Source organism: Chelonia mydas, chromosome 2 (assembly GCF_015237465.2).
Source record: "Chelonia mydas isolate rCheMyd1 chromosome 2, rCheMyd1.pri.v2, whole genome shotgun sequence".
Classification (NCBI taxonomy): Eukaryota; Metazoa; Chordata; order Testudines; family Cheloniidae; genus Chelonia; species Chelonia mydas.
Genome location: NC_057850.1, coordinates 63,432,937 through 63,682,585, shown reverse-complemented (window position 1 = coordinate 63,682,585; position 249,649 = coordinate 63,432,937). Strand labels below are relative to the sequence as shown.

Here is a 249,649-nt window from a genome sequence, read left to right as displayed (position 1 = left end):
GACAGAACTCCCAATTTGTCACGTTTCTCCCCCTTTCAAACAAGAATAAAGCAGGGGATGTGACAAGTATCCCAGGATGAACAGGCACTCCACTTCTAGACAGAGCATCTGCTGTTTCTACTTATTAATTTGAACTTCATACGTTGTCATTAAACAATTCCAATGATTGTACCAATATGTAGTTTCATGCCATTATAGGTCAGTTCCTGTGTTCATACCCCTGTGGGGAGAGGTGCGTTCCTTCCCCCATCCCATCAGGTTTAATTATATCTCAAATGACCACACAAACTATAAAGTAAAAGGCATCTTTCCCCCTCTTTCCCATCTACACTTCCCCTAGCGGTTGCCTCACATCCTTCTGGGGATTTCTCCATCCTTTGCCAGGTATCATGAATTTGTCAGCACTCTTTACTACCCAGTCTCCCTCATTCCAGAGGAGCGCTGGCATACATCACCTTTTGGCCTCGCCTCAGTTTGCCTTTCCCTGTGGATATCTGAATCACAGCACCTTTTAGCTGTGCCCACTTTCTCTGCTCCCAGTGGAGTTCTGGCATCTTCTAACTGTATCAGTGGCTCACCACTCCCAGCAGGATTGTTGGCCACCACACCTTCTGGTTGTACTATAGTCTTCGCAGTCCCAGCAGAGTTCTGGCCTGTGAACAATATGGCCATTTCCTGTATTATCATTGGGAGATTTTACTGTATTAAGTTACTCTATCATTGTGGATGCGGGATTGTATTCCATGGGAGACGATGACCACAGCTTTGTCAGGAACTCAGCACATTGGGGGTGATTAGGCACGTTGACTCAGGTTGTGCGGGGCATGGATCAGCGTTCACATCACATGCCTCAGTGCCCAGCCCAAGCCAGGGAAGCTAATGATTCAATCACCTCACCAAATTCGATGATGAATGCTGGTTACGTACCACCTGAGGCATGTTGCTCATATGCTAAGAAGACACAGGTTATAACACCACCAGACAAGTAGCACCACCTGGAGAGGTTTGCATATACTAGTTTAAACTGGATTTTGCAGAGACCAATAGACAAAGGCAGGCCTTTTGGATAAATAGCCTGAGTTTACACTGATTTAGGGCTTTCTTTCTGATCCAGCAAACAAACAGGACCTTCTGTCCAAGGGGGATCCCCATCCCTGGGGAGGGGTTGGAAGGATTTGACCTACTGGAGCCCCATAAGACTGAGCAGTGACCTCTTGTAAGCTGTTAGCATGCATATAGGAACATGTTTTTTAATATGTTTTTTCTGTAATGCTTTCACCTTAAGAATAACTGCATGTACTTAGGAAGAGCTGTGTGGTAACTTGCAGCTGAAGGCAATTACCCTCTTCACTGCCTTCAGAGAGAAAACAAAGCACAGATGCTGGCCTTTTAGTCAGTGGGTCTTGCTGGGGATATCCTTGTGTAGGCAGGAAACTGTGCAACCAGAAAAACCCCGATCAGAAGGGAGACAGATATGGGTCCCTGCTCAAGCTGAGGAGCCAGGAGCCTAGAGTGGGTGTCCATGGTGGACCACAGAGAGGGAATACAAGTGCAGTTGCCCTGAACTGGCCCATAACAAAGGCTCTGTATTTGTCACGGAGGTCATGGAAGTCATGGATTCCAGGACTTCTGCAGCGGCCCATGTGGCTGGCCTGGGAGCTCAGGCAGCCCCTGGGCCAGCCACACCAGTTGCTGCTGGGGCAGTCTCAGCCCCCCCGCAGCAGGAGTTTGGATGTGGGGAGCTCAGGGCTGGGGATTGAGGCATGGGGCGGTGCTTACCTGGGGTGGAGGCGCTCCCCAGGTGACAGAAATTCCCTTCCCTCAGCTCCAAGCTCCACCTGCTGCATCTGCCTGCAGGTGCAGGCACAGCCCCCGCAGCTCCCATTGGCCATGGTTCCTAGCCAATGGGAGCTGCAGAACCAGGGTTGGGGTGGAGCAGAGGTCACCGCATCTGGAGCTAGAGGTCACCGCTTCCCAGGAGCTAGGTAGGGAACTTGTCCCAGCCCCTGCCAAGCCATCCCCCCCCCCGCCCCCCAAGTTTTAGTCTGGGGTATATAGTAAATGTTATGGACAGCTCATGGGCCGTGAATTTTTGTTTACTGCCCATGACCTGTCCATGACTTTTACTAAAAATACCCATAACTAAAACATAGCCTTACCCATAACAACTCTTAGCTGAACCACTATCTCACTGCTTGTAGCAGGATTCTTCACCACAAACATTCAGCACTGACTCTGTTTCCCTGGTGAGGGTAGACATCAAGTTTGCCCCCTCAGCCACTGAGTCTGACTATGGCGGGTTTCCGCCTGAGCCCTCAGGGTTTCACCCTGTTACATAATTACAGAAAATTACATATCAAGAAAAATAACTTCTCCAGATTCCTACAATCAGAATCCTAGAACCTCTTCAGTGTCCACGTTGACTAAGGGCTGCAGGTATTATACCCATAATTGTTTGCTTGCTAGCCTCTGATCAGGCACACCCTTATGTCCTGGGTCCCATGGGCATGACTTGACTGTCTTCTCCTGTCTGCAGCCTGTTTGTCCTGGTTAGCAAGCTTCTCTTGCTCCAGCTCTGTCTGCTCACTCTGATGTCTGGCCCCCAGCTCTATCCATCTTTCTACTCCAGTCTCCATTACTTTGGACCTCTTACCATCACTGCCATGTCTGCTAGATCCTGTGTGGCCCTGTCCTCTTCATCATCTACAAGCCCTACAGGAAAAAAAAGTAACCCTTCTGGCCCTATGTCTGAAGCACATGCCCCATCGTGCGTCATGGTCCCCAGCTCTGATTTCTTTTGATCATCAGCAGTCAGATCTCACTGCACACAGAAGCCTAGGAGCTTCTCTTTCTTGAGCTGTTCATAATTCATGCTTCCTAACTCACTTTTACCTGCGACAAACCTGCTCCTGGTTTTCAGTTTAAGAGCAAACGTGTTTTTAAAAGCTTCACACACCAGGTAAATCCCAAACCCAATCTCTACAATAGAATGGCTCCTCTGTCTCTAAACTTTTTGTTAGAGATACGTAGATATAACTAGGAAAGGGTGTTTTTTTTGTGAAGTAGTTTGTCCTATTTATAATCCCATGCATAACAGAGTAAAATCAAATTGCATATTTAGGTTTTTACACTAAATGGGTGTCAGTATTTACTGCTGGGCCCTCATGACTTCAATCCATCTCAGATCAGTTACAAGGAATACCCCATTTCTTACCCAAATGTATCTTTTTTCCCCCTTTTGATGCTATTTGAATTGTATGTCCTTGAGGCCATCAACTGTGAAGGCTACTGCGAAGAACAGCAGCACATATTGGAAATGGAAACTGAAGTTGCAGTCAGGTCCAGATGGCATACCACCTGAAGTGTTAAAACATGGAGGAAGAGGCACAGTCATGCTCCTTTGCAAACTATTTAACCTCATTTGAACAAAGGGTGAAGTTCCTGAAGACTGACAATGCTCAATCATTGCTCTTTAAGAAGGGTGACCCAACAGATTTCAATAAGCACAGAGGAATAAGTCTTATAAGCATTCCTAGCAAGTGATTCTCAACCAAATGAAAAGAGCATAGGAAATCCTTTTTTGAGTCACAAGCTTGCTTTTGATCTGGACGTTCCACCGCAGATCAGAGATTTGCTTTTAATCAAATCTTGGAGAGACGCAGAGTTCAATGCACCACTGTTTTGCACATTCATTGACTTTAAGAAACGCATTCAACGCTGTTAATAAAGAAGTGCTCTGGAAAGTACTGAAGTGGTATGGTTTATCAGCAGGCTGATACAAATACTGCAGAATCTGTATAGCATAGGCATGTAGTAAGTGTCAATGACAAGCTGGCAAAGTGGTCTGAGGTGAAAACTGGAGTCTTCACAGTTCACAGGGGTTGTTATGATGAAAAGTGGATAGCTACTGACAGCAGAACATTTGCATCCCTGAATAAAAATGTTTAAAACCTTAAATCAGTATCCATGATTACCCACATTACTTTACAGCTATGAAACATCGGTACTGACAAAGCATCTGGAGCAAAAGCTGCGAACATTTGAAATGAGGTATCTGTACTGTATTGCAGATATGATAAGATTAGATAGATTAAGAAATGCTGACATTTGTAGAAGATAGAAAGTGCAATGCAAGACTACAGTCATTAAAACACATCAGTTACAATGGTTTGCTAGAATGACCCCATGCAGAGTGCCTAAAATTGTACTCAGTGGAAGAGCGCATGGTGATAGAGACCATGGCCATTCAAGTATAACAGTATATAAAACTATCCAGGCAACCCCCGCAACAGGCTCAAATGGTGGCTCTAAACAGCTGTGGATAGAATCTGCTCGTAACCTCAGCCCCACCCAACCTTAGCATTGGGGAGAAAAGAGAAGATGATGATACATGCCTTCCCAGTTCTGTTACTCTGACTATTTGAATATGCCTCATGCACAGTAGTGTTGACCACAAGGTTTATATATCATATTGTTCTTAAAAGGACACTGTCATACTACTTTTATGCTAAAAAGCATACATTTTTAAAGTTCTGCATTCTTGTATACAGTAGTCTTCAATTATGAGAGAGTTGGAGTGCCAAAACCCCCTTTGGAAAAACCCCTTGGGAACCTAGGCTGGCAGAGCTGTAATCAGACACTAACAGTGTCGCTTGCTTATAATTACAAAACTGAGAGGATATGTAGGAGAGAAAACAGAAATATCAACAGAAGAACTGGAGTTGGCTTTCCAGGGAAGGGATAGTGGCTTCTGAAGTAGAAAATGGTTTAAAAATTTATTATGATTGAAGTATTTTAATCCAAATGTAAGAACACCCCAACCACCCTTTACCCCCTGCTACTTTTTGCCTTCAGTTTTCTTACCTTGGGTCAAGTTCTCCCACAGTTCCCAGGGCCTGAATTAGCTTAGTGTGAGGTGGCACTTCTGTCAGTTACTCTAAAGGCTCTTTTTTTTCTGGCAGGATGAATTCAGTCACAGCTTTCTTCTTGTTTTGTCTATTTCCACTTTATTTTCTTCCTATATACTCTCCTATTCATCTTCAACTTATTTTGTTTATCCCCTTCCATTCTGCCCCCGTTCTACCACTCCTTCAAGCCCCTTTCTTTCCCCCTTTCCCCTGCAAAAAAAAGTCCTTTTCCTTTGGCTGATCCTGCCTTATTACAGTTTAGGAGCTTTTGCCCTGCTCACACACCTACTCCTCTGCAATTCCTATCATACCTCTGTTCAATGTTCTTCCTAAGTGACTTATACAAAGTGGTTCTAAGAGCCAGGCAGAAGAAGACACTAAAACGACTGATTTTGAGAAGTAGAACTCCCACACCAGAGTTAGGGAGCTGGAGTCCAACCAGTAAAATGTTATTCTACAACCCTACTACACTAGACCAATTACTCCTATGCTTTGTAGGTAATGTAGCCCATATTTCAATTTAGCGTGAGACAAGGAATGCATCTTTCTCCTCCTGGTTGTCATCATGTAGCAGGTGAAGAATTGTATGGGTGCTATTTGTTCTCATATAATGTATGCATGATTTTGCTTGTGTGGGGGACATAATCTATTTCCTTCTGTTTTTCCCATTCAGTACTGGAAGGATCAAGGTTTTCTTTAATGTAAACCTGCACTAATGTTAATTGTTAGGAACCATGCAGAAGACTACACTATAAACACCTATATTCCTAGAGAGTTAATGCCTCCCTGACCCCTGCCAAACTACAGTTCCTCTGCCATATAGCTATGTGCTAACCTTATTAAAAATATACAGTAGTAATTTGTTTTATTATAGTATCGAAGTCCCAGTTTGTAAATAATCCATCTCACTGCCATATAAGTAGCTGATGAAATGTCTTTACTAGGTTTGCTGAGCATGAAAGAAACCACACCATTTGGCAATAAAAACTACTAACAATCTAACCAAATCAAGACCACGACAAAAGCAGCATGTTGTCGATCTATCGTTTTTATTTTTGGGACAGGTTTTATTATTTTTGGAGCTATTACAAGACCTACGTTAAATATTGTGGATAAGAGGAAACAGACTCTTGGCAAACGTGGAAAACCAATTACAGCATATTACTCTACTCTGGCTCCAGAAAAGGAGGGGCTAAGCCAGACATTTATTGCCTGCTTTCCTTAACAGCTGAAAAAGTGTTCTGCTGAAGGATCAGCTTGAGTAAAGAGACTATAACTATGACAACCTTATTGCAGGCAATCCAAGCTGGGGAAGGTAAAATGACACACTAAGCAATCAGTTTTATCTAAATCTAAAGGGGAATACTGCTGTCAGGGGAGCTTTGATTAAGGAAATCACTATTCTATATAGATATATTGCTCACTTAAAAAATAGTGCCCTTGGTTGCAACCTTCACACTTTAGGCCTTCCTATCAGGGTAGTGAACACTTCTGAAACTTGCTATAGGAAATAAAATGGAATATGTGTCTGAACTCCTGACTTGACAGATAATAAATAATTTGATCCTATATTTTTAAAAGAGGAAAGAGGTAAGATAAGGAGAGGAGAAAATCATTCTAGCTGAATGTTTTAACCAGCATGTAGTCTAAGTAGCATATTGTTACAAATTAGTTTGGATGGTACCTTACCTGTTTCTCTTATCATTTGTAAAACTACATCTGTGTCAGTATGCTGGTGTACGTGAAGCAATGGATCAGTGTGTGTTGAAGTCACAGAGCCCTATTTCTTCTAGAATGTAGATGGGGTTGCTCACAGTATACCTCCCATAGAGGTTGGAGACACTGATGGACATATTTATAAATGGGGAGAAAGTCAGTCTTTCACTTCTTTGGGGAGGGAGAATAGGAAGAGTTATGGTGTACTTACTGTAACCTGGTAGGCCTCAATGGTCCCCCTTCATTTCTGTGCGCCAAGGAAAGCCCAGAAATATGGACTGACTTTGGTGGAAACTGGGAATGCTCACTATTTGTCAGAGTTGGTCAAACAGATATTAGGAGGCAGGACGCTAAAGAGCACAGATCAGAAGAAAATAAGGCAACTGAGAGGGAACTATTAATTGAGCAGACAGGATACGGGATAATTGAAGAAACATATAGGATCCCTCTGATTATGACTGAAGAGCAATTAGAGAAACTAATTTTAGATGCAGGAGAGGACACCCTTCATCTCTATGAGATTGTGTATAAAAAAGGTGGATAACAGAAGAGTATTCAAGAGGACAACATTGCAGTTAAACTTACTCCTTACTTCTGAAGGCAGAAACTGAAACTAAGGAAGGATTAGCACTCTCGGGCTCACAGAAACAGCTTCTGTTTAGAGAAGGTAAGTGAAAGATGGAACAGATCAACTCGTGATTGAAAGAGAACATAACTTTTGTTAAACTAATTTATTTAAAATCTTTAAAAAAACAGATAAAAAAGGAGGACTTGTTGAATTTGCACTGTACCCCTTTCAGGAGTCTGATTTGTATTGCATACCCCCAAGTTTCACCTCACTTGCTGCGTACCCCCAAGAGTACGTGTACCCCTGGTTGAGAGCCACTGCCCTAAATAGCCAAATGCATGGGGAACACTTGGCCTCTACATCCAAGTGGTGGTGTGCATAATTAATTTCTAGGTGCTTGTTTGTGAAGAATTTCAGGGGCAGAGTCTGTACAAGTCTGTGGTCAGAAAACATAAATAAATATATTTTAGTTCTAAAACTCTCTATATTTTAACATGTGTTGACTTCCCCCCTTAAGCTTTGAAATCATTTTTACTATAGAAAACTGTGGCCTAGGAGAATATAAACACAAAGCTAGTTTTACAGAATTATAGCAATGGAAACATTTTAGCAGATCTATCCGTAGCCATGCTAATTAATGGAAACAGGAGTGCCATGTTGTTAAACTCAAGGATGTTCGCCTTCTTTGGTAGCAGCAGAGTGGCTGGAAACCTGATATTCCAATAGTTTTATACTCCCTTTAAATGTCCTGCCCCTCTATACCCTCAGAAGAGGGGCATCAGGGCAGGTAGGGCACAGACATGGGCCAACAAACACGGCTGTTCTAAACAATTCTAATCTCTGGTGTAGGGATATGCAAACACCCAAGACTGGAATACAAACAGACAATCGTTTGAACGTTAGTTACATAAAGTAAGTAACCTCTTTTTCCAATAGCTTCCTGAAAAAGAAATATGTGACCATGTTAAATCTGTTGATAAAAGGTTGGACAACTAGTTGATCACAAAATGTTCATAAGCTAAATTCTAGATCTAGTCAAGATCTAAGAAAGGTTTCTTAAATTCATTGCTTTAAATTAAGGAAGCTTCAATAGAATGAATTATACCTATATGAATACTTATAGAACATTTTGAAAATATAAAGTGTTCTACAAAGTAATTTTATTTCCATGTACTGTAATGTTTTACTTGCTTTGTATGTATTTGGCAGTAAACGGCTTCTTGTACCACTTCCATTTTGGTTTGATTTGGGAAAGTGGGATGTAATATATGTTGTGAGGGAAAGGATGTCCATGAGACAAGATATGGTGCTTGCTGTTTAAAATTAAAAATAAATAAAATAAATCCTCTTCTAAGATTATTTTGTAAATGTATGCTAACTTTATACAGTTCTACCACTGAAAACCTTTTAGCTGAGATGATGCATAAATCTTGATGGTGGGGGGCCATAATATTAAGGTTGGGGGGGGCACATGACCACCCCACACATCACCTCTGGCGGGGGGGACATGGGGAAAGTTGAAACTTACTTGCTGACTTTGGCTGGACTTTTGCTGGCAGCTGGAATAGAGCCGTTCACATATGAGAAATCCCATCCTGTGGAGGCAGGCAGTCAGGAGCTGTTTTGCCTACAGGTGTGAGCCTGGGAGTGGTGGTGGAAGAGAGCCCAACCCAGGGAGCAAGGGGAGGAGGAGGGTAGCTCAGCACAGACTGCTGTCCTATTAGACAAGCTGCTTCGTGCCCTGGTGGAGAATGCAGAGAGGGGAAGGGACAGGGTTGCTGGAACAATTTGTTTAATGGGGTTGCTGAGAGCCACTGAACCAAACTGTAACCCCTGTATATCAGGGGTGGCCAACCTGATATACCAGGGGTGCCAAAGAGCCACTGTAATACATCAGCAGCCCCCCATCAGCTCCTACATCCCGCTCCCAGAGCCTCCCACCCACCGGCAGCCCCACTGATAAGCGGTTTTGTGGCGTGCAGGAGGCTCGGGGGGAGGGGACCGAGGGCACGGCAGGCTCAGAGGAGGGGGTGGAGTTGGGGCAGAGCCAGGGGTTGAGCAGTGAGCACCCCGGCACACTGGAAAGTTGGCGCCTGTAGCTCCAGCCCCAGAGTCGGTGCCTATACAAGGAGCCACATATTAACTTCTGAAGAGCCGCATGTGGCTCCCAGAGCGACAGGTTGGCCACCCCTGCTATATATAATAGAAACCACTTCAAGCCGGGGGAGCTGCAGCACCCTCCGCACCCTTAGTTCCAGCACCTATGGGAAGGGGCTGAGCCCACACATCCCACTGCACCTAGAGATGGTGCGGGACTGGGTGGGCTTTGCCCTGCTACATCAGCACTTCATGGAAGGCAGAAACAATAGTGATCTGTGGTGCTGATTTACTAAATAATTCTGGTACCTTCACTGGCTTTATCTACATTTCTGAATCTAACTCAGATGAACCTCCTGGTTTTCCAAACTCCAAAGATTCTTCCTCATGTGTTCCCCATTGCATCTTCTGCATTTCACTCGTCTCTATTATTTGCTCTCCCCTGTTCCCTCTGTCAATTGGACCCCCTCTGTCCAATTGTTTTTTTGGAGGGGGTTGTTAAAGGATGGAGGGGGGCAGACGTGAGGCAACACAGGGGAGAGGGGGTTTTACTTGTAGTGCCCTAGCTCTCTGAAAGGGTTGTATTCCAATATCACATGAAACAACACCTTTTTAGTTTACACTGTGAATGGGGTCCCATCTTTCTCTGCTATGTGGAGTGGAGAGGAGAAAAGATGCTTGATTAAAAGGTGCAAAGGGCTTGGAGCCAAAGTGGTCTGCTCTTCTTCCCCTCAGGAAACCCTGAGTCTGGTGGTGTGTGTCGGGAGGGAAGGAGAAGGGCTAGCGTTGTAACTAGGAGCCAAGTGTCCTACTTTAGTCTGCTCTCCTCCAAATCTGGGGGTATTCAACTGTGTTGCCTACTTCATTCAAGTTGTGACTATATTAGAGTTTTTTGCAACAGTGCAGCTACACTGTAAGCACTAGCATAGATAGAGCTCAAGCAGTCTTACCACTGTGATGAAAATCTAAATTATAGACAAGAACTCAAAGGGGGAGTAGGGCACAAGTATGGTGGGGGAAATCTAATAATTAGCAGCACCTGAAGAATCTGAGCTGTAAGGTATCCAGTAACAGTGCTGAAGGTGTTAGCCCATTCACACAGATGCTCTAGGATTTCTAGGGTTGGGATTCAAAGGCATACGCCTTGTCCTTTGTGAAACCACAAACTCTTTTCTCCTGTGGGTGAATTTTGTGGAATTTTCTGATTCCTCTTTTTCTTTCCTGTGGGTTTTACATTGGCAATGCAGGACTTCTGCCATTTCTCTTCCTCCACCCATTTACTTCTGATCACAGAACTAAATATTAATAGTAACTTATGTACAAAGATCATGACTTGATCACAATTATAGTTTGCAACCTAAATGAACTCCAGACCAGTAATGTATATAATTGGTGTTGTAGTAGGGCCAATTTCACAAAGCTGAAAACAATTATAAGCCAAATGAGCTGGGAGGAAGAATTTAATCAGCAAAATGTTAATGATAATTGGGAATCATTTAAGAACACCTTACTAGCTGCCCAAAAAGACACAATCCCACAAGTGTCTTTAGAGGGGAAGTGAAAGCAGCTATAAAAATAAATAAAAAAGAAAAATATGTAACAAATGGAAGAAAGTGGGAAGTAGATAGTAATGAATATAAATCAGAAGTTAGGAATTGTAGAAAACTGATAAGGGAGGCAAAGGGATACAAGGAGACATATAGGGACAGCAGTGATAAAAACAATAAGGAGTTTTTTAAATATATTAGGAACAAAAAGAATCCTAACAATGGTGTAAGCCCATTACTAGTTGGAAGAGACACAATTATTAATAATAATGCAGAAAAGGCAGAAATGTTTAATAAATATTTATATTCTGTATATGGAGAAAAAACAGATGATATAGTCTCATTGTGGTGATAACACTCATTCCATTCTGCTAGTATCTCTGAAAGATCTTAAACAGAAGCTACTAAAGTTAGACATTTTGAAATAACCAGGTCCAGATAACCTGCATCCAGAGTCAGAACTGCTGACTCAGGAGCTTACTGAACTAGTAACGCTGACTTTTCAATAAGTCTTAGCACATTGGGGAAGACTTCTAGAAGATTGGAAGAAAGCTAATGCTGTGTCAATTTTTAAAAGAGTAAACAGGATGACCCAAGTAAATATAGGCCTGTCAGCCTGACATAGAGCTTGCACAAGATAATGTAGCAGCTCATGTGGGACTTGATTAATAAAGAATGATGGGAGGGTAATGAAATTAATGCCAATCAACAGGATTTTATGGTAAATAGATCCTGAAAAACTAATTTGATATCTTTGTTTTATGAGATTACAAGTTTGGTTGATAATGGTAATAGTGTTCTCTAAGGTGTTCGACTTGGTACCACACACTTTGATTAAAAAAATAGAATGATATGAAATTAACATGGCACACATAAAATGGATTAAAAATTGGCTAATTGATAATCTCAAAATGCAATTGTAAATGAGGAATCATCATCAAGAGGGGGTGTTTCCAGTTGGGTTCTGCAGGGATAAGTTCTTGGCTCTATGGTATTTAACAGTTTTATTAATGACCTGGAAGAAAACATAAAATCATCACTAATAAAGCTTGAAGATTACACAAAAATTGGGGGAGTGGTAAATAATGAAAAGGACAGGTCACTGATTTAGAGCAATCTGGGTAACTTGGAAAAATGGGCACAAACAAGCAATATGTGTTTTAATATGGCTAAATATATACATCTAGGAACAAAGAATGTAAGCCATACTTACAGAATGGGGGACTCTATCCTGGAAAGTGTTGATTCTGAAAAAGATTTGGGGGTTGTGATGGATAATCCCCAGTGCAACACTGTGGCCAAAACAGCTAATGGGGTCCTGGGTAGGATGTATAAACAGGGGAATCTCTAATAGAAATTTGGCACTGATGTAACTGCTTCTGGAATACTGTGTCCAGTTCCTGTGCCCATAATTCAAGAAGGATGTTGATAAATTGGACAGGGTGCAGAGAAGAGCCACGAGAATGATCAAAGTATTAGAAAACATGCCTTATATTGATAGACTCAAATAACTCAATCTATTTAGTTTAACAAAGAGAAGGTTAAGGGATGACTTGATTACAGTCTTTAAGTATCTACATGGGGAACAAATATTTAACAATGGACTCCATCTAACAGAGAAAAGAGTAACACAGTGCAATGGCTGGAACTTAAAGCTAGACAAATTCAGCCTGGAAATAAGGCATACATTTTTGATAGTGTGTAATTAACCAATGGAACAATATTCCAAGGGTTGTGGTGGATTCTCCAAGATTGGATGTTTTTCTAAAATATATTCTCTAGGAATTATTTTGGGGAAATTCTGTGTCCTGTGTTATACAGGAGGTCAGATTAAATTATTACAATGGTCCCTTCTGGCCTTGGAATCTATGAATCTACTATTATTTGTATTACCGTAGCACCTGTTGGTCCTCGACTCCATGGTGCTGGGCACTGTACAAACACATAACAGGACAGTCCCTGACCTACAGAGATGTGTTTTTTGCCTTCTCTCTAATAGTTCCTATCTGCATCTTCATTAAAGTCACAGTTGTCTGTGTGCAAGTTTTTGTTTTGCAATCTATTTAGAGCATTTTTTTCTTAAAGATACTTTGTATGACAGATTCTATATAAAACTTTGGTGGGTATCCATCGTCTCTCATCCTACATAAGGTACTGTCAGGAACATATACAGTATTAGGACTCCATTTACCAGAAAGCAATGATGCAAAGAAATTGAGAGTGAAACTCACCCAAGAACAGCCCCATCTGCTTCCAGTTCCTGTGCATCCTTCAACATGAAAGGAGCCCTTGCCTCACTTTTCCTGTTCTGCCTACTCTCTTCCTTCTCATTTGCATTCTTTTTTTATTTGCTCTAGAATTTTTAAAGGGAAAAAAAGAGAGAGAGAGAGAATAGGTATCCCAGAACCTCCTTCCCCCCACCCCCCATTGAAGCCAGTTAGGATCCAAGCATAAGGAAAAGCTGGTATTCATTCTGTATGTAAGTCCTCTGCTGAGAGCAACAGATTTCACAGAAGGAGCAATTTAGGGATCCAGTATCAATCTTCATTTTTCTGGGTTGTTGCAGGGTCTGATCTCACATCTCCTAATGGAGCAAGCTGTTCTGTCTGCTCAGGGACCTGTTAACCTTTCAGTTTTCCTGTACCTGCATCCTCTGCAGGGTGAAGCTTGGGGGAGAGCAGTGATTTCTCCTTCAGAAACCTCTGTCTACCTCTGCTCCCATATTGTCATCTCGGATTACCTCTAGCCCCCGGCTTTTTAGGAATGTTTCCATCTCCTCCCTTCTAAACTCCTACTAAGACTGGGTCTACACTACTGCAGTAAGTCGACCTATGATATGCAACTCCAGCTACATACCTTAGGTCGAGTTACCGCAGGGTCTACACCACGGGGGCTCAATGGGAGAAAAATCTCCCATTGACTTACCTTACTCTTCTTGTCAGGGGCAGAGTACAGCGGTCAACTGGAGAGTGATCTGCAGGCAATTTGGCAGGTCTTTACTAGACCTGCTAAATCAACTGCCGGTGGATCGATCCCCGCTGTAGTGTAGACCTGCCCTAAATCCCACCCACTCTGGGTGGTGTACTCTTGAGAAGCTCATTCTTAAACCTGTAGAATGCTCTTGTCAGTAAGAAGTCAAGATTTAAGAAAGGACTTTAGAGCCCTTAAGAGTTCATGCCTCAGCCATCTCATGATTCACACGGCCTTATTAGCTCCCATCTTTGTTTCATTCTTATTACAAAGCATTACCCTATTAACATAGTGGGATCCATCTGACATCCAAGGAAAGTAGCTTTGTGTCCTGAGTAGTATAGAAGGCTGGAAGAACAATATGTTCATTAATATGAAATTCTGTGTTCATCTTTGTGAAAAAGGCTAAAAAACATCATTTTCCCTTGAAAGAATGGTAGATATGGAGAGGTATTAGTGAGAGAGAGCCCAATTTTTCAGTCCTTTCGGCCTTAATAACTGCCAGCCCCAAAACATCTTTGATAGTAATAGATTTTAGAGAATTGTCTCCAATAGTCTCAAAGTAGGGCCCTGGGGACAATTAAAATCCATCCTTAGACGTTTTTAAGGCCCGGCTTGACAACGCCTTGTCTGCGATGATTTAGTTGGTGTTGGTCCTACTTTGAGCAGGGGATTGGACTAGATGACCTCCTGAGGTCTCTTCCAACCCTAATATTCTATGATTCCAGCCTTCTGTACTGCCCAGGACACAAAACTACTTTTCTGGGATGTCAAATGAGTTAAGTTTTCCCTATGTTCTCCTCAGGAAAGGTTTAAGTTGTTCAATAGGTTTGAGGGTTGCCATTGAGGAAAAGCTGCTAACCGCTTGTCTACACAAACATTTAGTTTGGAAAGCTGGGGTATAAATCTACCCCAAACTAGCCTGCAGTGTACTAAGTGTCTGTGTAGACTCTGCTGCCACACACTAATATTTGCAGAGTGTCCTTTGATCTACCGTGCTCTGAAATGGCAAGACTACCATTGCCAGATGGATTGTGGAATAAATTTGTCTAGTGCAGGAACAGGCAAAGCTCCCTCCTGACATGGCTGTCAGGAACCACTGCTAGAAGTCTCTTTCCTTCCTGGACTGTGATAAGTGAGGCATCTTTCTGAAGCAGTAGCCCCAAATTAGATATTTCACAGGATGGGGTGGGGGCAAATTCCAGTCCCTGCCTCCTCCAGATCTTGTCTTCACTCATCCCCCCGCCTAATAGGGACCCCAGGTCTCACCTCAGCTGAGGAGTCATCCCTCTCTCTTAAGCACACAGTGCATGAGCTGGTGCTAGCCAGTGTCAAGTTCTCAGCAGACTCTCTTGTGCTCCATCATACAGGAACAGACTCCCCACGTGCCAGATCACTCACTGAAATCTGGCCCAACCGCCCCTCCCTCTGTACATTGTGGTGCCCACACAGCCAGAGCAGAGCTCAAAACCACTGACAGCATCCATACTTATTTAGTATGGGACCACTGATTGAAAGTGGCTGGGCCATGTGCTTTCCTTCCCCCTGGCTACATGGCCTATGGAACCTTGAGCAAGTGCAAAAACACTGGGGGAAGAAGTGGAAGTGACCCTCAAATTAGTGCCACTCCTTTGGTGTATGTACAGTGGCAAGTGACACTCCATACATTTATAACATGCTATCAACTGGATCTGCTGTCTGCTAACTCCAGACCCCACCCTTTGCTTTGAAAGTGTTTTAAGTTCCATTAAAAAATTCCTTCTCCTATATGGTGCTTCTTACATCCATCTGTTTCTGACAGACTTTCATGAAATGGGAAAAGTGAGACATAAGACAAGCAAAAATTACATACCAATGTTTCCATTACCATAACTTCCTTTTTCATCCTACACCCTGCCAAGAAAGGGTGCTGCTGCTTTTTGTATACTTCTCCATTTTTTCTTTACCTTATTACTATAGCAGTAGATAACTGGAGGAGGAAGGGAAGGACTTGTGTTTATGTACAAGAAACCTGTCCCAGTTTTTTCCTCCTTTGCTTCCTGCACAGTGGAGCAGTAACACAATCTGTCCCTGACCATCCCTTTTGTGGAATGGGAGAAAATGAGACCACGGACTTGTCTACATGCACAATTGCAGCAGTTAAACTAAAAGTGTGAGATTTAAAATCAGTTAACCTGGTGCAGAAGGCTCTGTGGCACGCTTAGAATGATCTAAAGCTGCTTTCATTTGATTTAGCTTAAGTTGATTAGGACCAGGTTTAGACTAACAGCCAGTAAGAGCGTATCTATGTGGGTTTTAGGTTAAACGAGTGCAGTGTCTGCATCTAGACAAAACAAAAACTAATGGAATGACTAATAGTTTTCCCCCCAGAAACCTGAACCTCTAAAACAGCGGTCACTTCACAAAAGGGCCAGGTAGCCAGTTTATAATATTGTCGTTAGCTTTTTAAGTCTTTAAGGGCCCTCTTTCTGTGGCATCCTGCTTTCCTGATTAGAAGTGGACTCGTCTCCCCGCAAAACGACCCCTGTGTCATTTCCTGTTTTTTCTTTACCATTAAGTACGTGGGTGCCAGCCCCAGAGCATCACTCCCGCAGCTGGGATTCCTCACAGGAAAGGGAAGGGCTCTGGCTGCACGAGGGCAATCTTCCCTCCGGGCAGAGCTGAAGGAGGAGGCTCCTATTATTTTGTTAGAAGCCGGCCTAGGCAGTAGCAGGAGGCCCTCGCTGAGGTCAGGGCCCGTTGTCCTGCATGGGGCACAGACACAGGGAAGGGCTTTCAGTGTGACTAGCCCGGACAAGGCGGGGAAGGGGGGAGGGGCTATCAGGTATTATCCTCCCCACTGCCAGGGGCACTCAGGGCGCCAAGGCACGCACATAGGCTGGCAGGGCCAGGGCAGGACAATGGCCCGGCTCCCTCCCCCAGGTGCTGTGGCAGGAGTGGGAGGAAGGAGGCCGGGCCCAGAGTCGTCCCCATGGGGTACAGTGAGGGGGACGGCCGCAGCGCGTGGGGTACCGTGAGGGGGATAGCGGGCATTCCTCGCGCCGCGCAGAGCGGGACCTCCCCGGGCCGCGCGCGGCAGCGAGCCTCATTGTCCTGCCTGCCCTGCCCCGCTCACGCGCGGCGCGGTGGTAGGGGCCTGTCTCTTTAAATGGTGCTGGGCAGCTGTTCGGACATTTACGGGATTAGCCCTGGGCCACCTGGTGCCTGAGCTCGCTCGCTCTCCCCTCTCTCCTGACGCCCCCTCCCCAGGGAGCAGAGAACCTGCCCGCGCCGCACCAGCCCAGCACAGGCTGGCGGGGGAGGGCCGCGCCGTTCCCATTGGCCGGAGACTCCAGCCAATCAGCGCGACGAGGAAATTGCCGTCAGGGAAAGGAAAGCCCTGTGATGGTGACGTCACGGGTCAAGCGGCACCTTCAGCGGGGATGGAATCCCGGGCAGAGGGGCCGGACAGGAACTGCGGCTGCCGCCCTGGAGGTGCGAGAGGGGCCGGACTGAACCGACCTATGGGCCGAGGCGCGTGTGACCGCCTCTGCGTGGGGTGCTTGGGAAAAGAGATCCGGGCTTCGGGGGCTTGTATTCGTGGGCGAGGGAATTCCGGTGAGCAGAGGGAGCTTCCCACGCCTGGGGAGGGGGGACGGGGGACGGGGGACGGGGGAGGGCGATCACGGGGAGCGGAGGGGAACTGCCCACGGGGGTGTTGGTGTGTGTGGGTGTGGGAGCGATCCCCGTGAGCTGCCCATGAGGGGGATTGGAGGGGAGCGATCCCGGGGAGTTGGGCACGGGGGGATGTGTGGAAGGGTGATCCCGGGGAGCTGCCCACGGGGGGGAGGGAGCGATCCCAGGGAGCTGCCCATGGGTGTGTGGGGGAAGCAATCCTGGGGAGCAGTGCGGAACTTCAGGGGAAGAGCATCGTGGAGGGGAATGGGGCTCTGTGAGGGCGCGGAGGGTGTCAGGGGAGCTGTGGGGATAAGGCGACTGCTAGGTAGTGAGAGGTGAGGGGCATTCTGCGCGATGGTGGGGGAGCGGAACTGGGTGTCATGTCATGGAAGAGGAGAGGAAAGGCACTGCCACAGGAGGGATTCCCAGGGGATAAGTCTGGGGAAATGGGGGGTTGGGGGGTATCATGGCATCATGCTCGGTTAGGGGGACTGGTGGTGACTCTGGAGTAGAGGGGTGAAGATGAGGGGGGATGTTGGGGAAAGGGAGGAAGATGTTACAGGGTGAAGAATCCTGGGATTAGGAGGGATTCTTTGTGATCCTGATAATTAGAGATGGCAAGAGCCAGCAAAACGTACACTTGAGTATTAAACTGACACTGTGTTGGATTTCAGTTCATTTTCAGATCTCTCTTCTAAAGATTAAATCTTTCTGTGTGTTGCCTGAAACTGCCTCTTCTCCAGTTCCCAATAAACTGCTGTTTGTTTCTTTAATTTGGGATAATTCATTCTACTGGCCATCCTTACTGCTATCATCTCCTTGGCCTTGTACAGATTTTCTAGCCGTTTAACTGTATTTTCTTTTTAAAATGTCCTTTGTGGTATTTTCACATCTTTGCTTAATTTTCACAAAGAAGATCTTCCAAGTCTCATTACTTGGCGAGACAGACTCCTCCATTTGGGGTTACTTTGAAGGCAGTTGTGGCAGAGGGTTTCACTATGTGTGTTGGAATGACACATTTAAAATCATACTGGTAATATAAAATATTCTTCCCAAGGCTGTCACAACTCCATATATTAGAGTTATCTTTGTTTAACATTAATTCTCAGATAATGGGAATATTACTTCCTACAATAAATATGTCTCTATCAACTACTGAGGTGGCTGATGTATATCTACTGCTATTTATACAGCTTTCATAAGCATGCTATATAATATACTCATTTTGATGCTGAATGTTACATTACAAATAAAACTATAAATATACCTATAGCTAGTTGTTTTCAGTCTTCTTTTCCTCAGTGTAATAATGGAAAATTATTGATAGTTTCACTTTCTTGTATAAAACATATGACATGAAAATTCGCAATCATCTTTTTCAAAATAAAAATAGAAGCTGTTAGCTACTATTTGAATTACTGATTTAGATTTTAGATTTCCAGACTCTTACTTTTTACTTTTAGTTACTTTTAGATTTTCAGACTATACCTACCCAATTAGTACAAGGGTGAACATAGTACAACTGCCTATCTGAGCATATTAGACGTTCTAAAAATTAACATTCTCAGAGTAGTCTCTATTGTTCTGGGCATGATACAAATGTATCAAAAGACAGCCCCAGCCCATTCTGGTTTAGAGTTTCAGAGGATTCTGAGAGTTTGGCTCCCAAATTACACTGAAATTCAATGATAGTTGGGTGCCTAACTCCCTTAGGCATCTCTGAAAATCCCAGCCAAAATGGTCCAGGACTGTCTTTCTGATGTTTGTACAGTGCCCTGCAGAGTGGGGCTCAACCCTAATCAGGGCCCCCTCGAAGCTATTATAATATAAATAATACTTAATAGTAGGTCAGGGAAGTAGGTTTTAAATTTCAGTCTTTATAAACCAGGTTCATTAACAGGTTTATGTGCTTCCTTGGGAATATGCTTTGTAAGAGTTTAAAACAAAGCCAGGACAGGGAAGCTTATTTCTATTGGGTCCAAATTTGTCTAAAAGATATTGTGTCTTTCAAAACTGACATCCCTTGTTAGAAAGAGCAGGTAACCTTAATACGCTTGAGTGCCATCCAGTTGAGAGTGAGTTGCATAAAGTCAGGTCAAAGTGAATCTCTTCTCAATTACAGTACCATGTGGATGGGATCTGACTCTGCAATACTATAATAAACGTGGCAATTGCCGGCTTTCTGTCATTCACATGCTAACTCAAAAGTACACAGTAGGGAAGCAGACCCAATAATAAACTTGTGTACTTTTTCAAAATGACAAAGCATTTCAAAATTAATTACTTCCTTATTGTACTTTTACTGTTTATTTCATAACTATTCTTGTAGGTAATGCCCTTTTTCCATGAGCATTCTCTTGTTACTGAATGATGATTAGCCTGAGCATGGCTGATATGCAAGGGAAGTGAGGATGGGAAAGGACTGGTTTGAGAACCAAAATTCACCTTTGCAGCCTGGGGCCAGGATTCTTGTGGCCACCCCTCTAGCCTATGGGCAGCCACAGCCTGTCACCGCTTGCACAATGTTTTGGGACCACTAGAGCTTCATGATTCTATATCACATAGCCCCTTCCTTGCAATATTTCACATTAGCCTTTGCTGTAGTCTTTGTAAAATGGGCGCAGAAACCTTTACTGCAGTGGTATGGAGATCCTCATGTGTGTGTGGCCCCTTCACTCTCCACCTGTGCCCCTATGCCTCTATGTTGCCCCACCACAGGCTTTATGCGGTGTGGAGGGTCTTATAAGGGCACTTGGCACATATGTAAGAATTTCACCCATAGTGAATGATCTGATTCAGTTTTTTAGGGGTCCAGTTCTGCTTCCATTAAAGTCAATAAAGGCTTGCCCTTGTTTTCAGTATCGCAGCACAGGACCGTTAATAGAGTAAATATATACAAGGGATTTTGATCCCGATCCTCAAAGACAATCAATGGGAGTTAGGTGCCTAAATACATTTGGGCATCTGGGCCTTTGTGGCTATGACTCATATCATAGTTGTTTTTAATCTCCCATTTTATTTTTGCTGTCACTTCTTCATTTCTGACTACATTTGGAATTGATTGTAGAATCCTTACACAGACAAAATTCCTGTCAGAGTTCTACCTGACTAAAGATTGTGGGACCTGGGTCATATAAGTAATAATTGCCAGTAAAGATATTTGTGTAGCGCTGATCAAAAAGAGGGTACTTCACACAAAAATGGAAATACAATATTTCATTCAACAACTTTCATTAATTCTTTCCTTTTATAAAAATTTTCAGAATTAAACATTTATTTTGTTCAACAATTTTTAAAAATCTCATTTCAGTGGAGGAAAAACATTAACTTCTTACTTTTTATAGTGGTGGTGGAAGAGGAGAGTGAATTGACTGAATTTTCCCCATCAAAATGAAATAAAGAATGTGGGGTGTTTTGGTCAAAAAATGGGGGAGGAGAGAAGGGACAAAAACAAATTTTCTTACAAAAATTTCCTCTTTGTTGAAAATCCATTTTTTGTTGACATTTTTGACCAGTTCTATACTTTCAGTACAGTTGATTCATTCACATGTGAACTCATCCCAAAACTTCCTGTATTATATGTCCTTGTGCCTAACTTGATATTTTTTGTAGATAAAGGTCAATTTAGCATTTACTAAAATAAAAAAAAAGTGGGAATCGATATAGGTGTTCTGGATAACCAGTTTTTCATTAACTAAGGCCCTCTTTCCAGAATGCATCCAAATGAATTAGTACTAGACTTTAAGGCATAAGCATACTAATTAATACAAAGTTTCTTTCTCACAGAAATGTACTAATACTTGCTTGTTCCAAACCTGTACCTATTTATTATATTTAAAATAAAACTCCCATGGAGATGGTTGAACTTTGGATGCAGTGTATCTGACTCAGTGTAAACTGTTGGTTTTGCTAAAACAACTCCTTTACCTTCAATTTTATTTTCAGGCAGGTATAGTACATCATGGAAATGTCATTTGAACCTGAAAACTATGCCAGTATATTGATGTCATGCTGAGCTATTTGTCATTTAATGGGTAGACAGGTTAATTTTAAGTTCAAATTTTAAGGACTTAAAAAACTTACAAGGAACACTACTCTTCTTTCTCTCTGTACCCCTCCTCCAATGTACAGCCAATTTAAAGATGAGGCAATATATTGTATGCAGTGTCTAGTTGTTTTGTTACATGCTGATAATGTATCAATTTAACTCTATTTAATAGAAAGACAAGCAGCATCTGAACAAAACATAATACTGAATTGATTCCAGATATAATTGGCCTGGATTTTTCCTCTTATTCCATCTTTATGACCTTCTAGAACTTCTCTTGATCATATGTACTAAACCAGGTTCTGATCTTGCAAACACTACCATGTGTATTATTTACTTCTGACTAGTCTCATTGAAGTCATCTTAGCAAGCACTATGTATGGTAGCAGAATTAGGTCCCAAGTTTCCTAAGTGTTCTGTTTTGTTTGTTTTCCCTTTCTATATATGTAAAATGATGGTGGAGTGGTAATGTCACCATGTTTAAAGTTGGACCTGGATTTTCATTTTAAAAGGGGCGAAAATGTTTTAGAAAATCTCTGTTTTGAGTTAAAGGATCAATTTCAAATGCTTTTTGTAACTTATAGAAAATTCAAGCCATTCATGACATTTTGGTTTCTTTCCCCTTCAATATGAGTTAACTCCAATTTATAATTCCAGTCTCTAACTTTTTCTTTAGACCCCCTTTTTAAAATATACTAGAGCAATCAGGGATATGCAATTTAAATGTGTGTGATTGTTTGTTTGCCATGTGGAACAGAGACAAATGTTTGTGAAAAGTTCCAAGATGATTTCAATGAGTAGTTAAGGTTTAAGAAGTTATTGTTTTTGAATGTTGACAAAACTTATGTTGACACAGTGTTATTAATTACACATCGTTGATGACAGCACAGGGGTTATATTTACATAATGACAAAGGGCTAGGACAACATAATGTATCAGATATGCTGCCTGATTCTACACTGGAACATTTCAGAAGACTTAATTGTAAACCAGACTAACCAAGAGTATCTTAACACTACCCCCTACCCTGTCCTTTGCTATCTCACATCTCAACTAATATAGCCACCTCCTCTCTGGGCTTGATAAATCCCCAACTTGCTCCCCTCCCCCTTAAATCTTAAAGTTGTGGCAAAAATAATCTTCCTGACTCATTGTTTTGATTACATCACTCCCCTCTTTGTATCTTTCCACTGACTCCCCTTTTCCCACTACCAAGTTTGTGCCAAGAACAAACTACCTGTCCACATCTTGTTTGGAGGCCTGCCATTGGGCAATCAGATTGCCTGCAGTCATCAGGATTGGCTGGTAGGTGATAGGGAGATCGCCATATGAAGTGATGCCAGGTCGAAATGGGCCTCTTCCTGCTCCACCCTCCACTCTGCTGCAATTTCACCTCTTCAGAGCAGCAGTGAGTTGAGTGTCTACAGGAAATATTTTGTTTAAGTTATAAGTTTAATAAAGCTGTGGCTACTTGATCATGCCTGTCTCTATCTTCATTGGCTCCCTGCTAAGGAATAACTTTCAATGCTTACTTCAAAATAACTTTCAAAATTCCCTTTCAATGCTTGCTTCCCATATCATCTCATGCTAATATGCATTTAATAAAAATATTTAAGCACTTTGTTAAACAGAAACCAGAAAATAATAGCAGCATGGAATAATTTCATTAACTTCTGGATGTGGGTTTTAGCATAAATGAGAGTGCATATTATGTTTGAACAGTACAGTATAATTGTTATGTACGCTTCTACAAATATTTTTTATTGTGTAAAAGGTAAAGTTATGTATGAAAGATCATGTATTTAAAAAAAACCCAGAGAACTCAGCAGAATGTTCTTACTTGGAGAAAAAAAAGTATTTGGTAAAATTCTTCCCTGGTGTCAAAGTCAAGTCAATTAAGTTATTTCACCAGAGATTAAACTGATCCATTGCACTACAAACTGTGCAAAAAACACTTGTACTGAATATTTGTCTTTCTTTAAAAATCAGCTCAGTGTTTGTCTTAAAACGAAAACTAGTATTTAGCAGATATTGCTATTTTATAATATAATGTAAAGTAAAATCCTGCCTCCTTAAAGGGAACCTTAATGTATGTGATCTCCATGCTAAAAAAGTAAGTTCTATTTTTCATTAAAGAGTAATATGGGAACTTATAGCACCCTACAAGGCAATGATACCTAAACTGCAACCTAAGAGCTAAATATGAGGTCGTAGCATCACAAAATGCAAATCACACCTATCTCCTCCATAACCTCAGGATGAAGATAAAGCTGATCAGCTGCATGGTTTTATCGCTGATTAACTCAAACAGCAAGCAATTTCTGTTCATCCATCAAGAAATTACAAACAAATATTATGGTTGTGCACAGTTGTTTCTAATATAAAAAAGTGTAAGTGAATTTATGCAAATTAGATGTGAATTTGTTTCATGTTAACCAGGTTTCCATTGCAGTTTCCTTTGTGCTGCAAAGCTGAGACACCCCTATTTATGGATAAGGTGGAAGGATGATCATCTGTACATAGGAAACACGGGGAGAGAGATGCAAAGGAGAGGGATTACTAAAAGTGTAAAATGTGTTCTTTTTAAATATTGTCCTTACTGCACCAGAGACTTGTCCTCAGAAAAGCATTAGAAGTGCCAATTATGGCTGACTGCTTATTGTGTAAAATCTTTGCCACTTTTTTACATTTTATTATTCTTAAAAACTTGAACACAAATGTTCGGATTAATAAAGTTCATTTTGAAAGTTATTAGGCACTATACATGTTTCACCTGTAACGAAGTGTAATAGGTTATAGCTGCATTTTAAAACAATAAAACAAATTTTATTGCTGATGCATTTTGTCACATTGTTTATTAATATAGGCTAGTAGTTATGGTACTGCTTCACCAACCCTATGCTACCTATTATCATGAGAGGTTTGGAGATGGTTTACTGGTTTAGGCATGGAACTGTGAATCAGAACGTCTTGAGTTCTAATTTTGGCTTTCACAGTGATTCCTTCTATGATGCTGGGCAAGTCATGGCCTGGTTTTCAGAGGTACCAAGCACCAACAACTCCAGGTGAAGTCAACAGGAGAAGAAGATGCTCAGCAACTATAAAAATCAATTAATATCTCTTCCTTAGTATTCTCATCTGTGAAATGACGACAAAGGAAGGAAAGCTCATTTATCAAATAACTGGAATTATCTGAATGTATTGCCTTTGCAGATCCAGACTGTAGTGGTTTTCTGGTTGTTGTTTGTTTTTTTTGTTTTTTTGGAAAGCACCTTGATTGAACTTGAGATTTTGTTTAAAGAGACATACAGGAAAATAGACATCAGATTTCTCTATGAGTGTGTTACCATATTACATAATGAGCATCATTACAACACTTATGACTCATCATTTCTAGTGATTTTTATTAAACTAAGTGAAATATATGATTATGCATATTTAACAGACCAGGCATTTCTATCAATTAATAATATTTCAAAAAATTAAACAGTTATGCACGTTTTTTGCCAGTTAATGTACTTTGTGTATTGAATAAAAGAGAACCAAATAGCTATATATCTATTTGTGTTCTGTCTATTTTGCTTAGTACATAATTGGTGAATGAATTTTCCATAACATCCTCATATATATATAATTTGAACCATTCCTCTATGTTTGGACATGTTTTTTCTTTTTCCAGTGAAAGGCTATTGGTAACCTGGCAGGTACTAGCAAATGAGAAATTAATTCTTCATTTCTTTTTGTCTGACCATGTCCACTGAGAACCCCAGGAGGATTAGCAAAGATAATTTGGTAAGAAATAGCCAACATTTTGTGATATTTGGTTACAGATTGCATCTCTATACTATATATGCATAAAATCTCATTCTCCACAATTTCTCCAATATTTATCCCCATTCAGTCTCTCTCTCTTTAACTTGACTTGTGTGAGGTTCCATTGAAATAGTATTTTAAAGTCATTTTATTTTATTGTGCTAAGCCTAAGGTTGCTGGTCCTCTTTTCCAGATAAACCCCATTCCTCTGAGGCAATTTGTCTACTCAGGTCCTTTTCCCAGTGTGTTTTATATGGACTTGCTTTTGTTAGGAAAGTTGTCTGCAAAGATAAATGATAAATGAGTTGTTATTTTGTTTCCTAATTGACTAGATGATATCGCTTCTCTTAAAGTTAGGTTTCCATATAAAACAGTTCTACAAATTTTGAGAAACATAGTGCCTAACTTGAAAGTAGTGGTACTATGGGAAAGTGAAAGTACCATGGGAAAGTAAGCCAGTTCAAATTAGTTTTTATTTCTAAATTAGAAAAGTTTCTTTATTGAATAGCTGGCTAATGGTATGTATTCCATGGCTTTCCTAATCGTTAAAGCTCTCTGGTTTGTGATTTGGGTTAATGTCTGGATTATTTGCAATGGGTGTCATTGTTGAGGGAAAAGAACTTTCCCCAAACCCAAAAAGTATCCTTTGCTAAAGAATGTATATACATTTCTGGAGGCCATGACTTTTTATTAATCTGTGGTATCATAGCAATGTTTTCACTGCCACAATATTCTAGGTTATAACTATTTATAAGAACATTAGCAACTTAAAATCACACTTCTACTTGAATATTTTTTTAAGCTGCTAACCACTATACATCTAGGTTCATATGTGATCCCCAAGAGCACAGAACTTGAGTGCCTCTTGAGTATTTTAAAATAGAAAACCACAACAACACTACATGTCTCTTACTTTCCAGGCCCATGAGACATAGCTTGATCAATCTGTTCTTTGCATCTGAAGTCTTTATTGAAGGAAAGCTGAGTTAAAGAGCTGAGTTTGGCTTTCAGTTTTTATATGGTGAGGTCCGTGGTCTGTACGTCTTGTAGGAATGAATGCGATAGTCTGAGAAAGGTCAGGGTCTCCTCTCCTGTTGCCCAAGAGTTCCATTGCTCCAGTGGAATATAGCTGTTGAGAGAAGTTATGATCACAGAGGCAGAAGTGACCTTTCAGGAAACTAGTTCGATTCCTATGGATGGTTTGAATATCAGGACAGAGTCCTTCAACTGAGCTTTGTATTCAAGAGGAACCTGATGCTGAGAGGAAAGCTCCAGGCTGATCTGCTTGTGGCAAACTGTGTTACTAAGCAGATGAGCTATTGCATTTTTTACCATTTGGAGCTCTTTCAGGGCATGTGGCTTCATTTTTAAGTATATTGAGTTGCAGGGATCAAGCATGAAGATTAAAAATATGTGGTTCACCATGGCCCAACAGGGAGGGGAGCAATCTACTGAGTAGATGGAATCATGGCTGTTTGGACATTGTGGAGCCCAAAAATACTCCAAAGCTGCAAATTGATGCAATGACCTGAAAGCAACTGTCCTCATGATGGGTATGTTGTAGAGGAAGTAAACGCTTTAGTGTTCTTCACTTGTTATAGAAACACAAGAATTGCCATACCTGATAAGATCAGTGAGCATCTGGTCTAGTACACTGTGTCCAACAGCAATAAGTACCAGAAATCCTGAAGTGGGCAGTTATGGAATAACTTGCTTGTAGGAGAAGAAACTTCCCCATTTCCTTTGGTTACACGAGAGTTTATATCCCTTCCAAACTTTTTTTTTTAATCCCAGTGTAACTTTTCCTAAGAGTTTCACTTCAATCTTGCCAGGAGTTTAGATTTACAAAGCTTAACCTTATTTCTGCACTCACAGATTAAGTGGGTGCACTCAATGGATTTTGTTTTGAGTTAACTGTTCCTGCATTTGATCCTGGGAGTAGAACAGTTACTTCCTTCAGATTTGTCATCCCTGCTCAGTGAGTTGTTTAAGATTACTATAACAGACATTTTAGAAGGAAAGCTTCAACATCTCTCTGACGTCATCCCACTGAGCTTCCATTGCCCTGGAATCTATCTTGAAGTGTTGATTCCCCATCTCAGTTATTTGATTTGGTGCCTTCACTTGGTGCATAAATTTTACTTCCTTCTTCTCTTTTGAATCTCACTCAGTCAAATTCAGAAGAGAGAAGACCTCTGAGTATTGTATTGGGCATCTCTTCATGTTCAGGAGACACTAACCACAGCTTATTGGAGAGAATAGAGCACCTGAGATCTCCTGAATCTTCCAAATGATAGTCATCTAAGTCTAAACCATATCCCATCTTGGAGTGCTTCAAAAGGCTCTGCATCAAAGCACATGGCTACTGAGCTGACATGCAGCCTTTAAAACTCTCCTGATGGAGAGCAAGATGCTTTGAGTCAAGAAGATGTCAAGGTTTGGGATATGTGCGTAGAATGTCCTTTGAACTTCAAGATCCAGAATCAGTGCAGGGCAGCAGCCCTTCAATATAGATATCCTGAAATCATAGAGACTAAGGTAGATAGGGTCTTCTGAAATGTGGCCTAACTCCTTGCAGTCCTTCGGACATGAAGAAGCAGATGTATTTGCATCTGTAGCTTCTTTAGATAGATGTGCCTCCTTATAGTCCCACAATGTTCTATACTTCACATTGGTAGTTCTTGAACACTCAAAAGTTCCCAGAGTATTTATGAATTGTTGTAGGAAATGAGGCATGGACCAGTGAGACCTTATAGCCTTAAGCCCTGACATTGCATAGATGATTTCTTGGTGTTGTATACATCGGTGTTGTAAAGTTCCATCCTACCTTTCTTTGAAGTGACAGTGCCTAGAGCTGAATATCACATTTCACTAAATCTGCCTTTTAAAACAGAAAAGTCTACAGTACCCAAACTTCCCAATGTATTTTCTTTTGAGGGTAAGCCATGCTCGTTTTATAACACTGAAGCCTTAACACAACAAATCCTAATGCCATTCAATTATCTTAACTGTTTTATTTTGGAAACTACATTAACTTCTCTAAAAGAGTAATTATATACCTGTAATTCAACTTCTCTGAATATAACATTTAACTGAATTCCTATTCATGCCTCTTCCTCCCATCACATGGTTTTCCAATGATTATATATATTCTCTGATGGTCTAATTCATATATATATGTGATGTCTGTTACAGTTAGAACGCTGAACTCTGCTTTCTGCTCATCAAGAAACTGAAAGGGAATGTTTTAGGGGAACATGAGTCCCTGGCTGTTAGTATCAGAATGAATTTTGCTTTCCTGTGTCTCAGAGGGCACAAACTCTTTGAAAGCTGGTTGAGCTCTGGCTTGATTCATGTTAAGGAGCTGGGACCCAAGAGCAGGATGCTAGTCAAATGATACCTTCAGAGAAGCAGAATTACAGCTGAGTAACTCTCCTGTTTGTTTACTTTGTGCCTTTGATAACATTGTGTAATCAGTTTCAGTTTCCTCTTGCATGGGCAACTACTATGTTAGTGTCCTCTGTTTGTGAGGCTCTTTCACACAACAGAAGTAAAAAATACATGTTAAAAATTGCAAAATGTGATTATAAAACTAGAAAAATCACCAGAGGTACTTGAGGCATGTATGGTACCAGACTCCTTTACACTTATTGTTAAAAAAAACAGAGTCAAACTGCCCCCCCCCCCCCATACATACAACTGGTGCCATCAACTTTTAAACAGAACTCCCCATTGCAGTCATGGGACCTAATGAGTCCCCATCCATACACACAGGGGCTCCTTAACATGTGCATTGAAGGGAGTGGAGTCAGCTGCCTCCATAAATTGTCCCTTCTCCTTTCCTGGGACTCTGTGAAAGCTGTTCCATGAATGTAGGATTCACACAGGAAGTAGGTGGAGAGAGATAGGCCTGATGGGAAAGCCCATTGTCCTCCACAGTTTTGCAGATTTTTCCCAGAAGAACCTGAGAATATATATTTATATTTTTTTACCATGGAGCTGCCCTGCCCTAGTCCTGGAGGCTGCTGCAGCAAAAGGGAGTCCCTAGTCACACAAATCCATGGAGCTATTCCACCAAAGAATTGAGAGGCCATAGCTAGTGCAGAGGCACTGGGCTGCCCATCCACCCGGTTTAGGGCTAGCACCCAGACCCTGGCATACGGTGGAGTATTTGAGGAAGAACTGTGTGAATAGATGCTTCCAGACCAGCCACCTCAGTTTTTACCATGAAAGGGGATAGAAAGCCCCAGAAAGCCATCAGTTAAAAATAGCTGGGTTGTGGGGTCAGAGAGGAGGTGGCACATCCTTATTTTCTTACTCTCCCAGTCACACAACCAAAGACTTTAAAAAAAAGTTAACTTGCTAGACAGCTCACTTTTAAAACTCACCCATATATAATCTTTACAGTAGCATGGGCTTTCAGTACAATTCAGGAAAGGGTAGCCCTTAGCGAACCTTAAATAGGCCCGCAGAGCATTCATTGACTGGGGGCGGGATTTACTTATGGAATGAAAAGATGTTGATACTGCATTTCAGTTTGTATGATGAATGTGAATTTATAATTTATGAATAGGAAACTGGCCTCCACAGAGCCTTAATCAGCACCAGCCTACTACTCAAATAAAACCACATGACAGTATTGGAGGGCGACTTGATTTTGAAAAATTGAGCGGGTGGTGCAAAGATCACCGCACAGCGACAGGGACGCGAGCAGGAGCCTGTCGCTATAGACCAGGTAGTATTTTCACAAAAGACACGTTCATAGGCCCTATGGACTCTGCCCTGGCTCAAGCCACCGTTCCCTGCTGTTCGTACGTCCCTCTCGCTGTAAGGAGCCGCGGCTCTGGCAAGCTTTATGCTACTGGTGGATGGTGCCGTTAAGTCCCAGTGGAGTTGCGAAGGGGGCTTGTTTCCTTGGGACGCGGGATTTGGCTAGAAAGGGCGAGACGAGGAAAGGCAGCGGCAGCGCGAGGGGCTCGTTGTACCCTGCGGGCTCCGTGGCATCCAGTCTCTCCGGAGGGGTTTCGCTTTGCCGCGGTCGAGAAGTTGGCGGCGGCGGCGAGCAGCACTTTCCGGGACTCTGCCGTGGGTGGGTGTCTGGCTGGAAGACGCAAGCCTGGGCTGGGGAGCGAGGCAGCCGGGTGCGCGCTGGCAGCAAGGCGCAGCCCGGGGGTCCCGGAGGCGAGCCGGGGCGCGGGCTCTGCCGCTGGGGGTCAGTACGCGTGGCCGGCTTCAGCTCGGACCCTGCGACGGGGCTCGTGTCCCCGGCTGTACACACCTCCCCCTCGCTCCTCGTTCCCTCCCCGGCCGGCTGGGGCGCCCCCGCGGCTGGCTGCGTGGGGGAGCTGGGAGTGGGCTCTGGGTGCCCTGCGCCGGGGCAGCGCCTTAGCCCCCCGTCGCCGGCCAGCAGCTCCCGAGGAGCAGCAGGCCCGGCGCGGCGGGGGAGGAAGCCCTGGCGAGGCGCGGGGGAGAGGTTAGTGACCCCTCTCCCCCCGAGCGGGGCTGGATTCTTGCATAAATTATGCCAGGCTTGGGTGGTGACGTGTAGGGCATGGGCGGGGCCTGCGGGCGCGCTCGCCCCCGGGGAGGGGGCGGTGTCGGGGGCGCGCCTTGTGGCGGCGGGAGGGGGGCGGTAGCAGCAGCAGCAGCGGCAGCCGCCTGGCTGGCTGGTTGGTGTCTCGCTCGGCTCCTGCGGACGCGCTCGGGAACTATCGGATTAAACTTGAATCGAGTGAAAATTACACAAAGGAGCGGAGCGGAGCCGGGACCCGGCGGAGAGCCCGACACGGCCCCAGACCCGCGCTGACCTCGGGCAGGAACCTCCTCCGCCCCCACCCCCCGCACTCCCGGCGCCAGGGAGCAACTCCGCCGGGCGTGCGAGCCCCGCCGCAGCCCCGGGCAGCGGCACCAACTCCGGAGCGTGTCCCCTCCTCCTCCCCGGCCCCTCGGCAGCGGGCAGCGAGGGAGCGAGCGGGGGACACCGAGCCCAGCCAGCCCTGCGCTGACCCGGTGAGTGACCCCGCGCGGCGGGCGGGCTGGGGGCCGGATTGGCCGGGGGGGGGCGAGACCCGCGGCAGGTCCCTGCCCCCCTGGGAGCGGGGTGTCAGCGCCCCTCCCTCCGGGGCACCCCCGCGTGGGGCCGCGCGGTCTCGGCGGGGCGCTGCCCCACGGGCAAAGGGCTTTTTGTTGTGCGCCGGGGGTAGGGGGGCGGCCCGCCCGGCCGGCGGCCCGCCCGGCCGGCCCCCCGCCCGCTCCGCAAGTTTGGAGGGCGATGGAAACCGGGGAAAAGTTGGGTGAAACTGCGCGAGAGAGGGAGGGAGCGGCGAGGCGGGGGCCCGAGCCGCGGGGAGAGCGGCTCCCTCCGGGGAGCGCTGACCACGCTGTCTGCTCCCGGCGCCGGCAGCACAACAAGCGCTAACAAAGTGAGGGAGCCCCCCCGCCCCCACCCGCGGTCCCTGGGGCTCGGCGCGGGCACATGGAGCCCGGACGCGGGGGAGCCCCCCGGGGAGGCCGGGAGTGTGCGGGTGGGGGAACACGAGGTGCCGCCGGGGGTCTCTGCCCGGGAGGGGAGGGGGAGAGTCACACGCAGGGGATCGGGGGAGGGGAGGCCGGCAGGCGAGGGGGCTCCCGGCTGCTTCCAACAGCCGGAGAAGAAAGAGAAGGGGGTGGGGGAGAGACACTACCTAACGCGAGCTGGACTGGTGCTGGCGGCGCCTGCATAATAGAGACTTAACCCTGCGAACCAACTCGCCTCCCCTTCCTACCCCGGCCCCCTCCCCAGGCTGGGTACGGAGCGGAGCGCTGGGTAGAGCGCACACGAGCTGGGGCTGCTCCCCCTGAAATCAAGGCCATTTTGTGGGTGAGCGGAAAAGGTGGTTTGAGGCCAAGCGGTCAGGGAAGGAGGGGGGGGGGGTTGTTTGTGTTTGATTCACACAGGGAAATGGGGCTGGCAGGCGATTCTCTCTGTCTCTCTGGTTCACCCTGCTCTGCTGAGGGCTGGGGTGGTTGCTGCGGCGGGGTTGGGTACTGAATGGGGGGCTGGTGGAAGTGGGAAGCGGACACTGGGGGGGGGGGGGGGGCTGAAGGGGGGGCGGAGGGAAGGTTGTTGGTTAGAGTCAGGGAGAAGGAGCTGCAGGCAATGAGCAGCCATCATTACGTTGCATTCATTTATCCTGATAGCATTACATAAGGGGACACCCTCTCACACTCTGGGGTACCCCCCGAACTGCTGGTTCTGTTATTTTAGGGGCCACTCGGTTCTGGGGAAGGGGGTCACTTTCGTGCACATGCTGTAAATCGGACGAGTTTCTTTAGATCACTTTTACACTCCACTTACCCCTTGGTTTAAACTAGTTTTTAAAACGGACAATGGACAAAAGAAAAGTAGCAATGCACGGGGAGTTCTCTTTGAATTACTAAGAGATTGTTGGATACCCCCCACAACTCTCCACGTACTTGCTCCACTTTCTATCTTTGTTTTGGTTTGGGAAGGTACTGAATGTGCCTTCTCACTACATTTAGGCTGGATTTTTCGTTTGTGCGAGCCTTTTCAGTTACTTGATCTCGTGTGGATTTTGGTTTGGGGAATATCAAAAAAAACTCCTCAGGGCAATAAGTTTCTTTCTGTGTATATGTGAGCCTAGATTTTACTTTGATGAAAGTAAAATCTGAGTGATGTTTGTAGTAAAGGATGGCTTTCAGGGAACTGTTTGTCATTTTCTATCGTGGTATATGGGACTAAGGGAGATACAAAGAAACAAGTTGAACAAAAATGTTTCTGTTCATTTCCTCACAGATCATCCATTCTAACGACGGCAAAAAAAATCTTAATGACTATGACCTTAGCAGCATGGGTAGCTGATTTATCCCAATTATAAATCCCGTTAGTTTGCAGTAATGTGTGAGTATCAATATATAATTCATATTAAAAGCATGACCAGTAATTATTTTTATAAAAGTTGAAATCCATTATTTTCCAGAGAGAATGCTGCATCTGTCGTTTGGAGTGTTTTTGTCTTGCTGTTGCACAACAGAGACTCTCCAGTCTTTAACCTAAAATGGCAGCTTTAATTTGACTGGGGCCCATTCATTGACAGTGATAATAAAAAGGCTGAAAGCTAAATGTAGCTGGATGGTTGGGGCACGTTGCAGGACTCTTTTGCATCACTAAGCACAGCAGAGAGAGGAACTTCTAAGCTCTGTAGTTTCTTCATCAAAAAGTTTTCAAGAAAATTTTCCTTTAAAAAATCATGTTGCTTTGTATAACACATGCTAAACAACCGGCTGGCTTAAGAACTTAACTGTGGTGAGACAGCTAGATAGGGGTTATTTTAGGAGAGAGAATTGCTCTGTTTAAACAATAGGAGAAAAATCGCAGTAGTTCCCTTCAAAATAACCTGCAGTACATTGGGAAATTAACCATTTGTTTCTGAGGTTTGTAACAGGTGATGGGAGCAATGTTGACATTCTTACCATTTATATCTCTAGCTGAGAGGATAAAGTGGGCATGTTACTTGTTTTCTTTTGATATTTATATGGCATTATAAAGGTGCTAGATAGATACTACGTAGTTTAACTTTTCTCAGTTAAATAATACCATATCTTCTTGGAGATGACAGTTACTTTCTCTGAGAACAACATTATTTGACGTTTCAAACACTAGTTTTGGAAAACAGAACAATCGTTTTACTTTTAGATAGAAATGGATAATGCCACAAATGTTCATAAAGTCTGTCCTGGTTTACACTTAACTTTATTTTAGCGGCTTATTTTTAGTTCCTTTAAACCTTACAAACACTTTAATTTAAAAAAGACATTTTCCCAGAGATACTTAGTTCTAAACTATATCCTTTATGATTGAATCCTTTAGTCAGTTAAACCTGCATTGCTATCAACTGGATAAACACACTTGACCAAGCTTCTCACTAGCTATTTAACACTGTAATGGTATGCCTTTTAATTTTTTAAAATTCAAATTAATTGGTTTAAACAGTAGAAAAACTTGCTTACTCTTAATTTAGAACACACACACACACAAGTTTACTACCTGTCTAGCTATTAAACAAAGTTTTGATGAAAGTGAGTAAACATTTGGATAGGATATTAATCCTTTTATGAAATGTTAGTGTGTAGAGGAATGATATAACAGAAATATTAATTTATAAAAAGATACTGAAATCCTGCTTACTGAAATCAAAGTACACAAATAGCAGGCTAAACTTTATTATGGTTTTGGTGACGTCCATTGAAATACTTATTACTATGAATGTGTGAAATTAGTTTTTAAATAGCACTGGAATGTGTATTTTTTCTCTCTCTACTGAATGTGCAAACTGTATAGTACAGCTATTTTATAAAATATTGAAGGGTTATATCAAATAGCACATACACTAACTTTTCCAAAGTAGATATTTTCAATCTAAAAGTTTAAATAAGGTTTACAACCTTGATCTATGATTATCATATATTAGAAATTATCTAAATACTTAATTTCACTTATGGTACATTACAAATATTTTTAGCTATTTCATATTAACTTCAGATATTTTCAAGCTATCTGCCACCATGCTGGAATTTTGTATAGGCCAATTTTGATTTGACTGAAGATGTTACACCATTTTTATAAATATAAAGTGCCAAAAATAAAGCTGTGTACGAGTACAAAGTAAGTCACTGCTAAGAAGGCCCTAAACTTCAGTTGTTCAATGGAAATGGTCTTGGCCCTAAAGACAGTCTAAAGTATATCTAAAGACGGTCTTAAGTATAAGGAGACGGTGTGGAAAAACAGATTTTATTTTTGTGCATCTGTAAAGGGAAAAAGCCTTAATAAGAAAGCATTACAAATAATAATTAGTATTTCAAGAGAACCTCCTAAATCTTTCATTGTGACTCTTTGGATTGGCATGACCATATTATATTGTCTGATACTGGCTATTTCTATCTAAATTCTGATATGACAAGTTGAAGCAGTGTGTGTGAAGAGGGAAGAAGGGGCCTGAAAGATGGGGAAGGGGGGAAACAAACATGTAAGTGCCTTTAATTCTATTCCAAATCTTTAGCCTTCATTTCCTGTAGGTAGTATATCTGTCAATTAATTTCCAGATGGAAGGCTTTTAAAATCTGCTGAATGTTTGAATGGGTGAATTTAGTGCTCACAAATGAGGCTGTCTGGATCAAGTTGGGGCTGGTGGTGTGGAGCAGTTGCACAGCAGGTTTCCCCAATCTCTACAAACATACCTCATTCTTGTCTTGCAACCCCTCTCCTATGCCGTTCCTGTGGCTAGATTACCAATTGTTCTGGATTAGGGAATGGTTTAGTGATGCTCAGAGGCAATATGGATGAAACCGCATACTTTATACTCGTGTGGCTTAGGCCTTGCCTACAATATGAAAACGGTACTAAACTGATTTAGTTATGCTGGTAAAACTTTCTTATGTAGATGAGACTTTAATTTCCATTTTAATCTGTTCTCCAAAGAGGCAAAAGTCTGTTGCATTAATCTGCTGCCACTACCTAGTTCCATCTGTGGCAGATTCCAACTTCTTCCTGAATGCATCCTCTTCCCTTATTTCCCAACCAATCATACTCCCATAAATAGGACACTTGCTATAAAGACTCTCCCTAATATAACTTATTTGAGCTAAGATTTAAGATTACTGTTGCTGGAATGCTACCAAAGTTAAGAAGAAGAAAACAATTTATTCTAAGGAGACCTAATCTGGTTTTAGGATCCTTTGTTGCAGAGAGATGGATAACTTGTTGCAGAGCAGCAGCTACAGGATATGTAACGTTATTTTTTTAGAACGCTTCTGGCAAGGTGCTAAAACTTGAATGAAGTTTTTGTTTTGTTTCCATACATATAATCTAACTTTCTGTCACTCTTTATTTTACCATGGATTTCTCAGAGTGAAAATACATCACTTGGTTACAAACTGAAATGCCTTTATTCTCCACTATTTTCTAAATAATTATTCTATTCAATAAGAAGCTTTCTGTCCCATAGAGAATACATTCCAAGGGTCTCAATATGATGACAAAGCTCTTAAGGATGTTCTTAAGTATACAGAAACTGATTAATTCCTACCTTCTAACCATGATCTTTTTGTTTTGTTTTTAAAGCTGTAAATATGCATCTAGAGAAAAATCAGGTAGGAGCTGATTATCCCTAAGCTTCTGACCTCTTTAATTTCATGCATACTGTTCCACAGCTGTTTCTGAACATAATGTTCATTCTTTTTCCTTCTCCAGGTTTATATCAAATAGTGTGCTTTTCTTAAAACTTGGAAACACAGACTGATGGCAGAGAAACTTTTAAGGATGCATCTTAATTTAAAAATGGGGAAAAATAAGCAAGACCACTCATTTAACAATAGGTCAGATTAGTGGTATCAGAACTCTCTGCTTTGAAAATTGATTGGCATTTGGGAGTATAGGTGCTGGAACTAGAGGTGCTGGGGGTGCACCATTCCCCCTGGCTTAAAGTGGATTCTGTTATATACAGACTTTACAGTTTGGTTCAATGGTTCTCAGCACCCTCACTATACAAATTGGTCCAGCATCCCTGTTTGGGAGCTGACCACAAGCCCCTTTTGTCATGAACTAGGGAGCACTTTGTGGTGTTGTGACCCCAGTAGGTATTTTCGGTGTGGGGTTGCCTGGCTTTGGAGGGAGCTGTATCCAACCTTCCTCTGACATAGAGACAGTTGCTGTAATGAGAGGGCCTTAAGGGGAATGGTGGGGAATAAATAACTTCAAGAATCAATTGTCTGGAAAAAGTCAGTGCAGCCAAAATGTCTGCCTTCTTCCTAATGGTTCGGTGAGGAAAATTAAGTGTCACCATATATAGCCTTGATCCTAGTGGTTATTTTGTTCAGAGTTCGTTGAAATATGGGCCCACTTCACTATGATTAAAAGTTGCCTTCCTGTGAATAACCAGTGGAGAAAGCAGTGCTGAATAACTTTTTAAAACCTTCTAGTCTGTAATATTGTTGTTTACTTTTTAAGTTATACATTGTAAATAATAGTGATCTCATGATTTCAACAGGTATTTGTCCATTAAACTTTGCTCTAGTAGTCAAATTAGGCAATAAATTGCCTTATATGCAAATTTTTTTTGTAGACAATTCAAACTCCATACTTTTTTTTTTTAAAATATCTCATTTGGTATTTCACTCCTACTATTAAAACTAAATGTTTTATGAAGCAAAGTGTAGTAAACTTTGCTGTAGGTAGAAATTAGATCTCGTATCAATTTTAACACAGCTGTCATTTTAAAATATACCTGTAATACCTCCTTTGTGTTTCTCTCAAGACTGAACCACTCCTCTTACATTTTCATTGAAAAGTCCTTTGTCAAACCTCCCAGTTTATGCTACTTTGTTTGCTTGATGGCATTGTTTTTTTGTTTTTTTGTTTGGCTAGGGTCAGATAATGAAGATTTGTTGCAAAAATAATCAAGCACCTCAATTCCTAATAATCTTTCTTTGTCCCTGAGATGTAAGGGAACTTCTGACTGGTGTAAACCAACAGTCTGATCCAAAGCCCACCAAAGTCAAAGTTTAGAACCCAAACTCTGACCCAAAGAGTGGAAATGTGTTATCTCTAAAATGCCAGAATAGCTCAACTTGATCACTTTATATATTTCAGAAAGTTGCAGTCATAATTATTCATGCATTTTTGAATAGGAAAGTGTTTTCAATATTTTAGGGCTTTACAGGTTAAGCTTTATTTTGTGTTGTACATTTCATGAAAACTCTATCCTAGAATTCTTGAGAGTTAAAATAGTGGATTGGAGAAGTTGTTAGTTAAGAAGTGGAGGCAAGGGGAAAATGTATGCAGGTGAGATTTTAAATAAGATAGAAATAATTATGTTGATACAGGAATGCTGTTCCATGTGATAGGAGGTATAAGGAAGAAGGTACTTGGACAGTTGATGTTTTTCTGGAGACTTACTAGAGCCTTAACTCCTCTAGCCTCCATGAGAGATAATAGAGACAAAGTAGATAAGGGACTGGAGTAAGTCCAAAGAGGATTTTAGTAAGGGGAGTTGTGCCCTAATCTTGAAATAGGGAGCTTGTGGATTTGCACAGGAATGGGGCTGACTTGTATGTGTTGAGGAGCCCGTAGGCATTCTTTGTAAGAGATAATGCAGGAAGTGGCATTCTGCAAATGCTGGAGCCTAAAGAACTGGGACTTGAGAAGGCCATGGAGAGGTTATGATGATCAGTGCAAAAAGGAAATAAAAGGATAAGAATTTCATCAGAGGTAGAGATGAGGCTGTGCAATACATGGGAGAGAATGCTACTCTAAACCTTCAAATCTCACTATCTCTGTGTTGAGAGGATGAGAATTCAAAGTCGGAATGCCTCCACTTTTCATTGTTTCAGCAAGTGGAAGATCAGAGCTGAGGGTAATTTGTCTCTCAAGGTGTTCTTTCTGACAAAGAGAGATTATTAATCCACCTATCTGATGGAAGTTGACACAAAACTACAAGTTTACTAGGTAGAGACTGGCAGAGAGAGGACAGAGAGGAGTCATTTTAAAGGTGATGAGGGGGTGGTTTAGTATGAGCATAAAGGTGAAAGTAAGATCATCGGGGAGAGATCTTGAATTGAAAACTATCAAATACTTATTAGAGACAGATTCAAAAGATGGTGGGGTGGGGGGGAGGCATAAGGGTAAGAGCTGTTCAGATATTGTGATGGGGTGTGGTGTAAAATCCTAGATAGATATGGTGAACTACTGGGCTCCAAGGACTGTGCTCTAGTTCAGTGCTACTCAAAGTGGTGGTCCGCGAACCATTGGCTGCTCATCTGTGCGCACATAAGAAAAAAAAAATTGCCAGTCACCCTCATCAGATAGCTTGAGAAGCACTTCTCTAGTTTATAGTTCAGTATGTAGCTCCCCTATCTTCCTGAAACCCCCAGACTTGCTTAGATAGGAGAGCATACCTGTTAAAGCTGAAAGTTAGAAGTGTGGAGATCTTGGAGAAATGACTCTAACTTTTGTATTCAGTGATATGTATTGCCTTATTTATGTATATGATAGCAAATATCCTGATAACCAGAACTAACAAAACTAGCATGGAACAAGCTTTAGGAGTGTAGGAAATGCTGTGCTCATAGCTGTCTCTGGAATCTTCCCTAAGTTGATATCTAGGTAAATCTGGTGGTTACCAGAGGCTCTGCCCCTAGTTTTTCCATATCCTGGAGTGATGAAGAATTGCTAGCCCCTGGTGCAGGCTGCTTCTTGTCCTGGGTTAGAAGGAGGGTATCTGCTTTCTGTCATGAGCTGGGAGATAGTTTGGCTATGCTGCTAAGATGGCTGTTTGGGGTTGCTCTTTGCCCCTTACCCCCTGGTTGGGGGAACTCTGGCCCTGGCTGCTGATTCCTGGTTACTGCTCACCGGCTCCTGTATGTCTACAGTCCAGATCCTGCCTCAAGCAGCCTTGATGGCAGAGATTGAGCCTTAAAGTTTCTCATCAGCTCTCTAAATCACTTGATTTAAGCTCCTAAGCAGGACCAATTTAGAAAGCGGCTAGAAACAGGAGCACCTTGCTGGTGCGGGAGACTTAACAAGTCTGGGAGAGGTGTGCTGGATAACTCCACTCTTTCATGTTAGCTTCTCTTTTAAGAGGCTGCTAAATATTGAGCTCACCTGGCTACTAGAGGAAGCGGGCAGAGTTGTTTTCTCCTCTGTTTGGTTCAGCCTTCCTGTCTTAGTCTGGGAGACAGATAAGCAGACTTTTTTTAGTTTCTTCTTGCCTTCCTCCATTTCTTGATTTCCACAGGGCTATACCTTTTTACTTCTCTATAGAAAAGTCACAGTTACAGGATTCTTAAGTTCTTCTGCTTCCTCAGAAGAGGAAGTGATATTTTAAAAGAAATTCATGTGTTTCATACTGCTGCTGCTAGAGCTCTACTTGACAAGAAAAGTGTAGTAACTCCTCTTCCTTCCCCTCCCCCTCAAAAAAAAAATGTTACCTAGAAAAAAGAGGATAAAGATTTGAATGTTGTGGTATTTCATACAGAAGGAGTCTTGTCAGAGAAGTGGAACTGCCATTGGAAAGAATGGTTTGTTAAATAGAAGCAGAACTATAACAGCATCACCCCTAGTTTGAGGGAGCAGGGTTGTCCTGGAGTCATGTGTTGATGGCTGCATTGAGGCTAAAGAGATAAGAGGAAAAGTCAAACCTGGAAAAAATGTATTTTTATGGTGGCTTTTTTTATTAGAAACCTGCTAAAGTGACTGAATATTGAGAAGACTATTTTTCAAGAAATAGAAAAGAAAATAGACTAGAGAGAGACTGTTGTTCAGTGTTGAGAGAAGTTTTTAGAAAGGTTGGGTACTGGAGGAATGTTGGGTAAAGTACTAGATCAGATCTATGGTCTGAGAACAATTTTTATGTGAAAAAGATTGTTAGGTTTCACAGATCAGAAAAGCCACTTGTCTGTGCTCGGTGCTTAAGGTTGAATAGTGGAAATGGACATAGAGTTTTTGGACCGGGTGCGTTTCCTTGATGCAGACACTAAACAAATAGAGAGAAAGCATGCCTTGAACTTCAGCAGAGTGAATATCAAGTCAAGGGTTCTTGCAGCTCAGCTGCCCATTTTGCTACTGTAAACAGTCCAGTTCCTCAGTGGGAGTGATATGTTTGATACATGTTCACTTCTCATTTCGCAAGTGAAATGGCATATCTACAGTAGGCAGTCTTTCACAAAGTTCAGCAAATCTATCCACTGAGGGGAGGGGGAAAAAAGCACTGGTCTGGAAACCTAAGAAACTAGAGATTCAGGTCAAACTCTTACTGGGATAGGGAAACATAACTTGCCATTTGTGGGCTTGCTCTCTGTCTCCAAATACTTTCCTTGGGGTTTTTGGAGAGCATGGATGTCATCCTCTTGTAATATATTTAATAGTGGTGATGGCTTCAAAAGAGAACTCTTTGCTTCTTGTGTTAAGGAAAAATTGGCAAGATTGCTGATCAGGAACATGGGTTTTTATAATCTTAATGATAAAGCCTTTTGTGAAATTTATGGTCCTTTAAGCTGTTGCCTTTATAGTTACGGTAGCTAATTTGGTTGTCATTTTTTTGTTCATTGCCAAGTTTTTCATTTAGTGTGAAAATTGTAGCAGTTTTTTCTGTTTAATTGCATTATCTTCTACTTCTAGTTAACTTTGTCTTAAGGCTTTTCTTAATCTGACATCTATTGCAAAAACTTCTCATACACTAGGAAATCTGAGTGCCTAAACCAGGGGTAGGCAACCTATGGCACGCATGCTAAAGGTGTCATGCGAGCTGATTTTCACTGGCACTCTCACTGCCCGGATCCTGGCCACCGGTCCAGGGGGCTCTGCATTTTAATTTAAATGAAGCTGTTTAAAAATTTTAAAAACCTTATTTACTTTACATTCAACAATAGTTTAATTATATATTATAGACTTATAGAAAGAGACCTTCTAAAAATGTTAACATGTATTACTGGCACGCGAAACCTTAAATTAGAGTGAATAAATGAAGACTTGGCACACCACTTCTGAAAGGTTGCCAACCCCTGTCCTAAACTATAGACATGTCATACATAGTGTATTCTGTCTTTTACTATAGTAAATAGTTCTGTAGCTTTCAATACAGTTATATGAACATCAGTACATGCATTAGGCAGGGATGCTATTGGTGGGATCAGAATCTGTTTCCTGAGCTTTGCAGTTAGAAGAGTAATCTTAGCTCACGACCGCATATATTTTATTTTTTTAAACCATAATTGGTTGCAGTTAGTGAGGATATGAGTGCTCTAAAGGCACTTTAATATCAAGTTAGACTTCAGTTGTGTTGTTTTTAAGATGGTGTGTGAAGACAAAATTCATCTCTTTTTGGATAGAGGGATGAGAAACCTGAAGATTTAATCACGTGTAAAATGCCTTGCCTAAGCTGATATACTTCTTCATTACCTCTTCACAAAAAAGATGCTTCTATTATCTCACTGATCCTTTCCTTGCAGTTCCTATTTTGGTAAAACCTCAAGTCCTCAGTTGGACTTCTCAAGTCTGTGAGTCAACCTGAATATCACAAACTTTATCAAATTAGCAATCACTTACAATGGTGTCAATTATTCACACCTGTAAATTTGCCCAATGTAATGAGACTAATGAAAAAATAAAATGAGTGTATCTAGGAATAATTTGTATCCTATGAAACTTCTCAGCATGGTCTCATCAGATGTTTATTGCTATTATACTGACTCGGGCTATCTTCTAGTGCAAGTCTAAAGCTTTATATTGAAATAAACAAATGTAATACAACTCGCATCATATCAAACATTCCTTAGGTTAAAAAGGATGCGGAAATCATGAAATGATACTGGATGAAGTAAAATATCAGTGAGAGTAACTGAGTAGTTTTAATATTATGCTGTCACTGTTCTCCAGAGTAATAGAAATTGACAGTTATACTTAAACACATTTATACTTCACTCAAGGAAGGGATGAACATCTTATATAAATTACTTAGAGGAATTTTTGTGCTGTGTATCTTACACAGAATGCTTCTATAGTTTTGATGTAATTTTCAAGACTATTCTAAAGGGCTAGGTTCTTCAAATGACAAGCAGCTGTTTTGTGTAGATACACAAATTGATTACAGTGTTATGGACAGACACTTCTCAGTTAGGATTAAGCCCTAGTTTTCCATTAAAAGTCCACTTGGTCTTTCCCTCCTCCTTTATGTTTTCAAAACCAAAGCTTATGTCTGTGCACTTATGGTAGAGTAGAAATCTTCTGGAAAGCTTGAGGCAAAGTAGACAAGGTGTATTTGAGATGAGTTCTTAATGAGGTTTTTAACTCCTGATTAGTTTTCTGTTTGCAATGTTGTGATAGCCATGAAGACCTGAAGAAGTTCTCTGTGGAGCTTGAAAGCTTGTTTCTTTCACCAACAGAAGTTGGTCCAATTAAAAGATAAAGCTAACATTTTTGGCTTGTCATATCTCCAATGACTGGAACTTGAAGTTACAAGCTTCTGTTGTTACTCTCAGTGAGGACTGGTGGCTTTAATTGTATTCAGAGTGAACACTTTAGCTGTGTTTGCTTTAATGGGCTTTGGGAGCCCCAAAGCCTGACTGTAAAACATCCAGCACTGGGACCAGGTCTAGTCTGGGATGCATTTGTGGCGTGCATGGCAAGCTCAGATTCAGGTATAAAATAAAAAGAAAACTCCTAGCCATTCTCCTAGTGTAGATAAGCTTCCAAGTGTAAATCAATGCAGTGGTGATGTCTTGAGTCTGCACTGAGCCTGAAACAATGACTCAGAGGTATGAACAACTCTGCTCCCCAGTAATTTTTAATGTAGATTAACTATTTAATGGATGAAAGGAGGAAGCTAGTGGGAGTGAAGCTCCTGGGGATGGAAATTGCTGCAAGAAATGCTGAGGAAGGAAGAGGGAGAGAGACAAACAGGAAAAATAGCAGTGAGGATATTTTTCCTTTGCACAATGCCGAATGTGACAAGGCAACGAACAAATAAAAAACAAAAGCTTGAGCTACTATGTAAAGACCATATACTACCCTTGAACTTTGTGTAAAACTTTAATTTGACCAAAGCTAGCTCAGATATGTCTGTACATACTGCAATCACACCTCCCAGTTATAGTCTAGACCGGGGTGGGCAAACTTTTTGGTCCAAGGGCCACATCTGGGTATGCAAATGGTATAGTGGGCCATGAATGCTCACGAAATTGGGGGTTGGGATGTGGGAGGGGGTGAGGGCTCTGGCTGGGGGTGCAGGTCAGAAATGAGGAGTTCACAATGCAGGAGGGGGTGGGGGGGTTAGGGGTCCAGCTGGGGATATGGGCTCTTGGGGGGGGGGGGGGGATGAGGGGTTGGGGGTGCAGGAGGGTATTCTGGACTGGGACTAAGGGGTTCAGAGCGTGGGGTTGGTGCTGGGGCATGTGAGGGGGTCAGGTGTGCAGGCTCCTGGCAGCACTTACCTCAAGCAGCTCCCATAAGCAGCGGCATGTCCCCCCTCCGGCTCCGATGTGGCGGCGCAGCCAGGATGCTCTGCATGCTGCCCTGTCCGCAGGTGTCGCCCCTGCAGCTCCCATTGTCCTCAGTTCCTGGCCAGTGGGAGCTGTGGGGGCAGTGCTTGGGGCAGAGGCATCGTGTGGAGCTCCCTGGCTGCCCCTAGGCGTAGGAGCCAGAGGGTGAAATGCCGCTGCTTCTGGGAGCCGTGCGGATCCATGGCACGCACGGAGCAGGCTAAGCTCCCAACCCTGCTCCCCGGCTGGAGCACTGGAGTGGGGCAAGCCCCAGACCCCGCTCCTTGGCGGGAGCTCAAATGTCTGAAGGGCCAGATCCAGCCCCCGGGCCATAGTTTGCCCATCCCTGGTCTAGACATAACCTGTGCGACCAATATTTGGTCAGTCTTTGTAAGTTTACTGAGAGACTAGTTAGTTTTGTCTAGTGGACTGAACAGATACATGCAGGAACCTGTGAGTTTTATTCTGAACTGGTTTCCTAAGTTCATAATGGTATTTTCATGTCTGCTACAATGGGGTTAATAAGCCTTAGCATTTACGTAGCACATTTCATCAAATGATCTTAGTGTTTTATACATTTTAATTGTCTTATTGCTACTTTCTAGAAAAGTATGTTGGTGTCATCATTGGGAGCAGAATTAGTTTAACGCTGAGCACTTTCTGAGTATCCCACCATAAGTATTTAAGTATTACACCTACCCTTTAACCCCTTTTTAAAAATTTCTGAAATTGCAGAAATTAGTATTTTTTGTGTGTTTATATCTTTGTCGGGGGAAGACACCTAAACGTAGGAAACTAGCTATAGAGGGGAAGTGGTGAAACGTAATATACAAGAAATGCTGTCAAATATACATGAAATGCAGTTTTATAGTTTAGGTTGCCTAACACTTTCCATTACAAGCCCCTGTTTTCAGTTGCTTATAATTATGCCTAACTTTGACCATTTTGACTGAAATTTTCCATGCTTGGTCACTGCTTCAGGCTGAATATTTTAAGAAAAATCTAAGCAAATTATGACATAGCCATAATGAGATTAAGGCCAGGGGAAAATATGTATTTTGCCAGTGTTTTTAAAAAATACTTTCTTTGAAGAGCTTTACTGCCTCATTTAAAGTAGGTTTTGTAATTTGTCAGGGATGTGCTCATGGGGTGAGAGATGCATTTTACTATCTTGAAAATCCATAGAAATTTGGCCAATGTATAAGCCTCTGAAAATCACCATTTATGCATGCTTATTCGAGGTTTGCTGCAGCTCTAAACCTTCCATCTGCACTGAGCATATTCCCCAGCCTTAGTGTGAGCTATTGTTGATATGCAAAAGCAGTCACCTCTCTTTTTTAAGGGAAGGAATGTTGGATTGAAAGCCTGGAGGAGGCAGAGTTTTAATTTCAGTTCTTACACTTGTATGTATTCTATATATTTCACAGTTGTTGAGCAAGGGTTCTTGCCCCTAATTTAGGAGGCAGGCAAGTATCATAACCTCATCTGTAAAATGGGCGTAAACTGAGATTGCACAAGATCACATCGGAGCTGAAGTTGGGTCTGCCATATTAGAGACAGCTCTAAGTCTCATCTGCAGTCATGCTGCCTTTCAGAATGGATATGCCAGATTTATTAGGTTCTGGTGTCAGTAATCATTAGATTATGCCTTGCTCTGCAAGGCAGCATAAAGCCTAGAAATTCCTATTCCTAACACTCCATTTTTGTCTAGAAAATAATTTTACAAGCAACTGGCATAGTTTGTATCCTACCCCTCATTAGTGGCTGGTTCAGAGAGTTAACTGACTGCTACTGGTGAAGCTGCTACTTCAGCTTAAGTGCTAGATGTCTCTGCTGTGGACCTAAAGGTCTTGATCTCAAACCCTCCTGAGGACCCTTGTGAAGTTCAATAATGATTCCAGATAAAATTTGTTAACTTCATTTTTTTTGTCCAATACTGATTAAAGAATGTCATACTTGTAAATTCAAGCACTCGGGTCATGTCTACACTACAAAATTGTCAACCTAAGTTCTGTCAATCTACAGCCACTGCAGTAATTGAGTCAGTTTTACATGTCCACACTATGCTCCTTGTGTCAGCAGTGCACAAACTTACCAGGAGCGCTTGCACTGGATGTGAGTGTCGGTGTGGGGCATTGTGGGATGTCTTCTGAAAGACAGCAACAGTCGATGTAAGCAACGCAGTATCTACCCAGACACTGCGTCAACTTAAGTGCTACACCTCTCACGGAGTTAAGTCGGTGTTGTGGGCAAGTTACATTGGTAGGAGCTACATTTTAGTGTAGATGCTTACAGAGTTAGGCAGTGTAGACCAGGCCTCAGAAATAAGGAAATGCCAAATGCCGTTCCACTTTAATTCTGCCCACGTGTGCATATGCTTGGTAGAGCTGAATGACCATTGCCTCATTCAGTGCTCAGTATGTACAATGAATCTGATGGAGGGCTGAAAGAATAGAGGATTCTCTCCTGTGTTTAAGGCACTGGGTGAGGAATCAACAGAGCTGGGTTCTATTTCTGGCTTTGCTACTGTTTTATATGCAATGTCTGATAAAACTGTCCAAATGCACACATACTCAAGGGGGCTGATTCAAAGTTGCATGGGCTACCTTAACTCTTGCATTTCCTAACTTTTGAGTGCTTATCTTATTTAACCTTAATATTCTTTACTATAGTAATCTTAAGTATTGCTTGTAAGAATAGTAGGTAAAACATTTTCAGACTGACTTTCAGTTGACAGTGCCCCTTTTAAGCTGCTGTTAAATTGGGAAATGTTTCATTGATTAATCAAGGTGTTTTTGGAGTATCTTTAGTCTATTTACATATTTCCTGATTTTAAGTGCAACTTGAATTCCCTTGTCCTCAGACTTGTTTAAACAACATTCTTTTAAATTACTAATCCTAATCCTTTAACTATATTGAAAAATATATAATCTGAAACGTGTGTATGTATATATAAAATTTGTTGCTTTGGTCTGGGAATAGATCATATGCGAGAACCAGCATATGTATTTGGTAGTATCTAGACAAGATGTACTGTTCACATTATAGTGTATATAAGATTGTCTGAATTTTTGATGCAAACCCTGCCCACTCTTTCCCAAGGGGTTATAATGAACCTATAAAAACATACCTTGCTGTGAAATTTGTTCTCAGACTAGGGTAACTTTTTATACAGAGTCCTTTAGAGCCTGAAAATAAATGGCAGAATTGTACCAGTGCATGTTATTCACCTCTTCGGGGGTCATTGTTTCATTCCATGTTACAATGTTTTGAAGCGTGACATTCTTAGATGCATCCTTGAAGCACTGAGGTATGGCTTGAAAATGGAGCTTTGTGGAAATAAAGAAGGCGCATTTGTGGAGTTGTCTTTTATTTTTTTTAAACCTAGAATATTTTTTCTATTAACATTATTTAAAACATGCATACTAAATGCACACTATTACTTAAAGTCAATATTATATTTGTGACACACAGTAAAAGGCAGGAAATTCAAACATAATGTGCTCTCACTCATAAATCCATCCTGTTTTCTCCATCTGTTCTAACTATGAACTTCCTTTTGTCATTTTGTCACAACAGTTACTAAATTGTGTTTTGTGTTGCTACAGTGCTAAGGCATATTTATTTTAAGCCCTATTTCTAAGGCACTTGGAACTTTGGGGAAAAAAACAACTCTACGGTTAAATTTCTCATGCCTAAGGTGCCTTACATACACATGTATCCTTTTAAAAATAGCCAGTTTTTTTTAAAAACTTGTTTTAGTTCCATTGTGGGAGAGGGTTTTTTTACACTTTTAATTTTGTGATTCTTTTTATTTCATTCTTTCAATGGCTTATTTTTAAGACTTCCCACAATTTTACTCATCATTGACAAGTGTCTTTGACTTATTGGAAGAAAATTGATCCAGCGTGGCATTATTTACCCAGTAGTCTTACACCACAGTGAAATCTGGTACTATAGATGTACACATTGAAATACAATGTAAACAGGTTAAAGTGGATCATTCTTTCTGTCAGCGCCCCCGAATACTCCTCTTTAGGAAATCATGCAATGGGTGTGGCCTGTATGGCCATCATACTGTGCTCTTTCTCATGTACCTCTTGTGCCCTCTGTAGTGTGTTCCATTTGCTGGGGCATGCAGCATGCAAAAGGTAATGTGAATGTACCATTCTTGTATTAAAAAAAAAAAAACAACCCCCCCACCAAAATATGGACTACTGTATTTTGGTTGGGACTTTGTGTATAAAGTCAGGAAATTCAGTTACAATTCCCACAGCAACTGTAAATTGGTTATGACATAAATTGTCTCAGTATATAATATAAATATGCAACTGAATCAAGTTGTGGTTATCATGGGAGCCATAACTTTGATTTTCCTGGCTCTGCATATGAAAAATTCAACCATAACATTGCATTAATGTAAATTTATTTTATTTAATTGTTTAGAATTGAGGTCTCTTAAAAATGAGGCCCTTTTTTGTCATATGTAAAATGTTATAGTACAACCTTGAATGAAAATCTCTAGCCCTTGAGGTTATGATAGCTACAGTTGAATGAGCTCATTTGTTCTATGTGATGTACATATTTTCAAAGAAACATAACATTCTAATTTTACAGAAAACAACAACTACTTCAATGTATTTTTTCTGAGAAACTACTTTCTTAACATTAGCTAGGTAACTAGATTTATCTCAAGGGTGTTTCAAAGAAGAGAAATAGCACGACCAGTATCTAAATATAAGGTATGAGATAGATATATACACACACTAAAAAGTATTTATCTCTATTGCTGTTTCATTTAGTAACTGAATAGTGTGTTGGGTGCTGAATCTGAAGCAAACACTTCTGAAAAAAGTTATAGTATCTTCCAAATACAGTGTGAAACGTGTAGTATAAGCACAACATTGAGGAGCTATACTTTAGTGGCAGGGAAAGTGATTGTTATGTGAAGATTGTGAAGTTCTCTGGGACCCTTTGGGATAAGGTGCTACATAAATGTTATATCATTATTAATTATATGAAATGAAGTGACGTTTTCCTAAATGAATGCTTTGAAAGGCTGTGACTATGGATTCTTTTAACCTGGAAAGCAATTGAGAGAACTCAGGAAGGGGACCTTGCAGAAAGTTTTCATTTCTTCCCCTTTTGTCAAAATACAAATTTCATAATTTTGTTTCCGTTTTGTGCCTTTGTTTTGTGACTCTGTTTTGTGCAGCAAAGCCCTACTTGGCTTGTAGCTAGTATCCCAAATACAGTCAATTTTGTTCACAAGAATCAATTTTGTTCACACCCCAAAATGTATTTAACTGAAAGAAATTAATAGAATTTCATTGGTGACCATCATATTTAAGATAATGTGGAATCTCCATCATTGTCTAATCTGCTCTTAAAAAATCTCCAAACACCTGTCAGGGATGGTCTAGCTCTAGATAATATTTAGTCCTGCCATGAGTTCAGGGGACTGGACTTGATGACCTCTCCATGTCCCTTCCAGTCCTATGATTCTATAATTTGCAGTTGCCCTGGGTCACAGGGAAGGGAGATCAGTACACTAGTACTGAGTCTGATGTTGACAGGAACTTAAAAACCCCTTAGAGGAATAATGGCAAAGGACCTAGTGTATGGAAAACAGTGCTTTGTAGTAGCGAGTATTCATGATTTAGGAGCAAAGGTTTGTAGAACATATTACTTTAAATCCCCAGGCTGGTCAGGGAGGAGTTTCAAACCTTGTATATTTATATTTAAAGGTGATGGAACTAGAGTGATTAAAATGTGAGCTAACGAATTTAGTAGACCAGCAGTTCTCAAACTGCAGGTCGCGACCCCATTTTAAAGGGCTTGCCAGGGCTGGCATTAGACTTGCTGGGGCCCGGGGCTAACGCCCAAGCCCCACAGCTGAAACCGAAGCCCAAGCCCCATTGCTTGAGGGTGAAGTCCTTGGGCTTTGGCCCGCCTTCGCAGGGTGCAGGGCTCATTCTTCAGTCCCCTCTCCTGGAGTCATGTAGTAATTCTTGTTATCAGAAGGGGGTCGCTATGTAATGAAATTTGAGAACCCCTGTAGTAGACAGTACTTGAAGAAATGGTTGAAGTACTAAGCACTTTCATTAGAAGGAGTTCTAGTTCAACTCCTTTATGATTTAAAATGGGAGCAGCAGAAAAGTTTGAAAAGCATGCAAGTTTAAAATTAAAAAAAATCTGGACGACTTTTGTCCCAACAGCTGCAAAAATTGTACTGTGATGGCACACCACAAGATAGGCATTTTGTCTTTTAGTTAGCTAGCCAGTAAAGCCTCCACCCTCTTGGACACTGATAAATCAGCATCATTGAACCCTTAACTAGTTCTTGGGCATTATTCAGTCTTGGTTAATGATGGCAGCGTTAGATTCTGTATAGAAAATGGCATCAAATCACATGAAGGGATTCTTGTCACAATATATAAACTGATAAACTAGATGCTGTAATATTTCCCCATCCCCACTATATCTTAAAAGTGGGCATTGGCAGGTGGAAGTGACACATTAAAAAAACACATAAATCATTTGGCTGGAAATGTGAAAAAAGTTACATCTTCCAGATACACAGTGAAACTTATACTGTAAGCACACACTTGACTGGAAATGTGAAAAAAGCTCTTTGCTGTTGCTTCTGCTTCTTTAAGTTTGTAAAACTATGCACAACTAGTATTTTTCTTTTTAAAACCAGCATCTCAAACACATGACACAATTGCATCCACAATATATTGACACTTAAAAATATGCACAACTGGTATTTGCTTTTTTTAGCATTGAAAAACTATATGCTAGCTACTCCTTTATACTTTTGTTTCCAGCTGGCAATAAATGTAAACACAGACTTCTGCATCCCCTTTAATCCTTCTGTAAAATATTATGGAGTTAATGAAATCTGTATGGGTTCACCATCAGTAACCATTTTTAAAGGGGAAAAAGTGCTTGCTCCCCTCTTTTTTGTGTGTGTGCGTGCAGAGTTACTATGCAAAAACCCATCTATTTTGCACTTAATATAAAAACTACTTTTTGACAACTAAATGAAACTATCTACTCATGTTTGCTGCTTTCTTACTCAGTTACTTCACTGTATAAATCATGTGACTTATTGGAGAACGTAATTATTTTATCCAAGGGAAAGGTGAGAGAGGAGCAATTTAGACACCAGGAAAAGAAGAGCGGGAAAGGGAGTCTGTTTCCTCTCTTCCTAATTTGTTGCAGGTAGGAGCAAGGGTTGGTGGTTTTTTTTTTTTTTTTTTTTTTAATTTGAGTGCACGTTTGCTAGATTCAATATGAAATTGGAATGGCCTTCATACTGGTACCAGAGGTTCCATAGGGGAAACATAGTGTGCCTCCCTTTCCAGCTAGCTGGAAGGGGGAAATATACTATTTCCCATTGAGATGCTGTCCTTGGACTCCCCTGGAGGACTCAGTTTTTCAAAATACTGTTGAAAAGTCTATATAAAGATGATTTTTCACACAGTATATATTTGGTCCCTTGTCCACCTACATACTGCAAGTCACTTTGGAACTTGACCTCTCCATATACGCATTGCAATTTAATAACTAATTCTATCTGTTTCCACTGTGATGTTGGCTTTAATTTTTCCTCTTAGTGTTTTTTTAAATTTATTTGTTTTTTGTAGTTGAGGTGGTCTTCAGAGTCAGCTGATTTTCAGGAAAGATGGTATAGATCTGAGCTCATATAGTGATTTTAACATCAGTGACGTTAATATGGTAGCTCCCACTTTGATTATTACTGGTGCAATAGTAATTTTTTTCTTATTTTTTGGCTGCGGTGGGTAGCAAGCTAAATTTTTCAATTATGTAATATTTATATTACAGCAGTGCCCAAAGGCCCCAGTAAGGGTCAGGGCCTTATTGTACAAGATGCTATACAAACACTGAAATACATACAGTCCTTGCATCAAATAGCTTAATATATAAGATAAGCCTACCTGTTATGAAAAGCAATAAACTTAAAATAAGTTTATGGATGAATAAAGATCAATATTCTCTACATTTATGTATTTTATTCCCAGACTATTTGTCCATATGAAACATTGCTATAGTTGCTTAATACTTGTAGTCGGCATGAACCAGAGTTAGTGTCATGTATAAGTGACAATGTAAAATGTTTGTTCCCAAAGATAGGAACAATAATGTAGTTTCTCAGTTGTCTTCATAATGGTTACCAAGGCTTCAGTCTAGTTTTACCATTTTTTTTTTCCCCACCCTTCATATTTCTGTGTGTCTGGTCAAAAGTTAGTTTTGCTTGTTTTTCCAATAGTCTCTTCAACACAACATTAAGATCCTTCTATTTAAGGCAAATAGCTTCTTTGTTGCTCTTGGATATTTAATATATGATCACCATAATGGTATACATGATATGCCGATTGTACCATGCCAGACAGAACCTTGTAAATGGTGACTTCGGAAGCTAATTTCTTAGCAAAATGGTCAAACTTAATTTTTCTATATGCTTGTACATCTCATGGAAGAGGGTGATGACTGAGAAATTGAACTGTATATAGGCAAACAGTAGTATCACTATATATCTAAAATATTTTAGCGATGGTCAGAGTTCAACTTTTTTTTTTTTTTTTTTAAAGGGAAGATTGACTCATAAACTTTAAAGCCAGAAGGGACCATTGTGATCATCTAGACTGACTTCCTGTGTGGTTTCTTTGGTTGGATCTCTGAGTAACCTCTCTCATGATAGCTTACTCAACTCAGATTTTTACTAGGAACATAAAAATTACTACAATGGGTCAGACTAATGGTCTTTCTAATGGACAATTTTGGTATAAACTTTCAAAGACTGTAAAGTTATTGTACCTTTTGCCATAATTTGCTTTTATTAAAAGAAAAAAATTCAAATCACAGAAATAGAACTAATGGTAATAAAAGGGGGAACCAATGTCTATCTTTCAGCTGAAGTTACTCATCGCTAATGTTTTTATTATATGTACACAAATAAGTCACCATATAATGTGATTTGTGACCCCGTCCATCTCTTTTCCCATTTGTTCTCATCCTCCCAAGAGTCACAAAATAAGATATAGTCACCCTGTCTCTCAGAATCTGCCATATCTATGCTGTGCTCAGTCATGTCTGTTAAGTGGGACTACTTTTACGTCTATAGCCTGCTGTTTTGATGTGTCTTGTTCTCATTTAGTGGCTGATCCACAGGGGGAGCAGCTTTCTGCTGCCTGCTATTGTAGTTGGTTATTAGTGCAGAGCTCTGTGCTGATACATTGAAGGTCATGATTCAGATCCAGGTGATTGAGGAAGTGGAATTGGTAGGGTATTTTAAAAGAAACTAGTAAATTAGTTACACAAAATCTACTTTATTAGGATTGCAAATTCGGCACTACAAAGTTAAAACAATGTTCACGCAATCTTAATTGTTTCCTCATGCATGTGCATGCTACATAGTCTTTTATTACATGATATGTCTTTTTCCACAGGTTCTCTGCCTAATGCTGAGGGAATGAGGCAACTATTCAGTATTTATTCTCAATATTCAGTGTATTGCCCCATATCTTTTTTTCTTTATACCATCAAAACTTTGCACCAAAAATGGACTTCATTGGCTATACATTTCATACAGTGGCAGAGCCAGATTCAGGACTTGGAACCTCCTCACTCTGACCCCTCTGTTCTTTCCTCCAAACCAGACTGTTCTGTGCCAGATTCACAGCTGTCATTGACTTCCTTGCTCAGTATTGTGAAAATCAGGCTGAAGTTGGGCATCAAGAAATGAACATGGCCATGAAAATTAGTGGGTTTGAAAACTGTGTTTGCCAAGAAATAGTGGCATAGTTGGGAATAGAACCCTGTTCTCCTAAGTGACATTCAGCTGCCTAACTACAAGTCCCTCTTTTCTCAGTGAATTCCCCTCATTCTCTCTACATCTTTGAACTTCTACAGCAAGTAGGGGCTTGGGTCCTACAGACAACAGCCTCATTCACTACACAATCCTGATTCATTCAATGAGCATTACCTGTCCTGTGCTCTGAATGAGAAGGGGATCCTGTATGGCGAGAGAAGTATATGGTCATGTAAGTAAAGGCTCTAGCAAACATGCACGCAAAGGGGCTAAATTAAGATTGCACAGGCAACCTTCATTCTGACACTTCCTAACTTTTAAGTGACTGAATTTACAAAGTTAAGATTCTTTCTCACTTTTTTGTATTTAAAATATGGCTATGTTCTAAATATCTAGAAATAGTAAAATTAAGGCTACCTGCACAGCTTGATCTTTGCCTCCTTGTGCATATGCATTGACAGTTTCCCGTTATGTGGTCACATCTCTATTTATTTTTCTGGGCCCTTGGCTCATCAGTGTACAAGCTGGGCAGAGCTCTGGGAGTGGGGCAGCTTTTTGATATCTATTTTATCGCTTGGATTCAGTGTGAATCCTATACTCAATAGTCTGCACGCTATGCAAGACCCCATCCTGAGTGAGGCAGCGGTTCTGTGGGAAAGTAATGGTATGTTAGTCACTGTATTGTAGTGCAGTGCTTCCCAACTGGTGTGCTGTGCCATGTTGGCGCGTCATCAGGCCCAAACAGGTTTGCCACAGGATTTTTCTTGAAAAACATAAGAACTCTCGACCCCTTCCATTTCATGTTAATTTAGTGTCAAAGCCAGTTCACATTCTGTACTCCTGCTGTCCAGGACAAGGTCCCTTTCAAATATTATGCATGCGTCACATTCCAGTGAATCTTGTGGAGTGGGGGCAGGCGAGGGGGAAAGAAGAGGGGAAGCCACCTTCTGATCGGCCATCTGCCTCACGGCCTTCTCCAGGGGCAGAGCAACCAATCAGAGCTCATTCTCCCTCTCCTCTTCTCTTTCCTCCCCTCCTGAGAGCAACAGATTGGGTCCTTTGCCCCTCCCCCTCCATCCTTCAGCTGCTGGGTTGGGGGAAGAGCCCATGGAGCTGTCCCCAAGCCTGGAAAGGGAGTGGGGAGCCTGCTGTAGCCCCCAGCATTGGGAAGGGGAAAGAACCCCAGGAGAAGCAGAGGGGAGGTGGGGGCAGGGGTGCTGGAACAATTTGTATAATAATGCGGAGTGTCATTGAGCCAAATTGTAAAACCTGTATATGATGGAAACCACTTCAGCACCCCTCGCACCTCTAATTCCAGCACCTATGGGTGGAGGAGTTGAGAGGCAGAACTGGTGGGGGAGCTGGGTGGGGATGGGGGCAGAATCGGTGTGAGGTGGTGGGCTGGGTGTTACTTTCTCCACTGAGCATGCTTTTGTCCAGAGTTCTTATATTTAGCTTTAATGTTTAGTTTCCACTGTTGAAAATGTTAACTCTGGCACAAAAGAAAGATCTCGATCTAACAGCCACCATGGTTGTTTTGACTTTAACTCTACTAGCCTCATTCTGGATTAGCTCATGAATATTCATGAGTTTATTTGGAGACAATACGGTGTGCCTCAAAATTAAAGGTATCAAGATGTGCTGTGGTAAAGGTTGGGAACCACCGTTGTGCATTATGCTCTTGGGAGATAGATTAACATTGCTAGAGTTAAGGGTACTGTCACAATTTTGGACTTGAGGGCTTCACTATGCAGCTTGGTTTTTTTAAACATAAGGAATTTCCAAGGTTAACGAAAAACATTCATTGTGTACAACTATGTGCTAGACAGTAGTAGAACACTTGACAGTGTGTGCACACAGTCAGACAAAAGGCTCCTGAGGAATGAACTGAGGATCTTTCAGAGCCTTACTTTTTTTTCATGTGCATGCTCACATCAATATATGTAAAGAAGCAGGGCTCCTTTGGAATGTCTATTTAGTGGAAGCTTCCACTGTATATGTATGCAGTTTCAGTTCAATGTTGGCAGTTTGTTAGAACTCATAACATACCTGTATGCAGAATGTGCTTTTTTCAATTCTTAACGCTGTCAAATCAATGCCAATAGAGACACCTATGACTAGACTAGAGCTTATGTCCTAGCCAAATTGAAAGTGTCTACCACTTTCCTTAGGAAAAACTAGAGCTAGTTTAAAAAACAACTCCTCCTCCTCCTCCATACTTAATGGCCATTTGCCTACTACCCAATTGACTGTAGCAAAATCAAGGGCGGATAGTATAGTAAAACTGGCTAACTTGGTAAGAGTACATGGAGACAGGTGTGTTACCATCTTTGACTTATAACTCTCAGAAAATGCATATTGTCTACTGGAAAACTTGATTCTTTAGTGGTTACATTTTACCTGTGTTCTGTAGTAGATATCTAATTGTCTTTTGTACACCGAGTTTATTATGCCTTAGGATTTGGACTCATAACAGAATTTGCCAAAACATCTACAAATATTTAGTTTAGTTTCAAGGTTTAGTTTTTATTAAAAACCAGTCAATTTAATCGTAATTACTTTCTATGAATAATCGTATTCTTAAACTTGAGCCATTCAGTGGGTCTACAATATGTGACTAAAGGTAAAAGTCTGTTTCAAAAGCTAGGGATTCCAGCGCTGTTTATCCTTGAATATAACCTACCAATTCACACAGGTTGAATTTGTTCATACTGTACTAACACAGAGATGGAATTAAGTAAGCAATGTTAGCAGTGAACTGCAAAGCAAAAATGCAGAAAGAGTTGACCAGAGGAAAAAATTATTTTTGCTCCTTTAATACTTCTTGATACAGTGTCGTTCAGTGGATAGTGCACTGGACTTGGGAAGATAACTGATTTTTTAGACAAAGGAAATGCAGTAGATCTAAACTACCTAGATTTCAGTAAGGCATTTGATACAGTTTTACATGGGAAATTATTAGTTAAATTGGAGAAGATGTGGATTAATATGAGAATTGAAAAGTGGATAAAGAACTACAACAGGTCATATTGAAAGGTGAACTGGCAAGCTGAAGGGTGGTTACTAGTGGACTTCCTCAGGGATTGTCTTGATCAGTCTTATTTAACATTTTTATAAATGACCTTGGCAAGGGAGTGTGCTAATAAAATTTGTGGATAACACAGTTGTAAGGTATTGCCAATATGGAGGAAGACTGTGGAATATCCTACAAGATGACCTGGACAACCTTGAAAACTGGAGTAGTAGAAGTGGGATGGCATGTAATAGTGTAAAGTGCAAGTTATGCACTTAGGGACTAATAGAAAAAATTCTTCTTGTAAGCTGTGGATTTATTATTTGGAAGCAACAGGAGGAGGAGAGAGACCTGGGTATATTGGTTGATCACAGGATGACTATGAGCTGCCAGAGTGATGTGGCCATAAAAAAGACTAATGCAATTCTAGGGTGCATCAGGAGATGTATTTTCCAGGACAGATTAGGAAATGTTAGTGTCATTATACAAGGCATTGGTGAGACCTCATCTGGAATACTATGTGCAGTTTTGGTCTCCCATGTTTAAGAAAGATGAATTCAAACAGGAACAGGTGTAGAGAAGGGCTATTGGGATGATCGAAGGAATGGAAAACCTATCTTGTGAGAGGAGACTTAAAGAGCCTGGCTTGTTCAGCTTAACCAAAAGAAGGCTGAGGGGAGAGATGATTGCTCTCTCTACATCAGATGGATAAATACTAGGGTGGGAGAGAAGTTATTTAAGCTAAGCGCCAATGTGGACACAAGAACAAATGATAAAAACTGGCCATCCACAAGTTTAGGCTTGAAATTAATTGAAGGTTTCTAACCATCAGAGGAGTGAAGTTCCAGAACAGCCTTCCATGGGGACCAGTGGGGGCAAAAAACCTAACTGGCTTCAAGACTGATCTTGAAAAATTTATGGAGGCGATGGTATGATGAGACTGCCTACAATGGCATGTAGCTGAGCTGCGATGACTAGTTGCAAATATCCCCAACTGCTGGCGATGGGTCACTAGATAAGGAGGGCTCTGAGTTACTACAGAGAATTCGTGGGTGTCTGGCTGGTGGGCCTTGCTGAAATGCTAAGGGTACAGCTGACCACCATATTTGGGATTGAGAAGGAATTTTCCCACAGGTCAGATTAGTAGAGACCCTGGGGTTAAGAATCAGAGGGGTAGCCATATTAGTTTGTATCCACAAAAACTACTAGGAGTCCGTTGGCACCTTAAAGACCAACAGATTTATCTGGGCATGCTCGGGGGGTCACATAACTAGTTAAGCATGCCAGAGTCTCGATCATTATAGGAATTAACCAGACAAATCGCTCCACCAACCTCACCTGGCCCGGACACGGAAAGGATTGACAGATTTGAGAGCTCTTTCTCGATTCTGTGGGTGGTGCATGGCCATTCTTAGTTAGTAGAGCGATTTGTCTGGTTAATTCTGATAATGATCGAGACTCTGGCATGCTAACTAGTTATGCGACCCCCCGAGCATGCCCAAATAAATCTGTTAGTCTTTAAAGTGCCACCGGACTCCTAGTAGTTTTTACCCTGGGGTTGTTTCTTTTGTCTTCCTCTGCAGAATGGGTCACTTTCAGGTTTAAACTAGAGTAAATGTTGGATTTTCTGTAAGTTGAAGTCTTTAAATCACGATTTGAGGAGTTTAGTAACTCAGCCAGAGGTTAGGGATTTATTACAGGAGTGGGCGTGTCAGGTTCTGTGGCCTGCAATATGCAGGAGTTCAGACTAGACCATGATGATCCCTTGTGGCCTTAGTCTGAGTGAAGTGAGTTGGGGTTTCTGTTTCTAGCTCTGCCACTGACATGGTATAATTTTGCACAAAGTAATCTAAATCATGTGTGCCTCAGTTTTCCTGTCTGTAAAATTAAGATCATGCTTATCCAACTTTATGAAGTGCTTTGAGACGGCCAAACCAAAAAAGCCCCATACAAATGCTTATAAAATTAATTTATTGGCCTACTAACATATTGCTGTTTTTGACATTAGAAATTTATGAAATAACAGTGCAAAACATGACATTGCAGAATGGCATGTTTTTGTATATAGCCACTGAACTGAGAATTAAGAGTATTTTGTGACTTGGTAGGGGGTGAGGAGAGAGAGAGAGAGTGTTAAAAATGGAAGAAAACTCAGTTTTAATTTTTTTTCTTTGAAGCTTATCTGTACAGTTATGATGCAAATGACAAAAGATAATACAAGTACTTACACTGGACCCTCGCTAGAATGCGGGATTTAGGATCCATGCGTGTTAACGCGGGAACCCCATTAAAATGAATTGCAATTAAAGTAATTGGAATCCATGGCCGTGACTGTATTTATATGCAAATATGCGCTATATAGACATGCTTTCTAGCAAGGATCCAGTGTATTTCCTTAATTTACCCCATTATGCTGAAGTATTGAAATGCGCTTGTTATATAATATCACACACGGATCAGATGCTTACAGTTACAGTAAATGGGATGATTTATGTCACATGTCAAGTGTCTGCAACAGTTCGGTATTTTCAGCTGAAATATTGAAAGTCTACTTCCATTATATGCAGTACTTGATAATACTAATCCCTTAAGAGTAGTGATTTATTTTACTCAGGACATAACTCCTTCCAAACTATTTCAAATCTTAATATTTCTAAATTGATACAGGTTAAATTTTCTGAAAAATGTAGAAATTGGTGACTTCCTCCAGCTTGTATTGGAGTACAGGATGGATGCAAGTACTTTCTTTGAAATGCTTATGTACATACACCGGACCCTCACTAGAAAGCGAGATTTGGGATCCATGCTTGGGACCGCGTTAAAATGAATTGCAATTAAAGTAATTAAATTTGGGATCCGTGGCTGCGACCGCGTTATATGTGAATTTGCGCTATAGAGACGCACGTTCTAGCAAGGGTCTGGTGTAGTATGCTATTGCTTAAAACAGCGGTCTCCAAAGTGGGGTGCATGTACCCCAAGGGGTGCGCAAGACCATCCCTGGGGGGTGAGTGGCATGAGGAGCACTGCCGAAGGAGCGCTGCTGGCATGGCAGCAGCAGCGCTCCCGGACCTTTGATTCTTCGGTGGCATGCCGGTGGCAGCTTGGCTCTCCCCGCTCTGTCTTCGGCGGCCCGCCGGCTGCAGCTCTTTTTTTTTTTTTTTTTTTTTTTTTTTGCACTTCCCTAGAGCTAGCCCTGAGGGTGCGCGATCCATGAAGTTTGGAGACCACTGACTTAAAAAACTCTTTTGCTAAGTTATCAGGGAAATAGCCTTTGTGCTGACTTTTTTGCATTCAGTAAGTTACTAAGTGGATGATATCAAAAGATTTACAGTGAAGTCTACAGCACTTTGAAGGCAAAAGTGTAGTAGTCTCTTCAGACATAGCTTTACACCCTCTTGACTAATAATGAGGGTAGAATGTAATTAGAAATTGTCCCTATCTTTATTGAGTACTAAAGAAAACCATGGCTCAGAGGTTAATTCAAATAATAATTAATATTGGCTTCTGTCAGTACAGGGTGATAATGAAATCCTTTGTCTCATGATTTTGACTGTAAAAGTGGATGGGTGCATGGTAGATAGGGACTCCAGCTTATAATACTCTGTAGGATAACTAAACATAATCAGCACCTAATTTTGATAAAATATAATTTAAGGGTCACTTGTACATGTTTATAATTAATATAGCAATCCACAATTAAAATTGTCCAAATCATATCATATCTGAGAGTAGAGATTCAGTAGTAGCTTATTTGCTGAAGTGGAGAGCTGAGCTATGAGTGATCTTGGATTCTAGTAGGTAATTTTCTTTTGTTAGTGACTGAGTGGTAATACAGGGTTGGGAATGGATCCCCTACAGAACTTAAAACCTCTTATCCCACAGCATAGTGTTGGTATCTTGTCACTGAGTTAGTGTAATTGAAAACAACAGAACAGAGACTACTGGACAGCCCGCATTGTTGAAGGGAATATAGACTGTCTACTGGAGGTCAGTGCTCTCAAAGATCCTTGTGGAGCTGTTGCTGTTGGGTGGCCAGTGCTGTAGAAGATTTTGGAGCCATTCCTTAGGCAGCAAATACTGAAAAAAGTTGCTTAGCAATTTGATTATTCCATTTTTTTAACTTTACTCATTACTCTTACATCACTGTGGTATGTTATATATGGAATGCTGCACTATGGATAAAAAAAATGCCATATGAGGGAATTGGTGTAACTACTATAGTTAACTTATTATTTTTGTAGGAATAGCGTTTCATAAAGCTCTGTAATATGATTAAAATGTTATCTCAACCACTTTGAGGTCATTGCAGGTTGACTTCAAATAGAACAAGACTTCTTCAGAAGTCCATAAAGTCTTCGTGCTTTTTAAAGCACAGCTTCAGGTTTCTCATGTTAGTTTTGTGTGCATTCCAGCTAATTTGACTTGCTCTTCAGAATCATTTAGCGAGGGACATGAACATTATTTAAATTTGAGGGAATTAGTGAAAACTTAATTCTAAATAGTGTTTGTCTTTTTTCTGTCTGGCACTTTCACAAAAACCCACTCACTTGGCCTGTCATAGTCTATATTCACAATGGATAGTGCCGTGTTCACTTCAGAACACTATCCAGCACAGCCCAACGTTAAGGTGAAATGCTTCTCTGAAGGTGAGAAGCTGAATGGGATCCATAATTGTCTCATTCTTTCAATTCTAGAGAGTCAAACACAACATAAACTTTAGAATATGAAGTCACCCCTCTGTGTGATTGGGTATTATAAGCTAGTCATCAAGGTAGTTATTCCTATGTGTCCTCATAACTGACAGTAGTGGCAACTCATGTTACTCTCTAGTTGCAGACAGCCTAAAAAGAACCGGTTGTAACGTAATGGTGGTGGTTCATCTGAAACCTCAGATACTTCTTGTCTCTTCCACAACTTTATAAGTTAGTACACATCTTAAAGGCTGAAGGCCTCCAGAAAGAATCAAGTGTAGGGACTGCTAATGGAAGGTTTGAAGGTCCTTGGGCAAATCAAAACTATTGCTTTGCAGAGCCTGAAGAAGGTGACGTCTCTGAGGCTGCAGATAGCCAATTGAGAGACTATAAATGAATTCTTAGATTAGTATTAGAACTTCAATGGGACTAGAAGCTATGTTTGGGGAGGTGAAGGGGAACTGGCAGACCTGGCACTCCTATAACAGAAGAAGGGAATGCCTCTTCCTAAGTGAAAACTGCGTTCTCCAAAGACCTCACTGCCGACCTTTTAGCTTCCGAGAGTTCTTTTCTCCAAGTTGAATCAGTCTGTCTCTTCAAACAAAAGGTTTGTTGCTTTTACTTAAGGCAGTTTTCTAGCTGTGAAGGTTACCATGTCTGGTATTTAGGAGACTCTTAAAGAAGATCAGGAGATAGCAAAGTACTCAACTGCCTTAAACTCTCAACTCGCCTCTGAAATGGTGCCTGTGCCAGTCAGGAAAATATATCTGCAAGAATAACTGTAACTTGCCATTGGCAGAGTGAGAGATACTGAGCAATATGCCTTTTTCCTGAACTGGTCCAGTTGTTTCAGTCTATCACGGGAAAATAATGGCGTAGACAACAGTTTGAAGTTGCAGCTTGGACTGGAACTCAGGCTCCGAAGCCTAGGGAGGAGGGGTAGGCTTCAGAGCCCAAGCTGCAGCCCAAGTCCCAAATATTATGGGAGGTCATACTCCCCCTCCTGTGTCCATTTCTTAAGCAGCCAGGACTCATGGGATTCAAGGTTCTTAAAATCTGGACCTTAAACTGGACTCCACTCAGCAGGGAGGCACAGGAGAGATTAGTCCAGATGGATTCCTTCTAGAACACATGTAAAAGCCTTAAAAAGATTCTGAGGAAGCCACTTCCAAAGATCCAGTTGGTAAAGATCTGGATGTGTCCATTCATAGGAGGCCCTGCCAGCTTCAGGACCTTTTAAGATTTAAGGGCCAGGTTCTGTACCAGTGAAGGATCAAACCAGAAGCCTAGTTTCTTTGGGATCCCTCAGAGATAAGGCTGCGAGTTTGTCACGGAAGTCACGGATTCTGTGACTTCTGCAGCAGCCGGCGTGTCTAGCTCAGGGGCAGCCAAGGCAGCCCCTGCGCCAGGCGAACTGGGCGCTGATGGGGCACTGTGCACCCCCCACCCCCAGCAGCAGAGTTTGGGTGTGGGAGGGGGCCGGGGGTTGGGGCACAGGATGGGGTGAGGTGGGCTGTAGGCAGCGTTTACCTGGGGGGCTCCCCCGAAGCGGCGGCATCCCCCTCGCTCGGCAGAGGCGTGGCCAGGCAGCTCTGTGTGCTGCCTCCACCCAGAGTGCCCCAAGTTTTATTCACTGATATTTTTAGTAAGTCATGGACAGGTCAGGGGCTGTGAATTTTTGTTTGCTGCCAGTGATCTGTCCCTGACTTTTTTACTAAAAAATACCTGTGACTAAAGTGTAACCTTACTCAGAGCTAATACGCTTTCTCCTCTTTCTTATCTGCCTTCTGAATCTGTAAAGGGGCAACCAGCTCAACTTGCAGAAAAGGGATCAAAGATCTCTGATATGAATACCAATGTTCCCTCTAACTTTTTCCATCCATGTGCGGCATGAATTTTGTTATGTGCACAAGTATGGAGGTCGTGAGTGGCAGGGGTGGGCCCGAGGTATTTGAAGTGTGGGAGGGGGCTCAGGGCTGGGGCAAAGAGTTGGGGTAATGTTGCCAACCCTCCCAGTTTGGCTGGGAATCTCCCGGCTTGATCTCCTGGAAGCTACTGAAGCCAAACCATTTTTAGGCTGCTGAAAGTCCAGCAGAGCTAAGGCAGACTCCCTACTTGCCCTGGCTCTGCAGCGCTCCTGGAAGCAGCGACTTGTCCAGCAGCGGTTCCTAGGAGAAGGCCTGGTGAGGGGGTCTCTGCGCACTCCCCCCCGCCCTAAGTGCCGACTCCGCAGCTCACATTGGCCGGGAAAAAGGAACTGCGGCTAATGGGAGCTGTGGGGGTGGTGCTTGCAGGCAGGGGCAGTGTGCAGAGATGCCTGGCCATCCGTGAGCATTGGAGCCGCTGCTGGACATGCTGCTGCTTCTGGGGGCCACCCAAGGTAAACACCACCTGGCTGGAGTCTGCACCATGAACCTCCTCCCGCACCGCACCCGAACCCCCTGCTCCAGGCTCAGCCCAGAGCCCACACTCCATCCCTCACCCCAGCCTGGTGAAAGTGAGTGAGGGTGGGGGAGAGCAAGTGATAGAGGGAGGGGGGCTGGAGTGAGCAGGGGTGTGACCTTGGGGAAGGGGCGGGGCAGGAGGTGGGGCAAGGGTCTTTGGGTTTGTGCGATTAGACAGTTGGCAACCCTGGGTGGGTGGGGGTGTGTGTGAGAGTTAAGGCTCTGGGGTGGGGCTGGGATGAGTGGTTTAGGGTGTGGGAGGGGGCTCAGGGCTGGGCAGAGGATTAGGATGCGGGGGGGGGGGGTGAGGGCTGGGGTTGCGGGCTCTGAGGAGGGACTGGGGTGAAGGGTTTGGGGTGCAGGCTGCCCTGAGGCTGCAGTAGGGAGAGAGCACTCTTCCCCTCCCGCCATAGCAGCCTGGGGCTGGGGAAGAGGTGCCTCTCCCCTGGCCACAGCAACCTTGCACGACCCAAGCTCTCTGCCCATCCCCTATTCCCCACTTCACCCTACACCTCTCTCCTCCCCAGGTCCCTGTGGCTTCATGCCTGTGCGGCTCTCCTCATCAGGTGCCCAGCCCTTGATGGGCTCCTGCGCAGCTGCGCAGGCGTGTACCTTAGAGAGAATACAGCTGGTACTTACAGGTACTTACAGAATCTGGGTGCATCATTATTTCCTGATGGATCTGTTTCTGACTGCCAGATTCATTTGGCCCAGGCCATCTCCTGAAGAAGAGAGTAGCTTGTGTCCTGGAGACTTTTGAGTCTGAGGTTCTTGTCACCCCTTCAGATGTTCCTTACCTAAACACTTCAAACACTGGAGGAGTTGGTCCTAAATGGTCATTCGTGTAGGGTTTAACAGCTATTCTTCTTTCCCTAATTTTATACCTAACATCTCCCATAATGGATTATTCCTAGTAGATAAATGCTAAAAACAAACTTTAACTAAATTATAAACTGTGCTACACTATAAGTAAACAAGCTTTAGCAGAAAAAGCTAAAAATTTTCTATATCTAACTAAACACACATAAGGGGAACGTTAAGTGTTGACCTACTGGCACAAAAAAGAACAGAGGGACAAGTGGAAGCTTTATCACTAGTTCTAGGCCATGTTATCCTTTTGGATTATTACTTTGAAAGGGTTTCACAACTCATACTGTAGAGTATTCAGCTCCTACAGAGGAGATCTTTAGAGGTAGCAACATGAAAGAGAGGAAGATTTTTTCCCCTTAAATCTTCAAGATTTGAAAGATTATTTCAATAGAGTGAAAATTTCTGTTTAAAAAAACAAAAAGACTTCCTAGTAGTGGGACCTAAACATTTTCAGATTACATTTTGTTTGAAAATGTCACAAGCTAAACTTAAATTAAAATGTTATTCTAAAATGACTGAGTAATCTGACATGAATTGCAGTATAATATAATGTATAACTTTAAAAAAAGTTAAAAATATTTTAATTCCAATTCTGCATATTTCTCTAGTCCTAAACTTATTTTTCTTCAAGCCTTTGCTGGGATTTACAGGTAGCATATTAGTGCTGTTACACAAGTAAAATTTAAGTGTAGAACTGTCATTTGGGCTCACTTTTTAAAAAAAAAACAAACTGGCAGTTATACCACTATGAAGGCATCTTAAACCAGTATAGTTTATTCTGTTCCCCAAACTAGAATAAGTTTTACTAGTATAAACATTTGCACTGGTATAACTGTGTCAGTGTGTTGGGGATTTTGCTGCTTAACTGTATTGGTATAGTTAAAGTGGCAAAAATTTCTAGGTAGGCAAACCCATAGAAATCCCATACTTGTACCCCAGCCCCTTGGAATTATTCAGAGGGAGATTATTCCAAAGGGCCACACCTGTTCTATTGCTTAAACAGCAGTAGTGTGAAACTGATGTGAGCCTTAGTTTTACTCTTCCTTCACTAGCATTCACTTTTACAGTGGCATGTGTAGGATCAGCACAGAGGAGTACAAAGGCCGTCTGTTTGGTCAGCCCAAATCACCATGGATGTGATAAAGGGGACTCATTACCATGGCAACTCTCAGACAGAAAGGAATTTGTTCTGCTGTGTCTAGAAAATAGTCTAGTAAGGGCCAGTTCTAGGAACAAAGCAGCTTCCAGGGAGTGTGAGATATTTGAAAAAGTTGTACTTGTGGTGAACTTCCTTAAAACAAAGTTTAAAATGAACTAATTCTATCCCAAAGGAATCTTAATCTGAGTATGGTTACATGTGTATGTGGCAGGAGGAAGGAGTTTCTTTTCAACTTCAGAGAGGTATAGTGTGGTCAGGGAGGTTTAGCTGAGAGTTTCCCCTGTGTTTTTTTTTTTTTTTTTGCTTGAGTACAGCTGGCTTTCTTGATGCCTTTCCATGCCCACTGGGCTAGCAGCTAGTGATACTTCATCTCCATTCAAGTTTATCATCCACTTAAGGACAGATTGGACATGGCATTGGACAGTAATACTGAGGGGAGTGGTCTCAGAGCACCCCAAGCTAGCTGTTCTTGGGATGGAACCTTTTCTCATCAAGAGAGTCAAGAAATGTATGCTCAAGTTCTTGAATACAAGTGACACGTTCTTTATTTTCCCAGTGAGTCAGATATGCTTCATCTATAATATACTGAAGTAAACACTAAAATACATGTATATTCTTAACTGAAGTTGTGCTTAGCATTGCTGGAGGTAGCATTTCAATTCTGCCAGCTAGGATTAATTGGTGCTAATGTCCTAAATTGCCATGATTCAGGTTGGAAGGCTTTAATGTTCCTGTACTGACAAAGTTTGGAGCCTGCACTCAGCCTATTCAATAATGCATGTTTCTGTCATGTATTGATCCAAAATGCAAAGTATAATGTACTACTTTCCAAATTTAAGATTGTTGGCTTACCTGTCTGTATCCAGAATATATTGAGGAGAGGTTGGAGACAGAATGACAGCACATTGTTTGGGCTTGGAAATAAGCACAATAGCAAATTAAATAGTGAACACCAACTATCACTAAGACTTTCTTCTATGCTATCAATGTTACAATTTCTTACATTTTCTGATTTCTAACAGCATATCCTACTATCACTGGAAACAGAGTTCAAAAGTCTGTTACCTGACATATTACTTACTAGATGTAGATGGTAATTGTGCTTATGCTAGAGTGTTGGGAGCTATCGAGGTGATACTAGTATATAACCATTTGGAGGCTGCAGCTTTACACATTAATCAGCTGTAGTTCCATTCAGCTCCTCTATTCACTGAGATTTTTCTGGAAAATACCCTTCACTTTATCATCTGTCTCATACTTGGGGTGCAGTGAACTTGTCTAGCTCTTTCTAGGTTTAACTTCTATTCCTGGGGCTTTTTTACTTTTATTAAAGAACAAATCTGTTAAGTATAAATAACTCTGCTATTTATAACCTCAGTCCCCTTCTCTAGTTTTGGGACTACTTAAAACTACCTTCCAGACTGCTCCAGAAAAGAAACATTTCCTATTCCCATACAGCTGTTTATTCCCACTAGAATGAAGCCGCACTGCCCACATGCTCCTCCAGTGGTTGAGATAAGTTGAGGGGAAGGAAGTTGGTGGTAGTCACTATGCGTGACTCAGTACAGTTATTCTATTTACTGTGCATGTATTGTGACACTGGCATCAAACTTTCTGTAACAGTACTGCATCATTTTTCTCTGCTTTATTTCACTTTCATTAGCTTTTTTCTTTTAGTCTCTCTTCTGTCCAGTTTTACTAAAACATCCTTTCCTTTTTCTTCAGAGCACTCTTGATTTGTCCTCTTCAGTCTTCTTTTTTACCCAGCCTGTCCTTGCCCGTCTACATTTCTTGTGTCCCTCTGGCACTATCATTTTATTTCCCCACTCTATCAAAACTCTCTTCTCTGGTAAGCTTTTGTCTCTACTTATTCACCCATTGTTTTTCTCTTTCTAATTCACCTCCCCATTATATTTCCTCAGTTGCAGCTTCCTCTCTTTCTCCCCATTCTATTGTACTCATCTTTCCTGAAGTCACACATCTCTAGCTATCCTTCACTAGGAGGGGAAAGGATGTCATTAACAGTTTTTTGCCATTGGGCTCTGCCTAGGTCTGTCTTTTCAACTTCTCACAGAAGAGAGTTGTGGGCTGGGAAAGGAGGAGTTGGCTAGATGATTCTGGGCAGGTGCTGTTGCTTCTCATACTGATGGAGGGCTGGGAGGCCCTAAACCTCCCAGCCATGCACCCGTTCCTCCCATTTCTGGGGCCTGATGAATCCTCACATCAGCATGCAGCAAAATAGGGTGGCTGTGTGCAGGAAATGTTGCAGTTTTTTCTCTCTCAAAATTTAGAGAGGAGGGGGAGCTGCAACTTCTCTTTACTGTAAAACTCTGTGTTCTCCTCTCTTCAGCTGTTCTTTGTTTTCTAGCTGTCACAGAACCCTCTGTTATGACTGCTGCCTAATCCTACTAGCTAAACAGAATTTTTAAAGGACCAGACAATAACCCGGATTACTAGAGCATAGTAAAAATTTCAGAGAAAATTAATTACGCTCTTATCTCTCCCCACCCACAAACCTTGGCCACGGGGAAATAAAACATGAACTTTATTCACAAAGTGTACGTCTGCTGTTCCTTGTCCATAACCTGCAGCTGTGTTTACAGGCAAATGCTATTGTTTTTTTTAAAGCAATAAAACTTGTATTCAGGGTCTTCTTTACTGTGCAGCATAGTAGACCCAAATTATATGGCAATGCCTCTAATATAAGCTACACCTGAGTTCATTGGTGAACTGGGAATTAAGTGGCAGTGTTAACTGATTAAGAAAGTATTTAATAACTTGCAGCAAAGAGCAGGGGCAGGCAGTTGCAGAAAGGACTGAACCCTTGTTTTGTGAGGAGCAGTGGGCAACTTGCAAGAAGCAGTCCACAGTTGAGGAAGGCAGTACCGTGGTTTGCTTCTAAACCATAAGGGAGTGAAGCTTGATTTTGACAGGATTAGGGGTTTCTTTTGGCAGCCACTGCCTGCTGCTACTTTGACACTAATTCAGTTCCTTTTTGTCTTACATCCCTGCCAGGTCCCCAAACCTGTACCTAGCCATACCTCCTCTCCTAGGGATTGTTAATGGCAGATTGACAAAATGTAAATGATGTGCTCACTTGTGCAGTTTCATAACCATGTTATACGAGTCCTACTTGTAATGTAGAAATGCAATACTCTTCACCATGCTACTAATATTTTTAAACTAACCCATGAGACTCTTAAAAGGACACCAACTTAAATTTGATTTGTCTGACAACTTTGTGATTACTGTAACTGAAAAGTAAGCACAGTTTTTCTGTTTTTTTCGGTTTACTTTGGGCATTGATATCTCTTTCCGTAGTCAGTTTCACTCACCTCAGTATTCTTGGAATGACACATTGAAACATCAACAGGGAAGCAGAAGAATCCTTGCAGGACAAGAAATTGTTAAATTCAGAAACTGGATATTTTTTAAAATTGGCAATGCAAAAGTTGTTACTAATGTCTCTAACTTACAATCAAAAAGCAATGTGTATTTCTCTTTAACTACAATTTGTAGCTTCCTACTTTTCAAACTCTTTAAAAGTGTCAAAGTCAGATTCAAGGCTCACAGAACTTGTCAGACCACTCTGTTTATTAGCAAAGCGCTTTGCCAATGCACCCAGATATGTGAGCCCCATGCAAAAGCTCAAGCTAACTTATTTATACAGATAAGCCAAAGCCAATTTAACATAAGAGACGAAAGGAAGCAGAAACTGACAAATATACATACATGTCTTATTTGCATACTAACATTTACCAATCTCCTAGCTCAGTAGGAGCTCTAAGTTAATTAGTTTAAGGACCCATTGTCTCACACTCCTTAATGTTTCTCTTCCTGACAACTATATTTCAAGAAACCCACCAGATGCATTTCTTTAATGAATTATAATTTCAATATAATTCATTCTACTTTCACAATCCATCCTTTTGGTTAAGCTACGCAATGACCAACAATTACTGGGTTCCACATATTAATCGTTCTTTATCTCTTTGTTCATCAGTGATATTTAAAATCATCAAATTAGCACTCTGGTTTGGGGCAGCTATCTGTGTAGCATGCCTGACACAATTTTGGATACAACAGGAAAGTAACTGAAAACATACAAAAATTATTAGGATTCCAAACAGGAGAGTTAGGGCTCCCTGAAACAACCAGTTTCCTATACCAGAGAAATTGAAAAGATTACTTAGCCACTTCCATAAAGAACGTGGCTCTTCGAGGGGAAGATATGTGATTTGTTCTAAGTGGCTAGCACTTATTGGTGTTGTCTGGTATATACACACAGCAGTCTTTTCCAATAAGAGCACAAGTCACTCCTTTTGCCACCAGCACTATGTCCAATGCCTGACTGTTTTGGAGGGCCATCTGTCGGATTGCCCCTGTTTCTTTGGCCAGGGCTCTTAAACTTTCTCCGGTTTCATTTGCCATTATTTCAACTACTGCTTGTAACCTTAGGAGCCTTTTTGCATGGTATATTACTCCCCCTAATGGTATGAAGGAGCCGCCAATGGCCTCTTCCCAGGTTAAGGGGCTTATGTTATTTACATACCATTAGGCATCTGTTAAGTCCCTTCTTTTTCTCCTGAAATTGCAGAGGCGTTCTCGAGGGAAGGTTCCTAGCACTCGGAATTGTGGGAAGTGTCGGGCGGGATAACAGATTCCTGACCAATTAGCTGGTAGTGCGTTATAGGCTCTGGTCCCACACACCCAGTGATGGCCTATTAAGGCTGGGAAGGGTCGGTTGCACCCATTTGTCATATAGGTGTTTGTAAAGGAGGAGTAGTATCCCCCAAAGGGTACAGGGTAATTCTCCTTACGAGGAGTGGTGTTATTTGCATGACTGTAGGGGGAACATGAGATTGATTTCTCTGTTTGATCCCAGGTTGAGAAAAAAATTCATATCTCCATACCCGGCCCGCTACTTTTTAGTTTTGTTTGAATAATCCCATACACCATTGGCCACAATATGCTGAAGGCAACGGCTTTTCCCCAGATCCAGCCCTGTCCCATTACACACCCAACACCAATGACCTTTTCCCTCCACCACACTTATCCATTTAGATGCAGTTATTCCCACCGCTTCCCAAGTGTCATTGGTGTTCCATATTTTGTTAAACGGACAAGGCCCTCCAGTGAAGTCTGGGGACTTGAGTGGGATAGCCAGGACAGGAACACCAGTTTGAGTGCGCTGGGATGTGGCTGCAGACCCAGCAATTAGAAATATTAAGGGTCTGAGCTATCCACACCTGTTGCTGGATAAAAGAATTGTCATCGTGGTCTCTCCAGACTGTAAGATACCAGCAGCCGAGGAACAGGCAGAGGCGCATGTTGGAGGCAATGCTCTTCTGGTTTTGACAACCTCAACTGAGGGAACCGCAGTCACGGTTTTATGCCCACCAGGGGATAAAACATTTTTTTTTTTTCTTCTCGTCTGCTTCTGGCAACCCTTACGAGAATGTAGATTGTAAGGTATTGCAGACTGTTCCTCCGTGTCGTCTCCTGGAGTCAAAATTGATTCTGTGTTGTCCTGAGGTGGTGGTTGGTTCTCTGGGGATGGTGCCTTCTTACACTGTGAAGCATGTATCCACGCTGCGATGCCAGATAGTTTAACAGCCGTCTGTGTAGTAAGCAGTACCTGATGAGGACCCTTCCACCGAGGCTCCAAGGCGTGCTTTCAAAGATGGCGCCATATGTAGACCCAATCGCCTGGCTCCAGGTTGTGGCAAGCATCGGAGGTGGGTTCCGTGGGCCAGGCGGCTCGAACCTGTGAATGGAAGTGACTACAGCCTGCATTAGTCTCTTGCAATACTGAAGGAGTGCACTGTGAGTCACGTTCAAATCTGGAATGGGAGTAATGGTAGTCATAGCTCGCATAGGGTGTCCCATAACAATTTCAAAGGGACTTAATTTATGCCTTTGGGATGGAGTGGATCTCATGTCCATAAGGGCTAATGGTAAGGCTCCTGGCCAGCTTAATCCTGTAGAGTCACAAATTTTAGCAAGCTTATTCTTAAGTACACCATTTCATCTTTCAACTGCACCTGCACTCTGTGGGTGGTAGGGACAGTGCAACAGGTGTGTGTTATGCAATATACGGTCCAGGTGTTGAACAAGTTGTCCAGTAAAATGTGTACCCCAATCACTGGACAGAGTAGCAGGAATTCCCTTGGCAGGCATAATATGATTTAACAAACATTTGGCAACAGACAATGAGTCGGCCTTGTGACAAGGAAAGGCTTCAATCCAATTAGAGAATAAACATACCATAACCAATATAAATTCATATTGTTGACACTTAGGCATTTGTACAAAATCAAGTTGCCAATGCAAGAATGGTGCTTGAGGCAGACCCCAGAACCCCTGGGCCACTTTTACAGGTTTACAATATTATGGCTTTGGCAAATGGTACAGGCTGCACAGTGGCGGGCTGCAAAAGAGCTAAAATGGGGGGCCCCCCATCCTGTCTTAGTTACAGCAGAGATCGTCCCCTCCTTTCTGACATGCGAAACACGGTGTAGCAGGGCGTCCAGAGACGGGTAGAGTGAAAAGGGGGCTACAAAGGCGCCAGTAGGCGAGCGCCAAAGAGAATCGGGATGTAGAGAGCAACCTTGGGCAACCCAGGATTCTTTCTCGGTTTCTGGGGCAGAGTCTTGGAGCAGGGTGAGGTCAGTGAGGGATGGCGGCAGTATAGAAACAGAAAGGGAACCTAGAAATGCATCTGGGGAAGGTTCTATGGCAGCAGCATGTTTAGCAGAGGCGTCAGCAAATGCGTTACCCTTAGCAACATCAGCATCCGCCATTGAGTGGCCAGGGCACTTAACAATAGCTAGGGCAGATGGAAATAAAACTCCATACAGGAGGGCTGCAATGCAGGGACCATTTTTAATAGGGGTACCGGCAGAGGTAAGGAAACCCTGAGTTTGCCAGAGGGTACCAAAGTCATGTACAACCCCAAAAGCGTAGCGGGAGTCAGTGTAAATGGTGGCGGAATGTCCCTCCGCCAAAAAGCAGGCACTGGTGAGGGCAACTAATTCAGCAACTTGTGCTGAGGTTACAGAAGGTAAAGGCGCAGCTTCCAGGGTTTCAGAGAGTGAAACTACAGCGTATCCTTAGTCGTCTCGAAAACAGGAACCATCAGTAAATAAAACAAGGTCAGAGTTAGGGAGAGGGACATCAGAAAGGTCAGAGCGCGGGACGGTGACAGCAGAGACAGTTGCAAGGCAGTCGTGGGGATCACGTCATTGGACAAAGGAAGGAGAGTGGCAGGGTTTAACTGAGAACAATGCTTTATGGTGATATATGAAGCTGATAGTAGTAAAAGTTCGTACCTGGTAAGGCGGGCAGAGGAGAGGTGGCCTGTGTTATGTTGTAGCAGGAGAGTTTCTACAGAGTGAGGGACCAGGAGGGTAAGAGGAGAGCGGAGAACAAGGGAATCAGACATTTCGACGAGGTGCGCTGCAGCAGCCACAGCACGCAGGCAGGGGGGTAAGCCTTAGGCAACAGGGTCTAAAGTGGCAGAGAAATAAGCCACTGTGCGGTTCTTTTCTCCGTGCATCTGAGTGAGAACTCCAAGTGCCCACCCAGATTGTTCGTGGCAGAAAAGGGTAAAAGGCTTAGAATAGTCAGGCAGCCCTAAGGCAGGGGCAGAAGCCAAACCCTGTTTGAGGGAAACAAAGGCAGATTTGGCCTCAGGGGGCCACGGCATGGGGTCAGCCACAGAGAATCGAGTGAGTTCCTGGAGAGGTTTTGCAAGGGAGGCATGTTGGGGAATCCATTGTCTGCAAAATCCGGCCATGCCTAAAAACTTCCGTACCTGGTGGGGGGAGCGGGGTCGGGGAAAGCTAAGGATAGCTTGGACGCGGGTGGGAGAAAGTGCACGGGAACCCTGGGAGAGGAGAAAGCCAAGGTATGTGACAGAAGCTTGACAGAGTTGTAGTTTAGAGCGAGAAGCTTTGTGACCCTTATTTGCTAGGGCAGTAAGGAGCACTAAAGAGTCAGTTTCAGAGGCAGACAATGAAGGGGAACAGAGGAGTAGATCATCTAGATATTGGACTAGTGTGGACCTGGACAGGAAAACAAGGTCAGCAAGGTCTCGGGCTAATGCTTGGGAAAAATATGATGGGCTTTCAGTATACCCCTGGGGCAGTGTGGTCCATGTGTACTGTTGCCCCTTGTAAGAAAAGGCAAACAGGAACTGGGAGTCAGGGTGAACCGGGACAGAAAAGAAAGCAGAGCACAAATCAACAACAGTAAAATGAGTTGCATCTGGTGGGATAGAAGCCAGAATCTTTGAGAGAGGCAAGTTTTGATTCTGTCCACCTATGATTTGCCTCTTCCCACCACTGTATGAAAAAATCAAGCTCTCCTTTTGCCAGTTTAGTTTTAGGTTGGCCGAGTTTGTCTTTTAAGACGTCTACTTGGTCTTTGTCCGAAGATCCTAACAGTGGCCACTGAATTTTGGGATTCTCCTGAGTTAGCCTAGACCGTTTTTCCAGAAATTTACAAGAGTCCGGACCCCTCCTAAAATACATAAAATGAGCCGGCGTTCCTTTAGGGAACTGTCCTGACTTAGACATCGGGTTACCCATACAGGAGGACTTTACACACCAATCACACAAGAAGGAAAGTCGGGTTCATCAGAGCGATGCCCAATGCAACACACAAAAGGAGCCCACAGGCTACTGCCTCAATTGCCCTTGCTTTCACACCAAGGGTTTTACCCAAGGCGCGGTGTGGCTGCGATTTTGCAGATTTCACTCACTCAGACTGTGGGGACAGGAACCCTTTGGTCAGCCGACCCCCGGACGGAGACGGCGCCCAGACTCAAACACACCACGGATAGACACAGAGACAACAGTCCTCAGACAAAACACAGAAATAATTACCTGACCAGATTCCTGATGTCAGATCCCGGGATCCCTACCAGAACAGAGTGGGAACCAACAGGTTTGATGGCGTAGACTTCACTGTGGTCATGCACCCTTCCGTTCTGGTGGAGGATCGCTCGGGCCAAATGCCCAGGTGCTGGCTTGCCACGGCCGTCCTAAGAAAGGTCAGGAGTCACACGGCCCCAGTGAAGACTGTTGCCATCTCAGTGGGACCTCCAAATTGTCAAAGTCAGATTCAAGCTCACAGAATTGTCAGACCACTCTGTTTATTAGCAAAGCGCTTTGCCAGTGCACCCAAATATGTGAGCCCCATGCAGAAGCTCAAGCTAACTTATTTATACAGATAAGCCAAAGCCAATTTAACATAAGACAAAAGGAAGCAGAAACTGACAAATATACATACATGTCTTATTTGCATACTAACATTTACCAATCTCCTAGCTCAGTAGGAGCTCTAAGTTAATTAGTTTAAGGACCCATTGTCTCACACTCCTTAATGTTTCTCTTCCTGACAACTATATTTCAAGAAACCCACCAGATGCATTTCTTCAATGAATTATAATTTCAATATAATTCATTCTACTTTCACAAAAGGAACAAGAAAATAAATGGACTTTTCCATGAAAACTGTGAAAATGTAAATAAGGGGTCCAATGTTTGCTGTCCTTGTAAAATGTCATGTAACATTTTCAAAATTACAAATAAAATGAGTTTTGTTAATGTCAGCGCTTCAAACCGAGTCTGGGATCTGAAAGTCAAGCTGTTTTCTTTCTATCTCTTGGATATCATCAGTAATGGATTCTGAGGTAAAAATTCTGCACTCACACATCTAGGTAACCATACTGATTTTAGTTGGGTTATCCAGGTGACTAATTGCCTTCAGTGGGGCTGCCCAGGGTGAAAGGGAGAGCAGAATCAGATACAGCATCTTGAACTTGGTTACAAATTCAGTTGATTCATCTAGAAAAGAAAAGAATCTAGCTCTCTCTGAGATGTATTGGCTCTGCAACAGTAACAGGTGTGAAAAGCAGAAGAAAAACTGGAACAAAAATGACACTGAATACACACAACAGAATGGTTGAGCAACAGTGTCCTTTTTATATTACTTTTCTGACTGTACTCAGTCACTTTTTTCCCAGTCTGCCTCAGCTGAGCAAAATTGCCATTGTTCATGTTGAAGTGTCATTGGCACAGTCACTTGCCAGTCAGTTTGACCTAGAAAGCAAGAGTCTCTTCCCTCATTGTATCTGCACACTCTTAAAGGGCCAATTACACCATTTCCTAGAAGACTGACTAAATTTACTTGGGCAGTATCAAATTTATTTTATTTTTTTAATATATACATATCTTCTGCTCCCTTGGTATGTATCTTTAACTTCTTATAATTAAATTTTAAAATGTTAATTATCTCCAGAATCTTTAAGTGCCTCCATTAGCATGGTGCTATGGCATCCAGTTTTTAATTTCTGTGGGTAACATTTTTATGGTCTTACTCATGGGGTTTTTCAGTCCTTTTATTAACTCTGCTAGATATTTATATTTACACCCATATTTATGGTGGTTTGTTGGTAAGCCTACTTTAGGAGATGGGAGGGGGTTTAACAATGGGACAAGGTGACCTAAATTTTCTAGATTGATTTTGGAGGCCCAACTTGAAATCCCTTAAAGGGAACTAATTGTCAAAGTGCTGAGCACTTGGCCTCCTGAAAAATAGGGCTTCTTTAAAATGTCTCAGGTTGGGCGGCCCCCAAATGTGTAGTTTGTTTTGAAAAAGTGGCCCTCTCTGTACAAATTTCAAATTGCTAGCTATAACCCTACCATTAAGTTATAATGAGGAAACACAGGCTTATTAGCACAGATGCATTTTATCTGTTAGAAGCCAGGCTAATAAGTGTTTCCTCATTATAATTGGTGGTCCTTTCTGGCCTTAAACTGAGTGTAAATCTCAGAAAAGTGATGCTTGACAATTCCAGATCACAAAACCTGGTTTGCCAATGCAATTGCTTGCCTAATTTTTGCATGGAGTTACTGTGATTGCATGTGTCAAAGGGCAGGTAGACCCATAAAGGTTGAACTGTACATGCAAATATCTGATTTATGCATGTAGTTTGAGGAATTCACATTTTGTGTGCACAACTGTGCTTCTGATGGTTTGAGAAATCAGTTAAACTAAATCATGTGGAGAGTTCCTGGACTTGTACAGAAAACACATACAACCATTTTACAGACCAGTTTTATTGGGATTATCTAGCAGTGCAGAGATTTGAGGACCGGCTAGTTGTATGATGGTTGTTTACAGTACCCTTCCAAGAAGGCCTGTGCAGATAGCCACATCTTGAAGAGAGTGCTATTTAACAAAGAAATACAGAGAGTATGTCAGAATTCTTGCTAGGGCCAAATTCAATTCACATAATAAATTTAATAGGGGAGTAGTTTTTTCTTGAGGTGGAGCAATGCTGGTTTTATTACTCTTGTGTTAGAGTAGCGCCTAGAGGCTCTGATCATGACCTCATTTGCTGGATACTCCATAGAGATGGAGTAAAAAGAGCATCTCAGCCTCAAGGAGCTTGTGCTAGAGAGTTAAGTCTCCAGTAAATCTAGCGATGCCACACTTCTTGTGCACTGTAGATGCTGTCTTGTGTTTCCTGGGACACACTTCCTCATGGAGCAGAAACACAGAAGCCCAGAACATGGCAGTTGTAGGCTGTAGCTATACAAAGTAGTAGGTTCATTGTACATAGCTCTGTTCATAATAAAGGGTTTATGTTGCTACTGGTCTCTGGTCATCATAAAGATACTACATGGTACCAGGAGTGGGGGACACTGCGTGCTAAAAGACCCTGTGAGAGAAGGAGTATTATAGTGGCTGCTGCAGAATCTGTGCAACTCCAAGTAACTCCCACAAACCGTGAGTGTCAAGGGAAATGCTAAATATGCCTGGAAAGATTTCAAACAGCGATTTGAGCTGTATGAGTGTCATGGAGGCAAATAAACTAGAAGAAGAGCACAAGATTGCTCTTAAGTGGCAGAACAAATAAATAGCATAGAAAAAGGCGCAGAGCGCACAGATGTGCTAAATGAACAAGGGAACATGCACCAAAATGAAATAGGCCAAGGACAGAAACCTAGGAAGTAAGAAACAATGCCAGCAATGTGGCAACCAACATGAGTATAGGAAATGCCTTGCATACAGGTCAATAAGTAGAAATGGTTATAAACCCAACCATTATGCTAGAGGAAGCAGGAAAGTGCATTAAGTGCAGAATGGAATTCCTCAGGTGAAGAAGAGCTCCTTCTTAACCACAATAATGAAAGAGGCTGAAAACTCAAGATTGGTTAATTAAAATGTGCACCAGTGGCACTTGTGTGACATGAGACAGTGGGGCAAGTAAACATAGTAACTTAAATTGACAGATATAAGGAACACAATTGAAAGAGTGAAAAGTCTGTGAAAGACTATAATGGAGGAACAATTCTAGTGCTGAGAGTGCACACTGACACGCAAATACAAAGGGAAATGATAAAACAGGAGTTAATGGTGGTACAAAAAGGCAAACCACCAGACTTATTTCTACACATGTGAGGTGCTTGGACTTGTTAAGAAGATATATACCAAAGAGACAACATGGAACCGGATATGAAGCATTAATAGCATCATATGAAGGTGTATTTACAGGAAATGGGTGCCTCCCACTAGCATACAAGATATGGTTAAGAGAATTTGGAGAACTTGTGGTACATCGTACATTTTAAAAAAAAAAAAAAAAAAAAACTTTTCAAGGCTTGTGGAAGATGCTGGAATAAGAGCTGCAAAACATCAAGTGGTATCATTCAGAGCAGGGGTGGCCAACCTGTGGCTCCGGAGCCATATGCAGCTCTTCAGAAGTTTATATGTGGCTCCTTGTATAGGCGCTGACTCAGAGGCTGGAGCTACAGGTGCCAAATTTCCAGTGTGCCGGGGGCGGGGGGGGGGTGCTCACTGCTCAACTCCTGGCTCTGTCACAGGCCCTGCCCCTACTCCACCCTCACCCAAGTCTGCCATGCTCTCCTCCCCCTCCTCCAGGCCACAAAACAGCTGATTGGGAGGTGTAGGGAGGGAGGTGCTGACCGGGGGGACTGCTGGGGGGTGCAGGAAGAGCTGATGTGGGGGCTGCTGACTTATTAATGTGGCTCTTTGCAATTTACATTGGTAAATTCTGGTTCCTTCTCAGGCTCAGGTTGGCCACCCCTGATTCAGAGTATAGAAGAACCAACAGATTGGTTTCATTCCTGAGTAATTTTAGAAAGAAAAAAGGAGGGGGATTACAGCTGTTTATAGAGTTGGGCAAAAATATGAGAAGAGAAACTTCCACTTCATCCCAAGAAGTCATTTGTCTTGTATGGCAGGAGCCAGATACTTCAACAAATTAGATGCATCAGCTGGGTAGTTGTGGGTTGCATTGGACAGTATCTTCACTTTGAACACACCATTTGGCAGATATCACTTCCCAAGTCTACTTTTCAGAATGTTTGGCTCCAGAAGCAGTCACCTGACAATAAGTCAGATGCTAGAGGCGTGAAAATGTACAGTGCTGACATAATTTTGGGCAGCATTGCCATTGAACATCAGGAATAGCTGAGGAGAGTTCTGGAAACTGAGGGCTAATATTCTTAAACTGAATAAAGTTAAATGTCAATTTCAAATGACAGAAATAACATATTTGAGAGGGAGACTGACCTTCAAAGGAATCTTCCTCAATGAATGAAAGATTCAAGGAATACTGAACATGCTGAGACCTAAAGGGAGTTGACAGGCTGCTAGACATATTGAATTCTCAAATTCATACTGAACTCTCGCACAACTCATCTTAAGACATCACCACCACAGGTCACTGAATAGGCATGGATGCCAGAGCATGAAAAAGTTTTTAATATGTTAAAGCACATCCTGACCTCAGCTACAGTGATAGTTTTTTGACCCATTGAAAGATATCAAACTATCCACAGAGGACTGGGAACAGTACTACACAGTGTCCTGGAACTGAGTGGTTGTCAGTCTCCGATGCATTGAGGGCTACGGCAGCTACACAGGTGATGTATGCACAAACTGAAAAATAGACACTAGGTCTAGACTATGGTTGTGTGGGAATTTCATGTTTTTCTCTATGGTCATAGCTTCAGAGCAGAAACTGATCAGAAATGGAACTTAGAGAATCACCCTCCAATGGTACAGCAACTACTTTTGAAAATACAGAAGTATGGTTTTACCCTTGAGTTCCTTCCTGGCTACCACTTATGAATACACATGCCGATAAATCTGAAATAAACCATAAATATACTTTTGTTCACATGTATCTCCAGGCATATGAGATAAATTGAAGACAAACAGCTAAAAATGAAATGCTGCAAGCAGGTACAAGTGATAATTAAAAGAGGAAAGAGCAACACTTCCTGCCTGTGTATTCTAATTATAAAAAGAGCTTTCAGTGATCTCAGGAGTGCTCTTGAAGGAAACACAGATTGTGGTTCCCACTATGATGAGAAGGAAAATACTGGAATGAATACACGAAGGGCATCTAGGAATGACCGTACCAAAAAAAAAAAAAAATACTGGGGAAGTTGCATTCTGGCCACAGATAAACAGTGACATCAAAGTAATGGTGAGCAAGTGTGGAACATGTCAGAAGTACAGTGATTCCCAGCAGAAAGAATCAGTGATACCACACAAACAACTCACATTTCCATGGGACAAAGATGGAATTGACATGTTCAACTTGGGAAGACTTGAGGACCTAGTTAAAATGGACTATTTTACCAATTTCCCAGAAATAGCCCTGCTTGAAGACAGCACAGCAGCAATAGTTGTTAGGCATATTAAATCTGTATTTGCATATCATGGAATTCCAAGCACAGTAATAACTAAGGCTACATTTTAGTCACAGGTATTTTTAGTAAAAGTTATGGACAGGTCACTGGCAGTAAACAAAAAATTAACGGCCTGTGATCTGTCCATAACATGTACTATATACCCCTGACTAAATCTTGGGGGTTGGGGGAGTGGCGGCCTGGGGGCACCAGGGGAGGGGGGTGGGGCTGGCCCAGGGGAGTGCCATGGGTGCTCGGGGAGGAGGGTTGGCGGGGCTGGCAGGCTCCTCGGAAGTGGCAACATGTCCCTCCCTCGACTCCTAGCTCTGCGCACTGACCCTGCCCAAAGTGCTGGCTCCGCAGCTGTCATTGGCTAGGAACCGTGGTGCCTGTGGGTGGAGGCAGTGCATGGAGCTAGGAACTGAGAGGGAGGGACATGTCACCGCTTCTGGGGAGCCTCCCAAGATAAGCGCCGCCCAGAGCCCTCACCCGCTCCCATGCTCCAACTCTCAGCCCTGAGCCCCCTCCCACATGCACTGAAACTCCTGCTGCTGCTGAGGGGGGTGGTGGCCGGTGCGGCTGGCCCAGCGGTGGCCGCCTGAGCAGAAGTCCCAGAAAATCACAGAATCTGTGATCTCTGTGACAAACTCGCAGTCGTTTGTAATAACTGACAGTGGACCACAGTTGAAGAACAGGGAGTTCTGGGACTTTGCTAACATGTACCATTTTCTTTGTGAGACCACTATATATCCTTAAGTCAATGGATTAGCTGAATGTAGAGTATATTTAGTGAAGAACTTGCTCAAAAAAGCAATGGATGGAAGAGAAGATCCATATTCAGCACAGCTCAACTATAGAGCTATACTGCTGCAATGTGGAAAAATCACCTGCTGAGCTACTCTACAACAGACTTATAAATTTCCAGGTATGGGACAAAAACAAAAGATGCCTAAAGTCTGTTTGTAATTTCCCAATAATTTCCTTACTATCAGACGTCGTATTACAATAAGAGCAAGACCTATTCCACAGTTCAAAAAACTTAAGACTCAGTGAGAATTTGGCAAGATTGGGCACTGGCCAGTCAAAGCTACAGTAATCAGAATTACCTCACTCACACTTGGTGACCACAGATGAAAGCAAAATCTCACAAAGGAATTGTAAGCATCTGCTCAAGATGCCCGACAATTTGGCATATACAAGTGAAGTGAGAGCAGACATGTAAGTTGAAAATAATTCACAAACTGACCCTCGTAATGACCGTGAGAGAGAGAAGTTGTTACAGTTAAGGATTTGCCTAAAGATGGTTTGGAGTATAGCAGATCGAGAAGATTGCTGAAATGTTCTAGGAGACTGATTGAGGTATGTTAGGGTTGTGTCTAAGCAACCTGAGGAGTTGTTTGTTTATTGTATTTGTAATAGTTTGATAGTGTGTTAGATCAGTCAGGAAATTTTACAAAGGAGTTCAAAAAGTGTAAGATGCACTATAGATTAAATCCTCCAGGAAGTATAGAGATGTCCTACTTCCTGTACACTGTAGATGCAATCTTTGGTTTCTTCAGGGACATGCTTTCTCCTGGGGTGGAAACAAAAAAGCCCAGGGCAGTCACAGGCTGCAGCTACACAGAATAGTAGAAAATGTTGTTACTTAGTCTCTATATCATTTCTTCAGGTTTCAGAGCAGCAGCCATGTTAGTCTGTATCCACAAAAAGAACAGGAGTACTTGGGGCACCTTAGAGACTAACAAATTTATTTGAGCATAAGCGTTTCTGTTCATAATAAAGGGTTTATCTTGACCCCGGTCTCTCCTCACTGGCATATTACTATAGAGCTGACAATTCTGGTTATTGCAAGATGTGACGTGTGGATGAAACAATGATTGGTGCAGCAGTGAGACAACGTCCCACAGTAGGCAGTACTTACCTACAAAAATATGGCTAAGCAGATGGTGAGCTATTGTAGTAGAGGTGATCTTTAAAAAGGGATTTGAAGGACATAAAGTGGCCTTGCAGAATTGTGGAGGGAGCTTTCCTTCCACCTTTGTGAAGGATAGCATAAGAGAAGGCACAAAAGCATCTGAGGGGAAAAGCTGATAGTTGGGTAATAAAGGCTGGGAACGTTGGAGTGAAAGTGGTGGTTGATGTTTCCATGGGTGGGTAGAATAACTAGTCATTGTTGGATTAGGTCATAGAGGGGTTTTAAAGGTGAAGACCAAGAAGCTTGTGTTTGTGCTAGAGAAGATGGAAACTAGTGGAATGGCAGGGTGAAATGGTCAAAATGGTGAGATAGAAAAATGATTGGAGCATTTTGAATGGACTTGATATTGAGGCAGAATTGCAAATGTCAAGACCAAAGAGGAAGAGGTAGCAGTTGTAGGGTCTGGCTTTCCTGCTTTTCAGCTACTAAATTTCATTAAGAAATCTTAAACTATACTACTATTATTCTTACACGTATGCAACCCTTGTGGTCCACAGATGTTCTATTAAAGATTGTTCATGCTGTGAGAGAGTTTGAGAACCCCTGCCATGTAGAATAGACTTTTACACGAACCCACAGATTTGTATGCCTACCTGCACCTTACTTTAATATCTGATGATCTCTCCTACTAGAGTTGGCAATCTAGAAGGATAAGAGCTCTGTACTTATGTGAATTTTCCCTCACACATTTTCAACTAGGCCAATTCTGATAGTGAAAAGAGATTTTTATCAGATACTTCAATTATTCAAGAGAATCTTTCAGAAAAAGGTTCTGTTCACCAAATGTAGAGATTCCAGTTTCATAAGATTCCCCTTCTGAAGAAAATGATATTGTGGGGTGAAGCAGAGAAAGTTAGGAAGGATTAGAATTCATAAAACTCTTCCTATTCAGTGTCATAACTTTAATTTCAGAGTGTAAAAATATGTATCCAAAGCTTTTGGTGCTGAAAAGACACAAAACCTCAAGCTTAAAGATACCACTTTTTAATCTATGAAGTATCTTCAGATTCAGTGTTGCATGGGGAATGAGGGTGACTCAGGTGGCCAAGATCCAAACTGTTTAGGGATTTTTATGTCAAAACGTACTCTTAACCTTCACATGGAAAATTTAACTCTTCGCTAGTGTAGATAGAAGGTGTAATGTGCTACGAGCAAAAACCCACACTTAATAAATGGGCAGCACTATTCCTCGGTAGCCACAATTTTCAAGATGTCCTCTAGAAAGTACATTGTAATAATTTTAGTACTCTGGTGACGTGTGCTTCTGAAAGACAAAGTTCACAACCTTCTTGCTAAGTAGAAATGATTGTGTGCATAAAGACAGCTGCCACCCAGACATCCAGAAGCACATTAGTGTTCAAGATAAACCCAGTTTGTGAACCTGAGTAACAAATCCCAGTGAAAACTGCTGTTATCACTGTGTTATATGTCTTAGCTGAATGGGTCTCCTTAACTCATTCGTAGCCCTAATCTCTTCTAGCAGTGAAGTTTGTCACTGAACCACACCATACAAGCTGGGTAAGCTGGAAACAGCGTCAGCTATAAAGTGAAGTCCTCCTGATGGCACTCGTTACACAGTGAATAGTAGTGAGGATGGAATATTGTAGAACCCTACAAGGTAGCTCCTTGGGGCAGATGAGCCTTTTCCCAGTGTTACTATGGTGGTTTCTTGACAAGAAAAAAACTGGAGCCATTTAGGTAAGTGTCTTCCCCTTCTAGGGTCTGAAACATATTATTGCCTCATGGCCAAGAATACAGAAGGCAACTGAACATAATCAAAATAATCACATTAACACTCTTATATGGACACTGTATCTATGTCTATCCATTACCAGGTCAACCAGTTAAGTCTCAGTACCATAACAAAACCTAAAATAAAACGCAGTGAGGTCAGACTTTTTTGAAGATTTCAGATTCTACTGGAGTTGGCTTACTGTAACTTTCTTTATGATCTCCTCTATCCTTTCACCAAAAAAGAAAGATGAGAGAGACAGACAGATCAAGAGTGCAAGCTGTCCAACAGGGAGGAGGAGCTTCTGATGGCTGTTTAGCTTCAGGGGATATATATTTCCTTGAGGCAGTCTAGCCTTCACTTCATAAAGTTATCTGTGAAAGTGGTGTATTTCCATTATATGCCACTATGTTTTGGATTGGCATCATTTTGAGTCTTACAAATACTTTTCCCTAATGGCTCATGTCCACTGTCAAGCAGAGCATATTAAATCTTCTGATAATTCTAGGCTAGCCATAATCCTAAAACATTAGTACAGTAAAATCTTGCACATGAGTAGAGTGACTTGCAATAAGTCCCTCAGCCTGTCCAGATGGATGATGTATCTGGGAGATCTGTTTGATGCATATAAAGAGTCAAGGACAGTGACGGGTAAAAGATTTAACTAGATAGAGCAGGTAGTGGGCCATCTGTGTTTACCATGGGTTGGGATGATAATAAACAGTGTGCTTTATGGTGTAACATGGATTTGATCCACTGTTTAAAGTTACAGATGTTCATTGCAAAGAATGATACTGGCAGCATGAAATAAGTGACCATATGTCTGGCACCCACCAATATATTTATGCACAAAATAAATATTACACTGGCAATAACAACAGTGTGATGGGGAGAGCCATGAGATCGTTGTAGTAGCTAAACACGGTAGGCCTGACAAGTTGGGGATTTCACTACATAATACAATGGTGCAAAGCAAATGATATTTTTTCAGGACTGCGTCTGGAGACAATAGTAGTATACCTCCACTTATTACCTCTATGAAATCAACTGGAAGAGGCTTCTCATATCTGCTGTGATTCCTTGGCAGTTTTGTAAATAAACCACGTGAGATTCAGTAAGGCTTTTTTGAAGAAATCCATACCAGGTGCTGTGCTAAGCTGAAAAGTACCTAAAAACTAGATACCATCGTACTTGGCGGTATGCTTAAACATTTAAAGCAGGAGTGACTCAGTTGTCTACCATCTATATCCAAGGCATATAAAATGCTCTTCGCAGAACACTTTGGTTGCAGAAGAGCAGTGCCTCACTTACTCTGCTAGATTTGAGCCTGAATTCTTAGGTGAATGAACAGGTACGCTCTTCCTTGGACCTACATCTTGTCTTTCCTTCTGCTGCTATTCCATGATTATCATTTAGATATTATGGCCAGTCAGTGCCCTAGAAATATTTGTGGCATGGATTTCAAGAGTATTGGGGGGAGGGGTAAAAAATGGTGCCACTTGAGTTCACTCTAGAACTTTCAGTGCACTGTAGCAGTGACAACCTGGTGTGCTGTAGTAGATTCACACCCTAGCTTGCCACACGGTATCTTGCCATGTAGACAAGCCCTAGTACTAAATTATATCCTCACTTTATAGCAGTCCTCAGGCTGTGTAACTTAAACTGTCTGCCATTATCCTCAGTGGGTCAGTGTGCCTATTGAAGCACAGAAGAGAGTCAGCCATATCCCCTTTTCTCCACCCAGGCTCTATAAGCCAAGTTCAGGGACAAGTGAGGTGGTAGAGGAGGAGTTGTGCTGTACATCACAGGAGGATCCTCCTCTACTGGAATGATGAAAAAATCCTTGTTGCAATAAGGAGGACACAATAACAGTTTTGGAGTTAAACTTAGAGTAAAACCACACTTAATAGACTCCCCCTTTTATTTTTATCCCCACCCTGTACCATACATGGTTACTACATTCTAGACAAACCTTAATTTTATTTACACAGGACAGAGTCTTTGAAAGCCTGAAACTTCTTGTGGTATTGCGGAGCTAAATAGGATCTTCTTGCCTCTAACGTTGCAATAGTTTAATTTCCTCTTGTGTTTGTGAACCCTAAGTTAAGAAGTAAATTTTTAGTTGCTCAGGTTTGTGTTGTGACTCTTGGCTGCTTCCTGGACCTTGAAAGCAGAATTCAGGCTAAGAAATGGGTAAAGCAGTGGACTTGGAAAGGAGTCATTTCCTTTACCCCTTATAATAAGGTAGAATGATGCCAGATATGACCAAAAGAGACCTGCATGCTGTAATTTCTTAGTTTTAACATAACTCAGTTTGGATTGCTTATTAGTTTTCAGTCCTAGCCTGGCATAAGGAATATTACAGATTATTTTTCTTTTTGCAGAATTGTATTCTTATGTTTCTTTGTATCAGCCTAGGAACCCACATTAATTTAGGATTTTTTGACTCTGACTGATCACGATCTCAATAAGTGGAGTGAGTAGCCACCAATGTCTGCCCGTGGCATCAACTGATTTGTAGCCGAGAATGCATTGCTTGCATTAAATGTTTTTTTAAAGCAAATCTTTTCTTTACAATAGCCTTAGTGTTTAGATGGTGACTAACACTTAAACTTACTATTTAAAAATGGACAGGATGTCTGGGCAAAGACTTAACAATTCTTTACATGGTTTTCCCTCCAAGATAATAGATTAAAACCTGTGAGGCCATTTATTTTAATATAAGACCTAGTGCCAGGAAGGTACAGCAGAGCTGCAAAGTGGCAGATCACATTTACGTTTGATGCATTTTGAAATAATTACTGTGGTTCATTACATGATTATCATACACAATTGTTTTGTAATCTGTTAAATAGTTCACATTTTATTATAAGATAAATTACTTATTACATTTCTTAATATGCTTTGTAAATATCGATATGACATACTTAAGTTGCAAGACAAATGTTAAGTTTATTGGTGCCAAGAACTTTTGCCCAACTCTGAAAAGTAAATAAAAACCTAAATGCCAGAAGCAATATAAGTAATCTCCCTACATGTAAGCAGCACAAGTGAAGAGCTACCATTTTATTTCACACAAATAAAATGTGTGTTCTGATGAGTCCCATGAAAACTCAAGCTGGCTTTTCAGTTGTAATGTATGAGGTGTCTTTATCTTCTCAAAAATGAGTGTAGATATGTGGTTCCTGTACAAATGCTGACTGTAATCTGCCAGTATTTATGAAGAACACATGTACAGGAAAATAATTTTCAACTACAGAAGTCATAAATTGAAGTAACAGAATATATGGGGAAAAATATACCATGTGTGGTGGTATTAGACTGTAATTTCATCAACTGATTTCTCAGGCTTCATAAACTCTAAATGAAACAAGATTGTATTAGCCTTATATAGCAGATAAGGTAAATAACAAGTTCTGGCTTCCTTAAAATGGTCAGAATGCTATAGCCAGCAATAGGCATTTCAGGAGTGTTTAAATCTTTAAGAAACTGATAAGCTTCCTGTCCAGGATACTAAAAGAAATAATTATACTCTAGTAGTAATCAAATGTTTAAAAACATGGAAAATTGAGAATTGTAAAATTCCTGAAAGCTGTTTTCAACAATTTGGTTTAGTTTTTGCTGTTCTTTTATAGCTTAAATGTTCTATTATATGTCCTCTATCTCTGATATTTTATAGGCTTCAGCATTTTGTCAATTACTTTTTAGTTCATATTTAGGATGTGTTTCCTTCATAGGATACGTTTTAAACTTGAAACGCTCTTGCCTAACGTTTGTTTTGCATGCCAAAAAATGAATGAAGCAGCCATGCATTAACAGCCACAGCCCTGCGCAATCCCTCCAGCTTACTGTTGTGACCTCTACCCTTTTGTATCCTGTGACACTCAGCCTGTCTTTGTGCTCAAGTTTATTCATGATGGATACGTTTCCCTCCCAATCACATATGCTGTGCTCTTGCAGAGAGATTCAGCTGCAGCCCTTCCGAGCTTGGAAAAAAGAATGGTGGTAGTGTGCATAAGAGGAGCCTGTTTGAACAGAGGCCCCTCCATAACATGATCGGGACAGGGTGCAGTCTTAAACTTCTCCTAGAATATGAAAGGGGATGACTTTCAGCCTCTCAGATCCTTTTTAAATGCAAAAGAATGTAGGAAATTGCCAGATCAGTTAGTTAATCAGTGACAACTGCAGTAAGTATACAAAAAGCATGGCCCTTAACGAGAGTAATCAGTTGTGCTTGGTGTTTTTTCAGTGCCTCAGCATGTCGCCATTGGCCCCACCTCTTGAATCCTCCATTGGTTTAGTGTCAGCTTTATAGGAGAATGTAATTACTAGGAGATCTTTTGATAGCTGATGGCAACAATATAACACTTCCCTTCTGACTCTCTCTCTGCTCCCTCCCAATTTTACGCCATCTTTTTTGTGTACTGAAATTAGTGAAATGTACAGTTTATACTAGGGATTATTAATAAGAATTGTGCTGTCAAAGTTCTTTCTTGATTTAGTGGGTATATTTGGCCTTTAATTTATATAAGGCTCAAAAGTATGTATTACACAATTATATGCAAAAATTTCATTACTTCCCTTCAAAAAATTTTTCAAAATATTCCTATCAGATATTTTGAAAATAATTCCTGAAATATTTGAAAATTATCTTGCTTTTTTTCCCCTTATCTTGAAGTATTTTTAGACAAACCTTCTCTTTCCCTTTTTGTTTTGAACTTCTGTAGGGGGTAAGGTGTGGTCATATGACCAAACAAGGCAATTTAAGATCAGACTAAATCACACTGAAACTGTAGTGTTTTTACCCTAAAATATGTAAGTATGTTGTGTTTAAATATAGTTAAATATACTTAAACTTAGAAGTAGTGTTACGTTTTCAATGCTGCACCACTTAACATCCCAAATTTGTAGTGGTAATAGATGGCTAGAAATTCTAGTGGTTCTGGTTTCTTTCTAGATTGGGAAGAAAAGACCATGCCTGATTTCTATTTTGTGTCATAACTGTCCATTTAAAACTGGCAGAGTCCCATGTTAGGACCATAGCTTGGACATTCTGTACTGGGAAGCCCTCAATGTATTTGCATCATAGCAGTATTCTGCATATGGTGCTACTATTGTAGCTTTGTATCAAAGCTTCCATGAATTTGAATGACGTAAGATATTGTTTCCAAATGTGTGGCACTGACTGAACTACTAGCTGGTCATTCTCGCATCAGCTGCTTGACAGCAACAAGCTGCCAGATATTCTGAAAACTCTTGTGCCCTCAATTGCCTCTGTAAAAGCAAGTTCTGTGCCAAGGTACTTGATGATGTAATAAGGAAATAAAGAACAATCTGACTCCTGCCTAATATTACATGAAAACTAACAAGTTATTTTTTATGCAAGAAATCTGAGAAATAGAGAGATGTATATAGCCTAGCCTTAGTATTTTGCAATGAACCATTTAGTATAGATATTTTTACTTTTGCAAGGTGTCTGAGGGAAGGGAGATAGGATTCTTTCTCAGTGAAGATTAACATGAGATTTCAGTATTTTAAGACAATTGACTGATTTGCCACTAAGAGATCCTATTTAAAAATAAAAGAATGGCTCTTTTAGTGAAGAACTAACTAATTGCACTGATGTATACAAAATTAATTTTTGCTCTGAGTACTTAAACTGTAGACACTTAAGCTGTGTCTATGCTGCTGCTTTCAGCGCTAAAAGGTTAGTCATTCAGGGGTGTGAAGAAACACCCTCCGGAACGACACAAGTTTTAGCGCTGAAACGCTTCAGGCGAGAAAGGTACCACCGCTTGTTCAGGGTGTTTTTTAATCTCCAGGAGAGCTCTCCCGCAGCGATAAAGCGTGACTACGCTGCCCATGTCACAGTGCTGCTCCAGTCGTGCTGTCACGTGGGCAGTGTAGATATAGCCTTAGGGTATGTCTACACTATGGACCTTAAAGCGGCACAGCTGCACCTGTGCCACTATAAGGTCTCCCATATAGCTGCTGCATGCCTACAGGAGAGAACTCTCCTGCCGGCATAATTAAAGCACTCCCAATGAGCGGTGGTAGCTATGTCGGCAGGAGAGCATCTCCTGCCAACATAGTGCTGTCCACACTGGCGCTTTTGGCGATCAGGGATATGTGTTTTTTCACACCCCTGACTGACAAAAATTTTGCCAACAAAAGTGGTAGCGTAGACTTAGCCTAAGCCTCACTCCAGGATTTTCACTGCACTGCAGCACTGGCCACATAGTGAGTTTATTGTGTGGCACGCCAATGCACCTTTACCAGTAAAGAAAAACCCGCAGCTGGCCCATGCCTGCTGACTCGGGTTTGCAGGACTCCAGCTGTGGGGCTGTTTCATTGCTGTGTAGGCTGGAGCCCAGGCTCTAGGACCGTGTGCGGTGGGTGGGTGGGTCTTAGAGCCTGAACATCTCCGCAGCAATGAAACAGTCCTGTAGCCTGAGTCAACTGGCACAGATCAGCTATGGGTTTTTCTTTGCATTGTAGACCTACTCAGTTACTCAAAGTGTAGGTGAACCTTAAGTTTCAGTGCAAATCGATGAGACTCAGACTCCTAAGTGTCTAAGTCACTTTTGAAAAGGGGACTTCAGCTTCTAAGTCAGTTAGGCCTTAAAATACTGAGTGGAGCCTATTGAGGCATATGGGGTTGCTAAGCAATAAACTATTTTGAAGGTGGAGGAAATAACCAACAGTGATACCTCCTAGGCAATGTTAACAAGCCTGCATGCATAGGCTCTTACAGACAGTGTTTTCCCCAGGAATTGAAATTAGAGGGGGTGTTAGAATTTATAGGAGGGGGATTGGAAAATGACTAAATTGGCAACACTGCACCATTCATGGGGGTTGCAGAGAAATCCCTGAGGACCAGAAGGATTGTAACAGTAATGGCAGGTTAAGTGGAATTATAGAAGACATTGGTCACCTGTGGCTTAGTGAAGACAACAAAAAGTTTCTGTTAACACTACTTCCATTTTCCCATGCTTCTAAACCTGTGAAACATCTGCTTTTTGGGCAGAATTTTCTTATGCTTAGTCTCTTTTGGAAAGTCTCAAAAACAGCAGAAAGGATTTTGAGATTGTAGGAGAGAGAAGAGAACTTACTACTTTCTGAAATTGTTTTTAAATACTTTTTTGTGGTACAAACGGTTGATGTTTGAAACAGAACATAGTCCTCATTAAGATTAGCACATTTGCTTTATGTGAGAATATCACTTCCGAGCATGCGCAGTGGATATCTGAATTTTATAAGATCCTAAAGAAATTCCACCCTCTTTGATGTTAAAAAGCATCTTCTTTCTGACTGGCTCAAGCAGAAACAAGTTGATGGTTGGACATTTTGTAACAGACTGCCTGTGCTAGAAAATTTTAGCTTGTTTGACGTAGAGTGTTTGTTTGTCCCCGCCTCGCCAGCCCCACAACTCCCTCAACTATTGTTGAAAACTACTATCCTGTTGGTGTAGAAAGGTTCAGTGTTCAACATCTGTTGTAAGTTCCTTGGTCAACCATTCTCTCTCAATGAGGGTGCTGAGCTATTTGGAATCTGTTCAGTGTAGTCACCACTCCCGTCTATCCCTACCTGGACTAAAATTCAGGGATCTCTTTTATGGGAATACTAGGTAGCACAGTCTGTGTCTAGGCTAGGAGTTAGCACGCCAGGAAGAATAATCTGTCTGTGTCCAGTGACCTAAATAAATAACCCCATTTTATATTACAGTGGAGTTCTTTTCTTCTCTATCATGAGGGGAATAGACAGGAGGGGCAAAGATTTTATATACCCATTGGGGATTGGGAGAAGATGGAGAAAGCTGTTTGACACCAATTCAAATATGACAATTTTTAAAATTTTTGAACCCCTACTTGCTGGAGGGTAAAAGATGGAGCTCTGAGACAAAATCTAGGGACACCTTTGTGGTGGCTTGGGCTAGCCTTCTCATTATGTCATTGCCTTGGGAGAGTGACACTTTCAAATCAATCTCATTCATAGACTGAATAAATTATTTTTCAAATAGTTCATTAATACTGTGTACTGGCTGCACAGTTAAAACCCAATCGTGTATTGTTGACTTTGTTGCTCTTGGAAGCTTAAATTCTCATTGTCATTGGATATATTTTTTATGCTTGTGTTAATGCATATAGCGTACTACAGAGTTCTAAAATGTATACTCTGCAACATTTAGGATATACAGTTCAACCAATTTAAAGGATAATCTGCCACCAAAAAAAAAATTTTTTATTCTCTAAGATGTATAAAAACTGGCTGAATGGTGTAATAATGATGGCTCTTTTCAATTAGAAATGCATCTCTGGAGAACAAGATTCTGATGTCACAAATAACAGTTAAAATCTGAGAGGAAAGAATTTTGTAGTAGGACTGCATAAAGATTTTTGTTTGCAATGATTTAATTCAAATGCCAGACAAACAGTTAAGATGTTTGTGAATGTTCAGTCTGAGCCTTAACGGCTACACCATAATTTTACAGCTCTGCAAGCCGAGTCTCCTGACTCGGGTTGAACTGCAGTGTCCGCATACTGTCAGCAAATCTGTCTCTTTAACTGAGGGCTTCAAAAGCTCTCACCTCCATTTCCATGGTACTCCAGAAAAACAGGGAAGATGAGTATATATTGCTGATATTTCTGTAATGAGTGGGGGGCAAAAAACCTTTTCTCTCCCCCAGCACAAAAATAAATAAAAGATCAGGCCTTTATATGTGAAAGTTTAAAAAAAATGCATAGATTGATCTTATTTTCCTTTGGATGCTACCTTAACATTGTTTTTGGATTTTTAATTTGCCTTACTTTAGCTATGCAGTCTTAACATTGCATTAACATAATTGTTTTATTTCTTAAATGCAAACAACCCTGTTAGCCTGATCTTCAAAGGTGCTCGGAGCATCCCTTTATTAAAGACCATAAATCTCTTTCATGCCCAAACTTATTTATACCTTCTCAAGAGAAAGATGGGCTAGCCTGTTTGTCTGCTCTATGGAAACAGAACTCTCAATGTTAAGACATTTTGGAAATTATGGCAGTGATAAGGATGCAGTACACACAAACACTGTGAATTTTTTATAATGCCGAGAACTTTTCACACCACTTCCATAGTCCTTAAACCTACTACATAACTTTTTTTAATAGCCAAGTCGAATGCTTAAATGTTAATCTTCACCAACAAACTACTGTTTGAGTACATTTTGTACTGATCATTAGGCACTGTTAAAGGCATAACATTTAGTAGAGCAAGTTGTTTGCTCTACTGAGCTGATGCACTTGCTCACTTAAGCTCTTTGCTCTACCAAATATGGGACCTTCAGAATCTGTTTCATATTTGAAACTGTTTTTTTTGAAATTAAGACCTAAACACAACTAAGATTACATGCAATTTTTATTTATTTTTTTTTTTGGTGAGACACCCTACTTAAGAAATCTGGAAATGACAATTTCAGAGTTAATGTATGCGTTTTGATTTGATTTTTCTCTGGCTGATCATCTTAATTATATATTGTAATAGCTTTTTTGGTAACTACACACTTTGTATATTGCTGCTTAAACTCCTGAGATACGAATATTTCATAGAAGATCTATCTTCCTGACAGAAGTACAGATATCTGGGATAACCACATTTCTTGATTGTGGTTTTCTAACAGTTACCCTTTTTTTTTTTTTTTTTTTTTTTAAAGAGTGTAAGGACAGCTAAATTATTGCTTCCCATTTAAATGGCCACAATCAATTTATATTTGATACCAAATTTAAATATAAAACCCCCTTAAATAAGGCTAGAAGAAATGTTCCTGAAATTGAAACTAATGCAAACATTTGTCTCTAAACAAATATTTTCATTCATTCTTTGAATCCCAAGCATTGGAGCACTAACAACCTGAAAGAGAGAAACTCTTTTCATTGTGCAAGATGAGAAATGCAGAACATAAGCAAAAAGCATAAATAGTAACAAGTAAATTGTATTTTCACTTCTAGTAATCAAAGATGTCAGTAATGTAGCCAAAGAAACAAGTTTCTGTACACTGCATCTTAAGTTTATGGCTTAGAAGTACTACATACCTGAAAATACACAGGGGTCCTAGCCTCTAGCTTCCATCAGAGAGCCTGTAGTCTAAGTGACTGTAACTTAGTTCAACTACAGCAGGGGTGGGCAAACTTTTTGGCCCGAAGGCCACATCTGGGTGGGGAAATCGCTTGTAGGGCTGGAGCAGGGGGTTGGGGTGCGGGAGGGAGTGCAGGGTGTGGAAGGGGGTGCGGTGTGCAAGAAGGGGCTCAGGGCAAGGGGTTGGGGCAGAGGAAGGGTGTGGGGTGTACAGGGGGGCTCAGGGAAGGGGGTTGGGGTGCAGGAGGGGATGCACAGTGCGGGGGGGGCTCAGAGCAGGGGTTTGGGGTGCAGCAGGGGTATGGGGTGCAGCAAGGGGTTGTGGTGCAGGTAGGAGGCTTAGGGCAGGGAGTTGGGGGTACAGGAGGGGTATGGCAGGGGGCTCAGAGCAGGGGTGCGTGGTGCGGCAGGGGGCTTAGGGAAGGGGGTTAGGGTGCAGGTGGGGTTTGGGCTCTGTCTCGGTGCTGCTTACCTGGAGTGGCTCCAGGGTGGCAGCGGCGCACACCGGGGCCAGAGCAGGCTTCCTGCCTGCCTGCCCTGGCCCCGCTCCGCTCCGGGAAATGGCCAGCACCATGTCCCTGCGGCCTCTGGGGGAGGAGGGACAGAGGGCTCCACGCGCTGCCCTTGCCTGTGGGTACCTCCCCAAAGCTTCCCGGCCAATGGGTACTTGCAGGCAAGGGCAGCGCACAGAGCCCTCTTCCCCTCCTCCCCCAGGGGCGCAGGGATGTGGTGCCGGCCACTTCTAGGAGCGGCATGAGGCCCGTGTGGCCCCAGGGGTGGCAATCCTGAGGGCCAGATCCAAAGCTCGGGCCGTAGTTTGCCCACCCCTGAACTACAGACAACCAGCTCTAAAGTGCAGCCTTTCCAGTCTACTTTCTGCAGAAATTGGGGTCAGATGGGCAGAAATAAAGTGAATTGTTAAACAAAACCTATTACCTTGTTTTCACCAGTTTCCATGGAAATACTAGCAGGCACTGACCACCACCATCTGAAATTGACTCTGCTACCGGTGGCTCCCACTGGAGTTTTCTTGGAAGCCTGTCAGCTCATGGAAAATAAACTAAGTATTCAGATATAACAGTTTAATCTTTCATGCATTTGAACCTAATTTCTGGAGAAACTGGATTGGAAAGGCCATAACACTTAGCAGAGTGAGAATTGTTACTTGTAGATTTCAGTTACTGAATCCCAAAGCCTATGTAATTGGCAGCAAGGGACTTTTTTTATTTCTGTCCCGAACCCTTGTTTTTTTTTTCTCCCTAAGACACTGGAGGGATTCCTCTATGCCAGTGGTTCTCAACCTATTTACCATTGTGGGCCACACCCACACAGTAAATATACTACCTGTATGGCCCTGAGGATGTCACATTGGCTGCAGCTGTGTGCTGATTAGGCTGCAAGTGGGCCATGGGTTAAGAACCACTGCTCTATGCAAAGAAAGTTCACAGTAACAGTTTAGCCTAGATTATGGCAGCTTTGTGCCATAAGATTGCATGAGTGAAACAGGCCTTACCATTGATATGTTTGATTTTTCTGACTTGAAGTTTAGTGTTAATACTTAAATATTTAAGCACCTCTAAAATTAGGTCCTTTGTAACTGATTTTTTAATGAGTTTGTACTTCTAAGGATATTTGAGAATCAAGAAATTTACCTAAATGATCTAGATCTTATTGGATCAATCGTCATTTAAAGGGGGTGATCAATGGATATTTTTTAAAAACAGGAAGGGGAGCTTCTATTTCTTTTTGTATAGAGCTCTCTGGAAAGTGGTTAAATAAACGCACAGCCAAAAATGTATTGATATTTTCCCCTTTGAAATATCTCTCTTGGTTTTGCTGGAGGATACAGAATGTATCATGTTAGCTCACACCTCTAATTGAAGGAATGATGGTTGAAACTTCAGAAAGATGGCCTTTCTCCAAGATGTTGGCTAGTACATTACATAGGTATTAATAAAATTAATTAATAAAAATTAATAAGTTTTAAGCAATAACTCAGAAATAAGTGTTCTCAAACAGAATTGTACTGAAATAATAGTTTACAATGTGAGTTACAATGGAGTTAGTTATTTTAGTTCCAATTGCCTTGTGGACAGGCCCTTACTTACCATGTTGAGATGTCCTCCAGCCATAGATCACAGAATCTGATTTTCTAATATAAAAAAATAGTTTTAAATTAGATTTTGTTTAGGTCCTCTTTTTAATAAACACAAAAGAACATAATCCCACTTGCAAATGACTTTTAAGACAATGTCATTCACTCCATCCTAAACTTAGTTTAGTCTTGTGTGGAAAAAGCTAGAACTTTCTTGGAACCATTCTGTTTGGAAAGTAACCTGTCACTATAAATATAAAGTTTTTAACGGAACATCATGTGCTGTAATACTTAACTGAGAGAGACAAGTTTTTGAACTACAGATTTCTTCTTTAGGTCTGGGCCTGAGGAAGAATTCTGTAGTTCAAAAGTTTCTCTTTCACTAAGGGAAGTTGGAAGTTGGTTCAATAAAAGATATTACGATACGCACCTTGTGTTTCTCATATCCAGGGACCAGCACAGCTATAACAATACTGCAAACGGTAATAATTACCTGACATAAGTATTTAAATGAACAGAATACTATAGCTCTGACCAGTTCTTTGTAGTTGGAGTTTTGTTTTCAGGAGGAATACCACCTTTATACAAAGCAGATTGTGTGTCTTCCTCTGAAGCATTTTAGTATGTAGTCACAAATGGGTATTATGTCATTAGTAACGAGTTTGCCTGAAGGTGAATAGTGAACCCCAGTGATTGAACTTCCTCTATCCACAGACAAATTCTGGCATGGATTTGATCTGCAGTGGGTTTGGAGCCATGGGTATTAGTTTGAACATGGCATTTAGAAATCTGCCCTCTTGCAGAAAGAAAACTTTTCATTTTCATTTCAGTTTTGAAGCTAATAACTGCGTAGTTTTGCTATGGGGGAAACAATATTGTATAGTTCCATTTTTAATTTAGCAAATGAGCCATGTGACCTATATCACTGTTGTGCATGTGTGCAAAATAACCTTAATTTTTATATAAATGTACAGTTGTAAAACCTTTAGTTTTTAAAAGGGTCACTACTGGTGTTTGCACAATCCTGTTGTCCATTTAACTAACTTTAGCTTATCATAGCCCTTGATGCTGCTGCCTGCTCATCTGATTACACTGCTCAGGGGAATAAGGTTAAGGACATGCTGTTGGTAACTAGAGCATTTTCAGGGCTTTAGTTCAGCAGATGGGCTGCTTGGCTATATTCATACATCTGCCTGCCTGCTGTGGCAGCTGCTGCTGCTGCGTGTTGTGTTCTTTTGTTCTGTTCCATCCAAGAATGGAACACTAGGAAGTGTAGTGAATGGATTAATTTAAGGTTAAGGTTAGTGTTTTGCTTGCTCTCTGGCGCCCTATCATAATAAAGCTTCTGATAGAAGCTAATGAGTTTTTCTTAAAGTGAAATAGATTTAAAAAATACACTTCAGAGTCTGAAACAATCTAGTGTCATCTGACACAGTCAGGTGTGTTATGATATTGTATGACTATTTTATTATTTGTTTCCAATTTTGTTTTTCCTCTTTTTTTCTAGGATCGGTAACCAGACTTTGGCTGACACTACGTGGTCCGAAAGAATTAAGGAAATATGGAATGACATGAAGGAGATTAGTTGAGGATTAAAGGCTTTGAGGACAAACACCTCAGTGAGGTGAAGCACAGACTAGCTTTCTACTTGTAGCTCTGAGGAGCTGTGTGCTGAAAAAAGATGGCAGATCCAGGAATGATGAGTCTATTTGGAGAAGATGGGAATATTTTCAGTGAAGGGCTGGAAAGTCTTGGAGAATGTGGATATCCTGAAAATACAGTAAATCCTATGGGGCAGCAAATGCCCATTGATCAAGGATTCCCCTCCTTACAGTCTTCTCTTCATCATCCTCCCACCAATCAAAACCAAGCAAAGTTGACCCACTTTGATCACTATAATCAATATGAACAGCAAAAAATACATCTGATGGATCAGCCTAACAGAATGATGAGTAATGCTCCTGGGAATGGTATAGCATCTCCTCACTCACAGTATCACAACCCTCCAGTTCCTCAGGTTCCTCATGGTAGTGGCACTGGTGGTCAGATGGGAGTCTATCCTAGTATGCAGAATGAAAGGCACGGGCAACCCTTTGTAGACAGTGGCTCCCTGTGGGGACCACGGGCTGTTCAGGTGCCCGACCAAATAAGAGCACCATACCAGCAGCAGCAGCAACCGACGCAGCCACCACAGACACCGTCAGGACCCCCTGGGCAGGGCCATTCTCAGCACATGCAGCAGATGGGAAACTACATGGCTCGTGGTGATTTTTCAATGCAACAGCATGGTCAACCACAACAGCAGAGGATGAACCAGTTTTCTCAAGGTCAAGAAGGCCTTAATCAGGGAAATCCTTTCATTGCCACCTCAGGACCTGGCCACTTGTCTCATGTGCCCCAACAGAATCCCAGTATGGCACCTTCTTTGCGACACTCAGTCCAACAATTTCACCACCATCCCCCCACTGCGCTCCATGGAGAATCAGTAGCCCACAGTCCCAGATTCTCCCCTAATCCTCCTCAGCAGGGTGCTGTTAGGCCACAAACACTTAATTTTAGTTCTCGGAGCCAGACAGTACCCTCACCTACTATAAACAACTCAGGGCAGTATTCTCGATATCCTTACAGTAACCTAAATCAGGGATTAGTTAACAATACAGGGATAAATCAGAATTTAGGCCTTACAAATAACACTCCAATGAATCAGTCTGTACCAAGATACACAAATGCTGTAGGATTTCCATCAAACAGCAGTCAAGGACTAATGCACCAGCAGCCCATTCACCCTAGTGGCTCACTCAACCAAATGAACACACAAACTATGCACCCTTCACAGCCTCAGGGAACTTATGCCTCTCCACCTCCCATGTCACCTATGAAAGCAATGAGTAATCCAGCAGGTACCCCTCCTCCACAGGTTAGGCCTGGTAGTGCTGGAATACCAATGGAAGTTGGTAGTTATCCAAATATACCCCATCCTCAACCGTCACACCAGCCCCCTGGTGCCATGGGAATTGGACAGAGGAATATGGGCCCCCGAAACATGCAACAGAGTCGTCCATTTATGGGTATGTCTTCAACTCCACGGGAGATGGGTGGGCACATGAGACCAAATGGTTGTCCAGGTGTTGGCCTTTCAGATCCACAAGCAATACAAGAACGACTGATATCTGGCCAGCAGCATCCCAGCCAACAGCCGTCTTTTCAACAGCAAATGCCAACCTGTCCTCCCATGCCACCTCATCCAGGGATACATCATCAGTCTTCACCGCCACCACATCCCCACCACCAGCCTTGGGCACAGCTTCACCAGTCACCACAGAATACACCACAAAAAGTGCCTGTCCTTCAGGTAAGTTACATCCAGCTGAAAGAGAATGTTTTTGAATTATTTACCTATTCAGACCCTGGGATACAGGTTTACTGCTCTGAAACCATTGTTCTGCCTTGACTATTCTGTGTACTGGTGGTTGTGTCTTTCCTATTTTACTTACAGTTTTACTGAGTAGCAAGCTATCAGAACTTCATTCTTTGTCTATGGTCTTGTGATGGTTTTTACAGATTTACACTGTAGTATGTTTAAATGTGAAGCAACATCAAACTTATCCTGAATGCAACAATTATTTTATTATTGTGGTGAATCTTTTGAGAAAAAGCTGAAAGTTTGTCTAAATTTTCACAATATCACTAAACTAACACTTAAGCATTTGCAAACTTGCAGAGTGTTAATATAGATCCACATCTTGATTAAAGTAAATTTAGGCTTGGGATGCAGATTAGAAATGTTCTAATTTACGATAAAGTTGAAAGTTCTTCAAGGAAAAGTTCCACAATATTTTCATATGAAACTTTCCAGCACTAAATAATACACCTGATAATGAGAGGTGGGCAACGTGGTTTAGATAAAATAAGAGCAGATGTGAATCTTAGCCTAAAACCAAATTTCTTGAGGCTTGAATGAGTCACACTTGTACACACAACTTTGGTTTTACTGAGTCTCTGAACTTCCTGCTTCCACTTAAAATAGCACTGCTGTGACAGTGTTTCCCACTCAGAAGCTGGAAGTACTGGAACTCTTGAGAGCTTTTTCAAGCCTAACTTAGCAGGTTTGACTAAGCATCTGTACTCTTTTTGTTCTTGATCAAATCAGATCTCTAGTCTTTTTCAAGTTTGCCATCATTATATCTCGATTGATATGCCCAATCAGACACGAGCTTTTTGCTGTATGTATAGGTGGCAGACACACCACAGTAGTGTGTATTCCATTTTTCAGTCCCTCATTATATCAGAAATCAATCCCAAGTAGCACTACCCATAAATATTTGGAGACAATTGTTGGAATGCAGTCATAAGGTCTGATACAATAAGTCTAATAAATCATATGAGCAGTTGTCCCAGCCCTGCGTGGAAAGCAGCTGCTCAGCAGCCCCCTTGACTGCTGCCTGCCGGCTGCTTCTGTTAGCTGCTCAGCACAGCATGTGATGGATCTGGGAATCAGATGCATGGGTGGAGAGAGGCAGCTGGTGGGGGGTGGAGGAGAGATGGTGACTCAGCAGGTGGGAGAGGCTTCTGCGCTTGCTGGACAAAATAAAATCCTGGGGAAATATGGGTCAAGCCATAGGATAGGTGAAGCAATGGGTGGAAATCAAGAGATGGAAGCCATGTGGGGATAAGAGGAGAGGCTGTGTGGGAGCAGGGGTAGAGAAATGGGGTTGAGAGGGGTGAATATTTTCAGATTTTTTTTTCAAATCAGCTGGTGAGTTGAAGGAGCTTTGTGCAGGCTGTGTGCGTTCTAGTGAATTTTGAATGTTTTATTTGCATTTTTTTCTCCTCTCACTTTTATAAGGAGACTTTAAATTAAATTAAAGTTCACCAGAATGCCCAGAGAATTATCCATCATTTGCTAGTTGGCAGAATTGTTCCTGGAAATACATTCATTTTGCCAACTGTATCCCAAGGAAAGGGGAAGACAGAAAGGAGAGCAAAACCAAGTGTTTGTGTTAGAATGGGTAGGGATCTAGAAAAAGAGGAAGACAGGTTGGAGAAAGTGATAGATACAAGGAGGAGAAGGGGTGCTGTAAGACAGAAAAGAGGTGAGAACATCATAACAAGGTGAAGACACAGATGAAGAGAAAAGGATGAGAACGTCAGAGCAGCAGGGAGGAAAAATCAGGAATCAAAAATGGAAAGCAAAATTGCAAAAACATGTTGAGACAGATGCACGAAGAAATAAGAACTGACATAGGCTGGGGAAAAAACAGGTGAAATGAAGCTCAGGTGAAGATCTGTCACAAAATGGTAGTGGGGATGGGCCCTAATCCCCAGAAGGCTTTCATTATTTAAATTCCCCTAAATAAATATTACTTATTAAAAATATATATAGCACTGTAAATTTACACCAGGGTTTCACTCAGTGTTACATTTGGTAGAGCTTCAATAACATTTTCAGCAGTCTCACATTTTGCAGCATTAGAGGGTTTGGAAGAAATATTGTCTTTCACGTAGAACGGGATGGGCAAACTACGGCCTGCGGACCGCATTCAGCCTGCCACCCGTTTTAATCCGGCCCTTGAACTCCCACTGGGGAGCAGGGTCTGGGACTTGTTCCCACTCCGGCACTCCAGCCAGAAGCAGGGGCATGGCTCCCCTCCAGCTCCTATGCATAGTAGCAGTTAGGGGGATCCACTTTGCATGCTGCCCCCACACCCAGTGCTGCCCCTGCAGCTCCCATTGGCCGGGAACCGTGGCCAATGGGTGCTGCAGGGGTGGTGCCTGCAGACGTGGCAGCGTGAAGAGCTGCCTGGCCACGCTTCCGCTTAGGAGCCGGACAAGGGACATGCTGCTGCTTCCGGGAGCTGCTTAAAGTAAGTGCTGCCTGGAGCCTGCACCCCTAAGCCTCCCCTGGTGCCTCTGCCCCAGCCCTGATCTCCTCCCCCCCCCGAACCCCTCAGTCCCAGCTCAGAGCACTCTCCTACGCCCCAAACTCCTTATCCCAAGCCCCACCGCAGAGCCTGCACCCCCAGCTGGAGCCCTTGCACGCCACCCTCAAGCCTGGAGTCCCCTCCTGCACCCTGAACTCATTTCTGGCCCCACCCCTGAACCCTCACTCCCAACCAAAGCCCTCACCCCCTCCTGGACCCCAAGCCCAATTTTGTTAGTATTCATGGCCCGCCATACAATTTCTATTCCCAGATGTGTCCCTTGCACCAAAATGTTTGCCCACCCCTGATGTAGAAAGTTCTGTCTACCATTTCAGTAAAAAATCTTTGCAAATATACTTCTAACACTTATTAATTTTTAAATGAGTATTGTGGTGAAATATAAAATAAAAACAATTTGTGGGCTAAATAAGTAAAAGCTTGGATAGCTCATTAGTGATCCTGAACTCAGATATAAATGGAAAAAGGTGAATGGTGATAGAGTAATTGACTAAAATATTAGAATGAAACCAGTCTTGATCATAAAGTATAAATCAAGTGTTTTGTGGCTAGAGATGTTACTCCTTCAGTGGAAAATCTCTAGATTCCTCTTGTTTGACGAAATTAAAATAGAAAAAACCATTTCCTAATGGGCAATTATGTTAAATGGATTAAATCACACTAAGTAGTGCTGCAAGGTTGTGTGATACAGTATGCAACTTGGCTTGCTGTGTCTCACCTGCCTAATACTTGATATAGACACTTTGGTATCTCTTCCCCATAAAAACTATACGACTTGAATATGAAGTGCCCATTTTAGTGAAAACTTGCCTTTTTTAAATGAAGGTTACAATAGTGTTGAAATCCTTGTTGCTGTGCTTTTGTAACGTAGAAACCAATGGTACAGAATTTGTTTGCATCATGTGCATCAGATGCCTTATGGTCTCTCTGCTTTCTTCATTTGAGTTGGTGAGAGATTGAAATTCATGAAAAGCATGGTTCTTTCAAGTCACTTTGTATTAAACGAGAAGTGTAGGTCCATAGGCCAAATTATCACTTCCTTGGCATCACAGGTTGGTGGGATAAATCTCATGACTAGAATATTGGTATAGAGGGGTATAGCGTGTTCAGTAAGCACAGGAAGGAGGTGTTGCATCATACATGAATATATACACTTGTTTTGAGGTCCAGAAGGAAATGAGGCAGACTAGTTGAAAGTCTCTAGGTAAATATAAAAGGGGTAAGAAAAAAAAATAGGGGTGATGTCATGGCAGGAGTCTACAACAGGCCATCAAATCAGGAAAAGGAGGTGGATGAGGCATTTCTAGAACAAGTCACAGAAATATCCAAAACACAAGCATTGCTAGTAATATGGGGGACTTTAACTATCCAGACATCTGTTAGAAAAGTAATATGGCAAAACAAAATTTACAATAAGTTCGTGGAATGTATTGGCGACAACTTCTTGTTTCAGAAAGTGAAGGAAGTAACCAGGGGGACAGTCACTTTAGACTTGATTCTAACAGTCAGGGAGGAATTGGTAGCACATTTGAAGGTGGAAAACATTTTGCATGAAAGATCTTGAAATGATAGATTTCATGGTTCTAAAGAAAGGAAAGAGCGAGAGCCGCAGAATAAGAACAATGAACTTCAAAAAAAACCTAACAAACTTAGAGAACTGGTACATAAGGTTCCATGGGAATAAAATCTAAGGGAAAAAAGAGTTAAGGAGAGCTGGTAGTTTCTCAAGGGGATGGTATTAAAGCCACAACAGCAAACTATCCCAAAGCAAAGGAAATCTAGGAAGAATAGTAAGAGGCCAGTGCTGCTCCATTAGGAGCGCTTTAATGACCAGATAATCAAAAAGGAATTCTACCGAAAGTGGAAACGTGGACAGATTGCTAAGGAGAAGTACAAAAGCATGTAGTGCAAGCATGTAGGGACAAAATCAGAAAGATTAAGGCTATGTCTACACTAGTGTCTGTCGGCAAAACTTCGTTGCTCACGGGTGTGAATATTCAACCCCCTGAGTGACATAGGTTACACTGATATAAGTGCTAGTGTGCACAGTGCTTAGTCAGCAGGAGAGCTTCTGCCCCTGACATAGCTTATGCCGCTCTTAAGGGTGGTTTTTTTATGCCAACGGCACAGTGTCTTCACCAGACACACTGCAGCAGCACAGCTGTATTGGTGCAGCTGCATCCTGCAGTGCTGTATGTGTAGACTTGGCTTAAGGCACAAAATGAGTTACACCTAGCAAGGAACATAAAAGAGAATAAGACGAGGCTCTTTAAATATATTAAGAGAAAGACAAAAGAAAATGTAGCTCATTTACTTAGCGAGAAAGGAGTGCTGCTAAGTAATGACGTAAAGGAGGCTGAGGTACTTAATGCTTGTTTTGCGTCAGTCTTCACTAAAAGGGCTAAGGGTGATCAGATACTTAATGCAATTAATATTAATAAGGAGGAAGGAACATAAACCAAAACAGGGAAAGAACACGATAAAGAATATTTAGATAAGTTAGATGTATTCAAGTCAGCCCGGCCTGATGAAATTCATCCTACGGTGCTTAAGGAACTCGCTGAAGCAATCTCGGAACCTCTAGCAATTATCTTTGAGAGCTCCTGGAGGACAGATGATGTCCTAGAGGACGGGAGAAGGGCAGATATGGTACCTGCCTTAAAAAGGGGAACAAAGAAGACCTAAGAAACTACAGACCGGTCAGCCTAACTTAGATATCTGGAAAGATATTAGAACAAATTATTAATCAATTTGTAAGATCCTGGAGGATAATAGGATTATAAGGATAGCCAGCATAGATTTGTCAAGAAATGCCAAACCCACCTGATTTCAGTCTTTGATGGGGTTATTGGCCTAGTGGATGGGGGGAAGCAGTAGATGTAATATATCTTGATTTTAGTAAGACTTTTGGCACAGTTCCATATGATGTTTTCATGAGCAAAGTAGGGAAATGCGGTCTCAGTGAATTCACTATAAGGTGGGTGTACAACTGTTTGAAGGACCATACTTCAATGGTTTGCTGTCAAACTGAGAGGGCATATCTGTGGGGTCCCATGAGGGTAAGTCCGGGGTCTGGTACTGGTCAATATTTTCATTAATGACTTTAGATAATGGAGTGAAGAGTATGCTTATAAAATTTGCAGATGATACCAAGCTGAGAGGGGTTACAAGCACTCTGGAGGATAGGATTAAATTTCAAAAGGGCCTTGACAAATTGGAGAATTGGTCTGAATTAAATAAGATGAAATTCAGTAAAGATAAGTGCATAATACTTCACTTAGGAAGGAAAAATCAAATGGCAACTACAAAATGGGGAATAACTGGCTAGGTGATAGTATTGCAGAAAAGGATCTGAGGGTTCTAGTGGATCACAAATTGAATATGTATCAATGTAATGCAATTGTAAAAAAGGGCTAATACCATTCTGGAGTGTGTTAATAGGAGCGTTGTAAGTAAGATGGGGGAGATAATTGTCCTTTTCTACTTGCCATGGAGGAGGTCTCAGCTGGAGTACTGTGCGCAATTCTGGGTGCCACATTTTAGGAGATGTGTGGACAAATTGGAGAGAGTCCAGAGGAGAACAACAAAAATGATAAAAGGTTTAGAAAATGTGACCCATGAGGAAAAGTTTTTTAAAAAAACCTGGGTATGGGTAGTCTTGAGAAAAGAAGTTTGAGGGGGAATCTGATAAGTCTGCAAATATGTTAAGGGTTGTTGTAAAGAGGACTGTGGTCAATTGTTCTCCATGTGAACTGAAGGCAGGATAAGAAATAAAAATGGGCTTAATCTGCAGCCAGGAAAATTTAGGTTAAATATTAGGAAGAACTTTCTAATTATAAACGTAGCTAAACTCTAGAATTGGCTGTCAATGGAGGTTGTGAAATCCCCGTCATTGGAGGTTTTTAAGAACTGATCAGACAAATACTGTCAGGGACGGTCTAGGTTTACTTGTTCCTGCCTCAGCATAGGGGGCTGGACTTGATGACTTCTCAGGGTCCCTTCCAGCCCTAAATTATGATTCTGTAATTTTTATATAAAACTATAACACAAAAATAACTTACTCAGAAAAATGAAAACCACTGCATAACTTTTTACACCAGTGGAGGCCATTTTAGTAATTGTTTCTCAGTGGTTCCAAGCTAGTCCCACCTTGGGCTATAATCCCCTATAATGATCATGGTTAAATGAGTAATTGTTTTGTATGTACAGGCATCCTGGAAGGAAAGTAAACATTCTTTTCCCTATCTATAAATTGGGAACGAAGTTAAAATATACAAAATTCTGCACACCCTATCTCATGTTGCTTAAAAAATGCCAACCACATATATATGCTGGCTGGGAGTCACACGGACTAGATGGCTGAGGATTAGTAATGGGATAAGGATCTTTACAATTCTAGGTCACCGGCTGATATCTAGACCAGATCAGTAGAAAGTGGCATCCTTTACTATTTGGCCTGTTAGGAGTGAGTTGCAGGTTTCAGTTTGGTTCCTTGTAGACTGATGTTCATATCACAAGGATCACCACTGTAATTAGCACCCCTGTTGGCAGACGTGGCAAAGATGCCAAAAATAGAATGGGCACAGAGACTCCTTCCAGTCAGGATTCAGACATACTGAGGGAGGCACAATACAAAAATTTTTCAGTTAGTTGTGCATAAGTTGAAGTCTTCAGTCTCAAGTGCTGTCTGTCAATCATATTTCGCAAGCACTAAGTAATCTGCACTACTGTAGTTAAATATAGGAATAATTAAATAATGGGACATGGAAGCTTTTTTCCAATAATGTCTGGAAAGTAAAATGAGGAGCACTGCAATAGGTGCACTGTAACATTGCTGTGGAAGGGGGATACCAAGTGAGGTTCTTGATTCCTTGCTGAAATGGAGTTTCTGAGAAGTGCTGAGCCAATGCTCCTCGTTTGTGTATGCTACTGAACACATTCATGGTGCCCTATTGATTAAAATTTACCAGTTTACCAGTGGATGCAACATTGCAACTGGCAAAGTAGTGAGACATTGCCTGACCTACTGGATTGAGGGGTGTGAGAGAACAAAGGGAGGGACCATTCAGTAGATCTTTACCAGGGTAACTCTTGTGACCAGGTCCATTTGTTTTTCAAGATTCTTGGGATTGAGCCTCAGTCATTTTCCACTGCATGCATTTGATGAATTGAGCTGTAGCTCACAAAAGCTTATGCTCAAATAAATTTGCTAGTCTCTAAGGTGCCACAAGTACTCCTTTTCTTTCTTCAGTTCTATTAGTTTGTCTCTGAAAATGTGTAAATTAAGAAGAATATTACCTTTTTAAAAATCCGAATAGCCTAGATTCTAATAGCCAAATTCAGAGGCAGCTTAAATGATGCAGTAAGCTACACATCAGAAAGTGTGAATAAATTGGTGTACTTTGCATGCTGAAAGGGTGAACATTTCACCCTCCAGTTGGCTTAATTTGCATACAAAGTGGGTGGGGTTGTAGCAAGAAAAGTGACCAAATCATGTTTTCTTACTGATCTGTAACTTACACTGCCAGTTACCTTTGCATTTGGCTACCAAACCTACATTAATACTATATGGCTAAACAAAATACTGATACCCTGAAATTGGCAAGTCAGGCCTTTGAGAGAAACAAGGTAGGTGAGGTAATACCCTTTCTTGGTCCAGTTTCTGTTGCTGGAGGGGACAAGCTTTTGAGAGAGGGCTGTGAAGCTCGAGAGCTTGTCACCTCCAGCAACATAAGCTGGTCCAATAAATTATCTCACCCGCCTTGTGTGTCTCATCCTAGGACCACCATGGCTACAACACTGCAAACAAGTCAGTCTTTTGTCACTATTAAATATTGAATTTTAAGCAAAGACTAGTTTTTACTTTTCTCATTCAGCTTGTGTTTGGCTTCTTTTTTATAAAAAGAGTTTAATGAAAAGGAATGTCTTAACTTTTTGTATTAGAAATAGAAGTAGTAATCTTTCTCATACGATGCTGCTGTTATTGACAGATCTTCTGGAAGTGTACTGTTCTGCCATCTCAGACAGCATAAAACAGTGGTTGCTGCTGAAAATCTTAATCTGTTTGAGGCATCTTTTAGGCCTGGAGCCAACAGTGGGAGGGTGCAAATTCTGGCAGTCCAAAAAACTCTTAGCCAGTTTCAGTGGAGAGGATGATCGTGGAAAAATTGGTGTTTTTCTCCATCCAAGACAGCTGCATATTTTGTTGGGAGCCAATGATGGCCAAAACATGCATACATACCATACCCTCTCTTTGGCTGGCTGCAGGGTTCTTCAGCATGCCAGAGTAAAATGAAAACTTTCAAGCAGTAACCACTGCTGACTGCTGTGGCAGTATCACTTGCAAGAAACTACAAGCCATCCCAATATTAGCAGCACTGGATGAAGATTATTCTACCAAAACTGAAAAATAAAGAAGAAAATCTGTAGGAGTTGGGAGGGAGGTTAGTACAGAAAAAAGTATGGGGTAGTGGTAATTTGTTTTGCCAAGCTTTTGTGTCCCTCATTTGTATGAGGGATAGAACATTATTAAAATTTATCTGTATTTTTCTTTCAAGAAGCTGAACAATTATGAGACTGTATTAAACTCTTTTAAGTTAAGGTCAAGGAAGATATTTCATATCTATTCTTAAGTTATACTGACTAGCTGTCTTCTATTTATTATTATGGAAATGCTCCAACAGTGAGCTTGTCTGCATTCCATCTCTCTCATTCAAAGGGTGTAACATTTTAGTGCCAACTATTTTCTTTTATATTTTGCAGAGGAAATTCAAAGTGCAAACTACAAAACTCTAATATGTTTATGAATAATTAATAAAAATGTATGGCCTCTAAGAGAATTGTTTGCATTTTTTACTGCTGAGAGCATCTTGGGATTTAACTCTGGATGTGTAGATTACCCTCTTCTTCCTCCATTTCTCCTCCCCCTGGTTCCCAAGAAAACAAAGGGACTATATACATTCTTCTAAATAAGAGATTAGAGACTAGCTCTTGAGTGTATATGCCCTTGGGCAAAAAGGTCTTAGTTAAAAAAAAATGGAGTTAAGGAGATACAAATGACTTTGGTGAGAGACATTGTTAGGAGCATTTTGCCACATCAGGTGACATAAGTTAACTGGAGGAAAGTAATTTGTGCCATTAAATTATCTGTTCATGAGGCTGGCTGAAGCCAGTTTGCAGTATTAGCATAAAAATACAAGTCCACAACAGCATGTTGATTTGATAGACTGTAGAGTCACCTGACTTGTTCTTAGAGGTTAATGTATTGAATGTGGGCAGTTGGAAAAGCTGATCTGGAATTTTTTCCCCCCTGGAATAGTTGGGCAAAGAGTTTTCAGATACAGTTTCCAGAACAGTGAATTAAAAAAGCGTGTTTTTATTAATGGTTACGCAGACAACTACATTTAGGATTTTTAAATATAATTTCTTTGGTATTCTTTTGGTATTTAAGTTGCCATTTCAGATCAGATCTCTTGGCATATTCTAGCCATGGAAAAGTGGCAACTGTATCGTACTTTGGCATGTATTTAAATCTTTCTTTTTAAAGTGTCTTTTTTTACAATTTAAAAATGGTTTTCTAAAGATAAATCTGGTATTTCAATGCACATCTGCATGATCAGCAGATGAACTAAATGTAAAATAATGGAAAATTGGTGTAAAGGAAAAAAGAGAATTGATCTTTGACTTGAAATACTCTGAAAATCCTGGTAACATGGGAGCTTCAGATTAAAATTCAGTAACTCTGTCACCCTTCCCTCAAAAAAGGGGAAAAAAGCACATAAAATTTGCAGTACATCACTTTGTGAAATGAATGTTGGCAAAGAGGGTGGAGGGATAGCTCAATGGTTTGAGCATTGGCCTGCTAAACCCAGGGTTGTGAGTTCAATCCTTGAGGGGGCCATTTAGGGATCTGGGGCAAAAAATGGGGATTGGTCCTGCTTTGAGCAGGGCGTTGGACTAGATGACCTCCTGAGGTCCCTTCCAACCCTGATATTCTATGAGTCTATGAACCTCCAGGACAGAGGACAGTGCTGCTGCTTACTACTTCTTGGGTGTGATATGCTGTGAACTTAGCTACTCTTCCTTCCTATAGCTCACGAAAGCTTATGCTCAAATAAATTGGTTAGTCTCTAAGGTGCCACAAGTACTCCTTTTCTTTTTGCGGATACAGACTAACACGGCTGCTACTCTGAAACCTTCCTTCCTTTTCTGATCCCTCGAAGCTGAATATATCTAAGGACTTGTCTTCACTGTAGACTTATCTGAGGCTCAACAACGAGTTTTCCGGATAACATACTCTACGTTCACACATCATCACACCTCTATCAGTGCTACACCACAAGGTAGCTATTGTTCCCTTGAACTTCAGGGCGGATCCTGAAGTAGTTGTTAATGCATATTGCTACCCTGAGGTAACTGCAGTGAAGACATGCAGCTATAGGCAGTCACAACATTCAAGACATGTTGGTCCTCCAGTCCATGCTGATAAGACTCCTGACTGGAAATGGACGATCAGTCTGCCTCTACTCAGCTTCCTGCTTATAGTTTGTAGTTTCACTAGCTTCATGCATAGCTTAGGGTTGCTATGGGTCAGATCCCTGCCAAAAGTGAGGAAAGGGAGGCAGTTAAGGAAGCCTACATAATGCGAGTCCTACCCAGGGGTGGGAAAAGCCCAAAATATGTGTGCAGCAGTCATGAGGTCACTGCCTGTAGTAGAAGACCCTTTTCAGAGAGTGGCTGTGGATTGGAGGACATTGAGTCCTCACAGCCTGCACAGAGATGTGGCAGAGAGCAGAATCTGTCCCTGGGGAAGGAACACAGGGTTATCCCAAAGACAGGATATGGCTTTCTCTGGGGCAGAGACAGAAGCCTGGAGAGGGTGTGCCAAAAATGAATTTCATGGCCCTAGACCATTTCTTCCCATGATCTCCACAGTGGCAGACGAGTCTCACAACACCCTGCAAATATGAACACAGTGTAGCACAGTGGGTTGTGGCACTGTGAATCTTAGGATATATGCCCAGATAGCCATTGCTTACCTCTGCCAGATGCAGTACCAGTGTAGGTGCGGAGCGTGACCAGACAGTAATGTGGTCATGCTATCATGGGTTAAACTACCATTGGTTAAGTTACCCTGTGATTCTTACCCCATGCTTAGCATGCAGTGAAAACATAGCCTTAGCTTCCACCATTCTGGGATATGAAGCCTGCTTTTAACATCAGTCTGCCTGTTGGGGAAGCAACATGCAGATACTGAATTCAGTGGGCCAATGCAATTCTTGACCTTTGATGTTTTCAAAGCAGTATTATGGCTTTTAAAACAACAATAGAAGGGATACTTTAAAATAACTGTAAACAGCCATATAACAACTACTACTATATTAAAAAGGAACCTCACACTTGAATTAACTTTCAGGAAGAAATACACCAAACACAATTCAAATTTACACTTTTCAGTGTCTATCATGCTGTTGAAGATTTATTTGAAGATTAGTCTCTTTTACAAATCCACAGTTTTCTCCTGCAGAGATGCCACAATGCTGGGTTTTTGACATCAGTCTGGAGAAATGGAGTCTCAAATTTAGCATAATGCCTTCACTGTAAGAGCAAACAGTATGAGAAGATTGGCTATTAGGGAGAGAGTTATTTAATAATCCTAGGTAACTGGCAAAAATTCTATGGAACTATATCTAACAGATGATGATGGTGGCTTAGTTTTTGGCATGGGATGAAATAGCTACCAACAGCAAGGTTTTAAGATACTATCTACAAAGGTTTAGCATCTTTTTGGCTACAGAGGCCTAAAATTTTGGAGCCAAATGCAAACCTTGGTTTCTACATTCTGAAACTAGCTAAAATATTTAAAAATCAAAGTTTTGCTCACTGTTGGCTGTTGATGATACCATTACCCAGACTGCTGTCTTAAATACCTCAATTAGTAATATTTGTTACAACTAATTTGTTACTTCAACTACCTATTTTACCTATTGCATTTCTAAATATACAATAAAATAAAGTAAAACTTGCCTTCATGTCTTTAAATAAACAAACAAACCCACTGTTTGTGCAATTTACTTTACCCCCTCTGTAAGCTTCATCATCATGAATAACATTTAGTCACTTTCCCTTATCCATTCACTAGGTAGACACATATCATATTGCAGTCCTGTTGCTTGCTGTTACTAAAAAACACTATAAAACACTATAACAGTACCACCAATCTCATGAGTTCAAAAGTCTTCAGCCAAAAACTCATGAGCTTTGTTTTAGATAATATACTTTGGGTTCTTCTAATTTGGCTTCTGGTTTGAGCCCCTACTGTGCACGTGCTTTACAATTTCTCTGTGGCCAAGAGGGCTAGAAACTTTTTAAAATGAAACTGGAAATTCTCGTGCAATCTTGTTTCGTGTGACTACACCCTGCTCAGCTCAGATTTTTTTACAATATTTTTAAGTTTGCAATAAAAATTCTCATTCACTTCTACATTTTTTTGACTCGAAGATGTATGAAGGTTTATGAATAGAGGTCATGGTAGAACGGATCAGTGGTCTGACCAGACAACTGAGCCAGTTCTAATTCCTCTGTAGCTGACTGACCTTAATGTATCATTTCACAAATGTTAGTTACGATTCTCAACTTCCCTAGGAGGTAGGTAAATAGTATTGCCGCTACTTTATCAACTGAAATAAGTTGAGGGGAAGAGAGGTTGTGATTTTGCTCAAGTAGAATCCAAGTTGTTAAAACCATGGTCTTCAGATTCACTCTTGTATCTAATATTCTAAATCACAGTGTGCCTGCCCATCTACAGGTAATTCTCTTAACTTCTATGCCGGTTTCTCAAAGTGACTTTCTCTGTGTGGAGGGCACTGTGGTCTTAGGGGTGGATCTAAGGAAAAATGAGGTTGGCATTTGCTTACAAGACTTGCACCTGCTGTGTAATCCAAGGGCTGGAAGTACTCCAGAAGTTCTGCAGTCCTCTGGTCTGCCAGAGTTTTCTGGGGAGAAGTTTCTTCCTGCTGGTTCTGCAGCTTCTCCTCTTTCCTCAAATCATTGCCAAATTCTCTTCTCTCGGGTAGCAGATGCTGCAAGGGAGGAAGAAGCTGATGCATTGTTTCCTCCAGTCAGGGCCGGTGCAACCACTAGGTAAACTAGGCAGCTGCCTAGGGCACCAAGAGGTTGGGTGCAGCCAAAAGTGCGCTCCGGGGAGGCGGTGGAGCGGAGGTGAGCTGGGGCAGAGGGGCGCGGGGAGGGCGGCCTGCAGCAGGTAGTGGGGAGGGGGGGGCGGCGGCGTGCAGGGGAACCGCTCTCCGCCTGAGCTCACCTCTGCTCCACCTCCTCCCCTGAGCATGCTGCCCTGCTCTGCTTCTCTCCCTCCCCAGCTTGTGGTGCCAAACAGCTGATTGGCACCGCAAGCCTGGGAGGTGGGAGAAGTGGAGCGGCACCCTCCCCCACCCCCGTTACTTGCTGCAGGCGGCCCTCCCTGCACCCCCCTGCCCCAGCTGCCACACGGCTCCCCGGGCTGATGGGGGGGGGGCGGTGGGGAGCTGCTGCAGGGGGCGCGCCTCAGGGCGGGCAGGGGTGGGAGCTGCTGCAGGGCTCCCAGGGGAGAGGGGGACGGGCGGGCGCAAGGTGGAAGTTTCGCCTAGGGCGCAAAACATCTTTGCACCAGCCCTGCCTCCAGTCCTGCAGGGAAAAGTGCAAAGGGCGTTAAAGGCTAAATGCAGCTGCCTCTGTATGACCAACCTCAGCTTCCCTCCATTTCAGCTACCTCCAGAAGGAAAGAGGAAACAGAATCTTACCTATGTATTGAATTTTTTGGTGTACATTTCTATGAAGCCACTTTCTTTAGTGGAAACTGCATCTCAAGAAACCTCAATATTCTAGAGTTTTTAGACTTGCATAGAATTGCTGGTAACTTCCTTTTTTTGCAAACCACAATTTAGCTTCAGAAGTGCAACAGCTATTGCATTTCAGTAGTGTATAAGGCATATAATGACTTTACTGCATTGGTATAAAAATACTGTAATGAAGACTGAAGACATGGTAAGATAAGAACAGAACTGATTTATTTAACTTAACTATACTGAGCCTGTTTGTTTTCACTATAAAGTGCTCTTTTCTCTAAAGTTTTGTTGTTTTTTTTTCCATTTGAAATATGGAAGAGTTTCAGGGGGAATGTGTAATAGACACTTTTCAAAGCAAGGAATTTAGTCATATGGTTAAAACCTGTGTACTAATTTGAAAAATCTCAACCAGTAAACTTTAATTATGCCTAAATATAGCTAAATTATTTCTAAACTGTATGTCAGCTATTGTAATCAAAAACATATTGACCACCATTGCTGAGGAGTTAGTACTTCCTACTGGCTTTAAGTCTAAATCGTGTTCTTGTAGGTCAAGAAAGATAAAGGGAAAATAGAGCTTCATAAAGAACTTCCTGGGATTTAGATGACAATGTGAACTTTGTTTTTCCACTTTCCTTTCCATCTCTCTCTCCAGATCGCCCTGTATCCACTTACAGCTCTGGTATCCCATATCTTTTGGCCCTGTTAGACTATGATAACACTGTAATTTTCCCTATATGGGCGGGTTGATAGATATGAAGTGCTTAATTTTATTTTTGGAAGAAATCTTTCATCTGTATTAGTCGGTTGTTCCTGAATACAATGTACAGTTTATAAACATGACATGGTTCTGAATTTGTGATATTTTTGAGTAAAAGTTACACATACACACAGGTGTATAATATATATTGACACTAACCAGTAAATATGTTTTTAGATCTTTGACTTCACAGCTGTTAGAGACATACCTTTCATAGTCATTTTCACAATGGGGTATTGCAAATATTTATCAGTGGTAGGGGCCACGAACTGGAAGAAATAATGTCAATGGAATAAATGCATAAAAAAAGGTTAGAAATTGGGTTTCATTTTTAAGAAATAAGCCCCTCTCTCTACTATTCTCCTGAAAAAATGTTTGGAAAGATGGTTTTGTGGTCAAGACATTGGACTGGTATTCAAGAGATCCTGTTTTTATTCTTACCTCTGGCACAGATTTCTTGAGTGACTTTGACCAAGTTATTTTAATTCTCTCTGTCTCAGTTCCATATCTGTAAAATGGGGATATTTCTGTACTCCGTGTTTGAAGTGCTCAGTACCACACTGGTAAGTGCCATAGAAAAACCTACAAATGAATAAATAAAATGCCCAAAATACATGCATGCATATAAGATGAAACATAAGTTCTTGACCTACTAAATTGCCAGCATGCTTGGCCACACTTCCTGGTCAGTGGTCTGCCACCTGTACTTGAGCAGAGGAGAAACAGGCACTAGCAGCCACAGGGTATCGTCTACCCTCTGCGGTTTTCAAGCTGTGGGTCGCAACCCTGTTTCAATGGGGTCTCCAGGGCTGGCATTAGACTTGCTGGGGCCTGGGGCTGAAGCCGAAGCCAAAGCCCAAGCCCCACCCCACAGGGTCGTGGGGGTCAGGCTTCAGTCTCCCCCTCCTGGGGGTGTGTAATAATTTTTGTTATCAAAAGGGGGTCACAGTGCAATGAAGTTTGAGAACCGCTGGAAGTGTAGCTGCAGTTAGTGCTTGGGTTAGGAATCATACGGGCTATCAATTTGGTCCTATTAAACAACAAAGGGACTGTGGGGCGGTGCAAAAATTATAATATTGGCATGCCTTTATTTTTTTTTATTTAAAAAAATTAGTAAAAGTTTTCCAGTGAGCACTTGAGACTTGTACTTTGGTAGCCCCTTTAGCTGTTAAATAAATTTGTTCATTCCACCCAGTGAATCTGGAGGGTTTGTGGTTATGGAGAGTTACTGCAAGGAGAGGAAAGCCTTGGGTGCACATGATGTTGGTTTGCACCAATGATTCTTTCACACCCTTTTTAAAATCCCTAATACAAAAACAGAACTTTAACCAGAATTCCTAAATAATAAAACACATGTGCTCTTCAAGGATGAAAATAAGGTTTCAGTTTTTAGGTGCATTTTATCATTGTGTATGCTTCTTTCCAGACATTTACTATGGTGTTCTAGGTATCTTGGCTTCATACTCTGCATGATCATGCTGCCTTCCTAGCGTCAAGTTCAGGACTGAGCTAAAGCTGATGAGCAGGGTATTTGAAGCACCATAAAATTATTCTGTTGTTTTGTGGATTATGTAGATGTTGAGTAATCATTTTAAACAGCTTTCCTTTTCCATTTTCTTCTACCTTATTAGACTAGAAACTACATTGTGAGGGTATTTGAGATCTGCACACGCCAAAATATCTTATTGAAATCTTGGGTAACAAGATCATGACAAGTATTGAGCAATTCACAAAGCTCACCATGATAGTGTGTGTACCAGCTAATTAAGTAACGGTTACAAGTTGTTTATGGCTGGGGGTGGGTGGGTATCCTTCCTATTTTTGCTAATTGTATCTTCTCTCTCCGCCCCCATTCTCCACCATGTTCATATTTAATTAGGACTACAGCATCTCTCTAGCAGCTTCTGGGAGGACAGTGGATTACGCAAAGGCTCTCTTTATTGCTGGCTTCTATCTCCAACCTTGAAACAACTTCTTTATCAGCATCCTTGATCAGAGGGGCTTAATATAGCTTTAATGGAAAATGAATCTCTACCTCCATCCCTTTCCCACAAGAGCTGTTTTAGAATTTAGAATGTTTCTCTCTGCTCAAAGGGAATGAGGGTTCTAGACAACTTTGTCCCTACTCTTATGACCTTTTCCATTGAAGTATTTCTAGCTCAGCGTTTAACCATGTTTGATGCAAAAGTTAGACGTTATTTTATAAGCTTAAAATAGGCAGGTTTTTTCTGCTAACAGCTCTGCCACAGGGTTATGGGTGACCTATTTTGCGTAAAGAAGCAAAGTTATGCAATTCTGATTTTTTTCTAGGAGCAAGCAGCTCTGTATTCCATGCAGGAATCACTGTTGTCCAATGGCGCCAAACTGATTTCTACCCCCTCCCACTCCTCCCTGTCAGGCTGTGCAACATACAGCAGCCAAATAATGGTTGCACCCAATTAGGTACTCTTATTAGGTTTTATGTTAATATTTGAGACACATGTTAATCAAATGGCATTTATTGTTACCTGGCTTGATGGTACTACTAAATGGAGTATTGGGGCTCATAAGTTGGAATCTTGTTTTAAAGAATTCTTTTAAAGAATCTAATTCTGTGTTCCAAGTATCTGTTTAGAATGCATATAATTCATGGCCCATGGTTCAATGACTTCAGAAGCTAGAAAGAGACCTTGCTTTGATGCCACCTTGTAAAGTGATCAGACAACAAATATTCTAAGGATGGCATTATTATTTGATAGCTTGAGTAGTACTTTGATGCTCAATTCTTTGCCAGCATATATAATGTAAAAGAACTGTAACAAGCTTACTATTTCAGGCCCACTTTGCTAATTTTCATGCTGAAGTTGATAAAATACTGGAAAAACCTTTTGGAAAGATAGTATCTTTCTTCCCCAAACTAAATCTAGAATGGATAGATAAGTCTTCAGCTGTGTTTATTTGACCAATTTTTTTAGTCTTGTATATCCATTGGGACCTCTTGTTCCTCTCAGCAGTGATGGAAGCTAGCGGAGTCTGTTCTAACTGTGGACTAAAAGAAGTTATTGGAAATGTGTCTAGTTGTACCTTGCTGTAAAATTAAATGTGCAGATGACTTGTTCAGGGACAAATCTCCCAGGTGACTGGCTGAACAAGTTAGTGTTCTATTGGTTACTCTTAAAGTAACATGCTATTTGTCACTTTCTAATTTATTTTTTATTTTTTGGCAGGCTCAGGAGCAACTTAATGGTAGAAATACCTGCCTTATTTTAGGCCCAAAGGAAACCATTAATGTACCTTTCCCTGAAGTTGCGAGATGAGCATGCTACACAAATTATGGAATCTCAGATTTGTAGTCATTTGAATTACCAATGTTGGTTTTATCACATCAATAAGTTTACTGGGGAAAGACCATTTTAGTTTACTGAACACTGTATTTCTGTATCAGTTTCCATCATAGGATTCGAGTAGGTTACCCATCCAGTCTGGCAGAGATGGGAGCAGTCCTGTGCTTCAGCCACAAACCCATCCTTTCCCTCAGCGGCTGACTGCTTTATCTAGAGTTCCATTCAGGATCCATATCTTTTTCAGCAGGTCAAATTTCAGAATCTCTCTCTCTCTCTCTCTCCCTCTGCCTCAGCAGCAATCAGCTACTCTATTGTCTTATAGTAAATTTCTCTAGTGCCATAAAATGATTTGTGCCATATATTTATGGGTACCCTACATTTTCAAATGTTATACTTTTGGTACAATGGGTTGAGCATTGCAATGTACTGAAAGCAACCACTTTACCTTCAGACAGTAGTTCTGTCTAATCATTTAGAAGATTTTACAAACTTTTTTTCTGTCCCAAATATTTAGATATTTTCATGCAGCACTGTTGCATGGGCTTAAAAGGAATATAATCTGTGTATGTGGAAATGGCTATTATTTTAATCCTAGAAAAATGCCACTTAATACATCAGAAGTCACAAATACTCTTGTATTGCAGAAATTATCTTGAAGATTATCTTCCTTTTAGTGTACAAGCTCATTCTTTGAGTTATAGCGACTACCTAAATAAATTAAAAAAAGCTTGAATTATGCAGTTGTGTAAGGCAGCCACAAAATGTTTTGATTTTTCCCTCAAAAATGCTATTGATTAGACATCTGGACCCCAGAAAATACTTTTTACAAGATTGATTTACACTTTGCCATCTTCTCCTCGTGATTAACTGTTTACAACTGAGATCCCTACTGGTAGGACTAACTGTGGAGAAGGGAAAACTTGTTCTCCTCTCTTAATGGCCTTTATGTGATATCTCTGCATCAGTCTGGGCAAACTTACCTCACACCTGAGCAAATTGAGGTCATTGTTTAAAAGAAAGTGAGTTCTATGATGTTAGTGTTGTGAAAGAACATTGGTGGTAGGAATTACCTGGTGGTTTACAAGAAAGCTTCCTTGTGTCTTGTCCTTAGTTAAAAACAAAATAATAAAAGTTAAATCTTAAATCTTGACTGGTGTGGAGAACGTTCAAACTTCACAAGTGACTCTGAGGGAAGAAACTGAGTTTATCTAGCTCTGTTTGGGTAACTTACATGGAATTGGTTTTCAGCATAACCTTCTCTATTCTCCCCTTCCGCCTTTTAAAATGGACAATATAATCAAATACACTAACTTTTTTGAACTTTGGCAGTACTCAGTGATTCTCTCACTGTTTGTATTAATGACACTGGATGTGAACTCTTGGTAAGAGGCTAAATGGAAAATACACATTCTGTTGGGAACCCTTTTTTGTAGCTAGATTCCTCTTTGCCTTCTCTCATCCTACTCAAAAACAGAAGTATTGAGGAAGATTCCCAAGAAAGCCAGTCTTTTTTTTTTCTTTTGCAACTATACAAAGTTTAATTTTTATATTTGATATTTATAGTTTACAGTGAAAAATCTAAAACTACAGCCCATGTGAAGATAAGGGGAAAATACTTTTTATTTGTTTTAAATATAAAACAGTGGTTTGAATTTGAGAAGGAAACCAGAAGCTAAAACTCATGAGTTTTAATCTAGGTTGTGCCTTTAATTAGCTGTAGAGCTTTGGTCAAGTCATTTACCTTTGTCTGTTTCCTCATATGTGAAAAAAAGGAGTGATGATCCCTACCTTTATGTATGTTGTGAGGATTAATAGTATTGGTTCAGTATTTTACATGCAAAGCAAGTTATAAATGCTTCTTATTAGTGATATTCTGTTTGAGGGTTAACTTTTTTGCATTGCTGAACCTATTTGTTGTATAATTGCCAAGTAATCTGCAAGTCTTTAGCAATATTGTCAATTTAGTTTTGATTTTCAGAGATGTCACCTATCCTATTTTCCAGAATGACTCTCTTATTTGTTAAAAAGCTTATTTTATAGTCATATATAAAAAACTGTCTGTTTTTGTATTTCTAAAGGTTAGTTTTTAAGAGGATTTTTTTAAAATGAATCTATCTTTTGTTACTGATTGTAAAATTTTACAAATCTCCATGTACAGCTATTAGAAACATGCATCCTGGGCTCTAAATATTTATATAAAATCATTTCAAATATAACACAGTAGCCTTTCCATATAGCTTTAATAATAATTAATCAATCAATACTTTAAAAAAAAATCCCTCAACTCTTCTGTACTCACAACCTATGTGGCCTTTTGCAATGTGTCTGGAAGGTTATCCAAACTGGGCTCAGGCAGACAATGGCAGGAAGAAATTTGTGGAGCTGAGGGTTCTTCCGTGAGAACACCTTGCCGGTAGCCCTTTCCATTTTAAACTGAGGGGACTACAGGCGGTGTGCCTTTGTATATCCCAACTGTGGCATGAACCAACAGAATAACTGTAAATGTGCATGTTTGAAGCTACAAAGGTTTTCCTTCTAGTATTAAAGTCATAAATGGTGCATAGCATGCTGTAACTCAGTTCTAAATTTAAAAGTATAATAGTGTTACAACTCAAGTTTATTTATTAAAATGAAAGTTCTGAAATCTACGGAAGAATCCTCTGATCTCTTTACTGATTTCTTTGCTATTTAGTTCAGATTTTCATCACTAATACCTGTCTCAAAGTTCTTACAGGCAGATAAAGCTCTTTAGCTGAAGTGAAGAGTTTGTCTTCTGTTTTGTTTGACTATATGTGAGTACTAAAGTTTAAGGACAATAATGTAGCTATTGGAGGGCAGTTAGAGTTTGATAACTTCAAACTAAACACAGATGCTGCATAAGAAATGATTGTTCAGATGGTGTTGGGTTTATATTGGCTTAATAGTTCATAAAGTGTTTGGAAAAATATTTTCAAGCTGTCAAGCTATTTTTAAATCACTGTGCACCTTCTTAACTAATAGGATTCTGAACATCTAGCGAAATATCTACCAGTTAAGTCGCACTGCAATGTGAGCTGAAACTGCCCTGTGCATAAAGGATACAACCTTATTTTACAACCACGTTTAAAAGTACTTCTTTTCCTTCACCCATCTCCACTACTCCCAGATTGAGCTCAGGGCTATAATGGAACCCATTATGAGTGAAAGGTCTATGACTCAGCCACTGAGCCACTCAAACTCTTGGCTTTTTAAATTACCACCATTAAAGCTTTAGTAGTTTTATCTCATAAGATATCATTGATGTAAAATGCATCACTGTTGGAGATATATTATATGTTTGTGCTTACATTTATATTAGTTAATATAACCATTTGAGTTTGAAAGGTGTTTAGGTATTCTGCACACTGAATAAAGTTTATTTTCCACAATTAGTCACTTGTCCTTTATATTTAAGAACTTGTTTAAAATCAAGGAAGATATGTGGTGACACCATCTCAAAAGGAATTAATTTTCAGTTTGCGCTTTCATTACTGATTAATTGAAGAAAAGCTACTCTGCCCATCATATTTTGACCACCTTCTGAGGACTTGTATTTTACTCCAGGAAGCATATACCTTTGATGTGACTACAATGATTATTAAAAAGCCAGGAACTTAAAGGGAGAAATTATTTCTTGAACATCTTACCTGAGTAAGCATCCAAATGGTACAGTTGATCTTGTTTCTGTATTCTTTGCTTGAGATTCTTTGCTTTGCTAGAAAAGGTGGACATTGAAACTATTGCAATAAAAAAAAAATCAAAGTGGAGAGGAAATTCCAAGAACACAGTGAAGGTTAAATGTTTGAATGTTGAAAGCTACTTTGTTCTTGTTTTTTCAATACACCAGGGTGTCACACTCCTTAATTATTCATATTGCTGTGAACAAACAAGATAAAATGTCTCTAGAAGAGATGTGTAATTAGGACATCTCAGGAAAGTATAACTGTGCTTAACCACATGCAATGTATCTTATTTGTATGTATTGTAAAAATATATTAACAGGTTGTTACCTGTTTCATTTATTACGATCATATATACTTCACCTCAAAAAACGAGAATCTTGAATGTCCACATGGCCACTAAAAACGTAGTTAAATGAATAACCCCGCCACCTAAAAAAAATTCCCAAACAAACAACTATAGAACAAGCAATATTAGTCCAACACCTCTAAAATCAATCCACACAAGGCTTTTATGAATACACACTCAGATATATAACCATGTCTAAAGCATGTTATTAAGGTTGCAAAGCTAAACATTCAAAGGTTAGGAAATGCAAAAGCAACCTTAATTCTGGCAACTTTTGTTAATGGGCATTATGATTCAATCTTTATTTACATGATCATGTACTGTTTTTCCGTAGGACCCCATCTCAGTCAGTGGACAGTTACTATTTAAATAGCTATTTAATGTCACTTTATTTTCATTGTTCCTTGTGTGGCCCTATGATTTATTTACCTTATTCTGTCCAAATCCTACACTGAATAAGGAATTAATTGCCTCCTGAGCTTTTCTGTGGCACTCATCACAGCGGTATACGAGACCCTCAAAACATTAATGAATTTATCTTTGCAACTCTGCAAGGTAAGAGTATTGTTATCCTCACTTTATGGATGGGGGAACAGGGACAGAAAGTCAGTGACTTGCCGAAAAGCACACAGTGAATCAGAGACAGAGCTAGGACTCTGGAGTACCAGATGCTCACCTTTGTGTACGTTCTTTCAGAGTGCACTGCCTGAATGTCAGAGATGCTGAGCTCCCATTGACTTCAGCTGCATTTGTGAGTGCTTGGCGCTTCTCAAAATCTTGCTGCAGATAAGTTATGTACCCAGAAAATGAGTAATGGACGCTTAGTGGTCATCTGCAAAATGTTTGATTTAAATGACTAGAAAAAAATCACATTAAGAGCCTGTGGCAGAGACAAGATGGGTGACATTTACCTGCCTTAAGCACACGATCATCTTCTGATGCAGTCTCCTGTCCCTTTTTGTGTACTCCTTCCAACTTCAAGAGCAAGTAAAGTAGGGGACCTACAGATTACAGCCTCTTTGATTCTCTGAGTGCTATCCATCCTGTGAACTGAATGAGGCAGGGGTCCAGTGGCTGGTGGAGAGAGTGTATATGATCATATAAATCAAGACTGTATCTTAATGCATATACACAAAAGTAGAATTAGTTTGAAAGGTGACCTTAATTCTGGCACTTAACTTTCAAATGCTTGATATTAAAACCTAAATAACTTAGTTTTTTTCCTGTATGTTACTTTTGAGATTTGCTTTAAAAAGTCAAACAAGTTCTGTGCAATTGTAACAATCACCCATCTTCTATCATCAGGTTTTGAGCCCTCATTTTCCAGTGTACATTATTGACCTCAACTGCTTGAGCTACAAGGCTAACTCCATTAGCTGGTGGCTGGAGTGGGCTGTTATCATATGTGAACCTGCCACTAGAGGAGGATGAGATAAAGCACTGAAAGGAGTGAATTCTTTTTTTTAGTGCTGTGTGTATTGCACTGTGGGTGCGCATGCACTTCATGCACCTGAGACAGGAAGGATTAAGGCTCAGAAAACATCTTGCAGAGTTAGGCGATGAGATTGCAGTCTGACCCAGGCAAGGCAGACCCATCTGTACATTGGACAGTGGCATTAAGTGCATCCCCTACTATGTAACTTCCAATATGGGGTGAGTAGGAATAGACCTAAGGACTCTTTTATTCAAGGGAGGCACTCACCACGTTTCAGAGAAAAGTCCCCTTTCAAATCCTCTAAGAGGAAGACCTTCTCCCCAATTTTGTCTATTGGCTGAATCGCTGCATGCTGATCCTACAAAGACCTGTGGCACTAACACTTAAGCTCAGAAGATTAAGAACGTGGTGGTGGTACCACTATTACTGCCTCAGTGGCAGTACTGTGAAAAGAGAAGCGCCATGAGCCCAGATGTCCACTAGCAAAGATACCAGCTAAGAAGTCTCACAATGAGCCACAAACACTGATGGTACAGCATGCTCCCATTCAGAAGCTAAAACTTGCTCCATCTGTACAGGGAGACAAAAACCTTCATCCTTTGTCTGGGGAGGGATATACCACAACTGAGGATATCACTTTCCAGTCTGATCCACATTCTTTCAGAACTGCTCTTTGCCAGATACACTTTGGTGCAGGATTAATACAAGGAGAGACACACTTCTCCACTGCCACTCATCAGTAAGACATCACCAGTACCATCAGCGCTGCCATTAGAGACCGACCCTACCTTTCTATCAGAAGCATCTGACGTTGAGGAAACAGAATCTAGAATCTCTTGTATTCTTTCACCGCACCCTCCTTAGTACTGCTGGGTACCACGTGCTTGGGGACCACCACAACCCATGAAGGATCCTTCTTACTGGCCATACTGGTATGGTCCCACAGAGTGGCACATCCCTCTCCTTTCAGAGACCAGCTAGAACTCCCTCTGGAACCTGTGGAAGGGTGGGGGGAAAGAACCAGATCCAGCAGCATTTCCAGTTCAGTTGTGTATAACATCTTCCTGCCCTGAAGCGGATGCTCCGGCATCATCTACGCATGATGACCACAAACCGTTCCAGGAGCTATTAAGAAGTGTTGCTGAGGAGCTCCAGATCCCTCTAGAGGAAGTCCAGAAGTCATCCCATGAATACCTGGATATTCTGCAAAGTGCGGGGCTGAGTACAGTGGTTCTCACAGTAAACAAAGTGTACCTGGAGCTGGCTAACGTGATGAGGCATACTCCAGCAACACGTGCACCTACATCTAAAAGGACAGAGAAAAGATACTTTGTCCCAGCTAAGGGAGCTGGGTTCCTGTTTGTTCATCCCATGCCAAATTCCATGGTGGTGGAAGCCACGTTGGAAAGGAGTAGTCAACAGCAAAGCAGATTGGCTTCTTTGGATAGGGAAGCAAAATGCCTGAGCCTTCTGGGGAGGAAGATATTTGATCAACAAGCTTGCAATTCCGAATAGCTAACTATCAAACCCCACTTGACATGTATGACTTTAAATTTTGCAAACTTGGAATATTTGACAGAGACAAACTCCCCCAAGAGGACAGAGGGTAATCCCAGGCCCTTATTCAAGAAGATAGGCTTGCAGTAGATCATCCCTCCCCAGTGACAGGGTCCAGTTAGTGAACATTCTGATCAATCAGCTCCAAGAGAGTCCACAAACATTGGTTTGGACATGCCTCATGCTCCTGAGTCATATGGCGTCTTTCACATATGTAAGCCCATTTGCAAGACTCCTGACTTTGCTGCCTTCAAGCCTGGCTTCATAGTTTACTTACCAGGCATGCATAGTTTGGACAGGTTAGTTAGGATCCCTCACAGAGTATGAGACTCTAGCTTGGTTACAGGAGAAACCGGAGTGTTTGGGAATTCGTTCAGTCTGCTACCTTCTCAGAAGATATTTAATCACAAATGTGTCTCTGATAGAGTGGGAAGAGCGCATGTAAATGAACACATAGCCCAGGCTATATGGAGACCCATGTGAGTCTAGGATGCATATAAATTTCCTGGAACTGAGAGCAGAATATCAAACCACTTATCCACTCAGTGTATTCAGGTGATGTTGGACAATATGATAGTATTCTGCATCAGCAAGCAAGGGGAAAGCAAGATGTATACTGATTTGCGTAAAGGTACCCTGTGTTAAATTGATCTATTGTCAGATTATACTATCAGCCGTACACCTCCCTGGAATCCACAACACACTGGCAGACACCCTCAGCCATCACTTCTTGACAGCAAGTATAAGAGGGGTAGCCGTGTTAGTCTGTATCCACAAAAACAAGGAGTCTGGTGGCCCCTTAAAGACTAGCAGATTTATTTGGCCATAAGCTTTCGTGGGTAAACCCACTTCTTCAGATGCATGGAGTTAAAATTACAGATACAGGCATAAATATATATTGGCACATGAAGAGAGGGGAGTAACCTTACAAGTGGAGAACCAGTGTTGAAGGCCAATTTAGTCAAGGTGAATGTGGTCCGCTCCCAATAATTGATGAGGAGGTGTCAATGCCAAGAGGGAAAATTGCTTTTGTAGTGAGCCAGCCACTTCTAGTCCCTATTCAAGCCCAAATTGATGGTGTTAAGTTTGCAAATGAATTGTAGTTCTGCAGTTTCTTTGAAGTTTTTTGGGTTGAAAAATGACTACTTTTAAATCTGTTGCGTTTCCAGGGAGATTGAAGTGTTCTCCTACGGGCTTTTGTAAGTTACCATTCCTGATTTGTGTCCATTTATCCTTTTACATAGAGACTGTCCGGTTTGGCCAACATGCATGACAGAGGGGCATTGCTGGCATATTATGACACATATCACATTAATAGATGTGCAGGTGAATGAGCCCCTGATGGTGTGGTTGGGTCCTATGATGGTGTCGCTAGAATAGATATGGGGACAGAGAAGACAACGGGGTTTGTTACAGGGATTGGTTCCTGGGTTAGTGTTTCTGTAGTGTGGTGTGTAGTTGCTGGTGAGTATTTGCTTCAGGTTGGGGAGCTGTCTGTAAGCGAGGATTGGCCTGCCTCCCAAGGCCTGTGAGAGTGGGGGATTGTTTTCCAGGATAGGTTGTAGATTGTTGTTGATGCGCTGGAGAGGTCTTAGCTGGGGGCTATACGTGATGGCCAGTGGTGTTCTGTTTTCCTTGTTGGGCCTGTCCTGTAGTAGGTGACTTCTGGGTACCCATCTCGCTCCGTCAGTCTGTTTCCTCACTTCCCCAGGTGGGTATTGTAGTTTTAAGAAGGACAGAAATGGGAGATTCAGAACCTCAGTGGTGAGACACATTCCAGTGATGGGGATCCCTGTGTCTGGACCTGTTTGCATTGCAGGACAACAAGAAATGCACAAGGTATTGTTCCAGGGAGGCACAGGACCAGAACTCCAGAGGAGTTGCCCTTCTAATCCCATGGTCTGAAAATCTGGTGTATGCTTTCTGCGCATCCCAATCTTACCTTGAGTTCTCAGAGATACACAATAGGCCATTGTTACTCCTGTGGGAATTCTGTGCCACTGCGCAATGCAGAATTTTGTAGAAAGTGTACGCAGAATTTCCTTTCCTGTACTGAAGTGGGCTGCGGTGCTGCTAGCTGCCACTAGGGACCAGTGGGTTTGGCAGAGCCCAGCTTGTATATAGAAGACACTGCTGAGGGTGGGAGAGGGAGCTAGAGGGTTCCTGGCAGCTGCAGTTACCAGAGGAGAGGGTGGGGCACAGGAAACTCGGTGCAAGCCTGGGACCTCCCTCTGGTTCCCTGGGCTCTAGGAGGAGAGGGGGTTAGGCGGTCTGGGCAAGGGGGGGCCCCCGCAGCTAGGCTCATGGGGGAGGGGGTGTGGGCATCTGGACTGGCGGGGCCACTGTGGTTTTGCTCTAGGTCATGGAGGGAGTTTAGATGTTTTGGGTGGGAGGGATCTGCAGGTTGGCTTGGGGAGGTGGGAGGGGTTATGGGTGTCTGCCCCCCAGGCTAGGGCAAAGAAACAGGAACTACGTTGTCATAGGGGTTTCTTTAACTCTACTTCTGAGGGAAATTTTGTGTCTGTATTGTTAGACTTACTTGCTGACAGGTATTTTGAAATAAATTACCAAAATAATTGAAACTGGTGTGATTATGTAGTGTTATTTTGACAGATTTTGCAGAATTTTCAGTTTTTGGCACAAAATGCCCAGGAGTACACTGGTGGATCATCCTCTTTGTTCTCAGATGTCTGCAACAATTTTGGTTCCCCATTCTTCTTTGACTGTCATCCTGTCTGCCAATTAGCATTCAGTCCTTCCCAGACCTCCTGGCACAGGTCAAGGGCAGGATCAGGTGTCTGAATTCAGTCACTTCACCTTGCAGTATGGCATTCGGAAGTGTTGAACCTGGATCAGAAATGTTCAGTAGCTGTTAAAACCATCCTTAGCAATAGTAGAAAAGAATTCACGAGAAAGTATTTCTTAGCTAAATGAAAAAGATTCTCTACTTGAACTCTACTTTACCATATGTCCCTAGAGGAAATGAACATCTCTATCATTTTGGACTTCCTACTTGCCTTGAAATCCTCAGGTCTTTCTCCTTGGCTCGCTTCAGGTTCATCTAGCAGCCATCAGTACCTGCTGCCCTCTGATTGACAGCAATTCCCTCTTCACACATTCAGTGACTATGGGGCTTCTGGATGGTTTACTCTAACCTACCCCCATCTTGGGATCTTACCTTGGTGCTTGAGTACTCCTTCCTAGGAAGGCATTCATTTCCCATTTTGTATGTGTGCAATTGATTGTTCCTTCCTAAGTGGAGTACTTTGCATTTGTCCTTATTGAATTTCATCCTATTTACTTCAGACCATTCCTCCAGTTTGTCCAGATGATCGGGAATTTTAATCCTATCCTCCAAAGCATTTGCAGTCCCTTTCAGGTTGGTGGTATCTGCAAACTTTATAAGTGTACTTTCTATGTGATTATCTAAATAACTGATGAAGGTACTGAACTGAACTGGACCCAGAACTGATCCCTGCAGGACTCCACTTGATATGCCTTTCCAGCTTGACTGTGAACCACTGATGATTACTCTCTGGAAACTGTTTTCCAAGCAGTTCTGCACCCACCTTTATAGGAGCTCCATCTAGGTTGTATTTCCCTAGTTTGTTTGTGAGAAGGTCATGCAAGACTGTATCAAAAGCCTTACTAAAGTAAAGATATACCACATCTACCACTCCTCCCCTTCCGCCAATCGACAAGGCTTGTTACCCCTTTAAAGAAAGCTGTTAGGTTGGTTTGACACTATTTGTTCTTAACAAATCCATGCTGACTGTTACTTATCACCTTATTATCTTCTAGGTGTCTGCAAATTGTTTAATTATTTGCTCCATTATCTTTCTGGATACTTGAAGTTAAACTGACTGGTCTGTAATTCCTCATGTTGTCCTTGGTCTTCCTCTAGCTTCTAATGTATTTGTAGAATGTTTTCTTGTTACCCTTTATGTCTCTAGCTAGTTTAATCTCATTTAGTGCCTTGGACTTTCTAATTTTATCCCATCATACCTCCTTGTTTATATTCATCATTTGTAATTTGAGCTAGTTTCCACTTATTGTAGGATTCTTCACTGAGTTTCAGATTATTGAAGATCTCGTGGTTAAGCCAGCGTGGTCTTTGGCCATATTTCCTATCTTTGCTATGCAGTGGGATAGCTTGGTCTTGTGCCCTTAATGTCTATCTGAAAAACTGCCAACTGTCTTCAATTGTTTTTTTTCCCCCTTTAGACTTGTTTCCCAAGGGATCTTACCTACCAACTCTGTGCATTTGTTAAAGTCTGCCTTCTTGAAATACATCTTCTTTATTGTGCTGTTTTCCCTCCAATCATTCATTCGAATCATGAACTCATCATTTCATGATCACTGTCACCCAAGCTTCCTTCCACTTCCAAATTTTCAACCAATTCTTCCCTATTTGTCAAAATGAAATCATAAGTAGTGCTTGTCAGTCACTCACAATGTAATGCACCTGAAGAACAAAGAGGGAGGTTACATTGATGCAATCTAGTAAGGGGTCACTATCTGCCCTGGAACTTTTGGTGCCTTAAATGCTATGTTGCTGTGGTTCACAATCCTGACACCAACAGCCAGTATACAAGTCTGTAGGTCACATCCTGGTTTCTGCCACCCAGTAATACCCGCCCAATCCCAAGTTTCCCTGTAGTATCCAGCCCTCTCACTGAACACTTAAAAACTGTTGCCTGCTTCCTTAAAGAGACAGTAACCAGGAAGGTTAACAAACACTATTTTAATAAAAGCACTGAACTGGCTTATAGTAAAAGTAAAACAAGTTTATTAAACAAAGTCTTAGGTTTAAGTGAAACAGAGTATAAGGAATAAAGATGATAAAGGGTTACAAGCAAACAAAGGTAAAAATATGCTTTTAAGGCTGAAAGCTGATTTAACAAACTGGACTCTCTTGTTCAAAGAAGTGTTTCTCAACAAGTCTCTTTTCCAGAATCGCTGACTAGACTCTCTGGCCAGGTCCCTTCATAGAGCTCAAAATGTTTGGTTCCTTTGTCTCCTCTGATGAAGAAGGATGCCAAAATGGCTTTTTCTCTCTGCCTTTATCTTTCCAGAGTTCAATGACCTTGTTTCAAGAGGCAGGAAGGCTTCCTGAGGATGCAATCTCCATCCCCCACAGAAATTATAAGTGGTCAGCTTTCCCCACTTACTTTTCTATGGCTTTGTTTACCTTTCATGTAAATGTGCATTTCTTTCTTTGGTCACCCCTTGTTTAATTTACATTGGAGACACATCCACACAGAGGAACGTCGTTCCACCTGTTTGAAACAGGTGTGGCTTAAGCACTGCTTGCCAGATACTTTTTAAGAACATATTTCCAGCACATATCTGTAAAGATCTTTGTAGGTTTACTATACATAAATCATGAAGAGTATTAATGATCAGTGAGTTATTAGTTTTTAAGTGATATATTTCATGTCACCTTTGGTAATATATCATGGCAGGTGTACTAACTGGCATTGGGGGTGTTCTGAGGGTCGCAGTTACTTATTTCTTTAACCTTAGTTCTTTGAGATGTGTTGTCCCTATCCATATTCTGTTACCTACTTTGCTTTGTCTCTGCTTTGGCTCTTAACTGTGATTTGCAGCAGAGAAGGAACTGGAGAAGCCCACCCTTTATGCCCCTGGTTCAGAGCACAAGGGGAGAGAGAGTGCAGGCACATGCCAACAGACCTTACTAGCAAGAATCTTCCAGTCTTAGGTGCATGGAGCATATACGTATCTACAGTGGATTACAGATAGGGACCACAAATCTGGAAGAATTCCATTTATGGAAGGTAGGTAAACTCTCCATCTATGCATGAGTAACCTGAATTTATGGATGGCATAGCCCTGGACAAAGATACGGCATATTTATTCTTTTCAGAGGCTGTGGGCAAAGTTGATTGTATTGGGTATTTTGTGTTCAAGCTGTGAGTTCTCTTCCCAGTTTGTGCACTCCTTATGGGGTATAAAGGCCTTGAAGAGAATAATAATAATAATCGGTTAGGAAGGGTGCAGTTACTAGCACCAGTCGAAAGAGCATGTCTAGAACTCGTGGTCTCCTGGTTTCTGCTGTGCTACAACTTCTCCTAAATCAGTGGTTCCCAAACTTTAACAACCTGTGAACCCCTTTCAATAAAATGTCAAGTCTCGCAAACCCCCTCCTAAAAATGAATATTTCCAGGTATTTTCTCCTTTACTGGAATATAAATTATATAAGAAGTGATCTTAGAAATATAAAATTTGTTTTTATGACATGCTTATTACACATTATTATTAATTATTTATAATTACAGTATTTTTATTACATTATGAACACAGCAACACTCTTCCAAGATCTCACTTTTGTAGCTTGTATCACTTTAAATAAACCTGTTATAAGACAAGTCTATTTCATCAAGGAGTATCAGATGTGAAACAGCATGAAGATATTAAGAAGCCAACTCAAAGAGTTCCTCCTACATAAGCATTCAGGTCTTGAGTGGTCCAGGCAAACAACGCATGTTACAACAAAGCTTAAACTTTTTCTTCATAATTTTAAAAACAATACTAACTGCCTATTTAATTTTAAAAACAGCAAAAAAATCCACCTCTTTCCATTTCTTATAAGGAGTCTTGAAGTTTAAATCTCCTCAGTGTAATAGATATGCTTGCTTTGATCTGCTTAGCTCTTGGAAGTCCAGGGGCTCCGGGCTGCTGGGCCCATGCTGCCCGGGATCCCTGGGGACAGCTCTGTCTGCCATTTGGGAATTTTCTCCCGAGAACCCCCTGTAACATTTCGTGAACCCCCAGGGTTCACGAACCCCAGTTTGGGAACCCCTGTCCTAAATCAATGAGAATTTTGAGGGAATAAAAGAAAGTGAAGAATATATAAATATATTTTGTGTGTGTGTCACATCCAGGTTTGAGCTCCTTGTATGGAATTCTAAAGTTGAAAAACCAAGGTGGTACACATACAGTGTTCTAGAACGTTGCTGGGTTTTGGCCAAACCAAAAACAAACTAGGTTCTGTTAAATGGGTTGGAAATGGTGTTTTATTTTAGGAAAAAAACAAATGGTTTATAACTCAATCTAATCTGAACTGATTTTCATGAAGACAGCAAAAGGCACTTTCCTCACTGCGGAACTAGCCCTTTGTCAAATTTCAAAATCTTGCTGAAAACCATGAAAATATTAGAGCTGTTCAAAACTATAAGAATTTGATGTAATGGAAGTGCTAGGCAACCTTAAATAGGGGTCACTCCTGTTCCTTCTATAAAAATTTATGTGTGCGCACATGAATAAAAACTAGAGGTTCTAAAACAGTGCCCTATCTGTAAAGAGTGTCATGTCAATTATCTCTTCAGCTACATAACACTGGCATTACTATATTTTTAGTTGGTAAACGACCCTCCCTTTTTTTTGACCCTTTCAGTGTTGGTAAAATGTTTAATTGCTTTAATAGCTTCAGTTTCATGTGTAGCTCGTACTGGAATGAGTCTTAAGGACATAATTATCCTCTTTAAATCTTAAACTGTCTTTGCCTAACCTCTAGTAAAGTTTCATGAGTTGAGGGTAATTAAACTCTGCTGTCAGTAAAGTTAAGTATTTGATTCATTTTGGGAGAAAGGGGAAATTAATAGGCTGTTTCCCTGTTTCTTGGCTACTGTAACAGTGCTGCTATATGCTTACACCTCTGGGGGGGAAGGGTTTTGCTCTTTGTTCATGCAGTGGTTGGTAGGTATGCTTAGTGACAAACTTCATGAAACCTTCTTTGTAGACTGAGCACATTCTATTTTCCTTGGCCCAGTAAACTGGATCCCCATTTGTTACTGCACCAGTAGGTTAATGTATTATTCCTGTGCAGACTTTCTCAAAACCAATCAATTTAGTTGGTCAAAGAACTTAACTCTTAGGATGAAAAGCTAGCAGTGCCCTCCATAGCATGTGATGGTGTGTTCATCTCCCTTGATTCTTACTGGTATTGGGAGCCTCTTCTATTAACACTAAAATGTGAAATCAGATAAGCAGAATCTTAACTCAAAATCCTAGAATAAATAATGATTCATTCCATAATATCATTAATACAAATTTTACAATATTCTAAAAATGAATTTTTTGAAACCATTTTATAGACATCCCCTTTATTCTATTGTCTTAATATGTTGAGCTTCTAAAGTATCTTTTATCTAAGAGGTTCATTTTGTAAACAGTGCATTAATCTTCACAATGCACTGGTCAGGTTGGTGGTATTCCTGTTTTACAGGTGGGGAAACAGCTGTTCAAAAAGGATGACTTCCCCAAAGTAGCAGAATTGCAATAGAACCCAAATCTCCTGGCCTACCAGTTCTGAGCTTTAACCATTAGATGATGTTGCTTTCATTAATGAGCTAGGCCCAAGTGTATACTGTTCTTTCTGAATTATAAGTTCACTAAACAAGCAGCAGTGGCATATCTTCTGAATTCATAATTTCATATGTAGCTGTTAATTAAGCAGTTTTGTCCCTAACTGTTTGTATGGGGTTGGGAGAAAAGACAGAACATTAGTATATTAAGGGATTTCTAATTTTCAGTGTGTATTAAGTTAATTTTGTTTCACAATTTCATCCTGAAGTGGGAAGATAAATGGACCTTGCTAGTTTATCTTTTTGGATCAACGTTAGTGGCTTGTCTGCTCTGTGTATTAGCATTTGGAGTACTGCTCTGCTCTAAGCCTGGTGATGTTTACAACATGCCACTTAAGATGTGAGTAGGAGAAGCGAACTTTACTGCTAGAGGAGAACCTAAATGAACAAGGGCAATTCTAAAACACTTTTATAAGTGATCTGAAGCCTTGCTTGATTAAAAAAAATAATTCTTGGGGTATTTATTACTTAATTACCATAACCTGGCTATAAAAGGGTTGAACAAGTCAAGACTGCTAGTTCTTAAGAAGAAAACTAACCAAGGCCTGACTGTGTGGCTACAATGTCATGTCAAGATTATGAATGTGATGCTGCAACTGCCTGCTTTCAACTTAGGCTATACCTTACAGACTGGAACTTCAGTACCTAGCTTGAAAGAACATATTTTTAAGCTGGGGGGAGAAGTAGGAGGGTAGCAAGAAGAATATTAATTCTCATCGTTCCAAAAGAGCTTTCTTGTTTCTAGACATAGCTGCAAAAGGGTTCTGATTTTGCTACAGCTACTGGGTTCAGTTTTATACTGAGAGAAATCTTTTGCAACTAAGAGAAGCACACGACTTAAGAATTCATCTTTTGTTTATAATATACCATTATTTATAGGAATTATATAGCAAAACAACTTACAGTAGTTCTCAAAACTTGCTTTAAGGTAAATGGGGGGGGAGGGTTGGGTTTTTTTCTTGTAGCAGCAGCCTAACTCTTGTGTTGAATTTCCCACAAAACTGTCTACTTCAACTCTGCAGTTTTATGTAACATTCCTTCAAAATATTTGTCTGGAGTAATCTCAGTTTGTTATGAGAATTCACCCAGGCAACTTGCATTAGGTTAGCAAAAGTTGCATAGCCAGCACCTGTTGTAAATAAAGTTGAGAGTAAACCTTGTGTTTAGGGGTACTCTTGGAATAACCAGAGGGATTTTCTAGTGTTAGGCTCCTTTTTGATCTTGTGTTGGAGCAACTGAAAAGTCCAGCTTACACTATAAGAAAACGGATAACCAAAATGATTTAAAATCAGACCATTGGCTCAGGTCATACTTCAAAGACATGAGATCAAAAGTAATGGTGAGTTAGTTGAGTGTACGTCAGGCTTCCTTTAGTGTGCCCATCCTGTCCCCCGCCTTTTGCTTAATGTGTTTGAGTTCTTTGGGCACAAGTATTGAAAGTGCAGGGTGGAAATTTCATGAGTATGTTTCTTGCCTCTTGGACCATAGATAACTGAAGTACAACCTTTACCATTCTGCTGTAAATTGGTGTCAGGGACTTTCATAGAGGTGACTCTGGGTTAGCTAAGTGGAATCCATTTGAAATAGTACTCTGCTAGCAGGGTGGTGAAGATGTTGAGCTGGGGTCGTTACTGTGATGAATTCTATGCCCAGTTTGTCCCATCATGTGTGGATGGCAGTACAACTAGAGCTGGTAAAATCTGTTAACTTGGGAGGTTTTGACTACTCTGTTCATAGGAAAAACATGTCAAGTTAGGATGTGCGCATTGCTAGGTTTGTCATGTGTAGAATTCACCCTAAATTCTTTAGCAGTGATCATACACTGCTATCTTAAGCCAGGAGTCCTCAACACTTTCATACTGTGGATCACTTCATAATAGAGCTGTTGTTTTGTGGACCATCCTGCATCCCATTTGCAGCTGTATAAAATAGCTGTGGCAACTATAGCAATTGCTTATGTGAAAAAGCAGCTTGGAAAGTAGGTATATATTCAGCTGTCTTTAGTGTCTGTTTTTGCTGTTCATGTCAATTTCCCCTCCTATCAGTTCTAATTCTTTCAGTGGCAAGCAAGGAGAGTCAATACAATGTGAGTCAGCTCTCCATAGCCACCGCCAAATGCTCAGTGCTTCACAGACCACAATTAGGAATTATAAAGCCCCGGGGAAAATGACTAATAACTGTTGTCATATGCTGCGGTGTTGTAGCCATGTTGGTTCCAGGATATGAGACACAAAAAGTGGGGTGAGGTAATATCTTTTATTGGACGAACTCTGTTGGTGAGAGACACAAACTTTCAAGCTACACAGAGCTCTTCTTCAGGTCTGGGAAAGGTACTCAGTGTCACAGCTAAATACAAGATCGAATAGATAGTTTAGGGGACCATTCAAGGTGAAGTGGCCTGTTAACACTATTTCTTGTTCGAAAGGTGTTAATGAGACATGGCAATGTGTTTCCAGAGTTACAAAATTACAAGATTAATTATTACTCTATCCATTTGTAAAATAGTTTATAATACTTTAGCCTTTTCTACAGTGTTTAAAGAAAACGTGGCAACTCTTCAGAATTGTTCTTAAAAAGTTTAACTGTTTTGGCTTTTCCCTATATTGCAAAAGGGACCTCCTGAAAAAATTAGTTGTAGCAGATCAAATCAGCTGTCATCCTGGATCCTGAAATATTAACTATGACAAGTATTTGAGGTCTTATTACTATTGTATCTTGTAAGTGAATGGCAGTGAATGATGCTGTTTTGCCTGAACACTTATGTACTATCAAATCTACCCCTGCCCCCAGAAGATCTTGCAGTTAAATTTCGGATGGTGGTTTAGGAGCAGAAGAGCATGGGATGAGAATGAGGAAGGATTATTTGAAGAGATGGGTTGCACAGAGGGATTTAGAGAAGAAAGAGTAGTCTTGATGGATGACAGTGAGGCTGTACCCATATTCCAGCACTGGTGCATCTGTACTAGTAGTTGATTAAGACTTTGACTATGGGTGTGTCTGTACTGAAATCAAAGGTGTGATTGCAGCTCATGTAAGCATTCCCATGGTAGGTTTAATCTAACTAGTGCAGATAAAATAGGAATGAAGACATGGCAACACTGATCCCAGTGTGGGCTCTAGTAATGAGAGTATGTATTGAGGGTTCTGGTCGGGCTTGCGCAGCCCGCACTGCTGGATCTACACCACTAATTTTAGCCTCGTTCGCTGGATTATAGCTAACTTGGGTATGCCTACACCAGCTCCAAGCACACCTTCAATTGCAGGTGTGCAAACATATCGTGGTGAGCCCTGTCTTCTGATTCTTCCAACTTTGCAGGTGGACTACTGCTGTTACTATTGTTGCTAGTGTCGACTAGGCCTGAGCATGTTCCAGATGCAGGGGGGCAGCATGAAAGAGAGCCTGAAACCAAGAATGGTATAAAGGCAAAGGAATCAGGAGGGTGAAAGTTTTAGGAAGAGCATATGGAGTGAGAGGGGAAGTAAAAGGAAAATGAGGGCATAGATATTTAGGGGAAAAGTCCTATGCGGCCTAGTACAGGTAGGTAAAGATTAGGAGCATGAATTTAATTCAGTAAAAGAGGAGACGCTAATGAAGGGATTCAAAGTGATAGAAATGGGGCATATATTGCATGTGGAGACTTCATCTCCCTGATGACCTTGTCATTGAGCTTGAACCTACTAATGACTAACCTCCATGGCTAGGGCCCTACCAAATTCACAGTCCATTTGGGTTAATTTCTTTAAAATAGTCAGTGTCATGATTTGAGATATTTAAATCTGAAATTTCACAATGTTGTAACTGTAGGAGTCCTGATCCGAAAGAGGTTGGGGGAGCTGCAAAGCTATTGTCTGTGTGTGGGGGGGGGGGGGGCGGGGGGTGTCATGGAATTGCCATCTTTGCTTCTATGCTGCCTTCAGAGCTGGGTGGATGGAGAGTGGCCGCTGCTGGCTGGGCACCCAGCTGTTAAGGTAGTGCTGCCATCAGGAGCAGCGCAGAAGTAAGGGTGGCATGGTATGATATTCCCACCCATATTTCTGTGCTGCCGCCTTCAGAGTTGGGCCTTCTTACCACTCTTGCTTCTGCGCTGCTGCTGGCGGGGCGCTGCCTTCAGATCTGAACACCTGGCACCGATGCTCTCCATCCACCCAGCTCTGAAGGCAGCACAGAAGTAAGGGTGCCAATGCCGCAACCCCCTACAATAACCTGGCAACCCCCTTTTGGGTCGGGACCCGCAGTTTGAGAAACACTGGTCTCCCCCGTGAAATTTGTATAGTATAGGGTAAAAGTATACCAAAGACCAGATTTCACAGAGGAGACCAGATTTCACAGTCCGTGACGCATTTTTCACGGCCAAGAATTTGGTAGGGCCCTGGCATTACACAGCTCTATTTTCCAGATGTGTTGCTGCTGTCTCCTGTTGTCTAACCTCTTGCCCCTATCACCACCTCTTTAAAAAGAGGTCTGAATTCAGTCACTGGATGCTGTCTGCACCTTTCTGAAGAGAATCAGCGTATCTGTTTAGATCGGGGTTCTCAAACTGGGTTGTCGCAAGCTGTCAGCCTCCACCCCAAATCCTGCTTTGCCTGCAGCATTTATAATAGTGTTAAGTATATAAAAATGTGTTTTTAATTTATAAGTAGGGGTCACACCCAGAGGCTTGTTATGTGAAAGGGGTCACCGGTACAAAAGTTTGAGAACCATGGTTTAGATGGAAGAGATAAAACCAGAATTATACTTGTTATCGAGGAAAAGTTTGCTTAAACTGAAAAGTTTGGATCTGTATCCTGTTATCCCATAACTTGGGGATGATGTTGGGAGCAGTTCAGATTTTGGAGTCAGGAAACTAATTGGACATTTCTTATGTTATATGCCATGATTAACAGATGAGATTCCAAAAGCGTAAATAAAATGTGGTTATCCTAGATGTGCTTCATAGGGTCTGAACGGGCTCCTGGAGTCTAGAAGAGTGCCTGATGCAAATTAAAATGGCGTTTCTCAGCTGTCAAAGTAAATAGGGATTTTTTTAATGCTGGTGTTTATATCTGACAAAGTTAGCTGAGTCACGTCACATACTCTGTTGCTCTTACTGTAGAGCTGTAAAGCTCAATATCTCAAGAGGCTCCTCTGCCAGGGAACTGACACCCATCTGCTATCACTTCTTAAGTATAGTTCACGTTGTTTCAATCCTTGTTCAAGCAACAGAAAGATAGTCTCCTTCTTAATTCCTCACCATTTCCTCCCCCTTTTCCCTCACACTAACCCTCATTGGATTAATTCTGCATCCTGTCCATCCTGCCACTTTACATAACAGGCCTCATTTGAGCCATCCATCTTTTCTGAGCAGTGGAAAATGAGTTTGGATTTAAATATGTAAACATCCGTGTGCACAAGCTTCTTTACTTTTAATTTATTAAGTCTTTTGAGCTTCTAATGTTTGTTTGCAAATTAAAAAATAAATGTGAAATCAGGGGTGAGATTGTACATATCTGAAGAATTTTCTCAAATGCCATATTTGTATGAAATTTATTCAAATATGGCTGGGCTTTAATTTTATGAAAGCATTTTATCAAAGGTCATTTGTTGAGCGTCAAGTTATTTTTTTAAAAGTTGCATTTTTAAAATCTTTGAAGATTTGGGAATCTCCATGTTTGCTCTAATAATCAAGATTTTAGCAACGTCCTGCATGGTCATATTGCATGTTAATGACATTGATTAACTGTCAAGCAGTGGAAATTGATGAGAAAATGTCCATAGTAAAATTAAATGGCATTACTGAAGACAGTACTGCTGGTTAGGGAGGTGACTAGACCCAGTAGTCTGTTGTAGGAGTATTAATGTGAGCTCCAGGTTTTTTTCACATGATTAAAACGGGCCATCTGTTCTTTGTTAAATGTTTACAAAAACAGCTTTTCTCTAAAAGATTTAAGGAGATGTGGGTCTAGTAAACACTGCAATATTTCTGAGCACCTTTTTCACCTTATTTCAAAGAGCACCAAAAATAATTTTGCCTGCATATCAAACAGGATTAATACCTATTTGTATTTAATCTTTACTGGTTTCTTTCCTGTGGAAGATTAAATTCTGTACCAAGATGCTAAATTATGGCCTCATTTATTACTAAAAGCAGCTGGGGGGAAATGATTTGTGTTCTGAAGTGTGCAGGTAAGTTTTCAATCTTTTTGTAAATGTATGTAGTACATATCGTTTTGTAATTTTTTATAAACGGAAAACAGGATTCTGTCATTAGAAATTGTGACCCTGTAACTGTAGTTAATCCAATGTAGATTTAAAGATGAAGAACTATTTGAAATAAGTCCCTGTGATAGGTTTAAGCCAATATTCACTGGTAATAACCTGTCCTACCTTCCTTCCCTTCTCAACCCTGTTTAAAAAAAACCAAACAATTCAGACAACTGTTCTAGGGTGGAGAAATGCCTCCTTCAAGCTGCCTCTGATCTCTCAGCCTCCTCCCAGATTTGTGCTGCTCCTACACAGCTTCACACTAGGGAGCAATGTGGGGCTGTCAGTCAGGGATATACAGTTTGGTGCAAAAATGTTAACACACAGTGCACAGAAAATTGGACTTAATCACGCCCACTTTTGAAAAGTATAATGCTAAAAATTAAAGATCATATTGATATAAAATTTTAAACGAAAACATTTGCAAAGTAAAATGAGACAAAAGTAATACCAAATGAAAACTAATTAGAGCAGACAGGCTGTTTCACTAATGATGCTTTTGAGGTATATGAATGAAAATTTCTAGCAATATAGAAATATTGAATGTATAAGGTATTTTATTTGGTTGAACTGGGATGCCTATTTTTAATTCTCAATAACCTAGTATTGTGAATAGGAGTTGGTATAACTTTTTTAGATTTTTGGCTTTCCAATTTCATACATAATTTGTGCATGTAATATATAAATTTAAATATTTTAAAGCACCACTTGAGTGAATGTTACATATATGCTTTTTTGAGGTAGTGAGTGGGACTGAAAGAATGTGAAAGTCTACAGGTTAACATTTTACAAAACTTAATTCACTAGTTTTGAGAAGTTCTTAAATGAATGAGATGGGGAACAGTATTTTAAACATTTTAATGTAAAGTCTTGACATGAGGCAGAGAAGTTAAAATTGTGACAGCAATATCCATCAATTTTACATCATAGTACATGGGGAAAGTTGGAGGGAATGTGAGCCTTAACTTCAAATATCCAGGTTTTTACTGGTCTGTTCTAAATAGTTTTTTAATCTTTTGAAAAAAGTCATTCAGGAGATGGAGAGGCGAGGTAAGGCACGGATATTTTTGGATTGCATTAAAAAATGTCATCAAAGCTTGTGTACACGCACATTCATTTTGAAATCAGTGGATCAATCCTGTGAACTTTGCTTCACAGGCACACTTTGAAAAGTGGCTAAAATTTAAACATCCTCAGTCTTGTAGTTCATTGAGCAGATACATTGAGAAGACTTTATTGAAACTGTTAATGTTAGTGGCTTGTCTGGCTGCTGGGCATTTTTATTTTTTTTTAAATCCTCATGAATCATTTTTAAAAGAAAAACTCAACTTTGGCTCAAAAGTTAGATCTTTTAAACAAGCTTTTGCAAAACTTAAGATCAATAGAAATGTCTGTTTTTAAAATTCCAACACAGATAGCATTTTAAAACAAGTATTTCCCCTCAGCATTGAAACCAAAACCTGAAGATCTGAATATCTACCAACGAAACTGATTTAATAGAGTTTAGTTGTCCAGACTAAAAGCAGTGCTAAAAGCAATCAAGTGGCGTAAACCTAAGCAAGGATATCCAGAACACGAAATCTACTATCTAAAGTGTGATTTAAAAGTCTTTGTGATGATATCCGAAGGCAGCAACCTGGAGGAAAGCCTAGGAGGAGTGTTCACCACCCCAGTCTCCTGGGAAAATGGAAAGTAATGGGATTCCTAGCAGATTGCAAAGTAAATGAACAATGGAGGGAAACATTTGAACTACTCATATACCTTACAGGGTTCTAAATTCACTGTATCATTCAGGAAAAGGATCTGAGTCCATTGTGGGCAGCTGAGTGAAAACCTTGGCTCAAAGTGCAGTTGCAGTTAAACAAGATTTTAGGATGGGTATATAATGGAGAATAATATGGGGACTATTGTAATGCTTTTGTGTAAGTTGATGGGGTGTAGCCTAACCTCGAATGCTGTGTGCAGAAATGGTCGCTTATCTTCCCTGCCCAACCCCCTTCCGCCCCCCCCCCCCCCTTTGGTAAAATTAGAAGGTTCAAAGATTGATAAGTGGGATTATTCCTTCGTAAAACACTTTGAGAGCTATGGATGAAAAGCACTATATAAGACCTTGGTATTTTTATTATTTTTAAGAAAGGAGATGAATAAGATGAAATGATAAAAGTATATAAAATAATGAATGGTATAGGAAAGGTAGATCAAGGGCTTCTGCTTTTTGTCTCATAACACAAGTACAAGGGGACATTAAATTAAATTAAAAGGTGACAAATTCAAAACTAATAAAAGGAAATATTTTTCACATATGTAATTAAACTGTGGAAATCATTGCTACATGGTGATACTGAGACCAGAAATTTTGCAAAGTTAAAAAAGAGATTGGACACTTGTATGGGTAATAACTTATAATAACTATTTGTATGGATAATAGTTATCACTAATGTGAACAGATTTTGGAAGAGATATTTAACCTCATGCTTCAGGGTGGAAGCCAATTTCTTACAGGGATTTAGGAGGAGACCTAATGGGCAGGCACATCTGCCTAACTTCAGGTTGTTTGCACCTTCTTCTGAAGTATCTGTTTGTACTGTCAGATACAGAACTATATGGACCACATGAATGATCTGATGTGGTAATTCCCACGTGTCATCCTGGCCTATGCTTAGGGATGCCTCTATCAGTAAGGTGTCTGATAAATTTGAAACAACCTCACTACTTACCTTCCCATGGCTCAGTGATCCCTGTCTTCCAAAAGGCTGGACCTCAGGAAAAGCCTGGTGTAGGGCTCTCTTCCGTCTGGAATCAGGCCTGTCATCTCATTCCCTCATCTTGAGAGTGAACAAAAAAAGAAAACAATTCAATGAAACAAAACTCAAAAAGAAATAAGAGGAAAACTACACAATGAAATATACAGTTGTAAAAGTAATACAAGGAAAAGCAGTAATATTGCTCCTTACATCCTCAATAGTGTCATAGCAAACTCTGGATCATTGGACTCTGAGCTGATCTAGTAGGAGATCCCATGGGTGTGGAGGGAAGCTAGTTGTATCTGCATTGATAGAGTGAAGGCATAGCAGGACATAACTCCTTGTCTTCACAGCATTTGTGTGGGTAGTTGTGTAGGGCAGAACTATCTAAAGCACTGAGTGGAACAAAGCAAAAACAAGAATAGGTGCAAACAGACATTCTATACTTGCTCCAGAGTGTTGTGCCAGGAACTGTGGGACACATACAGAGGTGGGCAAACTACGGCCCAGGGAACGCATCAGACCCTCCAGACATTTTAATCTGGCCCTTGAGCTCCCGCTGGGGAGTGGGGTCCGGGGCTTGCCCTGCTCTGGAACTCCAGCCGGGGAGCAGGGTCAGGGGCTTGTCCCACTCCACGTGGTTTCCAGAAGCAGCAGCGTGCCCCCCTTCAGCTCCTATGTGTGGGACAGCCAGGAGGCTCTGCACACTGCCCCTGCCCCAAGCGCTGACCCCACAGCTCCCATTGGCCAGGAACCGCAGCCAATGGGAGCTGCGGGGCAGCACCTGCGGACAGGGCAGCACATAGAGCCGCCTGGCCGCACCTCTGCATAGGAGCCGGAGTGGGGACATGCTGCTGCTTCTGGAAGCTACTTGAGGTAAGTGCTACCTGTAGCCTGCGCCCTGATCCCCCTCCCACCCACCAAACCCCTCAGTCTTAGCCCGGAGCAGCCTCCTGCGCTCCCAACCCGTCATCCCCAGCCCCACCCCAGAGCCTGCACCCCCAGCCAGAGCCCTTGCCTTCACCCCCCCCACCCCCACCACACACACACACATCCCAACCCCCTGCGCCAGCTGGAGCCCTCACCCCATCCTGCACCAACCCTCAATTTCATGAGCATTCATGGCCCGCCATACAATTTCCATATCCAGATGTGGCCCTTGGGCCAAAAAGTTTGCACACCCCGGACATGTACAACACATAGGCAGTGCTTTCGAGGAGTGCTGTGTGAGAGCATGGTACACTCAAAACACTGGTACACCCATGGAACATGGTACATTCAGAACAGCATGGATGTTTTTGTATTAGTCCTCCTTTTTGCCCGATCTGCAGAGGATAAGAGTCCATTACTACCCCACCTAGAGAACCATGGATCTTCAGCATATACTGTAAAAGATCATGCTCTTAGCTCTGGAGGTCCTCAGTTCAATCCTTGGGATGTTGGTCAAAATGTTGATGTCATGCATGCACTAGTGTGAATGGCACTGATGCAGTTCTCTTGTGTAAATGCACCCTATGATTGTGTCCTATTAATTTTCTAGCTGTATATATAGAAGCCAAAGTTAATACTTATTTTCAGATGACAAAAGTTCTATGTAAGTAACTTACTTTTCCCAGATTACTCATACAAAATAGCTGTTACCAGAATATAGTAAAGTCTTATATAAATAACTTTTTATTTCAGAGATGGACAACTTTAGGATAGCAGAGGGCCATAAAATCCACTAAAAACCCCTTTGGTGGGCGATAAAACAGCCTCCCTCCCCCAAAAATTAAAGATTGAGACAGGTTGCTGTGGTGCACAGTCTTTTAGTAAAATTGTTACTGCCTCATCAGCACAGTTTATCTGTCCCATGCCTCCCAGCTCGTTTCTGCCTACCCATTAATGATTTGGGAGCTGAAAGCCAATGAGGTTTCAGCCAGGGTCTTCCTATGCTTGGTGGAGAGTGAAGTAACCAGAGCTTAGATGTCATGGGATGGAGTTGGAGCCTGTGTTGAAGTGGAGCAGAGTGGAGGCAGAGATTGGGGCAGCAGGACCTCATGTTTCAAGTTGTAATGGCACTCAAATTTGGCCTGGCTGCCCCTCCATCATGCCACCATGGAAGGTGCTCTGCTGTTACGCCACCCAGCTTATGCCACTGCCAGCTCCCCTGCCCCCTTCAACTCCCTAGCCCCCTAAAATACATTCACCAGCTTCATATGGTCAGGCTAAATAAAACAAGCTGATGAGGCCAATGTCTGCCTTATTTTTTCATTTTTAAGTATAAGTGAATTTTATTTGGTTTATGAAATTTTGTTTGTGGATTTATACCTTTTTATATGGCGTTTTTAAGTCATGAATAATTTTATACTTGCAATATTCAGTACTTTATAGCTGATCTGCAACAACCTTACCAGCAGCATAGCAATGCTTACAATTATTGTACAATATTTGTTTGAAATGTTACCAATTAACTTCACCTTCTGTTTTCTCTTGTCTCCCTCCATGACCTCTCAGCCCTAAAATAGAGAGCTTTAAGTAAACAATTTTATGGACAACAAATGTGTGTTTTTATTATGCTATACTAATTTAATGCCTATTTGTATTTCTTAGCATTCTCCATCGGAGCCCTTTGTAGAGAAACCAGTGCCGGATATGACTCAGGTTAGTGGACTGAATACCCAGCTAGTGAAAAATGATGATTACCTGCCACCGATTGAACAGCAGCCTCAGCAAAAGAAGAAGAAAAAGAAAAACAATCACATTCTTGCAGAGGGTCCTAGTAAAGGTTTTGGTAAGGAAGATTTTCCTGGTGGTCTTGACAGCCAGGATCAAACCAGGAACTCATTGGATTGCTCCCAAGAAGAGAAAAAGAAAAAGAAAAAGCCCAAGTCAAAAAAGGAGCTGAAGGATCCTAAAGAACCCAAGGAAAAGAAGGAGCCTAAGGAACCCAAGCCTCCCAAAACCCCCAAGCCTCCCAAAGAGCCAAAGGAAAAGAAAGCAAAAAATACCACACCAAAACCCAAGACCAGCAAAAAGACAAGGTATGTCAGGAAATACCTCTTTGGGTATTTGTACTGTATGTATTTGTGGGATTTAAAAAAAAAAAAAATACAAAAAGAATGGGGGAAATCATTTTGTTGGCTAGGGATTGTACCAATTTTAATTTTTTTTTCCCTTTTTTTTTAAAAAATGGGAGGGGCAAAAAACCCACACAGCCCTAAGTGAAATAGTTATGCTGATACAAAAATTGTAGCCTCTCTAACCCTGTTTCCTCGTAGTTGGAACAAGAGAATTATCTCCACTTGGCTTCGTGATCCTTTTTAAGATCAGGGTTAAAATCCTAGTAGGTCATATAAGAGAGATCAAATCGCAGTACTGTACAGTCATTCCAAAGCAAACCCTCCTTCCCTCCCAAAAAAAAAAATTATCACGAGTACAAATGTTCACTGAGAAAACTGAGAGGGGAAAAATATTAAAACTGATTTTTTCATTTGTATCTAAAATTTCTTACAACTGTTCTGAACCTGTTCCAAACATCTGAATCTGTTTTTCAAGATGTGGCTAATGTTAGAAAATATATAACTTCCAGATGGAAGCACAGCCAGACCTGGTTAATCCAAATCAGTTTGCAGAATCCATTTGTATTAAGATTAAAAAAAATTTTGATTAACAAATCTGATTTGCATGTATTCTGCAAGGTTGGTTACTGTTTAATTCTTTCTAATACAGATATATGGATAAATGAAGCTCAGATAGTATGGACTTCTAGTAAGAATGAAAGGTTATTCGGGTAGATAGCAAAACTAGTGTTTATTGAAGAATCTGTGTAAATTGGCAGGGTAAAATGTCCTGTAAAAGCTTTCGCAAAAAGAAAAGGAGGACTTGTGGCACCTTAGAGACTAACAAATTTATTTGAGCATAAGCTTTCGTGAGCTACAGCTCACTTCATCAGCATCACTTCATCGGCATCCAATGAAGTGAGCTGTAGCTCACGAAAGCTTATGCTCAAATAAATTTGTTAGTCTCTAAGGTGCCACAAGTCCTCCTTTTCTTTTTGTGAATACAGACTAACACGGCTGCTACTCTGAAACCTGTAAAAGCTTTATTAGCTTTTCAGTACAGTTGAACCTACTTACAATTTACAAAAAAAAATTTGACAGTTTAATGTTCAGGTACGTGTTACTGGATCTAGGTAGTGGACTGAACAGCTTTCCCACTGTAGTCTTTTGAAACTAGAGTACTGTATCAGCTAAATGAAAAGATTAGTTTGCATGGGGACAGGATATTCATATTTTTTGGGTTTTGTGAAGTTTTTTTGCCTTTTTTTAAAGGCCACAAAGGGACGGGACTATTTTATGATTATCTAATTCAGCCTCTCACCATAACACAGGTCTCACCCAGCCATTTCTACATCAAGAACTGAAAAACTTGAGATTTATTTTAAAAAAAAAAAACTTCTCACTGCAAATCTTTTCAGCTAGGTTCTATGAATATAGTTTCTACAGACAGTCTTTCAGAATTTAATAATGTTTAACAAACCAAGGTTAGAAAGAACTTGGTTCCAAAATATATGTAGTTTCCTATGAATTGGGATTGACATCAGGCCTCAACATTTGAGATGCCACATAACCCAGGGTGATAAGTCTGTGCAGGGTCACCCCAAGTGAAGTCATGGGACCACACTTTGCGGGCAGGGGAGTAGACTCTCCTTTCAGGGAACAGAGCTGCTCTCTTGCATGCCTGTGGGGGGGGAAACTTTATTCTTTTTCCTCCTCCCTTTGCAGTATCCCTTGCAATTGGATGGGTGAATTTTGTAATACTTCTCATAGTTGCAAAGTTATGTTCTTCCCACTCTTTGGGAAACATGTACATGGGATCATGAACAACACTTGCAGCCTCTTACCCCAATAGGCAAGACTGTTTAAGAAAAGTGTACTTGCCCAGTCAGTCACAGCCTTGATTCATTATTTCCAAATGTACTTTTCAAGTCCAGATTCGCTTCAGTCTATCTGCTTTGATAGCTTCAGTATCTGGGAGGTAAACTTTGTCAAAGAACCTGCTGACTTAGGAAGGGTAACAGATTGCTAAGGAATATGACTCTGTGAAATATATTTGCCTGCTTTTGCCATGCAATGCCACCGTCTGGGAAATCTGTCCAGTAACATTTGTAATTGAATCAAAGTTTTAAGTGAATCAACAGGCTAAACCAATAATCTGTTGAGCCACAGTGCTTCAGCTGGTCAGAGGAATCTTAAGTGATGCATCTTGATCTTGCTATAGTGCTACCTCACTAGGAAGGCTATAACATCACAATAGCAGAGATGACGAAAATGGATGCACCTAAATGTAAATTGAGTGGCAAAGGATAATTACGTAAATCGAATATGTGGTGCTGAAGGTTATGGGGTGTTTTGGCTATGTTAGTGCTCGTTGTATTACCATGGTAGCTTGCTTCTAGGCATTGGATTACAGTAGTGGCAATTTTGCGTTTGGAAAGTTCTGTGATACTGGTTACTTTCAGTCTTGAATAAACTAACTTGAGTTTATGTAAAAAGCCATTTTCTTAGGGGATGGGATAAGTGTTTGAAATGAGAGAGAATTCAGAGACCATCAGAGGTGTCTCTCTCTACATACAACATATGAGGCACTTCCATTAATCAAATTCTGTTGGAAAAGGGTAGCCCCTTTTACTGGATTGTTCAAAAAGTATCGCTATATAGATAGTACACAGAGGCAGAAACTGCCACTGAAGTGAAAGGATGAAAAAATGAATTGAATTCAATTATAAAATGGGCAATATATACTAAAGTAGCAGATTATTCTAATCAATATGCATACTTTTATTAAAACAGCACATCAGAATTAACTAGCCATGTAATCCTCTTATTGACCATGAAAGTATAGAAAAATCTTGGAATCTTCCCTTCTCCTTTCTTTGGAGTAAGCCTTGAAGAAATGTGTAAACTGCCGGGTAGAGATACACCTTAATCACATGGTGAACAAAACAGATGAATAACAGAAGAAGTTGACTTTTGTAGTGCTCATGTGAAATACATTTCCAGTGGCATCCCAGAAATCTAGGAAACTTCAAAATACTTCAAAAGTGAATTTCATTGTACAGTTGGTACTTTTGGAAAGCAAATCCATGGACTAGGATGGCATGGTTTAACTTCCTATGGCTGTTAGCGTGACCCCACAAGCAATAGTAAAAGGAGGCTGGAAGAAATGAAGGGAAAAAAAAATCTTTCTCTCTCTAAATCAGTTCAAGATCACTGTAGCCATATAATATTTTTGAGAGATTTCAAAATTTTGGGCCCTGAGTACAGATAAGATAGTATTCAAAAACATTTTTTCAGTATATTAACTACATGTGTGCCAAGGATTATATGGGTCACTAAAGTCTACCAGTTTTCCTTTTAGTAACCTGCGCTACCAGACTGAAAGAAATTTGTTCTTCCCTACTGCCATTGTTTCTATTAGTTATTTCAACTGAATATAAAACATCTAAAAAGCTTTTGTTTTTTCTAAAAGCTTTTAGAAAATGTTTCACTATATCCCTGGCTGTACAGAAATTTTGTCAGTGCCAGCATTTGGGGGCAAATTTTGGGGGCAAATTTTGTCTGTCTCTGTGTCTTCAGGAAAACGTCCATTAGTTTTGAGGAAGATGGGGAAATGTACACTTCTGAAATGCCCAGAATCTACTCCTAAAGTCCATGCAGCTCTCCTTAAAGCCGTCACTTAAGGTGCAGTCTACATTATGTATGAGAGTCAGATTACTTGGTTATTACACGGTTGTTTGTGACCCAGTTACAATGTGGTTAACACTTCTAGTGTGGGGACTTTAACCTAAACGCAAGGTTTTAGTCCAGTTATGGGACATAATAGGCCCATTCATAACCAATATCTTGAGCCGGGCACAGGATAACCATGTTGTAACAAAGCCCCTTGGCTCTTTATATTTGTATTGCAAAACAGCCCTGTGCAAGGGACACAATTAAGTTTGGCAAAAAGAAAAGGAGGACTTGTGGCACCTTAGAGACCAACAAATTTATTTGAGCATAAGCTTTCGTGAGCAACAGCTAACTTCATCGGATGCATTCAGTGGATTTTCCACTGAATGCATCCGATGAAGTGAGCTGTAGCTCACGAAAGCTTATTCTCAAATAAATTTGTTGGTCTCTAAGGTGCCACAAGTCCTCCTTTTCTTTTTGCGGATACAGACTAACACAGCTGCTACCTGAAACCTGTAATTAAGTTTGGGAGGATTTGTGTGTTAAAGCCTTCTCTCTACCTGATATCAAGAGGACTAAACCTACGCAAAAAGCCATAACAAAGATGGAGTCTAGGGCAGCATCTCGCTTGGTGAATAAAAGGAACTGTTGGCTTTTTCACCCTCAGAGCTCTTGGACCCTGCTGGGGGAACTCTTGTCTTTTGTATCACCTTGACTAGTGAGTGTTTACTAAATTCTGAATTACTGTGTATATCCAAGTAATTGCCTTCTGGAATGAAGCTCCTCTTTCCTTCCTGCAGTCCAAAGCTACTGGAATGGGGTGGTGGTAATGCAACATTCTCGCCTACAGTGGATGGAAGCAGACTTCCATCTCCACCAGAAATGGGAGAGAGGATCATTCATCCCTGCAGGGCATTCTGATGTGTCTTCTGCTCGCAGCACATAAGCAGAGCGCCAGTCGCGAGACTCATCCACTTTCCTTGAGTGCATGCCTGCAGTGCTCTGGGTTGGCATGCCGCTCCCCTACTCTGTTGTCAGGTGGACTGGGGAGCAGAACTCAACTGGGGAGCAGGGTTGTTTGCTGAATTCATTTTTGCAGGGCAAGTGGTTGCATATTAATTTTTTCAGGTTTTCCTTTTATTGCAGGGTTCATTTTAGAAATTTGTCTGTGGGCTAGTGTCCCACAAATGAAAAAAGAAAGATCTGAATTTTAACCATAGGATTTATTTATTTGGATTTTTGGACAACAATAAGAGTACCCATCCAATATTTTGGTCAACCTTGACACTCTTTTAAATTACACTAATGAATAAACAGACCAGTTAGTAATCCCTGAGCAGATTAAATAACCCAGCAACAGTAAGTACGTTTATAACAAGAACTAGTTGACCTCCCTGCTCAATCCTTTGGAGCCTGCCACGCTGTTTTTTTGATACTTTCAAGTCGCATGATTCAGCAATCCCAGTTTGTGATGCATTGACCTGGCTCTTCTGGTGGTGGTTTATTGTCTGACTTACAAAAAGCACTATTTTGTTGGGATACATATTGTCTCCAACTTCAGTTCTTTCTTCCTGTTGTCATGCTTTTCTTCTCTTGCTGTCATTCTTTTATTATTGTTGTCCCCCATTGCCATTCTGATGGTTGTGCTGCTAGTGATTTTATTTGGGACAGTATGGTATGCTGCCTTAAGGAATAAGAACATTCAACACAAAGTTAGTATTGGATACGGGATTCCGAATCACGTAATCTGAAATGATGCCTGGTGGTATATATGCTTTAAATAAAAAGGCTATTTTTAACAACAAATTCTGATTATTTATTATTATTTTTTAAACTGTGCCAGGTTGATGCATTCTGTTTGGTGCCTGGAACCACTTGGCCTGTGAAGCCTTGTGCCCATGACCTAAATACTGTATGTACAAGTAGCCTATCTCATCTTGAATTTATTCCAAAAATTTAGGAAATACCATCCTGTACATACTGATATTTAATACAGGCACCTAAGGTATCAAAGTCAGTTTTTAGATGTCTAACATAGGTTTTAGATACCTAAATTTGTATTTAGGCACCTAACTTTATGCACCTACATCTAAAAATTGAGCCCTAAATACCTGAACTATCTAAACTCTGAATGGGGTGTGTTTTTTATTAGCAGGTGGATTTAACTAGTTAGGTAGAAAAGCAGGTTGTAAGGGATCCACTTAGCAGTTATGAACATTAGAGCTGATTTGTGAAACATGGAGAGGAAAGCAAGATTGTTGACAGCTTCAGGAAGTGTTTGTTTCAACCCACCAGGTGAAGTCACCTCCCAGTGGGCCTACAGCATGACTATAGTATGGATGCAAATCCTCACTCAGTTTAGAGATTGAGCCTTGTTGCTTTTGTAGTTTCCTTCACCCTTTCTCTTCTAAATGATGTAGTGGATAAATAGATTTAAAAAAATAATTGTAATTATTAAACAATGGAATCTGCAATTTACTTGTTCATTAAAGCCAAATATAGGACTTGTAGAAAAATTGCTGTCATGAAGCAATTTAGATTTTTCCCCCCACGTGAATAGTACTTTTATATGTACCTGCTTTGCAGCAGACCTGGCATGAGGATGATTTGAAATCCTGTCCAAATTACTTAGTACGTATCTCCTGTTACTAAGAGAGACTTGGGGGAGTTGAAGCACAGCTTGTATATGTAGGTCATAAAAGGCACATATGAAGGTGTTTAGCTCATACCCTCTACTGTTACTAAGAGGGGAAGGTCTAATAGAGTTCAGAAAGAAATCTTTGAGTAGTTAAATCTGCTACAAGTACCTCACTTGGATGCATATTCTTTGTCTGAATCTTCCTGTGTGATAAGCATTTGGAGATGCTGTATGACTTGAACAAATCTGTGAACATTCCATAGAGCATTCTTAGGAAGGGCAGACAGAGGATCATTAGCACTTTCTTGCCTTTCAGCAAATTGATATTTTACCAAACCTGGGCTATGCTGTTCTTCAGGACATTAAGGCTGTTATTCATATGTGATAGTGCACCCAGGGCACAGTAACTACTACTAAATTAAATTGTATGCTTTGCTCTGATTTATAGAGGTCACCAGTGAAAAGTACTAGCCTGTCAACTTACTTTACCTGGCAATGGTTCAACTCCCTGACAAGCTTACCTTTGATTTAAACAAATTTGAGAAATATGTAAAGTTTTGGAAGCAGTTTTGCACTGATTTGATAAAAGAAACCACAAAACGCTGCAGCGCAGGTGTTGAGAATGTTTGAAAGCTGATTGAGAGAAGCAGATGGCTTTAGTCAGTGGCATCCAGCCAAAAGAGCAGGTGCTGGTCATGTGACCACTGGTTACCAGGGTAATCTGATTGCTCTTGGCGTGCAGATGAAAGGAAAGGGGCCCAGTGTTCAGCTGTAGTATTGTATAATTTGTGGCAGTTAGAGCGGAAATAAATGCTGGAAATGGAGCCTCATAGTAGGGGAGACTTCTGTCCATGTGTAGCATGCACACTAGGACGATTGGAAGGGGAACTGTTTTATAGATTATTTATTTTTTTAATGATTTGTCTTATGTGGTTCTTTCAGTGGTACCAAACTCTTTAGAACGTTGTCAGAATTTGAGATTTTTTTTGAAAGCTAAACTGTATTACTGTGCCCTAGAACTTCGCTCTAATTAAGTTTTATTTTTTAATTTCCCAATATATTAATGTGTAAACATACAAATCTCTTGTGAACATTGTTTTTAAATATATAGCCTTGTTACAAAGCAGGAAAAATACATCCTAGAAATTCTTAAAACCAAACATGGTATAACTGTATTTGTATGATTTGTTTTACAAACCTTAATATAAACATGCTCTCATTTGATAAATGCTTAAATCAATTGAAGTTTGAGTTTCTTATTAGATGTTACAGAATTGAAAATTACCACTTTTTTCCAACTAGCATCCCTGATATGCAATTATGAACGTAAATAAATGGAAGCTGTTTAAAAGTTCTTGAGATGTCTTCCTATTTCAGTTTTTCACTTGACAAATCTGAGTATGATTCTACATAAAAATTTTTTTTTAAAATGTTTCAGCACGAATGTTAGCCACTCTTTAAAAGCAATCATCTGTCAAACCTGCAACAGACATGGAGGGGAAAAGAGCACATATATAGAACACACAAATCTACTTAAAACTTCAAAAATTGAGCACATTTTAAATTGCTCATAAATTTCCCCCCCTCAATCTTACATTTTTTGGTGTCATTTTAAGAATTTGACCTATATAATGTTCAAAATCCCCTAGTATTTAATTGGAAGATGGAGATTTTGAGGTATGTCTCCTCAGGTATGTAGTTTCTTTAAATTAAGTTTATATGCACAGACAGCGTTAAATACAGTAAGAGGATTATACAAAATACCCAACTCCTTGGAAGCTTGAATCTATTTAAAAAACAACCAAAAACCCCACAATTCCCCCCGCCCCCCAATCACATTAGTGTGGTGGTGATGTAGCCTTTCTCGTGAATCTTCAGCTATTGGTGTTTCTCACACAGAGAGAGAGAGAGAGAGAGAGTTAAAAAGCACTGGAGAACTTGGGCAGAGGCAGGTTAGGAAAGAAATCATTTTGGCTACCATGGACAATTACAGACCTGGTCAGGTGAAGTGAAATGTAATTAATCCCTGCTGCACAAACTGACCACACCTACAAATTATGGTTGCACTAATTGTCTGGGTATGTCTGACCTGAGACTTGAAATAAAAACTGTCCTGCCTCAGTTTCCTTGTAAACACCATGAAACTAAAGAATAAAAAGGATGATTTGCTCATTACGTTCACTATTTTGATAAATTTCTCCTATGGCTCTGCTCAGCTGATTCTTCTCCATATTTGCATTTTAAGAAAAATGCACGTAGTGATCATACATTCTACTTTTCCTCAGATTTATCATGGAGCTCAACTATTTGGAATTCACAAAGATATTGAAGTGGAAGTCCAGTTTCATTTGAGCCGCTCATTTTACTCTTATCAAATATTCTAGTCAATCCATCCAACATTAAGTGCAGGCCACATCAGCAGCTTGACCTCGGCAAAGGAAAGTAAGGTGTCATGCTAAAAAGGTCAAAGGGAAGTATATAAAATAACAGAGGTCAATGATATTTTAAAGATTTGTTTAGCTCCTGAAAATAAGGCAAAGTGATTAGAGTAACAAAATAACTAGGGATAAATATGCCTTCATAGTTCAACATATTATAATAGTACATTATTATTTATATTTTTCTCACTCAATCACTAATCAAAGATATTTGTTTTAGTAACAAGAAACCAGACTCAGAAACTAGTGCAGTGAAGAAAAAGGTCAACAAGGGAAAGGAAGGTTCTGAAAACTCGGATTTAGAGAAAACACCACCACCATCTCCTCATGAAGAAGATGACGACCCAGGTGTTCAGGTAATGCCATTATTTTGACATTCAAAACCTAATTATTTAGCACTGGGTAACTATATATGTGTATAAAACATAAACCGTGACTCCATTAGTGAGAGATGCTTTTAAGATATTTTCTTTGTTGGCTGAAACAGTATATCAAGAAAGGAAAGAATCAGAGATCGCAGTGGCGAATAGTGTGTTAAAAGAACTCTCTTGTTTGTAATTTGGCTTTATTAGTTTGCCATCTGTGAATATATACAAATGAGTTTCACTTTCTTTCCCCTCTGTCACTATACTGTATTCTGATGGTGGCCTTTCTAGTGTAGATGTATTACTAGAAGTCTTTATGTGGACTAGCCTAGCTGGCATTTGTGTTTTTGCATTTAAACTTTTTGGTGGTCCCTTTAGGTCAAGCATAAAGCATGACAGAGCAGGGTAGGGAAACTTTTATTGCTACTGCTTGTACTATACCTGTCCTGTGGATAAATAAAGGACTTCCATCTGTAGGTCTGTCAGTTGTAAACTTCAGGAGTGCTAAATTCCCTTAGGAATTTGCTGATGTATTCTGCTCATGTTATCCTAGCACTCTTATTTTAAATAAATCTGGAAATGAAAACATTCATTTTGTTTAGTGGAGATATTCAGATATTGCTCAGGTAACCAGAACAGAGAGGTGTTCAGCACACAGGTCACAAATGTACTGTTTTTTCCTCTCTTGTGAGCCTGTTAAAGATGTTACATTCTGTGGCATTGCTGTTCAATGGATCATTTCTAGATGTTGTGAAGGAGGTTGGCAAGAGGTGGCGTTTTAGTGCATGGCACAATTAGTCTTTCCTTTTACCATGTTTTTCGATAAAGGTTATAGAATTTATTATAATAAAACTCAGAAACGTATACACTATACTGGTTCAAAAAGCAAACGCATAGAAACAACCCAAAGCACTATTTGTCTGTTTCCCACAGTCCATTCCCTCCTTTTTTTCTTCTTCTTCTTCTCTCTTTTCTTCACTCCTTAGTAGCTATGACATATCAGAATAATGCATTCTGGAACAGAAGAGGAGATACAAGCAGCATGACATTAAGAATATCTAAAGGATGCATTTTTAGTTATGTGCTCAGTGTTTCTCTCAGCCTGGTTAATGGGTGAATTCAGGATGTTGCTGATGTAAATGAAGCATGTTTGACTAGAGGGCTCAGTTTTTTGCAAATCAACTTAAACAACATTCTGTTGGTATTGTTAGTTTGAGTGTTGGACAAAAACTTCCTTCTAATCCAATCTGAGACAGACATAAGAACTTTAATAGTTTAATATAAATCTCTCTGTCTCTCTCAATGAAAAACAATTAGTTTTTTCATCATTTGGTAATAAGATATCACTTAAATATTTGATTTTTCATTTGTGCTCTTAGTTTTATACTTTTGAAATGCTTGGTTTCTGTATTTATATGTGATTAAGGAAGGATATAGTCAAACACATTAGGACATTCAGAATTAATGTTCCTGAAGAAACTTTACTTTTTTCCTTCACACACATGCTTGTTAATAAGAACTTTCATTACCTTATCACCAATCTATAGAGACTAATACAAATAGTTACATATGCATACAGAGATGCTGAAACAATTTGTATAGTGCGGGTGCTGAGAGCTATTTAACCAAACTGTAAACCCTGTATATAATGAAATCCACTTCAAGCCAGGGGATGCGGAAGCACTCCCAGCCTCCCTAGTGCCAGCCCCTATGAATGCATATTTAGTTTATAGACAATATGAAGCTAAAATCTAAAACTAGAAATTTTTTCCTCTTCTTAGCACTGAATCCTCAGTAAGACTTAGATACAAATGTGTAGCTTTTCCTATTGTTACATAATGCTCCTTAATTAGAGGGAAAATGTATAGTCTTAATATTTTTGCTGTGCTGTCACATTGTAGTGTGTTGTGATGTCATATCTGTAAGTATTACCACAATGAAAAATTAAATATAGATCTGTAGTTTTTATTCAAAGTCTAAGAGCAACTCTATCCATCTTGCTACCTATAAACCAGCAATGAGTAAAATGTTAAATTGAAAGCACACAAATGCACACATGGATTCAGGCAAGAATACATAAAAATTGAAAAGGCTGATGTGGACATTACAGGAAACAGGAAGCGAACCATGTAAATAAACATAAAATGCAGGATTATCCTTAGTTGTACAGCATCCTTTCATTAAGGAAATGCAAGAAGAGTAGTAGCAAATATTTTCAAATATCCAACTATTGCCTTTATATTGCAGTTTAAGGGAAACTCCCTTAACTTATTTCTTCCAAGATGTAATTATATAGTTGCAATATCTTGCCTAAAGAAATGCTGTAAACTCAGACTTGACCCAAAATTTAGATTTTTTGTAAGAAAACCTAGCAGAGGGTAGTAGTTTTTTACATAAATATTTCTAGAGCTATCCAAATATAAATATCTTTAGCTCCATCTATACAGATCAAAAGATGTATACATTTCTGTCCATGTTTATAAATCTACTGAGCCAGTCGTACACATTTGTATTTAGCACTGTAGGTGTGCATGGTGCTTTTCAAAGTAAAAGCACAGTCTATACCCCAAAGAGCTTATAATCTGAACTGGTTTCATGAGATGACACAAAGGAAAGAGACAGGTAGAAGGGAGGGAGGCATACATAGAAGGCTATGTGGCTTGTTAGGTGGTACAGTCATAATTTTAGTCTAATTTTTTATCATTTCACTTCGTATTTATTGTGTGAAGGCATTGTGCTTGAGGGATTGTGAAAAGGTAGATTTCTGTTAGTTTTCTTATATTCCAGTAGAGACAATTATTATTTTTATAAATACTCCCTTTCAGTGTTTGCATACTGAACATTATAGCACTACGAACCATAAAATGAAAATTACTACAAACAAAATTATAATTAATTTATGATTTTTCAATCACAAGCTGAAAAATGAAAAAGTAACTAATATAAATATTGAAGAGTAAATTGAAAAGTTCAGGTTGTCATTACTAAGAATCTAAGGTGTTAACAATTCAGGTACTGTGACCTCTTTATTTAAAACAACTACTGCAAAAATATCATATTAGCTTTAGAAATGTATAATTTGCCAGACTAGTGATTAGTTGAAAAAGTTGAGAAGGATTGTTGCAGAAAATGGGGGTTAACTAGTGATTGTTTAAAAATAAATAATTTTTTTAAAATTCTGCAGTAGATATGCATTTATAGGATACTTCCTGTAGTTTCTATCTCTTTTCTCCTCAAACATATATTTGAATTAACTTGTCTTAATGTAAGCATATTATTTAGGTTGCAAAGTCAAACACTCAAAACTTAAATCTCAGATCTACGGTTGTCTACATGGACAGCACATATAAGAGGCTGGGGAAGGTTAAGCCTCCCCAAAATAAAAGGCTGGCCATGTGGGGGGCAGATGCCGGATGCAGCTCACCTTCCTTTGGAGACCAGCCCCCTTTGCACCTTGGGAGCAGGAGTACCGAAGCTCCCTAAAAGTGTGGAGGGGAGGCACTAGTGCCCAGACGGTGGCCCTGGCCTCAGCTCCGCCCCTCCCTTCCTCCTGCTCCACCCTTATGGCAGAAAAAAAGTGGGAGGGCTGAGAGCCAGAGAGGAGTGAGCAGCGGATGGGGCCTTGGAAGAGGTGGAGCGTGAGCGGAAGAGGCAGCAAGGATGGCCACAGGGGAGTGTGGGCAGGGCCTCAGGAGGAGGGGTGGGGCAGGGGCCTGGCAACAGTCTGGACACTGGGGGGCCCCCCACTTCTAGGGAGCTACCGGCACTCCTGGGCTTAGCCTCCCCAAATGAGAGACTCTCACACCACCTATGGTTGTCCTTGCAATCTTAATTCTGCCCTCTTGTATGTCCAGCATGTGTGCTAAATGAGGCAGGAGTCCCCTGGCAAACGCAGTATCTGACCATGTAACTGTTCTCTCATAATGCACATGTCCAAGAGAACAACTAAGATTGCACTGAAAACTGTAAATCTATTTTCTATCTTGTGTGTCCTAGACTTTGTGATTGAAATGTTTCGACCACATTCTAAATATTTTCATTTGTTTTTTAGATACATGTAATTTCTTAATCTTCTTTTAAAGAAAAAGAGGTGGGGGGGGGGGAATTTTTGTACAACTGTAACAACTCATCATGCATTCGCCATAGGGTATGAACCCTGAACTTTCAGTAGTACAGCATAGAGTAGTGACACAGGACTAACTACATTACCTGGCAGAAGCGAAGTGGGTTATCCTGAAGAAGGGAATGGGCCGGGGTGGGCAAACTTTTTGGCCTGAGGACCACATCAGGTTTCCGAAATTGTATGGAAGGCCGGTTAGGGGAGGCTGCGCCTCCTCAAACAGCCAGGCGTGGCCCAGCCCCTGCCCCCTATCTGACACCCCTCCCCCCCTCCTGCTTCTTGCCCCCTGACAGCACGGGCACGCGCACCTCCCTCCTCTCCCGGGACTCCTGTCCCATCCAACCTCCTCACCCCTGTTCCCTGTCTCCTGACCCCCAGCCCCTGACTACCCCTCGCTGCCCCATCCAACCTCTCCTCTCATTCCTGACTGCCGCTCGCTGCCCCATCCAACCCCTCCTTCTCTCTGACCACCCCCAGAACTCCTGCCCCTGACTGCCCCCCGCCACCCCATCCAACCCCGCCATGACTGGCCCCCCCGGGACCCCTGCCCCCATTCAACCCCCCTGTTCCCCTTCCTCTGACTGCCCCCGACCCCATACCATACCCTCTCCTCCTAACCACCACTCCTAACTCCCCAGCCCTATGTCTAACATTCCCTTCCCCCTTACCGCACTGCCTGGAGCAATGGTGGTGGGTGTTGCTGCAGCCATGCTGCCCAGAGCACCAGACCAGGCAGCCGTGCTGCCCGGTTGGAGTCAGCCATGCCACCGCGCCACACAGAGCACCAGGTCAGGCTGCATCTCTGCAAGACCCGGCAAGACCTTGCATTACCGCTGCCCAGAGCATTGTGCCAGCAGTGCAGTGGGCTGAGGCTGCAGGGGAGGGGGAACAGCAGGGGAGGGCTGGGGGCTAGCCTCCAGGGCCAGGAGCTCAGGGCTGGGGAAGAGGGTCTTGTGGACCATAGCTTGCCCACCTCTGGAATAGGCTGTTGACAGTATTTGCTGAGTCAGGGGAGTGGTTTGAGGGAGGCTGGGCCAACTCTGTCTCCATGTGGGAGGGGTGTGTGTGTGTGTGGTGCCCCCTTACCTTATCTGGTGCCCCCAGAGGGTGCTGTGGTGGCGATGTGCCAGGTCAGTGGAGGGACTTTATTTGGCATTCCCCTTCTATTCCACTGTGGCTACCATAGCAGCTCCTCTGTGTTCCCAGTACAGGAAGGGGGTTGCAGGGAGAGCTGCTACTGCTTCTTTGGCAGCAGTGTGGTCTTACCTTATAATGTTCATATTCAGTTGTTATTTTGGCATCTACCAGCAATTCTCCTGAGGGATGAAAGTGAGAAAAGGGAAATAGTGAATTTTTCCTCAAAGTCTGTGTATCAGCAAAACTGGAATAGAATTTCATGGGACAAGCAGAAAACATATCTAGCCCCAGGGCTTTGTCCGGCTTTAACAGTGGAGATGTTGGAGATTCACAAGAATCTTTTATAAAAGAAGGTGTGAAGCAACCTAAATATATGGGTCTTTACCAGCTCTCCCTGGAATTACTAAAAGCATGATTGAGTAGAGTAAAACTTCAGTACATTATCTGGAGTTAAGTTAAATATTGTACTACATTTTCGCTAGCCTCTATTTTCAAATTTGGAGATTTAAAAAAAAAAAACAACTTTAAACAAGGGGCTTAATTCTGCAAAGTGTGTAGGCCCTCAGTTGACAATGAAATAATGAAGATGAGGTCCTCAGTGAGTGCAACTGTCTTCATTCATAACTACATATATACCAAGTTTGAAACTACGAAAACAAAACTAAGGAAAATTCACCTTTTTGCATATGAGTTCTATAAACGGCTAAATATTGAAATAGAAATAAAATAAAATAAAACATGCTTCCAATTCAGAAACAAGCATGAGGAATTCTAGTCTAAACTTCTTTTGCAAAAATTGCAAACAACTAAAAAAGTTTACAGTGAAAATGCCACTTTAATTTTAGTGTCACTACCAGAATGCTGTTAATTGCTTTTTAAAAAGTAGTACGGTGTATGAAAACTGTAAAGATGCTTTTTTCGTATTTATTCTGTACCCCACCTTTTTGTTTCTTACAAAGAATATCAATGATCTCTTTTTAGAAAAGGCGATCCAGCAGGCAGGTTAAGAGAAAACGTTACACAGAAGACCTGGAGTTCAAGATTTCAGATGAGGAGGCTGATGATGCAGATGCTGCAGGAAGAGACTCTCCTTCAAATACGTCTCAGTCAGAGCTACAGGTCAGTTCATATTCCAAACATGGATGGACTGGAAATGTTGTAACAGCATCCTAGGTATTTAAAACTTTAAGCGTTTGCCTCTTTACTAAGGGATTTTCATCTCAGGTTAGCAAAAAGAAATTAGTTGTTTAGGTTCTTAAAGGCTATATTCATTCATGATTTGGGTTTTTTTGGTTTTTTGCAAGCCTACAATATGTAATTTGACTCAATTCAGTGAAATATAACGGTCTTTGCTAAGGAGAAGCCTAAAACTAGAGTGCAAGGAGACTGAATTTACCTCTGTGAATTCAGTGGTCTGGCTTCTATGACTTTAATAAACCACTCAAGCTTGTCTCCTGCTGCTAGGCACCATAAGAACCCCTTTATGAAATTACTGCCTTGTAGTACCCAGCAGGGTACACTTTATTCTCTGTGCAATGTAAATGATGGATAAAATAGTTTGAATAAAATGAGGGGTAATAATGCACGAATGACTATAACAATCTTATTGTTTTGTAGTGCTCCTTTCATATCACTACTTCACTTAACTAACCGACATGCCATTGGTGAATGCATACATGCTTTTTGGTACTTCATTTGGCAATTTGTGCTATGTTAAGCTCTGTGAAATGTCATATGTGATCTCCTATAAATACCCCTAACAGAAGAGGCCTGGGTATGTTTACCTGCAGCTTTGATAGTGGGGACAAACGTATCTTTGACAGCTATCATGTGGACACTGTTACTGTGCATTGCCAACTGGGGTTTTTCAAGGTCCTTTGGCTTTGGGAATCTAGGTAGCAGAGCAGGTGTTCAGCTTTATGGGAGAAGTAACTGGCCACGTAATTACATAAGAAGAAAACACACACACGTCTCTGGCACATGCAGTGTGTCACTGATTAGCCTTTCTGCTGGAGTGATTCCCACCAATGAATGTCAACAAAGAATTTAGTCAGCCTCCTATTGTATTAAAAATATTTCTGATTAAATCTGGTGGAAATTACATTTTAAAGGCATTAAATGCAATTGAGTTCTACAGTCCATGTATCAGAATTTTTTTTCCCTGCAACTATGATTATGATCTGATTATGATAAACTATTAAAGGATGCCTTCCTGAAGAAAGTTTCTAAAGACCAAAAATACTCTGCTTGCTTCTGTAACTATTGGTGCAACCTTCGTTTTGCAGGAATCGGCTGATGCTGAAGGTCCAGTAGTAGAAAAGATCATGAGTAGTCGTTCAGTCAAGAAACAGGTAATTATTGGTTTTAATAAACAGAAGATGCCCACACCCAATTTAGTTTTTTTCATGTTCAAAGTTTAAATATTTCCAGTTAAACAGAAGTGAAGGGACGGGGGTCCTTAAAAGTGCTTTAGTGAAGGGACAGGGCTCCTTAAAAGTGCCATTATATAGGCTGTTTAAGTGTGTGTGTGCGCACGAGCAAGAAAATCTTTATGTAATCGACCTTCCAATTTTTTTTCTGTGCATGTACAAATGAGAATTTTTACTTTTTGTAAATGCATTCACTTTATCAGAACTTACACTGGAGTACCACTTACTGCTTTGGAGGTGTAATAGGAGATATCCTTCTCCGGAATCTTAAGTCTTTAATATTTTGCATTTGTGGTAAAATCATGGGCAAGCTTTTTTCATTTCAAATCCTCTCACAATGGACATCCCCATGCCATTAACAGAACCAACATGTGATCAAGAGGATCACATCTGGCCATCTGCAGAAATATGTTGAATACTGCAGTTTGAGGCGGGGGAAGGGTTAACATGGTTCTCCTCCAATCCCCTAGCCACAATATGTCTGTTGCGCAATTGTATTGCTGAACGGAGAAGCAGGAGTTCCTCAGTAGAGCTTGGCTGACCTGTACAGCAAAATAACATGCTAATTCCAAAATATTGGATTTTCTTACTCTGTGGGAAATGCAAAGAGGACCGTCATTTACCAATTGTCTAAACATTTTTGAGTTCTACAAGACATTCTTTCTAGCTTACTCGTTGTTTATGCTTTTGTGTGAAATTCAACTTACATGAATCACCTAAATATATTCAAGTTCATCATGATTAAATTAAGACTTTCACATGTCCTAGGAGAGTGTATTCCAAAAGGAGAGGAAAAGACTTTGCCTCAATTCTTGTGGGGGTTTCATAGGGTTTTTTAACTTTTGAACCTTACTCCTGGCTGTACTAGTACTTTCAAGTGCTTTATAAATCTAAATTCATGTCATGAGTGTTTTTGATTGAATTTCACTGACGGCCTGGCCTTCCAGTTGTCACAGCACAATAATTCTAACTTTATCATGGTTCAGAACTGTGTTTTGTATTTCAACCCACAGGCTTATTTTTTCAGGTAAATTTATTGTAATCTTAAACTCAGTAATTAGTTGTCCTGATGGTCCTCTAGACAACAGTGGAGAATCTGGTCTCTTCATAAATGTCTTTACATTGGAGGCAGTTTGTCACCAATTATTCTTCTCGTCTTCCTATTCCCTGCAAGGAAAGGTGTGATTACCCATGGGGAGTGTGTATTTTGCTGCAGTTTGTGGGAAGTGGTTGGTCGGCTGCCTGCATGTCTTTGATTACAAGCTCTGCTGGAGGCAAGCTCTATTTTGAGCTCTTCCTTTAATGTTTTTTATGGATTGCATTCGCAGGTTTGAGGGGTATCTATCCTCTCTCCCTTTTCTACTCCATCTCAACCCTACTCCCTACACCAAAAATGGATTTGAGGATGTTAAATGTTAACATCTAAAGTACCCAACTGTGCATTTATTAAATCTTTTGCACTCTTACTGATATAATCAAAACCATGGTTGCTAGATTAGTAATCAAAGTAAAATAGCTGTGATCAGGATCCGTACACAAAATAAACTCTAGAAAAGGCTTCACTGGGAAACCTCTCAGCAAATTGGGGTGCAACAAAAGATTTTGTCCTACCAAAGGACAATATTAGATAATCAGACTGCTTTTGAACAGCTTTATTGTCATTGAATTATACTGGTTTCCACCAAAATATCCTGGGTATGGTTTTGGAATTGCTCGATGCAAAATATTTCTGTGTAAAGAGCCTAAAACATTGGGCTTAAAACTCATTTTATTTAAATGTAGAGAAAACAAAATGTAAACCATTTCATTATATAAACATTTAAGTAGATAAAATATTTTCAGTTTTAAATTTTCTGTCATTTAGTTTTATTGAATGTTCCCTTGCCTTTATTATAAGGGGGTAAATAGTGCCAATTTAGCTGTACAGCCAATTTACTGTTTTTTAATACCTCTGTCATGTCCCCCCTCTGTAGTTACAGTCCCAGTCACTTCAGTTTATTTTCACGTGGAAGCTGTTCCATGTCTGTAATCATTTTGTCACCCATTCTGGGACCACTGCCCCCTATTTCTGCTATATCTTCTTCGAGATGGGTTGACTAGAACCGAATATATTCAAAATGAAGGCATACAACTGATTTATAGGAAGAATATACTGAAAATATGCCTAATAATGCATGCTGAGCAGATGTTTTCACCCAGCTGCCAATGCCCAAATCTTTTCTGAACTGGATAGTTTAGAATCCTGTGATGTGTATCAATAGTTGAAATTATTCTTTCTACTGTATATTACTTTGCATTAGTCAATAGTGAATTTCATCGTCCCTTGTTCTAACCATTCATCTAACTTTCAACTGTTTCTGAATTTACTCAGTCTTCTCTAGTCCTCAGTAGTCTCAATAACTATCTGCAAATATTGCCACAGAGTGGGTAAAGTACAGGCAGTGACAATGCAGGCTTATCCCAATAATGTGTGCTATAACATTCTCCTGGAGGAAGTGGCGATCTGGATTGCCACTGGACTGTGAGTGTAGTTCAGTCCAGATCATTCAATCCTCTGTTAAGATTATAAACAGAGTTGCCAGTTAGTTCCAGACCTGTATATGATCAGTGCTAGAGCTGACTGGAAGATGACACCTCTGTTTCACAGCAGTTTTTAAGAAGAATTTTTTTATCCCTTAGTACTGCAGAGCAGGGACTTGAACCTGGTTCTACCACATCCCAGGCACGTACCCTTGTCAGTCAGCTATAGTCTCTGTCCTCTCCTTTCCCTTGCCTCCTTCCCACAACGGACCTAAAAACCATCCTGACAAAAGTTTCATGGAAACAGATCCATCTCAGTGAAATGTTTCAGCTTCAGTGAAATAGTATATTTCCTCAAAAATGTTTCAGCCAGCTCTAATCAGGTCTACTTAGCATATCCATGGCTGCCCAAACAGTATAGATACCATCTTCGGACTCCATCGGTATCTGAGAAACACACAAACATTCTACTTAGTCTGACATCAGTCCATTTTTATTGAGTCACAACAAAGTTCATGGTTGAATATTTTAGGCTACAGTTATACAGTATGCTTAAGCTGCTTTCCATAACTTGTGCTGCATCAATGTATTGTCAACCTTGGGGTTTTTAAATGTACAGAGAACAAGTAGATTAGTTCTTGGACTTTGTAAAAGATTATTCCTTTTTGGTTACTGTAAATGTGTTAGCCAAAACTTACTTCTAAATGTTTTTCAACATGAGTTTTGTTTCCAAAGTATTTGCTTTAAAGAGTGACTTAGACGCATACAGTTTGACGAAAAGAAGTGTATTTATTGCACACAAAATAAGTTTAATTCTCTATTAGGAAATATAGTAACATTCTGGTACTGCAACAGTACAGAGTCAGTCTGTCAGCATTTTCAGTGTAAATCATTGTGGTGTTAATTTATCGAGTGGAGACATTTTCATAAGGCTAAACCCTAGCAGAAGTATGCTAAATTAATAAAAACAAAAACCTGTTTGCTAACTTTAAAATTATATAGATGTTATACACATCAATCAGTTTTCAGATGGTATTGGCATTTAAATTTTTCAATGTAAAAATAAAAATAGAGAGATTAGGCCATAGTGTAAATAAAGTACAAGTTCTAAAATGATCACCAAGATATTTAAATCTGAATGTATTTATTTATTTATTTTTACTAGGAGCTACTTTCCTAAATGGTTGGTATCAGAGAGATGCTGACAAGATTCAGATTACTAAAATACTCCTAGTTGGAGTTTGTACTTCTATTATGTTAGGACCTCCAAATACAAATATCCAATTCAGAAATCTCCACATACCATTAGTTGTCTTGAGTGGGAAAGCCTTGGCGGTGTTCAAACTCCCTCTTTTGGAGGTGTCTTCATGGAGTGGCTGTGCAACCTATTCCTGCAGAATTAAGACTGGGAATTGTTCATCCCTTTCTACACAGGAGCTAGGAGAAACTGGAGATATCAAGCTGAAGGAAAGACAGCTTTTCTTCTCTCCCCTGATGTAACTCAGCATGGAGATCTCTACGGAGGGTGGTGTTACTTCCTTTTCTGAGAAGGGGGCAAAGGGAGCATGGAGTAGGATGGTGTCAATTTCTCCCTGGTATATTAAAAGAGGGAGTACTTGGTGAAGCAAAGCATAGAAACACAAGTATGTTAGAACAGAGCTGAGAGCAGCTATTGTTGCTACTGCAAAGAGTAGAAACATGAGTGTGCTGGAACAGAGTTTGAGAGCAGCTATTGCTACTGTCAATAGCAATGGAATGAATGAACAGAATATCTAGTGAGCAGAATATTTTTAATACTGGCAGATAAGTAGTCTCATCTTTGTCTCAGGGCATCACATCCTTTCTCCCTCTGTAATGAGGGGTTTAACGGTAGGGGTGAAATATGTGGAGATGAGGATTCAAGGCATAGGAGGGAATGTAGGTGTATGTAGCCCTGAACATAATACTTTTCACAGAACCCCAAGAACTGACCTGCTTATGTGTGCTGCGTCAGTTTTGAAAATTCTGTTATATAATAGACAGTAACAGTTCCAAAGCATATTAACACAACAAAAACTGTTTAACTTAATGTTGTGAAATAAACAAAAGCCTAAATTTGAGGCAGTCCTCAAATTTGTCCTTAATTTGCCCTATAGGAGGGTTCAGCAATAAGACTTTGATGTTGAATTACATGCCATATGTTTCCCCCATACTCTGGCACCAGGGATGAGTTAAGCACAGTCTCAACCCTTAACACTGAATGCCCTTGGCTTTGCTGGTTTGTATCACAAATTCAACCTTGCTTAAATGTAGTATTTTGGTGTTAATTTAATTTGGCTGCTCTGTATGTGAGACATCTTGCCTGAGTGAATTTAATTGCACCATTGAGTAAAACTAAATCCATGAACAGTGATACACTAAAATTATAGCAGAAGTACAAGGCTTAGTTTTATATGGCTTCTTGTTTAGTGTTATTAACTATATGGAGGCATAAACCCCCTTTAAAAGTCTATTTTAAAACATTACAAAACCCACAATGTAAAGTTGCCATGATCCGGCCAAAAATAATACATATGGTATTCAGGAGTGCAGTTGCTAATTGGCTGCTGCCTGAGAAAATGGTACGCTTGGCTTCTATTTAACACTGTGGGTTTGGCAGAAAGCCAGATTTGGGGTGAGGTTGTTGTGAATGAAGCTGCATGTGGTTAGGGAGGAGTTAAAATGATTCATGTCTTGGAAGTTGTAGTAAGCAGTGTAATATGTGCTTGAGTAAGCTGATGGAGGAAACTTCTTACCCATATCCTTTTCTCCATTTCCCTTCATACATCTCCCCTATATAAACACACATGTACAAGTGTGCGCTCTTTTCTGAAACTTTAATCAGTAATACCTTTGGACAATATACTGTACTTTAGTTGGAGGGAATGGTTAAAACTGTTGGGATATTTAGTAGTTCAACACACAGTTGAAAGCTTATTTTGTTACAGATGGAAAATGAAGAGGAAGTGGAAACAGAGGAATTCTATGTAAAGTACAAAAACTTGTAAGTAAGCTGTAACTTCTGTTACTTTTTTCCTTAAAAATATCAGCAGCAAAAAATCAAATATTTTGTTCAAAATTGTATTTAGAAAGTGACACACTATTAACATCTCACCTTAAACAATGAATAATAAATAATAGGCATTTTGGCATTGACATGGTGCTAGATTTGGTGACTGAATACATTCTTATCTGTATGACTTTAAGTTTTCTATCTAAAATGAAACCATTATAAGAGCAAGGTCACACTGGCTTTGATTTTTCTTAATGAGGCCCTGATTCTGCAGTTAGGTCCGTGCAGACAGGCACCTAGGCCTCCATAGATCTGACTGCAGCATTGGAGCCTTAATTTCTTAATTTACTAGGAAGGTCATAAAAATAATTAACCTTTACATTCCTTCCCTCTCTGCTCTCTCCCTCACCCCCCCCCCCCAGCCAAAAAAAGTGAGTGTTCAACAAAATGTCTGACATTTTATTAGACTGCTAAATAGAATTTTATTTCCAACAGTTTCATGATGGCAGCTAAATTTTCCTGAAATGTCCAGTATTAGCAATGGAAGCATATTGTATCACTTTTGACTCTGAGCTATAGTGTATTTTCCTTTTTAGAGAAGGGAGAAAGAGAAGGGCCTAATTGAGAAACTTAACCTATTAAAATGGTAAAATAAATTTCAGCATCTGATAGAAATTCACTTGCATTTCCAGTTAATTGCAGGTTGACTTCCTTTTAACTATACTGATTATAAAATATAAGCAGCTAAACTACCCAGTTTTATTGTCCTTTGTTTCATATTGATCTGACATGATTAACTGTTTGTTTTGTTTCATTCTATTTGTAATTCTTATTGTAGTGTTAACCACATGTGACCGATGCTTATGATGTGTGATTTGATAGTAATTGTATAACTTTATAATTGAACTTTTTATTACTTAAAAATAAAATTTTAAAATAAAACCAATTTTAATTGCAGGTTTATGATAATGGAACATTTCATCTTTAAGAAAATGTGTTAAGGCTTAAGCTATTGATTATTGAATATTCCCAAAAGTATGATTAAAATTGTCTTATAGTGCTAATTGGCTTGCACAGGGCCTCTAATTACAGCTCTACATTAGAGATATGCACTGTGTAACACAATGGATTTAAAGATATTTTTAGACTGTTTTAATCCCACTATACTTTTGAATGTAACGATAAGTAGTGAAGTTTTAGTGTGTACATTTTTGTCTTGTTACGTATTCTGAATGCTCCCAATAAAATTTATCTTGAGCACTCTTAAGCCAAAGGCCAGAAGTGTGAGGTATGTATATATGAGCCATACTGATGTTTCTGACCAATACCTTTATTAGATAGTAAGTACAGTTGCTGCCAATAAAGGTGATTATTTTAATGAAAGATAGTATCTGCTATTCCAGATAACATGGTGCTACCCTGTTCAGTTGCCAGTCAAAGTTTGGGGGAAAATTAGAGAGAGGAATAGATGCAGGGAAGCAAATAGGAGTATGCAGTGGAAACATTTGGGTTGGGATTGCTTTGAAGAAGTTTTTCTTTATTCCATCTTCTAGCTCTTACCTTCATTGTCAGTGGGCATCTGTAGAACAGTTGGACAAAGACAAGAGAATTCAGCAAAAGGTTAAGCGGTTTAAGGCAAAGCAGGGTCAGAACAAGTTCCTCTCAGAGGTATGGCTGTTTTCATAACTATTTGAGTTCGATTTTTTTTAAGGGATATGCTGATAAATGCTTAAATCCCTTATGTGCATAAGATTTTGAACATCTGGTTGATATAAAATTAGCTTTCATCACAATGTAAAAATATTCTTAAGCTAAATTCAGAGGCTTTCGAATTCAGTTACATAAAGTTATCCAGCTTCTGTTTATAGTTGCTGTTTCTTACTAGTAAATGGTTAATTGCACACTTTTATAAACAGGAAGTTACTTGGTCTTCCCATTGCTTATTTGTTCTAAGATAACTTGATCCCATCACAATTTAATGTGGAAATGATTGTGATATCATCCTGATTTGTAGCATCTCTATCCTGAAGAAAAGAATTGGAGACAAAGGTCTGTTTAGAATTTAAGATGACATGCAGGTGCGGAAGCATTCTCTTAAATTTAAACATGTTTTTTAAGTAAGCCATATGGGTTGTAAGTAAATAGAGTTTAGCAAATTGTTGATCTTACATTATTTCAAAGTTCTGAATTCCAAGCCCTACTCAGCTATACATAGTGATTGAAAAGACTGAGTTTCCTGCAGAATCGGTACCAGAGCTCTCCCCTAAGCAGCCAATTATGCCAGAAAAATGCATGGAAATTTTCTGTGATTTGGACTACTGCCCACTAGGGACTCTGAGCTTTTGATCACCAATTTAATTTCACTTAGCACCACAAGCAGTACTATAGCAGAGGTCTTGCTAATAAAAGGCCAGCTTTGCTGGTTTGCCTTGTGAAACCTTACCTTTCAGCAAAATTCAGTAATTTGAAATAAAGGGTTTAGTACCTGATTTTTTTTTTCTGTTTTATGAGTTTTTATTTAATACAGTACTTCGTTGTTGTTGGTTTCTGACCAAATATAGTTAGGAGAGAGATTTGTGTAAATTTTACCAGAATTCTCCCATTTTCCACATTCTGTGCTTTTACAAGTAGGTACAAAATGTCTGAGCCATGGGTCAAAGCATCTAAAAGATGCTTTTGAATTAATTGCAAAGTGGGAGGACAGCTGTATCAGGTAATTCTAATGACTAAGAAGATTAAATGAGTATCTCAGAAGAACCCCGATACTTGAAATATTTGCCAAACTTTGTCTTAGATGCATTCTAGAAAAATTGGCTAATGACACAACATTGTTAAAGCAATATGTGGAATGTATGTAACGTTATTCTTCAGTGACCAGGCCACGTATTTCACTTTACTATTTATATTTTCGAGTATACCATTTCTGTTTAACAAGTGCTTGTAGGTGTTTTTTATTTGAGTAAGCTGTCGAAATATTAAACTGTGTACATTCTTACAACTCTTCCTTACCTTTCTCCCCAGCCATTAAAGTAGTTGAGTACAAAGCAAAAGAATGAAAGAGCATTTCTGTGCATATAGCACTGAGTAAAGAACTTGGGGTGGAAGAGGGAGGTAACGAATTATAAACTTCGGGGAGGGGATTGTTTTTTGTTTGCTTTTCATTTTTTGGAATAATATTCTCTGAAGCTTGCTTATGAAGCAGTCTGACAACTCCTGTAGTTATGGTAATCTAATGGCACTTAGTGTACACGGCTCTAATTTCTTTATTGCAAGCTGTAGTTTTCAAGAATGCTAAATGCATTGCATGCCATAAGCCTTTTCGATTGCTCATTAGTGAATTGTAATTTCACACTTCATTTAAAATATTCTTAAACATTCTCTCACAGTAAAAGGTTTCACACAGTAATTAAGAGGCCCAGTTAACAAAGTCTGAGAAGTCTGATTTCCTCACGGGGAATGATCTTGCTGAATTGTGGCATTTCAATTAACATGCTGAAGGTTGCCAAATATAAATTTGATGTTGCCGTAACCCAAAATATTGTTACCTGGTGAAAAGTATAATTTTTGGTCCAAGGGCAGGCTAACAAAGTTTTTTTTTTTTTTTTTTTCCTTCCCCCCCCCGCCTGCTGTCTTTCAACAGATTGATGATGAGCTTTTTAATCCAGACTATGTGGAAGTTGATAGAATAATGGATTTTTCACATAGCACAGATGATAATGGAGAGGTAAAGAAAACTGTCGGTACATCTTCAGTCATTTGTACAACTGCCTATCTAAATATTAGAAACTTCAGTAGGTTTTGATGACTTATTTCATCCTGTAGAAGTGAGGATGGAGAGCATTATGACAGGGATACATATATGCATGCACATGCTGCTGCAGTAAAGTTCATAGACCTAATATTCTACCACTCTTTAGTGAATTGTTTTTGGATATCCAACAATACATTTCAAATTTTAAAAAACCTGGTTTCCATTAGACCTGATCAGAACATGTCAAGATGTCTAGTTTTTAGCATTTTGCTCTTTAGTAATAGTTCAAAACGCATATGTTTCCTAAACTGTTGCCCTCTGGATATGTCTGTAAAGTAGAAAAAGCATGTAGGTTAATAATGTAGCTATTTTTGTAAAATAAAGCGCTCATGATAATTGCTATCTTTTTAAAAGAAAGTATCCTGGTCATTTATAGAAGTTAAACATACAGCTAAGTAGTTATTAAACCATATCGAATCTGAATTTCTAATTCACAATCACCAAAGGAGCTAGGCACTTTGTTAATCCTCTCTAATCATGATTACACAAGAACCTAAATTGTCAGTTCCTCACTTACGACCCCAACCCCTGAGCAGGATCACTTGCGTGGTTGACTTCCAGGAGAACTGCAGTGGACCATTCTGTTCTTGAGAGCAGAAAAGGCTTTAGTAATACCGATTTCTGTTTTGTTATCACTGCATCAGTGAATAGTGATGTCTCCCATTGACAGTTGCTGTTTCAATGATTCTGGATTTCCTGCTGCGAAGTTTGTGATGTTACATTGGCAGGACGAATACAGCTCACCATCTGAATGTGTGGCAAAGGCAGGGGACCTTCATAATTGTAAAGCAAAGTTTTCATTTATTCTAAAATTTTGTTTAATTTTAGGGGTTTTAAATTACAAAATTTAGCTTTGCCACTCATCTTGGTGGTGAACTGCATTCCCTTCATTTTTATCTTAAATCATCAGGTTCACAACAGGTCAGCCTGCTGTTAAATTATCCTTCTGGATGTTTTAAAGTCATTTTTAAAAATATCTGTTAATTCTTTTTCATTGTATATAGTGTCTAGAGTATCTTTCATGTTACACTGCAGCTTTCCTTTAATTAGTTACATGTCATGTAGAAAAGTTTGAATTGTTTTACATTGAATCTAATTTTATCCTTTCTTTAACTATTGATCAAAAACAAAGCCTGTTACTCATTATCTGGTGAAGTGGTGTTCACTTCCTTATGAAGACAGCACATGGGAGCTGAAGCAAGACATAGACCAAGCTAAGATTGAAGAATTTGAGAAACTGATGTCTAGGGAGCCACAAATGGAGCGTGTGGTAAGAATTGGCTCTGTATAGAGGATTTTATATGAAAATAGCTAAGTAATGTGGTCTTTCAGAAACCACTAATGGGATTTGCTGTATTTGAAACAGGAGCGACCTCCTGCTGATGACTGGAAGAAATCGGAGAGTTCCAGAGAGTACAAAAACAATAACAAACTCAGGGAATACCAGTTGGAGGGAGTAAACTGGCTTCTTTTCAACTGGTACAACACGTGCGTAAAGTAACTTTTTATTGTAGAACTGCTGCTTTAGAGCAGATTTGATAGTTTAAATTTAATGTTAATATTTTTAATGTTTTATAGTCTTTTAAAAGTGAGACTTCAAAATTATGTTAACTATTTTTATTACTTGGATTACATAAAATTAAGTTATTATATAGTTTTATTATATATATATAAAACATGTTACATAATGTTTATGTATACATATGTCTTTATTATGTGACAAACATATATTTATATATGTACACACACACCTATACTTGAGAACTATATAATGAGAGAAATATGATCCTGTTGCAACACCTGCTAATATACTATTTATTTAAAACTTTTTGAGAATATTTTTCCTGTTTAAATCCATACTAATCTATTTATATATCTGTCTTGCAGATTTTAGCTTTATAGATGTTTTGTTTTGTAAATGTCATATTCAGAATAGAGCAGTAATAGAGCCATTTGTATTATTTTTCAGACGAAACTGCATTTTAGCAGATGAAATGGGGTTGGGGAAAACTATCCAGTCTATTACATTTCTCTATGAGATCTATTTGAAAGGAATCCACGGTCCTTTCTTGGTTATTGCTCCACTGTCCACAATTCCTAACTGGGAAAGGGAGTTCCGCACCTGGACAGAGTTGAATGTTGTTGTGTATCATGGGAGTCAAGCCAGCCGGCGGACCATTCAGTTGTATGAAATGTACTTCAAAGATCCACAGGTACTTTTTGGAATTGTGTAAAACTGTAATTTTAAAAAATGAAGTAATGAGGCTGTAGTGGGTTGAGTTTTATGTGCTATGAACATCAATTTCTAATACTGCTAAGGTAGAATCCAGCTTAATGGAAATTTCTATATTATCAGCTGCCATAAATTGCACAAATATTTCTTGAGATCACTACAATCTTGATGACAAGCCATTGTGCATGAAAGAGAATATGGAAAAGTGAATAGTTAAGGCTTCTAATTTTAGGTTTTAACTGATAAACACCAATAAAACAACCCCAGTACAAAAAAAAAAAAAGCAGTGTTTATGCAATTAACATTGGAAATGGTTACTTGTATCTAAAGCCTTGTTTAAGCAGAGTAATTTTACAGGGGCGTGATTTCTAATGTGCACTATTGTGCTGTGCATTAATTGGTCTGTGTAGACCTTGCTGGTGTTCACTAAAGATCCCCATGTGCACTTGGATATATTTCCGTTTAAAACATTTTTTCATTAAAGTGCACAGTACTATATTAAAGTAATATAATATACTTTTCTCACAACAGCATATATAAAGAGCCCCAAAACCTCTGATTTTGGATACCTGCATAAAACTCCAAAATAGCTGAAAATCCAGAAAAATAAAATAAACCCCAAAAAGCACTTTGAATAGAACATGCGAGAAATAGAAAATTAGTTGGGATGATAGGTGTTGGGGCTATAGGGAGAAACAAACAACATTTTAAAAACATATGATTGGATTAAGAAAATCTGATCCTAAAATCCACCTTTTTATATGTTGCTGCATAATGGAGAAAACATAGTTCAGTAATTATTTTCCTCTAACTTTTGATAAATTTAGTGCAGGTTGTTTACTATTAAAATGAGTGAGATGCCATGACCTCTGGCAGATAGCTAGTTTCTTTATTAGTCAATGTTTTGGAAGTGAGCTATCATGTCTAAAACACTTTGCATCTATGGAGGGAGGTTGTTGATGCTGGCAAAATAGTATTGGGAAAGTAGAAGGATTTTAAAAACTGCAGCGTCAGTGTACTTGTCTTCTGAATAATAGGGCTTCAGTTTATAATTAATGCCAATGAACATGGGTTTATGAAAAATAGATCCTGTCAAATTAACTTGATATCTTTTTGGATGAGATTACAAGTTTAATTGATAAAGAATAATAGTGTTGATGTGAAATACATAGAGTTCTGTAAGGCATCTGATTTTGTTTCACAAAGTTATTTTTATTAAAATAATGAGAATGGTACAAATTTGGCATTAAATGGATTAAAAATTAGGTAAAGGATAAGTTTCAAAATGTAATTGTAACCAGGTAATCCTAATCATTGAGCAGGTCTGTTTCTGCTGGGGTCCTTTAAGGATCGGTTTTTGTTCCTAAGCAATTTAATATTTTTATAAATGAACTAGAAGAAAATATAAAATCATAATCAATAAAGTCCACAGATGGCAGAAAGATTGTGGGAGTGGTAACTAATGAAGAAGACAGGTAACTGATGAAATGTAATCTAGATCACATATCCAGCTGGGCACAACCAAGCAACGTGTGTTTCAGTATGGTCAAAAGTGAAGTTATATATCTAGGAACAAAATCCATGTTTACAGAATGAGGGACTCTCTCCTGGGAAACAGTGACTCTAAAAAAGATGAGTTCCCAGTGCAATGCTGTGGCCACAAGAGCTAATGTGATCCTTGGATGTATTAACGGAAGTACAAGTAGGAATAAAGAGGTGATTTTACCTCTGTATTTGACACTAGTGTGATTGAAGCGCAAATATTGTGGCTACATTTCAAGAAGGGTTTTGAAAAATTGGAGGGGGTTCAGAGAAGAGCCATGAGGAAAGATTAAAGGATTAGATAACATGCCTTTATAGAGCGAGACTTGGAGCTTAATCTGTCTAGTTTGTCAGAGAACGTTAAGGGTTGACTTGATCATGGTCTAAAATACGTACATGGGGAACAGAAATTTGATGATGATAGAGAGCTCTTCAATCTAGTAGATAAAAGTATAACAAGATCCTCTGGCTGGAATCTGAAGCTAGACAAATTCAGAGCAGACACAAGGCACGTATTTTTAACAGTCAAGGAAGGGATGTGAATTTTGTCACTGGAAATCCATTAAATCAAGATTAGATCTTTCTGAAAGGCATGCTCTAGATCAGGTGTCTTAAACTTGCAGCCCGCGGGCCATCTGTGGCCTGCAAACCTCCCCAGTGTTGCCCGTGGAGCTCCAGCAGTTTTGGGGCCGGGTCTCTCCCTTGGTCCCATCTGCCGCCCCTGGGCGCTCGCCCTCCCCCAGGCGATTTACAATGGACCGGGGCCCCAGCAGCAGAGCTGAGCAGCATCTGCCTGCTTGCTCCACGTGTCTGCCGGCCCCTCCCTGGGGCGGGGCCGGGCTGTGCCTCCATGTGCTGCCCCCACCCCAAGTGCCCCTGCAGGCAATGGGAAGCTGCGGGGGCGGTGCCTGGGGGCAGCAGTGCTCGGAGACCCGCCAGCCCACCCCGCCTCGGAGCCCCGGTAAGCACCGCACCCCCAACCCTCTCCCCAAGCCTGCACCCCCTCCCCACAGCCCCCAGCTTCCAAACTGCCTCCCCGAGCCTCCACCCCCTCCTCCCTCCCATAGCCTCCAACCCCACCCCCTTCTCCTGCACCCCCACACCCTGCCCCAGCCCAGAGCCTGCACCCAGCACCCAAACTCCCTCCCAGAGCCTGCACCGCAATCCCCTACCCCAGACCTTCTCCCCCACCAAAACTCCGTCCCAGAGTCTTAGGCGGGGTCGGGTTCTGGATGGCATGAGTGACATTATTGGCCCGCTGGGAGGATTTGAGGACTGGCACTGGCCCTAAGGTAAATTGAGTTTGAGATCCCTGCTCTAGATCAAACAGAATTAATTCAGTATGCAGTGTAGCTATAGCCATGTTGGTCACAGGATATTAGAGAGGCAAGGTGGGTGTGGGTGATATCTTTTATTGGATCAACTTCTGTTAGTTATCTTCTGAAGAATAGCTCTTTGTGGCTCAAAAGCTTCAGTTTCTCACCAACAGAAGTTAACTCCCCCACCTTGTCTCTCTAGAATTAATTCAGGGAACTCCTATGGCTGTGCTATGTAGGAGGCCAGACTAGATAATCATAATGGTCCCTTCTGGCCTTGTAATAGATTTCACTCCTATATGAATTTACTGACTTGATTTTATTGGCTTTCAGAACTCAAACACTTAAAATACTCTGTACTAGTCAAGTATAATCATGGTTCTTTGAGTATGTGTCTGTGGATCCCACTTTAGATGCGCATGTGTGTGAGACTGGATTTTTGTTTTTAATAGCAGTATCCGTTGGTAGCTGTGCATACTCTCTCTGCCACCTAATCCTCCCTTCAGAGGGCATAGATGGGCAGCCCCAACTTTCCCTCAGTTTCCTCTTACTATGGTAGTAATATAGAACCTATAGCCTTCCCATTTGTTCTTAGTTAAACTTCTTGAAGCTCTTCATAACACCTTCAGAGATCTTCTGATTTTCTGTTATACATTGACTATAAATGACCTTGACCCATCTGGACTGAACAGTTACAGGCAGACACCCCCACCCATCCCCAGTGGAGGGATTTTGAACATGGTGCATTTGCAACCCATGGGCTTGAAACTCTACCTATCCTGTGATGGGCACATTCCAAGTCCCACATGCTGTGCATCTGCCTTTCAATCCCTGCAAAACTGCATAAATTGCAAGATGCGTGGTTGCAACTTCATCTCCTGGAGCAATCTGTGAAGGTCTCTTCAGATGCTGTGAAGACATAGAAGCCAGTTTCATCCAGCACATCATCTAGCAGGCAAGTGACTCCGAAGACCAGCATGGAGAAGATGGCACCGAAGAAAGACCTGCCATTGGCACTTATTCCCCTGACACCACAGGTGCTGATGCTTCTGATGCTCTGATTGCAGAGGCTCCAGGTGGAGTTTAGTGTCCTCCCATAAGGACAGACCACCTAAAACCTCACAGGATAAAGCCACCAAGCCCCACATAGTGTTGATGACTGGTGATAAGAAGCAGCCTGTGGCACAGAGGGAGGGCTTTCTCTAGCACTGATCCCAGCTCCTGCAGCACCAAATGTGAGCTGCTGGGAAAGCCAGGACAGTTACTGGTACTGATGTACACCCTGGTTCCAAGAGCAAGGTATACCTCAGCCCCACCCATAGAGTAAGTCTCTTCCTTCTCCCTGTCACCAAGTCTCATATTTTTGCTATCTTCAAGCAAGAAATTTCTCCCCTGAGATTTGTGGTCAGTATCCCCTGAAAGGCCTTCCAGTTCTAGTCAGATTCAACTGCCCTCATGACAGAAATGGCACTGATCTATCCGCTACCAAACAAGCCAGCCATACCCCTGATAGGCCTGCTAGGATCTGTCCTCACAGATCTCGAGGAGATGGTCTCTTCACGGCATTTGAGGAATAGCTCACTTTCCTATCTACTTCTCTGCCCACATCACCTATATTAGATGACCAGGAAGAGCCAGAGTCATGTCAACAGCAATGTCCTGTTTTACCACCAAAGGGGTCGTCGTCGTCGTCCAACAAGGCGGTATCCTTGGAACCGATACTAGTGCTGGATGACTTCAGGACATTCCAAGAGCTCCTTATAAGAATTGCTGAGACTCTGGACATAGAATTAGGTCATATAAGAGAAATCTCACAAGTTGTTTGACATTCTGACTGGACTGGTTGTCAGAATCACCCTCCCCATAAGTGAGGGTCTAAAACCCTGGGGCATACACCAACCATAATAACTTGACTGCAAAATGTATAGAGAAACAGTACTAGGTTCTTCAATCTGGGTTTAAGTACTGTTATGCCCACCCCAAGCCAGGCTCCTAGTCATTTCAGGAACAATTGAAATCAAACAAGGCACTACAGGAACAATTGGAATCAAAGGAGTACTGCTAATGACAAGGACCCAAAAAGCCTCTGTTTGGAGAAACATCTTACTCTTGTGCCTTGTCAGATGCCTCAAACAGGTTGGGATGCCCTCCTGGACCACCTGCAGATGAAGGGCATCTGGTGCCAGGGTGATTTGTGCTGCATATGAACATTCTGGAGTTCAGGGCCATCTGGCTGGCTTGCGTGGCATTCCTGCAGAGCTCTGCGGTGCAGATCTTTTATGGGTAGCCTATCTGGAATGCACTATATCAGCAATCAAGAATGTGCTTCATCATCCCCTCACTGCCAAGAAGTTGTCAGGCTGTGGACATGGTGTCATCCAAACAGGGTGACCCCATTGGTTCTGCACCTTAAAAGTGTAACTTTACAGCCTCATGGCCAAGATGGAGTCTGCTCTACAGGCAGCTCTGGCCAAGAGAGCGCGCATGCAGGAATGCAGCGGGAAAAAATCCCTTCCACCCCCAGGGCACCTGTTCCAAACCCCCCAGAGTGAATGAACGAACTAATGAACACACACACACACAATGGATATAACACAGGGAAATATTTATTTACAGAGGGATGGGAGGGGAGAAAAACAACAAGGGGAAGTATAGGGGGAGCAGTAAAACAGGGTTGCATCCAAACCAATGCCCCACAGGCCCCGTGGTAGCACAGTCTAAAAGGGCAGACACTGAGCAATGTGTCTGCACACACAGTTCAGGAGGCCTGAGCAAAGTTCCAGGCAAGTGCTGAGCCTTGAGTGCTCCTGGTTGTCTTTGATGCCAGTAAACTTTCCCCAACAAATCCCTCCAGTGCCCTCTTCTGCCGCTTTCTGCAAAGCCACACAGAACGACCACCTCCCCACTTAACTAGCTAGCAGCCTCCCTCCTTATTCCCAGTGCAGAGTTACAAGCCCCAGTACTTACAGCCCCAGGCAGCTCTGGGCAGCAGTGATACTGGGTCCAGCTCCAGCCTGTCCTTCTCAGGCGATTCCTCCCTGGCACAGTGCTGCTCCTGGCTCCTGTCCTGGGGTGTCCCCGATCCGCCGCCCTGTCCTTCCCAGGCTTCAGGGAGGTTCTCCGCTGCTTCACTTTGTGAGGGACTGCTTACTGCCACCCTTCTCTCTCTCTCTCTCTCTCTCTCTCTCTCCCTCGAGCTCCAGAGCCCCACCTCAAGTTTCCCTTCTTTTTCTCACTGCTCCCCCTCCCTCCTTAGGAAAAAGATTTAAAGGGGCCATGCTCTTTAAATCCCAAGAGGTTACACAGGTACCAGCAATGACATGATAAATTTCTTAAGCAGGCAGATGGTAACCAGCCAAGAGTGACTGCTGCAGAAATCTATCACAGAGCTGATATTTTGCCATTGGAGGACTCCCATAATTGATCTGGTCACCATGGAGGACAATGCGAAATGCCTGAACTTCTGCCCACAGAAGACATGAACCTGGGCTTCTAATGAGACATCTTTCTGCTACAGTGGACTACTGGTCTCAAACATGCCTTTTCCCTGGTTCCCTTGATGCCTGTGATGATATCCAAAGTCAGGACAAGGTCATGCTGACCTTGATAGCTCTATTGGACAAAGCCGTTTTGACGGTCAGATCTCTTGCACATATCCATTCAGACCTCCCATCCTCTTCTTGATCTTCCCGGATATGGTATCCTAGACCTGCAGTTGTGGCACTTGATGGCCTAGAAGTTGACTGATGGCGCACCACTGAGAGACTGTTCTCAGCAGGTTCAAAAACTCCCCATACAGAGCAGGAAGCATTCTGCTTGGAAAACCTACTTCTCCAAATGGAAACGGTTGGATAGCCCAATATAACAAGGGAAAGCAGTGGATGTATTGTTTCTTGACTTTAGCAAAGCTTTTGACACGGTCTCCCACAGTATTCTTGTCAGCAAGTTAAGGAAGTATGGGCTGGATGAATGCACTATAAGGTGGGTAGAAAGCTGGCTAGATTGTCGGGCTCAACGGGTAGTGATCAATGGCTCCATGTCTAGTTGGCAGCCGGTGTCAAGTGGAGTGCCCCAGGGGTCGGTCCTGGGGCCGGTTTTGTTCAATATCTTCATAAATGATGTGGAGGATGGTGTGGATTGCACTCTCAGCAAATTTGCGGATGATACTAAACTGGGAGGAGTGGTAGATACGCTGGAGGGGAGGGATAGGATACAGAAGGACCTAGACAAATTGGAGGATTGGGCCAAAAGAAATCTGATGAGGTTCAATAAGGATAAGTGCAGGGTCCTGCACTTAGGATGGAAGAATCCAATGCACCGCTACAGACTAGGGACCGAATGGCTAGGCAGCAGTTCTGCGGAAAAGGACCTAGGGGTGACAGTGGACGAGAAGCTGGATATGAGTCAGCAGTGTGCCCTTGTTGCCAAGAAGGCCAATGGCATTTTGGGATGTATAAGTAGGGGCATAGCGAGCAGATCGAGGGACGTGATCGTTCCCCTCTATTCGACACTGGTGAGGCCTCATCTGGAGTACTGTGTCCAGTTTTGGGCCCCACACTACAAGAAGGATGTGGATAAATTGGAGAGAGTCCAGCGAAGGGCAACAAAAATGATTAGGGGTCTAGAGCACATGAGTTATGAGGAGAGGCTGAGGGAGCTGGGATTGTTTAGTCTGCAGAAGAGAAGAATGAGGGGGGATTTGATAGCTGCTTTCAACTACCTGAAAGGGGGTTCCAAAGAGGATGGCTCTAGACTGTTCTCAATGGTAGCAGATGACAGAACGAGGAGTAATGGTCTCAAGTTGCAATGGGGGAGGTTTAGGTTGGATATTAGGAAAAACTTTTTCACTAAGAGGGTGGTGAAACACTGGAATGCGTTACCTAGGGAGGTGGTAGAATCTCCTTCCTTAGAGGTTTTTAAGGTCAGGCTTGACAAAGCCCTGGCTGGGATGATTTAACTGGGAATTGGTCCTGCTTCGAGCAGGGGGTTGGACTAGATGACCTTCTGGGGTCCCTTCCAACCCTGATATTCTATGATTCTAACATGGACCCAGTTAAGGCTCTGATACCACAGATCTTCAACTATATTCTGAACCAGAAACAAACTGGATTGTCATTTAGTTCTCCCAAAGTCCATCTTGCAGCAGTATCATCATGTCCTGCTTCCATTCAATCATACTCAGGCTTCTCACATGTGACAGAATCAAGATTCTTTTAAGGACCCTCCTGCATACTTAAGTACCTATTGAAGACCTGATTTCTACATGGGATTGCAATATCCTCTCCTTTCAAGCTGCTTTCCGATTGTTGGATACAACACTTTACCTTTAACATGGTCTTTCTAGTGGCCATCAGGTCAGCATGGCGGGTCAGTGAGCTCCAAGTTCTCATGGCCAGATCTCCCTACACATCTTTTCACAGAAGCAAGTCAGTGCTGAGACTTCATTCTACATTCATCCCAAATGTGATCTCAGTCTCAAAGTTTCACCTGAATCAGTCATTTTACAGACCAGCCTTCTTTTCAAAACCAGACTTGATACCATAAGAGAAGAATATGTAGTTCTGCTGTCCTGAAAGTGGCATCAAACCTAGCACCACATCAAGGGCATAATGTTTGACAAAAGTCAGTGGGTTTACATACATCACATTCTGGCATGTTCCTGAAGCAGGCAGAAGATACAACATCTGCACTGATGTTTGGTGGGAGTGACTCAGCAGCTAACCAACAGGAGGAGATACAATATGTGATACATGTTGAAATTCTCTGTGATGAGATTGAGTGTCTTTTTAATGAGCCAGATATAGCCACAAAAAGAGATTAGGAGACAGTTAAAAGGGTTTGGTCCAGTCAGGTAATAGAGAGGGGCTGTGGAAATATTGAAGGAATGTAGGTTTGACTCCTTGGCAGGCATTTTTCATTTCCACAGTTCAGAAGGGACACTGCTTGCTAGTTACCCACATTGGGATCCATACTGACACTCAAAGAAGAAAGAACAGTTACTTACCCTACAATAACTGGTTTCAGAATGTGGGAGGAGGGAAAAGTTGGGCAAATGACAACAGTGTCAAATGTCAATTTGTAGCCACTGACTTTGGAACTAAAACATGTGGGAAGCTAGTTTACATCTTTTATTGTCTGAAGAAGATTGGGAAGAAATATATCAGAACTACATCCAGTCCATTATCTTAGAATAAAATATTTAATAGGTTTTATTGGACACTGGTACTGAAAAATGCAGGATTAACTAACCATAGTAAATGATGGAGATGCTCCCAATAATCAGCGAAACTGTCCCAGAGAACTTTTACCTCAAATTACGGAAATACTGGGGAAGTATATGCAAAGGTCTTTCCACAGTTGTGAATCTGTTCCTCTCCAAAACTCCGCTTATTAGAATTAGATAAATTTTATATATGTAGTGAACACCAAGACATGAGTACTGACATGTCAATTAACAAAATACGTAATACTCAGGAAAATGGAACTCACACCTCCAGTTTATTCAGAATGCTTGAAAGAACTGTCAAATACAGCTTTGACGGAGAAGATAAATTTCTCAGTAAAATAAGGGAAAAAATTACACTAACACTTGGTGTTGCATTGATATGTTAATATTTTTGTGGTGTAACATGATAATGTGTCACTGCAAAAATTGTATCTTTGTGTCTAGTATGCACTGAGAAAGCACTGGTCCTTTCTTGTGCAAAATAAAAAAAAAAACCAGCAAAAAGCAGACTTATTTGTTTGCATTCCTTTGTTCTGATGTCACTGGTAATGATTGTATTTAAATATTTTGCTCGTTGCCCTTTTTTTGTATTTTCTTTATATATAATGTAAAGTTTTAAAAAATTAGTCTTTTAATCTCCTTTATTCATTAGTAAGGGTTTCTACTTATAATCATTGCTGTTCTTTCAGGGTCGGGTAATAAAGGGGTCCTATAAGTTTCATGCTATCATCACTACGTTTGAAATGATTTTGACTGACTGCCCTGAGCTGCGTAACATTCCATGGCGTTGTGTAGTAATTGATGAAGCCCACAGGCTGAAGAACAGGAATTGCAAGCTTTTGGAAGGACTGAAGATGATGGACCTGGTAAGTGCTTCTTGGATCTTATGTACTTACAGTAGTCCTGGTTGGTAATTTCTTAAGATGATGATTTGTAAGCCTTTTCCTGTGTTGTTCACTAAATCAAGTCAATTTTGAGAGAGAATTGTATGAGAAACTTTTCTTAAAGACTTTCTAGCTAGCCAGATGGACCTATCTACAAACTTTTAGTTTAAAGTAAAAGTGCTGAAGAGCCCACCAATCTCATTATATTAAACGTGGAAGCTGGTCTTTTCCCTTAAGAAAGGAAGACAAAGAAGTCCTTTCTGTCCTACCTTTCCTCCCATATCATACCATTTTTAAACTCCCTTTTTGTCGTCCTTTATCCCCATCTACACCTTTCCCTGCCTCCCATCTTTAAAAATTGGCCACTTATCTATTTTAAACGTGTACTTAGTGAAAACATGGTGAAGTGAAATGAACTCTGGTGTAGGAGATAGGAACTGCTTGGTTCCAATTCTACCTCTGCCAGAGATTTACTGTATAACCTTGAGCGAGTTCCTTAAAACTGACTTTCATGGGGAGGTAGTTAAAAGGTGCCCCATTTTCTTTATTGTATACCAAAAAAAGAGTTGAAAGATGCTTTGAAAAGTTGTTTATTATTATTTTGCCTTAAGATGTGATATTTTTGATATTTTTGTCTTGTGCTTTTGCTGGAAGATTCCTTGCAACATCAAAGGAATGAAATAAAGTGGTCATCAGACCTACAGTAGGTTCTCTTACAAAACTAAGGAAGTCAAACCCTGATATCGCAGATGTGGTTTTTTGTTTTTGTTTTAAGAAGCAAAAAATATAAGCTTTTTTTTTTTTAAGTTGCCTTTAGCCTTTGTCTGTTTCTCTATCTGTAAAATAATATTATTTACCTTCCTCACAGGGGTCTTAAGGGTTAATTAACGAAGGTTTGTAAAGTTCTCTGTAAAGGCATTTATTATGATGTCTGAGAGGAAGATGGACGTATAGTTAAGGTGGTAGACTGGGACTCGAGATCTGCTTTTGATTCCTGTTTTACTAGACACTTACGATGTAATGTTGAGCAAGTCACTTAACCTTTGTGCTTCCTTTCCTAATGTGTAATATGCGGATAATGATACTTCATTTCTCCCACTCTGTCTTGTCTATTTACATTGTAAAATCTTTGGGGCAGGGACTCTGCATTTGTTTAGTGCCTAGCATGATGTAGTCCCAGTCTTGGATCAGCTTCTAGGAGCTACTCTGATATAAGTAAATAGCATTATTCTTTGTTTTTCAGCTGCCAATCCACAAAAACTAAACAACTTATTTAAAAATTTGTTTGCCTTTCTTATATTACTTAAGCAATATAAAACTTTACATTTTGCCCCCCTGTCATACAGCAACAATTGTCCTTTCCCATTGACTCTGGGGCCAAATCTTAATTTCTCCTACACTCTCTGCCTTATGCCTCAGCGGCTCACTTGCCACATCTGTTTCCTTCATCCTCATCTGCACCTTGATAATTCTACTTCCTGACTCTCAAGAAAAAAAAGGGTCTGCTTTGAACAAACATAGGGTACTGTGTACAAATAAATGTTTACTCAGCTGGTTTTGAGATGCTTGAAAAGCTAGGACAGATAGGTAACTGCCCTTTTCTAATGCTACATGAGTAGTGTAGAATTTTTACTATTAAAGTGGGGAGTAGAGTCACTCTACAGGACTGGTTTGTGGCAGTAACTGGCTTCTGTTCTTGGAGAAGAGGTAACTAGTTCTAGTTGTATTAATGTACCGTAGTACGCTGAAGGATTTCCATTGTCTTAGTGATGAGAGACAGTGAGGAAAGCGGAGTTGTTAGAGCCTGTAGTATATACGTAGTCTAAAAGTCCATAAGATTTGTGGAGGGGATGAGGTCATGCAGCATAGATAAGCGAGAAAGGACACCGGCTGGTTGGCTAAAGGACCTATCTTTGGCAAGAAACTGAGTGGAGTGCCTGGACTGATTTGGAGTTAATGCCCTAGAGTGCCCTTGGAGGAAGGCCAGAGCGTTTGGTGTCACAAAAGATTTACGAAGAGCCAGAAGAGTTGAATGATAAGGACAAAAACATAATGAGAAAACGTCTGCATAGATGGTTTCTAGTCAACTGCTTCTTCTTCTTGCAGGAACACAAGGTGTTGCTCACTGGTACCCCATTACAGAACACTGTAGAAGAGCTGTTCAGCTTGCTTCATTTCTTGGAGCCAGGTCGCTTCCCGTCAGAAACCACATTCATGCAAGAGTTTGGTGATCTGAAAACTGAAGAACAGGTAATTTTACTCATGCACTTTTTCTTTTCCTGTTTAAAGAGACTGTTTTAATCCTGCTACAGTAATTTTAATTACCTAATGATTATTATTTATTATTACAAACAACACCGTAGATCTTCAGAAAGGGAAGAGTAAAGGAGAAAAATATTTTTCTTGTGTATTTACTTTGTGCATTAGACAGTATACTTTGTGTAATAAATTTAACTGTTTCCTGTGTTCAGTCAGTCCCTAAAATGGCTGGGGGATCTGAGGACAGGTGTAGTAGCAGGAACAGCTTTCACTCTTTTTTTTTTTTTTTTTTTTTTTTTTTAAATGACTAGATTTCCAGTTGACATTGTCCCTTTAACATGGCAACAGAATAAGGGGCTGCTCCTTTTTCCCTTGAAACAAATGGGAATATTGCCATTAACTTCAGTGGGAGCAGGATTAGGTCTGATCCCAGATTAGTAAATGACATAACCCAATACAGACATTATTGTGCTTGTTATCTTTATTCAGAAATAGACTATTCCAGTGCTCCCCATTTAAAGAAATGGAAATATTTCTAAAAATGCATGGAGCATAATATAACAGGTGCTAAATTAAAGGCATTGATAAATATCAAGATAAACTAATTTATAATTACATACAAAAACTACATTAAAAGGAGGTTAGGGCTGCAACGTTGAGCACTCAAAAGTTAGGAAATGCTAGGATAAAGGTTATCCATGCAACTTTAATTTATCTGCCTTCTGTTTTATAATACAGTCTTTAATTACATGCTGACCTACTACTTTTTCAGGAGGATGCTGTCTTCGTTCAGCTTCAGTCTCCTTAATTCTGGTGGTATTAACGTCTGTTTGCTTGACATGTGTCCGTAATTTTCTTTTAAGACTGTTTTTTTGTATTTAATTGTTTACATTTTTAATAAAGCAAACTGAAAAAAACAGCAGTTACATCATGTGGATCATAAAAAAATGACCCTCTACATATGACATCAACAGGGTTGGAACCTTTTGATTCACAGCACAGTCCCGTACCACTTGAACTAACAAAGTTGCAGACAGAAATATCCCCTGCATGGACTAGCCACAAGACAGAGATGAGGCACATCACTCTGACAGTGGATTTCATAGTTGTTTGCTGGACCTCAGAGGAGTATTGGGACACTGGAATCATAGAATTGTGGGAATGGAAGTGACCTCGAGAGGTCATCTAGTCCAGTCCCCTGCATTCATGGCAGGACTAAGTATTATCTAGACCATCCTTGACATATGTTTGTCTAACCTGCTCTTAAAAATCTCCAGTGGTGGAGATTCCAAAAACTCCCTATCCAATTTATTCCAGTGCTTAACTAATCTGACAGGAAGTTTTTCCTAATGTCCAACCTAAACTGCCTTGGCTGCAATTTAAGCCTATTGCTTCTTGTCCTATCCTCAGAAGGTAAGAAAAACAAAAGGTTGTTCCAAGGAGGAGGGTGAAAAATTACGTACTTGAAACTGTCACCTCTCACTCCTCTCTTCTACAGAATCCTGGGTTCCATTTCAGATTCTGGAAGGTAGGGTGCTCTAGTGATTTACGTTCTTCCTCCCCTGCCCCTTTGCTTACTATTTCCCTCTAATCCTCAGCCCTCCGCATTAGTCTACCCCCCTGCTTTCCACACTGCCTGATCAACAGCAGGGGGAGCATTGAGAGCACAGGAGAAACAGTCTTACTGCTCTCAGTTCTGGTGCCCAGCACCCAGTGGCCGCTGGTAGATGAGGAACAATTGTAGGGTAATTCTTGCTCAGGCCTGCCACCAAGGGTGACTGTGTGCTGGGGGCGGGCAATGCAGATAGAATCTTTAGAGAATTTAGCTGCCAGCCTCGCACAAACCTCTGAATATGTAGTAACCGGGATTTTCAGAAACGTTATAATTTGGTCAAATTTTGGTAGGTTTTCACTGAGACAGCAAAAGCATCTCTCCGGGGCTACTCTACTAAATTACAAATACCTGCTCCAAAGCATGCAGGTGCAAGTCATCTTAAATAAACAGACACATTTTTCCCTTAACTACTTCTCACAAAAGGCATTTCCTTGGAACTTTATATAATAAATTAATATTATGCCTCTGGCAGAAATCAGCATGGAAAATTTCAGCCTAAACAGTTAGTTTTATAAACAACTGAAAACAGAGTCTTAAAATGAAAAGTGCTAGGCACTTTTACTGCCAGCTCTATCTAAAACAAAACAAAAACCCTGAAGTGTTGTACATATCAGTTTGTCTTAGGCACACTCTTTTACTTCACTCAGTTGCCATGATTAGTGTGAAATGATGATTCTTGCCTTGGGAAATTTTTATTCAAATGAGATATATTTGATAGCATCAAATACATGAGGAAAAGTTTACTGGCCAGAAATAATACAGTAACATCACATTTTTTTAACTGTAGTCTTTTGTATCCCTAGAGTAACCAAAGCAGAATTCAGTCATTAGTGGGTTTTATGAAAATCTTCCTTTTTTTTTGAAACCCTTCTGTATCTGAGTTGTGGTAGAAAATGGAGAGAAGGAAATTTTAGAGGTTCTTGAAGTTCTAGGATTAGGGTGATGCATATGGTGGAGATAACCAGAGCATCTCCTTAAAACTGAAGGTGGTATAATATCATTTGAAAATAAATACTTAGTATTTAGTATTTAAGACCTTTCTGTTACACAATTATTTATTAAAGCTGTCTCTCATAGGTGCAAAAGCTCCAAGCCATTTTGAAGCCGATGATGTTGAGACGCCTTAAAGAGGATGTAGAAAAGAACCTGGCCCCCAAAGAAGAAACGATCATTGAAGTTGAGCTGACAAACATTCAGAAGAAATACTATCGTGCTATTCTTGAAAAGAATTTCACATTTCTCTCCAAGGGCGGTGGTCAAGCTAATGTACCTAATCTTTTAAACACTATGATGGAACTAAGAAAATGCTGCAATCATCCATATCTTATTAATGGTAGGCCTGCATATTGATCCCCTCTTTCTCATAATAGCTATGGGGAGTTCAAGATGATATAACTGTTCCAGTATGTACACTGAGATAGTAGATTCTCTCCCTTTCCATCAAAAATTCACATGATAAAATCACTACAGATGGATGGATGTACTACATGTACATCCTGTACATGTACAACCTGTAAAATACGAGCATCCTATTAATTTCCCCCAGCAGAGTGACAAAACATTTCACTTTAGAGATCATCATAGGCCCAGGTCCAAGTCTGGGACCACTGCTTAGAAACCCTCTAACGTTTCTTATCCCCTCCACCACCGCACTACCGCTTGAATTCCAACATGACTTTAGTTGGACAATATGTCAAACCACTCAAGTTAGAGATTATTGCTTTATGTCTCTTCGAAGCTGCATTTGGGTACATCACATCTTCTAGCTCTAGTGAATCTTGATATAGCAGTTAAAATAATCTCTGAATTGAACTTGTTGGGTAAGAAGTGGTGATCAGACATGATATTAAAGCAGATATTTCATGACCTGCTAGAATTAGGAACAAGTTCTGGAAACAATATTTACATTTGTAAGATACCAAACTTTAATTGTGATTGGTCTTTCAGTGTAACACTGCTGTTTTTAGATCAAGACTGAATATAGCAAGTACGCAATGATGGACCAGTATAACTTCATTACTAGCTAGTATAATGTAGCTAATTTACACGTATTAGGTGATCAAACCCATTATCTGCTTTTTGGGGACAAAGCATTCACATACCTCTGTAAATGTCACTTCCCGCCTGCTGTGTTTCTGCCCACCAGCTTGTCTTCTCTTTTCTACAATAATCTATCATATGTGTTTGATCTGATGCTGATTGTAAGATCCCTGATTTGAGGGCCTTCTCTCTACAGCTGCATGCATGATCACGGTGCTGAAAGAAATTAATTTTAGTTTTGAGTACTGTGAGGCTTCCAGATTATTGCTTAACTAAATTTTCTTGGAATACTTTTTAATAGAGGGAAAAGAAGTAATTATACTGATGTCATTTGATGAATCTGAGATATGATTTAGTATTTTGGAGTATCTTGCATTTTGCCATGCTAGATGGCTGTCTTCAAGCTCAGCTGATCCTGGACTAGAGTAGTTTAAAAAAAACTTTGATCCAATAAGTAAACTGAAGGCTTTTTGTTTGGGGGCGGGGTGTGTGTGTGAGGTGACTCACAATTTTTGAAAACTTAAGTTTAGCAGTACAGTGCTGTCAGTTTCATGGCACTAAATGTTTAAAAAAAACCCCTCAGATTTAGCTAGAAAAATCATGGCTATCATAATGAGATGAAGTTTACCAAAATAAGTCCTTTAATTCTAGAGAAGAAATGCTTCTAATTCTTGCCTTCTGTAACTGTCTGAGCCTCAGGTTTTATCCTGTTGATCAATAATTAACATCTTTGCACTTATAACAATGACACAAGTTAATTGTAATTCTGTCTCAAGATCTTACAATGGATATACAGCAGCTTTGCATCGCTATTCTGTGGAAAAACTTATAGCTTATAGCGGTTACAAGATCTCAAGAGTGACTGTCACCACTGTTGTGCAGGCTATTCTTTTGATATTTTGCAGTGTACACAATTATGCAAATATTGTGACTCCTTAAGTCACCAGGTCATATTTGGCACAGTAGGTATTGACTAGAGTGATGTGTAATATTTAAGGGGAAATTAAGAACACTGTATTTTTAGAGTTCATGAAAGCTTCTGCGAACATGTTCCGTTGCATATGAAGGTTTTTGGTTTGTGTGTGTGATTTTTTGTTTATTTTTTAAATCACCCTCTCCCTCCCTCCCCCCCCCCCCGGTCAAACCAGGGCATTAACTATCTTGCATTACGTGAGGTGTCCCAAGTAAATTTTGAGGCAGCTTTTCACAGTACTTTTAAATTGTGTTTAATAGTGGAAATTTTATGGTTGAAGTCACATGGTATTTCTTATGGTTCCTTAGTTGGGTGAGCATATTCCATGTGGAGTCAGCAGAAACTATTTTGATTCCCCTAATCTCAGGGAATGGCTGCATTTTGTATGTGTTCTGAGACAGACAAAGCAGTGTCTGTTTTTCTAGAATCAAGAGCAATGGGTTTTCCCTAACAACCACGCTCAAGGACTTATAGATCATACCTCTTCCCCAGACCCTGGAGAGCCAGTAGCAGAATGTGACTCTATGCTGATCCTTGCTGCGGTGTTGTGGGGCATGGAGAGAGGGTTTAGCATTCTCTTGCCCTCACAACATCATGTGCACCTGGAAGTCATTTTTGATTGGCGAGTGTGAGAGCACTGGCCTACCTGGTGATCCACAAATCCCCCTTTTCTCACCCACCACCCAAAAATTAACAACCTGAGGCTGAGTGGGGAGAAAGAAAGTTGGTGTTACTGGCTTACAATCAGCCAAAGATACCAGATACTTCTCCCCAAAAGAAATTACCAAGTAGGGATAATGAAGACTATTGGAGGGTGAGGAAGATTGTTTGAGGGGCAAGGTGGGTGCATTCTTTGACCCAGTTTGTTGGAGAAGGGTTGTGGAAAGGGTAAATTGTGTGTTTGCAGAGGTCTGTTATGGAAGTGGTGTGATCTAAACCAAACTCTGGCTCTTTTGAGGTTCCTCAATCACTAGATTTGTACGTAGGTTTGCTATGGTGTGGCTAGCGTAGTATGTCCTTTTGTATGTAGCTTGGTTACATATTTATATGTAGAGGTTTGCATGATTTTGTGCATTTCATAGTAGTACAACTTGAGTGTGATCAGAGGAAAACTGTGGGTGGGACTAAATAATGTGACTGAAGTAGTACTCTACATAAGCTGGCTGATAGTCTACAGTAGGCTTGGGGCATGTGTTCAGTAAAGTATTTGACTCTCGTAGCATATAGGTCAGGATGGCTGCACGTTTTACAACACTGAGAAGGGATTCTAGATGGAGACCAGGCTGGAGGATATGTCTAATTTTACTGTTCTTGCCTACGTTTATTATACTTTTTTAATGAGACGTCATTCTTGTGCAGTATTTAGGCCATAAGGATCAATGATTAGTTAGTCTGGTGGGCAATAGTCCAGCTATGTGCTTCAGCTGAAGATGCTTATGTTTGTGAGAAATTTCGCGTACACTTTCTCATGTGAACTCTGTTCTGTCAATCCTAGTTGTCCAGGTTGTTTGCTGAGCAATGCAGATCTCTGTCCAGGTAACCTGGCCTAAATTCTATCATATGTACTCTATACTTCTTGTTTAATATAGAGCTGTCAGACATACTGGAAATCTAGTTACTTCAGTTCCTGTTTCTTGACTTGGGCTCATATATAGGTGAGAGAGTTCACATTACAACAGACATGGATGGACTGCTGGTTCAGTACACCGACTACATGTATGTGAGTGCCCTAGAATCTAGGAAGGGAACTCAAACAAACAAAACCAAGTATAACATGTTTTGTCTCCGTTACCCTCGCTCACGTTGTGCAAGACAAATGTCCAAGATGGTCCATATACAACTCTGAAATATATAATTTAAAAAACAACTTTTGCTCAAAATTTCAAAGAGGAAAAATGTCCATTGTCCAGAAGTGTCACAGAAATACTATTTCTCAGGCATGGAATCACCTGAAAGCAAATTGTGAAAAATGCCCTTTGTGAACCTTCTTGTGCAGCTGAAAATAACTATCTTATGTGCTTTTAGTGGTCTGTTCTGTTCTTAATGGGCAGGTGTCCACATAATAAGCCCCCTATTTAAAATGGCATTCTTGTTGGCAGCCTCACAAGAGAGGTCAAAGAGAGAATGGGCATGAAACTTGAAATACCTTTTGTCCCTTGCAGTTTTTCTTAACCATAGCAGTCTTAGATGGAAAAGAGTGACTAGAAAGTGAGTGAATGAGTGTGTGGCCGGGGTGCAGCGGGGGGAGCTTCTGCAAACTAAGCAAACACGAAGGAATACATATAGTGAGAGGAAAGCTAAATAGAAGGTAAAATAATTTCAAAGCTCTTTGCTTTTCCAATTAAATATTTTGTTGTCTGAACTTGGGCTCTATGAATGCACTGTGGCAGTAGCAGGCCTACAGCTTTTACTCTTTGATGTTTGATTATAAATATTTGTAAAAAGCTAAATATTTCTTAATACTATAATGTCCGAATACACATCTTTCACACTTACATTTATCTGTTAAATTGCTTTTTCTGTCCCTTAAATATCTATTTTAAAATGGTTCAATCAGTGTCTGGTCTGATGCTTTTTTTATACAATTTCTGGCTTGACAGTCTCTTGTTGAAATTCATGTATTACTCATAGTCAATATTCATTTACTTGGAAGGCGTTTTCTCCTCATCTTTTTCTGCTGAAAGCTAAGATCCCTTTTTTTCTGTGTGCGCGCGCATATGTGTATATATTTAATTTTAACTAAGCTAATGTATTTGTGTAAATGTTTATGCACATAATACTTAAAACATTCCTGGGGCTTATACACAGGGTATTGAAGGAAAGCTCATGGTTTTTTTTTTTTAATAAAACCTTTACGGTATTCGTGTATTGCTGTCCAATCTTTGCAGGTGCTGAAGAGAAAATTTTGGAAGAGTTTAAAGAAACACACAATGCCGACTCTCCAGATTTTCAGCTCCAGGCAATGATCCAGGCTGCTGGCAAGCTAGTACTGATTGACAAGCTGCTGCCAAAATTGAAGGCTGGTGGCCACAGGGTGCTTATCTTTTCCCAGATGGTGCGCTGCTTGGACATACTGGAAGACTACCTCATTCAAAGACGGTGAGAGCAACAATGCAATACAGTTCTAAATAAATTGTATTTTCCTCAGTGGCCTAAGTATTTAACCTGTGAGTGATCTATATTGTAAAAGGATGGAACTCAGACACTTAATAATGTTACACATTTAGCCAGATCATTAAGGAAAAAAGCATAACTGTAATTGCAAAGGAGTATGGTATTTGTTAATGGGCAAGTGCAAGTGATCTCTCAGAACCTTAATGGACCACCTTTTAGTTGACTGTTCAGGTAGATTGTCCATCTGAAGTTTAGAGTAAGAATGTCATCTACCTCTAGCTAGACAGTCTCTTTTGGGTGAGAGCTGTTTCTGCTGTGGAAGTTGCTCAGAGGAAGAGAATGGAGTATGTTTTTCACTTTTGCACACAGTTGATTCAAGAATACTCGCTCTCTACTTTGCTAAGACAGTGGGCATGGAAATATCTTTTATTGGACCAACTTCCGTTGGTGAGAGAGACAAGCTTTCAAGCTACATAGAGCTCTTTTTCAGGTCTCTACTTTGTTGGAATTCTGCTGACCTGGTAGTCATGCTAAGATTTTTCTTAAAAAAAAAAAATAATAATAATAATAATAATGTTGGAAGATATGATGAGAAAGCTAGTGATGAGAAAGTGATGGTAAAAGTCTGCTTATAACACAACTTTATTTCAGGTACCCATACGAGCGAATTGATGGTCGAGTAAGAGGCAACCTTCGTCAGGCAGCTATTGACAGGTTTTCCAGGCCTGATTCTGATAGATTTGTTTTCCTGCTGTGTACAAGGGCAGGAGGTTTAGGCATTAATCTTACTGCTGCTGATACCTGCATCATTTTTGATTCAGACTGGAACCCCCAAAATGACCTCCAGGTAATATTGCAAGAGGCAATTCTTGTTAAACATTTTCTTTAGTTTTCTGCAGTGTATTTTTCTACCCAGTTAGGAGAAAGTCTGTTGTTGTCTCTCAAATTTCAAGCTTAATATGTTTTTATATTTAAAAAATTTTAATTTGAGTGTTTAAAAGAAACATACTAAGTTCTAGGCATTGACTTTTAATTTCTGTGCAACTTGTAACTGAATATTTCTTTTTATACTTCTTCAGGCTCAAGCTCGATGTCACCGAATTGGACAGAGCAAATCAGTGAAAATCTACAGGTTGATCACAAGGAATTCTTATGAAAGAGAAATGTTTGACAAAGCTAGTTTAAAGCTTGGCCTTGATAAAGCTGTACTGCAGTCAATGAGTGGAAGAGAAAATGCTACAAATGGGGTGAGAATATGTTCAGATGCAGACTTCCAAAGGCATAAATGTATCGTATTTCTTGCTTACTGTAGCTTTAGTTAAAGGAAATTGGGGTTTTTTTGACTGTCAGTTAGCTTTAGAATAGGTTTACCTTTGTTTTTACTGTTCTTCACAGAAGATAAGTGCAACAAGTGTGAAAGTTTTTTTTACTGATGAACAAAACATTTTAGAAGTTTACAATTTTTAAGGACTAAGTAAAAGGCAAATTGTCTGGCTGTGCTATGAGATGTAAACAATTACAATATCCAAGGAGATTGTTTCTCTCCTCCCAAATTATAGGTACAGCAGCTTTCTAAGAAAGAAATAGAAGATCTTCTACGAAAGGGGGCTTATGGTGCTCTTATGGATGAGGAGGATGAAGGGTCCAAATTTTGTGAAGAAGACATTGATCAGATTCTCCTAAGGCGAACACACACAATTACTATTGAGTCTGAAGGGAAAGGCTCAACATTTGCTAAGGTGTGCTTTGAAATTTGAAGAAAAAGTTGATAAAATATTACCAAAATAGATGAAAATAGTAATAAATGTGTTTTATGCATTAATTTAGCTTTTAGATTTACACTGTCCAACTTACTGTTAGCTGTTGATTGGACAGTGAGTAAATCTCCATATAAATATATATTGGTGTTTCAGTATGTCCAGTTACTATGTTTTGATATCTCCATAATGTTAACTTTAAGGAGCACCTCCTTTTGCTTTTATAATATATAAATATTTTTAAATAGTTGCATTTACAACTGAAAATGGAACATTTTTCCTGTTGATATACAGTAAAGAACTCAATGTGGTATTTTTCGTATTGTCTAGGCTAGTTTTGTTGCTTCTGGGAACAGAACAGACATTTCCTTGGATGACCCCAATTTCTGGCAGAAGTGGGCTAAGAAGGCTGAGTTGGATATTGATGCCTTAAATGGAAGGGTGAGACTTTTTATACAAGTTCATAATTCATTTAAAAGAGGATTTTTCTGAGTTTTCACGTTCTTTTCACTTTCGTTTTAGAACAACCTAGTTATTGATACACCAAGAGTAAGAAAGCAAACCAGGCTGTATAGTGCAGTCAAAGAAGATGAACTAATGGAGTTTTCAGACCTGGAAAGTGATTCTGAAGAAAAGCCCTGTACAAAGCCCCGTAGACTTCAGGACAAATCCCAGGGTTATGCAAGGAGTGAATGTTTTAGAGTGGAGAAGAACCTTTTGGTCTATGGGTAAGTAGAAGGCATCTGAATGGCTATGTGAAAAATACTTGTCTTTTTTTACATCAGCCCGAAGAGAGCTGTGGATAAATATTCTGAAGTGTGGAAGTCTTATAATTTATAGTCAATAACTAAACCATCATCTAATACTGTACTGAAATCCTGTTTTGCCAGTTGATAAGTTGGATGCAGAACTTCTCTTATCTCGTGGTGGATAGCCCAGTTTGAATTCTTGTGTCTTCACAGGCAGGCAGCTATACGTGGCTACCATCATGGTGGGCTTCATAGTCACTTTGCGTGTCTCTTTTTCTAGAAATATTGCATGTGATTACTGTGATTGATGTATTTCAGGGTCAAACTAAAATTGACCCCAAATCATTCTGGGGTTCAAATCCCTATTCATACCTTATTGGAAACATTATTGTTAGACATATGTACTTTATTATCAGTATAATTTAATTGCAGCTTTTACGAGCAGTGAACTTATTGCCTGCTCTGTAAAATAAGCATTCTTAACTTTCCAGTGCTGGAAGTTGGATTTCCTGACATGATGTGCAAATGCAAAATACATTAATGCATATACAACCCATACAACTCCTAACCCACCTGGCACCCAGGGGTTAAAATGAAAATCTCAAATGGAAATTCCAGTGCCAGAACTGTGTTCTTGAGCATATTTTTCTTGTAGTTGGGGTCGGTGGACAGACATCCTCTCACATGGGCGCTATAAACGTCCGCTAATGGAACAAGATGTGGAAACCATCTGCCGGACAATCCTGGTATATTGTCTTAATCACTACAAAGGAGATGAAAATATCAAAAGTTTCATCTGGGATCTGATCACTCCAACTGCAGATGGACAAACACGAGCCTTGGTTAACCACTCTGGTATGTCTACCACCATACCAATGATGGTGCTATTGTAGGTGGGGGAACCCTCCTGCAGTTGTACTACATGCTACTTTTAAACTGTAGCTCATACTACACCTTATGTGCGGGGGGGGAAGTGGTGGTGGTTCAGTGGGTAGTACTCTTCCTCTGAGTCGGAAATGAACAAATACTCCAACATGGTGTTAGAGGGCATTGGGCTGCAGGAGGTGCTGTCTGTCAAATGAGACATGAACCATAGATCCTGACCACCTGTGGTCATTAGTTCCAATGGCAATTTTCACAAAAGCAGGGAATTTAACCCTATTATCCTGGCCAGATTTCACTTTGAGTAATTGCACTCTTCATAGCTAAATTCTTACCGTAGTTTCAACTGACTTTGGTATTCAGAATCTCCTGTACTAAATTCTTGTGTTGCTATTCATTGCTAGTTGTCATGTTTCACCTCAGGGGGGCCTGTGGTGGTGGTTAGTTTTTATATCAGTTTGTCAGTAATGCACTTTGGGATTCTTGGGATCAAACTACTGCAATTCAGACTGTGAGAAGTGTTGCGGGATGTTTTGTAGGCCTATCTGCACCAGTGCCCAGGGGAAGGAAAGGCAAAAAAGTGAAAGCCCAGAGTTCACAGCCAGTGCTGCAAGATGCTGATTGGCTGGCAAGCTGTAACCCAGATGTCTTGTTTCAAGAGGACAGCTATAAGAAACACCTCAAACATCACTGCAATAAGTAAGTGTGTTTAATTTATAGTGAACTTATAGTTCTTAATATGTGCGAGAACATTCATTTGGGTATCTTTAATACAACCACAGGACCACATAGTGGGGCTGTAAACTGTTGTATGTTGCTGTTAACTTTTAATGAAGCATCACATCAGTTCAGATCAGGCCTGGCTGACTGGATATAAGCTTTTTTGTGGATGATTGGCTCTAACAAGGACATTTCAGGAAGAAAGTTTGTTTTGTTCACTAAGCGAGAGAGATTCTTCATTATTCCCAACATGGCAAAAGGAGGAGTGGATCCTGGCTTTAAGACAGCCTCTCCAACAATGTCTGGGATCTCAGGGCTATCCAAAACTGTCCTGATGCTAGTAGTTCTCCACAATTCTTTTTTCTTTCTCCTCCCCATCTCCCAGACTCATAATCACATCACCTTTTCCTTGAATCCCTTTATGTGGGTTCTTGGCCCTTACCACACCAAACTCCTAGTCCCCAGGCTTTTACATCTCATCCTCCTCTCACTTTCTCCTACTCTCCCTCTTGCACCTTCTGTTGTACCCAAACATCTGTTCCTTTTGGCCCCTTCTCAGTTTTGCTGCTCTCTTTGCTTGGAACAAAGTTCAACTTCTTGCCTCCCAGGCCTCTGCTTCCTTGTTAATCCTTCTTTAAAATTCAGCCCTTCTGGGAGTTGTTCCAATCTTACTTTTCCCATCAAAATCACAACGTCCATTCGTTCCTGAATCATTCTTCCAAGTCTAGTCTTTCCAAATCTGCAGGGGCAGAGGCTGTCCTATTGGGGTTGTTTTTTTTTTTAAATCTGTCTATTTTGGTACTATGTAAATGTATAATAGGAAGGGACCACCTGAATTCTTTTTGCTTTGCTTTTGTAGCATCTTAGACTACATCTACACTTACGGCATCATGCAGAGTACAGGTACTACATGCAGCTACAAGCCAGAGTGAAAGGCAGGCTGCATCCAGACTTGTCACTGCAGAGTGTAGCTACGTGCTGCAGTGAAAGGCTTCTTTCCCCGCTGCCTCCCTGCTGCCAGAGCCTTTTGGGCTGTAAGTGTAGCTGTAGCTTTAATAGTTGGGTATTTTGTCACTATTCTTTATCATATGCTGGTTCTCGTCCACATCTCAGCTGTGCCTGTTCTGTCCCAGACTTACAACAGGGTTCCCAAACTTTGATCAAAGACCTTGGACCTAATTCTCCTCACCTAAATAAATCCTCTTGTTTTTGTACTGTTACTTTAGCACATGGATATCCATGAATGTTATATACCCGCATTGAAGTTCCACTAAGAGCTTTTTATGACATATGTTGCATGTCGTCTTACTATGTCATGCTATTTAAAAGAAATAATCAGTACTGAAAAGATATTCTTTGGGCATGTCCTTGGAAGATATTCCTTGGACATATTAGGTGTGGAGTGGAGGAGAAGGGGAAAGGCACTTAAGTCAGTTATCAGTTATTTTCAAGATGTTTGCCATGCTAAGATGCCGTTTCTACCTACTGATGAAAATGAATAACAGTATGCAAGTCTGTGGCCTCTGATTCTTCTAAACTGTCACTCAAATCCACTTCGTACCTTCATTTGCCCTTCAAATAACTATTTAGTTCCTGGTTTCAGAGTAGCAGCCATGTTAGTCTGTATTCGCAAAAAGAAAAGGAGTACTTGTGGCATCTTAGAGACTAACAAATTTATTTGAGCATAAGCTTTCGTGAGCTACAGCTCACTTCATCGGATGCATGTAGCTCACGAAAGCTTATGTTCAAATAAATTTGTTAGTCTCTAAGGTCCCACAAGTTCTCCGTTTCTTTTTAATTCCTGCATCACAACTGTCCATTTCAGCCCCCAAATAGATGTCCTGGCCCCTTTCTACATCAATCTATACATCAGAATCCTAGGCTTCAGTAAATTGGTATCATAACACAATTAATAATATCAGAAAAGCTGATGGCAGCACTGGAACTAGGGGAGCTGCCGCGCCCCCCGGGTTTGAAGTCATATCCAGAGCTCACAGCACCCCCACTAAATACATTGTTCCAACACTCCAGAATGGCAGGTCATTATGCAGGATCATTTTCAGTCCCAGTCTTATCCCTTCCCAGATTTGCAGGGGCTGTAGAGGCAACATGTTTAGCTCTGGGTGAAGGGGAGGAAGCTTGTTGCTAACTTGAATGACAAGGATGCCGGGGTGGGAAGCAACCAGAACTGGCTCTATAAGGATCAACATTCTGTCTTTCTCTATGAGAATTGCATGCCATTTTGGTGCATAGGACTTTTGAAAAGGGCAGTGGCATTGCCTGATGAAACCCGTTTTTTTCTCTACTGTCCTCCCCCTCTTCCCTTCGTACTTGGCTTGATACAACAACAGCTATTACCATTTTGTCAATATTATGGCACTCAAGATGATGCAATGCCTATGCAGTCATATGTACATTTCCATGCATGAGCCTGGGAGTGGTCCCTTACAGTGCAAGGATGATGTGAATGCAAGGGTAAGTGGGTGGGAACAGTCTGACACCTGTATACAATTTTTTAAGTTTTTGACACAAGACTCCAACTACAAAATTCCAACTACAACGTACCCCTTGCTACCGTCACAGGACTTCTTTAAATCACATACCCAAAACTGGGTGTTTGCTGCTGCTCCTAATTGCTGGTGAGGTGCTCTCAAAATTGGTGGTGGTTTGAAGTTTTCACATGCAACCTGGTAATCAGATTTCTGCCTCTCTGATCACCCTCACTACTCCAGGAGCAGCAGCAGTTCAACAGTTGGTGTGATGACTTTAGATTCAGCTTGAGAGGGTGGGCTGAGCAATCCATTGTAGTCAGCATTGATGTTACTTCATTAATTGGGCAGCAGGGGGTGTCTTTATTGGGTAAATGTAGTTGAGCACATTTTCCAGGTAGATTTTTGTTGTAAGGAATGCTTTCCTAGCCATCTTGAAAATCCAGTCCCTGCCATTTCCAGTTGTCTAAACTTTGACTGTGAATACTTGATAATGGTTCAAAAATTATCTGTAGCATTTCAGAGTTGAGACAGAGGAAACCTGAATAACTAAAGTTCCATGTTCTACAAGCAGTTATGTACATGCACAGGTAAAATAAAATAGCAGTCTGAATACGAAAGTGTAAAAATAGCTAATATCTCCTAAGGGAAATGGGTGGGATTTTGGTTTTTTCATTCTCTGAAGCAAAAAGTTGTATAATCTGAAAAACCTGACATTCCATATTGAGGGTTTATGGTAAGGTAGTAAAACCAGATTTTATATCTCGTTTATTCCTACAACTTCTGATGTGCTTCCAAAAATGGTATTAAGGCAGCAGCTGAGGAAATTTTATGAGATAATGAAGCAGAACAGTTACTGAAAGCCATCTGCTCAGTTGTTTACAAACTTGCTTCAATACTTCAGAGGCAGTGGTAGAGTACGTGTTTAAACTTCACAAGCTGCACTAGGTAGAACTAAATGAAATGCGCCTGGACTGGGTTGAGCTCGATCCCTCTCTGTGCAGTGTAAGCGGTTGCCAGGCAGGCCTGTTGGAAGCCAGCAGAAAGCACCACACAGAGGTGATTATGTGCCACCATCTGTCACGCTTCAAGCCTACCATACAGCATGGCTAATCAGCCTTGGCAGGATGATGGATGAACAGCAGCAGCTGCCAAAAGCCACTGTTGGCAAACAGTCCTGAAGTTAAGAACTTTTTTCCCCTCTGCCTTCCTCTCCAGGGTCCTGCTGCGTGTCCGCATGCTGTACTATCTAAGACAAGAAGTTATAGGGGACCAAGCAGACAAGATCTTAGAGGGTGCTGACTCAAGGTTAGTGCAAGTGCAGGCTTATTCTTTGCTTTGTAACACGGAATAATATAATCTGAAAATACTGTAATGTGATATTTAAAGACCTTCATAATCCATCAATTTACACCTCCATTTTCAAGCAACTTGATAAATCATTAAGTACTGGATATTTGGGGGCAAAGGGTGACAAATGGGATTTTGAACTTTGTATTGGAGGATTATTCACTCACTGCTTAAACAATGAATATGTTTTTAAAGTTAACATTAAAAAGCTTAAATGAATTACATTTGGACAGTCTTTGAGCATTACACCCCAAAATTCCTACAATTGGACCATTTTTTAAATTATTTTCAGAAATCTTGATTTCAGATTTGTTCCAAGAAATGTATGTTTGCTGAATAGTTTTAAACACGTCACTTTAATGCATATAGGGGTGTGGTGCCTTGTCCTTCAATAGTCGTTTTTTAAAAAATGTATACCTGTCTTTACAGTGAAGTAGATGTGTGGATACCTGAACCATTCCATGCTGAGGTTCCTACAGACTGGTGGGATAAAGAAGCTGATAAATCCCTCTTAATTGGAGTATTCAAACATGGTAAGTGATGTCTCACTCTGAGCAAAATGTAGTTGTAAGGCTTTCTGTGTGTAAAACTATTCAGTCATAATATTAACAAGTATAGTTCCAAAGAACTGTTGGCTTCTATCTCCTTTTTTCCCCCTTGTATTAAAAAATCTAATATGAGTTGTAAATATCAGATGCTGTTTTTAAATGTTTGCAGAACATTTGAGAAGAAAACATTACTTTCTTGGCTGTAAATAAAACAAAACCATATTTGTTTTAATAATAGCCGAGCAATACTATAGATCTCCATAAACTTTGCTTCCAGCACTGCTTCACTTGCTAACTCTGCCAGCCAGTGTCAAAGTGGACGGTGGGCTTAACCTCTGCTATTAATCTGTACAAGTGCCTCCTGGGCTTTGTTCCAAGCAATATTTCACAAATGTCAGTGCTGAGAACTCCCGGCTCCCTTGAGTGGGATGCAGCCTTGTTAACTTTGAAAGGCTGGGGATGCAGAGCTGGCATGATATATACAGTGAGCGATTCCTGATTATAATCCCAATTCTCTGGAGGTCGCAGAGGTATTCTCAGCAGCCCAGCCTGACTAAAGGGGAGAATGATGGCTTATAAAACCTTTCATGATTACAGTTTGGCTTGAGGCTCTACAGCAGTTAGGAGCAGTGTGTTGTAGTACAAATCCTAATTGAATTGTGCTGTTCTGCCTATGTACAGCAGCTCAGTTTTGTGGGCTCAGCTGAGGCAAGTCTCGTCTAAAAATCATTTTCCTGCAGTGCACTGTTGGGATCTGCCATTTTCCATCTAGTCAACTTGGGCAGTAAAAAAAGCAAACAGCAGTTTGAAAACTATAGAGGGAACAGTGTCATCTTACTGACATGCATCATCCTAAACCTAATAAGACAGGTTCGCTGGCCTTGCGTACAACCCATGTATGCAGCATTTTTTCAGCTATAATGCGGGTTCCGGCAGGGCCAGAGCTATAGAAAGAGCGGGAGGTGGGGGGTGAAGGAGGAGGGGGTTGAATGTGGAGAACTGCTGCAGAGGTCATAAAGTAACCAGTAAGATGCTTTTCATGTGTCATATAAAATTGGATATTGAAGAAAAGCCTTGAATATCTTCCTGTTTAGTGTTTGCTATTGGTTTAAAATGTTTTCACATTAGTACTTTTTATATTGGCCAAGTTACCCATACGAGAATATTTTGTTACATGACTAGAAAGAAAATAATTTCTAGGATTCTGAGTATCTTTATGAAACAGTTTGATTCAAGTCATGGTGATGATGAGGAAGAGATTTGTTTTATGAAAGTAAATCATGTACCATTTGTCCTTATAACATAAATCATTCTGTTCAGTTGTGGTGTGATTTTTCTTTTCTTTTCTTTTTTTTTCTCTTCCCTTCCCCGCCTTCTACTGCACCCCATACAGGCTATGAGAAGTACAATTCTATGAGAGCTGACCCTTCGCTGTGCTTTCTGGAACGGGTTGGTATGCCTGATGCCAAGGCCATAGCTGCTGAACAGAGAGGGACAGATATGTTAGCAGATGGTGGTGATGGGTAAGAAGGATATTTATAAATAAATAATAAACTGATTTTAATAAAATAAGTGCTGTATATATTGGCGTGAGTTCACTTATTGTGTTTACATCTAACTTGAGGATACTAAGTGATAATGTATTAGTTAATACAGTGTAAAAAATACTTCAAACTAGTATTTTCAGAGAAGCAGATAAATTGAGACAGGTGAACTTGAAACATATTTGTGTATTAATACATCATCACAAATGGATGCTTGGTTGTTGTTTTTTCATACTTGTTCGATTTTTGTCACTTCTTTTTTGAGACCAATAACATCAGTAATATGTGTTGTTTTGGGAAAAATACTTGAGTTCTGTTCTGATAACTATTCTTATCATTTTAAATTTTGTGTAGAGGAGAGTTTGACAGAGAGGATGAAGATCCAGAATATAAACCAACCAGAACTCCTTTCAAGGATGAAATTGATGTAAGAACCTCAATGTAGTAATGCACATGTGTAATGCTGACATTCAGTGCCTATGTTAAAATGTTCTTAGAATGATGTTTAATTACAAAAGTTCACAAGCTACCAGATAAAACACATTTGCGACAATCATACTTTGCTGCTAGTTTTTTGTTTGTTTGTTTTGGAAGATGGCCCTTTTTCCTCTAAAAGATAAAGCACAACTGAAACCTAAAACTAAAATAACTCTTGTCTTCCTCAAAGGAATTTGCAAACTCACCTCCAGAAGATAAAGAAGAATCCATAGAGAGCCACACGACAAGTAAGGGTCTTGTGAAAGTGAAAAGGGAGGGGCTAATGCAAACTACCTGTTTGTTTGATATCTATATTAATGCCAATACTTTGTACTAGCTTGGTCCTTTTGGACAAATCTGTGTTAAAACTTTTTAGTGCTTAGAAAAGCCAAATCTTTCAGAGTCTTAGATCAGGGGTTCCCAAATTTCATTGCACCACAACCCCCCTCTAACAACAAAAATTACTTCACAACCCCAGGAGCGGGGACTGAAGCCTGAGCCCACCTGAGCCTCACTGCCCCAGGTTGGGGGACCAAAGCCCGAGCCTCACCACTCTGGGCAGGGAGGTGAAAGATGAAGCTCAAGGGCTTCAGTCCCAGGCACGGGCCCTGCAACCTGAGCCCCGCTGTCCAGGGCTGAAGCCCTTGGGCTTTGGCCATGGGCAGTGGGGCTCAGGCTTCAGCCCTGGGCCCCCCCAAGTCTAAATCAGCCTTGGTGACCCCATTCAAAGGGGGTTGCGACCCCCTTTGGGATCCTGACGCACAGTTTGAGAAGCGTTGGCTTAGATCTTTCCATTAATTCTTAACTACTTGTGAACCATCCCACTTTATTATGTGCCTTGTTCAGTTTCTGATTACACAGTGGGGTTTATGGGATGATCAAAAAAAAAACCCTGTATATTTCAGATATGAAAGTCTAGCCATTGATATTTTTCCAGTGGATAATATTGAAATAATTTAAGAAGTTTTTCTCTGTAGTGAGGAAGCTTGCCAAGTGTAAGAGAGTGAAAAATAATAAGATGGGAAATCGTAAACTTAAGTGTTTTGTCATAAGGGACTGAATAACTTTAGTACATATGTTTAGAGATCTATCGCATTAACTTTACTCTCTAATGTAAATCTCTTGATGTCACAAAAAAGTCAATAAGGAAGGTGCATGTGATAGAAATATTAGGAATCAGAGGAAGGCAGGTGGCTATACATAAATCTGACAAATGCTTGTGTAACTTTCTGAGGTAGGTTTTTTACTAATCCTATCTATTCCTCCCTTTCAAACAAAAATAGTTATTCCCAATTTTTATTTATTTCACTTCTAGAGTAATGAAGTATACTTTCACCTTACAAAATTAGAATCCTGTTTAGTCATAAAGACGTTTGACATGCCTAATGTTATCCTTACAATACACATTTTTACTTTTACTTTTTACTTTTCTGTTCTCTAGGCAAGCACAGTGAAAGCAATGCTGAGTTAGGCCAACTCTACTGGCCCACCACTTCAACGCTGACTACCCGTCTGCGTCGCCTCATTACTGCCTATCAGCGCAGCTATAAAAGGCAACAAATGAGGCAAGAGGCACTAATGAAGACGGACCGACGGAGACGTCGGCCTAGGGAGGAAGTGAGAGCACTAGAAGCAGAAAGAGAAGCTATAATAACTGAAAAACGTCAAAAGTGAGTTTAAGATTTCTTCCCCCAAATGCCAGAGGAGGATATCTATGAAAATGTATGTTGCCATCACTTCAGTTTTGCTTTGGATGAATAGTTTATATTTGGGGACTTCAGGTGCATCTAAACTGTTGTCAGGCCTTGTTCTAACTATTATTTTTTGCACTCTAGATGGACAAGAAGAGAAGAAGCGGATTTTTATCGTGTAGTGTCTACTTTTGGGATTATTTTTGACCCTATGAAACAGCAGTTTGACTGGAACCAGTTCAGAGCTTTTGCTAGGCTCGATAAGAAGTCCGATGAAAGTTTGGAGAAGTACTTCAATTGTTTTGTGACTATGTGCAGGCGAGTATGCCGAATGCCAGCCAAACCAGATGAAGGTAAGTTTATAATAATAAAAATCCACATGAATAACTTACTCTGTTAAAATCAAGAGACCAATCCTGTTGAAACAGGATTAGATAATAAAACGTAGTAACTGGAAAAATTACAAACTTTGTAATTTTTAAAAACCAACTCATATATTCAATCAGGTTAAACAATGAAAATCCAATTTTGTTACAGAACCACCTGATCTTTCCACCATGATTGAGCCAATCACAGAGGAGCGTGCGTCTAGAACTTTATATCGCATAGAACTGTTACGGAAAATCCGTGAGCAGGTTCTCCATCACCCTCAGTTGGGGGAGAGGCTAAAATTGTGCCAGCCAAGCTTGGATCTGCCAGAGTGGTGGGAGTGTGGTAAACATGACAAAGACTTACTGATTGGTGCTGCTAAACATGGAGTCAGTAGAACAGATTATCACATCCTGAATGACCCTGAACTCTCTTTTCTTGATGCCCACAGAAATTTTGCTCAAAACAGAGGGGCAGGTAATGCAAGTAGTGTGTCTTCACTAAACCCACTGGGTGCTGGCTGCAGTCAAACGCCCCCTATTGTTCCATCCACACCAGTACAAGACGACAAGGCTACAGAACAAGCTGAGTCTAAAATTGAGGGGTCTGAAAATTCAGCAGCCAAAGAAAAGTCTGATATTAAAGAGGAGACAGATATTACAGAAAAAGGCATTAAGCAGGAATGTGATGCTGAGGCTGAGCCTGGACCTGTTAAATGTGAAAGGAAAGCTATAGAAATGAGTACAGATGTAGATCCAAAATCTATTTCTGAAAAAGGTTCAGAAGAGGACGAAGAGGAGAAACTTGATGATGATGACAAATCAGAAGAGTCCTCCCAACCTGAAGGTAATGCACACAGAAATGATTTGACTAACATAGAACAGTCATGAAGCTAATGTTAAAAGTTGTGCCAGCTGATGGTTGGCATCCAAGGAGCCGTTATGGCAGCTGAGGACTGGACAGATGCATCTGCTCCCCAGCCACTCTCCCTAGGCCAATGGTCCAGATAGGGTGGTGTAAGAGCAGCTACAACAGCCCTGTGTCACCTGGGGATTCCCCCACAGCAGGTCAATATCAAGATAGCTAATTGAGCCAATAATATAGGCCCTTGGCACCATCAGAGCACAGAGAGGCTGTAGAAGGGCCAAGGATATGCCTCAACAATTATTCAATAAGTGTCTAAATTACAAGCATTACTGTGCCTCAAGATTATCAATCTTACTTTTTAGTTACTGTTTTAAAATCTTTCAGTAGAAACCTGAAATCCTTCTCTGAAAGGGTTAACAAAATGTTATATTAAATTCTACTTTTTTCGCCCTGAAATGCTAATAGTTTGACCTCTGCAAGGTTTCAGTCAGCGTTTTATAGCAGAAGAATTTAAGTTAGTGGTTTTCTTCAGTAGGGTATGGAAAGCTCCTCTGGAAAAAGAATAGTGTTTATGCCAAATGTTACTCAACTCTGAAGCTGCAACATGACTAATCCGCATGACAAAAAGACCAAAAATTTTTTGTCGAATTTTGTTCTTAAAAAAAAAAAAAGTGTACCTTTCTCCTCTACATTCCACATTTCAACCAAAGATTTTGAGTTAGGATTGGTTTGTTTCTAGCTAATACTTGGTGATTGTTATTCCTCAGCAGGAACAGTTTCTCAGGGTAAGAATTTTGATGAAGAAAGCAATGCATCTATGAGCACTGCAAGGGATGAAACCCGTGATGGATTCTATTTGGAAGATGGAGATCCTTCAGTCGCTCAGTTGCTTCATGAGAGAACGTTTGCCTTTTCTTTCTGGCCTAAGGTTGGTTCATGATTGAGTGGTACCTTCCTCAGTATGAATAGAATATGGAAAACTTCCTGCTTTATTTCATGAATAGTCTTTCACTTTTGCAGAATGTCTGTTTCTCTAACATTCACAACATATTTTATTAGTGGTCTAAGAGAGACCTAGGAAGTTTATGAAATAAGGTTGTAAATTTCAGTTTCTTTCAGAGTAGGCAGAGGAAAAAGTAGGAGTTACATTAAGTTCTTTGGTACAGACTGGTAAAATGCATTATTTTTCTCTCAAACTATATATTCTTATGTCAACAGAGTCACACTTTCGTTGATAGAAGCAAATGTATGACCTTGATTTATAGGTTTCATCTGCAGAGGCTCCTATAGTGTTAAGAGCAGAGGTTTGGAAGATCACCATTTATGTTGGGGGTGAAGAGATTGTAGAGAGAGCATACGAATGACCTACTTGTTCCAAACCATTATATAATGTTGACAGATGTAATTGTATTAAGGTTTCCTGTAAACGTAAGCAGCAACTGTAGATGAAGTTTTATCTTGTATTTTATTTTTGTAACAATGCAGAAAATTATTTAATAGGAAACATCTATAAAACAGTGATTTTGTGATAAATCCTTATAAATTTGTTTCCCGGTTTTGCAAAGAGGGTAGGGAGAGAAATAAAGTAGTAATAGTCTTAAGCTTACTAATCACCATAACAGGGCCATCTGGTTTAGAAACAAAACTTGCTCTAATAGGCTTATTCCTGGGGAAAGCAGGCAGTCTGCTGCAGCTGCTGAGACTTGCTAGTGGCTTTTGCAGTGTTCTGCTGTTCAGGAAGCTAAAGGACGATCCTATTCCCCCTAATCGGCAGTATTTTTCATATAGTGTTTTTCAGTATATTTCAAGCAAGCTAGAATACAAAATCATTGAATACTGAAATGGAAAAATCAAGTGATCCTTCTTTTTCATTTCATAAAATAATTTTAGAAAACATTAAAAATGCTAAAATCAGCTATTGCTAGATTCAGAAAGTTTCACCAAAGGAGTTTAAAGGTTCATAGTAACATATGCTTTTAATCTGTGTAAATTCTAAGTAAACTAAACTGTACTTAGATTTTTTTTTAATGTACACGCTTCAATGAAATTTGAAGTGATGATGGGTGTGGAATGAAAATTGACGTTCATTAGATGTCCCTAGGTTGGTGCCCGTTTCATAATGTTGAACTTTATTACTAGTGACGCTAATGAGGAACCAATTCCTGGGACAGAATTGCAGAATCCAGCCTGCTGGATTTGAAATACCATCGCTTTAAGATACTGATTGCAAATATTTTAATTCTCCTGTCCTAACCGATGGTTTTGCTGAACAACTGAAGTTTAGCATTATGTAAACAATAGTGAGTGCTTTGTAAACGTGTCAACTAGTGTAATATTTCTTTATAGAAAACGAGTTTCCCCCAACACACGCTTTAGTTTTAAACGATGAAAAGTAACTTCATCTCTCTCCACCATAATTCTCAACATGTGAACTGTTTTATTTAGACAACTAGTTTATTTTCTGGTTGGTAAGCGTTCTGTTAAATATTTTTGCTTGTATTTCTCAAGTATTCCAGGCTATTAAACTGTGCAGTTGTGCTTAGTCTGACTGAGTTTAAATGACTGCTTTCACACCAAATGTTCATTATATACTCTCCTTTATGCAGGACCGAGTAATGATCAACCGATTAGACAACATCTGTGAAGCAGTGCTAAAAGGGAAGTGGCCAGTAAATAGGCGCCAGATGTTTGATTTCCAGGGGCTCATACCTGGCTATACTCCGACAGCTGTGGACAGCCCTCTACAGAAAAGGAGCTTTGCAGAGCTCTCCATGGTTGGTCAAGCCAGCATCAGTGGCAGTGAAGATATCTCTGCTTCTCCTCAGTTATCAAAGGCAAGTTGGATCCTTCTGGTTACATTATAGAAAAAGGAACCTCATTTTGCATGTTAAGTAACTGGGGGGCGGGAAGATTAAAAGAAAAATAGGCTGCTTTAAACTGCTTTATTGAATAAAATGAGGCCTTTCTGTCTTTTAAAATGTTTGTGCAATCTGTCTCTCGTATGGTCAAGTGGGCCATCAGATTTTTTCTAACATTCTAACAGCTTTATTGGTAATTAGAAATGCTCATTTTTTATTAGGAAGATGCACTCAATTTATCAGTCCCACGTCAGCGGAGGAGGAGACGGAGAAAGATTGAAATTGAGGCTGAGAGAGCGGCCAAGAGGAGAAATCTTATGGAAATGGTTGCCCAGTTACGAGAGTCTCAGGTGGTCTCAGAAAATGGACAAGAAAAAGTTGTAGATTTATCAAAGGCCTCACGAGAGGCAACAAGTTCTACCTCAAATTTTTCATCTGTTACTTCTAAGTTTATCTTGCCTAATGTCTCCACACCAGTGTCTGATGCCTTTAAAACTCAAATGGAGTTGCTGCAAGCAGGTCTTTCACGCACACCCACAAGGCATCTACTAAATGGTTCTTTAATGGATGGAGAACCGCCCATGAAGAGGAGGAGAGGAAGGAGGAAAAATGTAGAAGGGCTTGATCTATTGTTTATGAGCAACAAACGGACATCGCTGACTGTTGTAAGAGAGCAGTATTTTTTTCTGTTTGTTCCTCTGTATCTATTACTCTAGGTATCTGAGTTTAAAGTGCTATTGTAGTCAAAATTATTGGGTAGAAATTTCCTCTTTTTACTACGTCCATCAGCTCCTCGTTCATATTCGGAGCTATATTTTCTTCAGTTATTGACCAAAATGTTATGCATTTCAAATTAAGCACTTTTAACTGTGACAAATGACAACGTTGTTATATGTAATATTCACCTCTTAAATAGTAACTACAAACTTCACTCTTCACAAAAACCTTACAGGTGCACTGAGAAAATGGAATTCCAGTTTGAGGTTTTACTGAATACTAATTATGGTGAAAAGAGGAAAGATCAGGGACTCTGCATTTGGAACAGCTAGAAAATAGTCTTGAAACTGGGCTTTTGGGCTATAATGTGCACTTGTAAAATAATCGCTAAACTTCCCAAATGTCCTTAATGTTACAATATTGCTTTCTATGGTAAGATTTATTCAAACACCTTTAATAGTCTAGGGAGATTCTCTGATGGATAAGCTCTGATTTTAGCTAGTCATTTTGGGAAATCACTTATCCCAGGTAATATTCCTTAAACGAGAAAATTCATAGCTGCATCAATTTTATGCAGGAGGATGCAGAAGTGACCAAAGTATTTGAAGACGATATGGAGACCCCACCAGCAAGAAACATTCCATCTCCTGGACAACTGGACCCAGACACTCGGATCCCTGTAATTAACTTAGAGGATGGGACCAGGCTGGTAGGAGAGGATGCTCCTAAAAACAAGGATTTAATTGAATGGCTTAAATCACATCCTACCTATACTGTTGATATGCCAAGTTATGTACCAGTAAGTAGATGTTACATATAAAACTATAGCTTATATCAAATTAGTGTGGCTTTAAGGCTTAAAGAAATTGAAGCAAATTTCTTGAAAGAGATTGTGAAGACCAGGCATACTTATTTAGTGTCTGATGCTACGTCCTGTTGAAGTCAGTCATAGTTTTCTCCTAGACTTCATTGAAAATGGGACCCATAGGTTGTTATTTTAACTTCATTTTTATATTTACATTTAACAGCGATGTGTGTATTGGAAAATATACATCAAATGGTGCAGAATGTTTGTTTCCCTCTGGCAAAAAAGGGATAAGATTTTTGAGAAAATCTTAAAGAAAGGAAATTGGCTATATACAGTCCTAAAAAATTTTGTTGCAATGAGTTGGTTGAAGAGTTATTTCTTTTGACCGGAAAATGGAAAAACCTAAAGCAATACATTTTATGTTTTTTCCTTTTAGAAGAGTGCAGATGTGCTGTTTTCCCCATTTCAGAAGCCGAAGCAAAAACGACACAGATGTCGAAACCCTAATAAATTGGATATAAACACGTTGACAGGAGAAGAGAGGGTACCCGTTGTAAATAAACGAAATGGAAAGAAGGTAATACTTCAACTAGTCCTCTACTCTGCTAGAGCCGTTTCAGAGCATCTCTGGCACCCAGGAAGCAAGTCTTTCATGCCAAGATGATTTAGGGGGCCTGCAGCCTCCCCCCCCCACCAATTTACATCTCTTTTAGCTAGTGGGTGAATAATTTGCTGAACAATTTGTTTGACTTCTTTGTCAAATTTTTAAAATGAAATATTTAACTAACTTTTTAAATTATTGACTCTGCTTGAGTTACAAATATTAATTCAAAAATAATCAGACTTCCAACTAGTATCTAAGGGCTTGTCTATACAGACAGTTAGTACACACCATGCTAGAACACTATAGATTTACACCCAAGCTTGCCCCACATGAAATCTCAGCAAAGACATGACCTAAGATGGACAGTATCCCTTAATCACCTCTGAATTGCACCACTAAAAGCCACTATAACCTCCTTTTAGAAAATAAAATTAATCTACCGCATATGAAATGTGTGCATTGTTTCATTCTTTAAAAGAGTCATTAATGTTTGTAATTAGATGGGTGGAGCTATGGCCCCTCCAATGAAGGACCTGCCAAGGTGGTTGGAAGAAAATCCTGAATTTGCTGTTGCTCCAGACTGGACTGATATTGTTAAGCAGTCTGTAAGTATAAGACTCAGTTGTGTTCCATTTAAAGTTTATTTGCAAAAAGAAATCAACACTGTATACATTTTCCCCACATAGGTATTGACTGTTAAGCCTTTAGCCTGTAGCTTGTTTTGAACTAAGGAAATATTAGTGGCAGGATGGGGTTATCCGGCATTTGGGAGAGGATGATAGAAACATGCGTGGGATTGCAGTAGATCGTGCACTAGTGGCTACCTTGAACATTTATTATACATTAAGGTTTTTTCATAGTCATATAAATATGAGTGACTGCTAAATACAAATACTCATTCACTAATTGAATATGAATCAAATAATGGTCACATCCATATAAGAAATGGATTCTTCAATTGACGCATATTGGTATCAACCAACATCCAGAGATTAACTTTTCCGGCTGTTCATTTTAAAAGATTGGTCTGAAGCAGAAGCAAGCAACGCTGCAAATACTCATTTATTCTGTTAAAGTGTAGGGTAATGCCCAGCTGATAAACAGTAGTTCAGTAGAAACAGAAAAACCGTGACCAGCGTGTAATTGCAGTGTTTTCATCGTATTTTAATTGAATTTGGTGAGCAGTCTGTGAAATGTGTGTGTCACAGGTCTGATTCTATTCAGGATGTTTTGTCCTATCATTGTGATGATATGTATAAAATTAGCATTTTTTGCTGTTCACTTTGTTCCATTTCCTATGCTTTCTGCCAGCTCCCAGCATTCATGTTAGTCGGTCTCCATTAGTCATTTGCCAAATTTGAGGTTTTTTTGTTATAACCAACATGGAAGAATTCAAAATATTGTATAACAATTCTTCTCTCTCTCATGACACATTAAACATATACGCTGAATATTGAACACTGACAGTGCATAATCAACCGTTCCTATTTAAAGTATATTGATAACGAATCTTTTTTTCACCTCTTTGTTCAGGGTTTTGTTCCAGAGTCCATGTTTGACCGTCTTCTCACAGGACCAGTTGTGAGAGAGGAAGGAGCAAGCAGAAGAGGAAGAAGGCCAAAAAGTGAAATTGCCAAAGCAGCTGCAGCAGCTGCTGCTGTAGCTTCAACTTCGGGAATCAACCCACTGCTAATGAACAGTCTATTTGCTGGAATGGACCTCACAAGCCTTCAGAATCTACAGAACCTACAGTCTCTCCAGCTTGCCGGTCTCATGGGCTTCCCTCCAGGACTAGCAACAGCTGCGGCTGCTGGAGGTGATTCTAAAAATCCAGCTGCCATGCTGCCTCTGATGTTGCCAGGGATGGCAGGATTGCCCAACATGTTTGGACTGGGTGGATTGTTGAATAACCCCATAACAGCTGCTCCTGGAAACACCACTCCTGCTTCCAGTCAAGGAGAAACTGAAGATGGCACTTCAAAAGCAGAAGAGAAGAAAAATGAGAACGAAGAGGAGAACAAAGACTCTGAGAAAAGCACAGACGTTGTTTCTGCTACTGACTCTGCAAATGGATCTGTCAGTGCTGCCACTGCTGCCACCGCCACCAGCAACAACACTGGATTGCCCACAAACCCTCTGGCCTTCAATCCTTTCCTGCTGTCCACCATGGCTCCTGGCCTGTTCTACCCATCTATGTTTCTACCTCCAGGACTGGGAGGATTGACACTGCCTGGTTTCCCAGGATTAGCCGGACTTCAGAATGCAGTGGGCTCCAATGAAGAAAAGGCTACTGACAAAACTGAAGGGGCTGCATTTAAAGAAGAGGAGAATTTAGAAGGCAGTGATGCAGAGGAGAGCCTTGATAAAACTGCAGATTCCTCCGTTTTAGAAGATGAAATAGCACAGGGTGAAGAATTAGACTCGCTTGACGGGGGGGATGAAATAGAAAACAATGAAAATGATGAATAACCAGTACCAATTACAGTTAAAGTGTTTTAAACTTTTGACAAGTGGTAGTCCTACTGTTTACACTCACAGTTAATGTCCATACTTAGTTTTTATAAGCTGTTCTGTAACATAGTGTAGCAAAAAAAAAAAAAAGTTTCAAGTCATGTTATACAGATGTGTCAAAAGGTATCTTGGTCATTAAGTATTGTGCAGTGCATTATTTATTATCCCTAGGAGAGATGAAATTTGAGAGGTGATCATGTCTTTTTAAGGAAATTGACATAATGCTCTGCTTTTTTTTTCTTTTGGTACCATTGGTATTATTATAAAAGCAGCAATTTGTAATCAAGTGGCACTAATAGAAGGAAGTGCTGCTTAAAGGAAGTATGAAGTTATATATTTAATTTTTTTTTATTTTTAATTTTTGCTGTGAAGGTCAAGATGAAATTTACCATACATATCATATTTGCGCATCATTTTGACTGTATGGGAGTTCATAAACTCGCGCGTGCACACACCCACACACACACACTCTTTCTGACAATCTCCATGATAGTGTGAATGTCTCTGTCTTGAGACACAGCAATAATAAGGCAGCTGTTGAATGTGAAGAGTACCTTTTGGAAATTAACCCACTGAGAAGGTTCTTACAGGATAAAACTACAGTTTAATCGTCTCGTGATCTTGTAATGCACTGGTATAAACAAAAAAAAAGAAAGAGAAAAAAAAAAAAAGAAAATCAGGTACCTTTTTTAAATTAAAGGACTTTGTTACTTTAGCCACAAAGCTAAACAGCATTACCTCAACTCTAAACTAGCCTTGAAGTTTACAGACATGACTTTGTAAATGTATTGTTTTCTTTGTTGTGATGTCTTTTTATTTTTTTCTTTGGGAACTGCTATCATGTAAGATAAGATGTAAATTGCTGCCAACTGTAGTAATGATGCTTTTAATAAAAGTGACCCATGATATGCAGAGCTGTAATTATAGAATGTAGTGTTTAGAGAAATGACAAATGGTGTTCACTCTCTCTCTCTAGGTGTGGGGTTTTTGTTTTTTTGAGGGGTTGGGGGTGTATTCGCAGTAGAAGCAAAATACATCATTGTGGCTTTTTGTACAGTTTCTTGCTATATCCTCTTTTACTAGATTAACTGTTAGTAATATGTCGAACTGATTCGTCTTCAGGAGACTAAGCGGGATGAAAAATCTTGAATTACCTTCGCATTATTCCACTCTAACTCACTACAGAAAAACACACAAAAACCTTGCATTACTCCCTCGAAAGGGCATGTGGGACTGAGAATACTTTAAAATGTGTTCAGCATGTGATAATGTGGTACACTAAAGAACAAAAGGGCAAAAGAAAAATGAGGCTTTAATAGGCACAATATCTAGGTCATTTATCCTTGGTTAATGGGTAGAAAAACACAATGCTGTAGTGTCAGCAAGGGACACAAAGGCTCTGTGGTATCCTGTAGACCAGAGCTTGTGATGCCAGAAACCACCATGTCAAACAACCTACATGAAACTAAAAATGACCCACTTTTCTAAAACCAAAGCCTTTTCTGGAGAGCTACTGATTTGTACCCTTATGTGACCTTTGATATTTGAGATAATGTATCGTTTGAGAACTACTGTTTTCACTTTGTTGTATCACCGGGGTATACACACAACCCTCCTGACATGAAGTTAAAGGGGTAGACTTCCACTACTGTTCATGAAAAAACAGATTTTTAACTTCTGTGGGTACACAAGTCCAGTGACAAATGAAAAACCCATGCACAGTGCTGAAAATGTTCCCCAGAATGTCTGAAGTGGGTAAATCCTAATGCTCATTGGGAGAACGTTATACTGTCTGCCTTAAGAATTGTAGCTGGCTGAGAACTTTAAGCTGATCTGCAGTAGAGATTGACACAAGGTCTCAAATAGGCCAGTGTTCCAAGGGCCAAATTCAGTGAGATGTAGGTGTGTATGAGAGGACAGAACTTGGCCTAAAAAGAGCATTTCATGAGCAATGAAAATACAAGATTAGAAATGAAAAGCTAGAAAGTGAATATTGTATGAATGAATCACATGCATGCACTCTAAATGAGGAGAAATCAAAATGGCTTGTGCTTCCCCTTTAATAGATCATTCAGAGTTAATGAAGGTCAGGGAGGATTTTTTCCCTGTATGCTTCACTGCACAGCTGACTAGGTGCATTATTCTGGTCTTTCTCTAAAACATCACACATAGGATACCATAAAAAAGCTAGATACCAAACTTGAAAGGCCACGAGTCTGGTCAGGTGTGGCAAATTCTGTCTGATGCATTCATTTTATCAGTTTTTGAAGTTATTTGAATTCTTTTTGTTGAACTGATTTTTTGGAACCAGTTATGCAATTCTCAAAAGTGTCTGCTGTGAATGATTATTTGTAACTATATCATTTTTACCAGTATATAGTATCCAGTTTTATTCAATTTCACAATTCCAATTCCCAGCAAGGAATTTACACCGACTAATGCTATCCTTGGGGAAGCCTTTATTAATTGAGAAGAGTAGGAATGAGTTTTAAAATCATGGTTTTGATACACCTATTGATGACAAACGGACATCAGCACAGGAAAATCTGAATCCTAGCATGGGATGTCCATTAGACCACACCACTATTTCTGCCTTATAAAATGTTCCTCTGAATTTTTCTATGGCAATAGTTAGCACCTGCATATCTTACTCAAAGAAAAATTGAAATTGTATACAACTTCCTGATATGTGACAAATTAATACTAAATAAGTTAAGAAAGCAAAACAACCTGCATTTTCAACACCTTACCTTTTTACATTTCGAATATAAGGCATCTACTATCCTTTCTAAAAGAAGGTGGCACTTGATTTTTGGAATGGATAACAGCCTTCCTATAAAAAAAAAAATGAAGCAAGGGGGATTGCCATCTAATGTCCAAGATCTGTATTACATGAAAATATAAAGTGTTTGCTTTTGTGGGAGAAATGTTTTTACTCATTAGCCACTGAAAAGACTGTTAAGTTTTAAAATTTTATTTGTGTAGGAAAAACCTGCACGGGAGGTTGCACCGTATCTGATAAGAGACCGCTCCAGATTTTACGAGTAAATGTAGAGTATAGGTAGTCTTCTGCTCCTTTACGAGAAGTCCATCTCTGTTAAACAGCCATTTTCTGTTGGTCTCTGGAGTGGTTACATGAAACCTACTGGCAATATCAGGGAACAAAAGTGAGAAAACTATTGCAAATGGAAACTTTCTGTATCATAGTACAGAAATGGTATGCCTTGTAATTTAGTATTCAACTAAGCCTTTTTCGGTGTATTTAATGTTCATGCCTGCCCACCTAGAGTACGAAACTGCTCAAGCTATCAGATTAAAGATGATGTGCATTTAAAAAAACATTTTTTTTAAAGTTTATATTCTTGTTCTATGAACTGAGGCTGTATTTAAAACTGCTACAAAGTACAAGTGGTGGAAAATGCTCAGCGATTAAATTAGGTAACTCTCTAAACTGGTCCATAGGGTCTCCCAGTAGCTTTGGTCTCTACAGTTTCAGAACAATGTCCAATACTAAGCCTGTGTACTTGCAGAAATTACTATAGGTTTTGTGTTTTACTTTCCGGAATAATGTTCAAATAAGGACTCCTCCATGAATAACCTTATCATTGACTGCAGTGGGCTAAGCATCTCAAAAAAAGGGCCTTTTGGGGAATTAGAGGATAGCAGGCTTTTCAACCTATTTTCCATTATTAGGTTTCCCATCACATTTTGTATGGCATACAAAATCGCTTTGACATTTAGAGCTCTATTAATCTGGCACCATGCATTTCAGTGACCTTCAGAACTTATTGTATGGGTCTGGGGTCTAGTGACATAGGACATCTGATGACTCTGGCCCCTCTGACTTGTAACTCTCTTCCCTGTGAGGTCTGAAAGGCATAGGCTAAAGGATACTTTCTGATTCATCCAATTAAATAGGAAAGGGGTGCTGCTTGGACTTTGTGTTGTAAATTTCCTTGGGCTTGATTATGTGGAAGGTGCTATGAGTAGTCTGTATTTTTTTTTTCTCTCTGGCTGAGAGGATACCTTGGAAGGAACCAGTGGTTTGTCTTTTTAAATGTTGAATAAAGATTTTACATGTGGATGCCTAAGATTGGCTTGAGCCAACTGTTTGGCCCAAAACAAGTCAAGAGAAATTCAAATCCAAGAATGACAGTTGCCATTGTATAAGTCTCTCGGGTGAGAGTTCCCTTCAGCCAGCACTACACCAGTCTTTTTTCATTTGTCTACATGAATGTATTGAGTGCTCTTGCTAAATCTAAAATCTTCACTCCAAAATTAAGGTATACAAGTAAATGTTAAAACCTTTCCTGCATTTAACTTTAGGTCATAACTGTGTGAATATAAAATAGTATCCATTTCTGGTAAACAATGTGACCTAATTCTAAACTAAAAATAACTCAGATGTTCAAAATGGGCCGAGATGTAGTATGTGATTTGTTTTTGTTATACCCTTCATGGCTTCACTTTAGCACTGGTAACAGGACAAGCCTGAACTTTTAACATTGCCAGGGTTCTAGATATTGCTGTGGCTTAATGAATTAGCTGAACTTCTCTAGAGATCTGGGTACAAATCTCGGAGTCACGAATGAGTGTTTAGTGATCATATTAAAATTCTAGTAACATATGTTTTGGCTTTTAAAAAGCCAGCACAGGAGTGTCAGATTTTGCTCAAATGACATAGTCACAGACAGGCTGATTTATTGAAAGTATCATTAAATTGGAGGAGTTCCCACCATTATGAATGGGAATTGCCACCCAGAATGGTACATTGGAACTAAAAAAAAGACTATTTTTTACATACATGCCTTATTAATGTATAGTGCAGTATTTTAACACTGAATCCTGACAGCATTGTGCAGCCCTTGAACTTTGGATTTATTAATAATAAAATGCGTGTTGTGGCCCTGTAGTACATCTGTTAACCAGTATAGATGACAAATTAAGTGAAAGCTGTAAAATGTCCAGTAGTAATTACAAGTGTGTATCAAATGCTGATTTAAGGTGGATGTTGTCAGCAACTCAGGATCTGGTGGCTTTTATAGCTCTGTTCCTCTTGGATGATGCTTTTACCTTTCAGATGCAGATTTACGTAACTCTGAAACCTGTCATTTTTGTACGTGTAGGAGTCCACTCCAGCTCTGGTATTTGTGCTATCAGTCTCCTCCCACAGGGTTTTTCTGCTATTGTTGGTCTCATAAAGGATTTGCATATCTGTGGCTGCAGAGCTAATGTTCCCTCACTCAGCTCAGAGGCCCTGCAAGGCAACTCCATGATCCCTTCCATTTTTTTCTAAGGGTGAGTAGAAAATAAGAGACGGCCATTGTATTTCACTGCAGAAGCATTGTTCTTCCCCAGACAAAGATGGCATATTTCTACGATCCATAGTTTCTGCTCCTTCAGCCATGGTTGGCTGCTGATGAGCATCTGTGCAGACTCTGAATAGCCTGAAGCATTTCCTAAAACCATTAAAAACATGAATTTTCCCTAAACACATGCCAAGCCCCCCACCTCTAAAATATATAGCAAATGGAGCCAAAGGGGTGAAAGCAAGATCTTTGCTCTTTAAAGATCTGTTCTCAATGCATCCGATGAAGTGAGCTGTAGCTCACGAAAGCTTATGCTCAAATAAATTTGTTAGTCTCTAAGGTGCCACAAGTCTCCTTTTCTTTTTGTGGATACAGCCTAACATGGCTGCTTCTCTGAAACCTGTTCTCAATCTGTTTTCCTGAATTAACTTTTCACAAATAAGTGTTTTCAGAAGACATGTATAAGACATTTGAGACAGCATATTACTTTAGTTCTTGATTCCTGGAAACTTTATTAAAACGTACATTTGTTTAGAAGAATTTTAAAAAAGCAATAGCTTTATTATTTTCCCCTTGCTATGGATTTGTGTAAAGGAAAGGGATGAAATGAATGGTTTTCATTCATGGTTCAAGACAGTAGATAAAAACTGCTCTATAATGTTAGTGTCCAGTCTGCACAGCAGCTCATCAATAGGCAGACATGGCTCAAGGAAATCTTGATACAAGTCCTATACCTTGCCTAGCTTGGGCCATCTCTGCTGAATTTCCATTTTAGATTGTAGCTGTGAAGCACTGCCTTTTCTTCCTGGTCTTCAAGTTCCTCACAAGCAGATATGCCATTTTCAGCGCTCATAATCTGCAGCAGGCTTGCTATCTGGTATATGGGTAATCAGTTCACCAAGGTGCTGCTGTACAGTGCAGACTCCCCATCACCTGATAGTGTTTCCTGTAAGTTGTCAGAACACATAATTGCATTCTTTTCCAATTGTCATGAGTCCCACACCAATTCCAACTTGTTAGCAGTCTAGCATCCAGCAGGTATGGTTTTGTTTTGCAAGCAACGTAGCTCTTGTAATTTGTCCATTTTAGTAATTAGAGATGTCATCCAAGACTGACAGTAGAAGGTAAGTCTGTGTAATTCTAGCATCCATTGATTATAGACAAGAGTTAGCAATTTAATTTCTAAAAGCTGTATATCCACAAGTTAAGAGAGAAGGATGGTCTGGTGGTTAAAGCACTGAAGTAGGACTCTGGATTTAGTTTCTAGTTCTGCCAGATTCTTCCTGTGTCACTTTGGGCGTTTCCTGTCTGTAAAACAGAGAATAATACTTCCCTATTTCACAGGGGGTGTTGAAGGATAAATTAAGTAATGACTGTTAGGTATTCAGATACTACAGTGGTAAGGGCTGGTTGGCAATGAGACTTCACCCATGATGATCTGGGCTCAATATCTGTGAATGCAACAAGCAGTGCATTAAAGATGGGAAAAGGTTCAAAATACAACATAGGGAGGGAGATGTAGAAATAAAACAAAATGTCAAAAGGGCTTAGGTAGACATCACACAAGTTTTAGCCATTAAATAGCCTTGGGGTCAGCAGTGTGGAGTCTGAAGAGTCCTCCTGCAAGACCACCATGAGATGTGTGTAGTTGTAGCTGGGTCGGTCCCAGAATGATGGTCCAATAAAAGATAACTCTCTCACATACACACACACCCCTTGTCTAAGTTGGGCAAGAACAGATGCTTGAGTTAGTCTGTTCTTCTGGATCCTCCATGTGCTCAGTTCATGTTCTAGCGTTGCCTGGAATTGTCAATGTCAAAGCATCATTTCTGCATCTATAACAACCCACTGTAGTAACAACCAGCAGACCAGCGTGCCAGACAGTATCATATGCTGCTGTCAAGTCAAGAAACAGCCCCTGACTTTTTCCTTCTGCTGAAAACCATTTTTTATATAGGTGGAAAGAGCAAATAGTGCTCCTATTAGGTCTCAAATCTGCCTGGTCATCACCCAGACCCTGCTTTACCATGGGCATGATTCTTTCCAGAATTAGTTGCTCCAGAAGTTAGCAAGCAAAGCTAAGAAGTGATATTGGATGGTAAATAGCTGGAAGGGAATGGTCCTTTCCTGATTTTGGTATAGCTACCACCATACTTTCTTCCATATCTTTGGCATCTTGTTTTCTTGGATGACACAGGATATGAAAATTGGCTGCCATTTTCTTACCAAGGTGAAAATTTGTCAAAGCCACATGCTTTTCTGGCATTCATGAGGCTCAATGCTCTCCCCAGTTTCCCAGTGCAGAAAGGCTGAAAGATGTTTTCCCCACTCAGAGGTGGAGCCAGTCTGTATCTAAACCAGTCTCTCTTTACCGATTCCTCAAAGGGCTTGTTCCTTCTGGCTTTTGCCATGTTAGTCATGTGGCAAAGCTGTTTGGGAACACTTTATACCGATGTATGGCTGGTGACTTCTGTGCTTCTCAAAACTTGCCTGAGTGACCATGTTTCCTGCTAGACCTTGTCATGTCCAGTCAGGTCACCTCAGTAGGGAGCCATCCATTACTAGCCTCTTGTGAAATTCTTGGCAACTACCCACGCAGCCAGCACTGTCCCATTCTTACTTGGATGGGAGTGATGATCCCTGTAACAACCACTATCCCTAGATTGTGGTAGAACTATAGAAAAGCAGACTGGAAAAATACTTGAAGTTGACTGCTGAGTATATAATGTGTATACCACACAATAATTCGAAAGAGTATTACACTCACCTGTCAAAAGCTATTGTCAAAGCAGCCACTAAATCCATCCCCCATGGCCACCAAAAGTCTTAAATACCCTGCTTAGATGAAGAATGTGCAGAACATCTGAAGTAGTGTGAAGAATCTAATTAACTCAGATAGCAGACCACCTCATCGACAATCTCAATGCCCATTACAGGAAACATTGGGAAGAAGCTACAGCTGGGCTCATTATATGCTGGTGGGACTGTAGTAACTCAATCTACTAGGGCAAGAAAATTTCAGTCCTGAGATAGCTACAGCTAATACAAAATGTAACACCAACCTTCTTGTTCATTCCAGGGATCATAGCAACATGGGCTTCCATAGACACATCAGATCTATCCTCCACTTGCTACATTGGCTTGCCCTAGAAAGTTGTGTCAAAAAAATTAAGATCTCAATTTGTATCTTAATCTAGTTTGTTAATGATAGGATCCCAGGATATCGGAAAGGTTGCTTCAAGACTGGGACCAGGACTGTAGTAATTAATTCTATTTCTTTGGCACAATGAAACTGCTTACTGCAAAGGTAAAGGTCCTCTGTGCAGGAGACAGAGCTTTCTTAAAGGCCAGTTGAAGACTATGGAACTCGCTCCTACTTGATCTAAGAACCACCTTTGCTACTTTCCGTTCCATGTGTGAGGTGCATTTCCCTGATAAAACTACACGTAGTGCATCATAAAACAAAAGGCAAACAAAAATCCGTGTGTAACTTTCCCCTGGAGAAGAGGAATGGATATGATCCATGTAACTTACTACACCATTGGAAGGTACTTGGGATATCCCAGCAATAGTTACAGTGTAAGAAACTGACTAGAATAAGTACCTAGATAGAGCTAAATATTGAGGCACTGTTTCTAAAGAGTAAGGTACATGACACTGTTACAGCTTCATAGTCTTAAAAAAACCCGTCCTTTATGTTGTGCTGAATAGGCTTCTCTCTACATATTGGGCAGCTTTGACATTAAAAGGTTGTGGAATGCTTGGCAGTTTTGTGGTTTTTCCAATGAACACTACTCCCCCACCCCCCCACTAGTCATGCTACCATAGAATAGCACAGCTATGTTTAAAGGGCCCCCCCTTTAGTGTTGTCAGCAACTGCTTCCACAGGTGGAATACATCAGGTGGGGGAGGTGGGAATCATTCCTGTTCTTTGTCACTATTTATCTGATAACAGATGAGCTAGTTGGAAGCAGCCTAGCACAGTTTGTTTCCAATGCCCGCTAGTCTCCTTGCTGAAATTGGTAGCTTTGCAGAGTTTTGAAAACTCCTACAGTTAATGCTCTAGCTGTCACACTACCTATTCCTAACTTGAAACCAATGCTCCTTCGCCCAACTTTCTGTCATCAATGGGTTTTTGTCCCAGCAATAACAGCACACTAACAGGAGTGTGGGGTTTTTTTCCCATCTAGTAGCTTTAACCTACTGTTTCATTCAAACTCTTTTTTCTTTGCCTCCAAGTTTCTCTCCCCATGCACTGGACAGCTTCTATTTCTCACCTATCCTAGATTCATGTGTGACGACAGGATAGCTATCTTCTTGCATCTCCTGGCAGGCAAATGTTTATGAATATCTTTTATTACGTCTTCAGCACTCGTAGCTCAGTACCTCCTTCTTATTCATTTGGCAACACTGGTGCCTTTTCAGTTTACTGTGACTGGCCTTCAATGCTGCTGTATCAGTTTCTCTGCTGTTGGTAGATAGCAGGAATCATCATATAACTGCAGCATCTGGGTGTGCTTAGCATTCGGCTAGAAACATTTCACAGGTGTGTGCTTTTCACATGGGTTTAGTATGGCCCCTGCAAAGCAGTCCTCATGCAAGGAGGTTTCATTGTACGCTAGGCTGAGTAGCGTTCTTTGAGTGCTTGCTCATGTGTATTCCACAGTAGTTGTGCATGCTTGCCACGTGCACCGGTGCCGGAAGTTTTTTCCCTTAGCAGTACCCATAGGGGGAGCGCTGCTGCAACCCCTGGAGTGGTGCTATAAGGGGAATCGCATGCTCCCCACATCCTCAGTTCCTTCTTGCCACCAGTGAGGGTGCGTTGGAACTATTTGCTCCAGCTTCGCTTTGCTGCAGCTCGTCCCAGAACTCGTCGTTCATTGTTAGTGGTACCTGTGTGTGTTAGTTCAACAAGTTTTCAGTTCAGTTAGTTCGCGTTTGGGGTGGCGCATGCCCCGTGCCCCAGGCTTTAAATTGTCCGACTCTTGCAGGAGTTCGATGTCCAGAAGTGACCAGCACGCCGACTGTCTCCACTGCTTGGGTCAATCCCATATTAGTAACCGCTGTAAGATCTGCAGGTCCTTCAAACCTAGAACCAAAAAGGAAAGAGACATTAGACTTCGGGCCCTTCTCATGGAGTTGGCACTGGCCCCAACCACGGTGCGCAGAGCGGATTCGGCACTGGGCACCTTGTCTTCGGTGCGCAGTGATCCCCCGGGACCTTCTGGTGGCCGGCACTGCTCCCTGTCTAAGAAACAGAGAAAGGCCCAGTCTTCTCAGCGGTGTCGAGAAAAAGCAGGGGGAGAGGCTAGAGCCGCGTTGGGCAGCCCCAGTTCCCCCCCTGTCCCCGAGCTCCAGAGCTCCGACTCATGTCGAGTGGAGCAGCCTGGTTGCATCAACTCAGGCCTCTCCGGATGTCCAGATGCCTTCGACACCGGAGGCCCTGCAGGTGGCCGAAAACTTTGACTCTGCAGGTACCCGGAGCACCCGGGCCCTGCTCTAGAGGCAAGCCACCGCTGGGCTCTAGGCAGTCGACCCCGACCCGACGCAGATCCTGGTCAGGGGCCTGCTTTTGGGCCCGCTCGCCACTTAGTGTCCTGTCAGGGCACAGTTTCCGGCCTCCGCTTTCGTCACCCACTAGGTTGTCTGGTTGGGTGCCATCAGATCGGCGTTCCAGGCACTGCTCCAGGCTGAGCAGAGTATCGACAGGACAGGCGCAGGCGCCGTTGGACTACCATAGCCGCTCCCGACATGGGCGCCATCGCCGTTCGCACTCCATCTCTCTCTCCTCGAGGCACCATGCCCACGACTCCCGGCGGGGATCGTCAGCTCTGCGTCCTTGTGGATCTTGGCGTCGCAGTGCCTCGAGAAGTAGTAGCTCGAGGCGGCACCGTTCCTTGACGTCAGAGTCCTGGTCCCGTGGCAGACGTCATTCTCGGCACCATCGATCTTACCGCTCCCATCGTACCGATAGGTCACTGGTAACCCCGACCTCGACCCACACGCGGCCCCCTATGTCCCAGCCCAGCCAACACGACCAACTGGTGCTGCCAGTGCCACAGCACGGTCAGTGGCAAAGGCCCCCATGGCAAGGCTAGTGGTGCCAGTGGCCCCCCATGCATGCCCAGCCAGGGGCTCGTTCGGTAGCAGGGGCGTCGGAGGCTCCCTCTGCCTCACTATCCAGGCCTCCAAGGGATAGAGCGGCGGGTTATGGATCCTTGGCACTGCACACGGAGTCCGACCAAGGGGTGGATCCTGCGGCGCCGGCTGATGTGCAGAGCTCCATATCGGCCTCCTCCTCCACACCGGATGACAAGGTTGCAGCCTCACAGGAGGACTTCAGGGCTCACGAGGAGCTACTGAAGTGAGTAGCATTGAGCCTCCAACTCCAAGCTGAGGAGATGGAGGGACCCTCAGACTCGCTCTTCAATGTCCTCTCATCTTTGGTACCGGGCAGAGTAGCCCTACCGCTGCATGAAGGGATGGCTAACATTTCCAATGCCCTCTGGCAAACGCCGGCCTTCCTTGCACCAATATCAGAGCGCAAATATTTTGTGCCCACGAAAGGGCACGGGTATCTCTCTATACCCAGCCAGCCCCCAACTCCCAAGTGGTGGAGTCTGTAAATCATAGGGAGAGACAGGGTCAACCAGGACCCACACCGAAGAATAAGGACTCTAGAAGGCTGAACTCATTTGGTAGGAAGCTTTATTCATTGTCCAGTTTCCAGCTCCAGGTGGCCAACCACCAAGCCCTCCTCAGCCGTTATGAGTTTAACTTGTGGGGGTCACTGCCCAAATTTGAACTCTCCCTTCCAGAGTGTGAAATGAAGAAATTTAAGGCGCTTGTGGAGGAGGGTGCTGCTGCCGCAAAGGCTGCTCTGCAGGCAGCATCAGATCCAGCTGACATGGCTGCTCGGTCCATGGCCTCCACAGTGTCCATGTGCAGGGTGTTGTGGCTACTGCTGTCCGGGCTCTCCACGGGGGCGCAGTCTGTGATGCAGGATCTTCCCTTCGATGACAAGGACCTGTTCGTGGAACAAACAGACGTGAAACTTCATGGCATGAAGGACTCACGTACTGCCCTGCAAACCCTCAGGCTTTACGTCCCGCCTGCCAAGGACAAGCCTAAGCTGAAGGTTCCCACCTTGGCTCCTCAGCTGAGATATGAGCCCGCCTATAAGAGGTCCAAGACCCAAAAGAGGTGACCTCAGAGGCAGTCTCGCTCTGCCCCGCAGCCTGCGCCCTCAAAAGCAGCAGGGCAAGAGGCGTTTTTGACTGGTTGCAGGAGAGGACCCTCCTACCAATAAAGTTTGCCTTCAGCAACCGCTTGTGTGCGTTCCTTACAGAAGGGTCCCGAACAACATTGGACCTTTGGGTCCTCGACACTATTTCCCAGGGCTACACGCTACAGTTTCTCACCCCTGCCCTCCCACCCCCCTCCGTTGGACAGCAGGGGGGACCCGTCACATGTACCCCTGCTAGAGCAGGAAGTGGGCCGGCTCCTCAGCTTGGGAGCTGTGGAGAGAGTTCCAAGGGAGTTCCGGGGAAAAGGGTAATACTCCTGTTACTTCCTTATCCCGAAGGCAAAAGGGGGGCTCAGGCCTATCCTGGATTTGAGAGACCTCATTCCGTTCATGGCCAAATGCCAGTTCTGCATGGTCTCTCTGGCATGTACCATGCCCTCTCTGGACCCTGGCGATTGGTATGTGGCCCTGGAACTTCAGGACGCATACTTCCGTATCCATATATTCAAGGGGCACAGACGCTTCCTTCGTTTCTTGGTGGGACAGGACCACTACCAATTTTCGGTTCTCCCATTTAGCCTGTCCACCGCGCCCAGGGTATTCACAAAGTGTATGACGGTCGTGGCGGCCTACCTCAGACGCCAAGGGGTCCGGATATTTCCCTACCTCCATGGCTGGCTGCTCAAGTGCAGCTCGCGGTCTCAGGAAGAGGACCATGTGGAGCTGCTCTTGGCTACGTGTGCCAACCTAGGCCTCCTAGTAAACGAGGCCAAGTTGACATTGGTTCTGGTGCAGTGGGTAGAATTCATAGGCACTTTCCTGGATGCCTCCAAGGCCACAGCCTCCCTTCCCCTGGGCAGGTTCCAGACCCCGAAGGGGCTCATAGCCTCGGTCACAGGGTTCCCCGTGACCACAGCTAGGGCATGCCTGCAGCTCCTGGGCCACAGGGCAGCGTGCACGCACGTGGTCCACCACGCCAGACTTTGGATGAGGCCCCTCCAACTCTGGGTGGCCTCGGAGTTCTCCCAGGCCCGGAACAGGCTGGACAAAGTCCTAAGTACCAGTGCCGGTGATTGCCTTGCTACAATGGTGGTCCTGCCTGGTCAATATGCTCCAGGGGATTCCCTTCTGGGACCCAACCCCGTCCCTAGACCTAGTGTCCGATGCATCGGACTTGGGCTGGGGCGCCCACATAGGGAACTCACAGACCCAAGGGATGTGGTCTGCCTCAGAGTTTTCCTTTCACATAAATGTCAGGGAGCTCAGGGCAATACACTTAGCCTGCATGGTGTTCAGCTCACAACTGCACCGCAAGGTGGTCAGAGTACTCATGGACAACACGGCCACAATGGTTTACATGAACAGGCAAGGCGGGGCGAAGTCCTCGGCCCTCTGCCAGGAAGCCCTCAGGCTCTGGGAGTTTTGAATAGCCCACGACATCTCCCTGAAGGCTTTCCACCTTCCAGGCGTCAAAAACACACACACCGATCGCTTGAGCAGAGTTTTCTCCTCCCAACACGAGTGGTCGCTCCACTCGGAGGTCACTCGCCAGCTCTTCCCAGTGTGGGGCACTCCCCAAGTAGACCTCTTTGTGACCCGACAGAACCGATGTTGCCACTGGTTCTGTTCCAGAGGGGGGGTGGGGAGGAACGCAATCTTAGATGCCTTCCTCCTGTCATGGTCAGGTCAACTCCTCTATTCCTTTTCCCCGTTCCCCCTCATTGGCAAGGTCCTGGAGAAAGTGAAAACGGACAAGGCACGCATCCTCCTGATCCCCCCAGCTTGGTCTCGGCAGCTTTGGTACAGGACCCTCCTGGGCTTGCTGGTGGCCCCTCTGCCCCTGTTGCCACTCTGCCCAGACCTACTCTACCCCAACCTGGCCACCCTTCATTTGACAGTGTGGCTGCTCAGTGGCTAGATGCGGAGGAGAGACGATGTTCAGAAGGGGTCAGGCGTGTCCTCCTAGAAAGTAGGAAGCTATCCATGCGCCGCGCCTACCTGGCAAAGTGGTCCAGGTGCTGCAGGTGGGCTGGTGAGTGGGGTACTTCCCCATGGTCTGCCCCTCTCCAGCTTATCCTTGAGTACCTCCTTCACCTTAGAATTCAGGGTCTGGTACCTTCCTCTGTCAGGGTGCACTTGGCGGCTATATTGGCATTCCATCTGCCGGTCCAGGGCTGCTCAGTTTTCTCCCATGCCATGACCGGGCATTTCCTCAAGCGAATAGACCAGTCCTTTCCGTATGCTAGAACCCCCGTTCCTCAGTGGGATCTAAACTTGGTGGTGTTCTGCCTTACAGGGCCCCTGTTCGAGCCCCTGGCCACATGCTCCTGGTCTCACCTTTCATGGAAGGTAGCTTCCTCACGGCTAACACATCAGCCTGACGGGTTTCGGAGCTCATGGCCCTGACCTGCGACCCCCTCACTACACAGTCTTTCACAAGGACAAGGGTTCAGCTCTGCCCACACCCTGCATTCCTCCCTAAGGTGGTCTCTTCCACATGAGTCAGGACATCTTTCTGCCTGTCCTCTGCCCCAAACCTCATGCCTCTGAGGAACACCACCTCCATATGCTCGATGTGCGCAGGGCACAGGCTTTTTATCTGGATCGGACTAAGCCGTTCCACAGGTCTTCAACTATTTGTTGCTTCAGCTGAGCGCATGAAAGGTCAACTGATCTCCACCCAGAGGCTTTCCTGGTGGATCACACTGTGCATCCACACATGCTACGACCTAGCAGGGGTTCCCTCACCACCTATCGTGAGGGCGCACTCAACAAGGGCTCAGGCCTCGTCGGCTGCCTTGGTGGCTCATGTCCCTATCCAGGTCATCTGTAGAGCTGCTACCTGGTCCTCAGTTCACACGTTCACCTTGCACTACGCGATTGTCTCCCACGCCAGGGATGATGCTGGTTTCGGTAGAGCTGTGCTTCAGCCCGGGAATCTGTGAGCTCTTACCCACCTCCATCAGACACAGCTTGCAATCACCTACTGTGGAATACAAACGAAGAAGAAAGGACAGTTACCTGTTCCCTAACTGGCGTTCTTCGAGATGTGTTGCTCATGTCTATTCCACATCCCGCCCTCCTTCCCCTCTAACGGAGTTGGTCCAGCAAGAAGGAACCGAGGGTGGGGGGAGTGTGCGGCTCCCCTTATAGTGCGCTATAGAGGTGCCACTCCAGGGGTCGCAGCAGCACTCCCCCTACAGGTACTGCTAAGGGAAAAACTTCCGGCACCGGTGCACGTGGTGAGTACGCACACCTACTGTGGAATAGACATGAGCAACACATCTTGAAGAACGCTAGTTACGGAATAGTAACTGTCCTTTTTCTTGCCCATAATTTAATGAGCACCTTCAAAAAGCAGTTTTCAGTAGAAGAGCTAACGGGATCGTAAGTACATTGGAGCAGATTATGCTTTGTAATGCATTTGTGGCGTGTGATGTGGAGATAGCACTTTAGATCTCCACTCAGCAGATTATGCCAGCTGTGACTCGAGCGATAGCTAATGCATTAATAACAGAGGTTTTCTTGCTGCATTTTTACTGTTTGCTTTTTGGAATAAGCATATTGTCTATTCAGACTCGAGGAATAGTCTGAAAGCTAAATGCTTTGTTTGTCCTCGTCCCATCTGATAGATGTGGTAAAGCAAACTAAAACTGCATTGATCTTTACACTGACCATGAAGCCATGAACATGCAATGGGGTGGCATCGATCCCCTTTAGCACCATGCTTTTAGGCTTTGTACTAGCCCTCTCCGAGTGGCAGCAAGCAGAATAGCCATGCAATTTAAGATTGGTTTTATATAGCGTTTTAGGGGGAGTGTGTGTGAATTTTTTTCATAATGGCTTTATTATTTGCCTTCCTCTTTTGAGGATTTGAAAGACTGGCAGCAGTCGTTTCTCTGGCTGGTCAGTGACATCTTTGGGGAACAGAGTGGGGTTAGATGTACCTTTTAAAATAACTGGGTGTGCCCTGAGTGGCAAAGTTTTGATGTAGCCCCACAGGTTTGGTGTAGTTCATGGGGACAATGGTAGCTACTCTAGGATATGATAGAGAGATACTTTTCCTCATTCCTTGTGCCCATCATGGGTGCATATTATAAACCAGCACCATCAACTGTGGCCAGCAGTTAGCATAATAAAGTTACCTCTCCAGTACACATGCTCTCCTACCAATGAGGTACTTGAGAGACCTGGCTGGAAGAGACACTGGGGAATAAAAGTAGTAGGTGACACAGGCCTCTTGCACTGCATCAAAAAATAGTCAAGATTTGCAGTGTGGTAAATTACCAGTGTGAGCCAGTTCCAGTGGAGGCCTGCAGCCATCCATCTCTGCCACCTACCATCAGGAATGCAAACTTGGGCACAGACAGCAAGAGCACTCCTGTGAAAGGCAACTGAAATATGGGGACGTAGGGGCTGGCTATCATTTTAGCCTGTGACTTGCCTCAGAGAGACACTTTGCCCCCTTCCATTAACTTGGAGTGGGTTTGGAGCCCATACACAGCATAGATGTGGCTAGCAGGGAGGGAAATATGTTTCTGGGGCCAGACATATGTGGGCAATGACAACGGTTTGAAGCTATCTGCTGGAGTCACTGTAACAGCTCATACTTGCTCCAGGGTAAGCCAAATAGCTGATCCACCTAAGGGCAAGATCTTGCATGCATGCCCCTTTTCCTGCCCATTCAGTTTCACTCTGCTTACACTTTTCACAAACTCATTCTCACAATTTCTCCTCATGGAGGACCGGCCACCTGCTTTATTACTATGAAGGTTGCTTTACAGCCTTTTTTTCTTTGATAAACAGCTTAGCACAGACTCGTTTTACTGTAGTTTCACTCATTGCCTATTAGATCCCACATGACTTAAATGCATCTATCTATAGGGCTTTAACCTTACCTAAAGCACCAAACACAGTAGTTTAGATTCGCATAGGGGACGTCTTAGCGGATTCTGAAACCTAGGAAAATTCTCACTCTGTTCCCTTAACGTTCTTGTATTGTCACAGCCTAGCCTCTCTGGGAATAAAGGGCACAAGGATAAAATGCAAATTCCTACCCTGGAGTGCAGAGAAGCTGACCACTGTAAATCTGCTTAGGAACCATCATGTTTGACTCTAAGAAAATGGCTGAGCCTGGACTAGGTAATTCAAGGAGATATAAATGGCCGTATGATAATGAGCAGACACCTATTTTAAGCATGATCTATGTTTTTAAGAAAATTCATTACAATAAGTCTTAGGATACCCAGCTCTTCAATGAATTTTTCATGTCTGCATACCAAGATATATATAAAATGATCATAATCATACACCTTTGGGGCAATGCTGAGCACCAGCTGTTTCACCGATGATTTATAGGTTGCCATGCTCAAGGTTAATAATCAGGAGAAACAGGTTACAGAATGCAATGTATTTATGTCAGGTTAGAAGTTCAGTAGTGAGGATCCGATATTAGGAAGATGTACACTGTTTTAATTAGCTGTAGCCCAGCTTTCCGGCTGATCAAATGCACCAACTGTCTTACAAAGGTGAAGTTTAGCAACATTAACAATGTTACATTTATATAAAACTTCGCTGAAAGTAAAACACCAGTTCACAATGGCACACTTTGTTCATGTGGCTTGTAGGAAATTATGTAAACTGTTCAAACTTTCATGTCCCATAACATTTCAATGGTAAAGTAAATGGAGATTCTACAAGAATAGAAAAAGAAGGGTGTTTTCAACTCTGAATTTAGTTATCCCTCAAATGTACAGTGAGGGACTTCTCTCTGTCAGGTACAGAAAGGCTGACAAACTTCAAATAAAAAAAAACCCACACAAGCTCAGGTTCCCATGAGAAGAATGATCCTAGCCATTTGATTGCCAGGATCTGTGTGTGTGCGCATGAAAAACAAAAGCTTAAACAATGAGCCTTAATGGGCAGGAAAGTTTTTGTAGCTGGGGTTTGCTGCCACAATAGAAATACAGAAACTTTTCCTGGTGGATTGATAGTCCTGTGAAACTTTTGCTACTTGTAAAAAGTTTGAAGCCTCCATACTGTCCTTATATTGTCAGAGGCTTTGTGAAAACTTTTGCTTCCTCCCATTCAGCTTACCAGTACTCCCTCCAAGTAGAATGTTCCTTCCTTGCAGGGTCCGCCTTAAGGAAACTTGTATTTTGGTGACCCTAGACCCCACTGCGTCCCCATGCATCCCTTTGGCCCCACTGCCTCCCTCTTCCTCCATAACCTTGTATCCCAGGGCCACCCCGCTCCTTGTCCATGGTGCCTCCCTGACCATGGCGCCCACCCCTATGGCCAACTCCACTTCCTTGATTCTGATAGTCTCTTCTAAGCCACCTTACCTAGCAGAGTCCTGTTTGGATAAAACAGTTGATCCCACTGACTCTTCCCCATGTCTCCTACCATATCAGGCACCAGACTGAAATTGATTGCAAGTCTGGCAGTGACCTTTACTCCAACTAAGTGTCAAATTTCACACACAAGTCACTGGGTGAAATTCATTCAAGTGTAGAGGGACAGGACAAGGCCAGCACAGGACTTCAATCCCGCTTAGACCCTATTCTGAAGCTTTACGGGCTGCTCAGGCTTGGTGATAGCCCTCTGCCCAGGAATGAATTTTACTCCCTGGTCATTTTATTTTTACCCTCTGGGTTAACTGTCTAGTTAATAATGGTGTATGTTTTCTTAGGCTGTACACATATACTCAAGTCCAATGTTCACCAAGCCTAAATCCACTTCTCACTTTGTAATGATATATGCTAAACAACCGAACATAAAATAATGAATGCAGTCTGCCCTTGAAACAAATGGGAAGGGGAGGCCTGGATTAATAAAAATCACCAGAGAGAGGGCAGAGTATAGGACTTGGAAAAGAGTGTGTTTCTCTTAAAATGCTTCGAATACACTTTTGAATATACTCAAAATGGGGCACTCCAAATAAGATAAGGAAAGGGGCTAATTCATTTAATCAGCATGGCTTTAAATTGCAGTCTGTACCAATACAACAAAATTGTATATGTCCTTGATGGATGAAAGGGGAAGTTACATCAGTAATGAACATCACCATATCCTGCTTTCTCACAGACTAGAGGCATTCATAAATGTTGGCAAAGCAAAACAAGGAGATACCAGAACACACGTGACTGGGTGTATGTACTGGTTGCCTGTAGATGTAAGGAGAGTTATTGCAAACCTGTTTAAAAGGTGTTGTGGTGGGTTTTTTGTTTGTTTGTTTGTTTTGAGTCCCAGAAATGCGGGCGACACCATTTAGGCAATTGGGCAGATGGTGGAAAAATGCTGGTCATAAGTGGCATAACAAATACTAAAGTTGAGTAACCTCAGTAGCAAGTAGTCTTAGGACGCCTACACTACCCGCTGGATCGGCGGGTAGTGATCGATCTATCAGGGATTGATTTATCACATCTAGTATAGACACAATAAATCAATCCCTGATCGTTCTGCTGTCAACTTTCGTACTCCACCATAGCGAGAGGCGGAAGCAGAGTCGACGGGGGATTGGCAGCAGTTGACCTTGCGCTGTGAGGACGTGAGGTAAGTTGACCTAAGATACGTCAACTTCAACTACGCTATTCTCGTAGCTGAAGTTGCGTATCTTGGGTCGATCCCCCCACCAGGGTGACCAGGGTGAAATCCTGGCTCCACTGAAGTCAAAGGCAAAACTCACCTATACTACAAAGGGGTCAGGATTCTGTTTTTGTAATCTGTGTTGTGGAATCTGAGTCCTAAGCAAAAGGGAGGTTTTACCTTTGCATGATATTGGATTATAGCTCTTGCTTATCAAAAAGGCTGGTGTTAGTGCCTTGTTTCACTTGTGTATGAGTCCACATCTGCAAAGACTAAAATAGATTCTGTGACAAAGTTCCTGTGCTACCTTGGTGGGTCTTGCGCTTATTGGCGGATTTGCTCACCTTGGAGCTTCATGGCAGCCCTCAGCTTGGCCGTTTTTCTGAATTCACAGTCCAGATCAACTCCTCCTGTGTCTGACCAGGAGTTGGGAGGATTTGAGGGGAACCCGGGCCCACCCTCTACTCCGGGTTCCAGCCCAGGGCCCTGTGGAATGCAGCTGTCTAGAGTGCCTCCTGAAACAGCTGTGCGACAGCTACAACTCCCTGGGCTACTTCCCCATGGCCTCCTCCCAACACCTTCTTTATCCTCACCATAGGACCTTTCTCCTGGTGTCTGATAATGCTGATAATGTACACCTCAGTCCTCCAACAGTGCACATTCTTGCTCTCAGCTCCTAGTGCCTCTTGCTCCCAGCTCCTCACACACACACCACAAACTGAAGTGAGTTCCTTTTTAAAACCCAGTTGCCCTGATTAGCCTGCCTTAATTGATTCTAGCAGCTTCTTGATTGGCTGCAGGTGTTCTAATCAGCCTGTCTTAAATGTCTCCAGAAGGTTCCTGATTGTTCTGGAACCTTCCCTGTTACCTTACCCAGGGAAAAGGGACCTACTTAGCCTGGGACTAATATATCTGCCTTCTATTACTCTTCTATAGCCATCTGGCCCAACCCTGTCACAATTCATTATTTTAATAAAATCTGTATTTTCTACTTAACTGCCACTGGTGTCCTCTCCAACATGCAGTGTCACCAAGCATAAAATGACAACTGTTTCTTTGTGAATACAAAATTAAGCGTACACTGAGAACAATGCAGTACAGCTTGCCACTTTTCATAGAGTAATCCTGGATGAAAATGGGCATCTTCTGAATAACTCTAAAGAGCACACATACATTTTGGTGCTGTAGTTCTCATACACATCATGGCTGGAGGTGGCCTGTGATTCATTATGGATTATATATTTGTGTTGGAATAATCTGAGATTCTGACAATTGAAGGCACAACTCCATCTTCTCTCTCTGACACCTTGATTCAGCCCTTCCCTTGGCTCCAACCATCCATAATACTGGCACTGTCCTTGACCTGATCTCTCTCCCTACCACATGTCTGTAAATCTTTCTCTCACCAGCTCTGCAGATGTGCCTCTGTATATCACTATTCTGAGTATACTGTCTTCTGCCAAATTCTTTATCCACACATTCATCTCCTTTTACCTTGAATACCATGTTCTTCCACACTATTCCCAAGGTGCCAGCTCTTCAGGCTCCTGCCTTGTATTGACTGCTGCTGCCTTCTCACTTGTACAGTGAAGTCGGACCACGTCACCCTTATTCAGATATCTACTGGCTGACCATTCATTTCAGGATCCAAATCATGACTGCTTTTAAAACTCTCCATGGATTTTTTTCCATCCTACTGCATACATGAAGTCTGTCTCTATTATCTTCACCACCACATCCTTTCTTCAGAGAGCACAGGCCTCACCCCTGTGGTTATTAAACTTTTATATAGTACCATGAATTTACATAATAGTTTACAGATCCTAGATAAGACTCTGTCCCTTCCCAGAAGAACTTGCACTCTGCTCCTTTCTGTTATCTTTGCACTCGTGACCGCATTCTCCTCCACAGCTCCTGCCTTCTCGAATAGCCTTTGAATCTCTCCACCTCTTTCAACACACCTCTGTTCCATTGCTTCTTCCTCCTGGGGTCCAATCTTGCTCCTGTTCGAATGAGGGGAAAATGCTTCGAAAGTCCTGCTTAGGGTCACCAGATAGGAAGTGTAAAAAATCGGGAGGGGGTGGGGGGTAATAGGTGCCTATATAAGAAAAAGCCCCCAAAATCGGGACTGTCCCTATAAAATTGGGACATCTGGTCACCCTAGTCCTACTCAAGGCCTTTAAACCTTTAATAGAATATGTGCATAGCCTTAATTATAACAAACTACATTTTAAACATCAAACTGAAATGAGAGACTTCCCTCCAGGTTTGTTCTCCCATCTCATGGAAAAGTAATTGATATTCTTGGACAAATAGTGCAGGTGAGAAGATTTCTACTGTACTGGAAAAATTATTTCATTCCTCAGTTCTCTGCCATGATCTGAGGTTGGGGGTTTGCATTTCTTATGCATGAATTCATGATCTCCTCACTTACACATAAAATAGATCAAAGAGCTGCATGTTGACACTCCTTCACCTGCAAATGAGCTCAGCCATGAACACCAGCTCCCGCTTTTCTAAGCCCAGTGGCCCCTGTTGATTGCAGTTGCAGCAGTATTGCCTACATGGGAGTTCCCAACTCTGATAGGAATTTGAGTCAGTGCCATCGTGAACTACAATAGCCATGTTGAATGACACAAGTACATTTGGTGAGGTACTATGCTGGCCTTTTTAATTACACTTGCTAAGAGCTCTGATGCTGCAAGGTGCTGAGTGCCCTCAACTTCCATTGAAGTGAATGTCCAGTTAGGAGGTGGGAGACCATAAATCACATAATTCAGTCATTTGTAGTCTGCATCCCAGTCACTTGTGTGAGCTTGGTTCTTCCTGTATTTTGTTTTAAAACATATAGTATCAATTTTGAAGTGTCATGCATTTGGTTAACACCTAAGTTTAAGGTCACACACAGGTTTAGTATGTCTCTTTACTGAAAACACTTCAGTTCATCTTTACATTCTTTTTCCTCCTGATATTGTTCTTATGTCTCAATGCATGTCTTTTATGATGTTCTGTTGGGTAATGGAAACTAATGTGTATAAACTGGAGCTGCACTGGAGGTCTTACGTAAATATATTTTGTTGTGCTGAAAAAAACAGTAAAGACACATTTGATAGCGAGTGAAAAAGAATTGCCAATATTTTCATAAGAACAGCCATAATGAGTCAGACCAATGGTCCATCTAGCCCCGTATCCTGTCTTCCAGCCGTGGCCAGTGCCAGGTGCTTCAGAGGGAGTGAACAGAACAGGCAATGTATCAAGTGATCCATCCCCTGTCATACAATTCCAGCTTCTAGCATCCAGAGGTTTAGGGGGGCACCCAACTTTTGACTTAACTATCTTGAGTAATTTTGTATCATCAGCAAACTTTACCACCTCATTGTTTACCCTTTTTTCCAGATCATTTATGAATATATTGAACCGCACTGGTCCCAGTACAGATCCTTGGGGGACCCTGCTATTTACTCTCTCCACTGTGAAAACTGACCTTTTATTCCTATCCTTTGTTTTCTATTTTTTAACCAGTAACTGATCCATGAGAGGATTTTCCCTCTTATTTAGGTGTTTAAAGCAGAGCACCTAAATGCATCTGAAGGCATCTCACCTGGGGAGGAAGGAAAATATATACTCTACAAATGTGTGGTTTTCTAGTCATAGCTAAAGTAGCAAAACTGGAAAATTTGTCTGGTAAGTCAACAGATTTTCAGCTAGTACGAGCCACGAGGGACGTCTGATACTTTGTTTTTCAATCACTTTTAGCTTTCTTTTTTTAAAAAGACCTAATCTCCGCAATGTGCAATAAAAACATCCTAGCTGTTTAGTTACTATGTGCTGTGACATTCTCAGTACTTGCAGAGCTTCAGTGCCACTCCTGGTAACCAGAGTTTCTTTTATCCACCTGCTTTTTTTTTTTTTTTTTTTCTTTTTAAATAACAGTTATAGGATTTTGGGTTGGGAAGGAGGTCTTTAGCATCTGTGCAATGTGCCTCAGGTGATGTGACCAGGATTCATCACCAAATTTGGTCCATTGACTGGATCATTAGCTTACCTGACTCGGGCTGGATACTGATGGGAGTATGACGTGAACACTGATTCATGCCCCCCAGGAGGTCCTTGAAAAAAATTTAAAGCAGAACCTGTGATCTAGGACATGATTAAGTTTGAAATTGGAAGGTAAAGGCAGGAACTGCAAAACTAAAGTTCCAGTAGCAAGGTTCGTGTGGGTATAGTTGTGTAACTTCATATACCTGTAAACTTTGTGCAGTGTGGCTGAATTAATACTGCTGTGTGAACCTGAACGTTTACATTTCCTACCTTTTGTTTTTTATAGTTCAAATCCACGGCTTTCCATACCGTGGCTGTACAATGGATGCTTCATTAATTGAATATCTTCCTATTCTCTGAATTCCTCCCTTGTTTTATCCTGTCTCGGCAGGGGCAGGCTGCTGAACAAACTCCAGTGCCGCTCCATGTTTTACTTGATTTTTCTATTAGCTAAGTCAGCATGTGTCTCTCTGTATGAGGGTGTGTCTACACTGCAGTGTAAGCCCTGGCCCATCCTCAGGCTTGAGCCCAACCCCCCTTCCGGCTACACACAAATTTCCCAGATTCAGGCTCAGACCTAGAGTGCTAGGGCTCTGTGGGTGTGGAGGGTCCATGCCAGAGTCAAGCCAGGACCCAGGGTTTGAGCCCTATTTTTTAATGTAGATGCAGCCCTACTTGACTCAGGTCCTGGGAGTCCACCAAAAGTATCCCACAATCCCATTGGGTCAACTTCCTTTCTCCTCTCTATCCCAAGAATCTCCAACTAACTTCAGTGAAAACAGAAGCACCCCCTTTGGTGTACAGCAGCAGCTCACCTAGTCAGCATTAACCCTTCCGTTGTCTTCTCATCACCGAGGTGCAGACACACCAGAGAGCTTTCTGTGTTTGCAATGGAGACCGACCAGAACAAGCCTTTTGCAAAGCACACTGTTTCATGGTCACAGGAACACAGCCAGAATTGGTGAATCTCAGATGTGAGGCCAGCGAGACTATGGATTTTAGTAAGAGTACCAGGAATGACCACACATACCAGAAAATTATGAAGAAGTTGGCAGCTTTGCAAATTTACCAGAGTGTGGCCAGTGCAGGGAGTGGATTAAGCAGTTTGCAAAAGAGAGTATCTGCAAACCAGGGATTGGAACTGCACCCTGGGTGACCCACTTGCGGCTTGGAATAACATCTCCCTTTGTCAGTAGGACACCACAAGAACAATTATGTCCTCCAAAATGTGAAAGGCCTGCAATGTATAGAAAAAGCTTTGGTTGCAAGGCCACCGACACCCTCACCCCAAATAGTTATGCAATTTTTATAAAACTAAAACCACTTTGGATTTTTAACTTACCATTATCTCTGTACATCTTTAACTGTGATTAACCAGCCTGTGTCCAGGGAGAGTCTCTGAAGCGAATATATATACTGAAGTCACTTTTGAAATGTAATGTTTTGTCCTTGAAAAGCCACAAAAATTATTTCTGTTCCTCCACTGAGCTATTTGAGCCAATCACCCTGTGTGTCTTGCCCTATTGTAGGCCCCTCTACCTCTACCGTTCCAAGAGGAAGCATTTCTATGAAGAAAGTTATAGTTGAAGCTCTGGAGAGGGCCCACAAGCAGGTCCAGGATCAGAAACACAGGGACTTGTGGCTAGAGGAAAGGCATGCCGAGAGGAAGAAGGAAAGGCTCAGATGCAGTCGGGCCACGAGAGTAGCTGGGCAGGGCAACTGAGCCCCATGCAGTCCTCCATCTTGATATCCTCTCCTGTGGATGCCACTGCCACCACCTCCCTTTCCCTGGCACCAAGTGGATGGAAAATGGGGGGTGGGAGGAGAATGGGGGGCTAGTGGACATGCAGCATTGGGGGTTTCTGTTTGCTCTTGTTCATGCACTTTTTGTTTTGCTTTGGGAAATGTACTGTAGTAACTGGCGTTTTGGTGTTGTAATAGCAGCTGACCTGTCTGCCAATGGGTGAATGTTGTACTGCTTTAACTCCATGTTTATAAATAAAGCTTTTATGTCATCAAGAAAGTTATTGCTATTGCTGCATCTCATCATACAATCAGTATGTGAAATAATCTTAAATTCATGATCAGGAACAAATAGGAATTAGTAAGAAGACATTATTCCTCTATATAGTTAGGTACAGCAATCCACACTTCAGTCACTTCCTTGTGTGAATACATAATGTGAATCACCCCAAGCCCCATTTGTTGCACAAGTTGTTGCAATCAAACACCCCGCCCTATCCCAAGTACAGTATTCCCCCACCAATAGCCCCATCCCCTCCCTAAGCCCATTCATAAAGGTACTATTTTCCCTCTTCCACTGGGTCATGCAAGTCCATAACGTGGAAGCACAAAGCATCCCGCACTTCTATTGCCCAGGTGCATCCAGCTCCAGCTGTGGAAGGTGCACTTTCTGGCTGCCGGTACCGGTTCAGCAGTCCCTTGCTGTCACAGGTCTATTCAGAGGTAAATGGCTCAACTCTGGCTTCACAGAGATTGTGAAGAGCACAGCAAACCACAGTGAGGCAGACAGCATTGATGACACTGGAATCCAAACGAGTCTGTAAACATCTCCAGTGGGATTTCAATCTGCCAAAAGTACGTTCAACAACCATTCTGCACCTGCTGAGAGTGTAATTACACCTTTGAAATTAGGGTACGGTTTCATATGCCAAGGCAAAAGGGGGAACAGGAGGTCCCCCAGAATAATGGTGGGTACAGTAACTCCATTTATGACAGTCATTTGGTGGGAATAGTGTCCCAGCCTGTTCATGAATGTAGATTTCTGATGGGTGAAAACCCTGGCATCATGAATTTTCCCAGTGCAGCCCACGCTGACATTCATAATCATAAGTTGACCGTAATGGTCCACGAGGGCCTGCATAACAATGAGTAGTACCCACTGCAGCTTATGTACTCGTGCTCCTGAGGAGGACAAGCTATGGGCACATGAGTCCCATCAATGACCCCAGTGCAGTTTGGAAACCCCAATCTCTCAAAGCAACCTGCTTCTGGACCAGCAAGGGTGACCTCATGCATGTGTCTTTATGCTGGAGGGTGAGGGCGAGCTGTTCATAAAGCTCCAGAAATGTAGCTTTCTTTATGTGAAAGTTCTGGACCCACTGCTGGTTGTCCCAGGTCTGCATGATGTGATCCCACCAGTCTGTGCTTGGGGCCCTGTGGTAGAGGCATCAGAAGCATCAGTCTACATAGGGGCGTCAGCGACTGTGCCAAGTGTACTGAGTAGCCTCAGGCAGTGCGGGTCCGTCATACCTGCGTTCTCCTCTTCCTGCTCCATCTTAAGCTCTGTCAGATGCCTTTGGTGGGTCAGAAAATGCTGCTGAAATGTCCACAGCTGTTCAGGAAAGCTTTGCCTGTTTCCTGATGTAGGAGGGAAAGGGCAAGCAAGAGAACTTCTTGGAAGGGATCTCCTCCACGTTGTGCAGCCGGCTGCGTTGGGGGCTGTTCAAGATTCCTGTAATGTGAGGGATGGGCAGTAAAGTTTTCCCACAGTGCACCATGGTCAAAAGGCTCTGGTGGTCACGTTTTGGGAGGACATTAAGAAGTCTGGGCTATGGTTTGACTCAGGTCAGCGTGCTGCAGCATGGGTGCCAGAGCCCCAGGTTTGAGCCTGGGTTAGAAAATTCTTTAACATAGGGTTAAGAATCTGTATAGATGCCCATGCCTCAAGTTTTCTAACATGAGTCAGCTGATTTGAGTCCCACGAGCCCAGGCTTACATTGCAGTGTAGACAAACCCAAAGATGGCAGCTCTTTAAAGCCCATAGTTATCAGGGAAGCATATTGCTTCCTTTAACCAGGCAGAGTGGCTGAGCTAAGTAATGGCAGTTGAGGGAATATTTGTGACTCATGAATACAACCAGTCAGGCTGGGAAATAATACATTTATTGTATGGAAAAGATTTAAACAGCAGCTCCTGTCCCACCAATTATTTACTCCTGCATTGAAACCTGCTCTGGTAACTGTCCGTTTCAGGGAGAGACAGGATCAGCACTGCAGAGGGAAAAAGACCTGTTGCATCATCAAGTGCAGCTCTTCTCCCCTCAGATAAGCAGGATATAATCCTTCTGTAGAGGATATTAAATTATTACTCCATTTAGCTATAACCACGTGCAATGGTAAATGTTTAAAATGAGATTGCTCCTTTTAAAGATATGATGCATGCACCCTGTGGTGGGGCAGCTGCCCCACTCCATGAGGAAAAAGGCTAGAATACGCCAGAGAGGCTGCGCAGACCAGCAGCCAATCAGCAAGGGCCTGTGGAGAGCCAATCAGGGCTGGGCTGGGCCCTATATAAAGGCTGCCTAGAGGAGGAGAGAGTAGTCTCTTCCTGACTAGCAAGGGAGGAGGACTGGCTCCTGATGTAAGGAGGTAGCATCTTGGCCAGAGCAGTGCTGGGCAGGCTTGGGGGAGCAGAGGAGAGCTCCGGTCCAGTTACCTGCCAGGCTGCAGCCCCTGCTAGAAAGGGCCAAGAAGGTGCACGGGGCCAAAGGGGAAGTGGCCCAGGGAAGCTAGGTAGACAAGAGGGGAGCGAAGGAGGGCAGAGAGAAGCTGCTGCTAGAGGGTCCCTGAAGAGGACGCTGCTGAGTGGAGAGCAATGTGGGTCCCAAACCAGCAGAGCAGACGACGGGTGAGACACCACGTGCAGAGGGTGCTCCGCAGCTGACGAGCTAATTCCCAGAGCAGCGAGCAGGAGGTGCCATTGGTGATGAGTCTTGACCCTGTCATACACCCCAACTAGAATAGTGAGAATTAGTAGGCTCATGAATTGAGGAGGTATCAAGAAGGTTCACTTGGGTGACTATTCATTTCTGGCCACTCTATCTGGAAGATATAACAGAAAAGGAAAAGGGTTCTGGGGCAGCTGATGAAAATGATTAGAAGTACAGAAAGCTTCCACACAAGGACAGTGTGAAAAGAGTAAGATCTGTTGCTTCATAGTTAAGAAAAGTGCAGAGGAGACCTGGCCTGTAAAATTAATAAATGGTGCAGAGAATGTGTATAGGTGCACCTGTTTACCCTTCTCAAAATACAAGAACAAGAGGATGTCCAATGAAATTGAGATGTCAAATTAAAAACAAATAAAAGGAAATACTTTCTTACGTGATGCATAATTAGCCAATGGAACTCAATGCCACAATATATCACCGAGCATGCATTTAGCAGGCTTCAGAAAGGAATTGGGAAATGCATATGAATCCTGAGAACAAACGTAAGCCAACCTCTAACTGGTGGAGGATAGAGGGAAATTTCCTCGATAGGTCAGAAATGACCATTATGACCTCTTTTGGCACCTTCTCTGAAATATTTGTAAGTGGCCACTGGCCAAATACTGAACTAGATGGACCACTCACCTGATTTGTGTGACAATTCTAGATTGGAAGTGTCTGCAGTGCAGCTAACTCTCATGATTTTATTAGGAGTCTTGAGATATTTGTTCAAAGCCCCAGCTCCTGTAAGGAAAGATTATGTGAGACTCCTAGCTTTCATTTAAAAGGCAGAGTTTCTAGCTTGAAAACATGACCTTAGTGAGTCCAAAAGGCTCAAAACCCAGAAACAAACCAACAAGAACCCAAGATGTATACATTGTTTTAAAATGTCATGATACATCTTGATTTTTGAACTCTTAAGGTGGGCAGTACTCTGTAATCACTGCTCTCCATGCTCAATCCCTGGAACCTGGTTTTTGTGCTGGCTAACTATGGGGATGCCCGGAATTGTTTAGAGGACACAAGAAATATAATTTCTTAACAACTTTTGTGATACTAACATGGTACGTTTGTCATGTCACGCCTGATGAAGCATGACAGTATGCGCCCTCCAGGAAGGAGTGTGCCGCTCACCTTGCCTTTCTATTCCTTCTCTGATGTGCAAACACCTTGGTATGGAAACTATTATGCTTTGCTGTCCTGAAAAATATAGTGTCTTTCTAAGGGCTGCATAATGCCTTGCCAGAGGCTATCTCAGCTCAAGGACTAAGGGCCTCTAGAGCATTAGTTCCTAATCTCTTAGCTACTGCCCATCACGTTTTAGACTGCAGCCTGGCTACCATTTCTCTGGCCTTGTGTCCTTTTGTGCCATTTCTTGCTGCAGCATAGACTCCAGTTTGCTTTTTACCTGTTCATTCCCTTTCTGAGGCCTAGCTATAAGATACAGGCACTGGTAGGTGTGACATGTGCAGAACCTCATTATGGTCTGTGGAAACGAACAGCTTCCTCTTGCTTGTAGGTGTGGTTTTGAGATGAAGTCAGCTCTATGTCTTAGGGCTCCTTTGTCCCTCTCAGTAAAACTCCAGATAGTTTTGTGTCTTGCATATCAGCTGGAGGTGCCTAGACCTTGACCAGTCCCGGCTCATTAATTACAAGGAATGGCATAGAATGGTTATAACAGCCCATGGCTATAGTGGGAATTGACTTCTACCATGTGTTGGGTGTAAACTCGTCTAACTGTGACCCATGTTATGTGATTGATGCCAGAAAATGAAGCTTCGCAGCCTGGCTTTCAGCACTTACGACTCCTTTGAAAATTAGGCCACAGTCCCTAACCAGCCCTTGTGTGCGTCACCCCATTATCAGATAGAGTTGTCATATAGTAAACTATGATCTTAAACAAAGGGAGGCAGGGAAAAGGATTTAAGTAAGGGAGCAGGACTGTTCACAGAGCAGGCTGCTACTGACAGGCAGCCTCTGCAACAACTTGCATACTTGATTCAGGCTGCGGATTATTTCAACTCAGCGCCGAGGCTGTTCTGGAAACTCCCTAAAGACCAAGGACATCTGAGTAGCCACTTTATTGCACACAATGGGGGAGGAACCTTTATAATGTGCAGGAGACAAAGGCTAACAAGACAAATATCACTCTCTCATTTCCATGCTGAATAAAAGAGCTGGTTGGGGAAAAATCGCCACAATAAATATAGGCCCCTCTCTAAGCTGCTTGGAAAAAACAATGACAATTTTTCATCAAAAGTTTTGAAAACATTTTGCAATTTTTTTAATGCAAGTTCACAGTTTTTCAACCAGTAAACTCTATAATGCACTTGAGCTATAACAATTTGGTTACACACAAACTTATCAGTCTATAAAACCCTATAACAGCTACCTATGGACCCATCAGCATATAATAATAATATTGCACCAAGTACATATTTATGCAAAATACTTGGTGTAACATTTTACATAATCTCACACAGAACAATATGCCACCACGTACTTCTGTTTTTCCCCATCTAAGTCATGCCTACATGTGTACATAATTGTAAATATTCCTACAAAACAAACATCTAAGCAATATATTTTTTAAAGGGTTGATAACCCATTGATCACTGGGGAAGAAGGAAAACCAGATTTCGAAACTGTCCTAGGAAGGTTTGGGTGGGATTGTCAAAAGCTCTCAGAGTTGGCCCAACTCTGCTCCTGCTGAAATCAAAGTGAGTTTTACCACTGAAGTCAATGGGAGCAGAATTAGGCCAGCATTGAGTGCTTTAGAACATTCCATTTGTAGTTTTGTCAAGATGACATGCAATTTTCAAAACCATTCTCATATTTTAGTACTAACAAAACCCCAATGAAAAACATCAGAAAAAACTATGACCAGCACTGGTACCCCAGCGAATCACCTAGCTCAATTAGGTTCCTACTTCCTCCGCCAGACTGAAATCCTTTCACCCGATTGATCTTATACCCTTGAGAGATTTCCCAGTGTGCTTCACTGCTAAAGGGATGGATGGATGGACAATGCCTCTTTTCTTGATGAGCCTTCCAATAGGCACAGCCACTGAAAAAGAAGAAAACTGCAATAGAAATAGAGCAACCAATGTTTCTGATAGACCAAAAAAAAAAAAAAAAAAAAAAGAAATGTCAAAGTGGTTATTGCAACCCTGCTCCCCCTCTGCACAGCAAGGTAACTAGTCAACTCTGGCTACATTATAAGGAAAAATCCAATAAAGATTCCCCAAAGAGAGCCCAGCCCAACCCTAGCCCTGAGATAATTCCTTCCATTCAGGAAGTGAGAAAAATGTATAAAAATAATTTAAGTTCACCCTATCACAGGAGATATTCCCAGAAGAAATAATGTATTCTAATGTAACCAAAATGAAGGTTTTGCCAAAAATTGTGACAGCTGATGATATGAGATCAGCTATATCAAGGTGAGACTAGGTGTCCCAACCGAGGGTGAGTATGAGGGAGTATTTTTTAGTGTTGTGAGAAAAGTGAAAATCAACAGGACTGACGCATTAGCTGGAGCAGGAATGGTCCCGAGTCCCACTCCCACTCATACTGGACGCTGGTGTACAAGTAGGAGTAATCCATCAAATCTGTTTGATACATTTTGCTTTCTTACAACTCTGTGAGCCCCAATGTGACTCTAGTTGCTTTTGGAGAAAGCACATCAAGACCAAAACAGGGGTGGCACAATGTTGAATGTGACAGCATAGGATGCAAAAGCTTCATCTGTTTCACTCTTCAGAGCTGATATAGTATTGTCACTGATAAACAGGGATATGTTGTCCTGGACATCGAACACAGAGTAAATGTTAGACCACAAATTTACCAAAGAGGATATCCGTGCAAATTATTTTATGTGATGAAATTAGATAATTCCAAATTGAACAGAATATTTGTGTTGATGACAACATTCCAGTCATACAGAGTTGTAGAAAGATACCTTACAGAAACTATTGTTCGTTTAGAAAATATATCACTTATTAAGACAATTGTTTTGCCACCAGTTTGGTTATACCTATAAAAAGAGCCTGGGACATAATGTGTGGTGTTTTTTTTAATTCCTCAGATTATTAATAAATGACTTCACAGGCCACGCTATCCTATATGAACTCCAGAAGTCTACTGAACAAAACAGATGATCAGATTTCTACAGAACTAGACAAGAAAGAGGGGTATTGGCAAGTGAAATTGGACGAGAAATTCCCTGTTCTATCCACTCAATGCTGTACAGGTACATTACAGATTTTGCTGATTATCTTTTAGGATTAAATATTCTAGAAGTGATTATTCCTAGAGCATTTAGGTGCATAAAGTTAAAATTGGGTGAGCAAGTGTATACAGCTGCAGCTGATGGGGATGAGTATGATACCATCCATATAAAGATAATGCAGTAGCAAGAGATTAAAACATTACATTTAGCAAAGATAAAACAGAGTACGAAGTTGCTGAGATGATATATGTGGGTCAGGAAGTGATTCCGTAAAGAGTTAAAACTAATGAAGCAAAGGTTAGAGTCATAACTCAAATGCCAGCGCCTGTAGATTAAAAAAAAGTTTACACAAAGTAATGGATATGGTTAGATATACACTAATATATTCCAGTAGAGGCTGATAACCATTGAACCTTTTGAGAAAGCTTCTGTGTAAAAAGATTACGTGGTTATGGGGCTACAGCAAGGTAAAGCAAATGGATATGCAAAGAAAATACTCAGCAACACATCTGCCCTATGTTTTCAGTGCCAGTAGTGATAGACTTGGGAGCAAGGTTTAAGCAATACAGTTGCCTCCTAGCACATGCATTGTAACTGGATTGGTAGTGACCACTAGAATTAAGGTTGGAATGCCATTTCCATTGTAAGTCCTTTTTTCAACCTACTCTCTCAAATTCCTTCAGAGCGTAAATTTTCCTTGCTTGGTCTCTACTCATAAGCACTGTTCCCTCTAAGCTGTGCTCGTGCGCACGCACACACAGATCCTAAATGCCGTGCACACGGCAAAACAACACGCACACAAAAATTTGCACAGAAGCACAACAATTTGCACAGAAGAATTTTTTTGCGCACATGGCCTGTCAAAAATTAGAGG

At 41.3% G+C, this 249,649-nt stretch overlaps 1 protein-coding gene and 1 long non-coding RNA gene across 4 annotated transcripts; one reads left to right on the top strand and one right to left on the bottom strand.

The window, feature by feature from the left end:
- Window positions 1-11,288: 11,288 nt before the first annotated feature.
- LOC122464234 lies at window positions 11,289-16,482 on the bottom strand. The gene is made up of 3 exons (XR_006288176.1): window positions 16,357-16,482; window positions 13,067-13,188; window positions 11,289-11,850 (listed from the first exon to the last, which is right to left on the bottom strand). It is a non-coding gene; the product is annotated as an uncharacterized LOC122464234 (long non-coding RNA).
- A 14,401-nt stretch (window positions 16,483-30,883) lies between these two features.
- On the top strand, window positions 30,884-216,547 carry CHD7 (chromodomain helicase DNA binding protein 7). 3 transcript variants are annotated; one of them, XM_037892563.2, is made up of 39 exons: window positions 30,884-31,332; window positions 33,119-33,223; window positions 98,522-100,366; window positions 145,883-146,313; window positions 155,300-155,435; window positions 161,683-161,820; window positions 162,987-163,052; window positions 168,617-168,672; window positions 170,235-170,349; window positions 172,322-172,405; window positions 173,625-173,762; window positions 173,859-173,980; window positions 174,462-174,705; window positions 184,499-184,675; window positions 186,800-186,943; window positions 189,645-189,900; window positions 194,469-194,679; window positions 195,346-195,541; window positions 195,774-195,941; window positions 196,254-196,433; window positions 196,782-196,892; window positions 196,974-197,179; window positions 197,856-198,055; window positions 198,622-198,781; window positions 202,510-202,599; window positions 203,071-203,174; window positions 204,583-204,712; window positions 205,088-205,160; window positions 205,401-205,458; window positions 206,652-206,880; window positions 207,046-207,254; window positions 207,439-208,116; window positions 208,905-209,065; window positions 210,744-210,971; window positions 211,217-211,660; window positions 212,290-212,511; window positions 212,957-213,097; window positions 213,625-213,729; window positions 214,658-216,547. In XM_037892563.2, the coding sequence occupies exons 3-39, from the start codon at window positions 98,696-98,698 to the stop codon at window positions 215,591-215,593; spliced, it is 9,018 nt and encodes a 3,005-aa protein (XP_037748491.1). In that variant the 5' UTR covers window positions 30,884-31,332; window positions 33,119-33,223; window positions 98,522-98,695; the 3' UTR covers window positions 215,594-216,547. The 3 variants fall into 3 exon arrangements, with proteins under 3 accessions (XP_037748491.1, XP_037748492.1, XP_043395519.1); XM_037892564.2 differs by lacking the exon at window positions 33,119-33,223 and having other exon boundaries at window positions 30,894-31,332; XM_043539584.1 differs by lacking the exons at window positions 33,119-33,223; window positions 172,322-172,405 and having other exon boundaries at window positions 30,939-31,332.
- Window positions 216,548-249,649: the final 33,102 nt, after the last annotated feature.

Coding starts and splice junctions, on each gene's coding strand:
- CHD7 (XM_037892563.2), top strand. CDS start 98,696: ATGGCAGATCCAGGAATGATGAGTCTATTTGGAGAAGATGGGAATATT. Junction 198,056..198,621: donor AGCCTTGGTTAACCACTCTG/GTATGTCTACCA, acceptor GATGTTTTGTAG/GCCTATCTGCACCAGTGCCC. Junction 213,098..213,624: donor ATAAACGAAATGGAAAGAAG/GTAATACTTCAA, acceptor GTTTGTAATTAG/ATGGGTGGAGCTATGGCCCC.